General features: G+C 52.8%; 9 protein-coding genes, 1 long non-coding RNA gene and 1 other non-coding gene across 28 annotated transcripts; 6 read left to right on the plus strand and 5 right to left on the minus strand.

Annotated features, from left to right (window-relative positions):
- Positions 1-206: 206 nt before the first annotated feature.
- On the minus strand, positions 207-16,209 carry CUNH2orf92 (chromosome unknown C2orf92 homolog). Of its 2 annotated transcripts, XM_063229912.1 has the most exons (9): positions 15,939-16,208; positions 14,205-14,306; positions 13,165-13,236; positions 9,267-9,374; positions 8,651-8,692; positions 3,495-3,536; positions 3,088-3,177; positions 1,843-1,978; positions 207-613 (listed from the first exon to the last, which is right to left on the minus strand). In XM_063229912.1, the coding sequence occupies exons 1-9, from the start codon at positions 15,940-15,942 to the stop codon at positions 484-486; spliced, it is 726 nt and encodes a 241-aa protein (XP_063085982.1). In that variant the 5' UTR covers positions 15,943-16,208; the 3' UTR covers positions 207-483. The 2 variants fall into 2 exon arrangements, with proteins under 2 accessions (XP_063085982.1, XP_063085983.1); XM_063229913.1 differs by lacking the exon at positions 8,651-8,692 and having other exon boundaries at positions 15,939-16,209.
- Positions 16,210-21,990: 5,781 nt separating this feature from the next.
- On the plus strand, positions 21,991-22,129 carry LOC111757352 (small nucleolar RNA SNORA2/SNORA34 family). The gene has a single exon (XR_002791722.1). It is a non-coding gene; the product is annotated as a small nucleolar RNA SNORA2/SNORA34 family (small nucleolar RNA).
- A 29,992-nt stretch (positions 22,130-52,121) lies between these two features.
- Actr1b (actin related protein 1B) lies at positions 52,122-59,628 on the plus strand. Of its 2 annotated transcripts, XM_003471690.5 has the most exons (11): positions 52,122-52,282; positions 53,683-53,747; positions 54,919-54,994; positions 55,998-56,123; positions 56,335-56,459; positions 56,641-56,857; positions 56,948-57,040; positions 57,120-57,294; positions 58,401-58,462; positions 58,656-58,696; positions 58,830-59,628. In XM_003471690.5, the coding sequence occupies exons 1-11, from the start codon at positions 52,235-52,237 to the stop codon at positions 58,930-58,932; spliced, it is 1,131 nt and encodes a 376-aa protein (XP_003471738.1). In that variant the 5' UTR covers positions 52,122-52,234; the 3' UTR covers positions 58,933-59,628. The 2 variants fall into 2 exon arrangements, with proteins under 2 accessions (XP_003471738.1, XP_023421583.1); XM_023565815.2 differs by lacking the exon at positions 53,683-53,747 and having other exon boundaries at positions 52,129-52,282.
- A 3,862-nt stretch (positions 59,629-63,490) lies between these two features.
- On the minus strand, positions 63,491-65,344 carry LOC100735751 (cytochrome c oxidase subunit 5B, mitochondrial). The gene is made up of 4 exons (XM_003471692.5): positions 65,139-65,344; positions 64,508-64,581; positions 64,261-64,360; positions 63,491-63,683 (listed from the first exon to the last, which is right to left on the minus strand). Exons 1-4 carry the CDS (start codon positions 65,239-65,241, stop codon positions 63,571-63,573), a joined length of 390 nt encoding a protein of 129 aa, XP_003471740.1. The 5' UTR covers positions 65,242-65,344; the 3' UTR covers positions 63,491-63,570.
- A 16,134-nt stretch (positions 65,345-81,478) lies between these two features.
- Positions 81,479-153,944, plus strand: Fam178b (family with sequence similarity 178 member B). Of its 8 annotated transcripts, XR_010040789.1 has the most exons (17): positions 81,479-81,656; positions 83,333-83,612; positions 84,471-84,532; positions 86,407-86,517; positions 94,099-94,251; positions 102,156-102,264; positions 103,883-103,967; positions 118,236-118,419; positions 121,980-122,061; positions 122,223-122,399; positions 122,494-122,591; positions 133,420-133,507; positions 139,642-139,767; positions 141,307-141,385; positions 151,852-151,929; positions 152,154-152,306; positions 153,604-153,627. XR_010040789.1 is itself a non-coding variant. In XM_063229917.1 (16 exons), exons 2-15 carry the CDS (start codon positions 83,394-83,396, stop codon positions 151,917-151,919), a joined length of 1,641 nt encoding a protein of 546 aa, XP_063085987.1. In that variant the 5' UTR covers positions 81,479-81,656; positions 83,333-83,393; the 3' UTR covers positions 151,920-151,929; positions 153,604-153,944. The 8 variants fall into 8 exon arrangements, 7 of the variants coding, with proteins under 7 accessions (XP_063085987.1, XP_063085985.1, XP_063085988.1 ...); XM_063229917.1 differs by lacking the exon at positions 152,154-152,306 and having other exon boundaries at positions 153,604-153,944; XM_063229915.1 differs by lacking the exon at positions 141,307-141,385 and having other exon boundaries at positions 153,604-153,944.
- Positions 153,945-158,113: 4,169 nt separating this feature from the next.
- Sema4c (semaphorin 4C) lies at positions 158,114-177,006 on the plus strand. Of its 5 annotated transcripts, none has more exons than XM_063229923.1 (19): positions 159,031-159,161; positions 161,033-161,178; positions 162,535-162,683; positions 162,786-162,848; positions 162,962-163,060; positions 163,148-163,244; positions 163,327-163,443; positions 163,547-163,698; positions 163,787-163,962; positions 164,560-164,704; positions 164,794-165,016; positions 165,122-165,234; positions 166,032-166,189; positions 166,268-166,338; positions 166,454-168,867; positions 168,993-169,205; positions 169,402-169,480; positions 172,117-172,220; positions 176,636-177,006. In XM_063229923.1, the coding sequence occupies exons 2-15, from the start codon at positions 161,070-161,072 to the stop codon at positions 167,275-167,277; spliced, it is 2,496 nt and encodes an 831-aa protein (XP_063085993.1). In that variant the 5' UTR covers positions 159,031-159,161; positions 161,033-161,069; the 3' UTR covers positions 167,278-168,867; positions 168,993-169,205; positions 169,402-169,480; positions 172,117-172,220; positions 176,636-177,006. The 5 variants fall into 5 exon arrangements, with proteins under 5 accessions (XP_063085995.1, XP_063085993.1, XP_063085994.1 ...); XM_063229924.1 differs by having other exon boundaries at positions 168,993-169,189; XM_063229925.1 differs by lacking the exons at positions 159,031-159,161; positions 168,993-169,205 and adding an exon at positions 158,114-158,718.
- Ankrd39 (ankyrin repeat domain 39) lies at positions 169,529-177,006 on the plus strand. The gene is made up of 4 exons (XM_003471704.5): positions 169,529-169,710; positions 172,117-172,220; positions 174,172-174,375; positions 176,636-177,006. Exons 1-4 carry the CDS (start codon positions 169,611-169,613, stop codon positions 176,777-176,779), a joined length of 552 nt encoding a protein of 183 aa, XP_003471752.1. The 5' UTR covers positions 169,529-169,610; the 3' UTR covers positions 176,780-177,006.
- Positions 177,007-178,110: 1,104 nt separating this feature from the next.
- Positions 178,111-183,222, plus strand: Ankrd23 (ankyrin repeat domain 23). 2 transcript variants are annotated; one of them, XM_003471709.3, is made up of 9 exons: positions 178,111-178,210; positions 179,458-179,604; positions 179,750-179,878; positions 180,493-180,618; positions 180,830-180,928; positions 181,008-181,106; positions 181,195-181,293; positions 181,378-181,476; positions 181,555-183,222. In XM_003471709.3, the coding sequence occupies exons 1-9, from the start codon at positions 178,184-178,186 to the stop codon at positions 181,648-181,650; spliced, it is 921 nt and encodes a 306-aa protein (XP_003471757.2). In that variant the 5' UTR covers positions 178,111-178,183; the 3' UTR covers positions 181,651-183,222. The 2 variants fall into 2 exon arrangements, with proteins under 2 accessions (XP_003471757.2, XP_063085999.1); XM_063229929.1 differs by lacking the exon at positions 180,830-180,928.
- Cnnm3 (cyclin and CBS domain divalent metal cation transport mediator 3) lies at positions 183,173-198,444 on the minus strand. Of its 3 annotated transcripts, XM_063229927.1 has the most exons (9): positions 197,230-198,443; positions 191,388-191,531; positions 190,762-190,911; positions 190,420-190,589; positions 190,231-190,327; positions 189,980-190,113; positions 189,653-189,791; positions 187,754-187,852; positions 183,173-187,292 (listed from the first exon to the last, which is right to left on the minus strand). In XM_063229927.1, exons 1-8 carry the CDS (start codon positions 198,401-198,403, stop codon positions 187,803-187,805), a joined length of 2,058 nt encoding a protein of 685 aa, XP_063085997.1. In that variant the 5' UTR covers positions 198,404-198,443; the 3' UTR covers positions 183,173-187,292; positions 187,754-187,802. The 3 variants fall into 3 exon arrangements, with proteins under 3 accessions (XP_063085997.1, XP_023421584.2, XP_063085996.1); XM_023565816.2 differs by lacking the exon at positions 187,754-187,852 and having other exon boundaries at positions 197,230-198,442; XM_063229926.1 differs by lacking the exons at positions 183,173-187,292; positions 187,754-187,852 and having other exon boundaries at positions 188,530-189,791; positions 197,230-198,444.
- A 1,707-nt stretch (positions 198,445-200,151) lies between these two features.
- Positions 200,152-236,820, minus strand: Cnnm4 (cyclin and CBS domain divalent metal cation transport mediator 4). Of its 2 annotated transcripts, XM_013154489.3 has the most exons (8): positions 235,346-236,820; positions 208,903-209,046; positions 208,608-208,742; positions 207,071-207,240; positions 206,890-206,986; positions 205,855-205,917; positions 202,632-202,816; positions 200,152-202,345 (listed from the first exon to the last, which is right to left on the minus strand). In XM_013154489.3, the coding sequence occupies exons 1-8, from the start codon at positions 236,739-236,741 to the stop codon at positions 202,148-202,150; spliced, it is 2,388 nt and encodes a 795-aa protein (XP_013009943.2). In that variant the 5' UTR covers positions 236,742-236,820; the 3' UTR covers positions 200,152-202,147. The 2 variants fall into 2 exon arrangements, with proteins under 2 accessions (XP_013009943.2, XP_003471763.2); XM_003471715.5 differs by lacking the exon at positions 205,855-205,917 and having other exon boundaries at positions 235,346-236,818.
- Positions 236,821-237,215: 395 nt separating this feature from the next.
- LOC111757281 (uncharacterized) lies at positions 237,216-240,283 on the minus strand. Its single transcript, XR_002791652.2, has 3 exons — positions 240,106-240,283; positions 238,488-238,559; positions 237,216-237,668 (listed from the first exon to the last, which is right to left on the minus strand). It is a non-coding gene; the product is annotated as an uncharacterized LOC111757281 (long non-coding RNA).
- Between the last annotated feature and the right edge of the window lie 18,945 nt (positions 240,284-259,228).

A 259,228-nucleotide genomic window follows, 5' to 3' on the forward strand; every position in this document is an offset into this window, starting at 1 on the left:
CGTTATAACCGGCCTGGAAATCTCAGGCAGGACACACACTGCCCTGGTGACACTGCCGCACAGCATTTGAAAAGCATCACAGATGCTGTCAGCGCTGCATCTTGGGACCAGTGGGGCCCAGCCTGAGCCTGGCTCCCTCTCAGGTCCCTCCTTTGTATTCTGATTGGTCAGGATGCGTATCAGGTATGCAATGAGCATCTCCCATCCAGGACTAAATCAATCAATCAGTGCTTTACTAAATGAGTAAGACCATCATCCCCGGTCGGGTTTGTCTTAGGGAACTGCCCCTAAGTCTCTTGCACGCTCATCAGTGCCATGTCACCACAGACATGGATGGTAAAGCGCTTTCTTGGTCCATTCAAGATGGGGAGAGAAGATGAAAACCTCTCCCAGCCAGAGACCCGTCAGCCTCTCCAAGGTGTCGGGGAGGATTTCCTCTTGTTGCTGCCTCAGAGCCTGGGTTGGGTAGCTCCTTGCGCTGTCTTACACACTGGAGCGGCACTTCAACTGTTTGTGGTTTTCTACAAGTTTTCTGAGACTTTCCTGAGGCTTTTGCCACCAACTCTTTTCATCCAATATAAAAATGTTGTAAGTCATGTTCGCTGGAGGTTGCCTGGAACAAAACCACCAAAAATCACACTGTGCACTCAGGAGATTTGGAATTCCCGCTGTCTGTGGGGATTTGGGCTGGCATTCCAGGGGTCCAGTCTGCTGCCCACCAGGAAGGCCCATGGTGTACAAAACCCCTCCCGGCTCTGGGCAGCACAGGCCACTGGGAAACCCCCCACTCCCTACGTAGTCATGATGAGCATGGGCTCAACCTGGGATGGAGCTGCCCTCCCACCACTACATCTGCAAGCTCGGGGGCCTGGAGGGAGAATCAGGTTTAGCAGACAAGCCCTGACCTGACCTGTGCAGTGGACAGGGCTCATTTTCAGGAGCTTTTAAACCCTTCATCTCTGACCTCTACCACATTCAAGGCTTCAAGCTGGAGGGGAGGTGATGGTAGCCAGGCTGGCTCTTCCTAGGCCTCTGGCATTTAAGGACAGCCATGCCACTCTTGTAGGAAAGTTTAAATATTGTAGCCTCAGTGTCAATGAAGGGTGGTATTGGGGGACAGACAGTTTGTCACTCATCACACACCTCCACCCCTGTCTCTGGGGACAAGCTGAGTGCCTAATGTGGTGCTGGGCAAACCTCAGGGGCCTAGCCGGGCGTGGTGGTGCATGCCTGCAATTCCAGCACTGGGGAGGCTGAGGCAGGAGGATCATTGGGAGTTCAAGACCAGTCTGGGCTACAAAGTGAGCTCAAGACTAGCTTGAACTGCACAGAGAGACTTTCTCAAAAACAAAACAAAAACCTCGGGGGCCTGTAGGGAGCTACTTTGCATGTGCTTCGCCTTTCCTTTTGGCATCCATGTTCCTCTTTCCCATCTTCCAGCCAGAGGTTCTATTCTCTGCCCTTTCAGTAGCCCTCTGCATGGGGTAGCTTTGGCCTGGAGAGACAGGCACAGGCCATGCTGGGGCACCAAAACCTAGCTGTGCATCAGAATGAGGTGGTGCACACCAGTAATCCCAGCACTCAGGAGGCCAAGGCAGGACAATCACTGCAAGTTCCAGATCAGCCTGGACTACACATGAGTTGAAAGCCAGCCTGAATTGCATAGCGAGGCCTCATCTCATGAAAAGCAGAAAGAGGTAGCGCCTCAAACCTGGTCTCCCTGGGCCCTGTGTCCCCTTGGGGAGTACTGGGCATAGGGACCCCTGCCTTCCTCCAGGGGCCTGTCAGAAGTCATAGGGGTGGCACCAGTTCAAACACCAGGAGTTCTTAGAAGGGACTCACGGTGGCTGCCTCCTCCTCATGGACGAAGTCAGCACGAACACCAGCAGCGCCATGAGCCCGAAGATTGCAGCCAGGATGCCGGCCACGATGATGATGTTCCTCTGCAGGAAGTGCAGGAGCTGCCCACACGGCAGGTCTGGGGGGAAGACACAGGTGGAGGGGACAGGGAGAGGTGAGATTGCACTGGCAGTCCTGGGTTCCAGCCCCAGCACAGGTGAAAAAAATAGCAAACGTTCAGCTGGAAGCATCACATGATGTCAGAAATGGTGCTGAGCCCCGAGAGCCCTCTAAGGGGTGCACCGGAAAATCAGGGTGGTTCTAGGGGCCACGGACATGGGCTTAGGCATAGAGGCGGCCCTAGCTAGGTCTCAGGGGAGGAGCTCCCAGTGGGCATCCGGACCCCTGGGGCTCCTGAAAGTCCACTTGTAATTCAGTGAAAAAGATAGGACTTGGGAAAGGGGGGTGGGGCACAACATCGAGTGCGAGGTGGGTTACGGGAAGAGATGCCATGCAGAGCTGCGGTGCAGGAGGACAGTGCTTACGGGGGCCTTCCTGGGCCATGGGAGAAACTGAATGTCCCCAAATCTTCAGCTCTGGGACGTGCAGAGGCAGCAGAGAGGCGGCTCGGGGAGCTCTGTGTCAGGCGATGCAAAGGGGCACATTTCTGGCAGAGAGTGGCTATGCGGAGGGGCTGCACTGGGCATGGTGCCCAGCAGACCTCAGCTCAGGTAATCGAACAAGGAAGATGCCAGGCGCATCAGGGGCCAATTGGTAATTGATTCCAGTCCCTTACTGCCTGCCAGAAAGCTTCTATATGTGGCAGTGACAGGCCTCAGAAGGTGAGGCCCACGCTTTTTGCTTGTTTGTTTTGGATTTTGGGCGGGGAGGGGTTGTTTTGCGACAAGGTGTCACTGTATAGTTCAGGCTGGCCTTAAACTCACTCTGTAGCTCAGGCTGGCCTCATGTGATCCTCCTGCCCCAGCCTCCCCAGTGCTAGGATCATAGGTGTGTGCCCCCGAGCCCAGCAATGCTTATGTGCTGAATGACCCTGGCCATGTAGAAACAACAGGACAGTAGCACCTCTGTGGGGGTCGTATGCCTGGAGTTTGAACTGCAGCCCACACACCCTTGCAGCTGAATTAAAAGTGTGTTGATGTCCATTCAAAGTAGCATGAAAGGCCAAGGGCACACTCAAGCCCCCTGCACCTGAGTACCCTTCTTCCCTCGTGCCATCTGGGTGATTACCTGCACTGGCAGTTTGTCGAAATGTCCCTGCAGATATATTCTTTTTGATTAGGGAAGATTTTCTATGCCTCTTCTCCTTTAAAATGTGGCCTACAAAAAAGACAAACGATGACACAGTGTTAGATGTGGAACGGGCTGTTCCCCAAAGGCTAGTTGGTAAAGTCATGGTCTCCAGGGTGGTGCTGTTGGGAGGATCTGGGACCTTTAAGGGGCGGGGCCTGGTGGGAGAGCTTTGGGTCATTGGGGGTGTGGCTCAAAGAGGATCATGGGACCCCAGCCTCTCCCTCTGCTGCCCAGCTGTGGGGCACTGTTTTGCACACTACTGATAGAGTTTGGCCCTAGAGTAAATTACTGTACCGTTATGGCGGTGATCTAACATGGCAGAAGGCCACAGCAGGAACACTTACCACTTTCTGCTTCTTCCTTAGCCTTAATTGCAATTTGACTTCCTGTTTGTGCACAAAAAAATCCCAGTCAGCTCCTAGTGCGCCATCAATGCCTGCCCTAAGCACCACCCCCACTCGAAGGTTACTTATGTCCCGCACCCCATATTCCAGTTGAAGGAGACAGCACAGCCGCCATGGGCTTTGTGCTCCTTCCCAAGTCCTAACCTCAATGAACCTGTTCTTTTTGTACTTTTGCTGCTCTATTGTGCCAGAAAACTCTTTCATAATGGTGCCTTAAGACTCAGATGGCAGAGTGCATTAGCTCCTAAAACTCCCGCCCAGTTGGAGCGCCCCTGCCTATGAACCACTTTTTATTCCTCCGGGACTGTCTACTTGCTGCCACTAATCCGCATGCATCAGCAACCTTCCTCACTCATCATAGGTGGGCTGCCACTCAGGGTTTCTGTTTCTGTTCCTAAAATTTGCAAGCTTGCTGCAGAAAATCCATTCTGCCTTCCGGAACAGGGTTACCAGTTTTAACGCTCCTTAGGCTGCACAGCCTGAGGCAAGACTCTTATTTTTGTTCCCTGGGACCCGCCCCATACTCTTCGGGTGTTGGGACTTTCCATGTCACACTTTCAAAACTAGTGACGACCTCTTGTGATAGGTGTGACCCAGGACAGCTTCCACGTTCCTTGGAGGGAGCTACAGCTCTTAAGCCCCGAGGCGAAGTTGTTCTCTCGGCTCACTTATAATTCAGTCATGGGGACCACTTTCTGTCCCCGGAAAAGCACACCTCTGGGGTGCCTGGCTCATAACCTTGGTGCTCTTGGCCTTTAGAAGGCCATGAAAACCGAAAAGCTGATCTTTCCTTTATGCTTTTGTCACAATGGCGGCAAGCTGGCAGAAACCCTTCATCCTTAGGCCTTTTTCACTTTGAGGCCGTGTCCTTCTCTCTCTGTCATCTGTGATGGCCCAAATACTCCTGGCTCGCTCTGCTCCCCCAGGATCTCTCCCCATCCCCTCCCCTTAGATGATGCGGCTCCTGTCTTTACGGCTCTTCCCCTGTATCTCCAAGACCAAACCCCGCAGCCATCTCAGCCAGAGGTTTCTGTGCCCCCTGAACCGTCTTCCCCGCCTTCCTCACCCACAGCAGCCTCTAGTCCTTCCCTTAGTTTCTCTTCCAGTTTTCAATTTCTTAGTCCCCTCCACCTGAGCCGTCTATTCCATCAAATGGTTCTTTGCGCCCTACCCTGCCGTGCCATTTTCCTCACCAGCCCACCATACTCGGTCTCACATGTTCCAGCATTCCAACAAACCACATGATTCTCAGCAGCCATCTTGCTGCAGCTCAAGTGGAGGAGGGCCATGCGACAGTGTGCCACCATCTTGGATGGGTGGCAGGGTCAATGGTCGCCCTCTTGTGGTCCCTCATCATAGGACCAGCAGCAGCCATCTACAGGCTGGTTCCAAGAGATTAGTTCATATTTATGTTCCTTTTTCTCTCTCTGACCTAGCTCAGATTAGCCATAAACAAAATCCCTTGGGGAGAGGAGACATTGGACAGGACTTCAATTAATAAATAAGAAAGTGGCCACCTGGCAACTTTAATCAGCTCTCATTCATTAATCAGAGGCCCCAATAATCATAGCCTTATGGGAGACACCTCAACTAAAGTTCATATGACTAAGACAATTCATTGTTGCTGATCTGACGGTATATTCATGCTTTCAAATATATAATTGGGATTGTTTATGATGACAAATGTTTTGTTCAGATCCAGACATCTGCCTTTTTCTTGTGCTCCACCCAAGAGATTCAAATCAAATCAACATGAGGTCATCAGTCAAATAATTTTTAAACAAAAATTTATATAATATATATGTTATACTTAGAGATGCTTAAATAGTAAGCAACCCAATGTCACAAATTGCTTCAGTGTTCAAATGTTAAAACACCCACGGTTAATAGAAAATAATAGTTCCATTTAATGTTCTATGTTAAGCTTACTGCCTCGACTACACTGTACTGTTATCAATCTTTGGGATGTTCAACAACTAAAATTAAGAGATAATTATAAATTCCTTTTGGATTCCTTTTGCTAGGATCCACCAGATCTTTTGCAGAAAAAGGTTATATGATGCATATTGGGGCCATAATTAACTATACTCAACTGGCATTAAATGATACCACAGCTTTTCTCTCTCCTAAATAAAAAGATAAAATTAATAAATCAGGCCATCCTCTAAAAATCAGATGGCATTAGACATCCTAACAGCACAGGAGGTACTTATACAATTGTAAAACCTAAATGTGTGTATGACAAATGAATGACATGTCACTTTCTAAAATTTCCTGGACCTTATCCTTATCCTCCTTATGGGAAGCCATTACTACACTTATATCCATAAATACCCTATTGATTCTATTATTTGACTCCTGCATACTTAATTGATTCTTTGCCTTTGTCTCCTTTTAGCCTTAAAGCTGTACACCTACCCAAGGTAAAAATGCCTGGTATCTATTGAGAGCCATTACTTAAAAGCTCTGCCCAGGATCCCTGACTGCCACTGGACAACTTCAACCCCCTTCAGCCTAAAAAAGCCAGATCAGTCTCTGCCCATTATCTTTCATGGCAGTTTGGGTTACTTCTTCAGAGAAAAAATGGTATAGGCAGCCAAGTCAAATAAAATATTATAGGCAGTCAGATAGGGCTAGGGCTCAAAGTAGCCAGCACAGAGGATCAGATGCCTTGTGACTATGGAGGAGACAGATACCTCCCACTGTGAGCCAGATCCCAAGACAAAAGGCTAAACTTGATTCTCAAACCCCACTGGGAGGCCTTCTTAATATGGCTTTTTGTGTTTTAAAATTAAAAGGAAAATAATCTGATCTCTTAGCAGTGGCACTTGGGGTTCCCAAGACAGGAAAGTGGAAAACAAGGCAGAGCTGCCTGAGCCCCTCCTGGACCATGCTTCAAGTGCAACAAAGAAGGACATTGGGCAAGAGAGTGCCCCAACCCTGGCGTTCCTCTGGGGCCTTGCCCCTACTGCAATCTCAAAAGCCATTAAAAGAGTGACTGTTCTAGCAGCCAGGGAGCAGGTAAGCTATTCTTTAACTCCTTGCCCTCATAGGAGATCTCATCACCACCAGATTCATCGCTGACAGATCTGCTTGGACTTGCTGCTGAAGATTGATGGGGCTCAGGGCCCACAGCCCCCCATGAAAGTGTCCTCAGAGCCCCAAGTTCCACTGGAGGTCTCAAGTAAGACATTCTCTGTGCTTGTGGACGTAGAGGCCATGTATAGTGTTCTTCCTGAGTTTTCAGGCCACTATATTAAGTCCTTAGTCTCTATAGTGGGTGGGATGGCCAGCCTATGCAGCCTTTGCAGACAGGGCCTGTTCCGTGCAGGCTCCAGACTCTCTTCATTACCCACAGCTTCCTACAATTTCAACATGCCCCACACCCCTTTTAGGTAGGGATCTTCTTCAAAAGCACAACTCTCCTTCACCTTCTCCCTCCCCATAGCTCTCTGTCCTCCAGACACCCTCACAGTGCACTGCAAAGCCATCCCCTCTCCCCACCCTTTTTCTCTAGTCGATTCCATAGTCTGGGATACTTCCAATCCCACTCGCGCTACCCATGCCATGCCTATTTCAGTTCATCTTAGGGATCCTTCAATTTTTCCTTATAGGGACTTAAACCTATAATTAAGCGCCTTTTAGACAATGGTTTTCGTAAACCTACCCATTCACCCTATAATATTCCCATTCTCCCGGTACTCAAGCCTGATGGGTCTTATCGTCTAGTGCAGGACCACAGGGTAATCAATAGTGCTGTTATCCCATTCCACTCAGTGGTGCCAACCCTTACACCCTGCTTTCTCATATCCCTCCCTCCACCACTCACTTTGCAATCACAGACCTTTAAAATGCCTTTTTTATTCCTTTGTGCTTATGCAGACTGACCCAGAACACTCTGAGGTCTCAACAACTTACACTGTTATCTCCACAGTAGAACCTCTCCTCAGGGACACATAGCAGCAGGAGTTGAGCTGGTCAGGACTGCAGATTTTACACATATGCCCTGCCACAAAACTCTCAAATATGTTCTCACCTTTCTTGTACTTTTCCAGGATGGATAAAAGCCTTTCCCAAGCCAGGAAGACCACTAATATATTAAGGTCCTGTTACAAGAAATCATCCCAAGGTCTACAACTAAAATGGAGTGGCCCCTACCCCGTCTTCCTCAGAACTTCGACAGTGGTCAAGGTCACTGTACTGCCAACCTGGTTCCACGTCACCCCAGCTAAGCCCTGGGTTAGGGTTAGGTGCCCTCCTAACCCTAACTCCCCTGACCCTAAATATCCTGAGAGGTCATCTCATCTCACCAAGGTCCCACAGCCACAATCTTCAGGCTAGGTCATATTTTGTTATCCTGTTTGGTTCCTGATCTCTTACATTCTATTAGTTAAATTTTTTACTATAACCATCTTAGTTCTCTCTGCCCTCAACTGTTTAGTTAAACATGAGATCCCTGTGGGCCTACGCTCTCATCTCCCCTATAGTGACACAGCCACAGCCCTTCCCTCCTACTATATAACTACTCTACTCTGTAACTTCCCAAATATGATTCAATCATCAGGCCTTATATTTCTCATTCCTCTTATTCTTTCCAGCTCAACTCCTGGACCAGAGACAAGCCCTACCTACCTACACTTTTAACTTTTACCCTTTCAGATTAGGGAATAATCACCTCTCATAACTTCATTCCTCTTAACCTCACACTTATTTTTCAGATTCTACCTCACCATGGCCCTGATGGAACAATGTATTTAAATCAGACATCTTTCCTTCTACTTCTCTGACATAGGCCTGCCTCCTCATAGTGTCTTGTCTCTTTCTTTTTCCAGTCTAGGATGTGAGCATTCACCAATGACTAATTCCTTGTCCTCCCTGGAACACTGGTACCAGCTCTGCATCGGCATCAACCATCATCCCATCAACCTTCCTGACCCCAATACAGCACCCCCTTTCAGCAGGAAGTAGTAAGAGAGAGACTTCGCCCTTTTCTAACAATAAAAAGACGAGAATGAAAGAGTTTGGCCCTAGAGTAAATTACTGTATGGTTATGGCGGTGTTCTAACGTGGCAGAAAGCCAAAGCAGGACCACCTACCACTTCCTGCTTCTTCCTCAGCCTTAATTGCAACTCCCCTTCCTGTTGGTGCAGAAAGAAAACCCCAATCAGCTCCTTGTACATCACCAATGCCCACCCTAAGTGCCACCCATGGTCAGAGGTTACATACGTCCCATACCCTCATATTCTGGTCAAAGGAGACAGCCCAGCTGTCATGGGTTGTGTGCTCCATCCCATGTCCTCATCTCAATAAATCTATTCTTTTTGGACTTTCGCTTCTCTATTGCACCAGAAAACTCTTTAACTACCATGCTAATGAACTACTTTGTCATGGAACCAAGACAACAGAGTCAGCTGATCATATGCTGGAACCTCCAAAACTATGAGCCGTAGTACACCTTTCCTTTGGTGAGCTGACTGACTCGGGCCTTTTGTCACCACAAAGGAAAGCTCTCTCAAACCCACATATACACATGCTCATCTACAGCAGACCAACAGCCTGGAGTTCATTCTGTTTTATGTTGAGGGAGCTCTATCTACAGTTGAAATGGAGGATTTTCAAGAAAAGTCTAAACAGACTGCAGATATCAGTGTTTTGGTTTTGGGTTTTGTTTTGTTTTGTTATCCTAATCTAACACCTTCCCGGGGAACTTACCCATGGTTGAGACCACTCTCCCTACAGCATCAGGGGCGTCAAAAGCACGGGAAAGGCTCATCGGAAACACAGTGCTGGGCTCGTCATTGTGTTTCGGACTCTGTAGGTCTGGGGTGGGAAGAACGTGCTTGTCTTACAAACCCTGAGAGACACCACAGCTGCTAGTCCAGAGCCTCACTTACAGGACCCTAGGGAGGACTTCCAGCCAGCCCCAGAGCCTCTCAGATAAACAGAGATAATGAGACCCACCTTACAGATGGCATGATGTTTGTGAAAATGATTTCTAAGCCCCAGTGTATCATCCAAAATGTTTCTCAAGTTGCAAGGACCAAAGAAGGAAATGAACCCCGCTGAATTATTTATCAGTAGAGGAGCTACAGGATGGCTCAGTAAAAAGACCAAACTGAACGCAAGAAACATTCACACCCCGGCTCTGCCCTTGGCCGCATTTGACTCCTCTGCACCTGGGGCCAGCAGAGCCATCCTGGATACAGGAATGGTCCAGAGGAGGGGCTGAGAGCTGTCGTGAGAAATTCCAGGGACCAAACTAGAGCAGTGGGTAGGAACCCAGGGATCTGTTTGGACTATTTTTTATTTTTCTATTTTTTTGTGCCAGGAATTGAACTCATGACTTTATGCTTGTCAGGCAGGTGCTGTGCTGCTGAGCTGTATCCCTGGCACCCTGTTTAGAAGTTGGAAAGTAGAGCTATCAAAAAGAACAAGAACAGGCCGGGTGTGGTGGCCCACACCTGTAATTTCAGCTAGGGAGGCTGAGGCTGAAGAATCGCTGCGGGTTTGAGATCAGCCCAGACTACATAGCAAAACCCTCAAAAATTGGAGGAGGAGCTAGGAGTGATGAGACATTCATGTAGTCTCAGCATTCAGGAGGCTGAGGCAGGAGGATCTGAGGCAGCAGGACCCCCGGAGTTCAAGGCCATCCTGGGCTACACAGTGAATGCAAGTTCAGCCTGCTCTACACAGCAAGATCTTGTCTCAAAAAATACATAGAACCCAAAAAGGATAAAATAGGACAAAGAAAATTTCATGCCCCAGATGGGTTTGAGCCAAGCTAAAGTCTACCAGCTCCCAGAGGGAGAATTCTGTGAATTTGGAGGGGCATTTTGGGGTGGTTTGATGAATTTTCTCTACATAAAAGAAAATCTTGGGCTAAAAGCGTAGCTCAGTGCTACAGTGCTCTCCTAGCCTGTGCAGGTCCCTGGATTCCACCATCAGCACCGCAAAAAGAAAAAAAAAATTGCCCAGTGTTGGGGACCACAAATTGTGCATTGATAGAGCAGGTTCTAGGCTCTTCTAGGCCTGCCCGCCTTGTGGGCAGTTTTGGACTGCAGAAATCACCTTCCTGTCAATCAATGAGATTAGCATCCAGGCGTTCAGATTGCTCTTGGCTTGTTGCTTATATGATGTTAAAGTGACCCAGTCTACCACAGTCTCTGTGCTGTTTCAGGAAAAGCACCTGAATTCACCCTGCACTGGCTAAGAAGATGCTACCTAGCTGGAAATCCGAGGCCTTTTGTTCCCAAAGAGCAATCAGTGGTCCCAGATCCCTGCTATGCACCTGTCTACTTTTTCTCTCACTCTTTCTTTCCTTTCCTGCCATACTCCATAACCCAGGCAGGAGACTGGAACTCGCTTCAGGGTTCCCCAATAACTGGGAAGGGTCGCTAATAACCCGGGAGACCTGTGGCTCACAGCTGGCTCAGTTTGTTTTGGGATCACAACAAAGTGGCACATCGTGGGGGTGGGGCATGAGACAAAGCAGCTCCTGGTCTCACAGCTGGGCAGCAGCAGGAGAGGCTGGAGTCCCATGATCCTCTCTGAGCCACACCCCCAATAACCCAAAGCTCCCCGCCAGGCCCCGCCCCTTTAAAAGTCCCAGATCCTCCCAACAGCACACCCTGGAGACCATGACTTTACCATGCTAGCCTTTGGAGAACAGCCCGTTTCCACATCTAACACTGTGTCATCCTTTGTCTTTTTTGTAGACAGCATTAAAATGGAGGAGAAGAGCGATAGACAATCTTCCCTAATCAGGTCCCGCTCCTTAAGGATTCTAGAATGTAGCCAGGCATGGTGATCCACTCCTATAAACCCAACACTTGGGAGGCAGAGGCAGGAGGATCATCGCAAATTTGAGACTGGCCTGGGCTACAAAGTAAGGTCACAGCCAGCCTGAACTGCATAGCGAGACTGTCTCAAAAAGACAAAAAAAGGTTGTAGACTGTGTCTCCGTTCTCCCAAAGCTCCATGCAGACACAACCTAGCCACTTTCTAAGTGCCTTCCACTGTAGCACATTTCTATCCCTCAGTTCTCAGTTGACTGGACTGACTCTTCTCAGTTGTGAGAAGCAGCTTCGAGAACGCAAGGCCCCATTGCACTCTCCAGCTCCCTAAGCGGGGCCTAAGCTTAGGGGAGATCAGCAGCCAGGGTTCAGGGAAGCTAAGCAGGAAAGGTGTGCAGCGCGGGAAGACAGGCCTGACTCCTTGGGTAGCTGGCTCAAGGCCTCCTGGCCAGCTCAGGTGCCAAGAGACACCCGCTGCCTTTCCCCGCTGACTGGCATGAAATGTACAGGAAACTAATCCGGCATATTAGCAATGAGCCGGAGAATATCCATCGCTGTGACAGTTGACTGATTGTATCAACTTGAGTAAGAGAAGTGTCACTGCACCGGCTCTGCAATTCCTCACCCTGTGGCTGTGGCTGTGGCTTGGATGGTCGGAGGAAAGCAGGAGAGAGGGACCTGCTTCTATTTCTTCGGAGCTCGGCTTCTGGTGTAGATGCCTCAGGGCACTCAGACCCCTCGGCCTCCTGATGTGGACTCCTCGGGACACTGCAGCAAGCTCCAGTCCTTGGGCTCCAACCTTTGGTTTTCGCCGTGCAGACCCTCTGTATCTAACTTTGTGGGCAGCCACTGCGAGCCAGTCTTGTAAATTCTTACACATTTGCACACTTTGTATTATGTTTCTCTAGTAAACACGACTGATACACTCACATCCCTAAAGATCATCTGAGGTGCAGAATGTGTCAAAATATGCAGATTCCTGGCCTTCGCCAGGACTTTTTTTTTTTTGAGACAGGATTTTGCTGTGCAGTTCAGGCTGGACTTGAATTCGTTTTGTAGTCCAAGTTGGTCTCAAACTCATAGTGATCCTCCTGCCTCAGCCTCCTAAGTGCTGGGATTACAGTGTGTGCCACTGTGCTCAGCTTTTTTAGAAACTCTTGATGGGTCCTGGAACAGGAATTTAATCAATCCATTCACACCCTCCAGCCTAGGAAAGACTACACATCTGCCAGCCTGGAAAAGGAAACCCTTGGCCTCTATTTCCCTCCTTTTTTATTTTGCAAAGGAAGAACTGTTTGGTGGAGCTGTAGCCTTCTTTGTTAGTTTGGGTTCGCTCTGTCTGCCGGCTGGGAAGGACATGCAGGGCCTCCTCAGTGCTAGGCAGGCCTCTACCGCCAAACCGCAGGCCCCACCTGTCATCCTGTTTGTGGAGCCAGCCGGCCTCTCCATCTACAGGTCAGCAGGGGGCGCCACTTGTGGAAGGACACTTTTCCTTCGCTTCACCCCACCCCCGGGGGTAGGCGCCCGCTGGTGCCCTGGAAGAGCTGCTGCCAGCTCTCACTGCTCCTTCCTGGCGTCCATCTGCCCGCGGTGGCAGCCTGCCTGGCTGTGCCGAGCTGCGCATCCCCCAGCAGCAGATCCCACTGGGCCCCGGAAGCCCCACCCCGACCTGGGCCAGCCGCGGAGTCTCCTCTACCGTGGAACCTGAGCTCCCTCTGCTGGAGCCTTGGCTCGGCCTCCCATTTCACCGTGAGCTCAGGAGAAAGGACTGACTGTGAGGGACGGTCCCCAGTGTCCACCGTGTCACCTGCATGTACCATCATCCAGGAGTCGGTCCATCCTGTCAAGAAGGTAGTCTGATTCTTCAGAATTCCAGGACACAGTGGTTTCTTAGGTGAAATACATATACAAGAGAGAAAAAAGATTATCTTCGGTGCACACTTGCTCGCATCTTCTTACATTTTTGCTTTCAATGTTTAAATTGAAACACTAATATAATGTGTGTGTGTGTGTGTGTGTGTGTGTGTGTGTGTGTGTGCGCGCGCGCGCGCGCGTGCGCGGTTGGTTCGCTGGTTTTGGTTTTTTGAGGCAGGGTCTCACTATGTAGTCCAAGCCAGCCCTGAGCTCACTGTGGGCCCAGGATGGCCTCAAACTCAATTATCCCACTGCCTCCGCCTCCCGGGTGCTAGGATGACCACGCCCAGCTAAGAACCGTGTGTTTGGAAGGTGAGGTAGAGATGTCACCCGACTGCCTGTTGCGAGAGGCCCAGGCAATGCTTGGAGAAACGACCCTCAGGACCTGGACATCTGCATGCCAAACACCAGCAGGGGGCGCATGTCTCTGCCTCCCAAGGCGTTTTATCTCTGCTGGCAGATTTCTGATACATAATCGCATCCTTATTACCTGTAATCGAAGACCTGTCTTAATTCCCAAAGTGCTACCTTTTTCCAATAAAATGAAGCCACTTTGGGGAAAAGAATGTTCTTCTTTTCTGTCATTGTCCTGCGTGTGCCTAGGACATGTCATTTGGGGTGTTATCTCACCCTCCCTTGACTGGGGTTTTCACTAGCACTTGGGCTCCCTGAAGCCTCCTCATGTACGTGGGAGTCCAAAGTGTGTTGGCTGGAAAGGTCTACGCTTCTCAGGGTTCACATCACAAGGGACAGTGAACCCCATGTGCAAACCAGGTTTCCGCTCTCTGAATGCCACCCAGAGTGCAGAGCCTGCCTGACACTGCACAGTAGCGATCCCCCCAAACACAGGCACATCGTGCTGCAGACCTCGGGTGCTCCACTTAGGGGCAGTCCCCGGACCCGGGCAAACTCGAGCAGCAGGGCAGTGACTACATATACTTGCTTTCATGCAGATCTTCCTTTGTCACTGTCCCCACTGTTGTACTTGCTTTCTCAGAAGCTATGACATCCATCTCTTCAGGGGACATCTGCTGTAGGATGTCATCTGCGGGAGGCAGACAAAGGCGTGTTAACACCACAATGGGACGGAAGCGTCCTGCACCTTGAGTGCCAGACACGGTCTCTGCACACAGTGAGCCATGACAGCACCTCGGGCTCTGGACGCTGTGAACACCTTGGCTTAGGAGGGGCACTACAGTGACCCGAGGTCTGGCTGGATCATTGTGACTACAGTTAATATTGTCCGTGCACATGGCTACAACTGTCCCCAAATGTTATTTTCATGCCATAACCTTCCTTTCCATTCCTGTTGTCATTCTGACCCACATATAAGACTCTCCCCACTATGACCCCCCAAAATGGGGTGAAGGCTGACAGGGTAGAAATAAAGCAAAACATTTTAAAAGGTCACAAAGATCTTTCGTTTTATAATGCTGCTACTGATGGTTCAGGGTTGCAGGTTTTGAGGCGTGTTGAGGTCTCCTCCTGCCCTTTCACAGCTTGCAGGTCTCTTTCACTTCTAAGCTTTGCCTGCTGAGCCTCAGAGCACAGCCACCACACATCCCTCTGCCATGGGCTCCGTGGGAGGCCCTGGCTCAGGGTGTAGGTACGTGGCTGGGGACATTCTTGCCAGGCACCAGGGGGAGCCATGGGGCTCCCAGGGCACAGGACTGGGACCACATGGATGTGCTGACCTAAGGCTCCCTTTTTTCTATTTCTTTCTATGGTTTGCAATTTTGTTTAAGGTGGGGATTCTAAGTATTAAGTATTAAGCTCATGAAATATAATCCTCCCACTGTTTAGGAATTTCTTATTTTTGCTTACTACGGGATAGAACTGCCCATATGTGATTTCTTCAAACTGCTGTCACAAAGCATATATTCCTTACTGTATGTGAGTACTGTTTCTGTTTTGTTATCTTTGAAATCAACCAATAGTCTGATAAAGGTTTTTCTTAAAATCTATTTCCCAAAACATGTGTGGGTGTGTCTCTCATTATAGTTAATCGAAAGCGTCTTCAGTCTACGGTGCTCTAAACAATGGCCAGGTTAAATGCCAACCCCGACACTAGCAAACTTCACCAGGAGTGCAGGCTGCTAGCTGCACAGCGACCTGCCATGGGGCTTGAGGATGGAGCCCAGCAGCCCTGTGTGAAATGCTGGAGTTCGCTAGCTCCTCATCCAGGGCACCCTGGGACTCCAAGACTCCAATGTTTCAAAATAGCTGCTGGCCAGGCGGGTCTAACTAGCTCAACTGCTGTGCTAGTAAAGTGACAGATTTTGGAGCTTCCTACCCTATCTTCCACCTGGACCTTAGATTTTTTTCAAATGGTAAATGAGAATCTTGGGTGGATCAGTGAGGCACAGCTGACAGTCACTAGAAGGCTTTGAAAACTACCAATGCCACAGATAGATGCTGCTGACTGGGAAGGTGTGTCTCTTTCAATGGGAGACTCTCACACTCCTGGGTGGAGACCCTGCAGTCGCCACCTGATTCCCTGTTTGAGAACCAGGGTCCTTTGCAAGTGTCTGTCTTTTATAGTTTGCTTACTTTATCGGGATTCCAACACTGATTCTAGCCACGGGCAACAGGAAGAGGTTACCTGGGAGACAACCCCGGACAAGCTCACGACTCTGTACATCCAGCCTAAAGGTTTCACGCAGAGAGCAATACTTACTCATTATTTTCTTCAACTGTTCATCTTGCTTACTTGAACCTGAAGCAAGTTCAGAATCGCTCAAGCCATTTCGATGGAAATAACCTGTGGGAAAAATAAACCCTCGCTGCGATTAAGTCTTCCACCAACTTTCCATTCCTTCTCTTGAGGTTGCCCCCTGCAGTGAGGTATTTGGAGAGGAGCATGGGGCAGGTGACCTGCCTCCTTGAAGCCTCTGCAGTTATCTGAGGTCCTGGCACAAAACCAGTGACAGAGCTCATTGTCACCTGCTTTCCCGACAGGCAACACAAGTGGCTTTGACTCTACATGAACATCAGTGGAGGGACTGCGTGGTATGTGAGGAATAACATCAAGTGTGAGCATCCAGGTTGACAAACACGTGGTTCTCGCTTAACAAGACATCGGTGAAGCATCAGGGACAGATACACTTTACCCTCCAAGCACTCTGCTAAAAATGTGTCGAGGATATTGTGTTAGCCAAGGGGATACCATGAAACATGGCACAGGACAAGCCATCAAGGTTATGGAGAAAAATACATTTTTTTTTCCTGTACCAGGGATTGAACTCACACCCTTGCACTTACCAAGCAAGCACTTGAACCACTGAGCTAAATCCCCAGCTGAAAAATGCATTTTTGTCTCACCCGAGTGGCCTATGAAATGCATTCTCAGGGTCTATGGTTATAAGATTGCTTTACTGATAACCTTATATAGTCATGTCTTGGGCCACATTCTGCTAATTATCCAGTTTTAGTTTTTTATTTTTATTTATTTATTTTTTGACACAGAGTCTTGCTATGCAGTTCAGGCTATGCTTGAGCTCACTATGTAGTCCAGGCTGGCCTTGAACTTGCAGCAATCCCCTGCCTCAGCCTCCCAAGTGCTGAGATTACCAGCACGTGACACCATGCCCAGCTAATTTTCTTCAGAATGCAAACAGTTTCTCTGTTATTTACACAATTTGGGAATAATGTGCATGGTTTTTGTTTTTTGTGTCTTGTTTTTTGTTTTTCACACTCATGGTCACCTGCTGCTCAGCTGCAGCATCCGAGGTTAGTGCTAACTGAGAAATCAGCTCTGTTGTTGGGGCAGATATTTGACAAAGGCTGAGGCAGGAATGAGGCTGCTGAGGGTGAGGTGGGAGTCTCCGCTCTCCCAGGCCAGTGGCAGGGTCACTCGTGGGCAGCGAATGATAGAGCACCAATGAAAAAATGTGATTACTCATAGCTCCTGTTGCAAGGGACAGTGAACCCCATGTGCAAACCAGGTTCCTGCTGTCTGAGTGCCACCCAGAGTGCAGAACCTGCCTGACATTGCACAGCAGGGATCATCCCCAAATACAGGCACATCCGTGCTGCAGGCCTCAGATGCCCCGGTTAGGGGAGGGTTTCCCACAGTGCTCTCCCAAGCTCACATCTCCGCTCCAGTGGCAGCTGCTTCACAGAATGCTTAACAACAGCCCCCTCCACCTACCACAGTCCTGGGGTCCTGGAAACCCGAGCAGCAGGGCAGTAACCACAAATACTTGCTTTCATCCAGCTCTTCCCTTGACACTGGCCCCACTGCTATATTTTCTTTCTTAAGAGCTGTGGCATTCTTCTCTTCAGGGGACAACTGCTGTAGAATGTTATCTGTGGGAGGCAGACAAAGACGCCTTAACACCGCAATGGGACAGATGAGTCCTGTGCTGGGAGTGCCTGACACGGTCCCTACCAAAGTGAGCCATGACACCACCTTGGCCTAGGGACACTGCTCTGAACACCTTGGCTCAGGAATGGGGACTGCAGCGACCCGAGGCCTGGCTGGATCATCGTGACTGCACCAGATAACCTTGCCCATCAAAGGCAGATGCCCAGAAACATCACTGCTTTCTCTTAGGAGCTTCCTGCCTGCCCTGGAAAGCTTTTCAAAGGAGAGTTATGATTCTGTGGCCAGAAGGCTGCACCCAAATGCTGATTTTGCTGCTTACTGAAGCAGGACTCGGGCAACTCACTTCATCTCCTCCATCTTTGGGGAGGCTGTTCTTTAATAGGGGTTTTGGGGGGAAAATGAATGGAACAGTATCTGAAAGCATCTCTCTTATAAGCCTAAGCCCAGATCAGCTGGAAGCACCGCTGCTTTTCTCAAAAGTTGCAACAGATCAGTGAGTCCCAGGCTGCAGCAGGCCAAAAGGTCTTTTTTTTTTTTTTTTTTAAAGGTGATGCAGCTGAGCACAGTGGCCCACACCAATAATCCCAGCACTGGGGAGGCTGAGGCAGGAAGATCACTACAACTTTGAGGCTACACAGTGAGTTGGAGGCCAGTGGTGGCTCTTTCAAAACCCCTCCAATGAGTTTTGGCTGACAGCCCTTGTGTTAGTCCAAATCAACCCCGGCCTCAGAGGCTCTTGGGGAGAAAAGTATGGAGGGAGATCTGATCTCAGTGAGGTCCCCAGGGGTGGCCAGCTACCTTTTGAGGAACAGGGTTCAAAGCATTTAACTTCCCATTTGGCCTAATTTCTTGGAAACATGAGACTTGGAGGAACTGATCCTAGGCAAAGTGTTCTCTTCAAAGCAGCAGGAACAGGTGTCTGGGAACCACAATGCTATGACTCTTCAGGTACAGCTTAAAGTCAAGATCCCCAACATTTTTGTCACCAGGGACCACTATCCAAGAAGACAGTTTTTCAGTGGACCACGGTGAGGTGGAGAGTATTGGGGTCGACTAGATTCTGATAAGAAATGTGTACCCCCAGGTCCTTGCAATGCAGTTCACAGTAGGATTCACCAGGGTCTGTGACCCCAGGACTGGGGACCCCTGGCCTAACTGTTTCAGAGGAGAAGGTTACTTACCAAATATTTTAGCCACATCTTTTTCCATACTCTTTGAACTTGAGGCAAATGTACGATTTGAACCTGTGGAGAAACAAATGCAGCTAGGACTAAATCTTTCATCACGGGCTTGGGCCAGGGGTGGACGCTGCTCTGCCTGCAGGAGACCCCCGTTTCATCCCCAGCACCAGAAACACAGAGAAGCTTCATCTCCCCACAAATACTCAGCTCATTAAATTAAGGACTTCACCTCTTCTCCTGCAGGAAGGGCTTTACATCCCCTCCCTGGGCATCTGCACCATCACCTTCATCAGTGGCTTGTGCTTTGAGGCCATGGCTTAGAGAAGAAAGGTGACTTACCCATGAGCACCATGACACCATAGCAGGTGACCTGACACCCAAATGACAGACATGAGACTCACAGACGGCTGGTCCATACAGGGTAGACAGGCTGGACAAAGGGTCCCATCCCTCCCGGAGCAGGACATGTACCAGTGCAGTGACCTTGGGGTTCAGCTGCAAGCCAGAACTCTTCAGTGGCAGGTGTCGCCTGGGACTGAGCCTCGAGAAGGAGGCTGTGACTGCCCAGAGCAGACACAGTCGTGCATCGGAGCTGAAGCAGCAGCCCCACATTGTCAGCTCCCACCTCAGCTGTGTTTGCAGATTGCTCTCTGCAGGTCTTGCCCTCTGCTTATCTGAGAGGTGACCTTAGGCCTCCTGCCCAGCCAGCTCAGGGTAGTCCAGGCAGTCACATATTTCCTGCCACTCTCACTGTCTGTCACTCATCCCCGAGCCATGCCCTTCATGGATAACTAATAAAACCCAGGAGGGGCTCTGGGCCGAGGCCTTTGTCCCAGTGAACCACGTCCTAGCTGTGTATGTGTCTGAATGTCTTTGCACTGGAAGTGATAGATTGGAATTAACTCCTTAGAATTCCAATAACTTCCTCTTGAGATTAAAAAATAAACATTCTTGGACCACAAGGAGGACAGGAAAGGTCTCTCTATAAAGTCTGTTGGCTTTTTGTGGGTTTTTGTTTTATTTAGACGCGGGATCGCACTCCACAGTCCAGGCTGGCATGCTACTCTCAAAGACATTTTTTCTTTTTCTGTAGGAGACAATCCAGTGTCTCCCTTTGAATCCAAAACAATTACTGTGACTTTGATTATTTGGAGACTGGTTTCCTTATGCTGATATGTAAAAAGGTGGCAAGGGTATTTCTTTTTCTTCAATTAAACTCTGAGCATGCCAAACAAGGCCAGCCCAGGCGCTAACATGCAGCCATCACAGATGTGAGAGACAACTCTGGTGACTCCCTTTGGATCCAAAACAATTGCTGTGACTTTGATTACTTGGGGACTCATTTCCTTATACTGATATGTGAACGGCTGGCTAGTGTATTTCCTTCTCTCTTCAATTGGCTCTAAGCATTGCAAATAAGGCTAGCCGAGGGGTTAGTGTGCAAAGTCTAGCCATCAGACAGCCCCGTTTCCTCTCCACATTGCAAGATTGAGCTGGCCAAATGCAGAGCATACTCTGGGGATGTCAACTAGAAAGGAGCCTCAAGATACGAGGCTATAACTCCCCAGGTCACAAGAGTTTGCATATCAAAAACCGAAGCAACAGCCTCCAAAACAATTCCCCTGCTACCTTAATCAGGTTGTGTAAATTGATCCTTTTGCATGCCTTTATCTCTGCAAATTACAGAGATGCCTTCCTTGCACCTGGCCAGCCAGCTCAAGTTACTCAGCAATCCCCGACATCCTATCACTCATCCCTGAGCGACCCCTCCCTTTTCTTCACAAGATACTAAATGCTAGGAGAGGACTTAGGATCATGGCCTTTGTCCACATGTCCTCACGGGAAATGGGCTTGGGTCCCCTTAACTTGGAATATGTCTTGGTGTTTTTACTCTCGTGGTGGGTTGCGTTGGTGATGGTTGATTAGAAGTGACCAGCTGGTATTCCAATAACGTCTCAATGGGATTACAAATATAACTTTTTGGATTGAGAGGAAAGCTAAAAAGAGGATTACAATACTTGGATGACTGAACTCGATTTTTGGGTTTACAATATTTTTCTTTTCTTTTTTTTTTTAAGTGCCTGATGTTGAACTTCTGAACACATGCTTCCCAGGCAGGCACTTGTGCTGCTGAGCTATATCACCAGCCCTCAAACACTTTTTATAATAAAAATTGTAATGTACATGTGTACTGTCCTCCCATGAAGCTCTGGATTTTACCAAAGTTTCTGAGCTAGGGAAACTTTTGTGTTACTCTCTTCCACTGAGCACTACCTCCCCAGTGGATGACTCAGGAGGTAGAAGGGAAGCACATGAGGTCACCTGAGTTGGCCACACCAGCTCTGTGGCTGGGGACTCCAGCTGCTGCCTGACCCAGGTCCCCACAGGACCCCGTTCCTCGGGCTGGGCTGAGAATACCTTTGTTTTGGGAGTGAGGATAGTGCTCTGCACTGAGCCAATAGTACTGCAAAAAGACCAAGAGGGTCACAATTTCGCTCATCTTCACCATGGCCTGTGTGCTGGTCAGCGGCAGCCGTGAACCCCAGAAATGTGTGGAACCGTGGTCTGTGAGGTCACACTCAGGAGGTGGGGGAGGGGCACCGTGTCTGTGGACCAGGGCAGAGAGGGACGTTGGTGGCCCTGAAGCTGCCCCTCTACTCGCTCTCCATGGCTCTCTGATGCCCTCCTGCATGACAGCAGGACATTAACAGACTTAAGACTCAGGTGACCAAAACTCAACAAAGCACTGTCAGTGAGATGGAAGTAGCTAGAGTACGCCAGGAAAACCCTAACGTTAATCAAGATATCAAGCTAATAAAATGGCATTTATGTTCCTATAGCTCATATCTGAACTCCAAAGGCCCAAGGGTTGAAGATTTGGTTCCCAGTCTGGGGTGCTATTGGGAGGTGATGGAACCTTTAAGGGGTGGGGCCTCATAAAAGGAAGTGACATCATGGGGGGCGTGACTCAACAGGTTTTTTTTTTTTCTTTTTGAAGCAAGGTCTCACTATGCAGTTCAGGCTGACCTCAAGCACACTTTGTAGCCCAGGCTATTCTCCAACTTACAAGAGCCCGCCTGTCTCTCTGTTTCCCTTCCTGGCCATCATGAGCTGAGCAGCTTCCTCTTCCACATCTTGCCACCATGATAAACTGTGATCATGAATTAAAACCACTGAAACTGTCAGCCAAAATGAACCTTTCCTCTTATTTTTATTTTGTTCCAGCCCTGAATCAAGGCCTTCAGCTTCCTAATGCTGCTGTTTTCAAGCAGGAGCCTAAAGAGATGTCTTTCTATGGTCTGATGGGCATTTCAGAACTTGGGCAGTGAAATGATCAATTCACTATAGAAAGAAACAGCTTGAAGCAATCCCCCCCCCATGAGTGGCTGTGAAGTGTGGCAGGCAGTGGCGCCCAGGACAGGAGCCACCAACAATTACTGGGACCCACACCATGCTGGGACTTGGAGTGCCGGGAAACCAAGCAACCCCTCCCCCATCTGTTTTGTTTTGTTGAACTTCAATATGCATGAAAGTATGCACAGCTATTCTGAGAGAATGACAGACTCTAAGACAGCCATTAGTGACTTCCGTATTGGCTGGTTTTGGAGACCTAAATCGCCTTCCTTATTCTGTTCTGATCTGTTTTATACTATGTTGTTTTGTATGAATTCTCTGTATGTGAAGACATGGACAACTATTTGGAAGAAAACAAGAGACAATATGATAGACAGTAAAGATCTCAGGTTGTCTAGGTTTGAAATTTATATCTCTTACATTGCTTTCTTATATAGTATTTTGTTCGATTATGTTGTATTTAATGTTATCCCCTTTAAAATAAAAATAAAAAAACTAAATTTAAAAAAGTTTTCTTTTCCTTCACTTTTTTTTTGAGACAGGGCATCAATATGAAACCCAGGCAGGCCTGGAACTCACAGCAATCTTTTTGCATCAGTCCCCTGAGTGCTGGGATTCCAGGCATGCACTACTCACTTCCTTTTATTAAACTGGTTGCCTCGGGTTTTTTCTCACAGCAACTGAAAGCTGACTGACACAGTGGTACCACCTATAACACCACACACAGCATAAACACATTGGTAGATTCATGTGACTCATAGAGCACAGTTTCCCCTATTCTATTTCACAAGGATTAAAACATTTTCTGCAGAATTGACAGCCAACAGACTGGCCTGACTGAAGAAAAGACCAACACCCAGAGAAGAGTTTTGATCTGTGAAAGGATTTTGCCCCATTTGGGACACTGTTGCTGGTGAAAAGCCTTGGAGGTGGAACCAGGGGGCTCTATCTTCCCCACCCCTAGGAATTTACCTGTGGCATGAAATGAATACCAATAGGCTACCTGTGCATCACTAATGCCCCTTAGGCACCACCCCAAACCTAAACTACATGTATGCCCCCACTCCAAGTGTCCAACAGAGAAAATACCAGCCCCCGGAGACCCCAGAGGGTCAGGGGCTTTATCCCTGTATTCTTAAAATAAAGGTCATTTATATTTCATACTTCTTATCTTTTCAGCCACGCCAGAATTCTATCATATGGTTCCCTGACCGGGAATCCAATTCTATCAGATGGTGTTGTGACTCGGATCGGCACGTGAGTGACTTCTGGAATCCCCATTCCAAGTCCCCTGCTGATTCACGAACTGGACTGCATCCTGGATTAATTCCTCACTTCTCAACACTCGGGAGCTGCTAACTTATCACTGCTGGTTTGCAAACAACACTGGTCTAATTCATTTACCACAGGTGAGTAACCTCCAGAGATTATTTGGCGCTGGGCCGGGCCCCACGCAGGTTTTCTCCACCTTCCCTGGACTCGGGTGACTCTCTTACATCCTTAGACAGCCCAAGGCAGAGCCTTCTCCATGGGCTGGGTCCCACACTGGAAAGCTCTCACATCCTGTAGAGCTTTTAAGCTCTCACGGGCAGAGTCATTACTGAGATTCATAGGAAATCCACTGGTGTTGTTGGTGACAGCCAATTATCACAAGCTTTGGAACTAAATTACAGATTACCGTTTGTCTATGAGGTAAAGGTGACAATTTAACCTGGTTAGGCACCATGGTCAGTTGCCTCACCTGACTGTGACCCTGTGAGCCAGACCCCACACCAGATTTTATCTTGGGGACCACTTCCTGTTCCCCCAAAAAACCATACCTATTTATAGCTTCTCACATTGATGACAAGTTTACAAAAACTATCTTTAGGCCTTTGTTTTGAGAATGTGTCCTTCTTCCCCTTCTTTCTTCCTTGCTTCCCCTCCCCCTGCCACACACCACATTCCCTGCCAAGATGGGGGAAGTGCATCCAGTGTTGGGAGGTACACATGGGCTGCTCTGGGTTCTCACGCCACAACACAGCTCCGGGTGGGGTCCCGGCTTCACGCGGTGCTTGAAGGTCCTGGCTCCTTGCTGGTCCTGGCTCCCCATCGCACACCCCCCCTCAGCTCTATGCCATGCCCCAATTCCGGGCTCTGCCCCACACGCTGCACCCCGACGCTCGCTCCACCCGTCACTCTTATGTGCCACCCCCACCCTGGGCCCCCGACCTTGCACACTCCGCCCACCCTCCATGTTCCGTCCGGTCCTAGACGCTGTCCCAGCCCTTACCCCCAAGCACAAGCGCTGCTCTCAGCACAAACACAGATGACCAGCAGCTCAGCAGCTCAGAGGTGCTATTTCTTGGTCCACACCAGCCTTTTTTACATTCTCAAACCATTTAATCAAAGTTTATTTGTGTTAAATAAACCAGGATAAAAAAGACAATAGACAAGACTTTGGCTGATAAACGGAGAAGTGGCCACCTGGTAATTTTACCAGCCTGGTTTATCAATTAAAGCCTTCAATAATCTCTGTAGCCTTATATGAGATACCTCAACTAAAGTTCATATGACTAAGACAATTCATTGTTGCTGATTTGATGGTGTATTCATGCTTTCAAATATAAAATTCAAATATAAAATTTTTCTTGTGTTCCAGCCATGACAAATGTTTTCTTTCAGATCCAGATATACACTTAGAAATGTTTCACAAATTTCTTCGGCGTTCAAGTGTTAAAATGCTCATGGTTAATAGCCATTTAATGTTTTATGCTAAGCTTACTGTCTATATTGTACTGTACTGTTATCAATCTCCTAGATGTTTAACAACTAAAATTAAGAGGTAATTATAAATTCCTTTTGCTCTAAACCACTAGATCCTTTCCAGAAAAAATGATGCAAAACAACAAGACCAACACTGCAGCAGAAGCCAGACTTGAGCCTTTCCCAGCCTGTCTGCCTAGCCTGGCTCTGCCCTCCACCGAGCCATAATAACTATATTCAACTGCTAATGTTAAATGACACCGTAGCTGATCTTTCTCCTAAATAGAAAGAAAAAAATTAATAAAACAGGCCATCCTCCAAAAATCAGATGGCATTAGACATTTTAACAACAAAGCCTTTCCCACAACCAGGAAAACTGCTGATATATTTACTAAAGTCCTGTTACAGCAAATCATCACAAGGACTACAACCAAGTTGAAGTGGTCCAAACCTGATCTTCTTGGCAACCTCAACAGCAGTCAAAGTTGCTAAACTGCCATCCTGGTTTCACATCACTCAGGCTAAGTGGTGCCCCTCGAGCCCTAAATCTAACCATCCTTTTGCCTACTCATCTTTACCTCACCAAGGCCTCACAGCCACAACTCTCAGGCTGTCATGTTTTGTTATCCAACTTGGTTCCTAATTTCTTATCCTTTTTACAGCAAGACTCTCAACAGTCTTTCCTAAAGACTCCCACATCATGCATATCAGAGATAAGCCTCACCTACCTACCCTCTTAACTTTTACCCTTTCAGATGGGGGAGTATTCACCTCTCATAACTTCACTCCTCCTAACTCCACACTTATTTTTCAGAATTCTACCTCACTGTGGCAATGATTCTACCTCAACATTCCTGATAAAATGACATATCTAAATCAAAGGCACCTTTCCTTCTACCTCACCTGGGTCCTTAAATATGATAGTGGCCTGCCTCCTCATAACACCTTGTCTTTGTTTTTCCAGTCTAACATACAGGCATTCACCAGTGATAAAGTTGTCCTGGCTAAAACACCTGGCACTAGCTTCTACATGGGCATCAACCTTCATCCCGTGGACTCTCCTAAACCCCAGTACAGCGCCCCCTTCCAGCAGGAAACAGTAAAAGAAAGAAAATCTTTGCCCTTTTTCCTAATAATCAAAAGACGGGACTGAAAGCATTTTGCCACATTTGGGACACTGTAGCTGGTGAAAAGCCTTGGAGGTGGAACCAGGGAGCTCTATCTTCCCTGCCCCTAGGAATTTACCTGTGGCAGAAAATGAATACTAATGGGCTACTGTGCATCACTAATGCCCCTCAGGCACCACCCCAAACCTAAGCTACATGTATGCCCCCACTCCACATGTCCGACAGAGAGAATGCCAGCCCCCAGAGACAATGTCAGACCCCAGAGGGTCAGGGGCTGTCTCCCCACATTCTTAAAATAAAGATCATTTATATTTCATACTTCTTATCTTTTCAGCACGCCAAAATTCTATCATATGGTTCCCTGACCGGGAATCCAATTCTATCAATCTGGGGCTGAAGTCACACACTTCCACAGAGACTGGAAGCCTCAGAGATAACATTTATGAATATTTCTTGGATCATCAATATTTTCTTCTTCTTCTTTTGTATTTTTGGGTCATTTGTTCAAAATTTTATATGGGTCATAGATCTAAAAGCATGCATCCATCCACCTGGGTTGCCAGCTGGTCAAGACAATACTATAGGTGGTTGTGTGAATTTAACATATACTATGATTCCTGTATCATGATTTGAGAGTCTCTTCTCATTCAAAAATACTATGTTAAATGCTGTGACTGGGTTTTCATAAGTCATCAAAAAATTTGTTAAGATAAACAAAAGTCCTTTAGCCTATTGGCCAGGACGCCCTTTTGGTGAATAAAGCAGCAGCTGCCTGGAACAAATCATTGTCCAGTCTTTGCTCATTAATGTGAGTACCCAATAGCCTTATGAGAGCCATCCTAATAAATGTTGTTAAAAAGGTGTGACCAGTCGGTTGTGGTGGCACACACCTGTAATCCCAGCACTCAGGAGGCTGAGGCAGGAGCATCATTGTGAGTTCAAGATCAGCGTGGGCCACAAAGAGCTCCAGGCCAGCCTGAACTTCACAGGGAGATCCTGTTTCTAAAAGACAAAAATAAACAAATAAAAATGTTATAGTGGTATATTAACATTGGTCATCATCCAAAGGTTACATTTTCTAGAAGTAACACAATAAAGTATCTTCATAAAAGATGCTCTTGGTACAAAATCAAATTAAGAAATGAAAGTTTTCAGCTGGGCGTGGTGGCTCATACCTGTAATCCCAGTACTCGGGAGGCTGAGGCAGGAGGATCGTTTCGAGTTCAAGACCAGGCTGGGTTACAAAGTGAGCACAAAACCAGCCTGAACTGCATAGCAAAATCCTCTCTCAAAAAGACAAAGACAAAAAAAAAAAAAGAAAGAAAGAAAGAAATCAAGGTTTTCATAAGGCTGTGATAATCGACAGTTGTTGAGGCACTGTGAGTGCCCAACACAGTCCCTGCACACAGTGAGCCATGACACCAACTCGGCCTAGGGGCACTGCTCTGAATGCCTTCACTTAGGAAGGGGGACTGCAGCGACCTGAGGCCTGGCTGGATCATCGTGACTGCACCAGATAACCTTGCCCATCAAAGGCAGATGCCCAGAAACATCACTGCTTCCTCTTAGGAGCTTCCTGCCTGCCCTGGAAAGCTTTTCAAAGCAGAGTTATGATTCTGTGGCCAGAAGGCTGCACCCAAATGCTGATTTTGCTGCTTACTAATGCAGGACTCGGGCAACTCACTTCATCTCCTCCATCTTTGTTTCCCTCAGGAAAAGAATGCAGAGGCTGTTCTTCAACTCCACCTTTTGATGGAAACTGGATCTGTGTCTGAAAGCATTTAACCAAGTGCCACCAGGAAGCCAAAGGCATCTCCTCACCATCTCTTATAAGCCTAAGCCCAGATCAGTTGGAAGCACCACTGCTTTTCTCAAAAGTTGGAACAGATCAGTGAGTCCCAGGCTGGAGCAGGCCAAAAGGTCTTTCGTTTTCAAAAGATGATGCAGCTGGGCACAGTGGCCCACACCAATAATTCCAGCACTGGAGAGGCTGAGGCAGGAAGATTACTACAACTCTGAAGCTACAAAGTGAGTTGGAGGCCAGTGGTGGCTCATTTAACAACCCCTCAAATGGGTTTGGGCCGAGAGCCCTGGGATGGGTCCAAATCAACCCCGGCCTCAGAGGCTCTTGGGGAGAAAAGTATGGAGGGAGCTCTGATCTCAGTGAGGTCCCCAGGGGTGGCCAGGCCTCTGCTATCCGGCTACCTTTTCAGGAACAGGGTTCAAAGCAGTTAACTTCCTGTTTGGCCTGATTTCTTGGAACCATGAAACTTCGAGGAACTGATCCTAGGCAAAGTGTTCTCTTCAAAGCAGCAGGAACAGGTGTCTGGGAACCATAAGGCTGGGACTCTTCAGATACAGCTTAAAGTCAAGGTCTCCAAAATTTGCCACCAGGGACCACTATCCAAGAAGACAGTTTTTCAGTAGACCACGGTGGGATAGGTTGTACTGAGGTAAGCATTAAATTCTTAAAGGAAACATGCACCCCCAATCCTTGCAATGCAATTCACAGTAGAGTTCACCAGGGTCTGTGACCCCAGGACTGGGGACCCCTGGCCTAACTGTTTCAGAGGAGAAGGTTACTTACCAAATATTTTAGCTGCACCTTTTTCTATACTCTTTGAACTGGAGGCAAATGTACGATTTGAACCTGTGGGGGAAATAAATGTTTCATCATGCACTGGAGACATGGGCCAGGGGTGGACACTGCTCCACCTACAGGAGACCCCAGGTTCATCCCCAGCACCAGAAACACAGAGAAGCTTCATTCTCCCCACAGATCCTCAGCTTCTTAAATCAAGGACTTCCACCTCTTCTCCTGCAGGGAGGGCTTTACATGCCCTCCCTGGGCATCTGCACTGTCAGCTTCACCAGTGCCTTTGCTTTGAGGCCATGGCTTTTAGAGAAGAAGGATGACTTACGCATGAGCACTGTGACACCATAGCAGGTGACCTGACACCCAAATGACAGACATGAGACTCACAGATGCGTGGTGCACACAGGGTAGACAGACAGGAAAAGGGGTCATATCCCTCCCTGAGCAGAACATGTAGCAGTGCGGTGACCTTGGGGTTCAGCTGCAAGCTAGAACTCTTCAGTGGCAGGTATCGCCTTGGACCGAGCCTCAAGAAGCAGGCTGTGACTACCCAGAGCAGACACAGTTGTGCATCGGAGCTGAAGCAGCAGCCCCACATTGTCAGCTCCCACCTCAGCTGTGTTTGCAGATTGCTCTCTGCAGTTCCTGCTCTCTGCTTATCTCACAGGTGACCTTAGGCCTCCTGCCCAGCCAGCTCAGGGCAGTCCAGGCAGTCACGTATTTCCTGCCACTCTCGCTGTCTGTCACTCATCCCCGAGCCACTCCCCTCATGGAGAATTAATAACACCTAGGAGGGGCTCTGGGCCGAGGCCTTTGTTCCAGTGAACCACCATCCTGGCTATATATGTGTCTTAATGTCTTTCCTCTCTCTGAGGATTGCATTGGAAGTGGAATTAACTCATTAGAATTCTTGAGATTAAAATATAAACCTTCTTGGACTGCAACAAGGACAAGAAAGGGTTCTCAGGGCTGGGGATTTAGCTCAGCGGCATAAGCGCCTGCCTTGAAAGCAGGCAGTTGTGAGTTCCATCCCTGGTACGGATAAAAAGGAAAAAGACAAAAAAAAAAAAAAAAAAAGGGTTCTCTATGAAGCCTGTTGGCTTTTTGTGGGTTTTTGTTTTGTTTAGACAGGATCTCACTCCTCAGTCCAGGGTGGCATGCTACTCTCATTTTTTTTTTCTTTTCTTTTGTTTTTTTGGTACCTGGGATTGAACTTCTTACTGTATGCTTCCCAGGCAGGTCCTTTTGCTGCTGAGTTATATCACCAGCCCTCAAACACTTTTTATAATAAAAATTGTAATGTACATGTGTGCTGTCCTCCCATGAAGCTCTGGATTTTACCAAAGCTTCTGAGCTAGGGAAACTTTTGCGTTGCTCTCCTCGCCCAAGTAGCACCTCCCCAGTGGACAACTCAGGAGGTAGAAGGGAAGCACATGAGGTCACCTGAGTTGGCCACACCAGCTCTGTGGCTGGGGACTCCAGCTGCTGCCTGACCCAGGTCCCCACAGGACCCCGTTCCTCGGGCTGGGCTGAGAATACCTTTGTTTTGGGAGTGAGGATAGTGCTCTGCACTGAGCCAATAGTACTGCAAAAAGACCAAGAGGGTCACAATTTCGCTCATCTTCACCATGGCCTGTGTGCTGGTCAGTGGCAGCCGTGAACCCCAGAAATGTGTGGAACCGTGGTCTGTGAGGTCACACTCAGGAGGTGGGGGAGGGGCACCGTGTCTGTGGACCAGGGCAGAGAGGGATGTTGGTGGCCCTGAAGCTGCCCCTCTACCCGCTCTCCATGGCTCCCTGATGCCCTCCTGCATGACAGCAGGACATTAACAGACTTAAGACTCAGATGACCAAAACTCAACAAAGCACTGTCAGTGAGATGGAAGTAGTTAGAGTACGCCAGGAAAACCCTAAGGTTAATCAAGATATCAAGCTGATAAAATGGCATTTATGTTCCTATAGTTCATATCTGAACTCCAAAGGCCTAAGGGTTGAAGATTTGGTTCCCAGCCTGGGGTGCTATTGGGAGGTGTCGATGTCGCTCCTGGCCGGCAGGAAGGACACACGACAAAGTCTGGCAGTGGACAACCTTTTCTTTTATTTTCCTTCTCCGTACAGCCTGCCCTGGGATCGCTCCCAGCCGAAGCCTCCTTTGGTCCGCTCCCCGCGGCTCCTTCTGGGCTTCTACTTCCGGGCTTCTTCTTCCCCCCCAGGGGTGGCACCAGTATATATACGGATACAGTGTCCAATCATGTTAAAGTAAGCAAGGCAAGCTGATTGGCTAACATCATCAGTTGCCAGGCAGACTATATTGTTGAGCGGGTTGCTTACGCGGTAAGCAGGAAACTAACGTGCTCGATGGGAGGGGTAATCTACCTCAGGCTTTACTCTTTACTACAGGCCTCACGTCCGCCAAGTGAGGCGACCGGGCTCGGGGCTGCGGCTCCCAACATCTCCCCCTTTTTTATTTTTTTTATAAATGTGCGCATCGTAGCCCTTCCTGGACTGGGTGCAGAGGCTTATGCCCTATGCGTAGGCCCACCGTAGGTCCTTGGCTTAGACCCTGGTCGGCCGCCCCATGGTCTGCCAAGGCCCTGAGGCCCTCGTCCTTTTTCTAGGGCCAGGCACAAACTGGACGGAACCTGGATGCACACAAGCTTGCACTCATTTCCTCTCCGTAAAGAAATCCCCTCGGAGAGAAATTTAGACCTGGGCAGCATCTAACAGTCCAGCGGCTTACGTGCAGGATGGGGTAGGGCCTGGCTTAGGTTGAGTCGCACCGGGGGAGTACGCTCTTACCCGTCATTGACTCTCCTACCCAGCTATGTCATAATTTTTTAGAGGAGGAGTGTGGGAAGCTCACCACCCCTAGACTCGGTCGTAGGCTAGGCGAGCGAGCCATGCATATGCCTGAGGATCTTCTTGTCCATTTCGGGCTACCGCTATTTCTATTCATCTTGTTGGTTGGTCTGTGATGGATCTCCGGTAGGGCAGGTCTGATCTTCAGTCGAGGGCTTTGTCGCCCGTGTCAGTCTCTCCGGTACCCACAGTGGTTCTCGTCCCGATTCCTGTGGGAAAACACAAACCGCGCCTCGGTTCCAGCTGACCACTGGATCCGGGCCCATCCATTGTCCTGTCAGGACATCTTTCCACTTCACCCACCCTTTATGGTTGGGGGAAGGGTTGCAGTGCTCCACGGCTGGGGAGCAATTATCATTATTTAAATTTAAAAAATTGTGTGTGAATAGTGCCATGGATAATCGTGCCTTTGGGGCCAGGCCTTGGCCTACTCCCCCTTTTTGTTTTTGTAAAATTTCTTTGAGGCTTCTATGAGCCCTCTCAATGATTCCTTGACCTTGGGGATTGTATGGGATACCATGTTTTAATTGAACCTCCATCATTTTGCAGAACTCATTGAAGGCTTTGCCTATATAGGCTGGTCCATTATCAGTTTTTAATATTTTTGGTTTGCCCCATGCGGCCCAAGCCGCCAGGCAATGATTGATCACATTAGACACTTTTTTACCTGTTTCTGCTGTTGCGAATATGACGTGAGAACAGGTGTCTGTGGAAACATGAACATATTTAAGAGTCCCAAACTCCTGTATATGTGTGATGTCCATCTGCCAAACATCACCAGGGATCAAACCTCGAGGGTTTACTCCCATCGGTATGGCAGGTTTGTATGTGGCACAGGAGTCACATAGTCGCACGATATCTCGTGCATCTGCTCTGGAAACATGGAAATGGTTTGCTAGTGTCCTGGCATTGACATGAAACTTATCATGGAAGGCACGGGCTCGCTCGATTGGTGTTAGTAAGGTAAAAATCCATAACGGGCGAGTGGCAGTATCAGCAGCCGCATTCCCCTGTGCCATGGGCCCCGGCAGGGATGTATGTGCTCTTATGTGGGTGGTGAAGACCTTATGGTGTCTGTTCTGAAGCAATGTCTGGATAGACAGGAACAGCCCAGCCACTGTGGAAGTGGATCTAATTAAACCGGCAGTCTCAAGCACTTGCATAGCATTGACCACATACCTAGAATCGGAGACAATATTAATGGCTTCTGAGAACCGTTCAAGAATCATTTTAACGATCTGCAGTTCCACCACCTGAGGCTGATCAGGTTCAAATTGTATGGTAACCGGGGGCTTGCCTAGGATCACATAGGCGCCTATCCCCGTCTTGGAGCCATCTGTGTATATTGTAGTTGCTGGGACTAATGGCTCAGAGGCAGTAACCTTTGGAAAAATTATAGGGTGCTGAGTGACAAATGACAAGATAGGGTCTTTAGGGTATTGATTGTTTATATCCCCATGGAAAACACATCTCAGAATGGCCCATGTATCTATGCAGGCAGCCAGGGTCTTGATCTGGCTGGCGGTATAGGGTACTCGGATGGCTTGTGGTCCTGAGCCAAAATGTTGGACAGCTCTATCATGCGCCTCAAGGGCCAATGAAGCGACTGCCTCCGGGTAATGCTCTATGACTTTTGCAGGTGAGACCTTAGGGTGTATCCACAGTAATGGTCCTTTCTGCCAAATCACCGCTGTGGGCTGTAGACTAGTCTGTAGCAAACAGACATCAAAGGGTCGCCCTGGTTCAATTCTGTGTAAGGTAGCCCCACCTAAGGCTTTTTCCACTCTCTGTAAGGCAGCTCTTGCCTCAGGAGTGAGCCTCCTGTGGGAGGCTATATCTGGGTCTCCCTTTAGAAGGTCGAACAGGGGTTTGAGATCTGAATTTGGTATATGTAAATATGGCCTAATCCAATTAATGTCTCCGAATAGCTTTTGCATGTCATTTAGGGTCCTAACGCCATCCGTCCTAATGGTGACCTTCTGTGGAGAGACTAGCATAGGGGAGATTTTCGCGCCTAAGTAGGTCACCATTTCTCCTCCCTGAATCTTGTCGGGGGCAACATGCAGATTAGCTTGTCTCAGGGCCTCGACCAACTGGCCGAGCATATTATTTAGCATGTCTGGGTCCCTGCCGCTGAGCAAAAGGTCGTCCATGTAATGCACACATCTTATCTTGGGAAAGGATTTCCGTAGGGGGGCCAGTAGGGAATCAAGGTAAATCTGACACATAGTGGGACTGTTGGCCATACCTTGGGGCAGCGTTATCCACTCGTATCTGAGATCAGGGCTTTCTTGGTTAATGGTGGGTAAAGTAAAGGCGAACCTATGAGTGTCCTCTGGATGCAGGGGGATTGAGAAGAAACAGTCTCTAAGATCTATAACATAAACTGGCCAGGACTGAGGGATGGCTGAGAGAGCTGGCAGCCCCCTCTGGACCGCCCCCAGGGACTGCATCTGCGCGTTGACCGCCCTTAGATCATGGAGCAGCCTCCATTTGCCAGACTTTTTCTTAATTATAAAAATGGGGGTGTTCCATGGGGAGGTCGACGGCTTAATGTGTCCTAATCTAAGTTGTGCACTGACTATTTCTGACAAGGCTAATAGCTTCTCCTTAGGCAGGGGCCACTGAGGTACCCAAACCGGATCATTTGACCTCCAGGTGATTTTGATCGAAGTGGGTAGGAGAGCTTCTTTAGCGGCCCCTAAGAAAAACCCAGCCCTTGCCTACCTTTTTTGTTTTCTACTGGTATTGGGGATGTCCGACCCTGTAGGGCATTGCCCAAGCCTTTGCCGGGGGTATATCCCTGGTTCCTGAGTATATCCTTAGCCTGGGGGGAGCAGTTTGACGTAAGCGTGACATCCATCTGAGTGAGGATGTCCCTTCCCCATAGAGACACTGGCAACTGCAACACAAATGGTTGGAAATGGCCCTGATGACCCTCCTCATCGCACCAGAACAGGGTTGAAGCACTAACCTGAGGAGCTGACACCATCCCCAGGCCCTGCAGCGTGTTATCTGCAGTGTTGGTGGGCCAGTTGGAGGGCCAATCCTTTCTAGAGATAATGGAACGGTCAGCTCCTGTGTCTAGGAGCCCTGTTATATTTTTGCCATTGACCTTAAGTGAGAGCATGGGCCTTTTATCAAGTATTATATGGAGTCCCTCGAAGACTTCCCCTGAGGAACCGAAACCTTGACTTTCTCTAATTTTCTGCTTTGAGGGGAATCTCTTGTGGAGACTGGGGAGCAGCAAGAGCTGCGCTATCTTGTCTCCTTTATTGATTACCATAGTACCCACAAGAGATTGAACCATAATTTTAATGTGTCCTGTGTAGTCTGAGTCTATGACCCCCGGGACTACTATGAGACCCCGAAGGGCCGTGGAGGATCTCCCGATCACCAGACCCACGGAATTTTCGGGTAACGGTCCCTTAAAGGTGGTTTCAACCACTCGAACACCCATATCAGGCACTAATATAAGTCTGGAGGCGACACTGAGGTCCACACCTGCTGACCCAGGGGTGGCCCTTGTTGAAGGCTGCCATCCTGAGCTGTCCTGTCTCTGGGGCGGGGGCCCGCCTGTGAAGGGGGCCCCCTCTGGCCGTTTTTTGGCCCTCTAGCATCTCGTCCACAAATACGGTTGCCCTGAGCATCAAAGACCGACCTACACTCCTCAGCTTTGTGTGATCCCCTCTTGCATCGCCCACAAACATATGGTTCTTCATTCCTAGGGCGAGGCCTAGCATCTGTATTGTTTGGGCAATGACGTTTAATGTGTCCTGGCTCCCCGCAGGCAAAACACCCTTTAGCCTTACATTCCCCTTCTAACCCGCGAGGTCCCCTCTGCTGTACAGCCGCGGCCAGGAGAGCAGCCACTCCCAAGTTGGAGAGCGGCCCCCCTATCTCTCTACATATCCTAATCCAGGCGTTGAGGTCCTTGTTCTTATGAGGAGCTATCGCTGCCTTGCACTCCTTTGTACATTGCTCAAAAATCAGCTGCCTTACCAGCGGTCGAGCCACTCCCGGATCAGAAAATATCTTATCGGCAGCATCTTGCATTCGGGCCACAAAGTCAACAAATGGCTCTGTGGTACCCTGAATTATTTTTGAAAGACACAAGGAGGCTGTTCCGGCACCACTTACCTGCTTCCAGGCGCGGAGCCCTATGGCGTTGATTTGTTCATAGACAGCGCCGGGGAACTGAGTCTGATCATCAGCGTGCCGACCTTCTCCCATAAGCATTTCCTTGTTCCACCCCCGGTTTCCCCAACTGGCGTTTCTCTCAGCCTGCTCTGCAGAGAACTCTGCGTACCAGGCTCGCCAATCCAGGTAACTACCCGAGGGCAGACACGCCTTTGCCAGCTGAATCCAGTCCGCGGGGGTGAGGGGCCCAGAAGACAGGTTCTCCAGCATGGCAATGGTGTAAGGCGCAGTCGGCCCAAAGGTTGTAACTGCATTTTTAAGTTCTCTAATCTGCTTTATCTCAAAAGGCTCCCATGCATTACGTCTCTGGCCCATAGCTACTTGTACAGGAAATATCCCGTAGGGGCCACTATCTATCCCAGGTGGTGGATGTACCTCATGAGACAAACGTCCCCCCTGCCAAAGCCGCCTGTAAAAATACCGACCCGCCGGCGGCGGAGCATAAGACGGCGGCCATGATTGGGCGGAAAATGGGGGCCCGTGCATCACTTCCTGTTCTGGCGAAGGGGAAGGGAGCTCCCGGGCGGCCGCCTCGCGGCGAGGGATCGCCTCCGGGAACAGCCCCCAAGGTGGGGCGGAAGGCTTCGCCTCCCTCTCGCGCCGGGGAGCGCTCAGGAGCTCTCTACTCCTCCGCAGACCAAGTTGAGCGGAGCGCAATTCACGGCGCAACGCTGGGAAAGAACCCTGCGACTCCTTATCGAGCGACTTAGGCTCCTGACAGCTGGTCTCTTTGGCCTCCTTGCCATTCAACTTTCCCTCGTCCTCGGAGTCAGACGACTCCGAGGCTAGAGCCCCGTCCTTCTCCTTAGCATCTTTGTTCCCCTTGACGGGCCCCTCTCGGGAGCTCCCCGACTGGGCCTGCTCAAATACCCTGCGTACTTTTGTAAGCTCTTGAGAGCTTTCTCCACAACCACCCTCGCTCTTAGTGTTGCTACCTAGCATGTTTCCCATCTTTTAATATGTTACTCACCGCGTGAGGCCCAAGGAATCTGCCACTTACGCGTGAGCCTGAGGGGAGTCTAAAAGCCCTGTAGGTGCGTGCCACCCAGAGCCCAGGCTTATCCCCAACTCACCTGTCTCGCAGCTCTGTACTGGAGCGTTGTCCGCTGTCACGTCTCGGGGGTGATCAGTCCCCGTGCGGGCCACCAAATGTCGATGTCGCTCCTGGCCGGCAGGAAGGACACACGACAAAGTCTGGCAGTGGACAACCTTTTCTTTTATTTTCCTTCTCCGTACAGCCTTCCCTGGGATCGCTCCCAGCCGAAGCCTCCTTTGGTCCGCTCCCCGCGGCTCCTTCTGGGCTTCTACTTCCGGGCTTCTTCTTCCCCCCCAGGGGTGGCACCAGTATATATACGGATACAGTGTCCAATCATGTTAAAGTAAGCAAGGCAAGCTGATTGGCTAACATCATCAGTTGCCAGGCAGACTATATTGTTGAGCGGGTTGCTTACGCGGTAAGCAGGAAACTAACGTGCTCGATGGGAGGGGTAATCTACCTCAGGCTTTACTCTTTACTACAGGCCTCACGTCTGCCAAGTGAGGCGACCGGGCTCGGGGCTGCGGCTCCCAACAGGGAGGTGATGGAACCTTTAAGGGGCAGGCCTCATGAAAGGAAGTGAGGTCACTGGGGCGTCCCCTCAAAGGTTTGGCATTTTTTTGTCTTTTTGAAACAGAGTCTCAACTATGCAGGTCAGGCTGACCTTGAGCTCACTTTATAACCCAGGCTATTCTGGAGCTCACAAGGACTGTCCTGCCTCTCTTTTTGCCTTGCTGGCCATTATAACCTGAGCAGCCTCCTCTTCCACAGGTTGCCAGCATGATGAACTGTGATCACAAATTAAAACCACTGAAACTGTGACCAAAAATAAACCTTTCCTCTTATTAAGTTTTGTTTTGTTTTGTTTCACTTTGTTTTTTGAGACAAGGTGTCATTATATAGTCCAGACTCGCCTGGAACACACAGCAATCCTTTTCAGCAGCCTCCTGAGAGCTGGGATTCCAGGCACGTGCTACCATGCTCACTTCCTTTTATTAAATTGGTTGCCTCGGGTATTTCTCACAGCAACTGAAAGCTCACTGACACAGTGGTACCAACTATAACACCACACACAGCATAAACCCATTGGTAGATTCATGTGACTCATAGAGCACGGTTTCCCCTATACTATTTCACAAGGATTAAACTATTTTCAGCAGAATTGACGGCCAACAGACTGGCCTGACTACAGAAAATACCAATACCAGAGAAGAGTCTTGATCTGGGACTGAAGTCACACACTTCCACAGAGACTGGAAGCCTCAGAGATAACAACGTTTATGAATATTTCTTGGATCATCAATAGTTTCTTCTTCTTCTTTTGTATTTTTGGGTCATTTGTTCAAAATTTCATATGGGTCATAGATCTAAAAGCATGCTTCCACCTGAGTTGCCAGCTGGTCAAGACAATGCTATAACTGGTTGTGTTAATTTAACATATACTATGATTCTGTATCATGATTTGAGAGTCTCTTCTTGTTCAAAAATACCATGTTAAATGCTGTGACTGGGTTTTCATAAGTCATCAAAAAATTTATTAAGATAATTAAACAAAAGTCCTTTAGCCTATTGGCCAGGATGCCCTTTTGGTGAATAAAGAAGCAGCTGCCTGGAACAAATCATTGTCCAGTCTTTGCTCATTAATGGAAGTACCCAATAGCCTTATGAGAGCCATCCTAATAAATGTTAAAAAGGTGTGACCAGTCGGGTGTGTGGCACACACCTGTAATCCCAGCACTCAGGAGGCTGAGGCAGGAGCATCATCATGAGTTCAAGATCAGCGTGGGCCATAAAGTGAGCTCCAGGCCAGCCTGAACTTCACAGGGAGATCCTGTCTCTAAAAGACAAAAATAAATAAACAAGTAAAATGTTACAGTGGTATGTTTACATTGCTCATCATCCAAAGGTTACATTTTCTAGAAGATAATAAAGTATCTTCATAAAATACAATTTTCATACGAAACCAAATTAAGAAATCAAGGTTTTCACATGGCTCTGATAATTAAGTTTTGTTGTTCTTGTGTTAAATTAAATGTATTCACACCTCCAGATTTACCTGTCTTCCAATATGTAGAACAGGGATTGTTTATGTTGATAAGACTTTCCTTTCAGATTCAGAACTCTGCCTTTAACAAAAGCTTATGTGGTGTGTATCCCACTAAAGGTCAACAAGTTGAGGAAGAGCTTTTTATGTATAGGGATGGCTGACTAAAAGGGGTAGGTCAACATGGAAATTTAGGTTGTTACAAAATCTCGTAATTGTCATGCTACAGTATTAGGTATGACTTTGAATTCTACTTTGGTATGTTAAACATGAAACTGTTAACATCATAGGAGGATTTAAATACTAGCACATTGATGGTTGATAAAAAACAACAGTTCTCTTTTATGTTGTAAGGTGCCTGACATTCAGATAATGTAGTAATGTTAAGCTTACTGCCTTGTTACACTGTGACATCATCAATCTTTTCTCCAGGATGTTCAACAACTGAGGTTCGGAGACTAAAAACTAGAAAGATAGAAGGGCTAGGAGGACGGCCAGTATTTTGGTCCCCGCCCTCTGAGGTTAATGAGGACCTAGGATATAAGAGAACCTCTGCACTGACATTCCATAACTCTGTGAGTCCCTGGTCTTCTGGGCAAGGAGATCATGGGACCACAAAAAGTGTGATCTACAATATACAGTGTGACTTAGGAGAGTCTCCAGAGGAAGGAAAGCCCCTCAAGCTTGCACAGAAAGCAACTTGGTCAAGCGATGGCTGTGACTCATCCGAACGGCTGACAGTGTCAGGAACTGAGCGGTTCTCTCCAGAGTCCCAAGGCAGATCCTGAGGAGCCTGAGCCAACCTTGACAGACAGCAAGAATTAATTATCATTAGTACAGATCTCAGTTTACCAGCCAGTTATGTAAAATAACAACGTCATACTTGATAGGATTATTCCCAAAAGATGAAAAGTACAAAACAAAAAGAGGCCTTTATTCTGAGAACACAGAGAGAGAAGACCGGCACCCCCCACAGCTGGAGTCCGGTGATCTCTCTAGCGGACACATGGCGTGGGGGGTATGTAAGTGGCCTTGGTTTGGGGTGGAACCTAAGGGGGCATCAGGGATGCATGGGTAGCCCATTGGTCCTAGGTTTGGCGCCATAGTCAGATTCCCAGGGATGGGGAAGATGGCGTCACAGGTAAATTCCTAGGGGCAGGGGAGATAGGGGCTTCCTGGTTCCAGTTGAGGTTTTCCTGGCTACAGTGTCCTCTCTGGGCCAAAAGCCTTTCATATCCCATCTTATGATTATTATTATGAAAAGGGGCAAAGATTTCTCTCTTTAACTACTTCCTGCTGGCAAAGGGCGCTGTACTGGAGCCTAGGGGAGTCGACGGGATGAAGGTTGATGCCCAGGTAGACACTGGTGCCAGGTGTTTTGTCAGGAAAACTTCACTGGTGAATGCACGTATGTTAGGCTGGAAAAACAAAGAGACAAGATGTTATGAGGAGACATGGCACTGTCATATTTAAGGACCCAGGTGAGGCAGAAGGAAAGGTGCCTTTGATTTAGACATGTCATTATATCAGGATGACGTTGAGGTAGGAACATTTCCACAGTAAGGCAGAATTCTGAAAATTAAATGTGGGGTTAGGAGGAGAGGTGATTACTCCCCCATCTGAAAGCATAAAAGTTAAGAGGGTAGGTGTATAAAACTTTTTTCTGGTCCAGGAGTTGAACTGGAAAAAATAGGGGTAGCAGGGGAGGCGGTGGCTGTACCAGTATAGGGAAGATAAGGGCTTAGGCTTTCAGGATGTCACGTTTAACCAGACAGCTGAGGGACTGTTATCATACAAAACATTATGAAGATTATCTTACGCATGATGTGGGGGTCTTTAGGAAAGACTGTCAAGAGTCCTGCTGTAAAAATGATCATTAATAGAACATAAGAATTTAGGAACCAAAGTGGATAACAAAACATGACTTAGCCTGTTAACTGTGGCTGTGAGGCCTTTGTGAGACGGAGACGGGTGGGTGACAGAAGATGAGATGACCACTCAGAATGATCAGATTTAGGGCTGGGAGGGCACCTCTTAGCCTGAGTGATGTGAAACCAGGATAGGAGTCCAGCAACTTTGATTGCTGTTGAGGTTACCAAGAATATCAGGTATGGGTCAGTGCAACCCGGTTGTAGTCCTTGGAATGATTTGCTGCAACAGAACTTTAGCAAGTATATCAGCAGTTTCCCTGGTTGTGAGAAAGGCTTTTATGTATCCTGAAAAAGTATAAACAAAGTAAGAAGACAAAAATGTATCTGTCAGTCTTGACCAGGGTTACCTGAGAAATTGGTGAATAAGAAAGGAAGGAGGTGGTCTTCTATCACTGAGGAGAGGTTTACTAGCGATAACAGGTGCAAGCTGTTGAGGCCTCAGTGTGTCTAAGTTAGCCTGTATATTTAGGACTGGGACCTGTATGAAATAGGCTCTGTTTGTAAATGGCATAGGTTGACCATCAATACCCCGTCATAGAGATTGAGGACTTAATATAGCAGCCTGAAAACTCAGGAAGAACTCTGTATATGTGGCCTCTATGTCCACAAATACAGAGAACTGTCTTACCTGAGACTTTAGCGCGACTTGGACTCTGAGACGGACACCTTAAAGGGGGCTGTTGTTGCCCTGAACCCCCTCAGTCTTCAGCAGCAATTTTTGTCAGTGATAAATCTGGCAGTGTCGACATTTCCTGTGAGGGCTAGAAGTTAGGATGGCTTACCCACACTCTGGTGGCTAGGCCAGCCCTGGAGTAAGGTCTCAAAGAATGCCAGGATGGGGCATTTTCTTGCCCAATGCCTTCTGCTGCATTTGAGTATGGTCCATGGGGCGCCAGGCAGCTCCACCTTGTGTAGGTTTACCTGCCTTAGAACTCCAAGTGTCAAAAGTGTTAAAAATATGAAAAACCATATTAAGATCTCTCTAAGGTTTGAAGGTCAAGTTTTGCCTTTTTGTTTGGGATTTGGACTACAGTAGAATTAAGTAAGTATGTAGGAGTTTAATATTGGCATTTGAGATCAGAGAGTAGGCTTTATCTGGATGGCACACCACTTTTTTTTTTTTTTTTTTTTTTGTCTTTTTCCTTTCTTTCAGTACCGGGGATCGAACTCACAACTGCCTGCTTGCAAGGCAGGCACTTATGCCGCTGAGCTAAATCCCCAGCCCCCCACTTTTTTTTAATAGGGTGCCATGTGGAATTAACAAAAAAGGCTTTAGTCTGCCCAAAAAGGCTTCAGTCTGCCCTCTCTCTTCTGGAGTATAATCTCATCTTAATGGAAACATTTAGCACTAAAGGTTTACCAATCTTATGAATACTTTTACCAAAACTGATCTAATATTTTCAAATTCTGAACACATTTATTTGTTTTTAAACCTAAACAGGAGATTGGCAACAACAGAGTATAATGCAGGCAATAAGCTCAACATATAACAGTGGTGGTGGTCTACAGCAAAAGGAATTGATAAATATCTTTTAATTTTAGTCATTAAAACAGGAGATTAGTGAAGGCCTTGATTGATAAACAAGGCTGGTAAAATTACCAGGAGGCCACTAACCTTGATTAAATGGTTTGAGAATTGTAACAAAAAATAGCATCTCTTGAGTGGAGCCGAATTGTAAAAAAAAGCATGTCTGAGTGGAGCTGCCAAGCTGTTTTGCATCGCGCCGGCAGAGCATGCCCAGCATGGGGGTGGGGCGAGCATCAGGATGTAGCGTGCAGGGGTGGGCTGGGACCGCCCCCGAAACACATAAGGCGGCGGCAACAATGGCGCACGGGGGAGGGAGGGGCTGGGATGGCACATGTGGGAGGAGCTGGGAGGCGGCCCGACACAGTGTACGAAGCTGGAACTGCTCGTGGGGCGCGAGGATTAGAAAGCCGATTTAGGAACACAGCTGGGTTTTGATTAGCCTCCTGGACCTGTTGTAAAAGTTTGCTGTAGTTAGTGTGCTTGTGAGCAATCTTATTAAGGCCCACAATCAGACACTCAATCATCTTATGTAATTTTTTTGAACTTTGTCCATTCTGATAGTTCCAGTCAGGATCTTGGTCTGGCACAGCTACAGGCTCAGGGTCGTTTTCAGTGGTGTTTGCCCTATGCCTGCGATCAGCTTCTTCTCAAGCTGCCTGCCACAGCTGATTTAGCTCTTGTGAGCTAAGGGTGGTATTTAAAATCATATAAACATCCTTAAAATGTAAATCATAATAATTAGTAATAAATTTAAATTGCCTGATATAATTCTGTGGGTCAACAGAGAAGCTACCTAATTTATGGGCAATTTGGGATAGATCAGAAAGGGAAAAAGGTACATGGATGTTAACAAGTCCCTCGCGGCCAGCTTGCTCCCGATGTGGCAGCAAAGCCTGAGGAGAAGAATGAGGAGTATAGGGCCATTGAGCAGCCATCCATCCGGTAGACACAGGTGAGGAATTATCTGAAGAGCAGCTACAGAGCAGCTGCTGCTCACCCTGGGATGAGGAAACACAGGCAGATGGCATCTCACTGTGTGCCTTGCAGCAAGAGGATTGCTATCAGCAACCGTCATGTGGACCGCAACAGGGTGGCTGTTGCTGTTCACAAGAGGAGCCACAAGGGGGCACCCATTGACAGCGAGACCCGTCCAAACATGGGGGTGCCCACTGGCCATGTGACCCATCTGAACATGGTGGTGCCCTGTCACGTGGCAGAGGGTTGCAACATGGTGACTGTTCCCGGTGCAAGCTGGGACAATCACTGCTTGCTGGAAGGACATAGCAACTGAGACCTAGTATGGTGGGTGAGCGGTGAGAATGCTGTAGGAGATAGAGAATTCTCAGGAGAATAAGAAGTCGGAGACTGCGAGGAAGCGCTAACAGAGGGATTAGAGCCGCTGGGAGAGTTATGGGTCCTGGGAGACGGAGGGGAAGATGATCCCACAGTGGGAGATAACTGTGACACAGAGGAATTAGAGCTGCTGGGAGAATTAGGGGTCCTGGGAGACAGAGGGGAAGACCATCGCACAGTGGGAGATAACGGCGAGGAACCATTTTGGGGGTAGGGAGGCGGCGGCTGGGAAAACACTGGAGGAATGTTGTCAAGCGAATCCTGAGGGCAGGATGGGAAAGTTTGTGGTGCGGTAGAGTTAGCTAAAAGTATCTCAGCAGGAGCATAAGACTTAATGAGAGACGGGCGTGTTCTCAGAATAAGAAAGGCCTGAATATAAGGGAGTTCTAATAACTTGTCACCGGCCTGACAGAAATCATGTAAATTCCTGAGAATGCAGGGGTCAAATGTTCCTTCCTTGGGCCAATAATTGCCGCTAAGTGGGTAGGTTAGCCAGACCTCCCAGCAGTAAAAAGTTAATTGTTTAGTTTTTATGGTACTTTTAATTTTTAGAGTATGTAAATTGGAAATTAGGAATTGTAAAGGCATCTTTTGGGAGTTAGAAAATAGGTTTCCCATGACTGATTCAGGCAAGAAATAAGCCGTGGTCCAGAGAACAAGCCATCACTTGTTTGTGGCACTGCACAGTGGCTAAGGTTCCAAAAACTCGTATATTCCAGTCGTCACTGAGAGATTTACGAGTGGAGCCCACGTGGGGTCAGTAACAGTTTTGCCCGTGAAAGCACGAGGCTTTAAGGGAAGTGAGGGTCTTTCAGTGTGGGCGGTCCAAAAATCTCTGCTTTGGGCTATCCAAACCCAAAGAGATTTTATAGAGTGTGGACACAGGTTTGCCCAGAAAGAACCCTGCCCTGGGGCTGTCCTAAGGACGTGAAAATGTCACAGACCCACACGAACGGGGAGAACAGTCGACTGGGGCTGCCCAGTGCCAAAAGTTCCCCGGAGAGTGCTCACCTGAAATCAATCTGGCCGATGGTGAGTGCAGGCGGCTGGCGACAAGGACGTCTTGGGAGAGGAAAAAGCACAGAATTAATCCAGGATGTTATCTGGCTTGTGAATCGCTGGGGACTCAACTGGGTGTGTCCCAGGAGTCAATCGCCTGCCGATCAAGTCACAGCACCAAATAATAGGATTATTTCCAAAAGTTGAAAAATATTTCCAAAAGATGAGAAGTATAAAACAAAAAGAGGTCTTTATTCTGAGAACACGGAGAGAGATGACCAGCATCCCCCACCGCTGGCGTCCGGCGATCTCTCCAGCGGACACGTGGCGTGGGGGTATGTAAGTAGCCTCGGTTTGGGGTGGAACCTAAGGAGGGCATTAGGGATGCACGGGTAGCCCATTGGTCCTAGGTTTGACACCATAGATAAATTCCCAGGGGTGGGGAAGACGGCGTCACAGGTAAATTCCTAGGGCCAGGGGAGATAGGGGCTTCCTGGTTCCAGTTGAGGTTTTCCTGGCTACAGTGTCCTGTCTGGGCCAAAAGCCTTTCAATACTCACTTAAATATAGGAAGGAATTCCAATCATTAACCTCTTCTGGCAATGTCCAAAGTATCCCAGTAATTGACAACTGTTATGGGTAGTTAAGAATAAATTATAATAATACCTGTAAGAAATTCTAACCATTGCTACTACAAAAACAAAAGGGGAGATATATTGGGGACCACAAATTCACAATGGTTAATTTTGCACACTTTCCTAAGGGATTAATGGGGCTTGGGATTATGGAATCACCCTTTTGAGACTTCCTATGAAGTCTTTTGGGCTGGGCCATCCTCTCCCACCTACTAAGACTAACTGAAACTACCAAGATTAAAAAGAACATTTCAGAACAAGATCCTTCTTAGCATAAGATTACCTGCACCCCCTCAAGTCATCCCAGGATTGTCCACTGGCTGCAGTGTCTTGGATCTCTGAAGCTTTTCCACCGGCCCTGCCTGTGACTGTATACATCCACTGCATTTTACACACCCAGCAAATAGAGGCTAGTTTGAACTGTCTGGGTCTTTGCCCATCCTGAGGCACTGACTTCCCAGCCCCCCATCACGCATTACCAATAAATAAGTAATTTTTTGGCTGGATGTGCTGGTCTGTGCCTACACTGACAGCTACTCAAAGAAGCAGGAAGATCAAAGTTCAAGGCCAGCCTGGAGCACTTAGCCAGCCCCTATCCCAAAATAAAATATAAGTTAAAAGACCTCCAGGTATAGTCTTGTGGTAGAACACTTGCCTAATATGTTCTAAGCACTGAGTTCAATCCCTGGTATTAGGGCTGGGGGTTTAGCACAGTGGCGTAAGTCTGGCACCTGCCTGGCAAGCACAAGGCTGTGTGTTCAATGGCTAGTAATGAAAAAAATAAATCTCGGGTGTTGCAAAAATAAATTAGTAAAAACTAAAAACATTACTTAATCTTTAATTGTATATGCAACTTTGATAAAGCAACTTGAAACAAAAAAATCTATTTGCTGTCCACCCTTTTGATTTGACTGACTCTGTTCTGTTATGTCACATTTGGTTTTACTCCCTTCCAAAAAAGTAATAAGAACCGTGGGAGCAATAAAACCCAAAACGTGTAATAGTCATTGTACAAAATAGAGGAAAAGAAAGTGCTCTAAACTATATAACTGCATGTATATTTAAGTGTATAAGATAGAAAATGATATCACTGAGTTTTATTGGATCATTGAACAGAACTGTTTGCAGTATCATTGTTGGAATGTCCACATTACAAGCTTTAATTTTGTGACTTGAACAATTATTTCTAAGATGACAATATGTAATCCATTAACTAGTGATTTCCTACTGTTTATTTTTTTTCTGTAAATCTGTATAACTTCTACCCTTTCTCTGCTTTTTTTTCTCCTTAAATAAAATTTAAAAATAAAAATAAAAAAATCTATTTTCAAAGAAGATATCTTTATGTGTTCATATCTTCAACTATATTTTTCCTGCTTTGTTTGTTTGTTTGGAGACAGGATCTTGCTAAGCAGTTCAGGCCTCCCTTGAGTGCTGAGATTACAGACATGCACCTCCACACCTGGCCTTTCCTGCAGTCTAATCCTGTTAAATTATGTTGCCAAGCCGACCCTCAGCCCCCCTGTCTGCACTCCTCGCAGGGAGAGACCTTCTGTGGGCAAAAAGGGACAATAATTTGTACAGTAGAATTGTGGGTGACTGCCTTCCCTTTTCCCCCACCCCTCCTGTCACCGAAGAGATCTCAGGCTGTCGTTGAACCTCTGAGCACGTGGCTACTAGTGTGATTTACCTTACCTTTACCTTACGTCAGACTTTCTCAGCTCGATTTCTCTTATTTCCAGGAAGATGTGTTAGACACCCATAGAGAAAGGAAAACACCTAGTTTTTGTTTGTCTGTAGGGAATGATGTTGCTTGGTTGGTTGGTTTTTGAGACCAGGTCTGACTGTGTTGTCCAACCTGACTTTGAACCCATGGGTTGCAAGAATCATCCTGCCTCAGCCTCCCACATAACTGGGACTACAGGTGGATTCCACCAAAACTGGGGCAAAATAATCTATGTTGATGCTGTCACCAAGGTCTAAAGCAGAAGCCAAAATGTGTTCTGTACAGAGCCTGTATAGATAGAAAGTATTTTAGACTTTGCAGGGCATATATCCCTCTGCAACATATTCTTCTGCACCCAGAACTGATCTTATAAGGCTTTAAAAATGGAAAGCCTGAACTGTAATCCTAGCACTTGGGAGGTTGAGATGAAGAGATCACAAATTGCAGGCCAGCCTGGGCTGCCTACTGAGACGCTGTCTCAAAAAAAGAAAAAGAAAAAAAAAAACCATAATGCCCTTGGAGAGAAATCAAAGCTGATTCTTTTAGAAAAATCAATAAATATTGATTGTGCTTACTTATCTCTATTCAGACTGATTTGAGAAGATGGAGATGCAGGACACAAATATTATGAACAAGAGAGTAGACGTCATGGGCAGGAAGAGCAGAATACTTTAGGGGCATCTTTTTGCCAAGAAATCCAACAAGTTTGATAAAACGGGAAGAATCCATAACCAACACAAACTAACAAAGCTCACTCAAGAAGAGGCCTGGACCAGCTCTGTATCTAGTAAAGAAACAGATAATCCTCCCACCGAAAAAAAACTCGAAGCCCGGATGGCTTCCTTCGTAAACTCTATCAATATTTAAGGAAGAAATACCACAATTTGACACAAACCCTTCTGGAAAACGGAAGCAGCAGGGAGTACTCTTCCTTTTGCCTAGGAGATAGCATGATCTTGTTCTCAGATCAGATATATTCCAGGAAAAGAAAAGTATGTATCAAATATCTTTCCTGAATGTACACATGAAAACTCTTCTGCTAATTGAATCCCATTCGATTGTTCTGGGGTTTTTGTTTGTTGTAGTCCTGGGGATTGAGCCTGGAGCCTTTGTGCTGAGTTATATCCCCAGCCTTTTATTTTTTGAGACAAGGTCTTGCTAAGTCCCTAAACTGCATTGCTATGGACTGAACCCGGGACCTTGTGCTTGCTTGGCAATCATTCTACTGCTGAGCCACATCCTCAGCCCTCAAAGGACCTATATTATCCAAAATAACTTGGGGGGAAAAAGGAACAAAGGTGGACTTTAGCTATTTGATTTTGAAATTTATAGAACTACAATAAACAAAACCACGTGTTGTTATCATTTAGATCAATGAAATAGAACAGAGTCCAGAGATAAATTCAGACATAGAAGATTAATTAGTTATTGACACAGGCACCAAGGCAATTCCATGGATATGGTATATCTTTTCAACAAAGACTACTGAGATAATTTGATATAGCATATGCAAAAGCTGAACCTCATTGCTTACCTTTTTTATTATTATCTTGAAGGTAGTAAAATACAACAGAACAAGACAGAACAAAGCCAATTTAGACAGTGTAGTGAAATTGGTACAGAACTTCACAGCAGGTTACCGGGATAACAGCAATAGGCATCACAGTATATCTCATTATCATCACAATAGTTGTTCTTTCAATCACGCATAGCAAAATAAAATGAAATACAGAACATGACAGAACTTAACAAAACAGAATATTGAATAGAACAGTACCATTAATCAGAATAAAGCAAAACAGTAATAAAAATATTTGTCTTCAAAAAGATGGTAGAAGGAAATCCCCCTTATTTGCTATATTTCGGATGGTCAACCCCCCAAGAGATGCTCAGACCTCTGGTTCCCATTTGCTAACAGGGTGCAGGGGAAGTGGGATGTTTGACTCTCAGCCCGTGCACCGGCAGGCTCACTATTGCTTAGCAGGGAGGCAGGCTGACTGCTTGGTTTCCCAGCGTGGCACAGATGTCAGGAGACACTGCTGGTTCTCCCCCTGGGGCAGCTGCAGCCCTCGTTGCTTACTTTACACCACGTACGAAAATTAACTCAGAATTAAGCATAGACCTAAGTATAAGTATAAAACTATAATTCTCAAGATTATAAGAGAAATTTTTATTGACCGGAGATTTGAAATTCCTTGAAGTAAGAAACATATATTTATCCAAAACTGTTACAAAGATGAAAAGGACAAGCAATATTTAAGGAAATATAATACAATATTTAATACTTTATACTAATGGGAAATAATTTTTTCATAATATATTCAATAAAATATATATATTTAGAGTATACGTAAAATAAAAAACCTTTTATTCTATGTTGTCTGAGCTGACCTTGAACTTGTTACACAGACCAGGCTGGCCTCTAACAAGAAACCCTCCTGTCTCAGTCTCCAAAGTGTTATAAGTCTCCCCAAGTCTCCAAAGATTGTAAGTGTGCACTATAACACCTGGCCGTTCTGGCCTGTGGGTAAGTCCACAGAGACCCTAGAAGGGGATTGGGGAAGAAAAGGAAACAAGAGACTCAAGGAACAGAGACAAGATGAAGTCCGATCAAGTCTCCTTTATTCAAGGAATGAGAATCAGATAAATAGGGTATTGAGGAGGAAGGAGTTGGGTTCTGAGACATCAGCAGGTAACTTAGCAACAGTGGCAAGACTGAGGGTCATAGGTTAATTCAAATTTTCAAATTTCCCACGGGTGGCCTCATAAGGCGGGCTGATTAGCATAATTCTTGAATAGGCCAGGCCAAACAAGCTAGGCAAGGTGCTGCTTAACTACCAAACAACTCCTAGAGGGAGTTAAGGTGGTGTGGCCTGCAACCAGGTGGCAACCAATTACAGGGCTTCCCACACCTGGCCATTAAACAACCAATTTAAAAGCAGGATTGAGATTTTAAAAGATGTTTCATTGAAGAATACATATGGATGTAAATTAGTACATGAAAAGTTGCTAAACACTGTAAGCCAGAAGGAAAACAAATAGTAAAATATAATGGCTAAAAGTTAAAAAGATATAACAATACCAAATGTTGGTGATATGGAGAAACTAGAACTCTGATACACTGCTGGTGAGAATGTAAAAAATAGTAGGACACTTTAGAAAACAATTTAGCTTTATCTTTATCTTAAAGTATTAAACACATGCTTACTATGTGAGTCAGGCCTTTGAGCCCTACGTATTTAAAACCTAAGGAAAATGAAAGCACATATCCACCCCAAGACTCATACATGGGCACAGTAGCTTCAACTGCCACAGGCAGAAACTGCAAATACCACAAATATCCACAACAGATGAATGCATTGTTATGGTATGCCCATGTAATTAAATATTACTAAGCAATGAAGAAGAATGGACATGTTACAACAGTCTTGCTTGTCAAGTTGACTGGATTGATAGCTACTAGGACATTATATCTAGCTGGGGCTGGGTTGGTATTGCCGAGATGATTGGCCTTCGGCCATCACACTGAGAGGGGCCCACTCTGAATGGAGGACACCTCCAGAAGGGTGGGAGCCCAAATAGAATAAAAATGGAAGAAGGAAGAAGTCAGCCAGGGCTTACAAGCTCAGTTCTGCTTGAGCAGGTCTGACTTTTGCCTCTGCCATTGTCATGGACCTCAGATTCCAACTCCCTCAGTCCCTCAATGAAGACATATCAGCAACCCTCCAAAGAGACTCTTCTCCAAGCCTTCAGTCACCGCCTGGGGCTGCACTCCTTGGTTCCAGCTTCTTGGACTGAGCAGCATCTGGGTCCTCTGGCTCTCCGTGGTATAGACAGCCACTGCAGGACCATCCAACCTCTGATTCTGTAAACCATTCACAGCAATCTCCGCTTATAACTTCACACAAGTATTTTTATGAATTGTATTCCTCTAGAGACCCTTAACTCATACACATGTTGTCCAATAATGTGAAGCAACTCTCATAACCATAACAGATGACAGAAACCAAACAACAAAAGAAGTACACACTGTAGAAGTCCTTCAACACACAAGTCTAGAATGTGACTCCTGGTCCACTTTCGTAAAGTGTGTGCAAGTAAAGCTTGCTGAAATTGAGAGTAGCAATGGACCTCCAGGACTATAAGAAGGGGTGTCCTGGAGGACAGCACAGGGAGATCCTTAGGTCATTGGGGGTGTGTTCTTAAGGGGGTTGAGGGATCCCTAGGTCTTCCTCTTTCTCTGTGCTTCCTAGCTTATCGTGTGCTGTCCTTGTTAGAGTCCAAACTTATGAGGTTATCTGATCTCAGACTGGAACCTCCAAAATCATGAACCAAAATAAACCTTTTCTCTTTCTAAATTAATTGCCTTGAGTATTTCAGTATAGTCATGGAAAGCTAACTGATACATGTGCATACCCAAGTTTAAATTGCATACAATTCAATTACAAAAGTTTACATGGTAAAAACTTCATCTTCTTTCTTCACTCACATGTACCTATGGTTCCTTCCTCAAATTAATGAGATCTAAAGATGTCTCAAATACTTTTCTGAGACAGGCATTCTTTTTTTTTTTTTTTTTTTTTGTCTTTTTCCTTTTTATCAGTACCAGGTATCGAACTCATGACTGCTTGCTTCCAAAGCAGGTGCTTATGCCGCTGAGCTAAATCCCAGCAGAGACAGGTATTCTTGTAACATTCTACTCTTTGGCTCTTTGACTTACCAGTATGCCCCCATGTGTTTCTCCTATCCAATCACGCAGAACTCCTCATTACTTTTAATAGCTGCACACTGATCCATATCTCGAATGTATAGATGCCAGATACCAATTAATACATACTTATGGTTTCACTCGCATAAAGTTCAAAAATGGGCAAAACTAAGAAATTCTTGCGGGGAAATGTCCAAGGCCCGCCTCCTCCAGCACCAGAAGCTCAAAAGAAGCAGGGGCGGAGATGCTGGGGCGTAGCAAAGACGTATTTCACCTGATACGTAAGCCCTACCCTCTTCCGCAGGCGTTCCCTTTAAGAACCGAGTTATGACCTCATGCCCAGACCAGGCGCAGCCTACCTTGGCAACGCCCCACCACTCTTCGGGCGGCTTCTATTGGCTGGCCGATCCAGCCGCCTTCCCCCGCAGCCTGTCCCAGCGCCCACCGTCAATCAGGCTACTGCGAGCGGTGATTGGTCGCTCGCGCCCCCAAGCCCCCGCCGGGCTGGCGTAGGCTGCGCGCTCGGGGGAGGGGCGCGGCGCCGCGTCCAGTGCCGGCTGACGGGTCTGCGCGCCGCCCGTCCCTCCTGCAGCCCGCCTGCTGGGCAGGGCCGGCGCGGCCCGGCCATGGAGTCCTACGACATCATCGCCAACCAGCCTGTGGTCATCGACAATGTGAGGCCCGGCAACACGGGGGGAGGGGGGGGTCCCCGCACGGCTAGTTCCAGCTCGCCGCGCGCTCGGCACTGGACCTTGGTTCCCAGGCCAGAGCTTGAAGGCCAATAGGTCCCTCCGAGATCTCAGAGCCCTCTGCCACGGACCTTCTCGGTTGAGATCTCAAACCCTGGGCAAGTGCCCCCACCCCATCTCCTTTGCTTACCTCGGCCCTGGCTCTAGTCCCCGGTGGAGTGGATGCTGCTGTCCTGATGTTTTGGAGCGGTTGGCCTGGTGATCCCCAGAGGGATGCAAAAAATATGCAAGCTTTTCTCCACCAGCCACTTTTGCACCACCGCTTACTTGGCTTCTTGGCTCCTTTGACCTTCTCTCCTTAAGCGCTCCCGTATGCAACAGAAATCCCACAAAAGCCAGGATAGTGAAGAGTTCAGGACCGGGCTTCCAGGACCAAGAAGCAGTTCGGAGTAACTGTTTGGAAGCCTCAGGAAAGGTGTCTGGCTTCCCATGGCTTTGTCCTTCAGCGCCAGGGCTCAGCTTGCTTACAGCTGTCGGATTTTTGGTCTCTGAGCCCTGGCTTGGGGAGAAGTTAAAGGCTGCTGGCCGGCTGGCTGGCCATGTGCCCTGGCTGATGCCCGTTTGGTGTGCAGGCCTGGGAGTCTTTGATAATGACTCAGTCTGTTCTCTTTGGGATCTGTCTGCCTCCCACGTGAGTCCAGTGGTCTCCCTGAATGGCCATCTTTTTTTTTTTTTTTTTTTGAGGACCCATGCAGGCTGCCTGAGTCATAGCAGGGATGCTCAGCAAGGAGGCTAGAGCGGGATGGGGAAGTGCTGTGAGACCAGCTCCCCAGCAGGCTGCGGCAAGGCTTCCCTTCAAATACATCACATGGGCTGATCAAAAACTACAAGTTCTTGTAGACTCTAAAGAAGCCATGAGGGGAGATGCCAGTCTTACCTGGCAGGTGCTTCACGAGGTCCCTTTCTGCCAGGGAAGCCAGAGTTCGGCGTGCACTCGAAAACAACTCCACAGAGGGGTTGCTTCTGGCTGTCCCTTGGGAGTTGCTTGAGTCCTGGATTCCTGCCAGGACCTGGCCCTAGAGTTTGCAGGGGAGGATGTGCTTCATGGGCTCTGTCTCTACACTGTTAGCCTTATGATCTGCATACTTGGTCATGGGAAAGGCCCATGCCTCTCGGGGTGTTTAGCAGCATCTCTGGCTCCTATGCACCGGATGCCACTTGCACCCCTGTTCAGACATTGCCAGGACAGTGGACACAAAGTCGCCTGTGGCTTTGAACCACTGTTGGACTTGTAAACAGGGATGTGCCCTGGGCCAGGTCTGCTGCCAAGCTCTGTTTTCATCCAGAGGTGATTGTCAGAAGCTAAACATTGCTTTCCTTTGCAGGGCTCAGGGGTGATCAAGGCTGGCTTTGCAGGAGATCAGATTCCCAAATACTGTTTCCCAAACTAGTAAGTGTCCCTGAGTGGCTCGGGCAGATGCCCTGTTTCCTTTCATTCCGCGAGACTGGCAGCCCTGGGTCACAGCTCTGTGTCCCCTTTCTGTAAGGGAAACCCCAGATTTGTGAGGTCAACACTGTGGAGATAATTTGGCAAGAACAAAAGAAGTGGTCTGGGTTTCCCCTTCTTTCTTGGAGGCCCAAGGCTTTGTCTCTCTCTGAGGGGGAGGCAGCCAGCTTTGCCCTGGGGACAGGATACAGAGCAGTGCAGAGTAGCAGTGAGAATAAAGGGGAGCTCTCACCAAGCTCTCCAGAGAGCAGACAGGATAGTAGGTAGGTACACGGCAGGCTCTAATGCTTGGAAATGTTTTTGTTCCTTGTTGGATGCCAGGGATCGAACCCAGGCCTAGAGAATACTAAGTGCATACTCTGCCCCTGAGCCACCTTGGAAGTGTTTTCATCAGGCTTGATCAGATTCTGGAAAATACCATGTTTCACTCTTGGGAGGCCTATCTCTGTGTGATGCTGGCCACAGCAGGAATTTGAGGGCTGCCATATTTCGAGAGCCTGGTATATTCCTTGGGCCCCTCTAGCTCATGGGCAAAGTTACTCTCATCAGTGCTTCTTCTCAAATCGTGGACAGTTTTGATGGGTTCCCTGAAGGCCAGGGCAGCGCAGGACCTAAGTGGCACAGGTCAGCTGACTCCTCAGAGAACCCAGCCAGCATGGGATGCCCAGTCTTCCTTCTGGAACTACAGTTCCTACAGTTTGGAAGGGTAGCTCATCAGGTCAGTCTCCAAGGACTGGCTCTGTACCAGGTGTCTTGACAGTGGGAAGGGGCAGCGTTCACTTGAGGGACTTGTCTTCCCTTGGTCTCTAGCCAGTGACAACAGGCCTGTCCCCATGAACAGAGTATATGGGCTGAGTTATTATAGCTATGGAAGGCTAACCTTGTGTCAGGCCTGGTGTCCTGGGGTTCAGACACTCGGCCCACTCTGGGAAGGGACGCGTCCTTTTTGACCTTGTCTTGCTCCTGCAACCGTTGGCCACCCCTGGTTCCAACCCTGGCCTGTGGACCGCATCTTGCTGTTTTGGGGACTGTCTCTCTGAGGGTGGACCTCAGATTTCCTGATCGGACGCCCAGTCATGCCCCTGCCCACCTCCCCGGTTTTGTGTCCCCACAGTGTCGGGCGACCTAAGCACATGCGGGTAATGGCCGGAGCCCTGGAGGGGGACCTCTTCATTGGACCCAAGGCAGAGGTAACAGACACAGGGCCACTAACTGATTCAAAGGGTCAGACCTGGGTCTCTGCTGCCACCCTCCTGGAATCTTCTCTCGCAGCCCGGGGGTCTGCTGAGAGGTGGGGCAGCGCTCCGGTTCTGGGAGCTGGGTCAGACTCTGTGTGCCCCACCTCCCCAAAGCTGTTCAGAAACTGCAGAGGAGAAACTGAATAAAAGGGGCTTTAAGAATTAGACCACCCACACTCGATGGCTGCTGTGATGAGGGCCACCTCTTTACATACCAGCCAGGGTGACCCATCTAGGGACAGTGTAGCCAGCTCAGTCAGGAAGAGCCATTGTAGGGGTGGGGAGGCGCGAGCCAGCTGGTCAAATGCCGCATGGACACCTGGGGGACATGGGACCCAGTTGTAAGCCTAGGAAGGGGTAGCATGAGCTGGAGGGGCAAGTGTGGGACCCTGAGAATGAGGTCAGTGTCCTGGGGTTCCTCAGAGAACCCAGCCAGCATGGGATGCCCAGTCTTCCTTCTGGAACTACAGTTCCTACAGTTTGGAAGGGTAGCTCATCAGGTCAGTCTCCAAGGACTGGCTCTGTACCACAGGCAGGAGGTTAAGAGGGCAAGAAGAGGCACCCATAGTGGGCAGCACATCCATGTGAGAGACTGGTGGGACTGGTCAAAGCTGCACCCTGGGGAGCAGACGGTGCCCCCAGGAGGGGCTGTGCTGACAGGCACAGTGGCTGACAGGCCCTGGGGGAGCTGGTGGCACTGGAGGGAGGCGCAGGGAAACCCCAGAGAGGCTGCAGGAGAAGGGCCCACGGCTTGGGGCACGCTGCCACTTGTTCTGGGCTCCTGCCAGTTGATGCTGGCTGGGCTCTGAGGGCCCAGAGCACAGTGGGACAGATGAGCCATTCTTAGTTCAGCCCGGGGACACCCCATGGGCTCTGTTCAGGGCAGAGCATCAGGGTGGCTTCCCAGAAGGCTGCTGCAGGGCCTGTGCCATACTGGGCCTCCCCCTGCTTGCAGGAGCACCGGGGGCTGCTGGCCATCCATTACCCGATGGAGCACGGCGTGGTGCAGGACTGGAACGACATGGAGCGTATCTGGCAGTACGTGTACTCCAAGGACCAGCTGCAGACCTTCTCTGAGGAGGTGTGGCCGCAGCCCTGCCAGTACCTAGCTCCTCCCTGGTCCCTTTCCCTGCCCACCACATCCCTCTGTCCATGCCCCCCCCCACAGCCAGGGGTGGCCAGGGCGCACCCACCTCTGGAAGGGGACCGGATGGCTGGAAGAGGGCCTGGGCTTGGCGGAGAGCCTTCTGGGCCGGCGTGTGCTCATGCCACGCCTGTCCTGTGTCCCCCAGCACCCAGTTCTCCTGACAGAGGCCCCACTGAACCCCAGCAAGAACCGAGAGAAGGCCGCGGAGGTGTTCTTCGAGACGTTTAATGTGCCGGCCCTGTTCATCTCCATGCAAGCTGTGCTCAGCCTGTGAGTGGCCGAGCCCTGTCCCTGCAGTGTCTGTCCCCGCTGCAGTGACCAGGAAATCCCGAGCCCCACCCCATGTGTCACTTTTCAGCCCATATCATCCCTACATCCCAGGGCTCCTTCCGGGGTGAGGTGGTCCCCATGCCTCAGTGGCCGAGGTGAGGGGATGCTGACCTGGTGACAGGTACGCAACGGGACGCACGACAGGAGTTGTTTTAGACTCGGGGGACGGGGTCACGCATGCCGTCCCCATCTATGAGGGCTTCGCCATGCCACACTCCATCATGCGGGTGGACATTGCCGGCCGGGATGTATCCCGCTACCTCCGGCTGCTGCTGCGCAAGGAAGGGGCCGATTTCCACACATCGGCAGAGTTCGAGATCGTCCGGACCATCAAGGAGGTGATGGGGGCTCCCAGTGTGCAAGCACCTCAGGGGATGGTTAGGGGGACCAGGCACAGCCACCTGAGGGGTCTCCTCTCCCACCCACAGCGAGCCTGCTACCTGTCCATCAACCCGCAGAAGGACGAGGCGCTGGAGACAGAGAAGGTGCAGTACACCCTGCCCGATGGCAGCACGCTCGACGTAAGTGGCCGCCCAGCACGTGGCTGAGCACTGGGCCCATCCCCGGAGAGCCTGTCTGCCTCAGTCTTGTGCTCTGCAGGTGGGGCCCGCACGTTTCCGGGCCCCTGAGCTGCTGTTCCAGCCGGACTTGGTAGGAGACGAGAGCGAGGGGCTCCACGAAGTGCTGGCCTTTGCCATCCACAAGTCCGACATGGACCTTCGCCGCACACTCTTCGCCAACATCGTGCTCTCAGGCGGCTCCACGCTGTTCAAAGGTAGACAACAGGTGGGGTCAGGGGCTAGGGTGGGTTTTTGTGGTACTGGGGAGTGAACCCAGGGCCTTTGCACTGAGCTATATCTTCAGCCCTTTTTTTGTTTTGAGAAAAGATCTGGCTAAGTTGTCAAGGCAGGACTCAACCTTGAGATCCTCCTGCCTCAGCCTCCCAAAGTTTGAGATTACAGGCATGTATCACCATGCCCAGCTCATGTCTGCCTCCTTTTTTTTTTTTTTTTTTTATTTAAAGAAAAGGAAACAACAACAACAAAAAAAAAATACATGGAGATAAAAAAAGGGTAGAAATAATACAAAATTACAGAAAAACAAACGGTAAGAAATCGCTGGTTGATAAGTTACATATTGTCATCTTAGAAATAGCTGTTCACGTTACAAAATCAAAGCATTTAAAATGACATTCAAAAAGTGACACTGCAAACAGTTCTATTCAGTGATCGAACAAAAACTCAGTAATATGGTTATCAGTCCTACACAACTTGTTTTACATCTCAAAGAGGGTAAGATTAAACATATCAAAACAGAACGAAACACTTAAAAAAACAATTTAAATACAGATTTCAAAGCAAGTCCACTGGAGATCCCCACTGTCTGTCTCCAGTTTCCTACAAATAGTTGTCCCCATCTTCACCCACATTATATACATATTGCATATTATAGAACTAATCAAATCATTAAATCTGCCTCCTTTTTAATAGGACCTGGTGAACTTGTTTTTAGAGGCTAAGTTGAACTCACTGTGTAGCCCACACTGGCCTCAAACTTGTAGTAATCCTCTCTCCTCAGTTTCCTGAATGCTAGGATTCCAGGCCTACACCCCCATGCCTGGCAGTGGAGCCTGAGATCTAAAGTTAAATTGTGTTCACTTGTGGCCAGATTGGGAAGGTAGAAGCAAGACAGCAGCGACGGTGACAAGGAGCAAGTATCAGGCGGGGTGGGGCTGTGTGACAGGAAGCTCCATCTCCCTCTCTTCCTGGGGTGCAGAGTGGCACCTCCCTTAATCCTGGAGAGAATGGGTACTTCCAGAGCTGGACCTGGGGAGCTGGTGAGAAGGCTGGACGCCAGACCCCCTCCCATTCTTGTCCGCAGGCTTTGGGGACCGATTACTAAGTGAAGTGAAGAAGCTGGCCCCAAAGGACGTCAAGATCAAGGTGAGTCATGGAGCCCCTAGGGTGCCAGGCACTGGCAGCCATGCTGGGAGAGGAGCCCAGCCCTGCCCTCCCATGTCCACCCACCCTGCCTGCCCTGCTGGCCGCACATCCTCCCTCCCGGCTTGGCCTGGCTCTGGGCAGAGGGTGGCTGCTGTGTGGGAACAGGGCAGTGACATGGCACTTGTCCCTGTAGATCTCTGCCCCTCAGGAACGGCTGTACTCCACGTGGATCGGGTGAGGCGGCTCAGGAGGGCTCTGGGAGGCCGGATTGCCCTGGACACTGCCCCGGGCAGGGTGGAGGGTGGAGACTCCCTGGGGAGGGTGTGGGCAGTCACAGACTCACAAGAACGCCCCTTCCTCCTCCCAGTGGTTCCATCTTGGCCTCACTGGACACGTTTAAGAAGATGTGGGTGTCCAAAAAGGAGTACGAAGAGGACGGCTCCCGTGCTATCCATCGAAAGACCTTCTGATGCCCAGGAGGCTGCAGCACGTCGCGAGAACAGGCAGAGCGGGCACACCTGGACCCTTTCTGGTCGGGGCCCCCTGCATGCCGAGCCCCCGGGCAGGCGGTGCCATGGTGCTCCCCTGCAGCCCCACCCCACGCGCGCGCATACACACGCACACTGTAATTTTTAGCTGCATGGACAGTCTCCTGCCAGAGCCAAGGCATCATGGAACCTGTGTAGAGCTGCTCAGGGTACCTCCCTTGAGGTCCCCATTAGGTCAGGGATTCCTCGCTGTGACTTTTGGGGCTGCTTCCCTGAGCCCCAGGATTAGGGGTCTGGGGGGCAGGCTGGAAAGGGGTGGCCAGCAGTGCGGGCAGGGGGTGCATCTTTGCCACTGCCTCTACCCAGGCCCATGGCTGTCCATGCCTATGCACATGTTCCCAGCAAGGAATGTGGCCTGGGGTCAGCCACGGCACGTGGCCAGCCACATCACCCTTTCCCTGTCCTGCACCCTGGCTGGGAAGGCTGTAGTCTATGTCAGTGGAGACAAGTAGGGAAGGAGGAGTTGGGCAGGGGCCCGCCAGGCTTCCTCCCACCCTGAGGAGGACGGGGTCTTCCCATGGCCAGGCCCCACCTCGCTCTCCAGATGCGACCATAACGTAACACAGTTGCCTGAGAAAACTTCCTTTTATAAATCATGAGAGTAATAATTACAGACAAGGCCCAGCGTGTGGCTGTTTTCTCGTGGCTCTGGGTGCAGTCGTTTGCATTCCCGTCCCCTGGGACTTCCAGAGACTGGCGCTCTGAGCCTGCAGTTCCAACGTTGACAGGGCAACGAGGCACCGAGACCCAGGAGGCCGGGGCCTAGACAGCCTGCCACCAACAGGGTCCCATGCGCCTCAGCTCAGGCAGGAAGAGGGCAGAGAGTAATGGCTGTGAGCTCAGCAGGGCTCTGCTGGAAGAGGCAGGAAGGGACAGAGGGGCTGTCCGGTGACACTGGAGGAGCTGCTCCCCCACGGCTGGGCACATGAACACCTACAGCACCTCTGCCAGGGGCCAGGGGTGAACAAGATACATCATTGCCCAACAAATGGGCAGCCCAGAGCCACCACAGTGCACACACCTGTAATTCCAGCACTCAGGAGGCTGAGGCAGGAGGACCACAAGTTTGAGACCAACCTCGGGTATAGAATGCAAGGCCAGCCCGGACTATATAGTTCGAGTCCACCCATTTCCAAAACACCAGAAGCAAATGGACAGGTGAGAGGAAGGCACGGGGGCTGTTTCAGTGAAGTGCTGGAGGCCAGGGGCCTGGGCATCAACTGAATGGCAAGGACCTGAGGTGACCAGGGAGGGGAAGTCACCAGGTGACTCCAAGGGCGGGGGTGCTGCAGCAGAGATGGAGTCAGAGGGAAGGGGTAGGGGACAGTGGTCAGCTGTGTCCTCGATGGACAGATGGTGCATCTGTTGGGGGCCTGGGACAGAAGCAGCAGGGAGGCTGAGGCAGGCATGTCCTCGGCGCATTGCGAGCCCTGTCATCAGGTGTCGGCCACCCTGCCCTGGGGACTCTGCAGTCCAGCAGCCCCTCTGCCTCCTGCCCTGCTCTGCTTTCTGCAACACCTCCCGCAGCCTGGCTTCCCACACAGCCCTCCTGGTTGCCCAGGCCTCCTCTTCCTGCTGCTGTGAAAGAAAACAAACCCCGCTGCAGGGCAAGAGGGAGTGAGCCAGGTCAGGAGGGGGCTGGCCCTTGACCTCTGGTTTTCAAGGGTGAAAGTCTTCCAGCTAGGTCTGATTCTCAGGGAAGGGGGTAGTAGCACACAAGAATGAACACAAAATGTAGTGGGCAGAAATAAGGCTTATTTGCATCACCTGTGTCTCCCCACAAGCCTGACTAATCACAGAAGGCATTTTAAACGGTCAGCTCACAGCAGCAAGTCGTTCTCCCGCCCATGCGCTAGGGGGCGCCGTTTCACCCTGGTAGTCCTGCAAAACCTGAGTTTTGCATCCCAGAAGATGAACCTGGAACATTTTGTGTCCAAAAATAAATGCAAGAATGACAGGGAGACAGGTCTCGAGGTGACAGGAGCCAGCTCAGAGAGTTTTCGCTGCCCATATTGGAACAAATTAACAAATAGTCATGGATGAGAACCCACCGACTAAAATAAAAAGGGATGGATCCATCCTGATGTACACTTGAAGTTTGATAAGGAACATGGTGCTGGTGACATCGCTGATTAAAAGCACCTTCCCACTAGTGGAAAGTGACCAAGTGATTAGTCAGTGACCAAGGTGATCGTCGGTGCTGGGGTAAGTCAGCCCCAGATACCCCCCAGAAGGTTGCCCAACACCTCCTTCCAGCCTGAAACCAGTGGTGAGGAACAGGGACCCAGCTTGTTGGTGTCTCCCTCCAAAGGGTCCAATGGGAACTGTCCTGGGTCGGGTAGGTACAGGCAGCACAAGGTTCCTTTCCTGTGAAACTGATTTTGGGATGTGTAGCAAAGCCTGAATAAGGGCAGAGGATTAGGGACTGAACTATACAAACTGCTCAGGGTGTAGAGGTGCACACCTGTAATCCCAGCACTCGGAGAGGCTGGAGCAGGAGGTTCATAAATTCCAGCTCAGCCAGAATTGAAAGCTATCAATGCTGTGAGATTGTCTCGAATTTAAAAAGGAACCTCAAGGGGGGGTGCCCAGGTCCCACCTGAGGACTGTTTCAGTGTCTGAGCCTGAGGACCCCAGGAGTGGGCCAGGCTCCCAGGTGACTAAGATGCAGCTCACATTAAAAAACACCAATCCAGGAGGCGGGAGTGGAAGTTCCTGGTCTTAGTTTCTCACTGCTGCTATAAAAAGTTATCACGAATAGAGCAGCTTACAGCCTCCTAACTTTATTAACTGACAAGGCTGCCTGGAAGTCCAGCCTGGGCCTACAGGGCTGAAATCAAAGTGTTAGCAAGGCTTTTTCATTCTCAAGACAGGGGACAATCATTTTGCCTTTCCCAGCTTCTCAAAGCCCGTGACACTACATCTCTCCCCATTCCTGTGCTCATCAGTGCCACCTGAATAACCCAAGATCCTCTCCCCATTTGTTTTTTATTTAAGACATGGTCTTGCTATACAGTCCAGGCTGGCCTTGAACTTACAGTGGAGCCCAGGCTGGCCCTGAACTCATGACACTCCTAGCTCAGCCTCCTGAGTGCTGGAATTAGGCATGTACCACCACACCCAGCTATTACATACCTCCCAAGAGTGAAAACTTAACTTGTACAAAGTGTCATTAGCTGGACACCATGGCAACTGTATGTAACCAGGAGTTCCAGGCCCGCCTGGGCTATATAATGAGTTCAAGTCCAGTCTCAACTGCGTAGCAAGACCTTATCTCAAGAAACCAAAAACAGGCTGGGGGTTTAGCTCAGCAGCACAAGCACCTGCCTGGCAAGGGCAAGGTTGTGAGTTCAATGCCTGGTACGGAAAAAAAAAAAAATAATAAACACACAAAGTATCACAAATGCTCCAAATTTTGTCTTTTACATTCCCCCACCCCAAGGTGGGGTCTTACTATGTTACACAGAGGCCTCCAACTCTCCTTCAACCTTTCTGCCTCGGCCTCCCAGGTAGCTGGGATTATAAGCTCCCACCACATCCAGCTCAATTTTCCTTTCTGTTTTTTTAAGAGGGGAAGGCAGACTTTACTCAGATAAACCAGAGCAAGGCATAGAAAGCACTGCAAGGCAGTCTTGCCTTCACCCAGGTCTTAGAACCAAATTCCTACCACTGTTCTGAAATCAAGACCCAAACAAGGTATACACAGGCTGTGTCTGGTTTTACTCTATCGGTTTCCCCTAGTTTTTTGTTTCCCTCTCTACCCGCTGCAGTTTACTAGTAAAGACCTGGTCTTTGGTTTCTGACACATCCCCACACTGGCGTGCTGCAGCTGTTCCCAGAACTCTTGGTTCAAATATGATCCCTCAAGATTTCAGCTTCCAAAGCTCTTCTCATAAAACCCCTCTGCACCAGAGCCAGTGTGGAAGCACATGGCTATAGTCTCAGCACTCAGGAAGCTGAGGCAAGAGTAGCTACTAGTTTGAGGCCAGCCTGGGCTACATAGCAACACCCTGTTGCAATAAAAACAAACACCCTCCTCCTATGACTGTGAGGACAGGAACTACCATCTGCCAGGGTCTTCACATGTATCACCTCTAACGCCTCACAAGATATTTACCTTTTTGTGTTTGCTACCTCTTTTGGGAGTAGATGTAATTAGACAGAACACACCCACAGTGACACCACCAGATGATGGTATCAGTGGCCTAAGTCCGGTGTCCCAGGAGTCCATTAATGTGTTTTCTTGTCCCTGGTGTCACAATCATCATGCCATGGGCCATCAAGCTATTTGGATCCTGAGGGAGGCAGTGCCAGGGCTGAAGCCAGGCCTCCCATGCCGAGCACACACCCAGTCTATGTGTCACCAAGGTAAGCACTGTGCACTACTTGGACACTGAGGGATCACGAGCTCACGTGAACAGACAGCTACTGCCAGCCCAATTCCCCACGCCTACCAGAAAACATGAAGAGAAGACCAGCCTCGAAGGGAAGGAGCCAGGGACAGGCTCGTCTTTATTGCAAAGAGACTTTACAGCGCATTCCGAGGGAGGCCGTGTGGGCTCAGTGGGACAGCGGGTGGGGCACCAGTTTGTAATGGGTTCCGCAGCTCGGGCACCGCTGAGCCTCGCCTTTGTGCAGCCAGAACCAGATGACAGTGCTGTTGTCCTCCTCACCTAAAAGGACAAGAAGGTGGCTGAATGGCATCCAGCAAGAAAGAAGACTTTCAATATTAACCACTCTCTGTGCAACATTTGTGAAACAGAAATCTGACTACCACTGACATCTTAAGAGGCCAAGGTCTTCTATCTTTCAGCTGGAATGGAGCCTTGCCTTTACCTAGAAGTAAACTGAGCTTACATGAAGGTTCTGTAAGTCCTAACAATTCCTGTGAGTCCCGAAGCAATGTCCATAATGGCATTTATCCTTAGTGCCCAAAACAGTGCCTGGCATAGAAATCCTACAGTCAGTATTATCTGGATGAATGCCCTTCGTGATACATTTCCAATGAGCCATGCTGTTCCATGCCTCTTTCTACAGTCTCGCAACATGAGGCCTAAGACAGCCAGAACCCTTAGACAATTTATTTATACATCTGTACTTTTTTAAAATCTCTTTTTAAACAGTCACACACATACATGACTGGAAATATCTTGTTCAGTTCAGTAGGATTTATTAAACAAATGCACAAGAAAATACAGATGAAGCAAAAAGAAGAAAATTTTAAAAAGAAAATAGAGGTGAAGTACTCACAGATGCAGCCCACTATACGCTTGTTGGAGATGGACGGGACTAAATTAGGGTCCTCCTTGGTGCCTGAGGCTGCCTTTGGGGCTAGGATATTGTACGGGTCCTGAAATATAAGCAGCACTGAGCCAAGATGCCAAGCTACCCCAGTCCCTGCAGAGGCACAGGGCTCTGTCTCCACCAGCTGATCGAGTTAACCTGATCCCATCCAAGCCCGGGCTCCGCATGACCACAGCAAGGGCTTTCTCCTCACCAGTCCTTTCTGAGCCGCCAGCATGACCTCCCTCTCCAGGCCAGTTGCCTGCTCTTCATCAGTTGGGATCCCACCTAAAGGAGGACGGGTGAAAAGTCTAGTAACGCATCAAGATTTTTTTAAAATGCACACTGAAAAAACCAAGCTGGAAAAGGGCACACGCAGACTTCTGGTTTAGGTTCAGTAGGAGCTTCCCATCTCACGGTCCCCTAAGAACCTGCGTCATGATCCCCCAAAGTGGCAACTCTCATAGAAGCATCTCTTCTCCACCCACCCAGGCCACTGTCTTGACTCTTCGTAAACGCAGGTCGATTGTGGCTTGAAGTGACCAAGGGATTTAAGGAGCGCGGAACCCCGCGTCTCACATCCCGTTGCAGCTTCCTGGCCCCCCAAGGTCACCGCACAGCCGCCTCTAAGGACACCTTCGCACCGGTGTCGGTTTGGTGGGCGGTGGCAGCAAAGCCCGAAACTACAAGGAGACGCAGCAGAGCCTGGGGTGCTCGGGGCCCTAAGGTAGTCACGGGGCCCTAAGGAGGCGCACGGTCGCCCCGCTTTGCTGTCCCGCACCAACCACCCTGGGGTGGGAAAGGCAACAAAACGCCGGACTTCGGCACGCCCAACAGGTAAGTACCTCCTGAAGCCATGGAGCGGACAGCAGCCGCCCCACTAGGGCCACGGGCCCTTAGGGCCTGCGCAGCCAGCGCTCCAGCTCCGCGAAGTAACCTTGAAGCCATCACAGCGGCGACAGACACCAGCGCCACTTCCGGAACAGGCTGTAGAGAGGGCGGGACTTCCGGGGAGGGACTGCTCCCTTCCGCCCGCCTTCGCTTCCTCTCTTCCCTGGGCCCGCCCACACACGTGACTTTCTGGTGGGCGGTGCTGCGCATGCCCAGCTCTCCTTCTTTCTTCGCCGCTGGGTGTCAGCGGCTTGAGGCTCCTAAGCCTTTTAACCCGGTTTTGGGGAACGTGGGTGCTCATTTTATGTCCCTGGGGCTCCGTATCCCAGCTTCATTAGCGTTCCTGTTTGTCTGCCATGGTAGCCATGTTCAATAAACGTGGAAGTTGCTAATGGAAGTCAAGGGCGCACCGTGAAGGTGCTTGCTGAAAGAATTTTGCTGGGAAGCTGCAGCGGTGGGAGGCTGGGAGGCGGAACCAAGGGGCTCTATCCTGAGGTCACCTTCCCCGCCCCTAAGTAATTTACCTGTGCCACGAAATGAATTCCGATGGACTACCTGTGCATCAGTAATGCCCCTTAGGCACCACCCCAAACCTAAGCTACATGTATACCCCCACACCACGTGTCGGGCGGAGAGAATGCCAGACCCTAAGGTCATGGAGTCTCTCTGCACATTCTTAAAATAAAGGCCACTTTTTTTTTTCATATTTCTTACCTTTTTAGCCGCGCCGAAAATTGTATCACTGGCTGGACCGCAAATGATGGATTTGGGATTGGGCTCCTGAAGACCACCACGCTCGTCCTTGGGCTTGTTCATTGTGAAGCCGGCTGCCTGGCACTGCCGGAGCCATTGCGTACTTGAGGCTTCGGCCTACCAGAGCAGCACTTGAACAGGGTGCTTGCAGACCCGCTTTCGGGAGGCTGAGGCAGGAGAATCATTGCAATTCCCAACCAGCCTGAACTGGGTAACGGGACCTTTTTTAAAAAAGAAACAACTTGAACTGGACCTGCCCGCTATCCTAGCAGCAGTGTCCTGTTACAGTTGTACTGCACAGTCGCTGTCCCAGCCTGAGCGGGCACACGTGGGCCCCCTCCCAGGACCGGAGCTCTTAGTGATATTGGGGGCTGGGGTGGTGCACTCCGACAGACTGTTGTCCAAGCATCGTTTAGGAGGAAGAGCAGGAAGGGGAGTTAAAACATTTGGCCAGCAGTCCGAAGGTACAATCTGGGCAGGGCTGGCACTGGAGAACTCTCGCTCAACTCCAAGCACGTTGTTCTCACTGTCAGTACATCCCAGAGACAGACTCAGCCAAGCAGCGTCTGTGTTTCCTATCGGCTGGCGAGTCCCTTCCGCATCATGCTGTAATTGTTAAATCCTCATTCTCCTGCGGAGGACTGGCAGTGATATAGGAGGATCGAGTGGTGTGAAGTGAATCTACTAGCTGGATACAGTCCACGAGGTTGGCCGGGGATTTAGCTCAGCAACACAAGCACTTGCCTGGCAAGTGCAGGGGCACATCTGGTCTCCAGAGCCCCATCTTCCTCCAAATGACGCTGTCTATCTGGAGGCCAACAAGGTCTTGTTCCTCGTTGCAGGTGCCTTTTGCTAAGCATTTCTTCCACGGTTCTGGAAATGCGCTTTCCCCAGGGGCTCAGTGCCTGCAAAATCCCCTAGTGAAAAACTGACAGAAAAAGCACCTGCACTGCTTTGCGTTCCAGGATGCCCTGCCTCACAGACAGGCAGAGGGGAATTGGTCAAAGTCGGGGTCTCACCCAGCCCAGTTTGATTAGGGACAATGTTGGGCACCTCCTGTCATCTTTGCCTTAATGATGCTCTTGTTCTAAAGTGCAGGGCTGGGGATTTAGCTCAGCAGCATAAGCACCTGCCTGCTTGCCAAGCATAAGGTTGTAAGTTTGATCCCAGTACTAAAAATAAAAAATAAGGTGCTAGTTTTCACTTTGTAGCATTTCTTCCTTACTGCCACCCAGCCCCTCCAAATTATATCAGAAAAAGTGCTCCCCATGAATCTACAGCTAATTCATGCCTCTGGTAGGCGTTTGATGGGGAAGACACTATTGATCTGGAGAAACAGCTTGCTAAACCTCTCTCTCTCTCTCTCTCTCTCTCTCTCTCTCTCTCTCTGACAATCATTGTCTGATTAAGGTATCTCTGTGTAGTCCAGGCTGGTCATGAACCCACAGCAATTCTCTTGCCTCAGCCTCCCAAGTAATGGGATTGAAGGCATCACCACCACACCAGCTCAAGACACACAAGCTTTGGAAAAAGGACTGGATCAAGACAGGAGTTATTCCTTAGGTGACCAGCTTCTTGGAGCTACACAGGAGCATCTTCAAGGTTCTGACTAAACCTGCAGCAAAGAATGCAATTTAATTTACCCTTGTTTTGGACCTGAGTTTTCCTACCCTAACCAGAAAACCTCTCCACGTGAACATCTCTGGCCCGGCAGCAGAGCAGTGAGACCCCAACTTTGACCAATTCCCCTCTGCCTGTCTGTGAGGCAGGGCATCCTGGAATGCAAAGCAGTGCAGGTGCTTTTTCTGTCAGTTTTTCACTAGGGGATTTTGCAGGCACTGAGCCCCTGGGGAAAGCGCTGCCTCTCTGGGATTGCTCAGGGTGGTGTGTGTTTGAGGGCTAGGGCCACCCAACTCCAGCCCCGCCCCACCCAGCTCAGTTTGATTAGGGACAATGTTGGGCACCTCCTGTCATCTTTGCCTTAATGATGCTCTTGTTCTAAAGTGCAGGGCTGGGGATTTAGCTCAGCAGCATAAGCACCTGCCTGCTTGCCAAGCATGAGGTTGTAAGTTTGATCCCCAGTACTAAAAATAAAAAATAAGGTGCTAGTTTTCACTTTATAGACTGGTTTTCAGTTGTCAGAATCAACGTACAGTGCAGGAAGTCAGATGACACATATGTAAGGGAAAAATGTGGTTTTTTGCTTTTCTAGGCTGGGATTTCTCAGCTGTAGGACAGCTGACTCCTTGGGCCTAGAAATTCTTTGCAGGGTGAGGCAGTGAGGCTACCCTGCCTGCATTTAGCCTATCTCAGGGCTTCCCTGGCACTGTCCTGTGAGCCTGAAAATACAGCCCATACTTGTGAGCCCCGCATGTGGAGGCTGGGGCAGGAGGATCACCATGAGACCCAGCATGGGCTACATAGCAAGACCCTCTCCTCCTCCTCGAAGCAAGCAAAAAATTAAAATAAAATTTTATAGGTGGGGCTTTAGCTCACTGCTTTAAGTACCTGTTTGGCAAGAACAAGGTCATGAGTTTGATCCCCAGTACCCCCCCAAAATTTTTTATATAATCTATTATCATTTTTTTTACTTAGCAAAATATTTTTGAACATCCCTGCAGATTGAATCATGAATCTAACATCATGTACAGTGGACCCATGACTTACAAACTCAGTTCATTCACGAGGGCTGGCAGTAACTCAAGTTCGTTGTCAGTCAAGACTTTTTCCCATAAGAAATATTGGAAATACCCATCATGCATTCTGAACCTCCTGAAACACCCCTTACCTCAACTTTACATAATAAAAAAGGGTTGCATGAGGTGTTTAATTTACCAGAAAGTCCAATAATTTTCCTAGTGTATTCACCAAAAAGTTACAGCATGTGCCTAGCTTACCAAAAGCACCAATTTCGCACTGTCCTCGCCGTTCAAGTTGACACCTTTGGCTTGCAGGAGGTGGGATGCATGGAAGGTGGTTACTGATTGGAAGCAGAGCCCCTTCCACAAGAGCCTCAGGACCGGGCTCTCTGCCGTCCTTTCTCTCCTCGAGAGTCTAGCCCACCAGGCCCTGCTGCTGGCTCACTGGGGCACAGCCTTTTCAGAACTAAAAACAGCCCTGAAGCCCTGTTTCTGTCTGCTCTTTAGCACTGTTCTATAGTGTGACATTGCCATTAAACAAGTGAACGCAGCAATGGGCTGTTTCTCTGCTAGCTGGGTCTTCTCTACAATGTCTGCAGCTCTGTCCATTTCTCAGAATTTCCTTTATTTTGGAAGAAGAACTTTTCTGCACTGATTGTTGATTCTCCCCCTCTTTCTCCTCCTCCTCTTCCTCCTTCTCCGAAAGCCATGACTACCTGCAAATCTGCGGACTCTGCTGCAGTGACAGTGTCACCCACCACAGCATCAGCTTAACCCATGCAGGAAAAGATGCTATAATGCTCCTTCCAGGGCTCATTAGGGTTAAATACAGACCTGAGCTCCCTGGAGGCCTTCAGGAGCCAGCTGTGGCCACTGGCCCCTAGGCTGCTGGAGGAGTACTAGGTGGGAGGAACTCGGCTGAGAGACCTGGGAATTCTTCAGCCAAGGCTTCTTCCAGATCTTGTCGGGGAGCAGAAGCATTGTCCAAGATGAGGAGCCCCGAGTGGTAAATCTCTGTCCTCTAGATACCTCTTCACAGTAAGACTGAAAACCTCTCTTAACCACTCAAGAAAAAGTGCTGTTGCTACCCAGGCCTTTGCATTACAGCTCCACATAACCCCCAGCCTGTTCATCATGAGCTTGTTTTCTGAATGCTCTAGGGGGTCTCAGAGTGATAAACCAAGTGTGGCTTTATCATGAGGTCACACTGGCACCTAGCAATACCTTAGTCTGTACTTCGTGATTTTCACCCAGGCCGAGCCTGGAGCTTCTGTCACCGCCAGCCCTGCCCACAGTAAATTTCACTGAGCAAACAGAGGCCACAGGGACTCACTCAGCCTCTGTCCCCTCTTCCTTCTCTCCAGCTCTGCCCTCCAGTCTTCAAGTCAGTGGCCCCTGCAGGCCTATCCTGCTACTGGCCCTGTGCCTGCCAGATCAGCTCCATCCTGGGGCCCCATCATGGCCCATTTTCTGATGCTATCACAAATCCACATGATTTGTTAAAAGGTTTAAGCCAGGTGTGATTGGCACATACCTGTGCTCCCAGACTCAGGAGGCTGAGGCAGGAGGATCACTAAAAGTTCAAGGCCAGCCTGGGCTACATAGTGAGACCCTGTTAGCTCACAGGTGCAGACATGGGAGACCATGGAACTGGGTTCTTTTTGGCTTCGGTGAGGACCCTGTGATGGATGGGATTATCATAGTCATCTAAGTTAGATCAAAATTAACAGACAGGCAGATGGGGTTGGGTCCTTGAGGGTTCAGAAGATGAGAAAGCTTAAAACTGTGCTGGAGGCGCATCTGAGGAAGGCCAGGCTCAAGATGGAGATGCAACGGCCAGGCCCCCAGGCCTCCCTAAGAGATAAACAACAACGTGAGATTATAGTCAGTCCAATCAAGTCTGGACAGGTGTCAGACACTCAGGCGGGCAACCAGAACATCTCAGTTCATCCCTTTCCCAAAAATGCTTTGTCCTTTCTGTGTTAGAAGTTACAGACAAGCTGACATTCATGATGCCCACTGTGTGCCCTCTCTACCTGCCTCTAGTCCCTTTTGGATCAGCATTAGCCGAGCGACTGTGCTGTGATCCTATGGGTCAACAGGAGTGTGATCCTCACTGTTCCCACCTTGTGAGTTTGATCTGTGAAGTGAAGCACCCTTGGAGAAGGAGCCCCTGAAGCAACCCCTTCAAGGCCCCCTCCTGTCTCTCAGGAGCTTTCTCCTAATAAACTTTTCCCATTCTGAACCTCCCTCAAATTCATTCTCCAGTATTCAGGAGACACAGACTAGGACATCTGATGCCAAAAGGTTGGGAGTTATTTTTCCCTGCCACAGCTTGGAGACTCCAATGAGATCGTTGCAAGGAGGTAAGCATTTGCTTTTGTTTCATGGGACCTCTGAAGTGTTTTGATGGTATTCTGCAGTGTGACTCATTTATGTGATCAAGAATTGTCATCCTTCATTTATCAGTTGCTTATGTTTTTTTGTCAAAATGGTCAGAGATCTTTTATGTTGAGAGCATGGGAAGATATCATGTTTGGTTTATTTGATGGGACATTTTTATTTATTTATTTATTTTTTATTTAAAGAAAAGGAAACAAAAAAATACATGGAGATAAAAAAAGGGTAGAAATAATTTTAAAAAGGGTAGAAATAATACAAAGACATTTTTATTTTTGCAAGCATTTATGAGATGGCTTGGTCTTTGGTTTTTTTTTTTTTTAATGAGAATAAAATCAAGGAAACAAAAAGCAGAATAAAGCCAACCAGACAGAACAATGAAAGCAATACAGGACTTCAAAGCAAAATAATAGGAAATCAACAATGGCTACTGTAATGTCTCTTATTTTCTTCAAAATAACTGTCCATAGCACCAGACATAATAAAATCAAACAAAAATGAACAGAATAAAACCAATCAAAATGAAAAAATGAAAGCATACTTTAAAGAGAATAAAACCAAACAAATAAAACAGAATAAAGCCAATCAAAACAGAAGAGTGAAAGTGATACAGGACAATAGAAAACCAACAGTGGCTACCATAATGCCTCTTGTTGTCTTCAAAAGTGTCTCCCATACCATCAAACATAACAAAATCAAACAAAAAGAACAGAATAAAACCAAGCAAAACAGCACATTTGAATAACTAAACAAACAGAACAATATTGGATCTCAAAAACAAAACAGAAGGAAGCCCCCCCCCCATATTTGCTACACTGCACACTGTTACCCTCTCAATGGACGCCCAGACCACCAGCCTCACACCTGCAAAGTCAGCCAAACAGCAGAAGCACAAAGCTGTTTTGGTGCCTCAGATGCTGTCAGTTCAGCCTGTCCTCCCACGCAGTCAGTTGCTTATGGGGGTGTGGGTGTGGGTCTTCTCGTCTCCCATTCTGAACACCGGTCAGCTCACAGGAAAGGCGAATTGGCTTCTTCTTCTTGTTATTCCTCCCAGACTCAGCATGGATTCTGCCAACTTGCAGGAAGGGCAAATTTGGCTTGTCTGCCTTCCAGGACAGACATGGCCTGCACTGCATCCCAGGAAAGGTGAATTGGCTTCCTGGATCGGTTCATTACATGCAGCTCTTCAGGAACTGGTTTGCTGCACGGGCTGTGTCTGAGGCTGCAGTTACTCTGTCGGGGATGGTTGTTACCAGAATCAGCAAATGGTCCTCCACTTGTGTTTGCAACCCTGAGGGTCCTTCCACCTTCTCATTAGAAGCTCCTGAAACCCCTAGAAAGAGTTCTCATCTATAAGTGTTTCTTTGCAGACTGCATAACCCCTCCTTGGGTTAAAGGGAACTGGAGGTCTTGCTCCACCAAGAAGACACATGAAAGGGTTTTGGCCAACCCCGTATCTGAACAGGGTTTTCTCTTGTGACCCGCAAGACCAACAGGAGAAACTCCCATCCTGAGACGCAGCGGAGAGAACTGATGTTGGTGACAGCGGGGAGAGCTGTCTCCAAAAGCACTCATTTACAAGCCCTAAACAGTAGAACTAAAGGGGCATCTCCAGGCTGCCCTTCGAGTTCTCTCTCTCTCCCTCTCTTTTTGTCTCTCTCTAAAAGTTAAAAAGCAATCGTTCAGGTCCCTTGATTATTGGTTTAATTTTTGTTTGGCAGTGTTTTCCTTCTTAAAAGGGCTAGGATAGTAGGATTCAATTATACCTGTCTGCTTTTAGATACTTACTCTGGAGCTGGAAATGTGAGTTTAAAACACAGAAATGGCAAATCAGAGGGCGTAGGCCCATGCATCAGTGAGGGCTGTTATTCCAGCTCAGTCTATGTTCTGACCACACTCCATTTAACAGCTGCTTGCTCTGGAGTAGACACACTGAGGACGTTGCAGGAAATTTCCCAAGCCAAGAAGAAAACTCCTTGCACCGAGGAGATAAGAAGGCAGCATTTTTTTTTTTTTTGTCTTTTTCTTTTTTATCGGTACCAGGGATTGAACTCACAACTGCCTGCTTGCAAGGCAGGTGCTTATGCCGCTGAGCTAAATCCCCAGCCCCAAGAAGGCAGCATTTAACCTTCATACCAGGCATTGTTTTAATTTGCATTTCCCTAATGGCCGGGTATTAGAGACCCTACCCAGTGCCCTGCATTGGAGACCCTGCAGTGGGTTCCAACCCCGGCCTGGGTTATGGCGCATGGCAGGAAAGGGAAGAAAGAGCAAGAGAAAACATAGAGGGGTGCATAGCAGGGATCTGGGGCCACTGATTGCTCCTTGGGAACAAAAGGCCCCAGATTTCCAGTTAGGTAGCATCTTCTTAGCCGGTTCAGGGTGGGGGTTGGATGCTTTCCTGGAACAGCACAGAGGCTGTGGTAGAATGGACAAGTTTAACATCATATAAGAAACGAGCCAAGATCCGTCCCCATGCCTGGCTGCCGATCCCATTGACTGACAGGAAGGTGATTTCCACATCCAAAACCAGCCCAGAAGGCGGGCAGGGTAAGCAGAACCTAGGACAGAGCCTATGTCAATTTACAGCCCATGGTCCCCACAGCCAGGAACATTGAACATGTTGTCACTATTACTTAGCCGTTTACATTTTTCCTCTGACAAGTGCCTGTTCACTTCATTTGCCCATTTTTTAATTGGGTCTTTTATTTCAGGTGATGTGATTTTTTGGTTCTTTATATACTGTAGATATTAGTCCTCTATCTAAGCTGGTTTTAAAAAATTCCCATTTTATATATTTTTACTCTAATTCATCCCTTCTCTGTCAGAAGGTTTTAATTTGATATAATTTCATTTGTTGTTTCCTTGCTGTTATTTCTTGTGCAATTGTGGTTCTATTTAGGAAATTCTTTCCTACACCTATGACTTAAGTATTTTACTCAAACGAACACTACTGAAATCCAAAAGATAAGCCTGGGGATTTAGCTCAGCAGTGTAAATGCCTGCTTGGCAACTGCGAGATCGTGAGGTCAATCCCCAGTACCAAAAAAAAAAAAAAAAAAAAAAAAAAAATCCAAAAGATAGTAACTATTATGAAAAATGGTATTCCAATAAATTGGAAAATTTTGAAGAAATGGACAAATTCCTAGATTTATACACACTACCGAAGTTAATCCAAGAAGAGATGAAAATACTGAACAACTCAATAACACGAAATGAAAATAAAAGGCATAAAGAATCTGCCAACTAAAAAAAGCCCAGTATCTGATAAATTCATTGCTGAATTCTATAAAAATTTTTAAGGATGTTAACTGCCCTCCTCAAACTCTTTAAAGAAATTAAAAGGGGCAGAGTCCTTCCAACTTCATTTATGGAAGTCAACATCCTTCTGATTCTAAAACCAGATAAGGACCCAACTAAAAAAGAAAACTACAAACCAGTCTCCTAAGTGGACATAGATGCAAAAATCTGCAACAAGACATTAGCTAATAGAATGCAGCTCATCATGAGAAAGACCATACATCATGACCAAGTGGGTTTCATCCCAGGAATGCAAGGATGGTTCAACACACACAAATCATTAAAGGTAACACATCACATATACAGAGGCAAGGTCAAAACCACATGATCATATCAACTGATGCAGAAAGAGCTTTTGACAAAACCCAATACCCTGACAAGAACCCTGAAAAAATGGGGGAGCTATATACCAGCCTGTATCTGATTTTATTGAAGCTCCTCAAAGGGAAACATTTCATACTGGAGATGGGTGGAGAATTTGATCCACTGTGTCCATGTGTCTGTCACTGTCTGACCTCAGACAAATTAAATGAAATTAGGGGAAGTTTTCAGATTATCCTGCTGAGTACACTGGGGTCTTCAGGGAGCTTGTTCAGACCTGTGACCTGGACTGAAAAGATATAACATTGCTCTTAATCAAACACTGACTTCTAGTGAGAAACAAACAGCATTACAGGCTGCAATTACATTTGGAGACAAACCTGATACCAGAAGACAGACAAAGGGAACAGTCAGTTCCTAAAGAAGCACAGGCAATGCCTGTATCAGCTCCCTGCTGGCTTGCCAGAAAGAAACAATGACTCTTGCCTTCATAAATTGTTTACAAGGCTGAGGATTTAGCTCAGTGGCACAGCACCTGCCTGGCAAGTACAAGATCCTGAGTTCAATTCTCAGTACTAAATAGATAAATCACTTACAAGACTGGAAAGAGGCCAAGACAGGAACACAGAGACCAGGAGAGAACGGCCACCTTGGTTATATCCTCAAAAGACTAAACTCTGAGACTCCAAGAAGCTACAGCTGTGGGAAGCCATCCCGCTTAGGAGGAACTGTGACAAGAACCTGGATGACAAGAGCCGCACCCTGCATGCAGAGGTGACCACTGGACGTCAGACTGTTCCCTAGATGAAGGTCTTGGAGAGCAGACCCATCTCACTGGCTGGTCCAGGAAGACTGAAGGGCCCCAGGCACCTGCCACCTTCTCCCTCTGAACCAGACTGTCACCTCTGTGGTGGAGCCCTGGATGGCCCACTCTAGAGGGAAAAAAGGAGGGCAGGTTGGTACAGATCTGAGACCGGTGAACGAGGCACCCACTCACCCCATGACACCCAACCCACATACTCTCCCCTCCCAGGTCCCTGAGGACGCCAGCTGGTTCGCAGTGTTAGGATTAGAAGTCGCCTTCCTTTGCATCAAGATTCCAGGTTTCTTTCTGTCTTTGCAAATCCTCAGGGCCAGGGTTCTCAACTGACTTGGACCAAGCTGCCTCAACAGCTCAGAGACATCCCTGTATGTCTGCACAAGTGCTCTCCTGTGACGTGGCCTGTTTTGAATTTTCCCAAGTCACGATCCTGTGATATTTAGATAACCCTCATAAGAGCATCCCCACCCAAGATCCATGCCCTGCTGAGCTTTCTAGCAGATAGCGGTTACAGGGTCTCTAGTCTAAAGCACAACTTTGTAGCCTGGAGGTAAAATATTTGGGCCTCAGTATATCTAACCAAAAAAAAACCCCAAAGATTGGGGAAAGAAAAATTAAACTGACACTTTCCTTCCTGCAGCTCAAAACTAAAACAGCTGAGGAGAGTCCTAGGAATGACAGGCTTTCTGCCTTTGGGTGGCAGGATGTGGTGGGATCACGTGACCTCTTTACCAGTTCTTAAAGAAAGCTCAGCTGGGCATGCACAACTGTAATTCCAGCACTCAGGAGGCTGAGGCAGGAGAATCACAATGAGTTTGAAGCCAGCTGAGCTACATAGTAAATTCAATACCAGCCTCAAGCATAGCAAGACTCGTTCTCAAAAACAAGCAAGCAAACAAATAGAGAGAGAAAGCAAGCCCAGAAGGTGGATACCTATGCTTAACCAGGGCACCTGAACCCCAAATTGCATTCCAGAAGCTCAACCAAGGCTTCCAGCACTGTGCCTCCCAGCAGGGCGTGGCTTCAGTCTACCCGGTAAGGAAAGGTAGGCATGGCCTTGGGAGCGCTTCCACAGGACCAGGGACCTGCCCAACAGCTCACAGCGCGCCCAGGCTGACCTTAGGTGACAGTCTCGTGGGTATGCCCCTCAACATGCAGTGGGACTTCTTTCCTCCACAGGGAGCTAATGGCTATCACACTAACAGCTTCTTAAATGACACGCTCCGCTTTGATGGGCCAGCCAGTCCCATAAAAACCGCTGTTTCTTGAACCCTGCCTCCTTTCTACCAGAAAAGGAGGAAACTGAGGCCAAAAGACCTGGCTGTGAACAGCGACCCTGCACAGGCACTCGGCCAGGGGCTTTGTTAGACACACCCTACATCACACGCCAAAGCTCCTCACTGGCCCTGGCACTGGTGCCCGCTGGCAGAGCTCTTGGCCTTGCTAGACACCTTAGTAAAGGATGGAGTCAGCCTCTGCTGATTCGGTCTGCTTGGCTTGCACTGCTCGCCTGCCCTTGCAACTTCATGGCTAGAGAGGAACCGGCTAAAGTCCATCGGTCTCCCACAGAGCATCATGAGGAGAGAGATAACTTTCCTCATCCATCTATCTGCCCTCCAAGGTGGCGATAACTTCTGTAGAGGGCACCAAAAAGGAGCTGACGAGGTGTCCCAAGGTAACCAGCTGGCTGGCACAGCTGCAAAAGAAGCCACTCAAGGCCACCACAACCCCTGCCCCTGCCCCAGGCCTCCCTGATTTAGGAAGGGACCCTTGATCACAATCCACCCAAATAGTCTCAGCCAGAAATGGAACGGGCAAGCAGGGCATGATGGCCCATGCCTGTCATCCCTGCACTCGGGAGGCTGAGGCAGGAGGATCATTTGGAGTTTAAGATCAGCCTGGGCTACAAAGTGAGCCCAAGGCCAGCCTGAATTTCAAAGTGAGACCCTGTCTCAAAAAGACAAAAAAAAAAAAAAAGGACCGGGCTCTCTCCCATGGGTGCCACTTCTTTCCAACAGGGCTGAGTTGAAGATGGTAAAGTGTCCTTTTATGTCCCTTTGTGGTGCTAATTGATGGAGAGTCATTAAACCTTGACATCTGACCTCCCCAGTGGGGAGACAAGACCCAGCCAATGACCTTAAAGTCACTCATAGGAAAGGGACTCAGGCCAACCATACCACAGAGAGTTAAGACATGCAAAGTCTGCCCCCCAAAACAATCCTCCTGACCACATCACAGCCCCCAGGCACGCAGGAACATGGTAAACAGCCTGGAGAAGATCGGCAGCCTGATTCTACCCATATGCCAAAAAGGAAGGGAGTCCAGTGCCCACTGGTCTGCATAGGTATTTTCACTAATTGTATTGAGCCCTTCCGTTCTAGAACAGAAAAAAATGTGAGAGGTAGTGAAAGTTTTGATCTCAGAAATCATCCTCAGATTTGGATTTCATTTGACAAACACTAATGTACTGGGCCTTTTTTTTTTTTTTTTTTTTTTCTTTTTTTGAGACAGGATCTCACTATGCAGTTCAGGCTGCCCTTGAGCTCACAGCCTCAGCCTCCTGCCTCAGCCTCCCAAGTGCTGGCATTACAGGTGTGCACCACAGTTCCCAGTGCTGAGCCTTCTTTTAAAGTGACAGTCATGACAGTCACATGGAGTGTCCATCCCATGGGTACCTGGCATTGTCTATCAACTTGCAGCATGTGGAGACCACAGTCAACAGGAAAGGTCAAAACAATGAATGAGACCCTAAAGAGACACTTTCACAAAATGGCCTGGGAAAGGGCTGGAGGTTTAGCTCAGCGGCATAAGCGGCTGCCCTGCAAGCAGGTCGTCGTGAGTTCAATCCCCGGTACCAATAAAAAGGAAAAAGACAAAAAAAAAAAAGTCACAAAAAAAAAAAAAAAAATGGCCTGGGAAACCCCACCTACAGTGGCCCAATTTATGACCTTGGAACAGGTGATTCTCCACAGGCACTCACGCAGCCAGGAGCCTTTGTTAGATCCACCCTTACAGAGCCCTTATCAGGGGAAGAAACACACCCCAGACTCCAGGCCTCGCTGTGTGGACGCTCTCGTCTCACTAGTGATTTTCTCCTCGCTGGAGGAACAGATGCCTTGCGGAAAGGTGTCATCTCACAGGCTAAGTTCCAGCACACTCTTAAACAGCTCCCGGACGCTCAGTGTAAAGAGAAGGGAAATCTCGTGTTCCACCCAGAGATTTAATGCTGGCGAAGTCGCGCACCCCATCATCAGTGTCGGGACCAGCAGGGAAGGGACCGCAGCCCCCTCAGCTGTCCAGGTCTCAAGCCTCAACTCCTGTACACACCACGCTCTATCTGATTTTTTTCTGAAAATACCAATGACACCTCTCTACAGGTTCTAGTAAAATCCCTATCTGATAGAGTATCGGGGTGCCAGGGATTTAGCTCAGAGGTACAGTGCCTGTTTGGCAAGTGCAAGGTTATGAGTTCAATTTCTGATACCAAAAAAATTAAAAATATTTTTAAAAGCTGGGCATGGTGGCCCATGCCTGTAATCCGAGAACTCAGGAGGCTGAGGCAAGAGAATCGCCATGAGTTCAAGGCCAACCTGTTGGACATAAGCAAGTTCAAGGCCAGTCTGAATCACAAAGTGAGACCCTATCTCAAAAAAAAAAAAAAAAGAGGTAAGGACCTATCATGAGAGACCACAATCCTACTTAGCAGGCCAGCTACCTTCAGACACATAGTGATTATACATAGCTAACTCCAACTCCAGGATGCCTTAGGAGAAGTCCCACTTGGGAGCTAAGAAATTCCTCCTGCTCCCATCGGCCCACCTCTACTAAATACTTGGGGCCTTCATGCCCAAGCAATGTGTCTACAGCGTGACTTTACAGGTTGAGGACTGGTTAGCAACAGGCCAATCTAATCACCCTAGGATTAATCACCCCTCCCCCGTTGCATTGTTGCATTTACTGGTCCTGAGGAATCAGACTGCAGCCCTGGCTGCCCCCTGGGGGGACAGAGAGATGCACGCTGGGATTTGTAAGGCCACGGCAGGAGTGTCCCAATTACTGATCAACCCGAAAACTTGGCCCGTCTGCAACATGGATGGTGAAGGAGTATTTCACCGGTGCCATCATTTGGTGGCTGTCTTTTCTCCCTCCTTGAGATCAGAAGATGTCACACTGAGGCCCTGGTTAACTACACTCAATGGGCCTTAAGTGACCCTTCACGTGGGATCTCTCTTTTAACTAAAACAGTCAGATTAATGAGGCACAAGGGAGCACGCATACTGTTATGAAGGCTGAGCCTTGTGTGTAAGTTCCAGATCCTTCTGCTAACATCTCAGTGGCTGTTCAGGCCTGCGGATTTGGCTCAGTGGCTCAACCTTGAGCTTGCCTTGTAAACTCAAGGTCATGAGTTTGATCTCCGGTACCAAAACAAAAGGCTGTTCAAGGGTGTTAGGTGACAGGTTAACACCACAGCAGGCACCTAAACTCCCCGGACCTTCTCCTCACCGTCTTTGGTGGAAACCATCACTGCCTCTTCCTAGTCAGGGCTCCCTGGAGTGACAGGTTTACTATGACACACATAGGATTTGCAAGGCGGGCTTACAGTGGGCTTGGCACTGCCTCTGGGTGCTTATTACTGGACCCACCTGAACAGGTAAAATAGCACGGTCGGGGATGCTATGAGTATTCCTTTAGACAACCAGAAGTCAGAGGAACAAAGCAGCCCAGACCCCCCCCCCCACACACACACACAGAAAACGCATCGGAAGCAGGAAATGACAATTAGCAAGTGGGAACTCTGCCAACACACCAGCACTGGGGGCCGCCTTCCTGCTCATCCTCAGTGGGCCCCAGAAGTGGGGTCCCTTGAGGACAGACACACCCAGAGACACTACCAAAGATGCTGTGGCACTGTTCAGCCCTGTTCAGTTCTGCTGTCCTCTTGCCTGCAGCACCAGGCAGAAGGGTACTGCGTGGCCATGCACAATGCCAACTCAGACATCATTGTTCAGAGCCACGGGGCTGGCTCCAGGCTAAGGTAGAACAATGCACACCTGTCATCCCAGAACCCAGGAAGCTGAGGCAGGCGGATGGCCCCGCTCCCAGGGTAGGATGGTGTCCACCTACAATCCTAGCTCTTCAGAAAGACCAGCCTGGGCAACTTGGCAAGACCCCGCATCAAAATAATTTGAGCTGGACTTGGTAACACGCACCTATCATCCCAGCCCTCTGAGAGGCTGAGGCAGGAAGGCTGAAACCAGACCCCCTCTCAAAATAAAAAATAAAAGTGGCAGGGGATGTAGCTCAGGACGAAGGCCCAGGATTTAATCCCTGGTGGGGATGCCCAGCTCGACACCAGGTACAAGGCTGGGGTCCAACCTATGTGTGCTGAGCAGGAATCTGAGGCCCTAAAGCAGGTGCACACTCTTGTGGGTTTACATACTGTTCCCCAGGATGGCTCTGCTGTCTGTACAATGTGTGGCGAGAGTTCCTAGTGGGTGGTGTTATGAGCAGAGAGCTACACACACACACACACACACACACACACACACACACACACACAACTGTATGGGCTCAACTTTGTGGGTTTTCTGGATTATTTGTTTTGGTACTGAGAATCAACTCAGGACCTCGAGCTTGCCGGACAGGCGTGGTGCCACTGAGCTACATCCCCAGATCCCTGTTTGTTTTGGAGACAGGGTCTCACACAGTTCAGCCTTGAACTCACTGTGTAGCCCAGGCTGCCCTCAAACACATGGCCATCCTCCTGCCTCAGCCTCCCATGCGGTGGGATGACAGATGTATGCCAATATGCCCCGATAGCGGGGTTTGGTTTTGTTTTGAGTTTGATTTTTTTTCACTTACCAAGCGCAGCTGGGTCTCAAACTTGGAAAGGTGCCATCGTCAAACCACCCAGTGGCCACCGCGGGCCCCTTGCTCACATGGTCTTTCCCCACGCCTTGCATGCCTAAGCCGCGGTCAGCCGCGGTCCCACGTGAGGGACCCGGCGATCCCCGAGCTCCGGGCAGCCTCTAGGGGTCGCCGATGAGCACAGCGTGGGGCGCGCGAGGGCGCCAGCCCCGCACGCGGGCAGGAACGGCAGGCGGCCGCGGGCGGGGCTCGCGCTTTGGCGTCACGCAGGCCGCTCGCTCTCCCTCGTGTGTGTCCTGCCGGTTCCCCTCTGCCTGAAGGCCACCAGGTGCGGGCCTTGACTGGCCCTCGGCCCCGGGATCCGGGTACAGGTGAGAAATCAAGGCGCAGGACCCACTGGCCGTGGTGCTAGGTGTACCACGATGGCCCCAGGACTGGTGTGCAGTTCGGAGCCGGTGTTCATGGACTCTTTGGTTTTGTTTTCTTTTGTTTATTTATTTATTTATTTATTTATTTATTTTGGTCTTTTTCCTTTTTAGCGGTACCAGGGATCGAACTCATGACTGCCTGCTTGCAAGGCAGGCGTTTATGCCGCTGAACTAAATCCCCAGCCCCCCCCCCTTTTTTTTTTTAAATATATGTACCGGGGATCGAACTCATGACCTCTCGCTTGCCAGGCAAGCGCTTATGCTGCTGAGCTACGTCCCTGGCCCATTTTATTTTTTTTATCCAGAATCGAACTCACAACCCTGCACTTACCAGGCAAGCCCTTGCTCCGCTGAGCTAAGTCCCCAGCCCTCCTTTTGTTTTTTGAGGCAAGGTCTCGCTGTGTGGTTCAGGCAGGCCTTGGACTCCCTCCGTAGCCCAGGCCAGCCTTAAAATCACAGCGATCCGCCTGCCTCAGCATGCTGAGTGGGGATGATCTGCATGCACTGCCACACCGGGCTCACTCATGGACACCACTGTCCCGAGGGTGGGTAGGTTTCCCCTGAGCCTGGCCGGGGGAGACCACCCTCCTGGTATACCAAAGCCCTACTGAGAGGTGCGTGGTGTTAAGCAAAGGCACAAGCAGACAAGTGAAGAGGTGAGGGTGAGCTGTGTGCCCTGCTCCCCACTGACTTCGAGGAGCGCTCTGCCCCTTCCTGTGTCCCAGTCATGGTACTTGGCATGGGGCACGTGGGGTGTGTCCGACTATGGAGAATTATCATTTTTCCTGTTTCTAGGATGCTGCCTTCTTCCCAGACGGGTCTAACTATACAGTCCAGGCTTGCCTTGAACTCACTTTGGAGCCCAGGCTGGCTCAAAGCCCATGGCGATCCTCCTGCCTCAGCCTCCTGAGTGCTGGGATGGCAGGGGTGTGCACCCCGTGCCTGGCCTTCCTTCTCATTTCCTACCTGTTTTTATCTTTGGATTCAAAGTGAGTTTTGGAAATATCGCACAGTTGGATTGTGTCTTTGTTTTAATCCATTTTGCAAAGCCCCTTTCCCCTTGGTTGGAGAATTTGTGTCATTTACATTTGAATGACCTTTGACAAGGAGGATTCCCTGCGACTTTGCTGTTTTCTTTTGTTCTTCCTTCACTTTCTTTTTTCTTTTGCATTTGTTTTTTTTTTTAACATACTGTTTTGATAGCTCTTTATTTCCTTTTCTAAATATTTTTATTTTCATAGTGGTTACCCTGAAGATTATAACACATATCAAATTCATGTGTGTCATTATCGATTTAGCTGCAGTGGTGTACAAAAGCCTCCCTGACAGCTCTGGCCCACCCCTTAGATTTTTGTCGTCGCAAATTACATCTTTACACATTGCACATTCACTAATATAGTTGTTTAATTATTAGCTTGTGTGTCTATATTTTGTAGGGGTTTTGCTTTGTTTTGTTTTTAAAATAAGGTCTCCCTAAGTTGCCCAGACTGACCTGGAACTTGTAACCCTTCTGCTTCAGCCTCCTGAGTATCTGGGGGTCCCAAGTAGTGTTGTCCTCCCCTCGTGTCGCCTGGTGTCTGGACAGGCGGGGGCACCATGGCACTGTGTCCTGTCCGCAGGGGTCCTGGCAGCTACCAGCACCCAGAACCATCGCTTCAGGGAGATCTGACACCCATCACAATGGAGACAGCCGGGGACCCATTCCCCAGCGACTGGAGCCCACCACCCATCGAGTTCCTAAACCCCAGGCCTCTGCAGGACACCCAGGGCCAAAGGTGGGGTGACCAGGTAATCTCAGCGGAGGGGTCAGAGCCGCAGCCCGCAGATGGGGACCCAAAAGCAGACCTGGCTAGCCAGAGCCAGGGGGCAGCCGCCCTGGAGCCCGGCACCAACAGCTTGGTGAGCACCACCCCCACCCCCACCCCCCTGGCCTCTGCCCCTTCCCTCCGACCATCCTGGGGGCCACAGCTCCTAACACTTACTACTATGTGGCCAGGGGTGGCACCCAATTCAGTGCCTCCTCTGCCCAGATCCCTCGAGTCCTCCACCGCAAAGATTAGGATCTCGGTGACTGAGTCTTGGCTGGGTTGGGCACAGAGACTCAGGTGTCAGTGACCCTGGTGACCCAGTGACCAGGGTCCTCCATGGAAACATGAGGGATGAACTTCACGTGGGGATTGGGCTCTTGGGGAGAGGTAGAGTATTTGGACATCCAGGCCCCCAGAAAATGTATTCTGAGAATATGGCGTCAGAGCAGGGTGTGGTGGCACACACCTGTGACCCAGTACTGAAGCCGCACAGGAGGGCCTCTGTGAGTTCAAACACAGCCTGGGCTACAAAGAGAGGCCAGCCTAGTGAGACTCTGTCTCAAAAAAATATCAGTAATAATAAATAAGTTAGATCGAATGTGAAGCATCAAAGCAGTACCCACCTGAGTCCCCTGTGGAGAGGAGCTAGGTGGCCAGGGTAGGGATGCAGGAGAGAACACCCTCCTCTTTTTTGTTTTTTTTTTTTTTTTCATCATGTGAATGTATTAGCTCTCCAGAAAAGTAAACACAATAAGTCAAGGGCACGTTTGTTTATTTTGAGACAGGGTTTTACTCCAGGTTACACTTATGGGAATCCTCCTGCCTCAGCCTCTCAAGTGCTGGGATTACAGGCTTGCTCCACCATGCTCAGCGACAAGGGTTTATTTAGCCCAAGCTTTTCCTTCTGCTCCTCTGACTTTCTTCTCTCTTCCCTTATCCACGTCTGCAGGGCAGCCCCTGGGGCTCTGAGAAATACATCAACTCCTTAGCTTCCTTACTGCAGGAGAAGAGGTGAGTGGGGGTCCAGCTTGGTGTTCATTTCTTTGGGATTTTCAAGGAGCTTTAGGACAGAGTGACTTCCGGTCCCCACAGAGCAGCCTTGTGCACCCGGACACAGCAGCTCGGATTGATCCAAGTCCTGGGAGGAGGGAGGCATCTCGGCGGGGTAAGGGCCTCCCGGGTTCCCACTGGGCCCCTCTCCAGCTGGGCTCAGCACTGCTGCTGGTGCAGAGTCAGGACAGTTCTGCAGAGGGGCACACGAGGCGCTGGCCACCCTGGGACCACATTGACTGCCTGGCACCCCTGCCCCAGAGGCACGAATCCAGGGGCGCTGATCAGAATTGCAAGGGTCCCTGTCTGTGCCTGGCCCTCCACCAGCGCGCCCCCTCTCCCTGCACCATCTCCTTTCCTCCCCTTCTCTTTTCTTTTTCCCTCAGTAGTTGGGGATTGAACCTGGGCTTGTCTGTCTATCTGTCTGTTTGTTTTTGAGGCACAATCTTGCTAAGTTGCTCAGGCTGGCCTTACTCGTACAAACCTCCTGCCTCCGCTGGGATGGCAGGTGTGTGCCTGTCACAGGGCTTCCTCAGGCTTCTACTGACCTGGAGAGTTCATGGTTTGCTAACTTCCTTCACCTGAGTGTTTTGCACCCCCACTAGATGGCGCTGTGCTGCGCGGGTAGGAGGTGCTGGGAAAGGTTCTGAGCCTGGCGACAGATGCTCCTGTCTCCTAACCAGCTGATTTGCTCCTGCGAGAGCGCCAACCTCTCTGTGCTGGGCAAGTGCTCTGGCTCTGAGCTGTCCAGCAGCCTAGGTCTCTTCTGAGGAAGCCCAAGGGTTCTTTTTTACCCTAATCACCTCTGGCTCCGCGTGTGGCCACATGGGGACACACTCTTGGGTCAAAGGTCAGGAAAGCCCCCAGCTGCCCTTGAACCTGGCAGGACAAGAAGGGCTTTGGAGGATGGGGATGGCAGAGAGGCCAGGCCATGCTGCTGGGCTGGCCGGGATAGGAGTGCTCAACTTGGTAGTATGGTAACAGGACGCAGACAGGGGAGCAGTGAACTTAAGAGTGCAGGGTGAGTGGAGGGGCTCTGAGCACCCAGAGATGGGTTTCTGAGGAATGGGGGGCATGGGGAAGGAGGGCCAGGGCTCCCAATGGCCAGCTTTGTGTCCGGATGTCAGGGACACTGTGCCATGGGGAAGAGGCATGCAGACGTGGACAGGTGGCATCCAAAGGGCCCACTGAGCCAGAAGCTGGCAAATCAGCAGCTCCAGAGGCTCCAGGAGCCAGGCAGGGCCTCGGCTGCTGGCCGGGGGCATGGCCAGGGCCAGAGCCAGGGGACTGGGCTGGGGAGGTTCCAGGGCTCTCGGCAACCTACAGAAGCAGGACAGAGACTTGGGGCCAACTTGGGGGTCTCCAGGGCACATAGAGCAGGGAGGAGGCTCTGACTGCGGCAGAGGTGCTGAGATGCCTGGGCACAGCATCCCCTGGCTGTGCAGCTGGGCCCGGGAAGCAGAAGGCCAGGCCCAGGCCTTCCTGCCAACTGGCTGTGTGTAATCCCACTCCGTGGGCCTGCTGAGGCAGCTTACTAAGACCCTGTCTCAAAATAAGAAACATAGAAAGCACGGGGTGTGGCTCGATGGTAGATAGATGCTAGACCCTGGGAACCAGACGCACGTGGAGCTGTGCGTTGACGTCTGTCTGCAGGAGCGCTCTCCATACTAGGCACCCTGGCCCTCCGCTCACAGCACACAGGGGCCCCAGGCTACCCGGCCTGCAGCTTCCCAGGCCATGCTGTGGCTGTGGCCGTGGGTTTTGGAGACCTGGTGATGGGGCTGGGTGGCCTGAGGTGGCGCTGAGCCCTGGCTCTGGCTCTTGTGGCCCCGCAGGCAGCAGCCCCCAGAGCAGGACCTGGGGAGTTTGTTACTACAGAAGTCGCGTGATGTCTACTGCTTGGAAGACAGTGAGGACGATGATGTACAGCTCACGCCCCAGCACAGGTGAGGGCAGGATCCCAGCCTGAAGTCGTGTGTCTGCAAAGCTCCAGAACTGCCCCTCAGCCCAGTGTGGTGGTACACACCCCAGAAACCCAGCATTCAGGAGGAGGCCGAGGTAGGGCCATCCCTGAGAGTTTGAAGCCCAGCCTGGGCTACACTGGGTTCAAGGTCAGCCTAAACGACATAGCGAGACCTTGCCTCAAAAAAACCAAAAGAGGGGAGATGAGAGGGCGGGGAGCAGCAGATGAGGGGGCTGCTCCTCCACCAGCCATGTTCATTGACAGATTCAGGAAACAGCTGATCGCCTGCTGGCAGTCAGGGCCTAAACTGGCCTTTGAGGCTGCAGTAATCATAAAACAGCCTGATTGTCTGCCCAGGCTCACAGAAGCAGGCCTCTTGGGGAAAGGAGCTGCACAAAACCACAGTCTAAACTGAAAACTGCCTTCTAGGGGCCATGGCCACGCACTAGGTTTCAGCTGCCCCATCTGGGGCGGAGAAGGCGGCCTTGTGAGCGCCATCATCTGGTAGGGGCTCTGCTGGCCCTGATTTAATGGGCTGTAGGCAGGAGGGAGGCCTGGGTTCATCCGTCACAGAGATGCCAGGGCCACAGTTGAATCCATCTCTGTTTCTCAAGACAGGGTCTTGCTTTGTACTGTGGGTGGAGCTTGAACTCAAAGCGAGCCTCCTTGCCTCAGCCTCCCGAGTGCTGGGATTACAGGTGGGCACCACCACACGCAGCAGGAATCCATTTTTAGGGTTCGGTTTCCATCTGCCTAGATTTTTTGAGAGCTGTTGTAACAGCACCGGGGCCCAGGGGCCCAGGGCAAGGCCGTTTCCCCAGTTGCAGATGGGTGTCCTCTTGTGTCATGTGTGGCAGGAGGAGGGTGACAGAGCTGAGTGTGACACAGACCTTTCACAATAACCCCTGCTCACCTCTAAAGTCTCCACCTCCTGAAGCCACCACCTCAGGCACAAGGGCTCCAACGTGGGAATTCGGGGCTGCAGCCTGCGATCCCATCCACTCCCTGTGCCTTCACGAATCTCTTCCAGCTGGTGGTTTCTCTTGTACCTCTGGGTGACCAGCTCCAACTCGGAGTCCCCAGGCCTTCTCCTCGGTATCGATCTCCTTGCTGGAGCAGCTCTCAGAACTCGAGGAGACACTTTTCATGTGACAGAGCTGTTACAAAGGGTGCAGACGCAGGGACCTCGGGGCAGGGGGATCAGGCTTCCATACCTCCTCCAGGCAGGCCCACCATCTTGTAGCTCTGAGCCCTGGCTCCTGGGTTTTTCTGGAGCTTTCCCTGCACAGATGGGATTGTCATAGCCTGGTTTCTGTTTCCTGGGCCCTCTGGCATTGGAGGGTCTTGGGACCTATCACTGGCCACCAGGCATTCCTAAGGCATTACTTAGGCCAGTGAGAGGCATCATGGGAAAATTAGTCTCTTGCCTTTGGGGTTGCCTTGGGAGAGAGAAATCCTGGTTTCTATGACTTACATTAAGAAGGCAGTTGCAAGGTAAAAGTCAAAAATAGCCAAGTGTGGTGGTGCATGGCTATAATCCCCACACTCCAGAGGCTGAGGCAGGAGGATTGCTGTGATTTTTAGGCCAGCCTGGGCTACATAGCAAGTTCAGGGTTAGCCTGGATGACATATTGAGATCCTGTCTCAAAGCAAAAAAGGAAAAATTCCTTTGAGGAGTCAGGGGTTGCCAGGAGAATAATTACATAGAGGGCACAGAATTCATATTGTTATTTTATGATGGTCACCCGGAGTTAAATACAAGAAAGTGCATGAAATACGTCCACAACACTAAGACCTAGAAAATCTAGCTGAGGGCCTGGACCTCACAGCAATGTTTGCATGAGTCCAGCTGAAGACCTAGAGCCCATGACAGTGCCTCCCATGAGTCCAGCTGGAGGCCTAGAGCCCATGACAAGGACTCATGCAGGTCTGTTCCATGGATCTGCACTGGGAAGGACCCAGGGTCAGTGATGGAAGCCAGAAAGTCTGTGCCAGTGGATGAAGGAGTTGTGAGGGTTCTGCAGTGGAGCCAAGATGTGACTCAAAATAAGGACCAGGCCTCCCCTGAAAAGTTCCCCAGCCATCCTCAGCCACAGTGAGGTCCCAAGCTGCTCCGACACAGCCAAGCTCATATCAGGAAGCCAGCACAAGAAGCTTCTCCTGGAGACTGAACAGCACACATCTTCCCCTCTGGTGCAGGAAGCACTGCTCAGCGTAAGGACCAGAGCTCCCCCAAAGTAAACCACAGCCACTCTCAGCGACAAGGTCCCGAGCTCCTCTGATGATAATAGCTGAGTTCATATCAGGGGAGCCAGCATGCCAAGTTCTGCCAGGAGAACCAAAGGCTCCAAACAGCAACACTTAGGAGAACCCACAATGCCCCACTCTTCCGCTCCACCTCCTTTCATGCTGGCAGCCGTCCCTCAGGTGGGCCATCTACACTCAGCACCATGATGATTTAATTCAGCTGGTGTTAAGTTGACCACCAGATTTTAATCCATAGCAGAACCTGGATCGGGCAGGCGGGGCGTGCCGCACGGCAGAAGCTGCCATGTGCAAGCAACATTTAAAGCTTTGAGACAGAATGAGCAGCCGGGTGCACAGTGTGGAGGGAGCTGCGCAGGGGTCTAATTTCCCCTCGGACAGGTAGCAGGAACAGGAAAGGGCAGACGGGAAAGCCAGGTGGTGGCCGTGGAGGACAGTGGGCCCAGGCGGTGCTAGTTGGTTTCCTTTGGCCCACCTCCCTTTCACAGAGGAAGCGGCAGTTTGTGGGGGCCAGGGTGCTGCAGGAGTGAGGCAAGCCAATGAGGCAGGGGAAGCCCCAGCTACCAGGGGCTGGGGCTGGGGCTGGGCTGGGCTGCAGAGAAGGCCACAGCCCCATAACCTGACTGATTAGCCATTCAGGCCTGGCTTTCCCAGACAGCCTGAGTGGTTGACTTGGGGATTATTTGAGACAGAGTCTCACTGTGCAGTGCTAACTGGCCTGGAACTCACTATGTAGCTGAGGCTGGCCTTGAACTCACAGTGATCCTCCTGCCTCAGCCTCCCACATGCTGAGATCACAGGTATGCGCCACCCACTTGCACCTCCTGAGTGTGTGCCTGAGTGATTGAACCTACCTGTTTCTAGGATCCCCAAATGATTTGCTCCATTTCAGTTGTCCAGAAATGGTTGCAAGCCACACCCTGGGCTGTCTCCCTTCTCTGCTAATTTCCTGCAGCCCAGCTCAGGTATCAGCCCACATATTCTGCAGCCTCTGCATAGATATCAAAGGTTTTGGCTTTGAGCTGACCGGTCTCTGTCACCATGGTGGATCCTGGGGTTGTAGGGTGAAACTACCACCCAGCAGGCAGGGACCAGTGCAAGTGGAAGGGGTTCCTGGGGTGCGCCTGGCACGAGAGGCCCCGCCTGTTGCCTGATGTCTGCCTGTGATGGACACAGGCCCAGTTCCTCCTGCAGAAACTGCAGGTTAGGCCTGAGACAGCCGGGCGCAAAGCAGGGGGACCCCTCAGAGGCCTCCCCAAGGACAGGGCCCAGGGTGCTTATGGGATAAGGGACTCACGTGCCTGGCTCCATGGCCTTTCACCGGAAGTGACAGGTTAGTGTGTCCTTCGGCCTGAGCTGTGGCTCTGAAGGTCACCCAGTGGACACCTGCGGGGACCCAGGTGGAGCGTCAGGGCTTCTGCTGGCTGAGGGACAGTGGCAGCCTCTAGGTTCCTGAAAAACAATACCTCAGGCCACAGTCAGAGGTGTAACCTGCGGGGCTGGGGATTTAGCTCAGTGGCATAAGCACCTGCCTTGCAAGCAGGCGGTCATGAGTTCGATCCCCTGTACCGATAAAAATGAAAAAGACAAAAAAAAATTAAAAAAAAAAAAAAAGGAGGTGTAACCTGCGCAAAACCACCGGAGCACACAGCTGAGCTCTATGGCCTCTGAAACGGTGCTAAGACATAAGTATGGCAGGGTAAGTGGCTTGGCGCCACTTGGTCCTGTGTGGACAGGCTGGGACGCGTTGGGGCTGGAAGTGAGGTGGGCACACACAGAGTTTAGGGTGGGTGCTTCGAAGTCACCGTGGGACCCGGGGAGGGCAGTGCCGGTCCTGTCTGAGATCAGGATGGTGGCGGGGTATGGAGACTGAGTGTCACCAGCATTCCAGGGACCCTCGGCTCCCTCCCAAGAGTGCCTGGTGACCTCACACACACCTTGTCACCCAGCAGAGACCCCTGACCCTGGCTTCTGGTTTCCACATTCTCTAGCTGGAGAGGCTCCCGAGGCACGCCCTGTGCGGGGATTCCCACCACCCCTTGCTGGATCGGGGCTCTGGCAGTCCTGGCTGGGAGGTTTTGCAGTCTCCAAGAGAGGGTGTCTGGGGCTGTGGGGTCCCCTTGAAAGCAGCGCCCACCTTCTGAGCACATGATGTTCCCCAGCGGGGCTCTGAGAAGGCCTCTTTGACAGCAGCCACTTTGAGGTGGTTGTTTTGATGTGGGGTGCTTTCGAAGGCAATGTTCGACCTTACAGTTCTCTGCACGGAGCCCGGGGAGGGAGGTGGCAGGGCCGGGGGCCGGGTTGAGGTCTAGGAGGTGTCAGGCTACGGGTGGGGCGGACGCTGTCTGCCAGGCCGGGCCTCCTAAAATTGCCCCAGCAGGGTAACTCAGACAGGACCCCGATTATCCCCAGCAGCGCGCCTGTCATGCCCTGAGAATTGGCTTGTGTCTTGAAGGGGTGACATCCTCAGTTCCCTTTCTTAAAGTTAAAAGGCCTTGAGTGTGCACTGGGGCTGGGGGTGCGGGAGGGGGAAGTGGATATTTAAGCCACAGTGCCGTCCTTTATTCCCAGCTCCAGCCTGCACAGGAAGTCCCCAATTAGATGGTAGCATCGTTGTCTGAGCACCTAATAATGGTCATGCTTTATGGAGAACTCCACAAAAGTCCCTTTGAGTGATGTTTTTGGGGACAGGGTCAGGACTCCTTCATAGAGGAGGTTCATTCAAATTTAGTGATCCGCACACTGATTTTAGCTGTAAAGCAGCCTAAGAAGCCTCTAACAGAGACTTGCAAAACTCTCCAAGACAGAGACGGGAACAAAATGGAGAGTTACTTTGTCATTTGTGGTGGCGGTTTCTAAGACTGTTGCCAAAGTTCCTCGGGAGAGGACTGTCCTTGCTTGTTTGCTTTTCCCTGCTGGAGACTGAACCCAGGGCCTTCGCACTGCACTACATCCCCAGGCCTTTTTTTTACTCTTTATTTTGAGACAGAGTCTTGCTAATCACTGACTCACCCAAGCTTGGACTTGAACTTGTGATCCTCCTGCCTCAGCCTCCCAGAGTGTGGCGATTACAAGCACGTACCACCATGCCCGCCCAGCATCTTCCTCGTTTTCCATCAGCATCACGCCCTTTATCCTCAGAACAGCCCTGTGACGAGGCTGGGGCCTTCCCTTGGGTCCCTTGTGGAGAAGGCAAGACAGGTTCTCCTGGCTGGTGGGCCACCTCCAGGGCCAGCGGGTCCCACGCTGGATGCTGATGGGCCCCCAAGCTGTTCCTCCCGGGCTTTGCTCTCTTACATGGCAGTCCTGGCTGGGAGCAGGAGGAGGAGGCAGGGTCCATAGCTTATTTTATGTTGTTATTATTGTCAATGTGTGTTCTTGGTTTTTCTTTTTTGTCTTTTTTGAGACAGGGTCTTACTATGCAGTTCAGGCTGGCCTTGAGCTCACTTTGTAGCTCAAACTGGTCTCGAATTTATAACACTCCTCCTGCCTCAGCCTCCAGAGTGCTGGGATTACAGGCATATGCCACCATGCCCAGCTTGATTTTCCTTTTTTTTTTTTTTTTTTTTTTTTTTTTTTGGTACCCGGGATCAAACTCACAACCACACACTTGCAAGGCAGGCGCTTATGCCGCTGAGCTAAATCCCCAGCCCTCGCTTTTTGTTTTTTGGTTGTTTGGTTGGTTGTTTTGTTTTGTTTTGTTTTGTTTTTTGAGGCATGGTCTCACTATGTTGCCAAGCCAGCCTCGAACTCATGATCCTCCTGCCTCAGCTGCCCACAGGTTGGGATTTCAGACATGTGCCCCCACAATGGGCTTGTTGGATGGTGCTGTGTCCCCTACCAGGATGCAGTTACATGAAGGGCACTTCTATGAAATGCCTCATCCTGAATCCACATCCTAGGACTGACCCTCGCTCCTAGCTGGGTCCGTCGTGTGTGTTGAAAAGTGTTTATGTGAGTCCATGTGTGGAGCTGGCTCTCCTTTCTGGAGGCTCCGTGTTCCATTTTCCTGGCTCCCCACAGCTGACTACTGTGGGGAGACCGAAGCTTAGCGGTTCATAGGTTTTGAATTGCACACGCCCCCATGTAGCGCCCTGCCCCTCTCCCTCAGACACACCCCCCCTCTGTCCAGCACGTCCCCTCTGTATATACCGTCCCCCCTTCACCCCTCTAGATTATCAGACTATCTATCTGTCGCAGGGTCACAGGGCTTGTGTTCAAATAGCCCTGGTGTCCTTGGTACCCCCACCCCAGCCTCCCGGCACAGAGCAGCAGCAACAGCAGTGATCCGGATCTGGGGGGGTGGGGGTGTTCTCACCTCGGTAAGGAAGGAAAGAAACGGGCATGTGCCTGCCAAAGCCGTGGAAGAGCCAATCTGCCACTTGTGAGGAAGCAAAGGAAATGGTGCATGTTGCAGCCAGGGAGTGAAAGGGACTGAGCGCTGGAAAGGGCGTGATTTGGAAGGCACCCCTCTCTGGATGAACACACACACACACACACACACACACACACACACACACACACACACGGCTGTGGACATACCCCACTCTGCCAGCTGCTAGGTTTCAGTACAGTGCCCAGGTGTCCTTGCTAGATTTAGCTCATTCTAAGGATTCTTTTTTGGGGGAAAGGGGGTGAGACAAGGTCTCCCCCAGTAGCCCAGGCTGGCCTCAAACTCGAGAGGATCTTCCTGCCTCGGCCTCCTGAGTGCTGGAATCATAGGCGTGGTCATCACAGCCAGCTCAGGATTCATCCTAACCACCTTCCTGTCCCTGTCCCCATTTCAGTGCACCGTGACGTGACGGGGCGGGGAAGAGCAGCTTTCAGTCCTGTTCCTTCCCTGTCCATGTCGCCCGCTCAGATCTGCTAAGCCAGCCTTCCGGACTGGGCGGACGGCATCTGTGTCTTGGAGGCTCCCTCTGAGTCCTGGGGCTCTGGGACAGCTCATGTCTTTGCTGCCCCTCAGCTGGACTCCTCGGCAGGTTCCTACTGCACCCCGCCCTTCTCACCCCACCCGTCCTAGTGCTGGGACGGACAGTCCTGGGCTCGGAGACACTGCGGGGATTTGTCCACACTTCTCCTTGGTGGTGGCCAGCCTCAGCTCCTCCTTTAATGCCTGGCATTGGAACCATGCATTGACCCGAGCAGGTGCCCAGGGAGGAATTGGGGTGCACAGGCAAACAGGCCAGTGTGGGCGCTCTCCATCAGCAGGTGGTGCTGTCCCCGCTCTTCAGGTCTGCAGAGAGCGCTGCAGGCAGGATGCCAGGCCTCTGACCCCATCCCCCCCTTGCCTTGCCAGGCAGCTGGTGGAAAAGTTCGCCGTGGCCCTGCAGGACATCCCGCAGGTGCACCCGGGTGAGGCCGTGTTCCTGCCCCAGCGCCACCCGCCACCCTGCTTCTTGGACGCCTCCGGGCTGAGGCCACACAGCGCCCTGGAAGAGCTGTTCCTCAAGTGAGTGCGGAAGGCCAGGGGGCCTGGCAATGTGGGACAAGAGCTGCCCATGGGAGGACATCTGAGCTGCATTTGAGCCCTTAGGCTGTGCTGCCTGGCAGGGATGGAGGGGACATGGTCATGTGTGTTTGTTTATAAAATCTGTTAATGTAGCCAGGCAGAGTGTGAAAAATTCTGTGTCCTGGCTGGTACTAGGTGAGCATTCCCATCATTTCCCCCCACCGTGCCCTGGGTCCGGGAAACAAGCAGGTCAAACTCCTCACTCACAGCCCAGGGTCTTAAATCCATGGGCCACTTTCTAGGCCAGCAGGACCTGGCTGGTCCCTCTCCTCTGCAGCAGGACAGCAGAGCCAGATTCTCTTTTCACTGCATGGTTTCTGCTACCCGCAGTCATCTGTGTTCTGCCACTCTCAGATAGAAAGTTCCAGAACAACAATTCCTGTGTTTTACATCGTTCACCATTCAGAGTCCCGGGGTGAAACTGTAGGCCACCCCGCTCCTCCCATACCTCTGTGGGAATCAGCCCCACAGCTTCTAGGTCCACCTGGTCTACACTACCTGCCCGTTAGTTACTTAGGAACCGGCTTGGTTTTCACATAGCCTGGCCCGTATCACAGAGTGCCCTCAATCCAGCTTTACCTAACAAAATGCAAGATACGCCATTCTTGACTTTCCTGTCTACCCACGACGTTGTAAAGAAGCAAACAAAAATTATGCTAATTTGGCTGTTGTCCCCCCACATCTGCAAAAATTTTAGCTACAGAAGCCAGGACTAATGGTGCATGCCTGTAATCCCAGCCCTTGGGAGGCTGAGGCAGGAGGATTGCCACAGGTTTGAGGCCAGTTTGAGATGCGCAGTGAGCCCAAGGCCAGGGTAAACTACATAGCAAGAGCCTGTCTCAAAAAGTAGGTGTAACTACAGGGCTTGACCAGAATGTAGTTAAACTGGAAAGCATCGACTTCCAGGTCCCAGCACTGCCTGCCCTCCCAGGCCTGCACTGTGGTCTTAGGATGCCTCTCCCACAGATAATGAGGGCCACTCCATCAGCATGGTGTTGTCTTCTTCCACCTGTGTGATACTGGCACCACAGAGCTTCCCCAGCCACCAACACCCTCAGTCACAATAGGACAGCTGCCTGCTCCTCTCCTTTCTGGGAGTAGATTTACCATGATAATCACACAGTTGCTGACTGGATTGCTTTTAAGAGGATTTGAAAACAATTTACCACTATATGCAGCGCTTGTCCAAGGAGAAGAGAGAGAAAGGGGAAGAGCAGAGCCACTGACGTCTGCTGTGTTGCAGGCCAAGGGGATGGGAACAGGGCCACCCTCACCTACCCAGTGAGGGGCACAGCGGGCGGGCAGCCCTATGGTCTCACGGCTGTAATGAGGCTTGAACCGAGGAGTCATCATCTTCCGCAGTTCTCCAGGGCTTTGCTGTGTATCCATCCATTTGCTCCTGACTGCACGGAAACACCTGGTGCTGGGTCCTTGCAAAGAAAAGAGGTTTCTTATGGCGAGTGAGGCCAGAACTCCCAACAGCAGAACACTCACTGCAGCCCGGGCTCCTTCCCTGACCGTGAGCTGGATGGCACCGCAGCAGTGGGAGGGGAGAGGGGTCACCAGGACCATTCTGGACCTTTGTCAACATGGGCACTAGAGAAGATGCATTTAATGTTTGGACACCATTGCTAAGAATGGTTGAGGTCATGATACTGCAGTTCTGAAGAAAAGAGCAGAGCTAGGTCTCGGAGAAACACATGTCCCGGTCTTCATAGGAGAGCTGCGGGTGCTGACATCTGTGGCGGGACAGGAGACGGCGCCCAGTGGTGGGGCAGGGAGCGTGAGAGCTGGGGAAGGAGGGTCGCGAGTGCATGGAGACAGGCGAGTCCACAGAAGAGATCTGCTGAAGCACATGCAAGACGAGACGCTTGCCCACCGAGTGCAGAGAAAAGAAAGCAACCAAGATAGGAGAAGAAGACAACAGACAGTGGGGAGGCCTGTGCGGGAGAGCTGCCCTAGGCGGACAGGACACCTGAAACAGGGCAGAGCAGACACAGCTGGAGCGAAACTAAGGAACTAATGGGAAAGCTTTCCTGAAGTAAAATGTAATCAGAAGAAAGCAGTACCTAGGCATCACCTAGGTAGTTTTTAAAATTTAAAAGAAAAAGTTTTGCAAGTATCCAGATAAAGAAAGCAGTTTCTCTATAAAGGAGCAAAATTTAGGCTGACCCCAGATGTTTCTCGCAATTGTAAATACCAGAAGGCAATGGAACCAGCCAGGCCTGGGGGTCGGGGTGGGGGGACACACCTGTTATCCCAGCACTCAGGAGGCTGAGGCAGGAAGATTGCTGTGGGTGTGAGTGCAAGATTGGCCTGCACAAGTAGCTAGACCCTGTCTCAAAAAAAACCATACAATGGAACAATGTACTATCTTGGAGTCTGCAGGGAAATAATTTTGAGCCAGAATTGTGTACCCTTACAAGTTCTTATTTCTTTACAAAGGCTCTGGAAGATACTCTCTGATATGCAGGGTTGGGGACAGTCCGTCAATCAAGAACCATCTCTGAAAATGTCCTGCCTGATTTACTGCAGCCCACAGAGGATGTAAATTAAAAATAACTGAAGAGTGAGGAGGCTATTGGGTGAAAGATGTGACGGCAGGCCTGAAAACTGGCCAGGAAGCAGGAAGACTCGGATTAGCACATGTGAGGTGATAAACCTGAATGCCAAGACAGGTCTGTAAGTCAGACTCAGGACTTTATCAGCTTATGTAGCTTTAAATAAGTAGCCTTCAACTCAGAGCGCAGGCCCAAGAGTCCGTGGATTGAGTAAATAAATACTATTTCATCTTTGCCATGTATGACTATATATTGATCTGTATCCACATGTATGAGAAATAAAAGTGCATTGTCACTGTGGGCAGACCAGGACAGTACAAACAAAGAAAACAAGAAGGTCACCTGGCCAGATGGGAAGCAGAGGGATTTAGGGGAGAAGCCAGTAACGACCTTCTGTGAGGCTCCACCTCTTACCCCTCTTACCACCCCTTTGGGGGGGTTGACCCCAGGGCCTTTGCACTGCACCCCATCCCTCCCACTCCTTTTTTTTGACAAGGTCTCACTAGTTGATCAGTTGTCCAGATGGAGCTTGACTTATGAATCCTCCTGCCTCAACCTCCCAGAGTACCAGGATTATAAACCTGTACCCCTAGGCTCGGATAAATGTTTCTTGGAGGTTGTTCTGGTTGGGATCTGAACAAGATCCAGATGTTGAGATTAGACAGCCTGTGCTGTATGGTAAAATAGTTCTGCACTCACGACTCTGAGGCTGTCATGGACTTAACCAGCTTCCCTCTTTGGAAACCACATGCTGTCCTCATGTGTGTCTGTCCGGAGGTCGCCACGGTATTCCCATCTACGGGGTGAAGTGGACGGCATGAGTGTGTGAACCTGGTCCTCGTGCAAAGGGGCTCAATAAAAATAAGGTGAAAAGGAGAAAAAAGAACTAAGCCAGGCATGATGACTGAGGTGGGGCGGGGGTAGCTGCAAATCCAAGCCGGCGGGCCACATGGCGAGTCCAGGGCAGCCCGAACTGCATGGCAAGACCCTGCCTCAAACAACAACCTGAGAAAGAACAAGAAAGGTCATGGAGCTGGAGAAAGCGACCAAGGACGGCAGGGGCCTGGGGCCAGGAGAGAGGGAGAGCCAGGTTCTCCTGTGCAGCTCCTGCCAGCACGGGTCTGTCCCCAGCTGGCTGTCGGGCAGGAAGTGCTTGACAGATGAGGCGGCCTGCGGCTCCGGTGACCCAGGATCGGATCGGAGCAGCGCTGCCAAGCGGGGCCAGGTGGCCGCCCGGCGTGTCTCAGTGTCAGTGCACTCATGCACACCAGGGGTCAGTTCTGTGCTGGTCTGCAGAGGCTGCCACAGGGACGCGCTGAGGGACAGCGCAGACGGGGCTTCCAGAGGTCACCGTCTCGCCGGGGCCACCTGTCGTTTCCTGTTTCTGAAAAGACTTCATGGGTAGACACAGAGAGGACCTAGCAGGAGTATGAGGCAGCCGGATGGGACCCCACCAGGCCGAGCCAGAAACACGGTCACGGCAGAGACAAGAGGTGACCACCTCGTGAGCTGACAGGAGTTTTTATCCCTGCTCCTATTCCTGTGCATCTTCTAGACTTTGCACAGTGAATGAACGTGTTCATTTTATCACGGGGAGGGGGCGGGGCGCGAGCGGATGTGGTTTTTGTATTTTGCTCGTTTTGAGACAGGGTCTCACTGTATAGCCCAGACTGGCCTTGAATTCAAAGTGGTCCTCCTGCCTCAGCCTCTCGAGGGCTGGGATTTGAGGTGTGTACCACTATGCCTGCCACCAATGCTACTTTCTAAAAATCACCCCTTGAAGTCGGCTCATGTCTCTGTCCCCTTCTGTGAAGGGAAAGTAGCTTGCTTTCTTCCTTGGGAATGCAGCGATGAAGTTGGGACACCGCAGAGCAGGCCGTTTGTCTGGGGCAGGGGTAGGCAGGGGCTCATGCAAGGACCCCGCCTTCCGGACCATGCAGCGGAACCCAGGCCGGCCGTGTGGGCTTGGGTCAGCTCCCTGTGCCCAGAGTCCCCAGCTCTGACAAGTGTGTTGTAGCCAATTCCAGGAGCTGCCGAGCCTGCCTGCTCCTTGACAGCAGCTCAGAGGGAAACCCGATCGCCTTTGCACAGAAGCCTTGTAGGCCAGCCAGGCCCAGGGGCCAGCCAGGGGCCTCCCTGAGGCCCGGAGGGGGATGGGGACGGCGCAGGGTCCGGCAGGCTCTGACACTACTGATGCGGCCCCGTGTGCTCAGGAAGCCTGCTCATTCCGTGGAAACCTGGACGGGGGAAGCAGGGGTTAGGTAAACCTGAGCTTCACCAGCTGTGGTGTCACTTGTGCCCCGGGGTCCCAGAGGCCCCCACATCCTCAGTGTTTGTGTTGCTTTGTTTTCTGAGACAGTCTTGCTATATAGTGCAGGGTGGCCTTCAACTCTCCTTTGTAGCCCAGGCTGGCCTAGACTAACGTGATCCTCCTGCCTCAGCCTCCTGAGTGCTGGGATTACAGGCATGTACCACCACACCCAGCTTCCAGCTCTTATTTTGCCATGAGCACCCCCTTTCCTGGAGGAAGGTGGCAAAGTCAAAACCACATGAACCCAGGCTTGGGGGCAAACATTTGTAATCTCAGCACTTGGGAGGCTGAGGCAGAGCATCATGGCAAGTTCAAGGCCAACCTGGGCCACATGTACCCTGTCTCTACTCCCCCACACCCCAAGAAAAGAAAGAGAAAAGAGGTAAGTGAAGCTCCCAGGGGCTCATTGTGTTTCGCCATGGTATTTTATTTTCGCTTTCACTGGGGAAATTGGCTCAGCTGGCACCTTGTGAATAATGCCCTCCATGCCAACCCCTCTGGGCCGCTTGGGATGGGCTGGGTATCTGAGGACTTTGCCCCAGAGCTATGACCAGGATGGGATAGGGAGTGGGTCTTCCCTTGGGCACCTGCAGGAGCAGGCTGGGAATTTCAGGACAGTCGGTGGGAGCTGTGTTGCTCTGCCATCCTGCAGCTCGAAGGCTCAAGGAAGGGACAGACACCTGCCCATCATTACTGGCATAGCTGAGGATTAGCGGCTGTACCCGGAGCCCCCCTACCCAGGATACTTGAGCTGACAGCCAGAGAATTCGTGTCTCCAGCCCGCATGGCACCTGCCGCCTGCGTCTCTGCCAGGACCCTCTGACGTTCTCTGGAAAACCTGTGCCCTTGCCATTGGCAGAGGTGCCCGTTGGAGCCCAGCACGGGGCTCTTGGGGTGGAGACGCGATGCTGGGTTTTGCTAAACCTGGCAGCAGCTGATTCTGTCACCCAAGATGTTTGTCTGAGACACAGTCTTGCTCTGTGGCCCAGGCTGGCCTCAGTCTCTCAGCAGTCGTGCCCCAGCTTCCTAAGGCTTGAGCTAACAGGCGCGCTCCACCAGGCCCACTCGCGTTCTGCTCTTTGCCTCTCGTACAGCGTAGGACCCAGAGTTCCTTGAAAGCCACTCGCTCCAGGGCAGAGCAGTCTCCTGGTTCTCTGCCGCTCGTCGCACTCATGAAACCGAACTCAGCGGTGAGCTCGCAGCCCATCTGTCGCTCTCCTGGCAGGAGCTGCGCCGCGAGCTGGCAGAGCAGAAGGAGGGAGTGGCCGCTTCCCTGGCACAGCGGCTGGTCCTGTGTGCTGGAGTCCGCGGGGCCCCTGAAGTCCCCAAGAGTCCCTGGGGTGCATGTGACCAGGCACATGGGGCGTGGGGTGTGCACATGTGTCTGTGTGCACACAGGAGCGTCTGTCTGTCTCCCAGCCGCACACACAGAGCCTCTTTCTCCTCTGAACTTCATGGACTCAGAAAAAAACTCCATCCACACTAACAGTTGCCTGGTAGTGCTGAAGAGGCCACGGTGTGGCCTGGAGGAGACGCGTGGTTTCGGGCTCTGTGTTCCTGCTGGTGGGATCTCAGTAGTCTCGGAAGGAGGGGTGGCTGGGGATGTTGCTGTCCAGTGTGGCGACATCAAACACTATCTGGGGGTTCTGCTGATCTGATAACTAAAAAGAACAAGCATGAGATCACTGTGCCATTTCCTGGAATCTGTGTTCATCATCTGACCAGGAGTTTGAGGAGATGATGAAGTCCAGCCAATCTTTTCTTCCTCCCTCCCTCCCCCCCGCCTCCCTTCCTTCCTTTTTTTTTTTTTTTTTTTCTTTCTTTCTTTGTGGAAACAGGGTCCCACTATGTAGCCCAGGCTGACCTTGAACTCACTATGTAGCCCAGGTTGGTCTCAAGCTTCTGGAAGTCCTCCTGCTTCAGCCTCCTGAGTGCTAGAATTACTGGCATGTGCCATCATGCGTCCATCAATCACCTTTTTTTGTATTTTTGAGACAGGGTCTCACTATACAGTTCGTGCTGGCCTTGAGCTCACTGTGTAGCCCAGGCTGGTCTCGAACTCTCAGCAGTCCCCCTGCCTCAGCCTCCTGAGTGCTGGGATTATAGGCGTGAGACACCCCACCTCGCTCCCTGTCAGTCACTTTAAGTTGACTTCCAAAGTACCAGTCCCGGAGCCCTGACAGCCACCCAGAATAAGTCTCCCCCTCTTTGTGTCCTGGGGGCCAAGATGACCAGCCAGCCGTGGGTGCTGAGAGAGGAAGAGACCACACAGGCATCCCCGTGCCTGTGCGGGTTGTGGTTGCAGCCCTAGCAGCCCGAGGGCCCCTCACCCTTCTCGGGGACAGGTGCTGCCCAGGAGCTGCACTTGGGATTCCTTCCCTGCCCGGCCCCAGAACATGTTCTCCCGTGCACTCCGGTGTCCTCTTTGTGTCGGAAAAACACAAGCAGGGCAGAAGCGCTCCGTGTAACTAGACCTGGGAAGCTGGCCTGGCTCACAGGTAACCCTGCCCGCCCCCGAGCCCAGGCGAGTACTGGCTCCCCCTCTGTCATCTCTCAGGCCTCCCTGTCCCCATGGGGAGGTTCCTCGGTTTCCCCTCGGTCCCTTGGAAAGGTGGCAGTGGGCCAGCCAGTTATGCATTTAAAACACTGTGAAGTCGGGAGGCAGAGGCAGGAGGATCACGTGGTGAGTTCAAGGCCAACCTGAATTACTAAGTGAGACCGTTTCAGAACAAACCAAAACATAAAATAATAATTATAAATAAAACACTGTGAGTTGAGTTCTCAGGCATCCCTGGAGCAAAGCCAGCGGTTCTGGTGACAACTTAGGTGGTTTTTCCTTCTGACAGCGCCCCTCACTGAGGGCTCCAAAGGCACCTTCACCCACAGCAGCATCCTGACCCTGTGGGGTCTCCTGTGGGATCTCTGTGGAGACCGGCCCTGGAGCCCCCTCATTGCACCCCTCTGTCCCGCAGCGCCCCACCATCTCAGCAGCTGTCCTTCCTGCGCTGCAGCTTCCTGAGCAACCTCTACCTGCACTCTACCCACGCTTGCCCAGTGCCAGTGCTGCAGTGGCTACTCAAGGTAAGGACCCCTGTGGCCACTAGGTGGCGCGAGTGGTGCGGCCCGAGGGCAAAAGGCTGGGGCTCCAGCCTCCTGATGTCCCTGTGGGTGCTGCCGGCCTAGTGGCATCCAGGACCCCAGGATCAGGGAGGTGCTGGACCCTGCTGTGGCTTCTAGGAATCCACCCCATAGCTGACACCCGCTGCCCAGAGCTGAACATGGGGTGTGAGGATGGGGCCTGGCCTGGCCCCACCCAGGCCGGCCCTGCTAGGAAGGGGCAGGTCCCAATCTCGGTGCCCAGGCCCAGCCATAAATCAGGCCACTCTGGGTCATTGCCAGGACCTGGGCCCAGGCGGCTGGTGCTGCACAGCGCCCTCCCGGCCCGGGGAGGGGGAGGGGCAGGCAGGAGCTCCTGGGGCTGGGGCTCGGCTAGTGCCCCCACCCAGGCCTGGGCAGGGAGAGGGGGCGCAGGGCACGGCAGGAACAGTGAGGCCTTTATTCCCTGCCCCGGCCTCGCAGCCTCGCTCCGTTCCTTGCACAGCCAACGACAGAGTGCACGGGTGTCAGGCACACAAAGAGCCCCTCAGAGATGTCGCCCACAGAGGGGCCTTGTGTGACCCTGACGTGGTGGCGGCGGAGAGCATCCTCCCCTAGGGGGCTGGATGTCTGAGGGGTCCAGAGACCCTAGCCCCTCTGCTGGACAGTTCTGTCCCACACGGGTTAGGAAGTGAGTCCTGCAAACTGTTGTGCCCCAGTGGCCCCCAAAGCCCTGCTCGGGTCCTAGACACTTTCAACGAGGGGCCACGGGAGCCCCAGATGAGGGCAGACGCAGTGTGCTCAGCACTGCAGTGCTGAAGACTCTGGCCGGCCACAGGTGCTGAGGTTGAGACAGGAGGGTCACCTCAAGGCCATCATGAAATAGTGAAACCTGCCTCAAACAACAATGAAAAGATGACCCCGGCAGCCTTGCAGTTGGGGTGTGCCTTGGACCTAGGTGATCCTTTGGGGGCTCCTCAGTGAGGCCTAGGTAGTCATGGGGGTGCAGGCTACATGTAGAGCCAGCTCAGCCCCCAAGAGGGGAGTCCAGGAAGGGTCTCCCCTTGCTTGGGGCTCACTGCAGCAGCAGCACCCAGCTGCATGTGTCCCCAGCGCCCCAGTATCAGGAGGAGGGTGCGATGTAACAGGCCACACACAGGAGCCCACAGCTGAGGTCAAGCCAGGCCCTGTGTCCCCAGGCAGGGCTGCACTTCCAGGCAGTACTGTCTCTTTGCCTGTCCACATGATGTGCCCTTGCAGGCGGCATATCACCCGGCCTTCGCACCTGGCTTTACCACTCACAGTACCAGCTGTGTGACGGACAGGAGCTGCCTGAGCTCTCTGAGCACAGATAGTTTCCTCATCTGAAAGTGGTGAGAAACAATCTCCTTCCACCGCGTGGGTTCAATAAGATTGTTTTATCTGGTTTGTTTTCCATGAGGTCAGGTGTCACTATATAGTTCAGGCTGCCCTCCAAAACTCACAGCGATCCTCCTGCCTCGGCCTCTCAAGTGCTGGGATGACAGGTGTGCACTACCAATTGGGGCCAAATGGGATTTTCTGATACTGATCCATGGGGCTGACTTTGTTTTTTTCCTCCCAGCTGCTAGCGTGGCCTCCAGACACGTCTACAAGAGCCTTTGGCCTCCTGTGGGATCTCAGTGTGGATGACCTCTTCCGTCAGTCTGGTCAGTGCTAGGGTACAGGGCGGAGTCCCCAGGCTCTTAGCCCGGCATGTGGGGAAGTTGTCAGGCACTGTGTGTCCCTTGCAGTGGAGACATGGACCCACTCACCTTTGGCCCTGACTCCAGCACTGGTGACAAGCAGAGCCCACAGCCCCCCCGGGCGCTTCTGTTCCTCCTGTGGTCCCAGTGGCCTTGTCTGGGCTGGATCGAAATCCAGTCTGTGCCCGGAGCCTGCTTCGAGGGGCCCCTGAGCACAGAGCCCGAGGAAACCATCAGCAGGCCCCTTGGTGGCTGTGTCCACCCTGGGCTGTCAGCATTCAGTGCCTGGACCTAGACACTTTGGCTCCAAAAAATATCACATAACCAGCTGAAGGTGACCCATAGCAGATGACAGAGGGACTCGTAGTGCCCAGCCCAGCCACCCTGCTGCCCACATAGCACAGTCACGTGGTGCTGGGATCAAGATGCTCCCCATGGTGTGCGGGGCGGGGGGGACCCCCCTTAGCATTTCCCAGTGGTGCGTCTTGGTCGTAGGAGTTGGCTGAGCCGGGGGCCATCTGTCCTGGTCATACATTCCAGTCACCCCCTCCCCGCCCGCCTGGGACCCCTGGCTGAGCCCCAAGCAGCACTGTCCAGGCATTCTGTCCCTTTGCATAACCCCTGCCCCTGTGGCCAGGCAGCCCTGCTCAGCCGCTGCGGCAAGCCTGCCCTTTCAGGGACACAGGGGTCCCTTGTCCCGCTGCCCTCTGCAGGGGCAGAGGGGACAGCTCATCCTCTGCCTCTCTCCACATGCTCTGTGTCTCTGCCTCTCGCCACGTGCTCTGTGCCTCCTTCAGGGGCCCCTGGAAAGCTGCCCTGGACCTCTTGGTCAGCTCCGCACCAGCCACCCAGCCCTGAGCCTGTCCTGCAGACACCCCTGGGCTTCTGTCCCGGCCCCACAGGGTAGCCGGAAAGGGGACCCCAGGCCTGAGTTTCACATCCCTACTGATTCTGAACAAGGCAGAGCCTGGGGCCACAAAAGAATGGGATCCAGGGACCTGAACGCATGCCTGCAGGCAGGTATTCCCTTCAGGGTCCTTTATGTTGTTTTGAGACAGTCTCACTGTGTAGTTCAGGATGGCCTTGAATTTGCATCCTCCTGCCTCAGCCTTCTGAGTACTCGGATCACAGGCATGCATCACCACGCCCCATCGCATTACTCAGGATTGCTGTAACAAAACAGGGTTTGGACTCGAGACGGAAGAGCACTCCACACTGGAAGCTAAACTGTCGCGTGCTGCCATGTGCATGAAAATATGGGGCCCCTGAAATAAACCATTCCCAAAGGACAGGTGTTCTCAGAGCCTTCTGCCAGGAGCTCCCCAGAGTCCTCAGATTCTCAGAGGCAGAAAATAGATGGCAGCTGCCAGGGGAGGGGGCGGGCGACTCGTGCTGCTGCCCAGTGGGCGCAGCATTCACGGTGGGGACAGCAAGCGTGTCTGTGCCTGGGGCTGGCTCAGGGCTCCCACTCAGCGCCTCCAGTGCTAAGGTGGCTCCACCTCTGCGCTACATCCTGGCCTGGAGGCGTCGCCCTCAGATCCAGGCCAGATGTGAAAGGAAGTCGTGCTACTGGGACATCGGGCGGGCGTCCCCACAGCCCTGAGCTCCCAGCGTCCTGTGGGGCAGCAGCGCAGGGGGCAGAACCTTGGCCCCACACATGCACACGCACATTCACACACACATACGCATGCACACATGTACACGCACATTCATGCACACATGCATACATGGCACACGGCTTCATGAACTTGGAACAGGGAACATTCTGGAAGGTCACTAGGCCGCTGGCCGTGGGGGGCAGGAGTGGAGAGGGCAAGGAATCAGCAGCCCAGGGGTCGCCAGGCTGCCTTGGCCAAAAATGTCACTAAGGACTGAGGCCACAGCCATTCTGTCGGGAGGCCTGCTGGACCAGGCTGGTGCAGGACAGCTTGGATCTGACATCCGCCCTTCTGCAGAGAAGCTGTTTTTTGGGCCGTGTTTCTTTGGTGTGGTCTGATCTAGTCTGGGCTGATTTGGTTTGAGATCTTACTCTCTGGGTCAGACTGACCTTGAACTCACCATGTGGCCTGGCTTGGCTAGTGATCCTCCTGCCTCAGCCACCCCAGTCCTGGGATTACTGGGGTGCACCACACACCCGGCTTGGGCTGTTTCCACTGCACCTCCCAAATCACTGGTGAAGGATGGGTTGTTGTCTCTCATGACGCAAAACCTGGGGTGCTTGGTGCTGTGACAGGTTCAGCAGATCTGCATCATCGGACCCTGGCTTCTGTGTCTGCCCTTCGCAGTACTTCCCTCAGGGCTGCAAAATGGCTGCTGTAGCTCAGAGCATCACCATCTTCCTCTGAGACAACAGCATTCGAGGCAGAAAAGTAAAGTGTAGAGATTATGGCTTCACATCCTTTTCTTCTCCTTCTCCTTCTCCTCTTTATCTTTCTTTAATTTTATGGTGCACAATTGTCTGGCTTGGGCTCATACTTGCTCTCCTCCTGCCTCAGCCTCCCAGAGTCCTGGGGTTACAGTCAAGCACCCCACGCCCAGCCTCTCTGTGGATCAGGGCAGTCTTCCCACCAAATCCGGGACTGGGTCACAGGCTTGAGGGCGCCCGCTGTGTTCTCTGGCTGCCGTGCCCTCTGCACAGCCCTCCGTATCTGCAGAATCTCCAGCCTCTGAGTCCCTCCCCCACCCTACCCCCCCCCAGAGCCCGAGAAACTCGTTTTTCCAGCTTTGCCTCTAGCTTTGAATTGTCCTTTTTCAGATGAGAAGGCCAAGACACCAGAACACAGCTTTCACAGCACCGATGCTGTGGTCAGGCTGGTAGTGATGGAGAACACAGTGAGATCTGGATGGATGGAGCGAAAATACTGTAGCATTTACTTGTTCGTTAGATTTTAAGAGAGGGTGGATCCTCCCGTTCCAGCCTCCCAAAAGCTGGGATTGCATGGTGCACCAGCGGTAGGCCGCTGAGTGCAGAACCCACAGGGGGTGAGGCTGGTGTCCTCCCTCCTGGGTGTCCTCCGGTACTTCCAGAAGAAAGGCTGCTGCAGCCCCGCTGGCCTGGCAGGCAGGGCGAGAGAACACTCACAGCCCACAGGCAGGAGGCCTGCAGCCCCTGGGGTGCCACAAAGGTCAGTGGGACCCACCTGCCCCCGGTGGACCCCAAAACTAGGTTCTCCACCTGGGAAGGCAGGAGTGCAGTTCTGAGGCATAGTCCCTCTCTGAACTCCCAAGTGGCACGGTCTGTAATCCCAGCACTCAGGAGGCAGAGGCAGGAGGATCACCGTGAGTTTGAGGCCATCCTGGTGAGACCCTGTCTTGAAAAACACGCATCTCAGGTTAAAAAAGAAAGTACCAACAGCAAATAAATATGCGAAAAAATGTTCAGCATCAGTGGTCATTTGAGAGATGCAAATTAAAACAACACTGAGATTCCATCTCATCCCCGAAAGAGAATGTCTACCGTCAAGAAATCAACCAATAACAAACGCTGGAGGGATCATGGGAAAAAGGAGCCCTTCTCCACTGCTGGCGGGAGTGCAGACTGATGCAGCCACTGTGGAAATCAGAAAACCAGAACGAGAGGTCCCGCTGGACCCAGCTGTTCCCCTCCTGAATATATTCCCAAAAGAATTAACAGCAGCATACCACAGTGGTGTCTGTAAACCTACGTTTCTAGCAGCCAGATTCTGGAAACGGCCCAGATGCCCCTTAACTGGTGCATGGATAAAGAAGATGTGGGTTTTTTTTAATACAGTGTGATTGTTGTGTGCGTATGAAGTGAACAGACCAAGTTCACACGTCACACATATCACTCCACCATGCTGGAGGCTGAACTCGGGGCCTCGTGCTGAGCTACAGTCTCACCCTTTTTATTTTTTAGTTTGAGACAGAATTGACCAAGCAGGGCTCAAGCTTGGGATCCTCCTGCCTCAGCCTCCCAGCATGTGTAGTATATGATTCCGTGGTCTCAGGACATGCACAGAGCTATCGGACCATTACTGTCATCAGACTCCAGAGCAAATCCTTGCCACCCTGCAGGTGGCCATCCTGCCCGAGCTTCCTCACACCCTACGCCACCTCAAGTGGACTCCCCATCTTCCTGAGGATCCTGGGCAGACCGACCCTGGGGTTGAACCCTGCAGCGGGCTACTTCACCTCGGTTGCTTTTCTTAGTGAACTGTTCTCGGACTCAGGCATGCTATAGTCGACATCTCTATTCTGGGTTTTTGTTCGATGAATGAATGAGTCTTCTTTTCCTGGAACTGAATTCATCCATGGTTCTCAGAGCTAAACTTGCAACATGATAGAAGCGCTTCCTCAGTGCCCAGGGGGAGGGGCAGGGGTCAGAGACAGAGGTGACACTCGAGGAGCTGCGGGAAGAGGCCAGAAGGGGCCACACACTTCCTGTCCTCTCTGAGTCACAGACTGTGTCCATGAGCAGCCCAAGGGGTCGGGGGATGCTGCCAGGACAGGACACCAGAAGAAACGCCATGTCCTAGCCACAAGGAATCAGTGTACCCTGCACAGAGCGGGAACCTCCTGGGATTCCCCAGGACTCCCTAGAGATGGGGATTGGGGGGGTGGGGAAAGCACCTCAGGGAGCTCACCAGGGGTGGGGCTTTAAAAATTTCTCTGTGACTATCTTTTATTAAAAACATGTCCTGCACACTTGTGATCCCAGCACTCTGGAGGCTGAGGCAGGAGGATCATTGTGAGTTCGAGACCAGTCTGGGTTACAAAGTGAGCTCAAGGCCAGCCTGAACTGCATAGAGAGACCCTGTCTCAAAAAGACAGAAAAAAGAAAAGGTCAAAAACAAAACAAAACAAACATTTCCTAAAAAACTGTCTTTTGCTTTATGTCTGGGTGTCGTGTGTTAAGTCAGCTGGCTTTTGGTACACAGAAAGGGACAGGGTAGCCAGGGGGTCTCCTTGGGGCACCCTGCCTCTGGCCCCAGAGATCTAAAGGGAGCTCAGCACTCCTGCATGCATGGGTAAAGCTGACCATCCCATCTCAGCACCCTTGGCCCAAACAGCTTGGAGGGTTCCAAATTTTTGATGATAAACTACAACTCGCAGAATGCCCGGATGGTCAGCAAAAGAACAGGCTGTCAGTCCTCAGGGCTTCAGAGCTCCTCCCCCATGGGCTGTCACTGTCCCCCAATCCAGGTGTCGGGAGGAGGGTGGGGTAGGGCACAGGCCCTCAGGACGCTGCCTTCCTCCCCATGCCCCCCAGCCTGGAGCCCACCCTGTTCATGCTGTACCCTAAAGCCACCCAGGGCAAGGGCCACTGAAGCCCTGGGAAGCAGCTCACGACACAACTACCTCATGCCTGACCCGGGTCACTGTGTGGGGTCCTGGAGGTGAGGGCCAGGCCTGCAGTGGGGATGCGAGTGGAGGAGGAAGGGGTCCCCAATGTGTAGGCCAGTGGCTTCCGGACAGCACAGGCTCTGCTGGCGCCTACACCCCTGGCCTCTGTGTTCTCCTGCTGCCTTCCGAGGGTCTCCAGCCTTGGGATGCGTCTGGGGTGTTCCCCAGTGGGTCCCCCGCTCCCCTCCCCAGACACCCCTCTCACTCCCCTCTTCGTCACCCTCTGGCTTCAGGCGCAGGCTCTGGCTCTTCTGAGCCCTCTCTTTGGGGGCCGGGATAGTGGGGTCGAAATAGTGGGGTCATCCTTGGTCTCCATCCACAGCCCTCACCTTCTTCAGGTTAGACATGTCACACTTCCCTCTGACTCCTCAGAGGACCCAGAAATCCTGTCCCAGGGACCCTGAAAACAAAAGACTTGGTGTCTGCTGGCTGTAGATGTCACGGCAGCCTTGGGCATCTCATCAATCCAGGCCGGCCAGTTTGGGGTGGATCAGGACACAGGGTCCCCCAGGCTCCTTGCTTCGAATCATAAGCCCAGATTTGCACGCGTGGTGGTAGCGGCTTGAGCTCTCACTGGTTCGTTCTTTAGAGCTGCATACTATCTCATCAGTTGGACATACCACATTGTAAATCTCATGGTACATCAGCTGAGGGACAGTTGGGTTGCTTCTGTCGCTTGTCTATTTTGAACCAAATTGCGAGCATTTATGTGCTGTCTGGCTGGGTCACATATGAGTTTTAGGAAACTTCAGATTCTTCTCCGTCCACATTGTCACTTATTCATGTCCAGTTTTGGGTCGCAGCTGTATGGAGGGGAGTGAGGCAGGGTCTCCCTGCAGCGGGGCAGGCGGAGCCATTTCAGGCGTGTTTGCGGGCCGTGTGCTTATCTTGTCCGGGAACATCTCTCCAGCTGCTTTACCAGTCTCCCCAGTAGCTGGGTTGTTTTTGCTCTCATTCCATTCCCTGTGTGTCCCAGACCCTCGCCTTCCCACAGGGGTGATTCACAGATACCCTCCCTGAGCACTGTGTTCTCTGGACTCCTGAGAATACCCTTTGATGCACAGAGGCTTCTGATGCAGGCCAGAGCTTCTGGGGGTGGTTTTCTTCCTTTTGTAGCCTGTGCTTTTGATGTCAGACTTAAAAACACCGTTGCCCAATCCCAGCTCGTAAAACCGTTCATCATAGCCGACTGTGACACCCCCCCCCCCCCGATCCCTGCACTTGAGAAGCCGAGGCAGGAGGATCACTGTGAGTTCCAGGTCAGCCTGGCCTACACAGTGAGTTCAAGGTCAGGCTGAACTACATAGCGAGACCCTGTCTCCAAGGAACAAACAAATGAACAAAAACAGGACAGAGTGGCCAGGGTAGGCACGGCCAGGGAGTGGGAGAGAGGCGTTGCCAGGCACGCAGAGGTCTCTGCTGCCAGCGCCGGACAGAGCTGCTCGTGTGTACCCCACCATTCTGTATGTCCCCCCCTCAGCTGTGGAGGAGGAGGGGGCAGGTCACAAAGCAGAACGGCCAGACCAGTACATTCTTCAGATGCTTTGAAAGGACGCAAGAAATGGAACTTCTTAAGAACAATTCTGCTTCATTATCCTGAGCCAGGGCTTCCTCCCCCAGGCACCACGCTTTTCCCAGTGTGGTGGTCACCAGGGCCCTGAGCTCCCTTGGCCGGACCTCTGTTAGGCCGGTCACTTTGCTTTCTGATCCTGCATAGCCCAGGCTGGCCTCCACCTTAGGGCGATCCTCCTGCCTCAGCCTCCCAACACTAGGATCAGAGGCAGGCTTCACCTCGCCCAGCTGTTTGAGAAGGGTCCGACTCTACTTTCCTCCTCCTGGTTTGGTGTTAGGGAAATGCAGCTTCGCAGACCTGTTGAGAGGTGGTCTTTTTTCCTCTTGGATTTCTGTTGGTCTCTGGAGAACGGTATTGCTTCTTCCCCGAACTGTTGGTAAAATTAGTCAGTGAAGCCATCTGGAATTGGAGTTTCCTTTGTAGGAAATGTTCACATTGTAACTCTGTTCGTGGTAGGAGATGCAAGGCTGTGTCTGCACCTTCCTTTCTTCTTGGGTGGCTGCTCTGCTTTCAATCCGGAATATTCCCAAAGGCCCGAGGGTCGCAGGTTTCGTCACCTCAGAAAATGGGGGTCCCTGCAAGGAGTGAGGCATTGTGGGACATCTGAAGCCCTGCCCTCGCAGGGGATTGTGGGAGGGCTGGGGTGGCTCAGTGGACCAGCAGCTGCCTGGCTCGTGGGAGGCCCTGGGCTCTGTCCCTCACACTAGGAAAGAGAGAGAAAGCGCAGGAGGAACGGGCCTGATTTTGGAAGCCCAGTCTGTTTTCCTATCCCTTTTTAGCTCGGCCATAATAAGAACAGCTTTGATTCACCCCACACTCCCCCACCAGCAGTGCGGCCTCACCATGAGCCACAGACTGAAGCCTTGAGCCAGGATAAACCTTTCTTCTCGTTAACTTCATTATCTCAGCTGTTTTGTTACAGCCATGGAGCGCTGGCTGATGCAGTGGGCTTCGTGTCCATTTCCCCAGGGTTGTCCAATGCATGGGCTTAGATTTCCTGTCATGGCCCCTTATTATCTTTCTAACATCTGTGGGGTAAGCAGCAGTGACCCCTTTTTCTTGTTCTGGTCTTGGTAATTTGTGCTTCTTTCTGAGCAGGCAGATGAAAAGTTTACCAACATTATTGATCTCCTCTGGGGACCAGCTGTCGGTCCCATTCATTCGTCCTACTGTTTTAGACCTTATGATTCCTGTTCTTGTATCTTCCCTTTACCTCTGCTTGCTTTGTATTCAATTTACCAAACTATCCCCTCCACCATCAAGTCCTGCTCATTCCTTAAAATGAAAATTTAGATGGTAAGTGGTTCATCGCTGTTTTCCAGCTCTCTGTAAATGTAAGTTATATATTATACCTGCAGCACATTGGGCTATCAGTGCCTTTGGTGAGGTTTACAGATGTACCTTTGCTGACATTATCAGTTAATTTTTTTTTTTTTTTTTTTTTTTTGAGACAGGGTCTCACTATGCAGTCCAGGCTGGTCTTGAACTCATTATGTGGCCCAGGCTGACCTGGGACTCGTGCGATCCTCCTGTCTCTGCCACACCCAGAGTAACATTTTTAAAAGAAGGATCTGCCCTGTCAGGACGCTGAGGGAGCTGGGGGGTAACTCAGCAGCGAAGCACTCGCCTGACGATGTGTGAGGCCCAGGCTTCAATCTTGAGCAGCCCCCCAAAAATTCGCTTTAAAATTCGTTTAGCAGCCTGTAACATTGGCTGTTATTTTCCTTAAGCGACTGCTGTTATCTCAGTGGGCAAAGGGTGGGCGTGAGGTCCTGAGCAGAGCCAGGCAGCGGGGCGGGAGGGTGTGTGACCACAGCCACGTGGGGGCAGAGGCCACAGCTGTTATCACAACAGAAATCGCGGCTCCGTGAGTGGGAAACCTTGAGAGCAACAAAGGCGGGCTTGGCACCAACCGCCGAGCGCCATCTGCACCCCTTCTCGCTGGCTGGCCTCCTGGCCGCGCTCAGATGCCTAGCTTGCGTCTCCTCCCTGCGTGTGTGTGATTTGCTTTGCGTTGTTGTCTTTTGTGGTGCTGGGGATAGAGCTCAGGGTTGCTCTACGATGGGGCCTTTCTTACTGTTTTATTTTGAAATCGAGTCTTCCTAAGTTGCCCAGGCTGAGCTTGACCTTGTGATGTTCCTGTCTCAGCCTCCAAGAGTGCTGGCATGACAGGTGTCAGCACCGTGCCCAGCCCCAGCGCTGCGCTTAGCCCTGCCCTGGGCCGGTGAGAACACCGCGCAGATCCGGGAAGCAGGATTTGCTCAGCGTGGCCCCACGGAAGTCTCCAGGGAGAATTCCGTGACAGAGCTGAATGTGGTGGCCCAGCACTCGGGAGACCGAGGCAGGAGGATTGCCGAGAATTCCAGAGCAGCCTGGGCTATGTAGGGAGACCCTGTTTCAGAACACACACACACACACACACACACACACACACACACACACACCACAGTTCTGTGATAACACCATTTCACCTTCACAGTTGATCCTTGGTTTTTTGTTTTTTTGGTACCGTGATGGAACTCACAGCCTGGTGCCTGCCAGGGAGGTGCCGTGCCACTGAGCAAGGTCCCCAGACCTGACCATTGTTTTTAAAACATGTGATTGCCAGTGATGATGATAAAAGTAATTCAGATGACAGCAGGCGCGTTCAGGGTGCAACGGCTGGAGACAGTAAAAGTAATTTAATAGAAAATGAAAGCTGACATCTCAAGGCTACTCATTTGCACCATGAATCAAACCCAAGGCTTGGTCTGCTCTCAGTTGCCATAACAACCCAACAAGTGAGTTCTGTTCTTGACCCATTTTCCAGATGATCAGGCTTTACCCTGCCTGTGTGTGTGATGCTCTCCAGGTCACCAGATCACTTTCCTCTTTCGCTCTGTGAGCCAGCCTTGCTCACTTTCCCCGCACCACCCCAGGGCCTTTGCATGTGCCATGTGCTCAGGGATCGTCCCTTCTTCTCTCCCTGAAGCACCAGCCTGGCTTCCCCCTCCCCTCCATTTCTCCCCAGGCCTCACAGTGGTGCTGGCTGTACCTCCTTGGGGAGCCCTGCCCTGACCCACATCCTGACCCCTGCTCTCCACTCCCAGCCCTGTCTTCTAGTCCCAGGATCTTGGGTCACACCCAAGATGTGTGGATACTTTAATATCGGCTGGGGGCTTTGGAACGCAGGGACTCTGTGTGCTTTGGTTTTAGTTCCAGTCTTTGCTTAGCCAGCATGTGGCTGCCCTGGTTGGGAGTTAGGGTTAGGGGTTTGCTGAGGACACGTGGAGCCCAGACAGTCTGTGACACCTCCCACAACTCCTCCCCAAGTGGGCAGCTGATGTGCAAGAGGCTGAGGCAGGAGGGTCACTCTGAGCTCAAGGTCAGCCTGAGCTACATAGTGAGTTCAAGACCAGCCTGAACCACAGAATGAGACCCTGTCTCAACAAAACAAAATCAGAGAGACAGGCAGACAGACAGACAGAGGCAGAGAGACTGAGACAATCTTATTTTCTCTGTATGCGAGCACTTCTTAACGTGTGACTTTTAGACCTGGATCGGGAGAGCACTGCTGGCTCCCTGAGCGCTCAGCCTCCAGCCATGGCAGTTTTCAGCTGTGGCTGAGCTTTAAAAAGTCCTAGGTCAGGCACAGTGCCGAGGGATGTCGTGCAGTGCTGTGGTCCTGGAGTCAGTGCCGTTCCATGAAAAACAAAGAATAAGAGGGCCCAGTGGCAGCGCAGTGGGAGGGCAGGTGCCCGGCAGGTGCCCGAGGTCCAAGGCTTGCATGCCAGCTGGAAGTCACCTGAGGTGCGCTCTGAGGACCCGTGCCTCACACGAGGCAGGCAGGCGCTTGGCCACCCGGCCATACCCCAGTCCTTTCCTCACCCTGAGACAGGGCCTTACCGAGTCACCCAGACTGGCCGCCAACTTGCAGTCCTCCTGCCTCAGCCTCCTGAGTACCCTGGATCCTGGGTGCACGGCCCCAGCAGGGCACAGAACTTCCCAGGGGCTCTGAGCAAGTGTGGGCGGAGACCCCTGAGCCACACCCAGGCTGATTACGCAAGGCGCCACAGAGGTTCTGAGCTGGGTCCCTCATCCGGAGAGCACCACAACACTGTCCCTTGTAAGCGCTGTCACCCTCTATACACACGTGTGTGACACAGGGTCTGGCTACCATATGTAGCCCAGTCTGGCTTTGAACTTGCTGTAATCCTCCTGCCTCCCAGAGTGCTTGATTACAGGTGTGCACCACCATGCTTGGCTTCAGATTCTTATTTTTTAAACATGATTTGACACTAATTCCTGGTCACCTTAAGGGGAACCCTGCATCCTTAAAAACAGCCCGGTGATGCATCCTTGAGGTGGCGAAGTGAGACAGTGATTGTCTAGAGTTGAGATGTGATAGCTGGGCCTCTAGCAGCCATCTCGGGCCATGAGGCAACCTTGGACACAGGAGGCAGAGACTGTAAACAACAGAGCAAAAAGATGGGTGCCAGGATCCGGGAGTGCAGGGTCTCTGCGCCAGCTGCGTCCGGGCCACACGCCAGGCTTCTGTTTCATCAGAGACATGAAATTCTACCTTCTGTTTTGTTTCTCTGCTGTTGTTTGCAGTCAAACCCAACCCTCCGCGAGGCTCTGCGGCCGGCACAGTGAACTCTGTCCTGCGTGCAGTGCTGGGGCCCCAGAGCTTGGTGGTGTTAGGTGACTCAGGACAGGGTGTGAGTTACAGAAGGTGGAGAAAGGAGAGGTGGCCTGGGGACAACACAGCATCATCTACCCGGAGTGAGCATGGTCCTGCAAGTAAACAGGAGTCGGGAGGGCCCTGCAGGGGGTGCCGTGGGGGAGGGAAGGGAAACAAGGCCCCAGCGCAATGGAGCATGCCTGGAGTCCAGCACTCAGGAGGGGAGGCTGAGGCAGAAAATGGCTGTGAGTTCGAGGCCAGCCTGGGCTACGGAGTGAGCTGAAGGCCAGCCTGAGCTGCATAGCAAGGCCTTGACTCAAAAAGACAAAAAAAAAACAAGCAGAACACAGATGAGAGCACCATGCAGAGCATATGCAAAGCCATGGGTTCAACCCCCAAGAAAGAAACCAAAGTATGGACTCACTGCAGGGCCCACTGGGTCCCTCGGTGATGGCAGACACTCCCCGGCCCCACCCAACTGCTCTCACCAGCTCTGTCCCTTGTGCTCAATGCCAGCTCTCCAGAGCCTTGCTCAGTTCATGTTTGCTGAGTGAATAAACGTTTTATGTGACTAAAGCTGTGGAAACTATTTTCCTTGAGCTGATGCCAGGCTGAGGGAGCTGAGGTCACTGGCACTGAACGGGAACCATGAGGCTCCAGGCCTTCATAAGGACTCCCGGGGCTTCCCTCCTCCCAGAGCGCCGTGGGGTCTGCACTGCTGGCGGAAAGACAGGAGCCGGGCAGGTGGCACGTGTGGCCAGGATGAGGGAGGGGTACCGGAAGCTGAGGCTGAGGCAAGCGGGTTGCCTGGAGTGCCAAGCCAGCCTGGGCTACATAGCGAACAGCGACTGTACCCTGAGGCCCTGCCCCGCACAGGGTGACACCTGCCAGGCAGGACAGACTCAGGGCGGTGGGGGGTCCAGGGCCCAGGTGGGGCCGGGCCCTGGACTGCACGGTTCCCCCTTTCTGTGGCTTTTATGTTAGGCCTGTTGCTCCCCACCCCCAACCTGAGCTCCACTGCAGGGGACCCCAGGGCCTCCCCGCCTCAGCTCTGCCCGGGGCTGCCGGCACTGGTCCCCCCTTCATCCACAATGACTGCCTCTTGTGCCTGGAGAAACCGAGTCAGGGCCTGGGCGTGCGTGCGGCTTTTCCCCTGTGTCAGCGCCGCGGCGGTCCCTGTCCCTAACTGGGACAGACGCGGCCGAGGAAAAGCTGAGCACATGGCCTACTTTGGGCGGGTTAATTACGGGTTCGGAGTGGTGTTTTCCTGTCATTGTAACTGGCTGGGCTTGGGGACAGTGCATCCCGGGACACCCTGGACCCTCCGCTACTGCCTCTCCACCTGTGGTCAGAGGCATCGTGGGTGGGAGGGGTGATGGGCAGTGCCAGGCTCCAGTGGCACAGCTGCCCGTCACCTGTGTGGGCGAGAGGGACCTGAGACTGTGGCAGGTCGCCAGTGGGTCTTCCAGGCCTTGTCTCTTCCCTCCCATGGGGGCCTCACTGCCTGCCCTGTGCGCACACACACACACACACACACACAAAGACACTCACACAGGAGTGTGTACACACAGGCTCAGAAGACACCCCTCTCCAGGAGACCCAGTTCTCTTGGCCGGTCTGCCAGGCAGGCAGGGCAGCATGATGGCTCCTTCCCCGTCCCGTTGCCCGAGAAGGAAAGACAACACTGAGAAAGTTTTGCCCTCCTGGATCTGATTACTTGTTGGGTGAGCCCCGCCCATATACATTTCCCAAGGGGCACCGCTGCCAGGCACCCACAGCCGCCCCCTGGGACTCCAGGGAACTGTTTCTCAGGGGGCCTTAGGGGAGTCCCTGCCTCCCGGGTCTGGGCTCTTCCATGCCACCCTGTGTTTGTCCGGTGTATCCCTTGCCACTGCCTGTGACAGGTGCCTTGGCCCCTCTCCTCTGTGTGGGCTTTGCACCTCTGACCTGGTGGCTTTTGAGAACACTTGCTTGCATTTTTTTTTCTTTCTGGTTTTTTGAGACAGGCTCTCACTCTGTAGCCCAGGCAGGCATGGGACTTGTGGCGACCTCCCTGCTTCTGCCTCCTGAATGCTGGGATTACAGGCCATGCTGCACCGCAGCAGGCTCTCACTTGCATTTATTGGTCTGCCTGAGTGCTCTCCCGAGGAAGAGGAGGTGGCCAGCATCCAGGGGCAGAATGCGCACCCTGACAGAGAGAGAAGTGTGGCAGAGCTGGCCCTCACCTGTCACCTCGCACCCAGGCTCCTGATGGCCCCACGTCAGCAGGCAGCCTGGCTGCAGCATGAGACCCTCTCTCAAAAAAAAAAAAAAAAAAAAAAAATCCATAAGCAAAATCCAGGCAGAGAGCAGGGGAACGGATTGACATGGCGTCAGGGTGGGACAGGGACTCCAGCCCCACCAGCCCCGGCCCTGCACAGTGCTGGGAGCTGAGTCGCAGGGCAGAGGACAGAGCAGGGCAGAGCCGAGCCTTCAATGCCCTCCACTCCTGGCTGGGAAAATCTCACCAAGCCTGGAGCAGAGATGCTGTGAGCTCGAAGCCCTTCCTCGAGGGGAAACCCAGGCCCCCTGCACATTACCAGGGTCCTGAGGCTCCAGCCAGTCCTGCTTCCTCCCTTCTCCCGTTCTGTAGGTGACACCCACAGCATTGAAGGTCTCGGACCCCAGGACAGCGCCACTGAGCCCCTGCGGCCTGCCTCCCCGCTGTCCCCTGCCAGCCTAGCAGAGGACGATGTTCGGCCCTGGTGCCCATCACCGCAGGAGGTGACAGAGCTCTTGCACAGCCTGGGAGCCCAGAGCCCCGCCACATACAGCAGGTGGGTACCAGGCCTTCCTCGCAGCACCCCTTCCCTCCTGCACCCCCTTCCCTCCTATTTCAGCTGTGTGCAGGCTCCAGCCCAGGTTATTATTGATTTTTTTGAGACAGGCTCTCATTATATACTTAAGGCTGGTCTTGAACTCATTTTGAAGCCTAGACTGGCTCTGAATTCATAGTGGTCCCCCTGCCTCAGCCTCCAAGGCACTCAACGATTCCCATCAGGGAAAGGCTCACAGCAGATCCCAGGAGGCACTTCGGTCCCCTTGGAAGTGGAAGTGGCCATGGGGACTTCACGGCCCAGGTTGCACCCCACTCTGCACAAAGCCATTTCCTCTTTCCCGGGTTCCCCAAGATTTGACTGCTTCCTGACCTTCCTGCTGTAGAGGTAGGTGCTGTTGGAACCATGAACCCAGCGGCTGAGCTGGGGATCTCCTCGAGTTTGAGGCTAGCCTGGGCTACACAGTGAGTTCAGGGTCAGTCTAAACTCATGGTGAGATCCTGTCTCAAGAACCAAAAAGAACCGTGGCCCAGAAACGCGTTGTTTCCCGTCCTCGGGTGCACGGGGCCCAGCACATGGACTCCCCTCCAGGGGCACAGTGAAGCCCCTGTGGGAGGAGGGCAGAGCCGGGAGGTCCTGGGAGGCTCAGAGCTGCCAGTCCATGGGGCCGCCTTCCCAGGTGTGGCTTCCCCACTGCGTCACACACTCCTCACTCCCCAGGCCCCAGTCCTCAGCCTCCCCAGGACTGACAGTGGGAGTCGTGGTACCTGGGCTTAGGGGCTCCTGCCTGGAGACCCCCCCCCCCCCGCCCTGGGCACCCTCACCCCGATCCCCGCAGCAGCCTGTCTGTGCTGCCAGTTCTGTATCAGGCCTTTCTCTTACCTGTTGGCGTTGAGGACACCCCTAGCAGCACAGGTGCCTCGTGGGTCCCTCAGGGACACCCACAGGTTCTCAGTGCCCATGGCTCGGGGTCTGTGCAGAGCTCTACACCCTGCTCACCTCTTGGTTACTGCGAGAAAAGCACCTTCCATGCTTTGTGCCTAGTCTCGGGTTTCCCATCGCCTTCTCGCCTCTAAAATGGGCTTCAAGATTTCCTCTCCAAGGGCTGGGGATTTAGCTCAGTGGCATAAGCGCCTGCCTTGCAAGCAGGCAGTTGTGAGTTCGATCCCCGGTACTGATAAAAAGGAAAAAGACCCCAAAAAAAAGATTTCCTCTCCAGCTGGGCTTGGTGGTGCATGCCTGTGACCCCAGCACCCAGGGGAGGCTGGGGCAGGTGGGCCTGGGCTAGTGCATTCAGTGCCACCCTGAACTGCATGGCAAGGCCTTATCTCAAAAAAAGAAAAAGAATTCCCTCTGAAGACAGCCCTGCAGCTGGACTGTGTGGACCTTCTGACGCTACCTTGTTGAAGAGACAGTGTCCCTGTTGGGGAGGGAATATCAAGGGTCAAAGAAGAGAGACCAGCATGTGGACATGAGCAGAAAGGGTTGTGCCCGGAGGGGACCTGCTCCCAGGCCATCTCCCCTGGGCTGCCTCGGGGGAGTGCCCAGGCTGCTTCCTGGCCCCTGGCCCTGCTCGGAGCAGCCGGGCACAGGCCCAGCAGTTAGACCACCTGGGCCTCAGCAAGGGCGCCCTCTGCAAGGCCCAATGGATCTGAGGGACCGACCCCTGGCACATGGGAAGGACGAACTCCCCAGCATGGGGGCCATAGCACCTGGCCTTCCTGCAGTGTCATCTGCTCAAGGTAAACCAGCTCAGCGTGGTCTCCTCTGGACGACACTACAGCGTGGCCCTGGCATAGGGGGCAGAGGGACAGCCCCCGACTGCCACCAGACAGCTCTCCAAAGGTGTGTCCCTGTGAATGTCACAGTGCTGCATGGACACTGTGTCACTGTTAGTAACCCACACGTGGAAGCAGAGGGAGAGGCCAGCCACAAGCTCCTGGGATGAGCTGTCACTTCTCGAGGATCGAGCAGTGTCGCTGAGACCCAGATCCAGCTTCTGGAGGCCGGTTGTCACAAGTTGTGAGCCCTGATTCCGGGGCTGGGGATGCCGGACACGGAGGCTGCTTTGCCCATGGGATAGGACTGTGGGGCCTTAAGCAGCTCTGAGCCCCTGGGCAGGAGAGGCGTGGGTCTACCAGGCCACACGTGCCATGCTCCATGACCCTGCACTGGTGCCCTAGCAGAGTCCCAGGGACAGGTGTTCTGGGATAGTGGTCACGGGTGGCAGCACTTGACTCAGAAAGCAGGACATACAGGGCACCTGGCATGTGGCTGTCCCCAAGGTGGGGACTGAGGAGAACGCTGGCTAGGGAGGCCTGGAACCTCCCAGGGAGGCACAGACCTGTGGTGCTGGGGCAGTGCCAGCCCCACCCATGCTAAAACCTGAAACCCAGAGGGCTCCAGCCTCAGCCTTCGCTCCGCCAGCCTTGATTCGTTGGCAGCACCAACTTTCCAGGTAGCTGGGAGATGGATGTGTCCTCTTCTCCTCTGAGAAGTGACACCAGCACCAAACTCAGTGAACACAGACTTTTCCCCCAGAGTTGTGGAGCGATGCTCTTAGCTGGGTGTGGTGATCCAAGCCTATGGTCCCCGCACTCACAAGGCTGAGGCAGGAGGATTGCCACCAATTGAGGTCAGCCTGAGCTACCTAGCAAAACCATGGCTCGAAACAAAGACAAAAATCTAACAAACAAAAAAGAGTGGGACTCTTCACTCCCGTAATGGCGCCCACCCTAGTCACAAAGTCACTTATTTCAAATCAGCTGTGCACAGTGGACCAGCAGAGGAGGATTTAGTAAGGGCTTGCATGGCTCCGTGTCCTACCTGACTCCCTGTGCCAGAAAGTCAGTGTCATGTAACCCCTGGAGCTCTGCTGACTTGCTTGCTAGGAGTGTCCCCCCAACACCACAGCGGGACCTCACCAGGCTCATCCCTACACAGATTGTCAGGCCTAGCGCACCCCAGGAAGGGTTCACCCTCTCTGCACCCCGGCCCGGGGATGGGGAGCCCTGGGTGTCAGAGGAGGAGGCAGTGAGGGAGCCCGGGAGGCCCTTGCAGCTGGGAGCTGGGGTTCCCAGGCAGGGCCCAGGCCCCACGCTCACCTTGGCACTCGGCCCCCCTCCTCCCTCCTTTCTGCTTCCTGTTTTCCATCTCTGTCTCTGCCCCTGCCTCACTGCCTTTGGGAAGGCCAGCTGCCCCGGAACCCTGCAGGGGCCTCTGTGGTGAGGAACTGGCAGCTGCCACTTGGTGACCCCACAAGTGGGCCAGAGGGGACTTCAGCCGCCCAGCCACTTCCACCTGGACCTGGCCGCATACCCTGAGCCACCTCTAGACTCCCAGAACCTGCAGGAGGTGATACATGCCATCTTTATGCCTTGGCATTTGGGGCAACCTGACACATGTGTGTGCGTGCACATACACACACCGGCACACACAGCAACGGCCGGCCTGGAAGGCTGGCTGTCCGGAGTCCTGCCTGCCGCTCTGCCCCGTGCCCCTCAGGCCTGGCTCCTGGGACCCCTTGCCATTGTGTCCCAGCTGTTTCTGTCTCACTGCAGGACCCCCGACTGGCAAGGTAGGGAGCAGCAGGAAGCGACCCAGGAGGTGGCCTTGGACTCGAGCCTGAGCAACATCTACAAGGTGAGTTGCCCTCTGGCCGCTGCAACCCGCAGCCAGATGCCGGCTGGTCCCCAGTTGGACCTAGCTTGCTGTTCATTCCCGCCCGGCCTGGTCCCCGTCTTCTTCGCTGTCCCTGTCCCCCCACCCCGGCCGCCACCCTACCCTGTTGCTCTTCCTCACAGTTCCTGACGCTGTGTGTCTACCTCCGGCCAGGCGTCTACACGGACGCCAGCCTCCTGGGCCTCATGGAACTCCTGTGTCGCACTGGCCTGGACACGGGGCTCCGCCTGCTGCCCCAGACCAACCTCCAGCAGCTTCTGCTGCAGCTGCTGGAGTGCATCCGAGAGTGGCCGGGCAAGGTGTGCCACCCCTGTTCCTCCCCCGGGGGGCTGGGTGGCAGGTCGGGAGGCGGCGATCTTGGGCAGCCCATGGTCACTGTCCCCATGCCCACAGCTGCCGCGCCTCTGCCGCGCCCTGAGCTGGGTGTCCGACCACCACCACAACCTGCAGGCGGTGGTGCAACTCTTCCCGGATGTGACCCCGAGGGGCAGGTGGGTGCCACCCCTCCCCGCCTCCCACCCCTGCCTCAGGCAGAGCCAAAATTACAAAGCACAGATGACTTCTTCCCAACAGACCGAGAAAAGCCCAATTCTCCTAAAGTGGTGTCATTAGCCAGGCAGCTGCCTGGAGGAGCTTCCTGCAGTGCCTCCCCATCCCCACCCTCACCCCCGCCCCCGCCACAGCTGTCTGCAGAATTACCTCGATGTTTCTTCCCTGTCTGTGGCTGTCCCTCCACACCAGCAAGTGCCTCCTTGAGGTCCCTGCCCTGTCACCCCCACATCCAGGCTGATACCCAGCCAGCTGTGGGTGCTTGGGAAATTCTTTTTGAAAGATTGATGATGAACGAGGTAAACAAACAGTTTATCCCAGAAAGAGATAAATCACTGGGCCGAATCAGGCGTGGCAGTGCACGCCTGTGGTCTCTGTAGTCTTAGCTGTTTGGGGAGGCTGAGGCAGGAGGGTGCCAAGTTTGAGGCCAGCCTAGCAGCTTAGCCCTTGTCTCAGAAATTTAAAACAGGCCCAGAGTATCGCTGAACGGGAGACAGCTTGCCTAGCTGTATGAAGACCTGGTTTCAATCCTTAGTACTGAAAAAATAAAGGAGGAGGCAGCGGCCTCTCCACGGTCCTGAAGGGAATTTCCACACTGCACAGGAGGCAGGCTGTGGGGAGCCCTGCCCAAGGCACCCGCCCAGCTCAGACCCTCAGACTGCTTCTCATCTGAAGAGGCTTAGCCCTGCCCAGGCCAGAAACAATCCTAGAGGTCACTCCATCACCACCTTATCACCTTCCTTATCCCTAAATCTTGTGCTTAGCCAGACTTGGAGGCACATACCTGTAATCCCAGCCCGCCAGGAGGCTGAGGGAGGAGGATTGAACGGTCACGGGCAGTCTGGACTAGCTAGTGACTTAGCAAGACCCTGTCTCAAAACAGGATTTAAAAGGGGGCTCAGGATGAAGCTCAGTGTATAAATCCTGGGTTGAATCCCCAGAGCTGAAGAAGAAAACCCCCCAGCCACCCCCTCCTCACCCCTTTGCTGCCCTTTCTTCCTCTCCTCTGCTGGCCCTCCTCCCACCCAGAGGCTGTGCACTCTGCAGACGCCTGTGGGTGCTGCAGTTGTGATAGGGGGAAAGGAACCCCAGTCTAGTGGCTGTTCAGTATGAGTTCTTGTTCTCTAAAATCTATGAATGAATTTGTTATTGTTGTTGTTTTGAGACAGGGTCTCACTATGCACTTCAGGCTGGTTTTGAGCTCATTTTGTAGCCCAGGTCTTGAATTTGCAACAGTCCTCCTGACTCAGCCTCCTGAGTGCTAGGATTATAGGCGCGAGCTGGCTTCATTGCTGGAAGAATGAATTTTAGAACAATGGAGGATAAGCGTAGAATATACTTATTGAAAGAAAGTTTCCCTCTGAGAGAGACAGAAAGGGTCCCGAGTGGATTGCCAAAGACCCTACCTTTTCCAGGAATTTTATAAAGCAAAACTACAAGGTCAAGTGAGTCCACAGTGGGGACAAACAGGAATTCCTGAGGTGAGCATGAGGTGGGGCAGCACTATAGCCAACCAATAAGATCATGAGTATAATTGCTCAGGTGAGATTGATTGGCTTGGGATCCAATAGGGAAGTGAGTCTCGTAGCAAGGGGGTGGTTTGAATACAATACAAGGCCTTTAGCTGTAGGGGTTGGATTAGTGGCTCCCTGGAGCTTCCTCAGGGTGATAAGACTGTCAAGGTCCTACCTATTTAGAATACCAGACCCTGCGTTTACGCCCAGGGTGTGGCTGCATTTGTTTTGCCTTTTGTCTTGAGATCTGGCCTGAATTGGAGGTGTCTGTCTTCCCCATGGTTGTAAGGTATCTGAGCTTCTGCACTGGCTCTTTGTCTGACTGCCTATAATATTTCTAACTAACTTAGCTGCCTATAGCAGTTCTGCCTTGCTGCACTGCCTTCCACCTGCCTAGCCAGGGCCACAGCCTGAGGCTGTCACCAAGGCCCCTGTGGTCCAGCTCCCTGTGGTCCACCACCCTGTGGTGTCACCTAAGGTTGTTTTCCTCAAATCTGCATCTTATGCATCTGGAATGGGTCCTTTCTTTTCATAGCTGCATAGTATTCCATAACAGGCATGAAACCAGTCCTTAGCCCTGTGCATTGCCTCTAGGGACTGCCTGCCTGTGCCAGCTTTGGGCACCTCTGCAAATACTTCTTTATGAGGAACTCCTTGAGGGGAAATTGCCATCCTGAAGCTGACATCTTTAAATTTGGGCATAAAAACAGTAAAGCTAGACTAGTTTCAGTAGGCAGTTACACAGATGGCAATGTGTGGACATTCTCGTTCACACCACATCTTCCAGTCAAGCCGCAGTCAGCCCTGAAGGAGACCTGTCATCCCATGACTCCAGTTCTTCCTTCCTGATAGCCAGGACAGTGGTTCTCTTTCTGCTTCTCAACCTTTGTGGTACTTTGACTATAAATCACGGTAGGGCTTCTTGCCTGTCCTCCTGTCAGGTGTGATTTACCTTTTTAATGACATGACTGCATTACTCAGTACGCATGTTGCAAGCTCTGTATTGTCCTATGTTTTCTCCTGCGGTTCTGAGTTGTCTTTTATTTATTCATGTAGTTGTAAATTGTCATTTTTAAATCTTCATGTGTCCTATCATCTAGCGAGTGAGCTGCATGTTTGCTTACTGGTTTTGGCTTTTTTCCTTTGTTGTTTTGTTTTTTAATCAGGATCTCCCCACGGAGCTCAGGCTGGCCTCAACCTCAGGCAGACCTCCTGCCTCAGCCTCCAGAGTGCTCAGATCTAGATGTGCAGGAGAGAGACACGGATGATGCAGACTGGGACTCTTGTGTGATTAAATCTTGGTGTCTGGAGCAGCAGGCTTTCCCCACCCCTAAGGCTGCAAAGAATCTGGTCCTATTTTCTCCCAGGACGTGGTAACCTTGTTCCTAGCGGCTCCCCACCAAATTTCTTTTTCTTAGGCCGGAGGCAAGGACTGAACCCCAAAGAGCACGTGTACCTGAGCCCGTCTTTCAGATAAATCATCTTCCTTTTCCAGTAGCTCTGAAGCAGCCCCTGTCCTGCACCAAACCTGTTCTGCTGCTTGGTCCTCTGCCAGTGTGGGGACCACAGTGCAGGAGACGTGTCGGCCCAGGGGCCAGCAGAAGTGGCCTTTAGTGCTAGAAACGTGTCCTCCGTCTGCCTTTGGGACAGACGCCTCTGCTGGCTGCTGCCTCAGACCAGGAGCTTAGGATTTGTTGTTTATTTATTTGACATGGGGTCTCCTTGTGTAGCCCAGGCTGGCCCTGAACTTACAGCGACCCTCCTGCCTCAGCCTTCCTCATCCACATGTCCAACTGGACGTGCTCGGGAGGAGGCTTCCTCATGGGATGAGTGTTATTTATGTAGACTTTTTACCTTATTGAATTTCCTGAATGGATAAAGCCTTCAAGGGGTGCTGAATTCAAAAGGTGCAGAGAGGTAGACAGTGAAACGCACCCCTCCTGGCCCCAAGCTGCCTGCTGGCACCGCCTCTGAATGCTGTGAGCGGGTGTGCACGTCCGGGCCCCATCTAGCAGCTCTTCCCCCACCAGCCAACGACTTCTTCTCTTCCCCGGCCTGCCACCCAGCGTGGTCTCGGCTTGGCACTGCTTCTCTACGGCCCCCAAGCTGGTGTTGTCGCAGGAGCTGGCCAGCGCCTGCTCTGCCCTGCTGGTGGCTGCCCCACTGGGCTCCGTGCCCAGACTGCCCCCAGGAGGGAGGGCGGCTGTCGTGTGAGGGGCTGTCACAACCTCGACTGCTCAACTTGATGGGAACAAAGAAGGCGCTTCCACCCACCCCAGGGCCTGGCAGAGGGTGGAGGCATCCTGGGGTTCTCCACACATCTGAGAGCCTCCCCTCCAGTTAACAAACCAGGTATGGGAGCACCTGTCTGTAAGCACTCGGGAGGCTGAGGCAGGAGGATTGCCACCGGTTCAAGGCCAGCCTGGGCTACTTAAACGAGACTGTCCCAAAACAAACAAATGAAAGGAAAGGAAATACTGGAGCAGACCACCCACCTCAGGGCTGGTAGGAAGAGGTGATTCCTTGTTGGTAAGGTATCCCTTGGGGTGGCCCTGTCTCAAAGGGTAGTGTGCCATGCTGGCTTCCAGCTTCCATCCCGGGTTCCCAGTGTCTCCTGGTGACCCTGAGGAGCGGCCATGGCACATTCTTCCGACTTCCCATCTTCTGTCCACTCTCTCTCTCTCTCTCCAGCCCTTCCTTCTCGGTTGTCATGTTGACAGTCCTTCACCTGCCACCCTGAGCCTTGGGTGGGTCCCTGTCCCCCATCTCCGGTGGCTGGGTGCAGACACAGCCTCCTCCATTTCCCACTGTCCTGGCTCCTTCTGGCCTTCCCATGGTGTCATCGCCGTGCTATCCATGTGTGGCCTTCTCTCACATGGCTCCTTTGCCTAAAAATCTTCAGGCTTGGGGCTGGGGATTTAGCTCGGCGGCATAAGCGCCTGCCTTGCAAGCAGGCAGTCCTGAGTTCGATGCCTGGTACCGATAAAAATGAAAAAGACAAAAAAAAAAAAAATCTTCAGGCTTTTCTCCTGGGGATGAACTTCATGCAGCCAAGGCTTTCATGAGTCTGTGGTCAGCCCCATGGCCAGCGCTGGCCCCTGGTACCCCAGCTCCAGCCACATCCTAAACTCCACAACCACCTTGAGCCCCCCTGAGCACCCGCCTGCATGTCTGTGGCTGCTTCCTAGATGGCTTGTGTCTGTCCTCTTCCTCCTCCTCCTCGGTGCCTGGTTCACTTGAGGCAAAGCTCCTCCCGACAATGAGCCCACTTTGCCGGCGAGTTTTGCAGACCCTTGGGCCATGGACCTGATTCCTGGACTTGGTTCCCTGGGCTCGGCGAGGGTGCCAGTGCAGGGGGTGTTCCCAGGGCAGGTTTCAAAAACCATGATGAGGCCTGGGGTAGGAGTGCACACCTATAATCCCAGCACTCTGGAGGGCTGAGGCAGGAAGACCTCAAGTTCAAATCCAGCCTGGGCAATTTAGCAACCTAGTGAGACCCTGTCTCAAAAGTTTCAAAATAAAGGGTAAAAAGTGCTGGGGGTACATAACTCAGTGCAGAGGCCTTTGGGTTCAACCCACAGTTTAAAAAAAAAAAAGTAAAGTACAGAGAACGTGATGATTTGTCAGGATTGTTGTCTTTAATTTTTTCTTTTTATTCTGAGATGGTCTCACTTTGTAGTTCAGACTGCCTTGAACTAACTTTGTAGTCTGGGCTGGCCTCGAACTCCAGTCCATCATCCTGCCTCAGCCTCCTGAGTGCCGGGACCACAAGCATGTACCATCTCGACCCACCTGGCCTCCTGCATTTTCCAACAGGTTGATGAGAACCAGCCTGGGGAGGAAGGCAGAGCATATGTGCCGGGGTTCCCAGGGACACTGGGTGAAGCTGTGGGACCCCGTGTAGGACGGGCTGTGAGAGGGTGGAACTCAGCGGACCCAGCAGAGTCTCCCTGCAGGGCAGCCCCTGGTGCCCTCAGGCCCCACCTCTGCTGGTGGGTCGGCCAGGGCAGAACCAGCCCTCAGGGAGAGGCAGGACATTAGTGGGACAGGGATCCGAGTCACCGATGACAGAAATGCAGCTGACAGCGACGCAGAGATCCCGGAAGGTCAGTCCTGACACTTGGCCCTGCTCACAGTGTGGAGTCAGAGCTGGGGTCCAGCTGGGGCTTGACAGCCGGACGTGAGGGAAAAGACAGGAAAGACTTGCCATCTGTGAGCTGCTTGGCACCTCAGAGCAGCCGAGGGAATGGGCACAACCTCTAAGCCCAGCGGAACACGGGGACAGTGGGGCAGTGGCACCCAGCCAGGGGAGGCTTCAGAGCACAGAGTAGGATACTCAGGAAGGCAGACACCGGCAAGGGGTGCCCACAGCTTCCAGTTTTCACTCCTAACCCTTCCTCGCTGCAGTGAGCCCCTGGTGGGGCACAGCAAAGGGAACCCGAGGGCACCTGCGCAGGCGCAGTCAGCAGAGGGGACCCCGAGGTGTTTCCGCTCCAGGTGCAATGGCTTCGCCACTGCATGGGGAGGATGGAGGTTGGGTGGCGATTGTCACCGCGTCACTGCTTGTGAGAACAGGCATGGAGGGTGCTGTACCATCACACGTGGGTGCTCAGGGCACTGGCTAAGGTGATCACTAGTCTCTGCCCTGCCACCCAGCCGTGGCACAGGATATCACGTGCTCCCGCGAGACCGCGGAAACCACTTCCCCTATCTCTTCCATCACACAGACCCACGTGGCCTGGTCTGGGACCTTTCTCTAAACGGGCGGGTGTCTGAGTACATGGTCTGCATTGATGTGAGTCGTGCTAGTGGACCTTTAGCAACACAGTGTGGTGGCCTCAGGCTTGCAGACTTGGGGACAGTGGGGTACAGGACACCAAGGGTCCTCAGCACCCCCCCCCCGCACCCCCAGTTGCTCCTGCCTATATGGCACACGCTCACGTGCCAGATGGAAGATGCCAGGTGAGGGGCCGAGGAGCAGGGACTCTGACAGGCGTGCATTGGGAGACGCGGCACAGACAGCCCAGGATGCAAGCCGGGCTTCCAGCCAGGTGCAGGGGTCACCAATACTTCCATGGTGAAAAGGGCTGCAGCTACAGCTTCCTGAGCTGCCCGAGGATGTGGAAAAGGCAGTGCATGGCTTTGGCCAGGTGCCTGGCAGCCTTCTAAGGCAGTGCAGCCTCAGCAGGGCCTGGCTCCCCATGGAGGGAGTGAGGACCGGGGTGTGATTTCGCCAGCAAGTCCTGGGGGCCAATCCTGGCCAGTGGCTGTGCCTTCCAGCGTCTCTCTGCAGGGTGCCACCCCAAGTCCTTTGCAGGGGCCTCAGAGATGGTCACAGGCTGGAAACAGCACCCACATCCTCTGCACTGTGGGCGTGGGAAAGCAGCTCCCAGCCTCCCGAAGGCCTACGGCTCCTCCGTACACGGGGATCCAGTGTCCTGGTCTTGTGGAGGCCCCAGAGGCTCAGGGCGAGGCCAGGCTGGCCAGGGTGGCCAGCTGGAGCCTTTGCCTTATATGACAGTGGCTGGGATAGCTCAGCTCAGGCTGTGCTCCTCTTTTGCCCGCCCGGCTTGAGCTCTTGTGCTCAGGGAGGCCTGGCCAGGTGGGGCTGGGCCATTTCTAGGGAAGGGAGAGCTGTGGCCGGCCCTGCCTGTGCCCGCCCTGCACACGCAGGCAGGCACAGGGTGGCAGGGGTGGGGGGTTGCTGCTTTTTCTCCCCACAGAGTACAGTGTGCACCATCTGGGAAACGGGGAGCAGTGGGTCCTAGCCTGGCTCCGCATCCAGGCGTCCCAGCGGGCACTGAGAGTGCAGGGAACAGGGGCCAGGCCAGGGGCGCTGGGCAGGCCCAGCAGAGGGGCCGTGCTCTCTGATGTGGGCTCCCTGAGTCCACTCACGCCCCCGCTGCTGTTTTGGTGCTTTTCTTCCTTCCTGGATCTCAGCCCAGCCTGGCCCGCCTCTTCCCTTCTGGATCCAGTGCCAGGGGCCTGCTGTGTGGCTGCTCCAACCCCCCCCCCCCACCGTGGCCTCGCTGCACTGGGCGGGGGATTAATGAAGGCCAGATGCCGCTCAGCTCAGCTCACTCTGTGCTGCTGTGGCCACAGCAGAGGCAGCAGCCTCGAAGGACAGGCCGTTTACCTCCCACTGTGTTCCCCATCCAGCTGCTGTGGGCTCCTGGGAACAGCTGGAAAGCAGGTCCCGGCTGACGGCAAGCAGAGCAAGCTGCCTTGGTGTATAATTTGGGGAACAGCAAGGGGCTGCCCCCGCTAACTGTGAAGTAGGGGCATGGTGAGGAAGAGGAGGTGAGGCTTCTATGTGCCCCAGGATTCTGCGCAGGGCAGGCCCCACTGGGCACAGAAAGGGGTCAAGGCTAAAGGAGGCAGAATCCTCACTCTACTTTACCAAGTGTTTCCGGTCAAGAAGGGAGGGAAGCCAAGTGTCATGGCGCTCACCAGTAGTCCCAGCACTGGGGAGGCTGAGGCAGGAGGGTCCCCATGAGTTTGAGACCAGCGTGGGCTACGTAGCAAGACCCTGTCTCAAAAAACAAAACAAAACAAGAAGTAAAAGAAAGGAGGGAAGCCAGGTGTGGTGGTGCACACCAGTCATGCCAGCACTCAAGAGGCTGAGGCAGCATGATCACTGTGAGTTCGAGGCCAGCCTGGGCTGCATAGTGAGACCTTGTCTCAAAAAACAAAAACAAAAAAAAAAAAAAAAAAAAAAAAAAAAAAGAAAAGAAAAGCGGGGGAGGAGGGGAATGGTTGGTTCTCCCACGGTTGCCAGATGCAGTGCAAATACCACATGGGGCAAACATGCTAAAAAAATTACCCTTTGTGTATCTGAAATTCAGATGTTACCGGCCTCTGCTTCGGTTTGCGAGGTCTGGCAGGCCCATCTTCCCTCCCGGCCGAGTTGCTTTTTTATGTGATGGTTTTATTGCTCTCCAGTGTACAAACAGAACAAAGCCCAAGCCGCTGGACATGCATGACTCAGTGGGTTTTCACAGGTCAGGCACCCACAGAGCCAGCACCCAGATCAAGAAATGAGAGGCGGCCGGAGCCGGCTCCAGGGTTGTTCCTCAGCACCCCACCCTCCACCTGCTTTTTCTGCTTTATTTTGTTTTTTGAGACAGAGACAAGGTCTCTCTTTGTAGCTCAGGCTGGTCTCCAACTGTTTGTTGCAACTGTCCTGTCTCAGCCTCCCTAGTGCTGGGATACAGGCATGCACCACCATGCCCGGCCCTCTCTGGTTTTTGTGCCTGGTACCTAGGAGCAGAGCTGCTGGTCCTGGGTAGGCACAGGTCCATCATCAGGTGCTCCTGCCCAGTGCTCTTCCCAAGTGGACGTGCCCAGCTGCACATGAGCACAGCAGCCCGCATCCTCCCAGGCCTTTCCCCGCCCAATGCTTTATCTCTTCTTCCATCAGCAGCCTCCTGTGCAGCCCCTCCTTGTTGCAGGAAATCAGCACAAGCCCCAAGGGGCAGACCCTGTATGGGGGCCTCTGATCCCAACTGCCCAGCCTCCAGGGGGCTTTGAAGGGGCACCCCCATTCCAGGAACCTTCGCCAGGAGCAGCAGTGGCCCAGGGAAGTTGCTGGGCAGCCTTCAGCGCTGGCCACCTTGGAGTGATAGGTCTGGGGCTGGGGCTATGACTAAGCGTGGTGGTCCTTCCTGAAGTCCTTTCCAAGGGAGGCCTCCTGCACCCTGCAGGTGACAGCTCCTGTCCACTCTCCTGTTCCTGGTGGTGGTGTGGGCACCGTCCAAGTGGGCGCCTCTGGGCTTCTCCAGCCATCTTGTGACCAGAGTAACTCCTGTCAAAGAACCTGGTCCCAGCGCATTCAGATTCTCCTCATGTTTCCACTGTGGGCTGCCCTGGCGGTGACTTCCAGGAGCCAGAGCCTACAAAGCAGGAGGCCTACAAGGCAGGAAGGGCCCAGCAGGAACCCTGGGTCCCATCCCCACAACTAGAAACCAAAGCCCCGTGGCCGACAGCCCCTGCCAATGGGGGCCAAGCAGTGCGCAGGGACATGAGAAGTAGTGCCCTCACGGTGGAGGTGGCAGGCAGGGGAACAAGACAATGTGACTGAGGGCATTCCGGGGAACCCGCGGGCCCTTCCTCCACTCCCATCCTCTCTCCTCTTGTGTTTAAGGAGTCGAAAGAACCAGAATCACTAACATTAGTGTTGAAAACCTGGCCAGGAGCTGGGTTTGCTGGTGGACATCTATAATCCCAGCTTTCGGGAGGCTGAGGCAGGAGAATCACTCAGTTGGAGGCTGTACTACATACTGGGATCCTGTCTCAAAACAAAAGGAAGCCTGGTCTTCGCTGCTAGAGAGAAGCTCACCATGGCATGGGCACCTTAGAGGAGGAGCCCCAACTCACTTGTCCTCTCTCTGCCTGGTGCCCTATTCGTTTCTCCCAGGGCATACCCCTGGGGGGCAGGATGGCCACAGGAGCAGCAGCACACCTGGGCCAAAAGTCCACCGCAGCACTAAGGCTACCTCTCAGGGAATCCAGGGTCAGGCCTCCCATCGAGAAATTCCCTGGACCCTGGGTGAAAAACAGCGAAGTTTGAATTGTGGAGAGCAGGACGTTCCCAGAAGGAAATGTTTCTCTCTTCTGAGTCACTTTCTTTCCTGCAGTGTCGAGAATGAAACCAGTCACACGCACACACTCTCGAAGGCTACACAAGCCTTGTACCACTGAGCCACCCTCTGCCCTGCTCATCTTCCCAGATCTGCACCCAGATACCAACACAGAGGAAAAGGAATATTATGAACCACTGCTGGGTTGGTTCTGTTTTTTTGAGACAGGGTCTCACCATGTAGTGCAGGCTGGATTTGAACTCACTGTATAATCCAGGCTGTCCTTGAGTGGGTCGATCCTTCTGCCTCAGCCTCCCAGGTGCTGGGATTACAGGTATGTGCCACAACAGGGACTCTTCACGCTGAGTTATGTCCCCAGCCCTTTTTCAGAGTCGTTTTTGTTTTTAAATTTCAGATAGGGCCTTGCAAAACTGCCCAGGTTGAACTCAGATTCACAGTCCTCCTGCCTCAGCCTCCGAGTGTGGGGACTGCAGGCACGCACCACCACCAGGCCGGCTTTGACCACTTTTGAGTAGTCCTGTGCCTGTTCATCTCCACAGATCCACATGGATATGGAGAGGGGTCTCCTCTCTCTGTGGGTGTCCCATGCCCACCCCCAAGTTTACCCAGCCCCCAACTTGCCGCCCCCTCAGGTCCCTCTGCTCCTTCTCTCCCAGGCAGCTTCGAAGCCAGCTCAGCCTCGTGGTCATTGCCCGGATGTTGGGCCTGGAAGAGGCACTCCCTCTCTGGAAAGAGAAGCGCCAGGTGAGTTGGCCTCAGCCAGGCAGGAGGCCTGTGAGTGGCCACCCCATCCCCCAGACCTCCACCCCCAGGCTTGGCCAGGGTTTGGGTGCCTCAGCCCAGAATGGTAAGCTAGACTTGAATTTTCCCTCTAATTCTTTCCTCCCACAATTCCCGGGGCTGGGACACCACGTAGAGGTTCTGTGCCTGCCTAGTACACACGCCCACGTTCTGCCCTCGGCACCATCAGGAAGTGGGGGCGTGCACCCACGGGCCTGGCTTCCTGGGAGGCTGAAGCAGGAGGAGCCCTGGAGGCCAGCAGTTTAAGGTCGCTTAGGCAACGCAGGAAGAGCAGTGTCTTAAAAACTCCTCTTTGTCTGTCTACTGTGTGTGGGACCCAGTGGTGAGCTGGAGCCTGGCTCGTTTGCGTATAAATTCTGATAAAGCAAGCACCTGTGATCCCAGCACTTGGGAGGCTGAGGCAGGAAGGTGGCCAGCTTACACTGCAGAGCGAGTTCAAGGCTGGCCTGAACTACATAGTGAAATCTAAAACAGTACCTTAGGGTAAAATACCCGTCACTATCACCGTTTCAACTCGTTTCACTGCCTGGGTCACCAGATGCATCCGTACTTGGGAGGTATTTCCTGCACTGACCTTGCCGCCATCCACTGGCTGGACCTTTTCATCTTCCCCATCCTGAGTAACATTAACTTCACCCCTTCACACCCCCAGCCTCCGCTTAGGACCGTTTTAATAGGTGGAAGAACAATAAAATTGGGAACAAACACTGTTAGGGACAGGGCGTTAAGACAGCCTTGCTACGTAGCCCAGGCTGGCCTGGAACTTGCAGCAATCCTCCTGCCTCAGCCTCCCGAATATAGGGCTCACAGGTGTGTACCACCACACCTAGTTTAGAAACAAATAATTATTAAATAACAACGCCTCCCTGCTGGTATCCCCGGAGGCAGCAGGGGGTCAGTTCTGTCTTCCTCCATTCCTCTGCCTGCTCAGGGGCTCTGATGCAGGTCACAGCCCACTGTGTGGGAGCCTTGGAACAAATGGCCAGGTGGGCAGTCGTGCTTCCTCTGGCGGCCACCCACCCTGGCCAGCAGCCCCTGAGCGCCCTGCACCGACTGCCGCCTGACTGCACTCTAGGACTTGGGTTCTCTCTTCTGGGTGGCTTCCTGCCCACTCATGCCTCAGAGCAGAGGCAGCTTGAGAATAGAGGACTGGGTGGAGAGGAGGCTCAGTTTTGGGGTGCATGGGGAGAGGACAGGGGAGGAGTGGCCGGGCCGAGGTCGCTGCCCAGAAGGAGTTGGGGAGACTGAGGGTGCCCCTCAGGCGCCCATTGATTCAGGGCAGAAACAACTGAGGCAGAGCAGGCTCCGCTGAGGCAGATGGGGCCCAGGCCTCGAGTGCACCTGGCGGGAAGGGGATGGCTTGGCTAGAGGGGCTTCCTGGCCCCAAAGAGAGCTAGGGAGGCAGAAGTGAGGCAGGAGCTGAAAGGTGCCCCGGGCAGTGTGGGGGGCGGGCCAGGCCTCCCCCTGCCCATCCACCCACCTGCCTGCCACAGCGCCATCCGCCCCTTGGACCTGGCTGAGCTGCATGTGCCAGGCTCTGTCTTGGGCCTGGACACTGCTGAACTCTGGGGAGGTGGCACCAGATGACCTCTCCGGAGGTGAGCAGGCGCCGTGTCTCACTCTGCCCCAGCTCTCAGAGATGCGAGGAGCTGGGTCTGGAGGGTACGCCATGCCCCAGAGCTGCCAGGTGGGCAGGGCTGGCAGGGACCTGTCCTGGCCCCACTGCCTCCTCTGCTGCAAGCCCCGGCTACCCCCAGTGCCTGCCCACTCAGTCGGTGGCCTGTCTCCGGCTGCAGGGCACTGGCCTTTCCGGTCCGGCCTGTCAGGTGATTTCCCCGGCAGTGGGCTTCAGAGGCCCCTGCACTCCATCTCCAGCTCCCTGCCATGCCCCCCACCGCCATGCTCTGTGTCCTCCCTTGCAGCAGCTCGGGCTCTGGGGACTGGAACCTTCACTGATGCTTTATTCTTTATCGTTTTGGTTTTTTAGACAGGATATCGCTGTGTAGTCCAGGCTGGTCTTGAACTCATTGTATACCCCAGGGTAGCCTAGAAGTCACAGTGCTCCTCCTGCCTCAGCCTCCCGAGTGCTGGGATGACAGGTGTGCACCACCACACCCAGCTCTTGGTCATTTTTTTTAGATGGGGAAATCAAGGCAGCGAACCCTCCCAGGGCCACACCTGCAGCTCCCAGCTGGGCCTGCCTCGAAGGCCTCCGCCACAGGGATTCCTGCTGGGTCTTGGGGAGATCCAGGACCCCGCCTTCCTTCCTGGATTGCTGCATTGCATAGCCCCCGGCTCTGGGTCTGAGAGGGGCAGAGGGAGGGGCTGCAGGGTGGGGAAGGATCTGCAGAAGCCGCCCTGCCGCCTGGGGCTAGAGAGGGAAGGGCTGAGGACTCTGAGGGGTGGGGGTCCTGCTGCAGGGGTCCGGGCTGCACCCAAGGTGCTTGCCTTTCCTGCAGAGTTCTGGGATCCAACTAGAAGTTCCTGCTATTCCGCTGGGTGCCAGCGATGTTCCTGGAACTGCTGCTTTTTAGCCTCGAGCCCCAGCAGGCTCCAGACACTGCTCAGGGCGTGGGAGACAGAGCTGCATAGGCGTATGTGCGGGGGAGGGGGGGCAGATGCAGGCAGACACATGGAGAAAGCAGAAAGATGACAACAAGTGCACTGGAGGGAAAAAATCAGCTGAAGGGAGAGCAGGCATGGGCAGGGCACCATCGAATAAATAAAGGGGAGCAGCGGCTGGGGATTTAGCTCAGCGGCATAAGCACCTGCCTTGCAAGTGCGGGGTAGTGAGTTCGATCTTCAGTACTGATAAAAACTAAAAAATAAATAAGGGAGAACAGGCCAAGAGGCCTGTGAGCACACACCTAAAGGAAGAGGGGCGTTTTGATAGGGAAGAGCAATTCAGTCAGTGAGTACTGCAAGAGCAAAGGCCCTGGGGCAGGCAGACCTTCTTAGGTTGAAGGGGAACAAAGAGGAGGGTGTGGCAGAAGAAACTTTGGGAGAAGCCTTGGGTAGAAAAGGAACAGAGTCTGTTCTGTGGAATTTTCCAAAATTGCCCTGGGTGGAGCCCAGACTATAGAGATGTGGAGGAAGGCTTCACCTCCTGGCGGTTGTCATGGAGCCTTTCAGCCTGCCTTGGTGGCTCCCAGGCCAGCCAGCAGAGACAGGATGCTCAGGGTGGCAGAGGAAGTACTGAGGAGCCAAGCAGGGCCGGGACAGAGCCAGGTAGAGCGGGGCGGAAGGGAAGTCAGGGAGTCTGTCTCTCACCCCAAGCTGCTTGCAACACAGGGAGGCTCTATCCTCAGACCTTGTCCTCCAGTGTGACAAAGGGGGCCACAACCGACCTAAATAAGGGGAGTAAGAAGGGACATCTGCTAGAGCAGGTGAGCCTGGGCCTGCCCCGCTATTGGTTCATGCATTCACCTAGCAAATACTTACAGAGCCTATGCCACGTGCCAGGCAGAGTGCTGGGCCCTGCCAGCTTCCACCTTAGGCAGGCAGGAGAGCAGGTAAGAAAGACACAGTTGCCAGGCATGGTGGTGCATTCCTGGACTCCCCGAGCACAGGAGGCTGAGACAGGAAGATCACCCTGAGTTCCAGGCCAGACTGGACCACACAGCAAGACTCTTATCACAAACAAACAAAACAAAAACCCACGGGAGTAGGGCAGCTCTGCAGACCTACAGTCAGGGCCTGGGCTTAGGGCTGCAGCCCGGGTCACTGGGGTCACCTGGGTTCTCACAGACACTTAAAAACAGCCACCTCCTGTGCAGTCAGGAGCCAGATTGTGAGCACAAGAGGAGGCCTCATCATGGTTGCTTGCCTCGATGGAATCCATATCCCTGCCCGGCCAGGCCAGCAGAGGCCTGATCATTAGCTTGTCACCCCAGGAGTCTGCCCCACCAAGCTGGTGTTACAGAGGTGACCCCTCAGCCACCCAGAGTGGGACTGGGAAGGTGCAGCTCTGGTCCTGGACCCCAGGACCCATGGGTCTCACACAGGCCCGGATTCTGCAGAGCAGTTTGTCTGGAGGAGGCAATGAGCTGCAAAGCGACAGGGAATTAGCAGTCGGATCACAGGCAGCTGGCAGAGCTGTATGCAGGGATCCAGAGGGAAGCCACAGGCGTGAGCCAGCAGGCCACTGTCCTGGGCTCTCCACGCCCACCTGGCCAGGCTCCAGCCTAGGGCACAGGGAGGGTCCGCTAGGGTAGGGCTGAGGCGGGACGTAGGCCAAGCCCTGGTGCTTGCACAGCTGTGCACAGAGCAGGCCGAGCTGTTTCGGAAACCATCCCCAGACAGAGCCTGCGCAAGACCCTCAGCCCTGAGGCGGCATCTCCTGGTGCAGAAACCTGCTCCTCCTGCCTGCAGAGCCCTCTCCCCTTCCAAAGCGGTCACACATACACACACACCAGGCAGGGAACCCCTTTTCCCCACCTCTGGAAGCCAAGGCCAGCCTGACTCGGAGCCCCCAACCCAGCTGCTCCTGTGGGCTGCCCAGGCCACTGCAGGCCGAGGTGGTGAACAGGTGGCACGTGTGAGTCACCTCAGGAAGCCAGGTGTGGGGCAGGGCCAGGCCCAGCAGGGATGGGGCCGGGGGCTCTGGGCCTTCGCCAGTGACCACACTGCACCTGTTAGGTCCAAGCAGCTGGTGCCCTGTGAGCCACCCTGGCTCTGGCCCTGCCACCGCACCATCCCCACTCAGCCACACCTGCTGCCCGACTGTGGCCTCGAGGGAGGAGGGTCTGCCGCAGCCCCCCAGGGTGCAGTGGCGTAGGGTTCCCTCCCAGTGCGCTCCCAGCCTGGAGAAAGGGTGGGAAGTTTCTTCAGACTCTAACTGGGGCTGGGCGTGGTGCTGCGTGCCTGTGATGCCAGCACTCTGGAAGGCTGAGGCAGGAAGATTGCAAGTTTGGGCCCAGCTGAAGGAACTTTTCAGCTTAACAAGACCCTGCCTCAATAAAGACACGTAAATACACACATAAAATAACAAAAATAGGGCTGAGGACGTAGCTCAGAGGTAAGAGGGCTTTTTACACACAAAGGGGAGGTGGAGTGCAGGTAGGTTAAATGCTGCAACTTCCAGATTTGCATGGGAGCCTCGTTGGGATCCTGTCTGAACAGAGGGGCTGGGCCAGGACATTTGATCAGAGCCAACCCCAGATGTGGAACAAGAAAATAGGGGCAGGCGGGGGACCCTCCTTTTCTCTTGTGCAGTAGACAGGCAGAAATGATCCAGTGTGAGCCAGGTGTGGTACACGCCTGTAACCCCAGCACACGGGAGGCTGAGGCAGGAGGGCTGACCTGAGTCCAAGGCCAGCCTGGGCTACAGAGTAGTTCGAGACCAGCCTGTGCTCCCTAGTGAGACCCTGACTCAAAAAACAACAAAATATTCTGAGGCAGGGAAGGGTATGGCAGGGACAGAAGGAAGGGCCGGATGAGCAGGCCCACCAGTGCTGACTGTGGGTGTTCCCAGGTGATGGACCACAGGGGCTGGGACACCATCTCTCCCCAGCCCTGTGTGTCGCATGTGCCACCGTGACAAGGTCAGGGAACAGAGAAGGACACGGCTTGCACACGGCAAGCACGATGGCGGAGGAGGAGTGGCTCAGACGGGAAGGGACTGCCCCGCAATAGGGCCTTGCCCTGCCTGTTGTCCTGCAGGCAGTGGGTTGAATGCTTAGGGCTTAAAAAGCTCTTTCTTTTTTCCTCCTTTCTTCCTTCTTTTTACAGTTTCTCAAGATAGGGTCTTGCTGTGTAGTGCAGGGTGGAATCGAATTCTCAGGAGTCCTCCTGCCTCAGCCTCCCCAGTGCTGATATTACAGGCAGGTGTCACCATGACTGGCTGAAGGTCCTGTTAGGGAAGACTTACCCTCCACCACGGGTGTATGTGTGTGTATTTGACAAAGACCCTGGGAGACCCTCCTCTCTCAGGAAGGTGTGCAGCCTGTCCTCCAGCACCATATACTCAGAGTTTGAGGTTGCGCAGCTCCCGCAGGACAGGTGGTTTGGTGTCCCCAGACACCTGCACACTCGGCCTGCTGCCACCTCGTGAGTGACAGCCTCCCTTCTCTCCCCAGCTGTCCTTGCTCAGCCGGCTCCTGGGTCTCATGAAACCGTCAGCCCTCAGGCAGCTCCCGGACTTCCAGCCCTCGCCAGCCTGCCAGGAGCAGCAGCCCAAGGCCAGCGTGGAGCTAGACCACAAGGTGAGTGGGCGCCAGCACCTGTGGGCCCCACTACCACCATCACCACCGCCTCAGCCTCGTGTAGTGGGGAAGGGAAGACTGTGTGCCGGGCGGCTCCGGGGCCTGGGCCTGTAGCTGCGGGTCCTCCAGAACCAGCCGGGCTGGGACAGAGGCCAGCGGGCGGCCGTGCAGGGAGGACATGCTCATCATCTCCCCAAGCCTGTAATTAGCGCCTTGCCCTCAGAGTACGCAGCCGCAGGTGAGGCCATATGGGCAGGTGTGCAGGCGGAGGGGCTCATGCTTGTGTCCTCGGCATCATGGTTAGCGGAGAAGCACCCAGCTGGCCTCACAGGACAGTCTGGGGGTGAAATGCTGCGCTTGGGGAGGGCGGGAGCGTGTTTAAAGGAGGTACAGGGGCCAGGTGTGGTGGCACACGCCTGTAATTCCAGTGCTCAGACGCTGAGGCAGGAGGATCGCTATGAGTTCAGGGCCAGCCTGGCCTACCCAGTGAGTTCAAGCGGAGCCTGAACTGCATAGTGAAATCTTGCCTCAAAAACCTGAGAAGAGGGGGCTGGGGATTTAGCTCAGCAGCATAAGTGCCTGCCTTGCAAGCAGTCGTGAGTTCGATCCCCGGTACCAGTAAAAATGAAAAAGACAAAAAAAAAAAAAAAAAAAAACCCTTGAGAAGAATGAACAAATACAGGGGCTGCCTAGTTGCCACAAGTGTCTTTTTCTTCCTTTTTGTGGGGCACCTCTGGGCCCAACCTCCCTGTTTCTTCCAGTGACTACTACAAGGCTCACTACGCCCCCATTCTCCCTAATTGACTTTCCAGACCTTGTCCTGCTATCCGCAAGCCAAGCTCTAGCAGAAGTCAGGGCAGCAAGGTAGCCCAGGGCCAAGAACAGGGAGGTCTGTGGGATGAAAGCAGGGCAGGGCAGGGCAGTGGGCACCGAGGGCCCAGCTCCCTGGGGCGCAGGGGATGAGGGATCTCCAGGGGTTTCCCTGTGCCAGGAGGCTTGAATGGAAGGAGATAGGCATCTTCCCAAATTCCAAATACCAGCTCGCAGGTTGGATCCCCCATCTAGAAGTCCAGCCTTTGGGCACCGCTCCGCAAATCAGATAAAGGGACTAATTACTTAATGAACACAAAAGCACCATTAAGACGCCACAATCGCCCCCAGGTGCCTGCACCCCTTCCCGAGCACCAGGCCAGGCCGGCTATCTTTCCGCAGCCAGGCTAATATTAGTGCCTTTACGAGCCGGGCCTCCTGAGAGTGCCAGCAGCTACGTGCCGCTTCCCCTGTGCCAAGCAGTTTCCCCGGGAAGCAGAGGCTGCGGAGGCTGCTGGTGGGGGCCTGGATGGGGGCCTGGGGCTGGGCACAAGCTGGCTGAGGAACCTGTGAGATGCACCCCCCGGGGTAGCTGCCGTGTTGCAGGTGACCCGTTGGCCTTGAAGTACCGAGGGGCCAGCGTGGCTTTGTAGGGCAGCACGAAACCAAAGCTGTGCTCCCAGGGGTTGGAGAAGCCAGGGCCGAGACCAAGGCTTCCGCTTCCTTCAGGCAGGTGGAGCAGAGGCTACAGGGCGAGCTCTGTGCCCCTGGCTGCTGCAGCTGCTGGGCTGGGCCGGACTGGGAGCAGGTAAGTGGGCCCGGCTCCCTGCTCCCAACTCCGCCTCCTCATTAGGCCTGAGCCTGTTTCATCTTCAAAGCTGCTCGGCTGCTCCACCAAAGGAGGGGTGGCGTCCCAGGCCTGTTTTATGGGGAGCAGTGGTCTGGCCGGGCCCAGCTTTTCATCCTCGGAGCTCAAAGTCTTCAGGTTTTGTTGTTGTTCTGTTTGTTTTGTTTTGTTTCTGCTTCTTGAGTACCTTGGGGAAACTGAGACCAGAGCCGGTTCAGCCTGAGGTGACCTAAGGTGAAGAAAACGGCTGCGTGCCTGCCCATCCCCCCTGCCCAGCTCCCTCCTGTCTGGGAGATTTCCTGCCCCAAACTGCAGGTCACAGTTCTCCTCCAGCCTTGCAAATAAACACTCCTGCCCTGCCCATCTCCTCCGGGCTCCTCTGGGCTCAGGCTCCCACTGCTTTCTCTCTGCCTGAGGAGGCACCGGCCTAGCGTCCTCCCTGCTGCTAGGAAGAGGCCCAAGGCTCACTTGGGGTGGCTTTGCCTGTGCCCCTTGTCTGGCTGTCTCACTGGGCCACCGACACAAACTGTGTCCCTCAGCTGTGCATTCTGTTCTGCAGGTGGATGGGTGGATGGATGGATGGATGGGTGCGTGGGTGGGTGTATAGATCATCCTCTCTCATTCTTCTCTGCTTTCTTCAACTCATTCTGGCCATTTGTCCTCCTGCCTCTATTCCGGAAACCATCCTTAGGGCCAGGGATTTAGCTCAGTGGCATAAGCACCTGCCTGGCAAGTGCAAAGTCATGAGTTCGATCCCCAGTACCAAAAAAAAGAAAAGAAACCATCCTCCCTCTGTAGTCTTCTGGTCTAAAGTCCTTGTATCATCAAGGCCACAGGAATGTCCAGTGCAGGCTCCTGCTGGAGCCCTGGACTTCAGAAGCATTACCTGTGTGACACAGGAGCCAATCGCAGGGCCTTGTTGGTAATTATAAGTTAGGAGGAGCCTGCATGGAAAAGCTAACCAAGTCCTTGAACAAAAGAGCCAACTGCGCTGGCTCAGGCTCCATGTGGGGGTGGGGAACAGAGGCAGGGCTGCAGGGGGCTGAGGCAGGCAGGGGCAGGCAGGGTGCTCCCCAGGCTGCTATCCCTGGCTGGGTCAGAGTCACCTAGCAGAGCTCATGTGGAAGATCAGAGCTTCCAGGGAAGCCTGCTTCCTAGGAAGATCAGAGCACTTGTAGTGTGGTAAAGTGCTGAGCCAGCTGGGCACATGCACTGGCACGCCCCGGAGTCCCAGCCAAGGAGAGAGGCCGAGGCTGGAATTGGAAACCAGCTCAGAAAGAGGGAAGGAACAGAGGAGGGGAGGGAGGGAGGGACAGCAGGCAGAACCCCTCAGTGGCTGATGGCGGCCTAGGGCTTGGCTGGCCAGAGAAGATAAACATCTGGATGGGAGGAGGCTTGGTGCCTGCCACAGCCTAGTAAGAGCCAGGTGGCCCCGGACATCTGCAGAGAGGGACCCAGAGCTCTGAGCCCGGGGCCCCCAGTGCTTCCCTTGGGTCCAGGCACCTTCTGCAAGAGCCCTTCCTGGCCTGTGTTTGTAATACTTTCCCCTTGGCCTCTGCACACCCTAGTTACAATATTTGACTCCAGAAACTTAATGTTTTTGGCAGTACTGGGCGTTGAACCTGGAGCCTTGAACCTGGAGCCTTACACTGTGCCCCAGCCTTTTAATTAATTTACTTATTTGTTTCCAGATAGGGTCTCTCCATGTAGACCAGGCTGACCTTGAACTCATTAGCCTAGGCCAGCCTCAAAATTGCAGGTTCCAGGCACGCAGGCTCCTGCCGCAGCCTCTTGAGTAACTGGGATTATAGACATGTACCCCTGCGCCTGGCTAACGATTCATTTCACCTCTGTGTTCCCCGGGCGCCAGCTCAGACCCCTCCTCCCAAGATGAGCGTTTCCTGGGGTCCCTCACTTCCTTTCCCCGGCAGTGTAAACTGCGTGCTGCCATGTTTGGTCTAGCTGTGCTTTGTCCCATCTTGGGGTCCCGGCCACTCACTTTCATTCAGATGATGGATGTTTCTGTCTTAGGAAGTCTGCAGTCTCGTGTCTGTGTCTCTTCGCCACACTTAACTGTTGGCTTTTGCTTTGTCTGGGTGCCTGATGTGTGTGTGTGTACATGCGCGTGTGTATTCTGTGCTTGTGCCTATGTATACACACACAAGAGTTTGTATATCTGTACTTTCATTTGTATTTTTTTGGCGCTGGGGAGCAAAGACAGGGCCAGGAGCATGCTGAGCGCAGAGTGCACCCCCAGCCCATGTGCTGTATTGACGGGAATTTTTGTTCTCCTTTTTACCCCTGTGAGGTCCCCCTGGATGTCACGTGGGCTTCACAGAGGGTTGCCCATCTGTGACCACCTGGCCAAGCCGGGGCTGCACGCAGATAGCTCTGAGCCTTCCTCCAGGTGCACCTCTGGTAAGGTCCTGGCTCTGTGCCCGAGGCCTGAGGACACCTGTTTATGGGGAGGCGTGTTTGTGAAGAGGTGGTTTTACGCGGCGCGCGCTCCCAAGCGTGGGCGATGCTGGCCGAGGCTGTACAGATTTGGTGCGCTGGCCTGTGGAGGGCGTGGCCGTGCGTGTGCGTGCGTGCATGCGTGCGTGCGTGTGTGTGTGTGTGCTGCACGTCTCCCATAAACCTTGCGTGCCCTATGTGTGAAGAGAGTTGGCGAACGAGTTTTGCTGCTTTTGCTGAAGCTGCTGGGATTGCAGGCTGCAGCTGTCGGTCCATTGCCTGCGGGGTGACCCAGCCAAGAGCCGCCCTCACTGGAGACTGCAGTGGGGAACGGCCGCCGCCCCAGCTTTGCACTCCTGACCCAGCAAAGGGACATGCGCCTCCCCCGGTGTGGCCGAGTCACAGGCCCCTCACGCTGTCACCCCAAGTCCAGAACAGCCCAGAGTTCCCTCATCCCCTGGACATGTGTGTCCTTTCCCTCCTGGGAACAGCCCCGCCCCACTGGGCTGGGGACTTGGGTTAGGAGCCCTGGGAGGAGACTGCCCAGTTTGGGGAACAGAAAATAGACATTCGGGACTCCTGAGTTCCTGCCCTGCTGGCCTGCGGTCTCTGGTGTCTTACTTCCTCCAAGATCAGGAGCGTGGATGTCTCTGACACAAACCTCAAAAGCCATCGTCTGGCTCTGCCTGGGCCCCAGAACCAGACTTCTCTGCAGCAGGGCCTGGGATGATGGGGACCCCCGAGGGCAGGCAGGTGCCCTCTGGTAGCTTTCACTCAAGTACCAGCTCTGCCTCTCGCCAGCCAGGCCCAGCCCTCTAGGAGCCCCTTGGGGTTTCTCTGCCTGGGCAACTCACTCAGCTTCTTTTTAGTTTACTTTTGTGTGTGTGTGGTGCTGGGAATGGAACCCAGGGCCTTATGCATGCAAAGCAAGAGCTCTACCACTGGGCCACATCCCCAGCCTAGCTTCTTTTTATTGAGGGAGAGTAGAGATAGGATCTTGCTATGTCGTCCAGGCTGGCCTCAGACTCACAGGAATCCTCCTGCCTCAGCCTCCTGAGTGCTGGGATAGGGATCGAAGTCCCAGTGCTACCTGCCTCGTGCTGCCTCTGGAGAAGCACAGTTGTCCTGCAGCATGAAGGGCAGGAAGCAGCAAAATCGTGGGGAAACCAGGGGAGGAGGGAGGGAGGAAGTGTCAGCCGTGGAGGAAGCCAGTGCTTTCTGAAACCCTGGGGGTCAGCTGCTCCCTCGTGCAGCCCCATGCCTGTCAGTGCTGGTGTCCGGTGCCAGTGTAAACATCTTCCCAGCGTCCTCTGCTCTCTGGGTCCCTGAAGGAGCTGGGTCTTCTGGACTTGACTCCCTGACTTGGGGTCTTTGGTCCCACTGGGGCCCCCAGGTTTCCCTCTTCCCCACTGCCTGAGGACGCCAGAAAGGGGGCACCCGGTGGTAGGGAGAGGACTGTCCTCCTGGCAGCACCAGCGAGTGGGACTAGGGGTCCTGTCTTCCTGCTTTGGTTCCTGCCCCTCTGTCCCACCACGGCCTCCTGGTCCCCACCCTGCATTTGGCACCAGGTTCTGCTCAGCTTCCAGCATTGTGGTCAGGATACAGTTTAAAACTATCCCAGGGCCAGAGATGTGACCCAGGGGTAGAGTTCTTGCCCTGCATGCACAAGGCCCTGGGTTCAATTCCCCAGTACCACTAAATAAATAAATGAAATAAAATAAAAACAGAATCCTAAACTGGGTATAGCAGTACACACCTGTCATCCCAGCACTCTGGGAAGCTAAGGCAGGAAGATCATAAATCTGAGCCCAGTTCAGGTAATTCAGCAATTTTGTGAAACCTGTCTCAAAAATAAAAAGGGATGTAGCCCTGAGGATGGAACCCTCAGTATGGCCAAAAAGAAAAAGAGACAGATAATCCCACCAGAAGGGAACCCGGGGTCTTTTCCTGGCTCTGGGAAGCAAGCACCATAGGTGAATCCTGAGGAAGTCGGGGGTGGACCCCCCAGCTCCCACAGCTGGGAACAGACCTCCCAGCCCTCTGCCCAGCTGGGGCCCAGAGAGCGGCTCCGCACAGAGCCTGTTCCAGCCGCCTAGTGGAAGTCCTGTCCCAGATGCTGCCAGCTTGTCCGCCACCCCCCAGGCAGCCTCATCCCTGCTCCATATTTAGGCCCCACCCAACCTACACCCACGCAGCCACTTTCCCTTACAGGACTGCAGTCACTGCCGGCAGGCCCTGCCTGTGACGTCCACCCACTCTGGTCTCCCAGCCCTGTCTTCAGGGACCCCCCAGGCCTGATTTCCTAGTCACTGGTCACATGTCCTTGTCATTTCCCTTCTTGCTAGGACGCACGCCTGATGACCTGTCCCCGGCAGTCACTTCCACAATCAGCTGTCCTTTGGGAACAGGACTTTGGATGTGGCCCTGTCGCTGCTCCGGTGCCTGCCAAGGCCAAGGTCACAGAGTGTGACCTCGGAATGAATGGGGGCCGCCTGGGCAAGGGAAGTAGGTGGCGCCCTTCGCTCCTGGGACAGGAAAGGAAAGGCAGCCCAGCTGTAGATGCGCAGGTGCCCAGGACAGCGAGTGTCCTCTGAAGTCGAGTTCCCAGGCCTCGCCAGCCAGACGAGTCTGGCTCTGTCCCTGGCTGCGGCTCCTGGCCCGGGGCCTGCTAGTAGCCTGACCTGGGCGTTATGCTAATGATCAGTGTCCCTGCTTGCCTGGCCTAGACCTGCCCTGGGGCGCAGTCTTGGCTCCGTCCGGCCTACGGGGCCTGGCTGTGGTGTACAGAGGCTTGCTCTATAGAGGAGACATCTGTAGCTTGTCTCCTTTAGAGACCATGTATGCTTGTGTGTGCACATGTACACACCCACTCATGGGCACGCCCGCACATGTGCTCATGGGAACCTGTTCAGCTGCAGGATGGCAGCGCAGACATCTCCTCCTGGCCAGACCTCACTGTCTGCACACAGAGCCCTACATGTCAGGGATCTCTCCAAGCCTCAGCTGCCTCTGCTGCCAAAAAGTGAGGGTTCCCGGGCTTTCTCTGTGGGCTGGGCTGGGTCAGAATGCCCTGAATCGGTCCTGTAGGGTTAAACTTTACCAGAGAGAAAAGTAACGCTAGGCACAGTGGTATATACCTGTAATCCCAGCTGCTAGGGAGGCTGAGGCAGGATGACCTCAAGCTGGAAAGCTAGAGGCCAGCCTGGGTAATTTAGCAAGATCCTGTCTCAAAGTTAATTTTTTGTTTTGTTTTTTGAGTCAAGAGTCCAGGCTGTCCTCAGACTCTCCACGATACCCCAGCTCCTCCTCTAAGTGCTGGGGTGACAAATGTGTACCACCATGCCTGCCTGTGGGTCTCCCTCATTTTTTCCCCTACCCTAGCACTGCCCCAGAGTCTGGCTGGACCCACTCCCAGTGTGGGGTCCTCTTGTCCCTGGTAGTAATACCTTTGCTTGGTTGCATGTCATTTCAGCACTTGGGAGGCTGAGGCGGAAGGATTGCTGTGAATTTGAGGCCAGCCTGGGCTACATAGACCCTGCCTCAAACAACAGCAAACTGCCCTGTCACCTGCCTGGCAGTCTCTGGAGAGAGAGGAGGGCTGGTTTCATAGACTGCGTCCTTGAGGGGACCGGGGGTGGGAGGAATCGCCCTGTCCTGGCCTGAGCCAGCAGCTTCCTGGGCGCCTCCCGCGCTGTGCTCCTGCCATGTCAGTGGCCGCCCGCCCCCTTGGCACTGGCTGGAGGGGATTTCCTGGAGGGTGCAGTTCCCGGGAACTGCAGCCCCACATGCCCCATTTTCCCTTTTTCCTTGTGACAGAACTCTACCCGGGAGCTGACTCCCTTAACCTGGTTTCCTGGGGTCAGGACTCACAGGCGGGTGCCAGGCCCACCATCACCCAGCCTCGACATCCTCCCCCAGCACTGCCAGGCTCTGGCACCGAGAAGGGGATGCTCAGAGCTGCTGAGAACCCACCATCGCCCCTGGGGAGGGACAGGCTCTGCTGGTGGCATTGAAGGGACAGCATGGCCTCATCCCACCAGGTCCAGGCGTGTCCACATTGAGAGGTTCCTGGTCCCGTTTTCTGTCTTAGCCTGAGTCCCCACCATGTGGGAGGAGCTAGGGGGCGGAAGGGCCACCTCCTTTCCCTCTGTTTGCTGCAGTACAGGCAGCAAACAGAGTGGGCAGGGAGCAGCATCGCTCACACTGGCCGTGCCCTGGCTGCGCCCTGCCCTTCCTTCCTGAGGGAAGATGGCCAAGTGCAGTGACCCACATCTGTGATCCCAGCACTTAGGAGACTGAGGCAGGAGGATTGCTGAGTGTCCCGGGCCAGCCTGGGCTACATAGTGAATTCAAGGCCAACCTGAACTACATAGTGAGATCCTGTCTCAAAATTAAAAAAAAAAAAGAATAAGAAGGAAAGAAAGGGGAGATGAAGGCTGGTGTCTGGGGCGCAGGCCAGGACAGGAGTAGGCTTGCTGAGTTTGGAAATTGACAAAGCAGGAAGCTGGCTTGCAACTGGCTGTTTACTCAGCGCCCCGTGCCACAGCCCCTCACCAGCCCTCCACGCCTGCCTTGTTCCCTGGCCTGCCTCCTGTCCCCCACAATGACATTTGATATGCTTTTAATTTTTTTAATAGGATCTTGTTTTGTAGCCCAGCTAGCCTCAAGCTTGCAGTCTTCCTGCCTCAGCCTCGTGAGCGCTGGCATTGCAGGCGGGTGCTGCCATGCCCAGCTTCCCTGGAGCATTTCATGGGGACTCAGGTTCTGCCTTTCCTGTGACACAGAGGCCACGCTTCCTTTGCTGACCTTTGTGCAGGGAGCCCCGGATCCCTCCACCTGAGCTGGGAGAAAGGGGCATCTGGTGTCCGCTCGGAAGCTGTTTTTGTTTCTTGATCACACTGCTGGGAGTAGAACCCCAGGGCCCAGCCAGTGCCAGGCAAGTGCTCTGCCTCTGAGCTGCATTCCTAACCTGAAATAGGACTTTGTTTTGTGTTTCAGACAGAGTTTTGAGATGCAGTTCAGGCTGGCCTGCAAGTGACTCTAGCCCAGGCTGGCCTCCAAATCATGGCAAGCCTCCTGCCTCAGCCTCCCCAGTGCAGAGATCACAGGGTATAGGTCACTATGCTGGTTTGTTTTTCCAGAAGCACTGCTGGGGATTCCGGCTTTGGCCATGACTTCTGGCCACCAGTGGAACCTTCCCCTTGGGTCGGGTCATGCTCTGACCTCCAGGGGCCCTCCCCAGGCCCACTGCCAGGAGGCACCCAGATGGGATAGAGGGATGTGCACCAACCCCAGGATCTGGCCAGTCTACTTCTTTTCTTTGGAAGAAGTTGCTTCCTAAAATGTGGTTCACAGGGCTTTTCTTTTGGACCTGCCAGACACGCATGGGCGTGTATACACACACACACACACACACACACACACACACAGAACAGTTTTCTGGGATTTTCCCTACTGCTTCAGTTATGGGAATCAGTATAAGAATGAAGTTGTGAAACCCGAGCCAGACATTGGCTTTTTTCCCTCTCCGTAAATCCCCACTGTGGGGTAAATGCCCTGGGCACCCTGGGCTCTGCAGATCCCTGGCCCTCCGGGAGGATCAGCCCTGCAAAGAAGGTTGAGACCTCTGCCTTTCAGCCCTGGGCAGAGCCCGGGGTGCTGGGGCCACTGGGTGAGGGGCGGAGTGAAGGGTCTGAGAAGTGCTATGCCCTGTCACCAGTACCCTGCTGTCCCTGCCTGCCCTGTATGTCCCTTCCGCAGCCCCTGCCAGGCTGGACTCCATGGCTGCATGACCTTTGGGGTTTTCTCTGTGCCTCAGCAGCAACCTATTCCATGCCAAGAGGGCCTTGGCTTCCACCAAGGTCATTGGGTTCGCACCCCAGCCCTTGCCCCCACCCCGCTCCGCCCAGCCAGGTTCACTCAGGAGCACAGCAGCATCTTGTTACATGTTACACGGAACCTGCAGCTCTGCTGTACTCTGATGCCATGAGAAACCCTCACGTAGTGTAAAGAGGGGGAAACACACTGGCCTCACAGCTGCCATCCAGGCACCTGACGCGTCCCAACTCTTTTTTTGTTTGCTTGCTTGTTTATTTGAGGCAGGGTCATTATGTCCCCAGGCTGGTCTTGAACCTGTTGCGATCCTCCTGCCTCAGCCTCCCAGTGCTGGAGTATGGGCTGCCCCATTGCTCAGGACCTGTGTAGTATGGTCGGTTATGCACCTCTGCCCTGACAGAGCCATCTTTGCTCCAAACCCCACTGCTCTTCAAAGACTGCTCTGGCTAAGTCGCTTCCTCCCCAAAGCTTTGAACTGAACCTCTAGTTGTGCACAACCTCCATCTTGCCAAACAAAACAAAACAACAACAACAACAACAAAAAAAAACCTAGCAGTCCTGTCTCCCTTTGGTAGGAGGGGAGCTGATTCTAGGTCAGTGGCCAGGCCTTTGCCTTCCTGAAGCTGCTTGCCCACTCCAGGGACATAGTTTGCATCTCGGTCAAGGGTCAGCACAGACCCCAGGCCTGCTGCACAGAGGGGCAGAGAGAGCTGGGCAGGGCAGCGTGTACCTGGGACCCAGCACTCTGGCCGGCTGAGACAGGCAGATCTCAAATCTGAGCCCAGCCCAGACAATTTAGTGAAACCCTGTTTCAAAAGGCATCAGGGAAGTAAGTGGCAGAGCAAAAAAGAAAAGTTAAAACAATCACGGTGCCAGGTTGGGTACCCTCAGAAGTGCTGTCATTCTGTCCTGGAGAGGCTCCTGGGGTGCCACCAGTCCCTCCAAGAGGCCCGGGTGATGGGCGCAGATGCACAGGGCCAGGCCCCGTAGCTCAGTCCCGCCTTGTAGGGTCCTGCGTTCCCCCCAAACCCCTCCCATCCCGCTCTCCGGGCCGTTTATCTGCTGCGGGCACAGGGCTGCAGCCACCCTACTTATCTGAGGTATAAGGAGCCCAAAGGGAGCCCATAGGCAGCAAGAGCCCTGGGTGGAGGCGCATGCCTGCTGCCTGGGTTCAGATGCCAGGGGCAAGCTGTGTCTGGGACACTCCCTGCATGTCATTTCTCTGCACAGGACCCTAACGTCCAGTCAGCGAAGGGGACCCAGCAGAGCCTGAGGGTGCCCTGGGCTCAGTCCCTTCTCTGACCAGACAGAGTCAGCCTTTGCCCTGTTGTCACCTTGCAAGGGTTCTTAAGCAAGAATGAGAGGGAAGGGGCTGAGGATTTAGCTCAGTGGCATAAGCACCTGCCTTGCAAGCAGGCAGTCCTGAGATTGATCCCTGGTACTGATTAAAAAAAAAGAAGAAGAAGAATGAGAGGGGAAACCCGGTCTGGTGGTGTCATCCCAGCACTTAGGAGGCTGAGGCAGGAGGATCACTGCAAGTTCAAGCCAGCCTAAAGAGAACAAGATCCTGTCTCAAAAAGAGTATAAATAAAAAATATTTTAAAAGTTCAATCCCAGCTTGGGCAACTTAGCAATTTAACAAGACCCTGTTTCAGAATTTAAAAATTTTAAAGAAAGAGAGACTGGGGCTATAGCTCAGTGCAAAGGTCCTGGGTTTGATCCCCAGTACTGAGGGAAACAAGGACAGTGGAGTCGGTGAACAGGTGTACAAATGCCCTCATCAGCCTGTGCAGAGAGTCACCGAGGAGGTGCCTTGGACGGGGTGCTGGAATCTACTCTTCCTCTCTGTCTCTCTTTGCTTCTGGGATGCCATGAGTCAGACAGGTGTCCTCTGTCACATGCCCCTGCAACCAGCCAGGATGTACCAGGAGCAAAGCCCTGAGGCCGGCTCACCATGGACTGAGGCTCTGAAGCCATGAGACCCAACACCCACTTCTTTCCTGGAGCATCTGCCACAGTGACACAAACCAGGGGTTCAGCTGTTGGGGTGGGGCCGCACCCCACAAAATCCAGAGCAAGGAGCCCACAGGACCAAGCAGGGGCTGTGTCAGAGATGCCAGTTTTTGTGCTCTGCCTAGGTCTGCTACCTGTGTCACAGCCTCCTGACCCTGGCCGGCGTGGTGGTCAGCAGTCAGGATGTCACTGAGGAGCACTGGGTGAGTGTCCCAAGGGGCCAGGAGGGCTCACTGCCTGCCGTGGTGTCCCTTGGCTGTTCCCCAGGTCCTAACCCGTGTGCCCAGCAGTTGTCTCTACTCCTGAGCTGTCGGTCAGTCAGTCACCACACACAGGTGCACACACACTGGTTCTCCCCGCTGCCCACCCCGGGATGCGCCTGCTCAGCGCCTGTGCCTCTGACCCCCGCCTCCGCCCTGCCTGGCAGGATGAGCTGCAGCTGCTGTGCGGGCAGCTGGACCGCCACATCAGCACCCACGTCCGGGAGAGCCCCCAGGCCATGCACCGCACCCGGCTCAAGGACCTGGCCACACAGACCTATGTCCGCTGGCAGGAGCTCCTGTCCCGCTGCCAGCCCAAGGTGCCCCTGAATCCCCAGGGGGGCAGTGAGGGGAGTGGTTGGGCAGGGCTGGCCAGGGTCAGCAGCATGTCCACTCTCACCTCCACCCCCACTGCGGGACAGCTGCTGTGCCCCTGGCCAGAAGAGGGGGCGGGGCCTGGAGAGGGCCTGGGGATTCTTAACAAGAACCCAGTGCCAGGGTGGAGCGGGGAGGGCACAGGGACCCTCAGGATTCAGGCTGGCCTCCTGCTTGCCTCAGAGGGACGCTTTAGGCTTCTCTGCTCCCCTCTGATTGCTAGAGCAACATTCTCTATCACCCCACATTTTCTCAGACCCGCTTGACAAAGCTAAAAAAAATTAAAAAAAAATTTTTTTTTTGAAACCAGGTCTGTTCTATAGTTTCAGGCTGGCCTTGAACTCACTATGTAGTCCAGGCTGCCCTCGAGCTTCTGGCAATCCTCCTGCCTCAGCCTGCCAAGTGCTAGAACTGCAGGCCAACAACATCACTCCCCGAATTAATGGATTTGAGTTTTGTTTTGTTTTGAAGACAGTCTCACTATGTGGTTCAGGCTAGCCTTTAACTCATCAGGGCTCAGACTATGTCCTCCTGTCTCAGCCTCCCTGAGTGCTGGGTTACAGCTGTGTACAACTGTGCTCAGCTAAAATTTCTAAAGGAGGCCCGTTTCTGTATGAACCCACATAACTGTCACAAGGCAGGTGATGTCTGGAGCCCACATGCAGAAAAGCAAACTAACCAAGTTAAATAGCGTGACCTGTCACACGGACAGCTCCAGTGAATGTCACAATCGACCCAGAGCCAGCCAAACCTGGGCCAAGCAGTCTGGCTCCTGGCCTCCAAATCTCCATCAGCAGCACCCAAGGGTTTTCCTGAGGTCCCCTGGGCTTGAGCCATCCCCTCCAGCCCCGGGGCTCCTAGGTGCCCCTCTTCTGTGTCCCCTTCTCTCTGTGCCCATAACCTCTGACTTGGGCTGACACCACGCTGGCTGGCCGCAGGCTGTGGCTTGGGGCTTGGATTTCGCAAGTCCCTGAGAAGCTGGAGCACAGCTGGGTTTCCTGGGGACTGGATCACCCCAGTTCCTGCTGGGAAACCTGCACTTGTGGGGAGAGAGCACAGGCACAGGAAGCACCCTCTGGGCAGGGACAGGGACTCCACAGAGTCCTCCTGGCATCAGGGGCCCAGAACCTTAATAACCTTGTGCCCCAGCACTCCACATGGAGCAGGCTTGGTGGCCAGGGCCCTCCGGACGGTAGGCAGCCCCCGCCACACCATCACAGCCCATCTGTGTCCTTACCACAGGCTGCGTACTTCAGCCCCTGGAAGGACGTCTGAGGGGCGACGGCAGCCCCAGCTCCTGCCTTGAGCCAGAAGCAACCAGGCTCAGGAAGCTGCAGCAGGCAGCAAGAGAGGACAGGTGACGACCCCTAGATGTGTCCAGCCGGAGGAGGAAGCAGGACCTCAATGGGCCCCTGCCCCACCCCCACCCGTCTGGGCACTCTGGGCCCTGCTGCTCTGCTCCCCCAAGGCCTCTGTCTCCATGGCTCTGGCCCCTGGGGCCTCAAGGTCCTCCCCACCCCTTTTCGCTCTCCCCATCACCCATGTGAGGCTCCTTTGTGCAAATTAAAGTCTTACTTCATTCAGCCTCTGTGTCCTAGAAGGGTTCCTGGGGTCCCTATCCCCCGAGGTCCTGCCCAGCCCAGTGCCCTGTCCCTCCAGCCTGCAGTCCTCACCTGAATGGTCACTGTCCTGCACCTGGGGACCCTGCAGACTCTGGCAGGAGCCCTCAACCCCTCAGCCCAAGCACTGTGGAATCCTGGGAACTGGGATGAGGCCATTTTCCAGGACCTTCCCACCTGGCTGAGGAGGCTACACAGTGAGCTGGTGGCCCCAGGCTGTGATCACATTGTTTGAGTTTGTCTGAAATCAGCACTGCAGATTAGCAGCAGGGTGGGTCCAAAAGACAGTTCTGGACCCGGGTAGTGGGTTCCTTAGCCCACCCTCAGGTCAGGTCTGTGGGTCCTGAGTCCTGATGGGGCACCAGGTGTCTCCCATCTGAACCCCTTGAGACCTGGAAGTCCGGGGTATGCGCCCATCCTCTGACCCTGAGGCCATGCTGGTCTCTGTTCCTTCCTGACTCCTGGTTGGAATAGGGCTTTTCAGGGAGTGCAGAAGGAAGTTGGAAAGGATTGCCCCTCCAAAGTGGGCCTACTCTGTTCTGCGATGGATGTATGCAGCTTTCGCTATTTATTTTTGTATTTTTGTTTGTTTCTTCGTTTTTTGAAACAAGATCTGAAGATCCTCCTGCCTCAGCCTGCCAAGTGCTGGGAGGACAGGTACGTGTGCCACCATGCCCAGCTTCCTTTTGTTGCCTTTCATATAAAAGGATCTTCAGGTGCACAGCCCTGAGCACACCCCAAGTGCAGCTGCCTCCCTTGCTGGGTCCATAGGATGCCAAGAGCTGGGGGGCATCTATTATTCAGAGGGTATGGGCACAGGGCAGGGCCCAGTGCTGGGCACCACACTGGACATCTTTTCTGCCTTATTTGCCAAATGAGAGGTGGAACAAACCCGTTCCAGAGCTGGCGTGACTTGGGTGCCAGCGGCACCACTGTGTGTTCTGGTTTCTCTCGCTGGCTGCATCACGTGCCCCCTTGGCCAAGTTCACTGCAGGTCCTCCTGGATCTGGGGACCCTGCTCTCTGTACCCTGCCCTGGTTCAGACACTAACACCGCACTTCCCAACAGTTAATCTCCACTTACTCAATTTCTTCTGGGAACCTGGAAATCACCTTTGAAATTTCCCTGCTTTGTTCTTACTGCCCAGGGCACAGAGAAGCAAGGAGCCCCAAGAGGCTGAATCAGGGGGTTTCCAGGTATCTAGAGGCCTGGCCTTAGCTGCCTATGAAAAGGGCATGGAGCTGTCCATCCATGCAGACACCCGGAGCCCTTTTCCCCAGCCCAGCTACTCGCTCCCCCAAAATGTGCTCATTCCAAGAGAGAAACACTGAGGAGAACACAGGTGTGGGTGACAGTTGGGAACCTCTGGAGACCTGGCCATAACCTGAGCAGAGGCGTGCACCATGGAGTCACCCCAGGGCGCACCCTGTCCCCTGGGCTGTGTAACAGGCCCCCTGTGGGACCAGCTAGGAACTGGACCAGACCTAAAAGCCAGGAGGGACCAGCTTGGGGCCCGAGGTGATCCTGGGCCCTTGAGCTCCTGGCGATAGGCAGGGACATCCTGATGGAAGCCACTGGAGCAGCAGCCTCCGGGTCTGTGCTGACGGATGTTTTCCTGCTTCTGTTTGTGGCTGGTGGCCGGGAGGGGTGGGAAGGGAAAGGCTTCCCAGGTGGACAGCTTCGATAACCCTCCTTGAACAGGAAGTAGAGAGGAAGTGCTTTTCCTGTGTCCCCACTGCCTGGGTCCCCAGCTCGCAGAAGGCTCCCCAAAGGAGCTGGGGATTTAGCTCAGCAGCATAAGCGCCTGCCTTGCAAGCAGGCAGTCATGAGTTCGATCCCCAGTATGGTGCGTGACCCAGGCTTTTCCATGTCCCCAGCAGTGAGCAGACAGCAGCTCTGGGAATGGGCCAGGGGGCTGTCACCGGAGACTGGTGTGCATAGTGGGGTTCCCCTCCTTCCTGCCAGAGAGCCGCGGGTGACGGTGACGGTGAGGCAAAGGAGGTGTTTTGCATGTCTTTGCATTTTTCTGCTTGACCAGCAGCATTTGAGAAAATGGGGTGAATGGGGTATCAGGCTAGCCCCAGGGAAACCAGACAGGTCCAGGAGCCTCCGCCCCCATCAGTAATTTTTCTTTGTTTTTTGAGACAATGTCTCACTATGTAGTTCAGGTGAGCTCAATACAGAGCCCAAACCAACCTCACACTCAGGATTCTCCTGCCTCAGCTTCCCAGGTGCTGGAATCACAGGTGTGCACCACGCAACCTGGCAGTCTTTTTTTTTTTTCATGTTTTTCTTAATGGAAGACCCAGAAACCCTTATTTCTCTACCAGTTGTCCTTTTATTTAAAAAGGATGAATCATGAACAGCCATGCAAGGAAACCCTATCCCTTGCCCACCCACCCACCCACCCACGGCCAGGGCCATGTAGGGAAGGCACAGTGCACATCAGGAAGTGCAGGAGGGAGAGGGAGTGGGAGGGACTCCCCTGAGGCTGCTGCTTTCTGCCCACGCCCTTGGCTTGGGGGACCCTGGCGCCTGCCACTGAGGTACAGAAAAAGTCTGACCCTGCCAGTGAAACCAAATCACCTTTGAAACTTTCCACTGGGGCCACCTTGGAGGGTGGACTGGCAAGGAGCTCAGGTCTCCTGGTTCCCTCACCCTGAGGCTGGGGGCGGCTTGAGGGTGGGAGACACAGGAAGTGGATCCTTGCCAGGATGTATGGCTACTTATAGAAAAGACAGATTGGGAGTCTATTATTTTTACCTTTTTAAAAAATGTTTTGGAGCCAGGTGTGATGGTATGTGCCTATGATCCAGCACCTGGGAGGCTGAGGCAGGAGGATTGCCATGAGTTCAAGGCCATCCTGGGCTACATGGTGAGATCCTGTCTCAAAAAACAAAACAAAAACTAAAAAATATTCCAGAAATAGTATAAATTCACTATGTTGCTCAGGGTAGGCTCAAAGTTACAGGCTCAAGCAATAAAGTGACTTTCCTGCTTCAGCTTCCAGTAACTGAAACTGGACTGCAATTCACCTCATCACCCTGCTTCATTATTATTATTATTATTATTTAGTTTTTTGAGTCATGGTCTTACTGTGTGGTTCACTGCAGGTTGTTTTTGAACTCATGTGGCCCGGGCTAGCCTCAAAATCACAGCAATGCTCCTGCCTCAGCTTCCTAAATGCTGGGATTGTAGGTGTGCACCACCACACCCAGCCCAAACCTAGTTTAAAATTCCTGACCTTGCTGACTATGTGAATTTGAGCCAGTTGTTTCATCTTCTTGATAAAATAAATGAAAGAAATCGGGTGTGGTGGTGCATGTCTGTACTCCCAGCACTTGGCAGGCTGAGGCAGGAAGACTGTTGCAAGTTCGAAACCAGTCTTGGCTACAAAATGAGCTCCAGGCCAGCCTGCACTGCATAGTGAGACTCTGTCTCAAAAGGACGAAAAAATAAATAAATAAATGAGAAATAATACCAATATTTTGAAGGATAGAATGAGAGAATGTGAAAGCAAAATCTAATTTATAGGAGTCAGGAGCGTTGGCATTTGGCCACAATCAAAATAGTGGGAAGGCTGAGGCAGGAGGATCACTGTATGTTTGAGGTCAGCCTGAGCTATATAATGAGACCTTATCTCAAAAAAAAAAAAAAAAAATTAGGAAGGATGTGGGGGCAGCTGCTCTGCCATACACCCCCCTACTTTAGTGAATGTGGACCAGTCCTGATGAGGGTAGGGTCCTCCCTTCTCCCTTCTGTCAGAGGCCCAGGGAAGCTGCTCTGCCTACCACACCCAGGGTCATCTGCTTTCCCTTATCTCAGCATCTCCAAGGCCACAGCCTTTTTCCTGGTGGAAAGGAGCTGGGCACTGTGGCTGGGCCTGCGAGGGAGAAGGGCCCTTTATGAGCACCAGCAAAGACCCGATTGTTACTAAAGCCCAACTGGGCTGCTTTTCTCAATTATCTCCACTGCTTTTTTGGTCTCCACTTTTTGGATGCCAAGTTTTAACCCAGAACAAAAGCTGCTGTCGCGCTGATTTATACTCCAGATCTGCTGACAGGGCCTGAAGTTCGCTCTCCAGGACTGGCCGGGCTTAAAGTCCCGGAGGGAGCTTCAGGGCCTCTGGTCCCTGCCTTCCCCTCTGCCTCCAGCTAGAGGTGGCATCTGGCTTCAGGTGCCTGTGGGTTATTTCCTTCAGGTCCCTCCGTCCACCTGCCTGGCTCCGAGGTCCAGCTGGCCGGAAGCAGGGCTGGCCAGGCAGCACCGCCCAGGCCAGGGCTCCAAGTTAACTCTAGGAGAAGCCGTGGGCGTGGGCGGAGGCTGGCGGCTTTGGAAGGTGGTGGTGGTGGTAGTGGTGGCGCAGCGATGGCAGCGTGGCTCTTTCAGCCCCTTTCATCTGAACAGCAGGCTCGTGCCACTTGTTAACCAGCCTGCCGGTGGCACCCGAGGAGTCATTTCCTGGGGACACGCTCTGCCTGGAGCCAGAGAAACAAGGAATCGACTGTCAGGACACGTGGGGTCTCCCTGGCCTGCAGGCTCATTCCAGCCTAGGTTCTCTGGGACCAAGAAAGGAGACAGAATTGGGGGCCAAGAGATCACATCAGCTCCCCAGGAAAAGCCTTGATTTTCTATCCTGCGCCTCCATCGCCGTTCCTGTAAGTGGGGCGGAGGAGCCGCTGAGCCCTATTACGAAGCCCGGCCACCGCGGGTCTTGGGCACACTTCGGAGCGACCAGGTGGGTGCGATTCCCGAGTGGCACTGCCCAGAGCCCCTCCCCCGCCCCACCTCCTCCCGGGCGCCGTGGCGCAGCCCGCGAGTCCAGAGCGCGGGGTGGCCGGGCCGGGGAGGGGCGCGCGCCCGAGCCCCCAGGCGCACAGCGGGCGGCGGACGGGCGGGTCGCAGCCCCCTCCGGGGCGGGCCTTAGCTTCCCGACCCTGGCTGCCGCCGACAACGCCCCCCCCGCCTGACGTCAAGGGAGAGGGGGCGGAGAGCGGCTACGGCCGAGAAAGAGCCGGCGCGGAGCACGAGCCGGGGCGCGCAGCAGAGCGGGACCGAGGGGCGGCGGCGGGGGCCGCGGAGGCGGGCGGCGCGCGGGGCCGGGGCGGAGCAGGGCCGGGGCGGAGCGCGGCTGGAACCGAGCGCGAGGACGGCGCCCGGGATCCGAGCGGCGCGCAGGAGGTGAGTGAGGCCGGGCACGAGCGAGGCTGGAGCCCCGGGGCCCCGCTGCTTTGTCCCCGCGCTCGGGCAAGGGCTGCCGCGCGCACGGTGACAGTGTCTGGGGCGCTGGGGGCGACGGCTGGCCGGGAGCGCGGTCCGCCCAAGACCCTGCCGCGGGCGCTCAGGAGAGGGGCGAGCCGCCCCTGCAGCCCCGGGGCACGGGGTACGGGCGGGTCTGGGGGCGCTGGGTCCCCGGTGCTGTCCGTCCGGCGCGCGGCCGGGATCCTTGCCAGGCACCGGAGCTGCCCCCTGCTCCTCCACCCTCGACGGAAAGTTTGGGGCGGGCTTGGACCGAGGCCGATGTTGTGGGATCGGATTTCCCTCCCGCGCCCCCTCCCGCCCTCCCGTTCCCCCGGCGGAGGGGGGCCATGCTGGCTCTGGAAGCCAGCTCCTGCGGCCCGAGCCCGGTCACCGTCTGCAGCCGGCCGCTCGGAGTGGGCGAGGGTGCGAAGAGCACCCCTTTTGGACCCCGCACCTCGCCACCTCGCCGCGCGAACTCCCGGCTCTGGGGATGCAGGGGGACAGGACTCGCGGCACTGTCGAGCCCCTCAGGGCTCGCTGCGGGTTCCAGCCGGAGCCGGGGTGACGGCCTCCAGGCAGAGATGTGTTGGGGGGACTATCGGGGGCGAGTGTCCCAGCCCCCCGTCTGCCGGTGCTGGAGTTCCGGGCCGGCAGAGGGCGTCCGCAGGCCGGACTCGCCAAGCTCCCGGCGCCGCCGCTTTGTTTGCATTCAAATCCCGGGGCTGGGGGAGGGGAGAACCGGGGGGACCTGGGATGGGGTCTTGGCGGGGACCCTTTGTTTTGAAGTGAGTAGGTTCCCCATTTCTGTCTGCCATGCCCGAGATGGGGGAGGCTGGGCCAGTGGAATTCAATCTCGAAGGTCTGCCCAGGCCAGGGTCCCTGGGGTGCAGTCTCCTAGTTGGAGAGATTCTCTAGATCCGAGGAAGTGCAGGGGGCGCCGGCCGGGTGCGCGCGGCCCGCGAGGACACCCGTGGGCTCCCCACCCCTTCTCTACCCTCCCTGTGCCCCGCCTGCCAGCGCCGCGGGGTGGGGGACGACCCCGAGTGAGACCTCAGCCTTCGCGTTGCCCTACCGCCCCCCCAGTCGCAGGGCCAGTGTCTCCTAGGAGGCTGTGAGGGAACAGGATGAAGCCCTGGTCATTTCCACGCCCATCCCACCCACTTCCTGCCTCCCTCTTGGGCAACAAAGGGGCCTCGGGAAACTGGGCCCTCGGGCTCCCGGCCCCGCTCCCGCCCCAGTCCTGCTGATGTGGAACGGGGTTTGGGGCTCTGCTGGGCCATTGTCTGCACTGGGAGAAAGGGACCAGCGGGGGCTAGGACCTGCTGCACGGCGCCCGGGTAGGGGGCTTGGCCAGCCTCGCACCCCTCCTCCCACTCGGACCCCAGGTTCTGGAGGTGGCAGAATTAAATCTTGGGGCTGGGGCACTCCCAGTGGATTCAGGTCCTGCTTCTGGGGGTTATTTTTTAAAACTACTCCACCTCTAAGGCCTGTGTGTGGGAGAGGGGTGTTCCTCCTTTTTATTTTTCCAAACAACTTCCTGCAGAGAGGGTGTCCCGGCGGCCTTGAGGCCTGAGAGGACTTATTGCTGTTGCTTTCTGTGCACTGCTCACCCTGGCTCAGCTCCTCTCCGGATCCCGGGGGCTCAGGGTCTTGGAGGGCTGAGGCCAGGTGTGGGGGGCTGGGTCTGTGCTGGAGAGAGGGGCAGGTCCAGTGGGGGTCCCCCGGAGAAAGCCCTGATCCAGTGTTCTCTGTGCTATCTCGGCGTGGCCCCCTTCCGGGTTGTTTGCTGACCGCTTCTTTTCCCTCGCCAGGGCTGCTGGCCTGGAGCCGAGAGCTGGGGCGAGGGCCATGGCCCCGTACTGGGCCGTCTGGCTGCTGGCAGCAGGGCTGTGCGGCCTGGGCACTGGGGCTGAGGTGTGGTGGAACCTTGTGCCCCGGAAGACAGTATCTTCTGGGGGTGAGTGCTTGAAGTGGGGGGGGGGGGACAGAGGGAAGGCGGCTGTGGGGAATGCAGATTGGTTGCAGAGGAATTCCCCCAAGCGTCCCTGGCCTGCTTGTGAACTGTGTGGAACTTTCTCAAAAAATGCATTTGCCCCCCGGGGACCCAGGACTGGTAATTCAGGCCAGGACCTGGGTCTGCTGCTCCCTGTGATGGTTAGCATGGCTTGAGGGGACTTTTCATCCCCCGTCCAGACCTGGCCTTCCCGGATTGAGGGAGCCAGGCTGCATGTCCTGCTTGTGTTGGTGCTTGGAAACCTAGAGAGAAACCTAAGCCAGAAAGAGTAACCAAAGCCTCTTCCCTGCCAGCCTTTCTAGCCTGTCCAGTCACCCACCCCCATATGCCCCCCTGCTACCCCCGTGCGCCTTGGCCCTGGAGAGGTGGGCGTGCTCCAGTGCTGGAGCTCAAGGAGCTTACACTGGGGGAGGAGGGCAGAGCGACCCTGCCTCCTGTCTGTGCACACACCTGTGTGAAGAGGTGATGTCAGGTGTTTGTGTCATCCCTGCGCTCTGGGGACCCAGGGTGAGCTCACCTCCCACAGGCTGTGCACAGACGCTAATGAAGCCCTGCCACCCTCTTCCAAGGTTGGGCCCTTCCTGGCCTCCAAAGATCGAGGCTGGCCGGGGGCAGCCTGAGGACCGGCTGGCAACTACGAGGAAGGGAGGGAGGGAGGGAGGGAGGGAGGGAGGGAGGCTGACGTGGGATCCAGGGACAGTGTGAGTCCTGGGTCTTGTGTGTGTGTCAGTGAGGCTCCAAGCCCCAGGCTTCACCTCCTTCCCAGCTCCTTCCCCTTGCCTTCTTACCACCTGTGCCAACTATGCCAGCTGTGGGTGCATCACTAGCAGCCTGGATTAGCATCCTGTCGCACTGAAGGTTTCCCGAGCTAAGAGAACTCCCCGGGCTTCTTCCTCCCCTGAAGGAAATCACAGGGTGGGGATGGGGAAGTACCCAGCTCCGGCCGGAGGTGCCGCTGACCCTGAGAGTGAGCCCATCAGTCTGATGGCTTCCTCTGGCCGGAAGCTGTGGCCGAGATATCCTTCCTTCTTCCTCACCAGCCCAGATTGGCCTCCTCCCTGGCAGAGCAAGGCCATGGAGGCCTGGGTGGAGCTCCTGGGGCCTGAGCCTGTGTGGAAATGCCCATTGTTGCCAGGCAGGGGGCTTGGCTGGGATCATGGCCTCTCAAGTGGAGAACCAGCATGATGGGGCTCCAGAGACTCGTGGACAAAGGAAGGCTGGTTGCAGGGGTATCTGGAACCCCGGGTAGGCCTGCCTGTCTGCACCCTGCTCACTCCTGGCCCGTCCTTGTGCCTCCAGAGCTGGCAGCCGTGGTGCGGCGATTCTCCCAGACGGGCATCCAGGACTTCCTGACCTTGACCCTGACCGAGCAGTCCGGGCTGCTGTATGTGGGGGCGCGTGAGGTCCTGTTCGCCTTCAGTGTGGAGGCTCTGGAGCTACAAGGAGTGGTGAGAGGCGGGGCTGTGGGTGCCACCACGTGTGCAAGTGGTCTTGTAGGCCTGCACCTCTGCTGCAGCCATGACATGGCTGACGGGCCCCTCTGTCCTCAGATCTCCTGGGAGGCACCAGCGGAGAAGAAGACTGAGTGTATCCAGAAAGGGAAAAGCAATCAGGTGGGTGCTGCTGCCGCCTGTGGCTGGCCCATTACATTCATTACATTCCTAGTCCTGGTGGCCCTCGTCTCGGGCCCTCGAGCCTCTTTGAGCAGATGTCTCTCTCCCTGCAGACCGAGTGCTTTAACTTCATCCGCTTCCTGCAGCCCTACAACGCCTCGCACCTGTACGTGTGTGGGACCTATGCCTTCCAGCCCAAATGCGCCTACATTGTGAGTGCCGCCCCCTCCCCAGGTGCTCCAGTCTGCCCCCTGCCCCCCACAGGGCCTCCCCTCCTCATGGTCTCTCTCTGTCACCAGGACATGCTCACATTCACTCTGGAGCGGGGAGACTTTGAGGACGGCAAGGGGAAGTGTCCCTATGACCCGGCTAAGGGCCACACAGGTCTCCTTGTGGGTAAGTGGCTGTCCTGGTTTAGGCTGGGTAAGTAGGTAAGCGCACCCCACTTCATCCCTGGCTGAACCTCCATCCCTCACAGACGGAGAGCTGTATTCAGCAACGCTCAACAACTTCCTGGGCACGGAGCCTGTGATCCTGCGGAACATGGGTCCCCACCACACCATGAAGACTGAGTACCTGGCCTTTTGGCTCAACGGTGAGCATGGAGCTGGGGGTGCTGGGGCGGGATGGTGCAGGGTGTTGGGTGCTACCCTGTGATCCCTGACAGCTCGCCACTGACCCTCTTCACCTGGCCACAGAGCCACACTTTGTAGGCTCTGCCTATGTCCCTGAGAGCGTGGGCAGCTTCACCGGGGATGATGACAAGATCTACTTCTTCTTCAGTGAGCGGGCCGTGGAGTACGACTGCTACGCCGAACAGGTGGTAGCACGCGTCGCCCGCGTCTGTAAGGTAGGAGTCCCACAGCGTAGGTCCTGGGAGCCTTGCCTGTCAGCCTGGCAGGGGCTCACCTGCCCTTGTCCCCTTTGCCATCTGCCAGGGAGACATGGGGGGCGCGCGGACGCTGCAGAGGAAGTGGACCACGTTCCTGAAGGCACGGCTGGTGTGCTCAGCGCCCAACTGGCAGCTGTACTTCAACCAGCTGCGGGCAGTGCACACTTTGCGAGGCGCGTCCTGGCACAACACCACCTTTTTTGGGGTCTTCCGAGCTCGCTGGTACGTTAGCCGGGAATACCTCCTTGGAAGTCAGTGGGAGAGTGGGTGTTCAGGTCAAGGGCGTGTGTATGAGGGGGTGAATGGGGCTGCACAGGCCTTTGGGCGGCATCCAGGTGGCCAGTGTCAGGACATCAAGAACATCGGATACCTACTGCCATGTTCAACTTTGGTGCTTTTGAGATTGGGCTCATTAGTAGATCAGGCTGGCCTAGAACTCACTGTGTAGGGGCTGGAGATTAAGCTCAGTGGCACAAGCGCCTGGCTTGCAAGCAGGCAGTCCTGAGTTCAATCCCCCGTATCGATAAAAAGGAAAAAGACAAAAAAAAAAAAAAAAAAAAAAGAACTCACTGTATAGTCCAACCTGGCTTCAAACTGTGGCAGTCCTCCTGTCTCAGCCTTCCAAGTGCTGGGATTGCACATGTGAGCTGCCAGCCCCATCTTGTCTGTCCGAGGGCCCTAGCCCAGGTGGCACCTCAGACTCGCCAGTACCTTCTTATGCCTGTGACTACCTTGCACTGGGTCCCGCCCCAGGCTCTTGCCCCAGAACTGGAGTAAGGTGGGCTCAGGTGTGACCGCTGATGTCCCTTTCTGTGACAGGGGTGACGTGGACCTGTCAGCAGTTTGTGAGTACCAGCTGGAGGAGATCCAGCGAGTGTTCGAAGGTCCCTACAAGGAGTACCGAGAGCAAGCCCAGAAGTGGGCCCGCTACACGGACCCGGTGCCCACCCCTCGGCCCGGCTCGGTGAGTCCCTGGGGGCGTGCTGTGTGTCTGTTGTTAGTGCTGTCCCCATCCTTCCTGGCTCACAGCCTCCTGTTCTGGCCCTGTGTTAGTGCATCAACAACTGGCACCGGCGGCATGGCTACAGCAGCTCCCTGGAGCTGCCTGACAACACCCTCAACTTCATCAAGAAGCACCCACTGATGGAGGAGCAGGTGGCCCCCCGCTGGGGCCGGCCCCTGCTGGTAAAGAAGGCGGCCAACTTCACACACCTGGTGGCCGACCGAATCATGGGGCTTGATGGAGCTACCTACACAGTACTGTTCATCGGGACAGGTAGGCATGGCCGTGTCCAGGGCAGGCAGCTGGGGCTGCCCAGAGCCGTGCACCCTGTTGCTCAGCCCTGCACCCTGTTGCTCAGCCCTGCCCTGCCCTCCCCAGGGGACGGCTGGCTGCTCAAGGCCGTGAGCCTCGGCGCCTGGGTGCACCTGATCGAGGAGCTGCAGGTGTTTGACCGGGAGCCTGTGGAGAGCCTGGTGCTGTCTGAGAGCAAGGTGAGGATGTTGGGCCGTGCACTGCTGTCCCCAGTGCCTGTGCCCTTTGCCTGGCCTCCCTGCTCAGCCAGGGCAACACACCCCATTGAGCTCCAGGAAGTGACAGCTTGAGCTAACAGGATCCACTGTGCCTGTATATGGAGCCAGGTCCCCTGGGACCATGTTCCCAGAATGGGGCCTGGCAGCCACTCACGTGTTCCTTCCTCAGCCTCTTCCTCCAGCCTCTTCCGATCACACCCCTGCTGGCCGGACCTCCCAGGCTGCAGGACGCTTGCGGTGTCCCCTCATGTCAGTTCCTCCCAGTCCCCAGGGGCCCCCCTGGGCCCAGTCTTCCACTTCCTTGACGGTTTCCCTGATGCGTCGGCACTTTGCAAAACTTTCTGGTGGATCTCCAGCACTCGGTGTGCTTTGATTGGCTTGCCTTTCGTTGCCAGCTATTGTGACTCCAAATTATTCTCCCAGAATGAGGATAATGGCAGAAAGAAAGTGTGGGCTTGAATAAACACACACAGATTGGCAGCCTCCATTCTTACTCTACACCTCCGCTGTTGTTAGGGGTGCTGTTTGCGTGACGGTGTGGGGACACATCTGTTGCCCCTGTTTAATAAGGTCATAGTCATAAGGTGCTTAGGATGGGGCCGGCTTGTAGTAAGTCCTAGGTGAATTGGCAGGCTTTGGCCTCACCTCTGCCTTCTCTCCCGGGCCACTTCTTGGGGCTGCACTCCCTATGGGAATCCGAGCTGTCCCCAGCTGTGTGCCTTGCACCACTGACCCTGCTGTCCCTGATTGTTTCGTAGAAGCTGCTTTTTGCTGGCTCCCGCTCTCAGCTCATCCAGCTGCCCCTGGCGGCCTGTGGCAAGTACCGCTCCTGTGCAGACTGCGTCCTCGCCAGGGACCCCTACTGTGCCTGGAATGTCAACACCAGCCGCTGCGTGGCCACCAGTGGCCACTCTGGGTGAGTTGAACCCTGAGTATAGTGGCGTGGGCATGGGAGGGCAAATGGAGGGTGCTGACATCCTCGGTTCCCCTCCAGAGCCCTGCTGGTCCAGCACGTGACCATGTTAGACACGTCCAGCATCTGTAACCTGCATGGCAGTAAGAAAGGTGAGTGGTCCTTTTTGTGCCCCTGCCCATATAAGCCTGGGCCACTGCTAGAGACCCAGTGTCCCCTGGCCCTGGGTTCCCCTATTTATCTCTGCTCTTATCTCCACCCCTACAGTCAGGCTCACGCCCAAAAACATCACTGTGGTAGCGGGCACAGACCTGGTGCTGCCCTGCCGCCTCTCCTCCAACCTGGCCCGTGCCCACTGGACCTTCAAGGATCGAGATCTGCCAGCCGAACAGCCTGGCTCTTTCCTGTACGACACCCGGCTGCAGGCCCTGGTGGTGATGGCCGCCCAGCCCCGCCACTCGGGCACTTACCACTGCTTCTCGGAGGAGCAGGGTGCACGGCTGGCTGCGGAAGGCTACCTCGTGGCTGTCGTGGCAGGCCCATCGGTGACCTTGGAGGCCCGGGCACCTTTGGAAAACCTGGGGCTAGTCTGGCTGGCTGTGGTGGCCCTGGGAGCCGTGTGCTTGGTGTTGCTGCTGTTGGTTCTGTCCCTGCGCCGACGGCTGCGGGAAGAGCTGGAGAAAGGTGCCAAGGCAGCTGAGAGGACCCTCGTGTACCCCCTGGAGCTGCCCAAGGAACCCACCAGTCCTCCCTTCCGGCCTGGCCCAGAAACAGATGAGAAACTTTGGGATCCTGTTGGCTACTACTACTCAGATGGCTCACTCAAGATTGTGCCTGGACACGCAAGGTGCCAGCCTGGGGGCGGGCCCCCCTCCCCACCTCCTGGCATCCCGGGCCAGCCCTTGCCTTCTCCAACTCGGCTCCACCTGGGGGGTGGGCGGAACTCGAATGCCAACGGTTATGTGCGCTTACAGTTAGGAGGAGAAGACCGGGGCGGGCACCCCCTGCCCGAGCTCGCCGATGAACTGAGACGCAAGCTGCAGCAGCGCCAGCCGCTGCCCGACTCCAACCCAGAGGAGTCCTCGGTATGAGGGGACCCACCGCACCGGCGGGGCGTGCGGGAGGTGCGGCTCCTACTTTTTGCACAGGCACCAGCTACCTCAGGGACATGGCTCAGGCACCTGCTCTGCCTGGGACTGGCACTGCCCAGCATCCGCCTAGCCATGAAGACCTGCTCAGCATGGGCACTGCCACTTGGAGTGGCTCACCAGGGCACCAACCTTCCTCCTCTGTGAATCTTGGACATGTGGGACCCCAGCAGCCAAAACTTTGCAAGGCAGAAGTTCGAAATGTGGGTGTGTCCGTGTACGTGTGTGTGTGTGTGTGTGTGTGTGTGTGTGTGTGTGTGTGTGTGTATGTGTATGCAAACAGGAGTGTGTGACACAGCTTTCCTGTTTCTGTGGTCTTCCCTTGGCCTATGGTCCTCCTGGGGAGTCTTTGGAGCTATGAAGGGGAAGGGGTCGGATCACTTTGTCTCTCTTACCCCCATCTGTCCCAAATTCGGGGCACCTGTGTACATATGGGGGTGGGGTGGGCAGGGTGCTGTACCCTTCTGGGGGGGTGGGGAGAAGCTCAGGGCCCTGGGGGTGGGCCTAGCCCTGTTCTAGGGCTGTGAATGTTTTCAGGGTGGGGGGAGGGAGGTGGCGCCTCCTGTGTTGTTTAGGGGAAGGGTGGGCGGGGCCTCCCTCTGGGCCCTAGTCAGTGGTATTTTATATTGGTCCTCTTCCTGGACAGGGCCGGGAAAGGTGGTGTGGGGGAGCAGGGAGGGCATGCTGTGGGTGGCATCCCCTCTCCCAACCCTGGAAGAGGGCTCCTAACAGTGTAACTTATTGTGTCCCCGCGTATTTATTTGTTGTAAATGTTTGAGTATTTTTATATTGACAAATAAAACAAAATGAAACTTACTGGGATGAGAACAAGACATTCTGGGCTAAACCTTATCTCTCAGGCTATGGAGAGGGTAGGTCCCTTGGGTTGTGAGGGAGGGAGGCTGGTCTCCCCCACCATATTCCTGGCCATGGTCCCAGGGCAGCCTCTCCTCGTCTGCTGGTGCCCCCGGGGCGCGGGGCACGGCCCAGACTCCAGTGTTTTCCCACAGTCGTGCCTCTAGGGCTGGGAACCAACCAGACCAGGGCCACAGCCCCTGGGACCCAGCCTGGCTCTGGGCCAGAGGGGAACGCAGGGGGAGGATGGGTTGTTCCCCCAGAGCTTTGGGTAGGGCAAATGGGGGTGAAGGGATTTCCTAGAAGCCATGGAAGCCCCAGAGACTGGAGCTGGCACTGCATGGACTGTGGACCCCTTGTCAGCTCACCAAGGAAAAAGGTTCAGCCTGCTTGGCTGGAGAGTGGTGGAGCCTTGACATCCTGACCATGTAGGGAAGGAGCCACCCAGAGTTTCCCAGCCCCGCTGGCCAGAGAGATGTGTTGTACCCAGATGTTCTCGAGACAACAACAGGCCCCAGCCGGGAAGCCTCGCTTGAGTGCCAAGGACGGTGGCAAACCCCCACCTAGGCACCCAGGTCCAGCTCCCGTGAGCAGTGGGGCAGGCTGTCTCTGAGACTTGCCTGGCTGTCCTTGGCAACCGTCCACAGCCATCAGCTGTCCACAGTCATCAGCTATTCGGTAAAGCAGATGGGGGGTTTGGTGAGGATGGGAGGCTCTGGTTCTGCCCTTGGGGTGTTCCTGGGGACCGTGGTTGGCCACCTGCTATTTACTGATTTTATTGTATTTCTTCACTGTGGTCCTAGGGATTGAACTAGGCCCTTTTGCACAGAGCTACATCCACAGCCCTTTTTTGAGCTGGTCTAAGTTGCCCAGTCAGTGCTGGAGCTTACCATCCTCTTGCCTCAACCTCCCAGAACGCTGGGATTACCAGCGGGCGCCACCAGGCCCGCTTCCTGATTGGATTCCGAAGGAATGAGGAGAGCGGACAAGGCTGCCCATGGTCAGCCAGACCAGGGGTACTGCAGGGGTGGGGTGCAGTGGGGTGGGGTCGGACCGGGCGTGGTAACTGGAAGAGCTCTAAGGGCTGGTTTCTGGCCAGAAGGACAGGCAGACCGCACCCAGCAGCCCGGGCCCCCCTAAACTGCTAAACGCAGTGCCCCGCCCTCGCGGTATCTTGGTCCCAGCCCCGCTAATTTCTCGGTCCTCACTTAGCCTATCGCGCCCTCGTGTGGCGGCGTTGAAACGTGATCCGGTGACAAAGCCCCGCCCCGTCGCGCGATTGGCTCTCCAGGTAAGGTCTAGACGCTGGATTCGTTAACTCGGGCGAGGGGCGGGACTGAAGGCCAGCTGCGCACGCCGAGTGGTCGGATTGCGACGGCGGGGCGGGCACTACCATCTCCCTCCCAGTGGCCTAGGGCAGGATGGCGGCGCCGCACTCTTGCGGGGACGGGCCTTGCTGTTCTTGCCCGAGTGCGGTGCCCGGCGTGCAGCAGACGCTAGAAGAGATGGACTTCGAGAGGGGTGAGACTGCACAGTGTGCGGGCAAGGACACCGAGTTGTTTCCGTAAGCCGTCCAAGTGATGAGGCTGGGTCCAAATCCTCACCTAGTGACGACCGCACCTGGGAGACCCAAGTCTGCTCGGGTGGGTGTGGGGCCGGGAGTTGGCTCTGCAGCCGGTGGCCCCGGAGGAAGGGGCACCAGGCTCGGGTCTGCTGCTGGGCAATGTATCCGCCTGAGAAGTGGCCACAAACTGGGCAGCTGACCCGTGACAGGGTGTCTTAACTACAGAGCTCAGAGGTATCCCTTTCTTCCGGGCTTATACAGAGCCCGATCCTGCTGACTACCTGGCCCAGTGTGTCTGGTCTCTGTCAGCATCTCTGCTACCTAGCTGTCACTAGCCCCGCAGAGGCAGCTGTGCGATCATACTGACAAAATTGTCGTTCTCCGGTGCATGCTGCCGCCGCCAGTGCATACACACTTCACCATTACAGCAGAGCACCTGCCCACTTTCACCACCTCTGCTGTGCCACCCTCCCGGCTAAGGAAGTAGGACTCTTGCTTTTGGGCTTGCCCTCCCATCCAGCAGCCAGAGGAGCCTTTGGAAGAAACTAAATCTGATCATTGCAATTCCTGTGACTTTTACTTTATTTGTTTGAGGCAATGTCTCACTGAGTAATCTGGCCTCAAAGTCATGATCCTTCACCGCGGCCTCCTGAGCATGCTGGCTCACCAGACTTTCCACTGCTATTTTGTTTGTTTTTGTGGTACTGGGATTGAACCCAGGGCCTTCACACTGAGCCACGTCCTCAGCCCTCTTTCCGTTTTTTTATTTTGAGATGAGATCTAACTGGTCACTAAATCTCCCAGGTTGGGCTCAGAAAGTCCCAGAATGCTGAGATTACAGGTGTAGTCTCCACGCCTGTTGTGGATTTTAGAAAAAATCCAAACTCCATCCCATGGCCTTCAAGGCTCCTGGGGTCTTATGCCTGCTCAGTTTCTCTACTTTCATTTCGGTTCTTTTCCTTGATTGCTGGTGGTCACCACTACACATCAGCCACACTGCTGTCATTTTGGGATGCATTTTGGAGGGAGCAGAGCTTGCTGGGTATTGAACCTGGGACCTCACACATGTGAGCCAAGAACTCTACTGCTGAGCTACATCCCAGGCTTTAATTTTTAGACAGGGTGTGACAAAGTTCCCCAGGCTGACCTTGAATTTGTGCTTTGGCTCCCTGAGTGGCTGGGATTACAGGCATGGGCCCCTGTTTCTGTTTCTCCTCTGCTTATTTTTCAGAGAAATTTGTAGCACCTCACTTACCTTATAAATACGTTGAATATACATGTAGAAAAATGTAATATGTGCGTATATATAATTACATATAAAGTAGTTCATATACATAGGCAAGTTATATGTAAACATATACACGTTTCTTGTTTTTCTTATTTTATTTATTTATTTAGTCTTTTTGAGACAGGGTCTCACTATGCAGTTCAGGCTGAACTTGACTCACTTTATAGCCCAGGCAGGCCTCAAACCTGCAACAATCCTGCCTCAGCTTCCTGAGCACTAGGATGACAGGCCTATGTCAGCACATCTGGCTGTTTTTCTTCTTTAAATGAAATGTAGGCTCTATTAAGCCAAATTGTGGGTTTCATTTTGTTCTTGACTGATCTCGAATGCCTACAACACTGCCAGGTACATAGGAAGTACAGGTTAACTATTCCTTAGCTCAAATGCTTGGGGACAGAAATATTTTGGATTTGGGACTTTTTTTCACATTTTGGAGGTATTTACATGTACCAGGATCTCTTGGGAATGGGGCCCAATTCTGGACCCAGTTCCTGTCTTGTCTGCGCTGTTTATGTGTACATAGACTGAAGGTGTTCGGGCACCTATGTCCTCACCACATGAGGCGAGGTGCAGCTTTTCCCCTGTACCCTGTCAGAGTGTTCAGATCTCGGGTTCAGGGCTGTGCCCAACCCCGTCACTGTGTCACTGTGATGGCTCTTCCCCCAGCCTCCCAGCTTCCTTCCTCTGACTCCCTACTACCCGAGGGGCCAACAGCTGTCCCTCCTGACCCGGCTCTTCGCTGGCACCGAAGCCCCCAAGGTGTTGTGAGCAGTGCTGGGTACCTCTGGGCTGTGTGGCTTCAGTGCCCTTCCCACTGTGGCTGTGACTTTCATGTATTTATTTGGTTAATTTTTGGAGACAGTGTCTCCTGTATACCCCAGGGTCCCCTTGAACTTACCGCACCCTTCCTGCCTCAGCCTCAGAGAGCTGGGATTATAAGCACCAGGCTTGGCTCTGTCAGTAGTTGTTGAGTGACCAAATCTCCTCCCATTTATAGACTCAGAAACGTGGGTGTGGAGGCGCTGAATGGCCCTGGCCACGTGGCACCACTCAGTCTTTGCTTGGCTCTCTGCAGGCATCTGGTCAGCAGCCCTGGACGGAGACCTGGGCCGCGTGAAGTCTCTCATCCAGAAGCCCACGGACCCCAGCCAGCCCGACTCTGCCGGCTACACAGCCCTGGTAAGGGTGGGCAAGGGTCGCTCTAACCCATGCTAGCAGCTCTGGTGGGGTGGGCCGTGCACACTTGTGTCTTCTGTGGCATGGCTGGCTTAGGGTTCCTTAGTAGCCCAAGAGTCCAGATCCTGTCCCAGAGCTGTCGGGGACGGTGGAACTTCAGGAGGGGCTGATGGAGAAAGTTAGGGCGGTAGGCATGTGCCCAGGAGGTGACCCTGGCACTCTGGTCCTTAGCTTCCATGAAGTGAGTGACGTGTAGACAGACCACAGGCCCAGAAGCACCAGGGAAACCAGCAGTGTAAGGCCACAGCCCAGGGGGACCTCCCTTTATTTTCGGCTTTGGGTTACAAACTCCGGGCCTGGCATTCTACCAAGAGCTACGCCCCCAGCCCAACAGTGTACTTTCTCTTCTTTTTCTTTTCTTTTCTTTCTGTCTTGGCAGTATCAGGGACTGAACCTAGGAGTTTTTCATGAGCTACATCTCCCAGCCCAATATCTGTGTTGTACTTTGACACAGGACCTTGCCAAGGTGCCCAGGCTGGGTTTCAATTTGCAGCCCTCCCTCAGCCTTCCAGACTGCTAGGATTACAAGTGTGTACCACCATGCCTGTTATTTTCCCCTAAAAGAGAGTTGTCACGTGATCTAGGCTGGCCTTGAACCTGCTCAGTAGCCCAGGCTGGCATCAAACTCATAGTCTTCCTGCCTCATCCTCTGGTTTCTTGTTAAATTTCCACATATTAAGGGAAACCTGTGACACTGTCTGGGTGTGGCTTGTTCTACTTGGTGCGGCGACCTCTAGACCCATGCAGTTTCCTGCAAATGAATTTTCTTTTTTATGGCTGTATGATACTCCACTGTGCGCACACGTACGTGTGTGTGTGTGTGTGTGTGTGTGTGTGTGTGTGTGTGTTGTGTGTGTCCTTTATCCATAGGTGGGCAGCACACCTTAGCTGCTATGAATTGTGCTTGAGATAATCGTGGGTCTGCAGGTGTCCCTGTAGTGTTCTGACTTGAACTGCTCAGGGATCTGCAAAGGAGGTGCATAGGCAATGATAGCTCTATTTGTAGGTTTCACAGACCCTCAACGCTGATATCCATGGCAGTTATTTTATATTCCACATCTGTGCCAGCGTTATTGTTTTTAGGATTCTTTTGCATGTGTGGTCCGGGGAATTGAGCTCAGGACCATGAGCTTGCCACTCGGGCCCTGTACCACTGAGCCACATCCCTGGCCCTGTTTTCTGGCTTTTTTTTTTTTTGGCTTTTTTATCGGTACCAGGGATCGAACTCCGGAATGCCTGCTTGCAAGGCAGGCGCTTATGCCGCTGAGCTAAATCCCCAGCCCCTCTGGCTTCTTGATGATAGCCATTCTGAGTTGGGGGAGGTGGAATCTCAGCCTAGTTCTTTATTTATTTTGAGACAGGCTCTTGCTGTGTAGCTCATACTGACCTCAGATTCACAGCAGTCCTCCCGCCTCAGCATCAGTGTTGCTTTGATTTGCCTCTTCTTAGTGGCTAATGCAGTGATTCCTTTTTATGTGCTGGTTGGCCATCCATACCGCTGCGCAGAGTGCTCTGTTGGGTTCTCTTGCCCACGGTGCCGGGCTGTTTCTCCTGTAGCCAGAGTGCTGTATCCCGAAGGCTGTCCTCTCACTCTGCTCCCCCCTCACTGCGTGGACACCGTGGAGTCTGTGTCCCATGCGTAACTGTCACTTATTCCCCGTGCTGCTGGAGGGCAGCCCCGCACCTGTGACCTGCCTTCCCTTTCTTCCAACAAGCTCCCCTTTCTATGAAGCCAGCAGCACCTGCACCTGCGGGGCTTCGCACTGCGGCCGAGCTTCCTGCTTATAGCCTGGGAGGCTGGGCTCAGCAGGGAGCTGTCGGCTCAGCAGGTTCCCCGATGCCCTTGCCGTGGGCCCAGGCTGTGCCGCCTGACCGGGCTATCTGCTCCCTGCAGCACTATGCCAGCCGCAATGGGCACTACGCAGTGTGCCAGTTTCTGCTGGAGAGCGGGGCCCAGTGTGACGCCCGGACCCGAGGGGGCGCCACAGCCCTGCACCGTGCCAGCTACTGCGGCCACACGGAGATTGCACGGCTGCTGCTCTCACACGGCTCGGACCCCCGGCTGGTGGACGATGATGGCATGACCAGTCTGCACAAGGTCGGTCCCTCTCCCCTGTCGAAATCTTCTATTCTGTTCTGGTGTTTTGAGACAGGGTCTCTCTGTAGCCCAGGCTGGCCTCAAACTCATAGCGATCCTCCTCCCTCAGATGCCACCACACCCAGCCCCAAAACTTTCTTGTTGCAAATTATAACATGCTGGGGCTTGGGAGGGTACACACCTGTAATCCTGGCTTGAGAGGCTGAGGCAGCCTGGACTATAGGAGAGACCCTGACTCAAAAAACTAAAACAAGCAAACAAACATACAGTGCCAGGCTGGAGGCTGAGACAGGAGGATCCTTGTACATTCAACAGCTACCTGACTACATAGTGAGTTCAAGACCAGCCTGAACTACATAAGAAGCCCCTGTCTCATCAAACAAGAAGAGTTATAACAGCTTCATTGTAGAGAACACGGGGAATCAGAAAGGTGCAGGGAAAAATGAAGATGGCTGCTCCCCTGTGCCACGTGGGGATGAGCGTGTGGCCTTCCAGCCTGGTCCCCGTGTGCACCAGGGAGAACGCGCAGCGTCCTCAGCTCTCTTCCTGAGGGACTGTGCATGTAACTACTTCTCAAAGCTGCGCCCTCCTCCCTGCCAGAGCCAGGGCCACCCGATCCTTCAGAACCCGCTGTGAGAGACACCCGCACTCAGCATAGCCCGCCTTCAGTTTGTGTGTGTGTGTGTGTGTGTGTGTGTGTGGCTTGGGGATGGGACCCAGGGCCTTTACACTGACCTACATCCCCAGCCCTTGTCCCTTTTTATTTTTGAGACAGGTCTCACTAAGTTGTCCAAGCTGGACTAAACCTTGGGATCCTTCTGCCTCAGCCTCCCAGAGACTGGGATCACAGGTGTGCCAGGCTGGGCAGTGGTTCATACTCACATGTGTGTGCAAATACATCTCTCTGTCTCTCTCCCACTTTGATTTTCCTTCAGAGTAGTGGTTTTAAAAGAGTCGACCCATCCTCCCTCAGGCCCATAGCCATCTGCAGGACCTGGGGCCACCTCCCACCCACCTCTCCAGCCCTGCCCTTGTGCCCTGTATCCCCATCTTTTCATTTTCTTGTTTTTGTTTTGTTGGAACCAGCTCTCACCATGTAGTTCAGCTGGCGTCAGTGTTACAGTGATTCTCCTGCCTCAGCCTCCTGAGTGCTGGGATTACCACATCTGGCTGGATGTCGGGTTTTGTCACAGCCTTGGCTGTTGGGGAGGCAGACAGCCTGAGTATTTGTGGTCCTGACAGCTGTTGCTCTGAGTTTTTGCTGCCATAGTTGGCCGGACGAGCATTTGTGGGAGGACACTGCTGGTGGCACTGCAGATACGTGCACCCCTTTCTCCTGCTCAGACAATGCAGATATGCAAGGCAGGGTTGCAATTGTCCCTTTTTTAAAAATAGAATGTTTGTAAGCATTGGTGGCTTAATTACTGTATTTTGAGAGGATTGAGACAGGGTCTCGCTCTGTAGTTCAGGCTGGGCACACTCTCGGTGACCCTCCTGCCTCAGCCTCCTGAGTGCTAAGGTTATATGCATGCCCCACTGGTGCTTCACTTTTTGTAGAAACATAACTCAAGATGAATTTGTCTCCCAGCTGACCACAGAACCCCTGCCTGAAGAAGGCTGCAAGGCCAGGTCTTGAGTCCCAGCTCTTTAAGCTCTGCACAAAAAGATTGGGGTTCAGGCCTGGGGCGTAGTGGCTGTCACCTCTCAGATGTCCCAGTGTCCATCGTCTGTTGCAGGCAGGAGGAGGAGGAGGCGGCATGGGGCACAGAGTTATCCCAAGTGCACAGATCTGGCGTAGGTGCTTGGGCTGCCCTGGAACCTGTGCAGTTTCCTTGGTGCAGTCCAGGTCTCCCCAGTGTCAGCACAGGGGGACTGTGAAATTTGATTCTCAGCAGAACACACTGAAGTTCTGTTTTGGCAGAGGGAGGCTGGAAATCGGTGTTTGGGAAGGATTGTCATAGAGGGGAAAAGCGAGCTGGGGCCAGAGATGCCCAGCTGTGCCCCGCACTGCCGTGTTCCTGGAGGCCCCTGTGAGCTGGCTGGAGACAGGCAGGGCCGCAGGGCAGAGGCCACAAGGAGGAGAGGTCGGCTCACTGTCGGCTGTGCGTCATGGTCCAGGATTCAGTGGGATCAGTTGCCTGTCCCTGTAGCCCTGTCCTGCTTAGGAGAGGAAGCTACGGCCACAGAGCGGGGACCGGGACCGGCCGGGATCCCGGACCCCCTGCTAACAGAGCTTCTTTCTCTTTCTCTCTCTACACAGGCTGCTGAGAGGGGACACGGGGACATCTGCTCTCTGCTGCTGCAGCACAGCCCGGCCCTGAAGACCGTCCGGGACCGAAAGGCACGGCTCGCCTGCGACCTGCTGCCGGGCAACAGTGCCCTGCGGGACCTGCTGGCCAGCTGAGGGGACAGTGCCACACAGGGAGCACAGACACCGGGCCACCGGCTGCCCCACCCGTTCAGCATCCACTCAGGGTGGACAGCACACCCAGGATACCCAGAGCCACTTCCAGCCTGGTGGTGGCCAGGCAGGGCTGGCAGCTTTGAGGCAGGGACAGACAATCACATTCTAGGTTATTCCCACGGCAACCTCTGCCCACGCAGGGAGAATAAAGTTATCTCCTCTCCTGATCCATTCTACGCGCAGCGATGAACATTGGGGTTGAACATGGAACTGTGAAAGCAGACAATGGAGGAGCGGAGGATGGGGCGGAGGAACAGGGTGCTTCAGCCTCTGTGCCCAGGTCCTCGTCTCGAGGGCGGAAGTGGTCACTGCAGGGTGGCTCTGGGGACCGGGCGAGGGTGCCACGGGGAAGGCCAATACTAAGGGAGACAGCCTGGGCCCCGTGCTCTTGGATGTCTCTGCCTGGCCGCCCTGGCCCTGGCTAATTTTCTTCCAAGTAAAGCTGGGTTCCAGGCTCTGCTGGCTGAAGGGCGTGTGCGGCCTCTGAAGGAGAATGAGGGAATTCGATTACATGGCCGAAGACAGATTGCCTTACAGGGTCACTGGGGTTGTTTTGCTGTTTATTTTTGAGACAAGGTCTCACTGCATAGTTCAGGCTGGCCTTAAACTCACTATGTAGCCCAGGCTGGTCTCAAACCTAAATTGATCCTCCTGCCTCAGCCTCTATGTGCTGGGGTTACAGGCGTGTACCACCACGCCCAGCTCGTGGCTGTTCCCTAGCAGGACCTCTTGCAGCTCAGTCCCTGCCTGTGAAAGGCACGCTGTGTGCCTGGGACCCCCGTAGGCACGGGACATAGACAGCATCTACAGAGCCTGCAGGCCTGGGAGCAGCCAGGCCCAGCTCCTGAGTGTGGGCAGTGTGGGCAGTGGCTGTGGCACAGGGGATAGTGGGATGTGGGTACCAGCTGAGGTCATAGGTCAGCCTCTTCTCGTGTCCCTTCTGAGGTCCTCTGGGGATTCTGGCTCGGTGTCCTTGTCCTCTAGAAACTGAGCGGGGTCTTCTCGGTGGTACAGGCAGCCAGGCCTGCACTGTGGAGGCGGGGGCTGGACCCCTCCAGGGCTCTGAGCCCAGGAGAGCAGGAAGTACCCCCACAGGGCAGCTCTAGGGGCCCACAGTGGGTGGGGGTGGCAGGCAGGGCAGCCACAGGCTCAGCTCCAAGTGGCTCACTCCCTGCCCTCAGCAGGCCACATTCCTGGCTGGGTATTTTGGTTGGTGTGACAGGTCCCCGGAGCCATCCGGCCTTGGCAGGAGCCAGCCCTTCCCACCTCCCCCAGGAATTGGCCTCCCTATAAAAGGGCCTTCGGTCGGCTCCTCTCACGGAGGCGGGGAGAGCAGGGGGGACTATGGACTTCATTAGTATCCGGCAGTTGGTGAGGACGGGTTCTGGGCTGGTGGTGGCCTGAAGCTGGGGCTGGAGAGGTGGCAAGGGGTGGGGAGCACAAGAGGTTCGAATGGGAAGTGGCAGAGTGCAACCTGACTCAGGGCTCCTTGGGTTTGGGGAGCAGCATTGGACAGCTTGTAGTGGGGGTGGGGGGCACACGCAGCTGGGCCATGCCACAGCACAGGCACGTCCTGCTTCGTCCTGGACTGAGAGGACACGGGTGGGCACTGCTTCTGAAGCCGTGGTATGGCAGGGCAGCTCTGTATCCGGCACCATGACCTCGGTGGAGGCATCCAAAGGGTCTGGCTGCTTTGGTGGCCAGAGGAAGGGTGCCCTTGGTCACCCTGGGCAGTGATAAACAGCAATGGCTGTGATGCTCGGGGGTCTGCGGGACATAAGGCTGAACATGTGGGGTCCAGCAGTGACTCCAATTTGCTGCAGCCCTGACAGGAGGCAGATTCCAAAAGCGGAGTGTCGAGGGGCTGCTGCGTTAGAGGGAATTCAGTCCCTTCATTGTGGTTTGACCCCATGATTCCAATCCTTGTCTTCCTCCAAATGCATCTTCCCAGCACCTGCGTGGGTAGCTGGAGGACAGGCTGTTGATTGTACAAGTGTCGAGAGCTCCTGTAGTCTTCACAGTGGCTTGGAAAGTGCTAGCATAAACTCATTTCACAGATGCGGAAACACAAGAGAGGGACCCTGGGACCCAGAATTGTCCCCACAGGCAACTCCTCTGTCCTGAGCTTGGAGTCAGGTGGCAGTGTGGCGTGATCTGTCAGGAATTCAGGGAAGCAGCCCAAGGCTGAGGTGTCATCTGCCCCCAGGCTCCCAGGCACAGGCCCAGCAGTATAAATAGCTGAGATCACCTGGCCTCAGCCCTGGGATCCTGCTGACAAGTGGGTGGTGGCCATTGGTCATTCTGGGCGCTGGGCCTTGGTCATTGCCAGAGTGGGTGAGGACGAGCACAGGTATCGGGCGCTCGATGGAGCTGGGGACCCTTTGTGATCTGGGTCAGCTCCCAGCAGCCATCAGGACCCTATTTGACTCTCTCATTTAGCACAGGGGACTGAACCCAGGGAGCATTAAGCTACATCCCAGCCTTTTTAATTTTAAGACAGAATCTTGCTAAATTGCCCAGGCTGGCTTGAACTTGCAATCCTCCTGCCTCAGCCTCGAGACTGTTTCCTAAGGGTTCCTCCATTTTTCCTCATTCCATGTCCACATCCTGCCCCACAGGTGAGTGAAGAGAGAGATGAAGGGAAAGTGTTGGGGTTTGGACACGCAGCTCGAAATCCCAGGGGTCAGCCTCGTGACTGGAGGCTGGGCCCCCTCGAGGCCGTGGCCCGGGAGAAGCTGAAACAGGAAGAAGAGAGGATGAAGAGAGTGAGTGACACTGGCAGTGTTGGGCAGCGGGTCCCCTTGGGTCTCCTGAGCCCAGGTGTCCCCCGGTGCAGGCCAGGATCAGACTGGCCGAGGGCCTGTCACTGGGACCCCCTGCCCTGAGGCTGAGGCCCACTTTCTGCCCTAGCTGGAAAAATTCAACAGCTCCAGAATAAATCTGGAGAAAGTGGAAGACTTAGAAAACTTGGTTCAAAGACGAAGAGAAAAGCGACTAAGACGCAGACCCCCCCACAGGGAACCCGAGCCCGAGGCTGAGGTGAGACATCAAGGGTGTGGGGACGCCCAGGGCTCCGCTGCAGGGGCAGTCTGCTGTCCCTGGGAGCTCAGGGAAGAGGCAACACAGGAGCCCCACTGCATGACCAGCACACAGGGCCCCTCGATGTCTGCTGGGACAGCCTGGGCCAAGGCCCAAGCTGTCTCACGGCTCTCGGGGCTGCAGAGCCAGGCAGCGGTAGGCTGGTCCCTTTACCCAGAGGAGACTGAGGGGACAAGTGTGGATGCCCCCACCCTATCTCTTATGAAGACATGGGTCCTCTAGGTGTAGAGTTCCCTTTGGCACTGTCATATTGGAAAGGGGCCCACCCCACTCCAGTGTCACCTCAACCAATTCCAACTGCAAGGACCAACTTTCCAAATAAGGTCATCTCCCAAGGAGCAGGGGAAGGACTTTAGCATGTGAACAAATCTGCACACACACACTGCCTATTGAGTGTCCTGGAGAAAGACTGGACATCAGAACGACATCTGCCTGGGCCCACCATGTGCTGCTCCTGTCCCTGCCTGGCATCCCTGGGCTGGGCTGGGGATGCTGTTATCATGGGCACCTGACAGCCTGGGATGCTACACGGTCTTGTCCTTCCGTTCACCCAGCCACAGCCCCAGGCCCAGCTGGGACCTGTGGACCTGGACACATTCCTCAAGGCAGCGGCTGAGAACCAGGAGTCCCTGGTGGACAAGTACCTGGCAGACGGAGGGGACTCCAGTGCCCATGACAAGGTAGAATGGCCAGGTGACATGCATACTACTTTGTGCATCCTAGGCTTGGCCCGGGATGTAGCAAGCTTTTGTGGGCACAGATGTGGTGGGGTGACATGGGCCAAGAGGGGAGCCCCTGGCCTGGTGATGGGATGGGTGCCATTCAGGGCCCTGCTGTGGGCAGGGACGGTGACTGCACTCCCTCCGCCTGACCTCTCTCCATCTGGCTCAGCTGCACCGCACGGCCTTGCACTGGGCCTGCCTGAAGGGTCACGGCCAGCTGGTGAGCAAGCTGCTGGCAGCTGGAGCCGCGGTGGATGCACGTGACCTGGTGAGCACCCAGGTCATGCCCAGCCACGCCCTATACAGCATCCATCCGCATGCTGAGAGTTCCAATCCTTGTGTTGCAGCTGGACAGGACCCCCCTGTTCTGGGCTTGCCGGGGAGGCCACCTGGACATTCTCAAGCAGCTGCTCAACCAGGGAGCCCAGGTCAACGCCCGGGACAAGGTAAGGGAACAGCCACTCATGTAGGTGACCATCAGGCAGGAGGGTCAGTTGCCAGCCCAGACCCCATCCTGACCCCATGTCCTCCTAGATCTGGAGCACCCCCCTCCACGTGGCAGTGCGCATGGGCCACTCTGACTGCCTGGAGCACCTCGTGGAGTGTGGCGCCTGCATCGACGCACAGGACAAGGTGGGTACTGGGTCTCTGGGGGCTGCCTGAGCCTCCTGCCCAAGGCCCATTGTGCGGACAGGAAGTGACCTCACTTCTCCACAGGAAGGGGACACAGCTCTCCACGAAGCTGTACGCCATGGCCACTATAGAGCCATGAAGCTGCTACTGCTATATGGCGCCAAGCTGGGCGTGCAGAATGTGGTATGTATGGCTGGCGAGGCCTGGGGTGATGCAGGCTCTGTGGCACCCAAGAGGACTGACCTGGCCTCCTTGTTCCAGGCCTCCCTGACCCCAGTGCAACTGGCCTGCGATTGGCAGCGGGGCATCCGGGAAGCGCTGCAGGCCCATGTCAGGCACCCCCGCACCCGATGCTGACAACGTGGACCCGTGGGATCACTCAGGCGTCACTAGAGCCCCCAGGGCTTGTGGCACTGCACCCTGTGGACCCTGGCCTCAGTCCTGTTCCTCTTGGGCCCAAGGCAGCCCCATGAGAGCCGGCAGGTGAAGGGAAGGTGCCTGCTATGTAAGGCACTGTACCCCTGCTTGGCTGGGGCTGGCATGGGCTGATACAGGGACCACAGGCAGCAGGTGGCAAAGTGGGTCCAGAGAGAGCCAGACATGGAGCAGGAGAAGGGCTGGGGCGGAAGTGAGCCAGCTGGGGCAGAGAACCAGACCTCCTCAACGTCCCATCAGCCTCAGCATGGGAGACTGGTTTGTGGAAGGGAGGGCCTGGTCTCTTGCAGTGATGCAGAAGTGGCCAGCAGCTGTGTGCCAGATACCTGAGAAGCCAGCGGCAGGCCAGGCTGGTACCAACACTGGTGTGGCCACTGTGGCCCCAGGTGGGTCTCCCTCCAGACCTGCTGGCAGCAACCCTGATGGGTCTGGAGTGGCACTGGTCCTAGGTACTTATATGGGGGTCTGGGGTCTGCAAGGTCCTCAGCAGGCCTGAGGCCCATGAGACAGATGCCAGAAACTTCCAGGTTGCCTCAGAGGCCTAGGACTGATGAGCTAAGGCCAGCATCTGCCTGGGGAAGGTGCCCAACATGCTTCAGTCACTGTCACTGGCAGGCAGCTTTACACCTAGGGTCCGAGCCAGGTGCTGGGGGTTGCTTGCGGCCCACTCAGCTCTTGAGGTGGCGGCCCGCAACCCTTGCGTCACTGGGCCTCTGCTGCCCCCTGGGGCCTGCTACAGTGTCACTGGCTGGTGGCTGGAGTCAGGTGCTGGGGTTGCTTGTGGCCCACTCAGCTCCTGGGGCCGCGGCCCACAACCCTGGTGTCTCTAGGCTTCTGCTGCCCCCTGGTGCTGGAGCCCCGCAGCTGCCCCTCCTCTGCTCCTCGGCTCCACCTTCCTCTCTTCCTCCCTCCCTCCCATAGAGGAGCTCAGAGACCAGCTGGCCGGCCACAGGGCAGGAAAGACACTTGGACACTGTCTGCCCTGGCCTGAGGGCCCTGTTCCACACTCCCTCACAAACGGCTCCTTCCTTCCTGTCTGCTCCTCCCGGGTATAGATCTGTACCCCGTCAAGGCTGGCTCTTCAAATGCAAGAAAGTAGACCTCAGCGAGCTCTGCCCTGAGATACACAAGCTGGGGGAGGGCAACACAACGCAGGCCCAGCCTCCCTCACGTGGTCCTGGGTTACGCATGGCACCCAGGTGGCATCTGTCCAGCAGCAGCTATTCCTAGCGTGACCATGGTGGCCTTCTCAGGTACTACACTATGTGGAAAAGCCAATGGGCACCCACTCAGAGCCACATGCCTGTCCACGGGCAGCTCCTGCCCTGTGGTGACAGTGTCAGTGTGTGCTGTGATGCAGGTGCCATAGGCGAGACAGGAGCTTTAGACGACAGACGATAAGTTCTCACTTATAGAGGCCACTCAAATGACCGACAGAAGCACCTTTTTATACGGATCAGTATATTTTTGTTCATTAAACTGGCTGATTACCCATTACAGCCTAATTATCTCTTGGGGGCTGGGACTGGACACAGCCTGACAGGACTAGCCCCTGACAGCCTCAGCTGCAGAGCTCAAGACTACTAACAGTGGCAGCCTGCCGGAAAGGCCACGCGGCATGGCCAGCTCAGTGCAGGCTCTGGGCACCCTTGCTCACAGATGGGCAGGTTCAGAGGGCAGCTGTCTACAGGCACAGCCACTCATTAGAATCACCAGGGTGGTTTGTAAAGTCCCGATGTCCACAGCACTGGGTCAGCATACAACATGCTCGTCTGTGTACACTAGGAAATCCCAAGGAGCCCACCCCAAACCTCTCCAGACCAACAAGGTCCAGCAAAATCTCAGGACACAACGCCAACATGCAATGTATTTCTCCCTGCCAGCAATGAACACGGAAGTTGAAAACACGCTAGCAGGCACACCTCTTTAGCAAAGTGAAGTACTCAGGCTTAGATTATCTTTAAAAGATGCTCAGGGCTGGAGCTATAGCTCAAGGGCACAAAGCACCTCACTGGCAAACACAAGGTCCTGAGTTCGATTCCCAGTACTGAAAAAAAAATGCTGAAATCTACAAACCAAAATGAAATCCAAATTTATATAAATTGAAACAGACCGTGTTCATGGGTTGAAAGACAAGTTAGAGATGATGCCACAACTACTGAGCTCTCAGTAAGATTTTTAGTAGATGCAGATGTTATTCTAAAATTTGTAAAAAAAAATTATAGGGAGAACAATTCTGAAAAGTGGGATAAGAAAATCTGTCTTCTGGTTTGCAGACATCTACACAGCCATAGTAAATAAAGATGTGACATGAGAGGCACACAGAAAAACCATACAAAAATGCCCAATTTTTTCATTCGTTTGAGTTTGAATTTCAGCCTCACACATGCCGGGCTAAGGCTGTACAGCTGAGCTACCTGACCAGCCCCTTTTCCATCCTTAGTCGGGGTTTAAGTGGTCCAGGCTGGCCTCGGGTTTGTGACCTTCCCACTCAGCTTCCCAAGCAGCAGGTGTCTGCCACCCAACATGGGGCAAAGGTGCAAAGCCACCTGGCTGCTGGGGGCTATTTTAACAAACAGTGCTGGATCAGCTGGGCTTTAAGAGCCAAAACATGCACACTGACTGAATTCTTCCAGTTAACAGCCCAGATTAACTCACCAGGCACAAACTTAAATGTGAAACATGAAACTTTTAGCTGGGCCACAGCATTACAGACTTTAATCTCGGCTACTTAGGAGGCCTAAGCAAGATCGCAAGTTCAAAGGTCCCTTGGGCAATTTCTTGAGATCTTTTTTTTTTTTTTAAATTCAGATCCTTCTTGAAAAGCAAACAAAAAAAAGGCTCTTCAGTAGTCCCTGAGTTCAATCCTATCCCCCAAATATAAAAAGGTAACCTTCAGGAAAAATGTAGGTAACATCTAAAACCTAGGACTTAGGTAGACTTTTTTAGATTTGATGCTAAAAGCACAATGCATAAAAGAAAAATCCGCAACTTCCTCAAAATTAAAAAGGCCCCACGGAGAGGCTTCATGTCACCATGATGAAGTCCCCACACTAAGCGACTTACAGGAGTAAAGATTTATTGGGCCCATGGTTTCACAGGTTTGGATCCATGTCCACTGCAGCCCTGCTGCTCTGGGCCATACTATCCTGGCAGAGATCCAGGGTGCCCTCCAGGACAAACCCTGGCTTGACCTCCCTCTGTCAGCCCCTGTCAACAGTACAGGACAGGGACAAGCTTTACCAGAGCCTTTAGGGGCATTTCAGATGCAAACCCCTAACACTGTTGACCAGATAAAATGCCTCTAAGCCAAAAGTACAACCCAAGACTTTAGAATCTAGCAGGAATTCTCAAGTTAGTTTAAAAAAAAAAAAAAAACAAACCTAGCCCACTGAGTTGGTGCATGGCTGTTTAACCCCAGCACTTGGGAGGCTGAGGCGGGATGATCATGAGCTCAAGTCAGCCAGGACTATACACCGAGACCCTGCCTCAAAAAAAAAGGAAGAAGGTCAAATAATTAGCAAACAGATAAAGCGCATGGGCAGTCACCACACACAGGCAGGATTCCCATGAAACTGTCCCACAGTAAAAGTGGACAGCAGTGACCCCGAGTGGCCGTGGGTGGAGCCGGATCATCCTGTGGTGCAGGGGAGGGTGGCGACGATGGCACAGCCGTGCCACAGTCCAGCATTTTTTTTACGGAAACAGGTCACAACCACACGAGCCAGCAACCAAGCCCCTTTCCACACGCCTGCGTGGGTGTTCACAGCAGCTTTACTTGGAACAGCCCCACCCGGAAACCACCACCAGGGTCCTTGGGTAGGGGGAGGCTGCCTCTTCCATGGGAAACCGTTTGGCAACGGGAAGGGATGAGCCACTGTCACACTGGACAACCAGATGAGCCCCAGAAAACAAAATGAAAGGTGACCTCGAAGTGTTACACTGTGATTCCATATATACTACTTTCTCAGGATGACAAAGTAATGGAGATGAGGAACAGACTAGTGGTTGCAGGGCTCAGAGCAGGGGGCGGCCACAGGGCAGCACAGCCCACACAGCCACTGCATAAGATGTGACACTGAGGCAGACTGGCTGAAGGGCCTGGAGGGCCTCCGGCTCTGTGACCTCCTATGAATCTCTCATTACTTGGAACTAAAGAGTTAGGGGAAAAAACAGCCTGAAGTGCAACTAGGTACTTTAGATTGGCTCCAGCAAGCAAAAGGCCCCTACTGGGAAAAGCCGGGAAGGCCCAAATAAAGTGTAGTTAGGAGAATTGCTGAACCTTACATTTTTAGTTCTGATACATGTATCAAGATTATGTAAAATGTTACCACCCAGGGAAGCTGGGTGAAGGGTATAGAACTCTTCTGAGAATCTACAACTACTTAAAAAATGAAGCCCCAGTACCGAGAATCACCAAGTTCCAGGAGTGGCTCCGGTGGCCCCATGTCTGTTTTCCAGGCGGTTCTAAGGTCCAGAACCACTGTTCCGAATAGAGATGAAGGGACAGGTTCTCGGAACTGCTCCTGAGAACAGTTTCTGAGCAAGAGCCCTGCCATTCGTTTGGCTTTGGTCCCCTGTGGAAGGACCCGAATCCATCAAGCAAGGCTCCAGAAACCCTCGTCCCGCCCTCCCCAATCTGTGACTCCCGTCTCTGTGATGCCTGATTTCCAACGGCTGAACTTTGAGGGAAAAGACAGATAAATTAGAGAGACAAGACAGATGCGTCCCTATCCCCGTCTCTATGACAGCTGGGGAGGACAGGGAAGGCCACAGAACCGGAAAGAGAGGGAAGAAAGACCTCGGCTTTTGTTTTTTAAAGGACAGCTATGCAGATGCTCCAATCACAGCCCAGCTGCCCCTGCTCCGCGGAGGCCCACAGAAGGGGGGCAGGAGAGGCACCACAGGTGACTCTGCCTTGGGGACAGACTGACAGACACAGCTAGGAAGATCCTGCCTTCCCCAGGAGACCTCTCGGCAGGGATACTGACAGCATTGCGCGTGGACAGAGACCGAGACCGGGCCAGGCAATGGAGCTTCTGGCTTTGGCACAGACACTGCAGGGAGCCCAGACAGGACACCCTGGATAGGCTGCGGCCTGGAGCCCAGGCACTCTCTGTGGGTGGAACGGTGCTGCCAGCAGAGGGCTTGGCCGACTGGAGCGAGGCGGCACAGGTCCAGGCCGTGGAAGGCAGTGACAATGCGCACACATGGAGCCTGGCTCGGAGAGGTATAAATACCCTGCAGTCACAGCGGTGGAGCAGGGGCCGGGCCCCAGGACTGGAGATGATGCTGTTCCCGTCATTCCTTCCAGAACAGCCTGGAGGGCCAGGCGACCCCTCTCCTATAGGCTCCTGGTACTGCGGGGGCCCAGGCCCCATGTCCACGTAGGCCATCTAAAACATGGCCTAGAGGGGTGGGGCCAGGGCAGCACAAAGCTACTGCTCGGCTCCCTCTGGCTCTCCATGCCCTTGTCTGTTCTGGGAGCCTGACAAGCAGTTAAAGCCCTGGCTTCCGCCCGGGGCTGTCCTCCACCGGCACAACAGACCTGCTGGGGTTGGACCCTGCCAGAGAGAGGAGAGGACAATGAATGGTCAGGCCAAGGAAGTGGGAGGGGCTGTCACCAACCCAGAGTGGAAGCTGCAGATCAGGATGGCAGACAAGGCAGCCCGCCCCGGGATGCAGAGGCAGACGTCCAAGCAGAGCCAGAGGGACGGGTTAGAAACACGGTCAGCCTGAGTCACCCTCACAAGAGGAAGCCACTCTGAGCACGGACGCCCCCGCAAGAAAGACGGTACCCCAGGGGGCCCTGGGTGAGGGGAACCTGCCCTGGACAATCATCCATCCCATGCTGCTCCGAGGCTGAGCAGGTGCCCCCAACCCCTCCTGCCCACCAGAAAGCTGGGCGCTGGCACCTGTTTCCCCACCCCCAGAGAAACACCCCTCCTCCCCCAGCCGGCTCTTCAGGGCCCCATGGCAGCCAGCGAGGAAACAAGCAAAGACAGCAAGAGAGGGAGATATTTACCTTGGTGTTTTCTTAAAACAAAAAATGCGCACCAGTCCACAGTCAATTATCAACTGCAGTTTCCAAATGTGCCAAAGAGGGAAAGGTCTACGGGGAAGGCTGAAGAGAGCAGAGAGAGAGAGAGAGAGAGAGAGAGAGAGAGAGAGAGAGAGAGAGAGAAGGAGAGGGAGAGAGAGAAGACGAGGAGCTGTTGGGTGGCACCACAGAGGGCAGGCAGTGCCATGCAGTGGAGGGAAGTCACAAAGGACAACGTCCCGGGACCAGGGACTGTCTCCTGGGCAACAGCCTTGCCACTGTGTAACCCAGAAGACTGGTTCAGAGCTTGCAGAGAGGCCAGGGATCCGATGTTTTAGGGTCTGCAGGTCACTGGACGCTGTCACAGCTGCTATTCCACTGTCCTTCAGAGCTACCCGCAAAGCAGTCCAGGCGCAAATGAAAGCTTATTCACAGGTGCAGGTGGCTGGCGAGCGTTGGCCCTTGCACCTCAGTTTCCTACTCCTGCTGCAAGCAGCTGAAAATTTCCACTCCTTCACTGAAGCCCTTCTCTGCTAGAGACCTAGTGACTGGGTCACTGTGTGTGTGGTGACAGTGAGCTGTCAGGGTGTCAGGGACAGACACAGGCAGATACCAGATAGGTCAGGCAAAGAGGGATGGCTACAGACCTCCTCTCCAGGGCGACTGTCAGGGCTCCTGGTAGAGCTGCCAACACTATGTCAGCAGAGCAGCGGTCAACAGAGGACAAGAGGAAATACCCCAGGCTCTGCGGGAAATGACTCTTTTTGGCCAGTGGGAGGTTGAAGCTGAGAGGATGTAAGAAACCTGGAGGGGTGGGAGTGTGACTCCGCCACAGGCACCTGCTGGGCACCGTCTCAGCATTGTCTCGAAGCCCTGCAGTGCAGCTCAGGACCAGGACCCGGGACCACTGACTCGAATGGCTCACCTTCCACTAGACCTTGGCCTGTGAGGCCCAGGTCCCGTGGGGTGGTGTGAACTCCTACATGGATGCTCCATACAGTAACACCCCGGGGGCAAATGGCTTTCACAACTGTAAGAGGTGTCCCTGTATCCGGGAGCACGTGTTCCTTTCGAAAGGGGGCATCCCCACCCCACCCTGCGCTGAGACAGCAGTTACCCTGGCCACATTTGCCATCTCCTCTGTACCTCCCAAAGCTGGTGGCTGGAGGGGCTGCCCTGTTGCTGAGCACATGCATGGCACCTTACAATTCAGAAAGGACCTGTCTGTACTTTCACGCCTGGGCTAAGCACCAGAGCCAGTGCCCAGGAAAGCAATCACACTGGGCCCTCTGGACAATTGGGAAAACCAAACAGGGAAGGCTCTGGACATGGCACCCACAGAGGAAGTGCCAGGAAGAGCTTGCCTCCCTCAGGGCAGGTGGGGCAGGCCCCGTAGCCTCTCTTGGGGCCCTGGTATCACTGGCCCCACCCCAGGACTCACCAGCTGAAAACCACAGCAGACAGCTCTGACCCCAGGACCCCATTGTCACACTGCAGCATGCTCCCCAGCCCACTGGGGAAAGCTGTCCTCCTGACATGGGAGCCTTCAACAGGACAGGCCTGCTTCTGAGCGAGACCCACGGGTGACCCAAACCTTCTTTTCTCTAGGTACCAAACCCTAATGATCCGTGGCCAGGGCAGAGTCTGAATCCCTCACCATCTGCTGTCTAATGAAGCCAACCCACTCTAGGGCACTTAGAGAATATGCTGGCTTTACAGGCTCTGCTTTAAAGGCCACTGGTTTAGACTGGTGCCACCAGCAAGATGGGAACCGGAAGAGGAAGAAAAGAGAGGAAGGTGCAGGGCAAGGGCACAACATGCTGTGTGCAGGCGACAGGAGGAGCTGAGCGCACCGTCCTCTGGGTCCCGCAGCACGGGGCTCACCTGCTGCCGCAACCGTCTTCTCTCCAAGCAGCCTGGTGTGGCTACCCGGAACCACCTGGAAGCTGGCATTCTCTGGGGATGGAGGCAGGCTCTGGGCTCGGGTAGCCAGGAGTGCATTGAGGTACTGCAGCCGTGTGACCTGGGGGACAGCATTGAGTCACCCAGCAGACAGGACGATAACTGGCCAGCCCTGGGAGGGCCGTATCCTTGGGCATATCTCGAGGGGTGGAGCAGGGCAGGCCTTGCTCTTGCAACCCAAGACGTCGCCCGGGGTTTACATTCTGTCCACATAGCCTGGCGGAACCCAGGAGGCAGCCCGACAGTTACCTTCACAAGCTGCAGGTCCGAGAGGGCCCTCACGGTGTAGTCCGGGCAGTATGTGGAGGAGCACGCACCATCTGCGGGCTCGGCTGACAGGTCATGGCAGGTGGGCTGGCGCGAGGACACTGGAGACTGGGCAGCTAGCGAGAGGGAAAACTGGTGACCAGGCAGGCCAGCGGGATACTGGCCTGGCGCTGAGAGGAGGATGGGGACGTGCTGGGGGACACCGGGCAGCAGGTGCTGCGGGGCAGGCTTACCTGAGGACGGTGCCGTCAGGGCGGACACGCCATAGTAGGTGAAGGCCCCATTCTCGAACTTCAGACCCTCCTTCCCGATCTCCACCTCAACCCTGCCCTTGGAGGAGGCGGGGAGGGCGGAACAAGCACAAGTCACCTTTCTGTCGGACAGGACCGCGGGGAGCCCCCAGCCCAGGCTCGGCCTGGCACCTGCAGGATGAGGATGAAGTAGTCTACTGGCCGGCTGCGCTGGTACAGGAAGTGGTGCGCGGCCAAGCGGTGGCTCTCGTCGAACTTCACCTCCTGGTTGACACTTGGGTGCTTCAGCAGGTGCAGTAGGACCTTCTCTGAGATGCGTGCCGGGCTGAACACGTCCACCTCTGCCCCGCGGCAGGAAGAGGGACAGCGTCCTCCAGGGCTCACATGCCCTCGGTCCCCACCCTGGCTGCTGTCACCCTCATGGGCTCTCCCCTCTGGCCCTAGCGCCTCCACGCCTGAGAGCCAGCCGGGATGCTCAGGGCCACCGAGGCCAGGAACTTCCCCTCACCTCACCTCGAGATAGGAAGCGCTGGGTGGCCAGGAGCAGCTGGGGAGAAATCTTCACTTTGTCCTCCTCGTCGGACACCCTGAATAGGGAGAACTCCTCCCTGCGCCTGGGAGGGATGGCCAGGGAGGCCACCTTCTTCCTCACTGTGATGTCTCCTAAATGAAGCAGGTACAGGCGTCAGTGCCCAAACACAGTAAACGAGGGCCCTGCACCCACAAGGTTCCAGGGGGTGTGGTCAGGGCCCCAGGGCCACGTGCTGGGTCCAGCTCCCTCCACAGTGCCTGACTACCAGGGCTGCCCCATGACAATCCTGGGGCCTAGGGTAGCACCGAGAGCAGAAAGCCAGGCTCAAGGACTCCAGAACCCTCCACCCTCCACTGAGTCACCCTCGACAGGATGTGTTCGTGTTTGTGGGCTGGGAAGAGAAGCCGGAGCCAGGACCTACAAGGCAAATGCTCAAGGCAAGAGTGGGTCCTCAAAGGCCACCTGCGTAATGCACAGAAGAGCCTAGGCCAGAGAAGGAACCAGGAAAGAAGGAAAGGGAACAGCCCAGGAAGGGCAGAGCCCTGAGACGGAGCACAAGATGGCCTTACGGAACCCCAGGCTCGGCGGCCGGGCCATCTATACTCACGGTAGTCTTCAGACTCGTCCAGGATCTCAGACTTGATGACTTCCTCGATGACGTCTTCCAGGGTGACCAGGCCTAACACCTCATAGAAGGGGTCGCCCTCACCCTCGTTGTTCACCTTCTGCACGATGGCCAGGTGTGACTTTCCTGTGGACAGGGGATCCTCATTTATCACTTTCAGGGCACCCTGCTTTTCTGGCTGTCTCGTGTAAGCCAGGCACACAGACAGAAGTTAACACCCATGCCAGGAACTAAGTCCCACTCTTTCCCTGGAGCCTGGTGGTCAGCACGCTGGGTGGGGTCCTCACAGCGACTGGTACGTGGCCCGGGTCTGTCTGACTCTGAGCTGTGGACAGATTCCAGGAACACAGGTTTTGGGGACAGCCCCAGCCTGACTCTCCGTGCGGGGCTTCCCCAGTCCCCAGGCTGCCCTTTTGGGGCTCACCCAGGGGAAGGGGAAGTGGGAAATGGGTGTGAAGGATCCAACTGTGAGGAGGGGGAGCCACAGACCACGCTGTCCCCTTGCTCCAGGGTCTCTCTCATGTCATCTTCCTATCTGGTCTTAATAGGGACAGGCGAGCTAGAGCAGAGCCTGGGGCTCAGGGTGCTGGGTGAACTCTAGGAGTTCTCCCTGCTGACGGAAGTGCTTCTCTGAGCAAGACAGACAGACAGACAGCCTGTTTGTAGTTTACAATCTCTAAGTAGTGTGTTAAAAACATCAAAAGAAACAGTAAACCAAAGTTTAGCAACTTATTCTGGGTAACCCGGTACAGTCCCAATCTCCTTTTGACAAGTATCATAAAAAAACAGTAAAAAAGCATCTTGCTCTCTTTCTAGCAAGGCTCTAAAATCTGGGGTGTGCTTGCTACTTAACATGTACCCCGATTCACACATGTACCCCATCAAGTGCCCTGCCACCCTGGGACAGAGAAGCTGCTGGACCGGGCACCAAGACACGTTTTCCTATCACCAGTGACAAAGTGAGGGTGGAAGCTGGGCCCCTGACCTGCACATGAATGGCATCGGCTCCAAGAATCTTTGGGGAAAGTAAGAAAATTAAGTTCTTGTTTTTGTACAAATCATTAATTCACAACCTCTGGGTTTAGTGAAAGCAGCGTTCTTCAGGGCACTCAAATAGCCCTGGACAAATATAATAAAGGTAAAAACAAGCACTTCCGGTCACCTCCCCACTGCAGAAGTAAAAGGCCAAGGGTCCTGAAGAGTTCTGCTCAGACCTGCCAAGTGGGGTCACTGGCTGAGATGCCCCTAGAGCCTCCCAACCCTTGGAGACTGTGCTGCAAATGGCACACAGGTGCCATCGCCACAAGGGCTCCACGGCAGAACCCAAACCTGTAGAGCCCACCCAGGGTGTGACACAAGGCTCTGGTCAGCAGCCTGTGATTCCTGAAACCAAAGTCCGGCTTCTGCACAGCAGCCTCTGTCCAGAGGCCTCCCCTTGCCTCGGTCCCTTCCCAGGAAGCTGTCCCTCTGGCTGGTCACCTACCACAAGGGAAAGGGACTAACTTCTCCCTTGGTCTGGAACTGTGGTGAGACAGGCTTACATGTGCCCTGGGACTTGCCGCTCTGGGATGGCCCAGTGAGGACGGGAAGGGGCAGGGCTCCTGGAAGATCCCCCTGTGCAGTGGCCAGGTGACCATCTCTGCACACGGTGTCTGAGGGTGTCCAGAGGGAACAGAGACTGTGGCCAGAGACTAAAGTCTCCCTCACTCCCTCCTTGCAACAGGACCCACCTGCTCACAGCAGCTCCACAGACCATGGGCAGGTGTGACAAGCACAACCTGGCGACATAATCAGAAAGCCTGGAAAAGCTCCAGGCTTTGCATTTCAGCCCTAAGGCTCGATAGCACTCCACTTACGGATGGTGGAGGACTCCTTCATGGTGCCCAGCCTTACAGCATCCTTTTCTGATTTTGGGGCAAGTACTGGGGATTGCACCCAGTGCCACCATAGGAGCTACACCCCTAGCCCTTGTTTTTGAGACAAGTTGTAAGCTATACAGTCTGGGCTCACAGTTGCCATCCTCCTGCCTCGGCCTCTGGAGTGTGCTAGGATTACAGACATGCAGCACCATGTCGGCGTTTATGTTACCTTTAAAAATGTAGGGTTTGGTTTTTTCTGCCCTGTCTGGTTTTGCTTTTGTTTTCTGAGATAGGGTCTTGTTGTGTAGCCCCGGCTGACCTCAAATTCATGGTGACCCTTCTGCCTCAGCCTCCCCAGTGCTAGGAAAACAGGGAGGTACCGCTGTGGCTGACTCCCTTGTTATTTTTGCTTTTGTTCTTCTGCAGCGCTGGCTTCCAGATGGAAGCCAGGGCCCCCCACATACATTGTCATCCACTGTGTGTGCACAGCTGATGTCTGAGCAGCTCTGCGTCTCCTCGGCAGCAGTCACCTGGCTTCTGATAGGATGATGAGTCAGAGCTCAGCTGGTCAGGAGAGGACTCTGCAGAGCCCACACCCGATCCTTCCCTTGCTTGGAATCTCATTGGGGGTTGGAGGAGGCACCTGGGTCCGAGGCTTTGTAGAAAACACAAGTCACTCATTAGCTCTGAAGTGCTCTCCCTTCTGACCTGTGCGAGAAATAACTGCTGTGCCATCTGAGTCTGCGCTGCAGGGCGCACAGAGGAGCAGCGCCCCAGACGACACCTGCACTCCAGCGCCAGGAAGTTCGAGGGTACCAGAGTCTCAGATGCTTGGCAAAGAGATGGTGAGGGAATGGATTTGAAGAGTCCTGTGCCAAGAAGACTGCAATGAGCCACTTGCGCATAAGGCTCGTACTGTATTAAAAGGTCAGGACAACAAACAGCACTCACACAAGCCAGGCACAGTAAAGTACATCTGTACTAACCCTAATCCCAACTCCTGGGAAGCTGAGGCAGGAAGGTCGCCACCAGTTTGAGGTCAACCTGGGCTATATAGTGAGTTCAAGGTCAGCATGAACTACATAGCAAAGTAGTGAGGCCTGGTCTCAAAAAAAGCGGGGAGGCGGGGATTTAGCTCAGTGGCACAAGCGCCTGCCTGGCAAGTGCAAGGTCCTGAGTTTGATCCCTGGTACCAAAATAAATAAATAAATACATAAATAAATAAACAAACTAGACTAAACCAAAAGGAACAGGACTCACACCAAGAAAAATGAAGCGATCTGCCAGTGTCAGCAGAGAGACAGACATGACAGCTCCCAGATCTTCCTGGAGAAGCATAGGCACTCTGCCCCCAGGGCGACCCACATGCACCACAGGGATGAGGAAAGCCAAGGGCCACTGGTGGGACCCCCACTGGCCATCCGTGTACAGAAATGAGTTCACTGCCAGGCAGCTTCTGGGCACTGGATCCCCAAATGCCCTTCAACGCCAGGCTGCCTGCATTTGCTTGCTCTCAGCCACTCAGAGGCCATCACTCAAGAGCAGGAGCTCCCTGCACTGCAGCTTCCCTGTCCACCACACCTTCTTTCCTGTCAACAACAGGTCAACTTAGCCCTGCTCCGGGGCCTGTCCTGCAACCTAAAGGGAGGCACCACCCCAGCTGCATCCCCCTGCCAAGCCTGCTGGATACCTGTCCTTCTTAGTTCCCCTCCATCTCCATGTCCTGCTGTCCTGTCCAGCCACCAAGCTGCATCTGCCCCGTACAGTCATGGGCATCCTGGTGGCTGCCTCCTCTACAGATGCCCCCGACTCCCCTTGGGAAGTGGTCTCTTCCCTTAGCTTTCAGGACATCCTACTTCTTCCTGCAGCTTCTCCAGGCTCCCAGCTGTGCACCTCATACACTTGTGCTGGGGTGTCGGGCAAGGCCGGGGCTTCAGACTTCGATCCCCTCCTGGGACCCCAGAGGTTTGCATTTCACACTGGCTGCCTGCTGGGAGTCTGCCTCCTAAGACGGCTCATCGTGGCTCTCAGCAAAGGCAGAAACCTGGGCCTCATCCTCAGCCCTCCCTTCTCCTACTACCGTCCCTCAGCCAACCAGCAATTGTCCCTATTCTACCTCCTGGTGCCTGCCCCCATCACACGTCCTCCCCAGGCCACTGTGTGCCTCAGCCAGGTCTCAGCTGGGCCCCTCACCACACTGCCCATACCAGCCACTGTCAGCCCGGATGGTGCCACACTGCCCACTGTCTGGTGATTGAGTCTCAGTCCCACTTACATCCTCAAGTCCCACAGTCTGTCCCCTACCACCTGCCCATCCTGCCACTGTGAATGTCTTAATGCTGCCCATCTGGGATCCTCAACAGCCCTGGGCCCAAGCTCAACTGCACCTTCAAAGTGAAGACCTGCTACACAGAGTTGGGAAACACAAGCCGCTTTGCCAGCCTCATCCTACACATCCTGACCAAGCAGCTCAGGTCCAGCCAGGGGCAGCCCTCTACCACTACTGCCTTGAATCTCCTGCAGGGACCACGCACAGCAAAGAACTCAAGCGCCCAGCTGAGACTCCACATCACAGTGAACACTTTCCTCACGAACCCAAAGACAGGTGGGCTCACAGCACCCAAGGGACCACGATGGTTTCCACATTACTCCCGAGGAGGAGAAAGGCCGGCGTCCACTCTGGAAGACATGGAACTCGCACTTAAAGCATCTACCATGCTGCAGGGGCGAAGACTGCTCTGCTAGCCAGGATCGGGGCCCCTGGGTTCTTCCTACACCTCTTGCCCCAGATCCTTTTACCGGCTCTTGGGTCATCTCCACACCAGCAGCCAAGGACTTAAGGGGCTGTGCAGCTGCCCAGGGTCTAGGAGCTCAAGAGGGTCAGAGGGAATCCACCCAGGTGACTCCAGGGCCACAGTGCCACTACAAGGGCTACCATGCTTGGGGGCTGGGGCAGCCCTGAAGACACACTTAGCACCAGCAAGGCTCTGTGCCTGCTTGCTCTCCAGAGGGCCTGCAGGGCCGCATCCTGCAGAAGTGGCCAGGCACACCTGAGATGCCTCCCACACAATGGTCCTACCTGACCTGAGCCACCCCAGGCCACATGCAGTTAAGAGATGAGGCTTGGCCCAAAGTTGTGTACAAAGACAAGAGAAGCATGGACAAGATCAGAAAGCCTCCTTCCTGCCCCATCCAGGGGCTCACTGGAACCTCCATGCAGACCTGGAGCCAGTCCACTTCCCAGTTCTCCGTTCCCCATCCCTAGCTGCTATGGTCAATCCACACAGCACCCTGCTGGAGCTCAGGGCTGTGGGTCCAGGAGCCTGCAGCTGGGTGTCACGCCCCCAGGAAGGACAACTCTGAGGACCTGAGCTTTCAGGTTTGTCAGCACACACAAGGCAGAAAGGCTCAGACAGAGGAGGGCAAAATGACCAAGCGATCACGCAGAATTAAGGGTGAATCAGGAGACTTTCTGAGGTGATTAAAAAGAGAAAGAAAGGAAGGCAAAGATTAAGCCAGGATCGGTAAACTTGTTTTTGGCAAAACCAAAGTGAAAGTCCGCTGTCTATGAGTCACCCCTCATCTGCAGTCAGGAAAGGCAACAACCAATCAGGGACTGAAACTCGGACTCATTTGCTAACAAATGGGCACAAGTAGTGGTGGCTGCCTATACCGAGACTACTTTTTGCCCTTCAAGTTTCTATCGCTGAAGAAGTGGCCTGAGAGAAGAGAGGCTGGAGGGACGGGCCAAGTGGAGGTCACTCCCTTGAGTGAGGGGCTATGCCTAAGGAGAGGGTAAGGTATTTCTTCCGATGGCATTGCCTCCAGCAGCCTAGGAAGAAGTCTACATACACGTCAAAACCTCGTTCCCAAGTGCAAGGCTCACCACCTAGTTCCTCGAGGCTTCCACTTCCCTCACCCCTTTCGGGGGACAGCACCAGACAGACATCCAACCGCTCGGTTACCTCGCTTGAACTCCTCCAGAACGGCGTCCAGCTTGGTGTCGTTGAAGACAAAGTGGAGTGGGTGATTGTAAAAACGGGTGATGGTGCTGAGAGGCGTGCGGTCCTCCGGGTCCACGAAGGCCAAGTCTTTGAGGTACAGCATGTCCACGATGTTGGAGCGCTCCTCCTCGTACACTGGGATGCGCGTGTAGCCGCTCTGCATGATGCTGGCCAGGACGCCGAAGTCCAGCACGACGCTGGCATCCAGCATGAAGCAGTCCTCCAGCGGCGTGAGCACGTCCTCCACGGTGCGGTAGCGCAGCACACCCTTGCTCAGGTCTCCGTAGGGATCGCCGCCGCCGCGCGCCAGCTCCAGCACGCGCTCGCGCAGCCGCCCAGGCCGCGCCGCCAGTTCCAGCAGCTGCCCCACGGGCAGCGCCACGGGCAGCGTGAGCAGCACGGCCAGGCGGCTGAGGCTGAGAGCGCGCGGCGCCAGCGCTAGTGCCCAGCGCCCGCTCACGGCGGCCGGCAGCACCTCGCCCACCAGGAACACAAGCCCCGCGCAGCCCAGTACGGCAGGCACGGCGCGCTGCCCCGCCGCGCGGTACACCAGTACCGCGAGCGCCGCCTGCGCCAGACTGGCCAGGAGCAACAGCGCGCCCAGGGCGCAGCCGGCCCAGCGCCGCGCGGGCTCCAAGCGCCGCGCCGCCGCTCGCTCCGCCTCCGAGCCGCTCTCGCGCAGCACCTGCACCTCGGCCGGCGCCAGCGCCAGGGCGCTCAGCTGCAGGCCCCGCGTCAGCGCCGGGAGCGCCAGCAGCCCGGCCGCCCCCAGGCCCAGCGCCCAGGGCGGCGCCGCCTCCTCCTCCGCCTCCGCCGCCGCCGCCGCCGCCGCCACCGCCGCGCCTCCCGGCTCCAAGCACAGCAGCGCGCGCCACTCGCCCGCGGGCGCCACAGCCCGTCCGCCCTTGGGACACCCTGCGCCCTCGGGGGCCACCCAACTCCAGGAGCTGTTGGCGAAGCCTGAGCCGAGGAGGCGTAGGCATAAAGTGGCGTCCGGCGCGGCCCAGCCCGCGCCCTCTGTCCCTTCCTCCTCCAGGCACAAGCCCAGCACTCGCGGGCCCTGTACCGCCTCCCCCGCGGCGTTCCCCAGGCAGAGCGCGGCGATCACCCAACCTAACCGACCCGCGGTCGCCATCGCCCGCTGCCCCCGCTCAGCCTCCCGCGCAACCTATCCCGCTCGCCCGCGCCGCCGCCTCCCCGGCCAATCGTTGCCGATATTCGCGTGCCGTAGGCCAATAAGCAGTGAGAGGGGGCGGGTCCGGGGTCGTACTAGGCTGCGCCGGGGAGTAAACAAGCGGCTCGGTGCGGGGTGGGGGCGTGGGGCAGGGGAGGCTCAGTGTCCCGCGCCGGGAAAATGATCCACTGGGGTGTAGAGGTGTGAGAGGGCTGCTAGCTTCGTGGAAAAGGGCCGCAGGAGCCGGAGAGGTTTTGGCCCCCAGACCTGCAGAGCCAAGAGGGCCGAGTGAGATCTCCGGAGTGCCTGGGCGTCCCAAAGCTTAAGTTTAGGTATGGGGATGTCGAGGACTCAGCTCCTGTGTTCGCCGAACTGGGGTCCGGACGGGGACACCCCAGCACACGCGCAAAGCACGCAGAGCTCACTGAATGCTCGCTTTGCTCCGTGTCACAAACACCTTCCGGGAAAGCAGTACAGCTCAGGCTCCGTGAGGCTGCTGGGTTCCAACGCGACCTGGTCATCACACAAGGCAGCCGTGGATGTGCTCACTCCAGTGCTTGGGAGGAAGAGTCCTCAGGACCAAGCAGAGCTATTCAGAAAGGTATTCCCCGAGGTTACTTTAGAAAACTGTGGGTGTGATCTGCGATTGGAAGGAAATAGGTCAACTGCTAAGAAGGCTTTTCTAACAGTGTGGGGATCACATGGTTTCTGTATTTTTCCTCTACATTTTTAATGTTATTTGTTTCTTGAAACAGTATCTTAATACGTATTCCAAACTGGACTTGAACTCACAATGTACCATAGGCTAGTCTCAAACTCGCAGTGATCCTTCTGCCTCAGCCTTCCAAGTACTGGGATTACAGGTGTGCACTATCACACTTGCCTTAAATATTTTTGAGCTATTGAGCGTTATCTCACTGGTTAACTCCTGCTTATCCCTAAGTGCCCCTTCCTGCAAGTGATTTTCCTTAGCCATCTTTTGTTTTTCTCTTTTTGAGACAGGGTCTCACTATGCAGTTCAGGCTGGCCTTGAACTAGCAGCAATCCTCCTGCCTCAGCCTCTTGAGTGCTGGGATTATAGGCTTGTGCCACCAGGTCCAGTTTCCTTAGCTATTTTGACTTGGTTGGGTCAAGGTTATGGGAACTACGTGTTCCCCAGCATCCAATGCTTGTCCAGGTACTAACTGCATTGACTGCCTATGATGTACCGGGGACCGTGTTGGAAAGGACGTAAAGTCCTTGCTTAGGCTCTAGTTTTGAGACAACAGGAAGTACACGGGTCTGTATTTTAATATCTAGCAGTAAGTGCTGGCGAAGAGGCCAGGTGAGCAAGTACACCGGTGCTGGAGCACAGGATGCCCAGTAACATGATCCGACTGTTGCAGCTGATCTGTTCATCCCTCCATCCCAGAGGGAAGGGGATGACTTGTTCTCTCCAGTCCCCACTGGCCCAAGTTTCCAGGACTCTGGCCGGTGGCAGGAGAACTTTGCCTTCTTGTGGCCACTACTGCCCAACTCCTGCGACAACAATCTTGATTATACATGTTTTGTAGATTGTGGTTCTGCTTGCATTTCACTAGATGCTCTCACAAGGCTTTATTACCCCTTGTCCTGTCACCATGCAACAGCCAGCCACAGTCACATCTGTCCCTGCCGTAGACTGTGAATATGGGCAGCACTCAGACATGCAGAATGGATCCTCACAGAAATTTATACATATTTCATTTTTTATTACCAATCAAAAATAAATTCCATGTATTGTTTAGCAAATATTATCATTGTTTTGTGACAAAAGACACAAGAGTCATAACAAGAAAACTCCCCGAGAGTCAAACTCATAACAATGCCAAAATAAATCACAAAAATATACAAATTAAAATCTTATGCAAAATAAATAGGAGTCATTTGTGACGGTGGCTGTGACTTGCCTACCCATTTGGATGCCATGTATGAAGGTCCCCCTGAGCCAGGAAGACTTGAGCAGCGTGCCAGGTCCAGGGTACGGCTCAGCCCAGGAACCTAAGGTTGTCAAAGGAAGTGAAAAGCTGTACTGAGAGGAGGAAGTCATCGGACCAGTAATATTTGGAAATAATCATGACCCTCTGGAAGAAGTGATTCTGAGTGGGAGAGTGTGGGGGCGTCTGTTGGTAGCTGATGCGTGTGCAGAGGTAGCTGTGGGGGCAGGTATGCCTGCTTTGCCTCACACACCCACCAGGTGGGGATGGCATGGTTTCCAACAGGTGCTCAGGGCTCTCAGGACCCAGCCCCACCAGCTCCTTAGGATTCCAGGGAGCTGCTCTTGTAGAAAGTGAGGGCTTCCTGCAGGACCTCAGGGTACTGTTGCTTCCCAATGCGTGAGAACCCATAGGGACCATCGCCTTTTCTCCAGGCTTTCGCCTGGGGAAGACCTCGGTGTTGCCAGGGGGCAGGCATGCTGGGCTCCGTCCCAGGAGCTGGGGTTCTCTGGGCATCTGGAGAGCAGAGCTCTTGGGGTGACAGGACTCCCGTGGCCAAGGAAAGGAGTGAAGAAATGCCACTCGGGCGGAAGCCAGCAGGGTCTCCCTCGCCTGGCCCACTCCCCAGCACCCCACAGCAGAAGCCTGGTGCTCTGCAGCAGGACTCACTGGGCCCAGAAAAAAGTGCCTGGATAGATCTCACACTGGCAGGATGGGGTACACTTTCCACGGGGCTTCACCCTGGGGCTCGGGCATACCAGCTGCACCCCTTCAGCTGGAACCCTCCTTTCCTGGGCTCCATGAAGAAGAGGAGGAGCTCAGTGTGCCCCTGGCAGTCACTGAGGAAAGGGCGTAGGAGGCTTCTAATATGTCCTCAGGTCCCCAGCCCTCAAGGAGGACTGAGGCTTGGGGATGAGGACTAGGGAATTTGAATGGAGCCTCAACTCCTTGTGGGTGTGGGTGAAGGGGGCAGTAGTAGCTGCCAACGACGCAGAGGCCTATGACTAAATGCACCCCAGAAACCGCAAGGCGAATGCCAGAAAGGTCACCTCCAATCCCGATTCCCTCCCCACAATGGGAGATGCCTTTGGTACAGTGAGGGCAGAGAGAGAGAGAAGGTAACCAGAGACCCTGCCTGGCACTGGCAGTCCAGAGGGGGGCTCCCCAGGGGGTCAATGCCTGAGTTCTGGGAGCTTCCTGGGTCTAAGAGGGTTCCCAGTCCCTGATCACAGCTACCCAGGCTTCAGTGATGCCATCTGGTCCCTGGCTTCCTCCCAAGAGCCAGCCTTCCCCTCCGGTGCTGGGCCCTGCTGCAGGAGAGGGGTGAGCTCCCCAGGCAGGAACACAGGCTGCAGTGGGGCACAGCTGAGAACAAATTATGGCTATTGCTTCCTGGGGGGAGGGATGCCCCTCTTCTGAAGTTTCTTTTGGGAAAAAAAATTATTTTACATAAAGTTCCTTAACCCTGTCTTCCCTTGCCAAAATGGTATTTAAAAAGAGGAGCAATTCGCATAGTTTAGAAATAGTCTCTGAGAAGCAGCCTCCACTCTCAGAGCTGTCCCATGGCCACAGCGGCTCAGGGCAGGGCAGCCACCACCTCCAAGCTGTCAGGAGGTTCCTGCAGGGCCGTACACTGTCCATCTAGTAACAGGCCACCGAGCTGCACCCCTTCTAGCCTGATAGGCTCCCTCTTGGTGTGGGCCCACTGGGAGGCCCCCGCGGGGCTGGCGGGGGACCCCGGGCCCTCCTGTCAGATGGCATTGTCCAGGGAGGCTCTGTGTAGCAAAGAGTTGTGTTCTTTGAGAAGAGTGGTGGTCTCATCTGCCACGGGCAGCTCGGACTTCTCGGAGGCGCTCTCCACGCAGGTGGTACAGCCGTCCAGGGGAAACTGAGGGCTGTTCTCCATACGGGAAGCCAACAGCCCATTCTGGTACTGCTGCCGAGTGACCTGTGGGGGGGGGGGCGCAACGATGAAGATGTCAGGGGCCCTCACACCCAGCCTAGGGTGCAGCGTGACAGGTGGGGGCCCCCAGAAACCTTAGAAAGAGCAAGGTAAACAAGGCACACCTGTAATCCCAGTACTCGGGAGGCTGAGGCAGGAGGATGGCTGCAAGTTCAAGGCCAGCCTGGGCTCCACAGTGAGTTCAAAGCCAGCCTGAACTACACAGTGAGACTTTGTCTCAAAAAAACCCAGTAAGGTGCACGCTGGCCTGAGGGAGGCCAGGGCAGCTCACCTTGATGTACTGCAGGTCGGTGAGTGCCCGGACGCTGAAGTCGGAGACATACTGGCTCAGGACGCAGGTGCTCAGCTGGTTGCTGCTGCCCGTCAGCGCATTGGTGGGGGACTTGTCCATGGTGTGGTCTGTGTAGCTGAGGGATGCTGAGCGACTCAGCGTGGAGGGATGGGCTGGGGAGTGGTCTGTGGGGATGGCAGAGTCCTTCAGGCTGGAAGCCCACACCGGCACCCACACCAACCTCCTGCCTGACCTCAGCCCTGCACGCAGCACCCCTCCAGGAGCAGGACACAGTTCTCAGGGACACAAGAGAAGTACGCGGAAGTTCTACCTGCACCGGGTCTCACCTCCTCGGAGCCGATGATTAGTGCATTCACATGTCATATGACAAGGATTAAAACGGCCACCAAAACCAACCAAGCAACCAGAAAGATAAACCTAAGACTCAGAAAGCTGCAGGCTATGAAACCACTTATTCAATGCCAGTGGGTCATCAGTCACCATGATTGCCCTCACACAACAGACAAGCCACTCTTCTGGTCTCAAGGGACACACACTGAACGCTTAAAAAAAAAGGCCCAGTATATTGAAAGGAAGGGTGTACAGCCACACTGTTGCCTGTGAACGCCCCACACACCTGTCATGTCCTACGGTATCCCTGCAGCTGTGCCTGAATGTAGCACAGGGAACGTGACCCCACCCACTAGATCTGCACGAGTCCCCATCCTAGCACCCAGTGGTCCCCATGTTGTGCAGGATGGGGCCGGTACAGCCTCCCCGGCCTCCAGAAGACCCTGACATGGTGGTGAACTGAACTCAGAGGAGGATGGAGGAAAGCAGCCGGGGACTGAACAGGGTCCGCTATGAGTGTTTCTGTTTTGTTGTACCAGGGATTGAACTCATGATGTCGCGCTTTCCAGGCACTGTTCGGCTGAGTTTTGAGAGCTTAGAACCATGAATTGTGAGGCCACGTGGGCTTGCCTAAGCCAACAGGAAGTGCATGGAGCTGATTTGCTTTAGTGGACTGTAACGGTACTAACCAACTACTAAGTTAGCTAATCTAACAAGCAACCGTGCGGACGTGGCAAATGCAATGCACCCAGCCCCTCGGTGACCTCTGGAGCTTTTTACCACAGAACACTGAACTGAATGGCTTTATCTTGTGCCAGATTCTGCTTTTTCTTTTGTTTATAAAATTTGGGAAGCAGTCTGGCTGTCCTGTGACTAAGCCATGACTGCCCCCAACAAGAAGTCATGACTGATTATTAGAAGGGTTTATGAAAGTAGCAGACTTAGTGATTTCTCTCATTAGGCTCTAGAAAGAAAAATTTTAAAAAATGAAGCCATAAACATTAGTGTAGGGATATCACGTAGCATTTCACACTGGTTACCTGAAGCATGGGATGCAGTTAACACTGACACCCTAGGAAGTGAGTTTACTTATTGACTTGTTCTGTCTCTGCAGTGCGAGGGGCTGAACCCAGGCTGTACACAGGCAGAAGCTGCAGGGCTGCTGGCTCACACTCCCAACCCCAGGGAACTGGAATTTACAACCAACACAATCAGGGAGCTGACATACCGAACTGAGCCCTAGAAAGAGACACAGCAGAATCCTGCCTCTGAGTAATGAAATTAGGGTGCTTTTCAATTTTCTCCAGACTTTACTATTTCCCCAGTTTTCCAAATAACCTGTTGCTTTTACAATTAAAACAAAGCAATAAATACTTTTCTTTTTTCTTTCTTTACTCTGAGACAGGGTTTCACTATACAGTTCAGGTTGGCCTTGAAGTCACTGTGAAGCCCAGGCTGGCAATGAACTCTCAGTGATCCTCCTGCCTCAGCCTCCCAAGTTCTGAGATTACAAGTATGCACCAACATGCCTGGCAAGGGTATAATCTTAAACACAGAAAAATGTTTTTATAAAAATTTTTTTTTAAAGTCACAGAATCATCTGTAATAAAGACTCTTCCAATAAATACTCATGAAACACAGAATTAGCAAGGGAACTGTGTGCTCTAACAGGCACGTTTATGTTCCTGTGTTAGGTGGGAACGTCAACATATCAACCCTGGTGGCTACGCTTACAGCAAGAGGCAGAGAGTCTACAGTCATTCTGGAAGGGTTTGAAAAGGACAGTGGGTGAATTCTTCTAATTTACCTTTTAGTTATTATTTTTTAAAAAGGCAAAGTAGTACAGCATGCTTGCAATGTCAAGCAGAGTGGCACAGGCCTGTAACCCCTGCACTCCAGGAGGCTGAGGCAGGAGGAGGATGGAAGATAGGAGCCCACTCTGGGCAACTTACTGAAACTGTGTTTCAAAAGCAAAAAGGAGCTGAGGGTTAGGGAGCTCTGGCCCTGGGTTCAATCTCCTGTACCAGGGCAGGAAAAGAGACAATCTCAGCTATGCAAAGATGAACTGGGAGATTGCAGAGGCCACAGGTTTCAGAGCTGTCAGGGCCCGCGGAGCTCAAAGACACCCGGACCAAGGCCATGAGCACAGCAGCGTAGGCCGGGGTGTGGCGGGGAGCGTGCAGGAGCCTGCCCACCTCGCCCTGGCTGTGTCTATCTGGCCCGGGCTTCCTGAGACAGGTGATGGAAATGGGACCCAGCCCAGGCCACAGACAGTGTACACCGTGTGCCTGGAAGACCACACTGTGCTGGTCACAGACGAAACACAGGAACCCTGAGAGTTGAGCTCCCAATGACTCCTGGGACATCAGCTCTGTCACTCACTGTTCCCCTCGGGCTATGGGGTGGGTCTGCATCTGACTCCAGGAGAGGAGGCTGAGACAGGAGGAGTCAGGTGGTCTCTAGGGTTGAGCCTCCACCTGCCCTCCCTACCTCACAGGGACAGACAGACAGAAGGAAGCGGTTAGAAAGCTGATGCCATGACATCCGCACCAGGGCTTGCAGATGGCGGGGCCAGAGGTTCAAATGAGCACCTTCCATCTCCTGCACCCCCCTTCTGTCCTCTAAGTGTCTGTCTGCCTGCCTGGGGGCAGGATGCACATGTCTACACCTTCTCCAGGACTGAAGGACCTCCAGGTAAGCCCTTCTAGAACATGGCAGCATACCCCAAAACTGGGCCTTGGGCCCTAGGCCAAGCAGACCCACTGATCATGCCAGCCCCCAAGCATGCCCAGGGTTTCAGGAGGTTAATGTGGCTGCAGTGCATGGCTCGGACGACAGGTGGCAGTGTCAACTTCCCCAGCATGCCTGTTACCTGCGAGCCAGGACAGCAGGGAGTTCCGCTTGCCAGGCGGACACCAGCCCTTTGTGGAAGGCACTGGAGCAGAAGAGGAGGAGGTCAGGGGCCTGGGTGGGGTCAGAGGCGGGACTTGGCCACAGGATAAGGACAAGACCATGCTCCCACAGGGTTCGAGAAGAGCAGTCACCTTTCCTCCCAGCCATCCCTGCCAAGGGCCTCTGAGGGCCTGGGGTGCAGGGCTCAAGCAGACCCTGCAGCAGCACCGGAGGACACGGCCCCCCCAAAGCCCTTCCAAAGCAGCCTCCCTGACTGGACGGTGCAGTGCTCTCAGGAGAGGCAGCCAAGTCCTCCCTGGCAAGAGGCATCTGGGCAGCGTCCACGGAGCTCTCTCAGAGCCATGTCTGACCCCATATCCCTCCAGGCTCATGGGCTGGGGGGAACACAGCATGAAAACTTACTTCTGGTCAAGGGACAGTGACAAACCAGGCACAGGACCTGTGGCTAACACCTCTCACCACCTCCCCCAAGCGCAGGCAAGCTACAAAGGAGGCTCTGTCCTCTCCTTCAGGCTGCAGGACCAGAGTGCACTGGTGTCACCTGAGCCACCCGGGCTGCAGAGGCAGAGGGCGCTGTGCTCCCTCCCCTGGGCCATCCACAGGCCTTAGGGAAGCCCAGGACCCTTCAGGTTGGCCCCCAAGGCAAATGGCTGAACCCGTGAATCAAAGTCACCTGTGACACACCCAGGCAGGCAGGCCTTGGCCGGCTCTTGGCTCCTGTCTCGGCCTCTGCCACCTCATCCTAATCTCACCGTGTGTCACTGCTGGCTTCCCACTTCCCATCCCAGCTAGGAGCCAGTGACCCCCAGGGAGCCCCCACACACACTCAGGACCCCTCTGCTACTTGCACTTTACCCAGAGCCCTTTCTGGCCACTGGACCAGGTCACTGTGCTCCTGCAGGCCGCCTTCTCTAGGCCTCCCACGTGGACTCTCGGCTGCCTCCCCCAGCCCCGCAATACCCGTTCCCTTCCCAGGAGTGGGCAGAGGACTCACCGGAGGAGCTGGAGCTCAGGGCCATAGTCCCATAGTAGGAGAAGGCGCCCGTCTCGAATTTCATATTCTCCTTCCCGGCCTCCACCTCCACCTTTCCCTGTGAGAACGTGGGGCAGCGTCATGGGCAGGTGACAGCGAGGGGGCCAGGGGCCAGGTGGGACACGGGTCGTCCACTACACACCTGCAGGATGAGGATGAAGTAGTCGGCCGGCCTGTTCCGCGCATACAGGTAGTGGTGGGCACAGTACTTATTGTCCTCGTTGAACTTCAGCTCCTGAATGACGTCTGGGTACTTGAGCAGCCGCAGCAGGATCTTCTCTGACATCAGGGAGGGGCTGAACTGGGGCACCTCTGTTGGGGGAGGTTAGAGGGGACTTCACATGGGGCCCAGATGGCACCCCCAGGTGGCATGAGTTGTCCCCAAAGGGGCGCCTCCCTGCCAGGGTGGCTCTGACCACCAAAATGAAGTTGGTGCCTGCCCAGGCTCGGAGCACAGAGCTCTACTGGCCCAGTGCTCGCCTGGCCTCAGGTCCTCATCTGTGCATGGGGTGGCAACTTCGCAGGGCGCACGTGTGGTCAGTGGCAGGATGTGTTCTCAGTGTGTGCAAAGTGCTTAGCAGATGGCCCTGTAATTACTACCACAGAACCCACAGTGACGCTGATGTCGCAAACCAGGCCTGTAATCTCAACACTCAGGAGGTTGAGACAGGAGGACTACCACAAGTTCAGGGCTAGCCTGGGCTACGTAGTGAGTTTAGGAGCAGCCTGAACTATATAGCAAGACCCTGTCTGAAAAAACAAAACAACAACAAAAACCCATTAATGCCCCCAGCAGATTGGCAACCGGAAGTGCCACACCTGCAGCAGGTGAAGGTTGGGATGGAAGCTGGCCTGAGGAAGCAGAGGGAGTCAGCAGGTGCAGTTCTTTTCTTTCCTTTCTTTTCTTTTTGGCTTTTTGAGACAAGGTCTCACTATGTGGGGTTCAGGCTAGTCTTGAATTCGCTGTGGAGTCTAGGCTGGCCTCAAACTCAAAGTGATTCTCCTGCCTCAGCCTCCCGAGTTCTGGGATTGTAGCTGTGCACACCATGCTGGGCTCAGCATCTGTTTTCCTATGTTGCCACTCGGTTTCTCACTGGGGGAGCTTGGAATTGGGGTGAGAAGAGAGAAATGGCTTTGATCAAGAGATCCATTCCTGGGAGAGACAGGACACACACAGAGGGGAGGGAGGTAGTGGGACGACGTCATGGGTTCCCTGAGCTCTGCAGGCTGCTGAGAGGGCAGGTGCACGCCATGCCTTGTGAGCCCCTTCTCCTTGTCCATGCTGGAGGGTGGGTGTGGGATGCAAGGAACCCTCTGGTGCTCCCAGTGCCCACCCATCTCTCTTTCATTTTCTTCCTGTTCTCCTCCTGCCCCTCCTTCTGAGACACGGTCCTGTTCTGTAGTTCAGGATGACCCCAACTTGCAGCAATCCTCCTGTCTCAGCCTCCTGACTGTTGGGATTACAGGCACATGCCATCACGCCTAGCTTCCAAACAATTATTTTCAAAACCTGCTTGTCTGCCCCGGAAGTTCACACCAGCAAACAGCCAGCCAGGGGAGCCCCGAGAGAGGCGTTTGGACTCCCTCCCAGCAGAGGTTGCGGGGAAAGCACCCCAAGGTCCAGCCTTCTCCTCCTGGACATCTCTGGCCAGCAGAAGAGGCCCTCCTGTGCCTCTTACCCGTGGACAGGAAGCGGTGAGCAGCCAGGAGGAGCTGGGGGGAGATCTTGACTTTGAGTTCACTGTCAGTGTCCTTGAAGGCAGAGAAGTCGCGCTTGTTTTTCTCAGACACCCGTTTCCGGCTTCGGTTGTCAGCTGCAAGAGCAAGGACTGGACCTGAGGACTCGGTTCCCTGAGCAGAGGGACATTCTAGAATCTGCTTCCCACAGCTCCCAGCTCCCGCCTCCATGTCCCCAAGCTCAGGGATCCTGCGCCAGCCCGGCAGGGATATGGCCGCAGAGAGGGCGGAACTCACTGTACATGTCCGACTCGTCCAGGATCTCGGACTTGATGATCTCCTCGATGACATCCTCCAGGGTGACCAGGCCCAGCACTTCGTAGAAGGGGTCACCCTCACCCTCGTTGTTCACCTTCTGCACGATGGCCAGGTGCGACTTCCCTGCGGGCATGACACAGTTAGACAGGGCCAGGCCAGGGACCCCTCGAAGCAGTGGTGACTCATTTAGGGCCTTGAGGCATCCAGCTGGGTCGGTGGAGGCATTTTCCCCTTTTTCCCACCTTTTCTGATGCTTCTGCTGCAAACAGACATTGCTCTTATGCCAAAGGAGACCCAAAGTCCTTTCAAATGTATTTCCCTAAGGGCCACGTGTTTAAAGAGGTTGCCAACGCCAGGTCCTGCCTGGCGCTGGTCCCCAGGGCTCTTGGGGAGGGGACAGACCCATACTGCAAAGAGACTGTGGCCCTGGGTCTGCAGCACATGCAGGGTGGTCAGGAGACACATTGCGTGCTTACATTTTTTTTACTGTCTTATGGTGAGAGATGCAGCGCCAGGCTTCCCCAGGACCCTCCCCTCCCAGTGAACACAACTCATCCATCGCTCCGCCCCTTCCGGAAGTCCCTCCCCAGGGGTCTTTAGTTGCACTGTACGGGCTGCCTCGATGTCCTAAACGGACCCAAAATGTTTCCCTGCCACGGTCATCTGGACTTTGGGAAGAGCGGGAGGTGCCCGACCTGATAAAGTGGGATGATCACGAGTTGCTATTCCCCAGACAGCACCGGGCAGCAGCCTGTACTGTAGTTTTAAAATCTCACCCTGTGTAGACCCTCACAGCAGCCTGCAGAGCTGCTTCAGAAAGCGGCAAGAGCTGGGGTCTGGGGGATCTGAGGCTCCGAGGGGGCCGGGCAGCAGGGCCTTTTTACTGTAATACATTTCATTCTATTTTGTTTTTTCAAACCCATTTTATTCAAAGATATTCAAAGATAAAAAGAAAAGAAAAAGAGGAAAAGGAGGAGGAGGAAGAAAAAAACTACAACAAAATTTCAAAACACATCCATTAGGGGGCAACAATGGTACACACATTGTGCATGTAATACATTGTAAAATTTAAACACATACTTTTTGTTTGTTTTTTGGCCAGCTTTTGTAGGTACCAGCCAAGCAGAGGGCCCAGAGCCACGCACCCAGGACTCAGACCCATACCGCCCATTCGGGAGGGGGTGGGGTGGGGCTCTTGGTTCCATAGGCCCCTAGCAAATGAGCCCTCTGCAGCTAGGCTGCAGGCAAAGCTTGTCACTAACCACAAGGGGCCCCTCACACCGCAGCAGGAGAGGCCTGGGTCCGGGCTGGCACCCAGCCCTCCCAGAGGCTGCTTTGGGTCTTGCTTTCAAACGCCTCCAGCCCCCAAAGGAACCAAGCAGGCAGCAGCTAGACCGCGTGCCCTAAATATGAGGATATGAGAAAGAGCCCTGGGGTCGGTGACAGTCACATCGAATGCCCTGCATGGCTTCCTCATCCCAAGTGAAGGTTCAGGGATCATGCTGAGACCAGAAACACTCAGGAGTGGGGTCACCAGTCCTCCCAGCTGCAGAGCCCCAGGGCCACCGACTTCAGGGCCCCAGGGAGGACAGAGTGGGCTGTCTGCGAAAGTCAGGAGAAAAGCAAAAATGTCCCCTAAACAGCCATATGCAGGGGACAAGGTCTGTGACAGTCTTCACACACCTGTGGCAGCCACTGTGATAGACACAGGTAGCTCTGCACCTGCCGGTGGCTGCTGCCCAGGTGTGTCCTTGGAGAGCGGGCCTGGGTGGCCAGGGACCTGTCACCAGATGGGACAAGGAATGAAAGGCAGGTCCTGCACCTTCCAGGCGGGCACACCCTAAAAACTCTTAGTATAGGGTTGTCTAGAGTGTATAGGGTGTCCCAAGATCAGGCTCCTAATTGTGGAAATGGAAATTCTTGTGCGTGTGCGTGTGTAATAGGAATTGAACCCAAGGCCTTTGTGCTGAGCTACAACTCCAGCCCCTCACCTTTTAAACTATGTTTTACTTTGAGCCAAGGTCACTCAGATGCACAGGAGGCTGAGTTCAGACTCACAATGGATCCTCCTGCCTCAGTCTCTTAGAGTGTAATGGTTACAGGTGTGAGCCACCATTCCAAGAGGAAATTCTACTTCCAGGAATTTAACCTAGAGAGATACAACCCTTGCAAAAGTGCAGACACAAAGGCTGGGGGTGGCAGTCCATCTGTAACATCAGCACTTGGAAGGCTGAGGCAAGAGGACTGCTTCAAGTTCAAAGTCTCCTCAAAATGCACAGAAAGACCCTGCCTCAAAACAAACAAAAACACAAAAGGCACAGCCACCTTTTTTTTTGGCAGTGTTTTGCGTTGTGTCTGGGCCAGGCAACCCTCCTCACAACCCAAGCCAGAAGCTTCCTGAATCAACAGGACGAGAGGCCTGGCGGGGGAATGCAGGAGAGCTGGGTGGACCAAGGTGGGAGGAGGCCAGGATGTGCACAGAGCAGCAAGTGGTGGGAACCAAGGTGCAGGCTGGATCCAGCAGGAGACGCTGTGAGCAGGGGCCGAGTGGCTGAGGGTGCAGACCCCTGGCTCCCCGCTCTGTGTGGCTCCCTGCTCTATCTGGGAGGCATGTTTCGATTTCATTCTTACAAATACACCCTGTTCCCGCTTCCTGTATCGAGCAGCGGCCGGGCTCTTCCCAGCCCTTCCCAGGGTGAAACTGCAGAGCCCTGTGTGTCCAGATGGTGACTGAGAAGTTAATGTTAGAAGGCACCGCCAGGTACCAGAGCAGCAGACGCTGGGCTGTTTTCTTGTACCGTGTATGTCTGTGTGTGTGTGTGTGTGTGTGTGTGTGTGTGTGTGTGTGTTACTGGGGACTGAACTCAGGGCTTCCCACTGAACTACATCTCCAGCCCTCTTTTTTATTCTGACACAGGATCACTAAGTTGTCCAGGCTGGGCTTGAATCTGTCATCTTCTTGCCTCAGCCTCTCCTGAAAGGCTGGGATGGTGAGCACATGATAACACATATAGCTAATTTTGCTGCTTTCTAGAGTTTTGGTTTTTATTTTCTTTTTTAAAGTAAAAGCCAGGAATGGTGGTGCACGCCTATAATCCCAGCACTCAGGAGGCTGAGGCAGGAGGATCACCAAGAGTTCGAGACCCTCTCAAAAATAAAAAAAGTAAAATAACTTACATATGTAGGTATGTATGTATGTAGAACTCACTAATATTGTAATCCCAAATACTGAGTAGTTATCCAAGTATAGAAATTCCCTTTTCCAGTCTTCCTTACAATCCAAAAAGTTTGTAATTCCATTGAAACATTATTGGAATCTCAGCAAGTTAATTCCTTTCTGTCACCTCCAATGCAACCCTTGGTGCGAGTAAAAATACCAAGACATGTTCCAAGTTACGGGGAACCAAGAGTCCTACATCCAATCCCTGTGAGGATGCACAGACAAAGGTCCTGATCCTAGGCCTCTCCCAGCATTCTCCCAGGATAATAATCCTGTGAAGAAGGGGGTGGCTCAGGGATGAGTGACAGCGAGGATGGCGGGAATTACGAAACTTGAGCTGGCTGGCCAGGTGGGGAGAAAAGCATCTCTGCAAAATGCAGAGGGGTAAGGATATGCAGAAGATCAATTTGCATAATTCAACTAAGGCAGGAAAAGAATTGTCTGAGGAGGCTGTTGCTTTGGTTTCTGATATATAAGCTTTTGTGCCCTGGGGAGTTACAGCTTCTTTACCTTGAGCTCCTACCCAGCTGACATTCCTGGAGCTGATGACTCTACCACCCCGCTGTGCTCATATCCTTTACACGCCATGTGAGGAGACAGGAGACTGTCTGTGGGCTTTAGAGATTACATACCAGTACCTCCTTAGCCTTATTTGCAATCTTAGAGCTAACTGAAGAGAGAAGGAAATACCATAGCCAGCTCTGTACATATCAGTGTAAGGAACTCAGTCTCCATATAATCAAAGTTACAGCAATTGTTCTGTATTCAAGGAGTCACTCCAGTTGTCTCCCACAACTAAGCATCAAACTCACTGTGATCCTCCTGCCTCAGCCTCCTAACTGCTGGGGTTACAGGTGTGCATTACCAAACACTATTTTTTTTTAAATGGAGTATGCTGGGTATTCTTACAACTTTGTTCAGATGACTGAGGAACTTGAAAACGCTGTTGTTACCACTGATGCACAACACAGCGCTGTCATGCATGTTTGCCTGTCTCTCTATGTATGTATGTATGCATATGCACATGAAACCTTAGGTGTGCAGTCAATGGAAAAAAGCATCCTAATTTACATATTGAGCTGAACTGTACAGAAATTACACGCCATGCTGGCCTAGAAATATCACACTTATTTTTGTCCCATTTGTGCAGAGGGAAAGCACTGGTCCAAAATACCAATAGTCTTATCCCCGGGGTCTGATTACAGAAACTAATTAAGTTTTGTTCAAATAACAAAAAAATATTTTTTAAAAAAACCCAAAACCTGAGCCGCTGGGTGTGGCTCGGCGGCAAAGCGCTTTTTTAGATGTGGTACGCCCTGGGCGCCATCTCGGCCCTGGAAAAATGAGGAAAAACTGAGGTGCCAAAGAGAAACTGACAGGAGAGACGGGGAGACCGCGAGCTCCGCCCCAGCCCCAGGCCGGGCTGTTCGCGGGCGTCACCGCCGCGCGTGGGCGCCCTCTAGTGGCAGCCGCCTGCGTGACCAGAGGGAGCGTGCAGCCCAAGCGCACCTTCCGCCTCCGCCGTGCGCGCCGTGAGCTGGGGCGCCCGCGCTGCTGGTGGCTCAGCACCAAGGCCCCACAAAGGCCCAGCCTCGGGCCAGTCGCTCACTTGTGCTGGGCCGTCGTGGGCTCCAGAGCTGCCTGCCTTGCTGCCCACAGGGGCAGCACCTTACTGTCCCTTGCACCTCCGAGGCAGAGGATCTGGCTCCAGGACCTGCAGACCCGCACCCCGACCCCCTGGGAAACTCTTCCCCGCGGCCCCTTCTCCGACTCCTCACACTGGGAGTTCAGGGACAAGACGGGAACCGAGGAGGAGAAGAGAAAGTGATGCAGGCTGGACAGACAAATGGCCGGGATTTCTACACTTCGCAAGTCACGGCTGCTCATTTACCGCTCAGAGCAAATAGGTCGGGGGCTGGGACAGGACATTCATCAGGCTCTCAAGGGAAAGGCCCTGGGTTAGCGCCCTAGCAGTGCGTGTGCGTGTACACATGCTCGTGCACAGTGCTCGCGCGCGCACACACAAACTGGAATATATGGGCTGATACAGGACTCGAATTGGAACTTTTCTTTTTTTGGATTGGGGATTGAACCCACGATCTTCACACTGAGCTACGACCTGCCCTGTTTTAATTTTTTTTACTTTGCAACGAGGTCTCACTAAACTGCTGCCCAGACTGGGCTGGAATTGGCCAGCTCCTGCCTCAGCCTCCCAGACGACTGGCACACTGGGCGTGCGCCGCTGCCCCCAGCTACACTTGTCATAGGCACTCCAGTATAAAACTGTACTTTATTAGCTGCTCTACTTTACTATCCCTTCCACTGGGTTTTTGGGGAGAGTTAGGATGAGAAATGAGGCATGAAAATTTAAGAAAATCCACCTCCGGCTGGAAGACCTTCCTTCCGTTCCCTCCTCCCCTTTCTTCCCTTCCTTTTTAGTATTGGGGCCTGAAGCAGGGCTTTTGCACTGAGCTACAACCCTCAGTCCTTTTTAATTTTTTTTTTCAAGACAGCGTCTCATTAAGTCATTGAATTACCCACGTTGGTCTTAAACTTGCAATCCTCATGCTCCAGCATCCCAGGCTGCTGGGATTAGAGGTGTCCATCACCATGCCTGGCCCCACATTTTTCAAAGTAGTCCTTAGTCACAGAAAAACAACCAAGGAAATAAAGTAAATATTACTATTTGGTTGAGCCATATGAAATTGCATCCACTCCCCTATCGCTGATCAAAGCCAGCAGTTTCCTGTGCTGTCTGAGGATGGATTTTGTTTTCTCTTATGTTTTTCTATACAGAAATTCCAGACTTTCCTTTATCGATTATGTTGATTTTAGAGCCACACAGACAGACACACTCATTGAAGTCAACCCTTGAAACACTCCAGGGCCCCTGGAACTCCACTGCCCACCACCTCCAGTGGGCTGGCAGCATCCCGCTATGTCACTTTGCTGACCTGGGTGGGAGCAGTCTCCCAGGTAGAGCCCCCATGGAACAGGTGACAAGTCCGGGGGCCTGGAGGGCACAGAACAGCTCTGCCCGGTCACCCTCTCGGCTCATGCCCTCAACTCCCCACACACACCCCAGGTGTCTGCAAGATCTTTCTGCCCCTGCTGACCTGGCACACCAGCACCCAGACAGCTGGCCTGGTCTCCACACCCCCAGCAGGAACAGAAGGAGGTCCCCAGCCTGGGCCGTGGGCTGCTTGTTCTGGCCATATGCCCAGGCCTCCTCCCGCACGTAATTTTTTTTACAGTGGCCCCAGGACTATAGGGAAACACACTGCCCTCTGTGGAGTGTGAAAGTCCACGGGGCCCCGAGTTGGGTCCCCAGCCCAGGGAGCTGTGCCAGGGAGGCCAGACGCCCATGTCCCGAGTCCCCTCCCCACTCCTCCCCAGCCCAGCCACAGCCAGGATTATGGGGCTATTAATAGAGCCAAGCCAGTGAGGCTGCAGGAGTGGACGCCCGGCCAGATGCACAGGCCGCAGACCAGCCAGATCCTGTGCAGGGATCCTGGGCACCACTCCCTCCATCCAAAGGGCCAGCTGTCACAGGGCCAGCAGGCTGTGGAAAGCCAGAAGCCCAGCAGGCAGGAGGACTGTGCCACACTGGACCCAGGGCACCCAGGGATTCTGGGGCTGCAAAAAGCAGGATCAGAACTGGATGTGCTAGCACTCACCTGGGATCCCCGTACTCAGCAGGCTGAGGCAGAGAGATCACCGGGAGTTCGAGGTGCATAGTGAGATCATGCCTCAAAAATTAACAAAGAGCCCGGGGATGTAGTTCAGGGCACAAGGGCCTGCCTGGCAAGCACAAGGTCATGAGTTCGATCCTCAGTAACAAAAAAAATTAGCAGGGAAAGAAAAAGGCAAACCTGAGCACATAGTGGACAGAGGGCCCAGACCACTGCCACCTCCCTGTCATATGACTCCTAGCCCCAAGGGCACAGCAGGCACCAGGCCGAAGCAGGGGACAGTGATGCTGCAGGGCTGTCCCTTCCCAGACTGTCACTGCCCTACCCTCAAGCTGCCCAGGGACTGAGGAGCACAGGCACAGCACCTTGGCTAGGAGGATGGGGGGCCAGGGTGGGGGCCGTTCCATCAGGAGTCAAGTCTGACTGCAGAGGGGCTGTTTGGTTTAGTTTAGTTTTGGTTGCTTTTGCTTTTATTGCTTTGTGGTTTTTTTTCGGTACCAGGGATCAAACTTATGACCTCGCATTTGCCAACTAGGTACTTATACGGCTGAGCTAAACCCCCAGCCCTGTTTTGGGTTTTTTGAGACAGGTGTAGTTCAGCCTGGCCTTGAACTATGTAGCCCAGACTGGCCTTGAACTTGCGGTGATCCTCCTGCCTCAGCCTCCTGAGTTGCTGGCTACAGTCAGTCCACTATAGTGTCTCACTTTACGAACTGAGCTATTAAAGACCCCACTTTTCCCAAATGGTTGGGATTATGGGTGCACAGCACCACATCTGCTCCCTTAATTGCACAGAAAGTAAAATATAGTATAAGACCATAGTGACTGAAATAAACAGTACGATCCCAGAGAAAACAACAAGAGTTTAGAAGTCAATTCCAGCAAATTAGGAATATTATAAATAACAAAACCTAACATACTGAATCGAGGTAGAAAAATAAGAGTATTCAATTAAAAACACTGGGCTGCCACTGGATTTTTGCCGCCCTCCTTGCTGGGGGTGGAACCCAGGGCCGGTGCACCTGGGCAGAAAGCCCTGCACTTTGCCACCTCCCAGCCCTTTTAAAACATTTTTATAGGTGGGTGCGGTGGCACATGCCTGGACTCCCAGCACTTGAGAGGCCGAGGCAGGAGGATCAAGTTCAAGGCCAGCCTGGGCTGCACAGTGCAATGCTGTATCAAAAAAAAAAAAAAAAAAAAGCGCTTTTATTCCTGAGAGACAGTCTGCTACTTCTCCCTTGAACCTGCGATCATCCTCCACAGGCTACACCATTATGCCTGGCCTGGTGCATTGTTTTATACAAAGGTGTAGAAGCCCCCCAGAAACTGTCAGCTTCATTTTAAACACGCATTAAAACACATTCACTAAATGCATTTCTACGCGCCCCCACCCCCGCCCCCCACTGACCGAGTTAGCCAACAGCGGCCTGCTCGGCTGTGCCCACTGGCGGAGGAACTCACAGCACCGCCAGCCACCAGAACTTCTAAACTCCGAGAAACGTGGCACCCAGGGCCCAAAAGCACATGTGCAAAATCCTGTGCTCAGCGGCTCGCCGCTGACCCGAAGGGTGTGTACTGGAGGGCAGGGAGTGACCCTTACCACCCAGAAGTGCAGTCACTTAAGAGGCTGACTCAGACCTCCAGAGGTGGAAAGGGACAGTGATTTGCAGCGTGTGTGAAGCGAAAGTTGCAAAACAGTACGGAAAGTGTGATCACGCTTCTCTTTCCACTTTTGTTTAATGCATTTCATACTCGACTTTATTTTTCATTATTTATTTATTCGAGACAGGATCTTGCTATGTAGTTCAGGCTGGCCTTGAACTGCTGGTGACCCTCCTGCCTCAGCCTCCTGGGTGCTGAGATTCCAGGTGTGCACCAGTGCACCTGGCATTATGTAGTTTCATAATCAGAAATTTGGTAAGAATACTACTTTTAGTGGGCAGAGTGGAAAGCAACACAGTTCATTACTGACCTCCTAGAAGGAAAGACACTGAAAGATATGTATTTTGCATAAGGGTGAATTTCTTTTATATTTTATTTCACATTTATTTATTTAAGACAGGGTCTCACTCTGTAGTTAGTCCAGACTGGCCTTGAACTTACTATGTAGGCCAGGCTGGCTTCTCCTGCCTCAGCCTCTCTTGAGTCATGGGGTAAGAGACGCACGTACCACCATGCCTGGCTGCTATGGGTGACTTCCATTTAAACCATTTCTCCTTTTCTAAACATTCCTGGCATAAATACGTCTCTTTCGGCGAGGCACAACGGCACACACCTGTAGTTCTAGCTACCTGTGAGGCTGAGACAGGAGGACACCTGGAGCCCAGGAGTTTGAGACCGGCCTGGACAACATAATGAGACTGCACATCAACCCAAAAGGGTGTCTGTCCACTTCACTTTCCTCCGTGCCCCCGGAGACACCGGCCAGGATAGCCAGACCCTTTTCCCCACACAGAGGCACACGAGGGCCCCTGCAGTCAATGGAGCAATAAATCCCGTGTGTCCTGCAGCACCCTGAGACTGCAGTACACTTGTAAAAGCAGAGTCACTGGGCCGAAGGTCCCTGCAATGGTGAAAGTGACAGAAACTCTGAGACCTTCATAGCAGCAGTCCGGCTTAGCGGTTTCTGTTTGTCATCCAGTGCCTCCCTCACCTGAGGCTTAGTATACAGTGAAGCTCAGTAAAAGTATCCAGATTCCACACATACAGCCCGTGAAAATACCGCGCACAGGGGTACATATTTCAGAGGTAAGAGTGAAGAGCCTCGTGGTGGCGGGCAAGCCTGCTGTAATCCCAGCACCTGGGAGGCTGGAGTAGGAGGATGGCTGTGAGTTCCAGGCCAGCCTGGGCTTCACAGTGAGACCCTGATCTCAAAAACCTAAATAAATAAGCGGAAAGAAATGACAAAGGGGAAGACAAAAAAGCAGAAAAGAAAAAAGTGAGAGGAGGCTGCCACAGAGGCAAGAGATGTGGCCGCCGTGTTCACCTGGGGAGAATTCAGGGGGCAAGGCTGCCGGAGACCTACCTGCAGGCTCACCCCCAGCAGGACACAGGGCGCGGGGAGGACCACAGCCCACTTGGCACCATCCCAGCTCTCCCTACAGGGGGCGCTCGCCCACATTCTGTCCGCGGGCGCTTTTCAACCTGAGAGAAGCTTCACTTCTGTTTTGCAAGCAGTGTGCGCATTCCCAGTGGTCCCTAGCAGGCCAGGAGCACTGCCACCCCAGCCGGGTTGGAGGCGACGGCCAAAACAATTCAAAATTGTTGCTGAGAACACCGAAACAGGCTTACCGCCACTGTCACTAAGGGCAAATCCCACTGGACCTGTACAGTACTCTGTGTCTTAAGAGAATAGAGACTTTGTGATCGTATAAAGTAGCAAGAAATTCAAATATAGCCATTTCATCTTCTTTAAAAAACTGCTTTAGAGCTGGGTGTGGTGGTGCAGACCTGTAATTTCAGCACTCTGGAGGCTGAGGCAGGAGGATTGCCATGAGTTTGAGGTCAGCCTGGGCTACAAAATGAGTTCAAAGCCAGCCTGAACTGCATAGTAAAACCCTGTCTTGAAAAGACAAAAAAGGAGAAAAGAAAACACTGCTTTATAATGCGTAGTAGTGAAGGAGGACATGCATGGTGTATTTGAATGAATGGGGTACACATGAAAAGAATTTTTTTTCCTAATAGGGTGTGAGAGCAAAAGTTTGGAGAACTTCCTTCACAGTAAACATGTAGGGCCAGGATACAGCTCAGCGGCACAGCGCCTGCCTGGCAAGCACAAGGTCCTGAGTTCAATTCCTGGTCCCCATCCCCCCACCGCCCAAAAAAGAATAACCATGCAGTTCCAGCTACTGGGGAGCCCATTTCACAGTCAACCTGGGCTGCACAAAGGGACATGATCATTTAAAAGGGCCCCCCCAAAAGAAGGCCACACCATGAGGTGCCCCTTCAGTCTACACCTTCAACAGGGGCCCATCATGGTTCCCATCTCCCTGGTCACCAATCTGTGCAGGCGAGAGGTGGCATCCCCAGGGAAGTCCCAATAGCTGCCCGCCACAGATCAAGGTCACAGTGGTATGAGACCTCTGCTCCTGCTACCTTGAAAGCCCAGGGTCTGGGAAGCTGACAACAGGATTAAGGGACAGGTCAGTGCCTCCCCAGGGGCTGGGGTGGACCCTAGGACAGGATGCCCCTGACTACTGTGATTAGCAGTCACCTCCTAGCTCAGGAAACACCAGGCACAGGAGGGGGCAGAAGTGATAAGCTAATGACACCCTCACCTCTCTAGCAAGTAAAGAACCCCTCCCCACCAGGCTGGTTCGAGCTCAACCCCTGCTCATTGGGAAGCAAAGCCCAGATCTCATCGGACAAGCTGTGTGATGACACCTGGGAATATTTCATAATTCCATGCACAGCCCAAAAGAACACTTCTTGGCAAAGCAGAACAACAACATAACCACAACTTTGGAAACTAGAGATTTCTTTACGGTCCGCTACCTGGCATGCTAAATTCCTCAATTTTTTTCAAATTTTACTTTTACTTGTCACTACTTCTTACGTGATTTCTTTTTCAACACTGACAATAAAAGTAGAAGGAAGAATCAAAATCATGGGTAATCCTGCCTCACTGGGGTTACAGCTCAGTCGGAGGAGGGTGCAATTTAGCCTGCCTGAGGCCTGGGTCCAATAGCTCACACCAAAAAAAAAAAAAAAAAAAAAAGTGGGGGAGTGATGACAATTATTTTTTCTGCCATAAAAAAAACCTAACAACGCCTTATAATAGCAGCTGGGGAGAAGACTCCTCAGTCCCTGGGCTTGGGCTCCTCTGAGCATCCTGCAGGCAGCAAGAACACAACACTCCTGACCTTTCAAACAAAAACCCTCCTCTAACAAACTTAGGAAAGAGGTTTTTTTTGTTACTTTTTTTTTTTTGTCTTTTTCCTTTTTATCGGTACCAGGGATCGAACTTACGACTGCCTGCTTGCAAGGCAGGCGCTTATGCCGCTGAGCTTTGCAGAACAAATGCACGCAAGGCCACTTTGAACAGACTGGGAGTGAGACGATGTGAGTCTTGTAGCAAATGCACAAACACTGAAGATCCAGGTTTGACTGCAGTACTGATGCATGGAGAATCTGTCTGCATGCTTTATGTTAGTGCCCTCCTAAAATTTATGTAAAAGAGAAAAAGGAAACACAGGCTGCACGCAGATGCCAGAGGACAAGCTGTGAGGAGGCCACTTCTGCAAGAGCCTTCCACGCAGAGAGGGTTTAAGTGGAAGCCAGGCCTCTGGAGCTTTTTAGGCAACACATTTCTTTCTTTTTTTTTTTTTCCGGTACCGGGGATTGAACTCACGACCTCACAGTTGCCAGGCAGGCGCTTATGCCACTGAACTAAATCCCTGGCCCACATTTCTTTTTTTTTTTTTTGGGGGGGGGGGGGTCTTTTTCCTTTTTATCGGTACGGGGGACCGAACTCACAACTGCCTGTTTGCAAGGCAGGTGCTTATGGCACTGAGCTAAATCCCCAACCCCCACATTTCTTTTTTAATTTTTTTTTTTTTTTGGTACCAGGGATTGAACTCATGACCACCCGCTTGCCAGGCTTGAGCTAAATCCACCCTTCCCCTGCCCAAGGCAACTCACTTCTAAAGTTTAGGATTTATGGGACAAACCATATACTAAAATTGAAACCCTTTTTGTTTTGAGACATGTCATTCAGGCTGGCTCTGAAGTCATTGTGTAGCTCAGGCTGGCCTCGAACTCCTATGCCTTTTGCCTCAGCCTCCCCAGGGCTGGGATTACAGGGATGAGTCTCCATGCCTGGCTAAAATTTAACTGTTAACACACACACCTACCTATGACTCAGTGAAGATGTTACTCATACTTTTACGTTTAAATTAACATATAAAAGTAAAACAAAAAAATCTGAAAATTATTTTCAAATAATTTTAAATAGTAACCCTAGGAACAAATAAAACAATTGCAACTTTTAATTTTTTTTTGTACTAGGAGTCAAACTCAGGACTTTGCACTTGCTAGGCAGGCGGTTTGCCTCTGAGCTGTACCCCAGGCACAAATGCAACCCTTTTTTTTTTGAGGCAGTATCGCTGGGTAATTCAGACAGACCTTGAACTCACTCTATAGCCAAGGCTGGCCTCCTGCCTCAGCCTCCCCAGTGCTGGGGTCACACACATGCGCCGCCACACCCAGCAATGACTGCAATTTCAAACACCAAAGCTTGAATATACAACTTCACGGTTATCTCAAAACATGAACAAAAACTCTGGGCAAGAGCTTCTCTCGGATTCTTCAGGACTGCTACCGCATTTTTGGCTCCGGGCACTTCTTCACATTCCACTTTAATGATCTTCAAAAGAGCATCTCACTAGCACTTTTAGGAACATGGAACATTACAACTAATGATTTACCTCTGCCTGCCGGATAAATCTCTTCACACTGTCTGTGTCTTGCTTGGCCTTTGGTTTAAAGTTTTCAGTGCTTGTCAGAAAAGAAACACGTGCCTTCCCTTCCGCACTATCTAAAAAAGTCTGCATTTCCTCACAGAATCGATCGCTTCCTAGTTGGAGACCTGAGGCTGGAAGCCACTGCGGTCAGTGACCACGAGCTTACATTGTTCCTCCAACTTGGCCACCCCGTGATCCTCCTGCCTCAGCCTCCCACGTGCTGGGATTGCAGGTGTACGCCACCATGCCATCTACTCTTTAACCTCCATAGGGGTAGAGCTCAGAGCTGCAAGGGGCGGAAAGGTAAGTTTCTCCAGTGGACTGGTGTATTTACCTGTAAATCAACCGAATGATCCTAAATCCAAGGTCTCTTTTTTATTTTTTTATTTTTTGAGACAGGGTCTCACTGTGTAGTTCAATTGGCCTTGAACCTGCCTTTTTAGTGTCTTAAAGTAAATATGCACAGGTAAAATTATATTTCTACCATGAATTAGATCATCATGTAGACAGCTTGTACCCTGCTTTTTCTTTCTTTCTTTTGGTACCAGAAATTGAACTCAGGACCTTGCACTTGCCAGACAGACACTGTGCCTTTGAGCTATATCCCTGGCCCTGCTTCTTAGATATTTCGCATTCTTTGTATGTTTTCAGATATTAAAAAGCTTTTTGGATTTTATTTGTCTTTTGTTTTCTGAGACAGGGACTACTACATGGCCCCTCCTGCCTCAGCCGCCAAGTGCTGGGATTCCAGGCACGCATCACCCAGCTACAAAAAGTTTTTTGTTCTTTTCCTTTCATAGCACTGGGGATTGAACCCACAGCCTGGTGCATGTTGGGAAAGCACCCCACCCTCAGCTACATCACCACCCTCAAAGGACTGCAACATACTGAAGAACCTCCCCTCTCATTAGGCACCACCTTGGCACACACAGTCCCCTTTCAGCTGTTAACCTGTGTCCTCCTCCTTGTGCCATATGGAAATTCCTGTGCACCTGTGTGGGACCACATCTTCATAACACTGAGACAGGGATCAGAGAGGAAAGGTTCTTTTAAGCCTCTAGGTGGGCATGGCGGTGGATGCCTGGAATCCCAGCACACAGGAGGCTGAGGCAGGAGTATTCCCATGAATTCAAGGCCAGCCTGAACTATATAAGAGACCTTGTCTCACAACAACAAACTGAAATTACCTATTTGAGACCTAACACGTGCTGGAAGACACAGGTGGAGGACACACAGTTCTACATGTGCAATCAGGGACCAAGAAGCACAGGTGAGAAGGCAAGGCCAGAGGGGCATGCAGTGAGCAGTGTGAGGTGCTTGAGCTGGCCCTGGGGTGACCTGGACTCCGGCCCAGCCTCTCTCCTTTGAAGCAGGGCACGGGGCGGCCAGGCGAGTCCAAGGAGCAGCCCAGGTATCGTTACCCCCAGTGTCCTCTGCCCTGCCCTTCCCCTCTGGCTCTGTGTCAGGAGTCCCTCGGCCTTGTCTCCTGGGCCTATCTGTGCCACCAGCTAATAACCTACAGCCAAGCCACCGCACACCTCACCAACAAGCCACACCATGCCACATCGGCCGTGACAACGCCCTAGTAAATTCTGCTAAGGACTTGGCAGGAATACAAATACACAGTTCTGCTGAACTAACCTAATACTTCTTTTCGGAGACAGGGTCTCCATATATAGCCCAAGCTGGTCTTGAATTCACTATGCAGCCCTGGCTGGCCTCAAACACACAGTGACCCTCCTGCCTCAGCTTCCCAAGTGCTGGGATTACAAGTGTGCACCAACACACCCAGCCTAACTCACTCATTTACACCTGCACCAGGCCCAGCCAAATGAGTGAAAGCCAGCATTTTTTGTCCCAGAATCACTTTCCACTTCCAGAGGTCCACATGCTATTTAAATCCTCCTACACCTTGGTATCAAAGCCTGCAGAGGAGGAAAGACTCCTGCAGCAGCAGAGATGACGTTAGAGCGTGCACAGCCATTAGACAGGTAGCCGGAAGGGGTGGAAGAGGGCAAATGTTATTAGATATGTTCAAACTCGCTCAGCTAAACTGCGATATTAAATACAAGAGTGAAAAGACTTAATTATTATACAATTATTTTTCCTGCCATTAAAAAAAAACTGATGACATCTTATAATAACAGGAAAAACAATTACAGGCCCATCTCCTCATGAAGGTGGTGCTGAAATTCTTCATAAAGATATTAGCAAATTAAATCTAGTGAGATGCTAACGGGATAACAAGGCATAAATGAGAGTTTTATTCCAGTTACGCAACAAATATAATCAGTGTATTTCAGAATAAAGGAGATTAATCATTTCATCATCGCCACAGATACCAAAAAGAAAAAAATATGGTAAAATTCAACATCTATTCATTATGCCAACCCTTTGCAAACTAGAGACAGAAGGGGATTTCCTTGACTGATACAGGAAATCTACAAACAGACCAAAAAACAAGCAGAATCACACACACTGATCAAGCTGGCTGACTTGCTTCTTTCTGTCTCCATCCCTGTCCCCCTCCCCCTGGACTGGGGATCGAACCCTGCACCTTGGCACTGAGCCTCATGCCCAGCCCTTTCTTTTTATCTTTTATTTTCAGACAGGTTTTCGCTAAGTCTCTAGTTTGCCTGGGCTGGGCTCATGTTGCAGTTCTCAAGCCTCGGCTCCCAGGGTGCCAGGGTCTCGGGTGTGGGACACTGTTACAGCTTCTCTGTGCTTCATTTTTATTTCTGTGGCAGGAAGCAAACCCAGGCCTCCAACACGTCAGGTAAGCCTTCCATCACTGCACTGCAGGATTGGTTTTGAAACCTTCCCCCAGACCCAAGGGGTGCTGACTATCACAGCTCGACATGATTCCAGACAGCCCCACTGGTAAAGAAGGCAAGAACAAAACATACAATGCAGAAGGTTTAAAGCAGGTATGGGGGACCATACCTGTAACCCCAGCACTTCAGGAGGCTGAGGCAGGGGGGTTTCACGTTCAGACTCAGCCTAAGCAACTTAAGGAGTTAGTTAGACCCTGTCTCAAAATAAAACTAAAAGGGGTCAGGCATAGTGGTACATGACTACAATCCTAGCCACCAGGAGGCCGAGGCAGGAGGACTAAAATTTCAATCCCAATCCATACAATTTAGTGAGATCTTGTCTTAAAACAAAAAAATAAAATATAAGTTGGGCAAGGTAGCACATACCTATAATCACAGCACTCAAGAGGCTGAGGCAAGAGGGTTATCATAAATTCAAGGCCAACCTGGACTATGTAGCAAGCCCCTGTCTTTAAAAAATCGAAAGCAAAATATAATTTTAAAAGCACAGAGAATATACCTTAGCCCTAAGCCCCTGGATTCAACCCCAGTACCAAATAAATAAATAAATAGATTAATTTTAAAAGTTTGAAAACTAATACATAAAATAACCAAGCACCTAAAAATAAGTATAAGGAAAATGGATACAACCTCTCCACAAAAATTATTGTAAATTATTAAATTAATTAAAATATTATAAATTATTGAAAGAAATTATGAAGATGGCTGGGGATATAGCACCTGCCTGCCAGGCATGAGGTCATGAATTCAATTCTGGATACAAAAAAGAAGGAAAGAAAGAAAGAAATTATGAAGATATAAACAAACAAAGGGGCCAAGGTGGGGGTGGGTGGGATGCGCACGTCTGTGGCCTAACACTTAGGAGGCTGAGGCAGGGGGATTGCTGTGAGCAGGAGGCCAGGCTGGGCTACATAGTGCGTTCAAGGCCAGCCTGACCTGCATAGCAAGATCCTGTCTCAAAAAAATCAAAATTCAAAACAAAAGCAAAAAAAAAAAAAAAAAAGAAACATCAATTTTTCAAGTACAACTCCAAAAAATTCCTAGGTAAAAAGGTAAAAATGACCGAGGCTGCCTTGAGGCAGAACGAGGGGCTTCACATTAACAGATACCAACTTATTTTCAAGCTGCAATGTTGGTGTGGTCTGTTAGCAAGGAAACATCAACAAACCAGGGGAACAGAGTCCGGGCACGGGGAGGACACTGTCGCATTCAGTGAGAAATGGGCTCTTCTGGAAGTGGCACCCGGCTAGGCCGAGAGCCACACTTTTGTTCCAGGGAGGTTTTACATTTATTAATGTGCTGAGAGCATGTGGAACACTTAAATGTAGGAAGGGAGTCCATTCTGCAAGGTGACAGGGAACACAGTGACCCATTTTTTTTTTTTTTTTTACAGAAACTTAACCTCCAACTTACATTAAAAAAAAATACATTCCTAAAGAATTACAGTTCTACAAAAAAAAGAATTACAGTTCTAAATAAGAAAGGCAGCCAGGCGTGGTAGCACACGCCAGTAGTCCCAGCACTCAGGACGCTGAGGCAGGAGAATGGCTGTGAATTTGAGGCCAGCCTGAGCTACATAGTGAGTTCAAAGCCAGCCTGAACTACAAAACAGCCTGTCTCAAAAAAGAAAGGAAAAGAAAATTTAAAAATGAAGGCTACTTAAAATCCAGTTACTAAAAAACAAAAGAGAGGCAAAAGGTTACCCAGAATAAAACAGATCTACATTATCTGATGAGTTCGCACCTGAATCTGAAGAATCTCCAGACATCTTCAAGGAGAAGGCAGATGGCCCCATAGAAAATACACAGCACATGTGAGCAGGCATGTCACAAAGGGACACAAGCATCCCTCCTCGGGGACACAGCCTGTGAAATGTGCTCAGGGCTGGAGCATGGTTCCGACGGGATCCACTACCAGGCAGCTCCCGCCTAAAGAAGCAGTGTTGTCCTAGGGCTGGGCTTTCTGGGTAATGGAGGCCCTGACAGTCTTCCCCTTGATCCTCCTCTGGTCTCTTCCCTCTCTACTGCACTCTCCAGGAAGGAGCCTGGGCTGGCGAACCCTAAAACAGACAAGGCTGGGGCTGGCTGAGACCTGCGGTCTGTCCGGCCCTGCTGCAGGTGTCACACTCCGCTCTTGCAACCGCCAGGGGACCAGCAGGCAATGCTTTCCAATCTGCAGGAGAAACGGATGCCGGGGACCTTCCCCTGTCTCCTCCCTGCATGTCTTGCACAAGCCCAGTCTGTGGGCCTCACAGAAGACCCCCACAGCAGAGGCCATCTGCTACGGCAGCCACTGCCATCACAGAATCAAGTGCCACGAGCAGAAGTCAGTGCCCACAGGGGGCACCTTGGGAAAAACAGTCACAGCAACTGTTAATATAGCCACCATTTACTGCTTGACTACATGGTGCTGGACACAGCTAAAGGTCCTGTGTGCCTGACTTTAGTCCTGGTCACAGCCCTCCATGTAGACACGGTCACCAGGCGGAAGGCTGAGTCACCAAAAAGAAACAGTTCTGAGCCCAGGACTCAGTGACTAATATGAGCATTCCACTGAACAAGCACTGGCTTGTTTTTAAACCAACTTATTCCAAGTGTGGTGGTGCACACCTGCAATCCCACCTCTCCAAAGGCTGAGGCAGGAGGATCGCCTCCAGTTAAGAGGCCAGCCTGGGCCACACAGTTTAAGGTCAGCCTAAGCTACACAGCAAGACCCTGGCTGGAAAAAAAAAATCAATCAATGAATCAAGCAATCTGACTTCCAACTCTTAGGAAGGCCTGAGGAGGGACATACTGAAGCTCAAAGCAGGGTTCCAGGATGTGGTGTGCACGTGTGTGTGCAAGCTTGTGTGCTGTTTGTGTGTGTACGTGTGAGCAGGAGTTCAAAACTGTGCAGATGGGGAGGTGGGAGCAGGCAAACACACGAATCCATCCAGGGTGGCGAGGGCAGCCAGGGGGTGCGGCAGCGCCAGGCTGGTGGACAGGCTCCTCCTTGGGGAGGCTCCGGGCAGCCCGCTGGCCAGAGCCCAGGCATTCCACAGAGCCCGGGGAACCAGTCTTTCGAGAGCCCTGCCCAGGTCACAGGAAATCAGCCCTACAGCACTGTAGTTGTCCTAACCTCTGGGGATCCACCAATGCCACCAGGTTTAACTCCATCATAACAGGGCAGCCATATACACCTGGCCTCAGGGCTCAGCTCCCTGCAAACTTCTCCTGCAAAGGCTGCTCCCGAGAGCACCAGGGCACCAGGGCTGGCATAGGATGTCACTGCTTATCAGGGCAGTGATCTGCAAAACCGATCTCCACTGGCCCAGCAAGCAGGCCATAGAACCATCCTGGACAATGACACCACTGTGACAGGCCTCAGGGTGGCTCCAGGTTGAGAGGGTGGCCAGGAAGTGAAAGTGGTGTTGATCCTGCTATTTGTGGCAAGATCTGTAAAACTAAAACAATGAGAGTGAATTCCTAAAGAAGGTATCACTATCTGCCTCTCTTGGTTACAAGCGCAGTTTTGTTTAAGATTTCTGTATGTTTTCTAAAGTTCTGACAATAAGCTGCCTTTTTTTTAACACCTAAGAAGAAAACCGTAAGACACTAATTTAAGAGAATATCGCTTAATGAGCAAAACAGTAATTTAAGAAAGAAGCCCAGATGACAGGCTACGAAATGAGCCAGAGGCTCTCATCTTGCTTCAAAGCCCGACCAACAGGCTGTCCTGGCATGGCCTCCTGAGAGCACCGGGGTGACCCTGGTGCTGGACACATGTGACAGGCCGGCCTAGAAGCCCAGTCTCTGAGGCTCAGAGGACAGAAGGGGTGGGATGAAGAGCAGCGGCCACCATCCCCTTCACCCAGGGACAAGTGGACTCCAGGAAATCCTGTAACCCCCAGGTCCTCAGGGCAAGCTCTGCCGAGAGACTCAAACATGCCCAAGGCCAGGACAGCAAAGGGGTTTGGGGACTGGGACAGGGCCAGAGGCCCAGCTCACCCTTCCTCCTGTACACTTTCCCCACAAGCACTGGGGCACCAGGACTCAGTGAGTGTCGAGTGACAAGCATGCCCACCAGCTAGGCCTGTGGGACATGGAAGCTGCAGGATGGGACATGGATGTCAGGTTCAGTGGGTCACCTGCCACTGGAAGATGCCTGAGGTATTTGCTGTGCCAGGCTTGTATGTGTGACAGCACCAGGGAGGAGGGACCAGCAGAGAGAAGGCACAGGCATCTGCGTCTCAAGGCCCCTCTGGAGAGACCAGGATGTTGGTGTATACCTTGTAATCCCCACGCCCAGGAGGCCAGGACAAGAGGGCTGCTGGGAGCTCAAAGACAGTTTGGGCTACACAGCAAGACCCTGTATCAAACAAAACAAAACCAACAAAGGAACCCAAAACAGCCCTCCAGAAAGGGGTGAGAAGCAGTCCCAACAGACAGCAGCACTGTCACCCACAGCTGGCACAGAGACCCACAGGCTCATTTCCCATTTGACAGCTCTGGACTAAGAGCGCCCAGACCAGCAGGTGGACAAGGCCTTGCCCAGGCTCCCAGGAGGTCCAGCTGAACTGTCCCCTCACTGCAGTGTTTCCTAAGACTTTGGGGACAAGACAAGCCTCCTTTCAAGGTCCCCTCCTGATATCCAAGCTCCAGCAGGCCAGCCCTGGGAGTTTTGGAGTCTGGGTGAAACCTCTGTCCAGTGCGCCCCATGCTGACCACAGGAGCCAAGGAAACATGGGAGCCACTTTCCTGATTAAAAAGCCAACACTCTGGAAAGTCAAGCCCAGTGGGCCGAGCAGTTCTCCAGAGGGCTTAGATGAAGGTGGCATCTCCCCACTGCTGGATGCATCGTCACCAAGAGGTTGGCAAGATGGCTCTGCATCCCAGTTCCTCGATGGGCACCAACTCGAAGACAGCATAGTGCCAGCAGGGCACACACGGACCCAGCATCGAGCGAACAGCAGTCTAAACAGCCTCTTGCTGGCTGCTCTGCTAGGACCTCTGCCCTGGTGATGTCATCCTGCAGTGAGCAGCCACTGTCACTCTCAAAAGCACCTGCCTTGGCAGCTTCTGGACACCCGCCAGCTGCTGCACTGTCCTCATCTGGGCACCTTGGACTTCACTGTCCCCGCCTGGCAGGCTTTTCCAAGCTGGCACCCTCAGGCGGTGTCCTGGCCACCTCTTCATGTCCTGAGTACTCTCAGCTGGTGCTGACACCTTGGCTGGCTTCCCTCCTGCACCCACGGGAGTGTGGACCTCTGCATTCCCGCCCAGGGCCCGTCCCTGTCATGGTCCAGGACAGGCAGCCTCACAGGACCCACTGGCCTCTAGGGTGCCCCGCAGCACAATGCCCAAGAGGCTTGAGGGCAGAATTGAAGCTGAGGAGCCCTAGTGTCCACAGCACTGCATCTGGAAGACCCTGAGAGAGGGTGAGGATGCCCTGACCAAACTGCCTCCGTTCCCTACAGCAATGCAGTGACAACATGGACCCAAATCCCAGGCTGGACACCTCTTGGGTACGCAGCTACTTCCTGGCCCTAACTTTCATGTGATGTCCTGCCTCGGCCCACTGTGGCTCCTGCAGGGTCCAGCAGTCTGAATGGAGCCCTTTTATCCCCAATACAGCAGTGTCTGACACACAGGCGGCCAGAAGCAGAGACATTTGTTGAACAAAGGAATAAGAAGACAGGTGGGTGGGGACAGAAGTGCCTGCCTGGGGCAGCGACTGAAGTCACAGGAACCAGAAATGAATGGGAAAATCATGCAGCATCGTGATCTCCTTGACTTTATACAGTGAAGTCTGCAGGAAAATCTGATGTGATGCAGATGGAAATGCAGAGGGTTTTCTGTTTGTTTTCTAAGACAGGGTCTTAGAAAAGCAACTAAATTATTGAGACTGGAACTGAATTTGAAATCCTCCTGCATCATTTTCCTGGAGTGCTGGGTTTATAAGCATGTGCCACCATGCCCAGTTTGACAGTGGTTTTGTTTTGTTTTTGAAACTAGGTTTTGAACCCAGCTCTTGGCACTGAGCTACATACCCAGCCTCTCTTAAAAATTATTATTACTTCTCAGATTTTGAACAGGGTTTCAGGTGGCTAAATTCACCAGGCTGGGCTTGAACTTTAGATCCTCTTGACTCAGCCTCAAGGACTGGGATTACAGGCATGTGCCACCATACCCCACTGGGAGGGGTTTGGAATAAAAATATTTCTGGCCTTCTGTTCCCTCCAGATGACATCCCACAAGCTTGCTGAGAACAGCAACAGGGCCAAGGTCACCTCCTAGGTCAATGACCAAGCCGGGTGGAATTTAAACCCAGCTCTGGTGGGGTGGGGTGTGACCTGAAGCCCCACACAGCAGAGAAGCCAGCTACAAGGTGGGTGGGAAAAGATAAATTGGCCAGGGCGGGTAGGAACGCCCTGAAGGAGAGGTCCGGAGAAACTGGATAGTGGGTTCCATACAGGGCTTGGGACTCAACCTCTAGGACCACCACATTCACGCGGGGAGCGCATGTGACCCTGTTTCAGGGTCTCAAAGGCATCAGAAGTAGAGGCGAAGGTGAAGTGGACCGGGAGAGCAGGGCACACTCGACCCAGACCCAACCTCTCCACGCCCTGCGTGCAAACAGTCCCAGGTGTGGTGCTAGAGGCAGGGCAAGGGTCAGACCACAGGAGCTTCTGCTCAACTGGCACGTTTCTTGTTCCTGAGGTTCTGTGGCACCAGCCTAGGTGTCCGCCTGCACATGGCACAGGGCTTGATAAGCACCTACGGCTCACTGCGTGGAGTCAGTGGGCAGCTGCAGCCAGGGGTGGCTCGGTTCCTGCCTTGTCCTGGGGGAAGCTTGCCCCTTAGTGAGGGAGGTCACCTTGTAGGCAGGGAAACTGAGGCATGGGGACAAGGACCTGAGCACGGCACTCTGGATCCTTAACACACATACATGATAGGAGTGCTGTCACTCCTGGGACAGGAACAGTTTGCTCCCTAGCAGAAAAGTCACTCTTTCACTTATTCACCAGTGACATTTTACTGAGGCCTCACTATGTGCCCAGAGCAGATGGTGGGACTACAGAGGCATCCGGAAACAGAAGGAAGCTCTGGACCGGATCCCCTGGTGGGAGGGAAGAGACAATGACACAGCCAGTCAGCAAATCCCACAGATGCTAGAGCGTGCGACGAGCTTCCAGGAGAGCAGAAATGGGCACAGGGAGGGGAAGATGGGGACAGTCAAGTGGAATGGAGGATGCAGGACTGTTTTTTGGGTGTTTTATTACTGTCTTTCTGAGTCAGGGTCTCACTATGCAGCTCAGGCTGGCCTTGAGCTCGCTCTGTAGCTCAGGTTGGTCTCAAACTTGCAATGCTTCTCCTGCCTCAGCCTCCCAAGTACTGGGATTACAGGCCTAGATCCTTTTTTATTCTTTGAGACAGGGTCTCACTAGGATGCTAACTTGCCCAGGCTGGGCTTGAAATTTCCATCCTTGGTCTTCCGGGCCTGAACCTGTAAGCCCAGCAGTTTTAAACAGAGAGACAAGAAGGCCTCACTAAGGTGACCACTAAAGCAAGCACAAAGAAGAAAGAGTAAGCACCCTGACTTTTGGGCCAGAGAACAGCTGGGGACCCAGAGTGGGCGTGTCCTGGTGAGCTCAAGGAAGCACAGCCACCACACTGGCTGCAGAGTCACCACCCACTGCCAGCCACTCACCTGTTCTGCACACATTTCCGGAAGACCCATTTCTGCCAGGCACTGAGTCCTGGGAGCACAAGGCAGCCCTGCTACTCTCGGGAGCTCATCATGCTGGCTGGGGAAGGAAGACAAAAGGGCCCTAAAAGAGAACGGCAGCCCTGCAGCCTGAGTGCTCTGACAGAGCCAGGCTCAGAGCCCTCAGCTAACCCAGAGGTGGGAGCCTGATTTGGGTGCTTGCTACGGATCACACTGGCTATACTAAACTTGCTCAACTGTTTTTTCTTAACAAAAAAGAAAGACTTCTAAACCGCAAACTTGTAAAGATCAGGAGGCAGGAGGATCGCCGTGAGTTTGAGCAGCCTGGGCTACACAATGAGTTCAAGGCCAGCCTGAACTACACGGCAAGACCTTGACTCAAATCAACAGCAACAACAACAAAACTTGTAAGAAAATCTTTTTAAGTTGCAGATATATTGGAGGTGCTTGCCTCAGGCTGGGCAGCCTCAGAATAAAAGTTGCTGCCAGATGGAAAGACCTGGGAAAGACCACCCTGGGAGGGACCTGTGTGGCAACTGACAACTTCCAAAACCCCTGGGAAGCAGGAAAGGATGGCCCAAGGCCAACCATGCCTGCCTTTCCTGGGGTGTACAAGCGCCCTTGCAGGGTTCAGCTCAGCCCAAGAGCAATACCAGCATCCCCCAGACTCCAGACTCCAAGGTGAGTCAGGAGATTTGGGCTCAGAGCTCTGGCCTCAGCACTGTTGAGTTCTCTCCCAGCTCAATAAAAAAGCACTTCTTTACCAAAAAGTCCAAGGATGGCCCTACGGAGCCCCAGGACGCTCCCACCCATACTGGGAGGGGCCAGTCCACACTGGGTGGATCCAGATCCCATTGGGCTGGCGGATGTGACACTCAACACGTCCCTGAGACCACAGAGGTGAGCAGGGAGGAAGCTGCTCTGAGAGTCCTCAGCAGGTTCCCAAACAGAAAACTGGGAGAAGAGTCCCGGGATGAGGGTGAGGTGGGCCGGGGAGGAGTGAGCTCCTGGGTCTGCACCCCCAAGCTCTTCCCGCAGCACCACCAGGCATGGCCAGCCAGTCTCCACAGTGAGGTCTTTGCCAGGCTGTCTCCTGCTCGCGCTCATTGTCCTTGGGTCACCCTCAGCTCTGCTACTGAGATCTAGCCTGGCAAACTTACCAAGGAATGGCATAACCTCCCACAGTTGCCTCAACATGGACCTCAGCATCTTCAAACCAAACCAACTCCTCCCTCCCCGAGCCACTCCAAGGCTGTCCTTCACTCTGGTCCAGAACCCAGCCTGGGCTTGCTCCAAGCTAGAATCCAAAGTGTGGTGGTGGTGGTCTCACACACCTAACCCTGTACTCTGGGAGGCTGAGGCAGGAAGAGGGCAAGTGTGAGCCCAGCCTGGGGAATTCACTGATTTAAAGAGACTCTGACTCAAAATAAAACGTAGCTCAGTGTGAAGAAAGAAAAGCGGCTTCTGTCTGAGCAGCTCTTCCACGGAAAGAAGATTGGGACTGAGCTGAAGAAGCCAGGACCTCACTCCCACTCCTTTCTAAAGCGCTCCCACACCCCACCATGACTGTCTGCCTCCTCACCTCCTGCAGCCTAGGAGGGGTTTCCTCCATAATTGGCTTGTTTACTGCATTCTGGGTGGCAGAGGTGGAAGGAAAGTTTGGTTGGAAGGGAAGGGAAAGGCAGGGTGCGCGCCCAGGGCTTGGAGGCTGCGGGTGGAGCAAAGCCTCCAAGGGCCTCTAACCACCCGAGAAGCAGCCAGGAACACACGTGAGAAGAAAGCATGTGGCAGTGTGAGGCCAGTACAGCTCCCGCAGACTACAGGGGCAGGCTTATATGTCTGGCGCCTGGGAAAGACAGAACAATCACCGAACTTAATCTGCTCGCTTCTGCTGAATAGCGGAATGCATTACTTGGCATTGTTCGGAGACCTCCCTGTTTTGCTTCTGTGGGCTCAGAGCTCCTATGACACACTCCCCAGCTCGAAAACCTTCCAGGGCTCCATGCTCAGAATAAACTTACTGTCCACCAGGACTCAGACACTCCTGCCTCTCTCCCCCGACTGCTGATCAGCGAGGCCAATGTACCATCCATGTCACCTGTCCACACATGAGCATATCTGTGGCTTCTCCCCACTCAGGCTGACCATCTTTCAAATGCTCCTCAAATGCCCCCTCCTGTGAAGGCTTCCACCGCTGCTCAGCCCTTTCCCACTGGCCTCTTTTTGGGTGCTGGCTTTGCTCTGTCTTGCTCCCTGAGGTCTTGCTCTGTCTCCAAAAGTGAGCAAGTGTGTCTTTTCCCACTTTGATGCATCTGGAGCACAAAGTGCAGGACCTCAGAGTCAGTGGACACTTAAGAACTGTGCCTGGTACCAATCACTTCGAAGTCGAAGGCAGTGATGGGCAAAAGGTCAGTGTGACACACACCCTTAAAACCTGCAGAGGGGAAGCACACAGGACAAGGAGAGGGGCTGCAGAGACATGTGATCAGCGAGCTGTGTGGTCCTTACCCTTCTTGAACTCCTCCAGCATGGCATCCAGCTTGGTGTCGTGGAAGACGAAGTGCACCGGGTGGTTGTAGAAGCGGGTGATGGTCTTGAGGGGAGTACAGTCATCTGGGTCCACAAAGGCCAAGTCTTTGATGTACAGAATATCCACGATGTTGGAGCGCTCGCCCTCGAACACAGGGATGCGTGTGTAGCCACTCTCCATGATCTCCGACATGGTGTTGAAGTCCAGGATGGCGTCATTACGGATCATGAAGCAGTCATGGAGCTGAGTCATGATATCCTCCACCGTTTTGGTCCTTAGCTCCAGGGCCCCCTGGATCATATTCAGCTCCTCTTTCACCAGGTCATTGTAGGGCTCTGTCACCTTCAACATCTCCATCAGCTTCTCCCGATTGTAAACGGTGCGGATCTCCTGGCCGAGGACGAAATCCAGGAGCTTGCTGATGGGGAAACTGAGGGGGAAGGTGAGCAGCATGAAGAATTTGGTGAGGACGATGGTGTTGGCACCTACGGCCAGCCCGTGTCGGGAGCACAGCGCCTGAGGTAAGATCTCCCCAAAAATGACAATGCCTATGGTAGAGAAGGCTACCGCCACAAGGCCGGACCCAATGAGGTTGTCCAAGAGGATGGTGAGGGAGGTGTTGACTAGCACATTCCCCAGCAGCAGGGAGCAAAGCAGGTAGTTGCCCTTGAGGCGGATGGGCAAGATCCTGCGGGCATACTTCCGCTCTTTCTCAGTGCCGCAGTTCTGCACGATGCGCAGCTCTATGGGGTCCAGGGCCATGAGCCCCAGGTTGAGGCCCGAGAATATACCCGAGAGCACCAGCAGCACCATGACCAGAAGGATGTGCAGCCAGAGGGGCAGCATCCTCCCGTGCTCCTCCATCATGACAAGCAGTGAGTCCTTGTCGGTCCACCTGACCCAGGGCCCATCGACCCGCGCCCGGGTGCACAACGCGTATAGCTTCCTGCTCTCGCTCCTCCGCAGGAACTTGGTTTGCACCACGAGCATCCCGGACGTGTTCCCGCGGCTCACGTTGACCAGCTGGTGGACCACCAGGTCCTTGGTGAGCTCTGGGCAGGTGGTGGAGTTGTGGGCGGCCGCCTCGGCGTCGTCCACCTCGGTGAAAGAGATCAGGTTGCTGGAGATGTCGCTCAGGCTCTGGCCATACAGCCTCAGGTTCACCGTGCTGCCCTCGGACACGAAGATGATGCCATCCGTGTTCATCCCACACGACTTGTTGCAGCTCGCCAGCCTCATGCCCAGGATCGCGCCTCGCTGGGGGCTGCCCTGGCCCCGGGCCCCCCGCAACCACAGGAGCGCCAGCGCCGCCAGGAGGAGGCGCCCTCGGGCCGGCCCGCTGCCCCAGCTCCCGCCCCCGCCGGCCGGCGCCATGTTGCTCGGCTCTGCCGCCCGCGCGCGCAGCCCGGCTCCGCGCCGCAGCTCCTGCCTCTCCGCCGCCGCCGCGCCAACTGCCCGGGCCGCGGGCCTGACGTCAAATCAGCGCCCCGCCCGCCCCTCCCGCCGGCCCACGCCCCTCATTTGCATGGGAAGCCCCGCCCCGGCGCACGGCTCTGGCGCCCGCCCTTAAGGGGGCCTGGGTGTTTAAGGTGGCACTGTGCGGGAGGCGCGGGTGGGCATGCGTGCTGGTGCCGGGTCCTCTGCCTGCTGGTGCGTCCCGTCTGGGTCCTCTCCTGTCGTTGTTGCTGTCCCCGCTCCTCTGCCCAGTTTCCTGTTCCCCAGTTTCGCTTGCTCATTGGGTTGCTTCCCGATCTCGGTCTCTTCGGTCCCCAGCTCTCTGCCGCTCAGCTAAGGAGGATGAAAATCATTTCCTGATTTAGAAAAAGGGAACCTGAGGTTGAGGCTGGCATTGCAACTCCTGGGGATTTTGCTGACCTTGTCACCAGCCAGAAATCGGCCCCCATTTCCAGCCCTTGCTCAAAGCTCCCGTGGGTCAGGGACTGCCTGGGGCGGGTGGCAGAGCCTGCGAACTAAGGCTATATCCCCGCCAGCCTGGCCTAGGCTTACCTTCTGTGCTTTCTCTGTGAGCACCAGTGTTTTGTTTTTGCTTTTGGGAATACTGGAGTTTGAACCCAGGAAGCACTCTTTACTTTTTTTCTTTGTTTTTATTGATACATGTTTGCAGGACATAAAGATTAGATTGGGCAATTGGTACATGGCCATAACGCATCTTCATTCTTTCTCACATCCTCTTCTTCCCTCCTTCTGTCTGTTAGTCTTCTTCCCACTTGCAAAAGATCTATTCCTGACTTCCTATTAGCTGGCTTTTATTTTCTTCTTTGTTTATACTTCATGTTTCTCCTATAAGAGAAACCATGCAATATTTAAGCTTGCGTGTCTGTTTTATTTCACTTAACATTATGGTCTCAAGCCCACATACATACACGATGGAGTACAACTCTGCGATAAAGAAGGAACAACGTGAGTCATGTGTAGGAAAATTATCTCAAAAGAAGACCCAAATTTGCCTCAAATGTGTAATCCTTAACTTCAAAGATGGAGCAGAAAAAAAATGTGTAATCCTGCTTCAGCCTCCCCAGTAGCTGGGATTACAAGGCTACAGGTATTTACCCCCACACCCAGTTTAGGCACAAGAGTTTATTGAACCTTTGTGGCACTAGTTTCAGGCTCTGACAATACAGTAGCAAACAATCCAAAGCCCTCGCCCACTGGAATTAATAGTGTAGATAGCAGAAAACAGGCAATAAGCAAGTAAACACATATGTAATATTTCTCAAATCCTGCCAGCAGCCCTAAGTAGTCTGCATTATTTTCAGTTTACAGATGCAGAAATTGAGCCCAAATGTCAATACTTATCTTCCACTTAGCAACCTCTAGCCCCAGTCTCTTATCTGTAAATGGTAGGAAGCTTGATAATATAGCACTACTTGGCTAAAAGCGTTGGCCTAGATACTGAACATGATGGGACAGCTCAGTGGATGCTCTCTGGCTATGTGGTAAGAATAATTGCTGGAGCTGCTGCTGCTGCTTGCCATTCTGGAACCAAGCCCCTAACCCCAAATTGGGATGACTGGCAGCTGCAGCAGCTATGTGCAGAATGAACAGAGAGGTGTGGCTGATGGCCTAACCCTGAAATGACTGCTTTCTGCAGAGCCCTACCTGGTTGTCGGTTGGCGTGAATGGAGAGCCAAGCATTCCAGGTATGTAGGGAAGAGGCCACAGCAGCCCGCCCTGTGAGAAGCAGACAGACAAACATCCTTAGGTAATTGCAGAGATGCATGAAAAAGCAGCAGCCCAGGGACCAGGCTGACCACCAGGTCCCTGAGCAAGTCTTGTCCCAGCCCTAGAGACACACACAAAGCACTTTTCTCCCTCCTTGCACCAGCACTTCGGTTTGTTTTTATTTTGATGTGCTTTTTGCCAATAAAAGCAGCAATCGATACCAGCCATAAAAAGCTTGGACGGAGCAGCCCAATCAATGATACAGTGTTGTGGAGGAAGGAGCCAGGGTGGCAGAGGCCTGATGTAAGCGAACTCTGTCAGCATAGCCCAGGTTTAGCCGATGGCAGACCTGAGAAACTCCTTCCAAGCAGAGGCCTTCACCATCCAGTGTCCTTCAAGCCAGATGTTTTTTCTTTATTGTTTGTTTTTTTGAGACAGGGTCTCATATATAGTTCCTCAACTTACTGTATAGCCCAGGTTGGCCTCGAATTTATGGTGATCCTCCTGCCTCGGCATCCCCAGCACTGAGACTACAGACATGCACCACCATGCCCTGCTGCGGCCAGGTGGTAAAGAACAGGAGCCTTATGCCAGGCACGGTGGCACAGGCCAGTAATTCCAGCACTGAGGCAGCACTGAGGCTGAAGCAGGAGGATTGCTGAGTATTTGAGTCCAACTGAGGCTTCAGAGTGAGTTCTGGGGCAGCCTGAACTACATGATCGAGATCCCGGCGCAAAAACAAGCAAAACAATAAAAACCAGGAGCTTCAGGATAGGTGCCAGCTAAGACAGGACAAAAACAGACTCTCTGACCCACTGTCCCCTCTGAGTTATCTCCTCCAATCTGGAAGAGCCACCAGCACTGCCTCAAAGCAGCCGCAGCCCCACTGAAGAGGGGGCCTGAGCCCCTGTCCTGCCTCTCTGTGCTCAGAAACTTCCCGTTCTACTATCAACCAATTGTCTGTTTTTATTTTGCCGTTTCCAAGGTATTTCCACTCAGCTATGTCAGTCTGTATGCACTGCACTGAGCCAATAAAGAGAAAGAAACAAGCTTTGGAGCAATTTGGCTGACAGATGGGAGCCAATAAGGGATGGGAGGCGTGGAAGCAATGGTGAAGTTCTACTAACATAAGGTCCCCCAGATCAGTCCGGCTCATGACAGCCATTCACGAATGGGAGAAGAGCAGCAGACTCAAGGAAGCAAAGAGACAGGTTCCTCCCTATCCTCCAGGCATCTGGGACGGAGGTGGGGACACAGGGCTTGCTTGCTTTGTAAAAAAAACAAATACATTGTAAAGCAAGAAGTGTCAGAGGAGGGGACCAGAGCCCAGGCTGGACTTGAGGTTCGGTGGCTGCTGCAGTGCGTTCACACTTCAGGGAGAGCATCCAGACTTCTATACCTGCCCTGTTGAAATTCCTCTCCCATGGGGAAGTCAGGGATCCTGGGTGCATCTTGGCTCCAGGAAGCAGACTGTGAGGGGACAGAAAACAGACAGGAGCCTCTCTCCACTGGGGCGCAGAGGAAGTCTGCCTTAGGGTGACAGCTCCCTACTTACCCAAGCTGTGTCACATTGCACGTGAGGTGTTGTGGGAAGGTCTTTCCAAGACCCCGTGCATGTGTCCATGGGATCTGTGGGCCAGCAGCTCTTCGTCAGCGCTGTGACAGCCTGGTTCTGAGCAGGGAAACAGCAGTCCTGAGGGTTATTGGCCTCTGTGCTTGTACCTGACATCATGCTAATGCCGGGGACTGAAAGAGGAATGGGATTCTGAATTAGCAAGGCAGGATCTCACCCTTTGACGGTGGGTTCTCCTCTGAGCTCCCAGGCAGGATTGCTGTGAACAGATAAGCTTGAGCCCCAGGCTTCCCTGGCCCTACTTTGGAAGCCTCTTGAGGTATGCAAGGACCCTGGGCTGGCAGCTGGCTGGGGGCAAGGGATACAGTGAGCGTGCGGTGAGCGTGGGATGAGCGAGGGAGCTGCCTTGGCTCAGATCCCAGTTCAGGTCAACTCAACAGGCAGGGACAGAAGGGTGTCTCGGAGTCTACCTGAAACCCCGGGCTGGTGGTGCCAGAAGAGGGGGTGAAAACATCATTTGGTAGGGCTGGAGCCATGAGAGGGTGCACTGCGCAGGAAGTCCAATGACAAAGTGTCCTTCACCCTGGAGGTCAGGGCCCAGCCCCTGGGACACAGCGGGGGCTCACCTGGACACTGACAGCCCCTGAGACCCTAGACTCTGAAATCTCCCTGAGTGTCACCAGCAGGTGCCTGAGCCATGGCAAGAGCTCAATAAACATGCTCTGTTGCCATGACGATGTTGGAAACGGGTGGCCAGGATTTTCAGGGCTGTCACCCGGACTCATTAGCTCTAGACTCATTAGCTTCTCTGCATCAGCTGCTTCCTGTTCTTCTCTTTCACACTTCCCTGCAGGGAAGATGTAAGCGAGACACATCTGGAGCCTCGGACCTCCAGGGAAGAGAAGAAAGCGGGTTGGGGTACACGGGAGCAAGGAGAGGTTTTCACTGCATGAAGGGGCTCAGGGGCTCGGGGTGAAATGGCGGGGCAGCTTCTCATGGACATCAGGTCACAGCCCATGACCTGCCTTGCCAGGGAAGCCCCTGCCTGCCCCAGGGCACACAGATTTGGGGAGTTGGGAAGACCCTAGATCTCCCCTTGCTCTCCTTTTGCTATTTTTGTATTGTATTGTTTGAGACAAGGTCTCTGTATGCAGTTTAGACCAGCCTTGAACTCACTATGTAGCCAATGCTGGCCTTGAATTCTCAGTGATCTTCCTGCCTCAGCCTCCCAAGTGCTGGGATTACAGGTGTGTGTCACCAAGCCTGGCCTGCTCTGCTTTTCTTGTTTTTTGTTTTTTTTCTGAGACAGCATCTTGCTATGCATAGTTTAGACTGGCCTTAAACTTGCTGTATATCCCAGGCTGGCCCTGACCCCCCAGCAAACCACTTGCCTCAGCCTTTCAAATTCTGGGATTACAGGCTTGCGCCACGACACCCAGCTCACCCTGCTCTTCTTTATGCTCCCCCAGCCCCTGCACACAGCAGCCCTAGTGTCTCCAAGAGTGGCTCCACGGCAAGATTTCCTTCTTCCTTGAGAAACACAAGACCCTTCCCCTCCCCAGTTTATTTCCTGTGCTGCTGGGGTTTGAATCCAGGTTTCAAGCAATGTTAAACACATACTCTATTACTGGGCTACATCCCCAGTCAACAGTTCTTTATATATTCTAAAAACGAGTCCCTAGTGAGATCTGTGATTTACGTATGTTTTCTCCCATTCTATGGATTGTCTGTGTGCACGCATGTGTGTGTGTGCGCGCACACGTTCGTGTGTGTGTGTGTGTGTGTGTGTGTGTGTGTGTGTGTGCATGTGTGTTTGTGTGTGTGTGTGTATCTCAGTGCCCAGGCCCAGGTTTGAGCTGCATTCCCAGGCCTAAGTCCTCCTTTATTTTGAGAGATTATACTAAAGAAAACCAAAGAAGAGTGAGATAACAGAGTATTTACAAAAGCTTAAGAGTGCAGTGTCTGAGTCTGAAGCCAGCAAACTGTTCGCACGCTACTCTCACTAGCAGGGTTATTCCCACTGTCCCTGCTGAGCCTCCTACCCTTGAATCTTACTCCCCTCGCCATTCCTCACGCTGATGAGGCCAGCCTGGCCTGTAAAGAATAAAGGAAAAACATCCCAAGTCCTACGACCCCTCCATGGGTCATCTTCCATTGAGCTTACAGGAAACAGGGGCCTCTGGGACACCTGATCACCTGGGACAACATCAAGGCCAGGGGCAACAGCAAGGGGACCAGGCTGCAGCTCAGAGGTCAAGCCCTTACCTAGTGTGGGTAGAGTTGTGGGTTCGATCTCCTGCAGCAGGGGGAACAAAACTGTGTCAAAAGCATTGATTACCGCAAAAGTTGATGGCCATTCTGGTGCCCACTTGGCTATGGCTACAGTTAGACTCACGGCAGCCCACGTAAGCAAAATGGGATTTGGACCAAAGCCTGATCTCCTCAGACTCACCGGCTTGTTCCCGCTGAAGCTCTTTCTTCCCCGTCTTTCTGTCTCCTGAGTTACTGGAAGGCACCCGAACCCAGCCTTCCACAGTGACATGCTGGCAGCGGAGAAAGGCATTAGCTGAGCTGCCCAGTGCTCTTTCCCTTTTAACTAATAAATGGGGGCAAAGTGCTTCACCCTCTACAGCCTTGGTTTGTCCATTTTTAGGATGAGGATGGAGAGATCCTGCTGGCTACATGGAAAGGACCAGAAGAGCCCGTGGCTGGGATCACTGCTCCAACACATTAGTTTTTTTCCTTCTTCCAGGTCACTACTTTCATGGTATATTTAATTCATTCATTCATGTATTCTTGTACTTTTAATGAGCTTCTAAAATTGCAGAAGTTAGCCAGGCATGTCAGTGGTGCATGTCTATAATCACAGCACTCTGGGAGGCTGAGGCAGGAGGATTGCAGGTCTGAGCCCATCTGGGCAATTTAACAAGACCCTGCCTCAAAATTTAAAAGAAGGTCTGGGGAATGTAGCTTAGTGTGAAGGCCTTGAGTTCAATCCCAAGCTCACACACATACACAAAAAAGAATAATAAAAAATAAATAAAATTGCAATATATATATATTTATATTTTATATATAGTCTTTGCAACAAATTCAATTAGCACAGAGTATATAAAATAGAAAACACAAGTTCCTGCACTCCGATGCCCAGGGACTGTTTTCTTGGTAAGTGTTTCTGCACCATCTGCCCCCCTACTCATCAGATCTGCCCTAGGTTTGAGGCCATTTTCACTGGACTGAGAATCCCTCAAAGGCAAAAGCCTCTCACAGTCATCAAGCATGTCCAGAGTGGTCACTGGTCATTTGGAGAGTGAGTTGGGCTGCCCTTAAGCGGGTTAGCAGGGCTGGGGATTTAGCTCAGTGGGGCAATTCCTGCCTGGCAAGTGTGAGGTCCCAAGTTTGATTCCTGATACCCCAAAACAAAAAGGAGAGGTTAGAATAACACCACCAAGGGCCAGGAGTTGGAAGAGAAGAAGAAGCACTTAGCCAGTGACTGCAGATATAAAATTACAGGTCTGCTTCCTGAGACTATATTTAGACACTGGTATTATTTATGTCTTACTCTGTTGCTTAAAAGAAGCAAAAATAATCTGGTTGTGACCCAATCAAATTTATTTATTTGTTTATTTTTCATGCTTATTTGTTTGTTGAGACATGAACTCAATATATAGTTCAAGCTGGTTTTGAATTTAATAGGGAGCCCTGGCTGGCTTTGAATTTACAGTGATCCTACTGCCTCGGCCTCCCAAGTATTGAGTTATAGGTGTGTACCACCATGCCTGGCTGTCTGTTTTTTTGAGACAGGGACTCACTATGTGTTCTAGGATGCCTTTGAGTTCACTGTGTATCCGAAGCTGGTCACAAATCCAAAGCAGACACCTCAAAAAAAAAAGCAGAAAAAATTCGTGGGGAGCTTTAGCAGCTCGATCCCCTGCTGGGCCCCAGTACCCTTGTCTCTAGAGGGGACTTTGTCGGATCCAGGGTTAAATTCTTGGCTATGTGGTTGTTGGAGCGGGGGATGGCTCAGGTATGTCCCCTGGAATTCATGTATTGGAAAGATTGATCCCAAAGTCATCTGCTGATTGTATTTGAAAGCAGGGACTTTTGGGACGTAATTAGGGAAGCTAAAGTCATCAAGATGCTGGCATAGGTGGCTGTATAGGAAGGGGCATGGGAGACCTGAGTTGGCACACTTGTTTTGTCTCACCAAAGTAGGAACGGTGGCAGTGGCACATGCCTGCAACCCAAGCACCCTGGGAGGCTGAGGCAGGAGGATCTCAATTTCAAGCCCAGCCTGGGTAATTTAGTAACTTAGTGAAATCTTATCTCAAAATCAAAAATTGAAAGGTCGAGAATATAGCTCAGTGCAGAGGCTCTGGGTTCAATCCCCAGCATGGAAAAACAAAACAAAACAAAACAAAAAAACATGGACAAAGATGTCAGTCCACACCACAGAGCAAGGCGGCTAGCTCCTATACATTAAGACAAGGTCAGACCGAGTGGGCGTCTGTGACTTTGATCTGTCCAGCTTCCTGGCCCCTTTCTTCCAGGCTTGGCACCTCCTCTACGTCTGGGACCTGCCCTCCTCCACTTTCCCCATAAGATCTGACCAGGCATGTACAAAGTACCCATTCCCCATAGCGAGGGACCTAGGAGGAGCAGGAGACACCGCATGCCCAGCCAGGACCCTGAACAGAGCTTTCCCATAGGAAGGGGCGTCCAGAAACAGATGTTATATGAGTTTCAGGCTGTCTACAGCTGCACACAGAGAATGCCTGTTCAGCTTCGCCTCACCCTGTACGGGGTGAGCGAGGGGGTACTGCGATGCTTGGATGTCCTTTGGGTTTGTCCCTAAGTGGTTCTGTGTAGGCAGCTTGGTCCTCTGTATGGGAATCTTAACAGGTGCTGGGACCTTTAAGAGGCGTGGCCTCATAGGAGGTCCTAACTGGCTCCTCCGTGTCAGTCTTGAACCTGTAACAGCAATAGGCCAAAGGCACACAACCGGCCAGAGCACTGGTGCAAGAGGAGAGTTGCACAAGTCTGAGGTCAGCCTGGGCCATGCAGTGAGTGCAAGGCCAGCCTGAACTACAGAGTGAGACCCTGTCTCAAAAAGCCAACCAACCGGGGCTGCTGGGGATTTAGCTCAGCGGCATAAGCGCCTGCCTTGCAAGCAGGCAGTTGCGAGTTCGATCCCTGGTACCGATAAAAACGAAAAAGACAAAAAAAAAAAAAAAGCCAACCAACCTAATCCCAGCACTTGGGAGGCTGAGGCAGGAGGAATCTTGCAAGTTTGAGACTAGCCTAAGCTACAAAGTAGTTCAAGACCAGCCTGAACTGCATAGTGAGACACCCCCCACCCCGCAAAAAAAAAAAAAAGAAACAAACTTGCACAGGACCAAACGGAAATGGATTTCTGTGCTGCTCTCCAAGGACTTTCTCAAAAAAAAAAAAAAAAAAAAAAAAAGGAAAAGTCCACACTTACTGCAGACTCCACTGTAGGGACCCATAATACAGCGTGGTTTTGTTTGTTTTCCATTCAAGGTGTTTAAGCAGTTTCTGTCAAATTTCCTCTCTCTTTCCTGAGATCTTGGCAGGATCCCTTAGCGTTGGCACGACTTTTAGTATAAAAGCCCAGGCTGGGCCATTAAAAACACCCATCTCATTCTTTATTCACTAGACCTCTACACCCCCATCCCCTTTCTTCACACTTGGGGATTTTGTTTGATTTTGTGTGGTGCTGGGCTTCAAATCTGGGGGCTCAAACGTACCAGAAAAGCACTTTACATGGAGGTGCATCTCCAGCCCTTCTTATTTAATTTTTTCTATTAGTACATGTGTGTGGGAGTTGCTTTGTGTATGTGACATATTTTCCTTTTTTCATTCCCTCTCCCTCTTCTCCCTCCTTTCTCCATCTCTTGATTTACTTTCCCTTTCGAGAAAGATCTGTCTCCTTATTTCCTATGAGCCAACCAACCCTTACTTTCATTTGTTGATTTATTTAAAACAGGGTCTTGCTCTGTAATTCAGACTGGCCATGAACTTGTGGTAATATTCCTGCCTCAGCCTCCCAAGTGCTAGGGTTATACACATGTGCCACCATGTCCGGTCCTTATTTTATTCTGAGAATAGGTCTCGCTAATTTGCTCAGGTCAGCCTGCACCTTTGGGATCCTCTTGGGCCTCAGCACCCCCAGTACTGGGATGGCAGGTGTGTGCCATGGTGGGCAGGCATGTTTGATATTGAGCTACAGGGCCGTGGGCCGGCTGGGTGAGAATTCTCCCTTCCTTTCCAGGGTATAACTTCTCCAGTTTGGGGCTCAATGTAGGCCAGAGGGGAAGACAGGTAATTTATTTTTACCTAGTCTCCCGCAGTGCCTCTTACACTTTTGAGTTGTTGCTGCTTCATTGAGAACCACCTGAGTCCAGGTTTGGCTCCTCCCCTTTCTCTGTCTCTGTCTATCTCTGTCTCTCTCTCTTCGTCTGTGTCTCTCTCTCTCTCTCTGAAACAGGGAAGGAAAGCCAAGGCCACATGCATACTAGGCAAGTATTCTACCACCGAGCTGTACCTCCAGCACCATATTCTGGCTTCCACAGTGCTAGAAGCTTCGTCTCAGTCCCCCTCGGGCCTCCCTGAGGCAGCTGCTCCCTTCGGAGCTGCCCTTTGTCTGCAGAAAGCCTTCTTCGATGAATCCTTGCGCTGGCTGCAGTGGATACCACCCCACTGCCCACCTCCGGGCCTCCCCACTTCTCCTCCCTCTGTCCTGAGAGTTGTGGGGGCAGAGGGCAAGGCTACTGCCTGCGCAGGACCCTGATGGTGGCATGAAGTTCCACACTCTTTTGGCAGAAGTCCCCAAGTTTCCTGCCTCACCCTTTTCCCTGGACTTTGAGAGACACGTATGTGAGTTAGCTATCGCTGCGGCATGAATTTATGCTGAGATGCAGTGATTCAGACATTCATTTCGCCATCGATTCAGTGGGTTAGGGCAGTGCCCAGGAAGTACATTAGTGAGGGGTTCTGGTTCTGTGTCACAAGTGACAGTGAGGCTGCAGGCATCTGATGCTCAATTGGGGAAGGAAGATCCATTTCCACCTCATCTCAGGGGCTGTCGGGGGAGACCCCAGCTTTTACCATGAAGCCTAGTGTGTCGGACTGGCTTTCCCTGGAATCAGTGACCTATGACAGAGAGAGAAAATCAAGATGAAAGCCACTTGCCTTTTGTGACCTAGCTTTTTTTTTTTTTTTTTTTTTTTTTTTTGTCTTTTTTTCGTTTTTATCGGTACCAGGGATCAAACTCACGACTGCCTGCTTGCAAGGCAGGCACTTATGCCACTGAGCTAAATCCCCAGCCCCATGACCTAGCTTCTTGAAGTGACATAACACTACTTTCCTGCTCTCTAACTCGCACAGACCAAACCTGAAATCCCGTGTGGAGGAGCCCCGTGGGCATGAATGTCAGAGGCAAAGGCCTCCTGGCTGCTGCAGGTAAGGGGACTTCCTCTTCCCGAACAACGACTGATGAAGAAATTTTCCCTCACTTTGATTCCCAACAGCTTCGATTCAAAACTAGAAATTTGAACCAGCAGGGCAGAACCTACCTTTCATCCCAGCACTCTGGCAGGCTGAGGCAGGAGGATTGCAAGATGGAGGCCAGCCTGAACAACTTAGTGAATTAGTGAAAATTTGTCTCAAAATTTAAAAAGACAATTTTTTTTTAAAGGCCTAGGGGCCTAGGTGTGGTATGTATGCCTGTAATCTCAGCATTTAGGAGGGTGAGGCAAGAGCATTACCATGAGTTTAAGGCCAGCCTGGGCTATATAGTGAGACTCTGTCTCAAAAAACAAAGGTGCTGGGGATGTGATAGCCCTGGGTTCCATCCCTAGTACTGCACACACATGCACACACACACAGACTAGACATTTGGTCTTACAAGGGTGACTAAATGGCCAGTAGACACAGAAATCTGCAATCACCAAAATGAAACTCATGATCTTTTTCTCCAAAACATATGTCTCCCATAATTTTCTTTTTGTCGCATATGGCAACTGTATCTTTCCAGAGGCTTTAACCAAAGTCTTGGGGTCACCTGTCTCCCCTCTCTTGCTAGTGGACCTTTGTCAGTCCCATCAGCAGACCCTGCTGGCTGTACATAGAAAGCACGGTCATTCCTAGTATCCACGGGAGACTGGATCCAGGACCACTCAGATGCCAAAGTCCTCCAGTGTTCGCGTCTCTGATTTAAATCCTTGGCAAATAAGAAAAAGACTAAGAGATGGAGGGACAGGGAATATAAAAACAAATAAGATGTGTTATATGTATGTCCCCACAGTGAATGTATTCCTGATATACCACAAACATGTACAAAAAAGGTATAGTATTTACACATAACCTGTGCACTTTCGCCTATATAATCCATATGCTGTTTTGTTTTTTCTTTCCTTTTTTTCAGTGCTAGGAATAGAACTCCGGGTTTCATACATGCTAGGCAAGTGCATTACCACTGAGCTGTATTCCCAACCTCCATCCTGCATACTTCAAGTCACATTAATTATGATATCTAAAAAATTGTCAATTCTATGTAGTTTTATGCTGTATTGTTTAGGGAGAGTGCCCAGATAAAAGAATGGGTGTAGGGCTGGGGGTATAATTCAGTGATACAAGCGGTACAAGTGTGAGGTCATAAAAAATAAAAGGATGTGCTCAATGGAGATACAATTTTAAAAACTATTTTTGAGCTGAGCATGGTGGTACATACCTGTAATCTTAGCTCTGTGAGAGGCAGAAGTAGGTAGATTAGAAATTCAAATCCAGGAGAACAGGTGTGACGATGCACGTCTAGGATCTTAACATTCAGAGATTGAGGCAGAAGAATCCCAAGTTCAAGTCCAGCTCCGGAAACTTAATGATTTCGCAAGATTTCTCAAAATAAGAAACGAACAAGGGCTGAGAGTGTAGTTCAGGGTGAAAGCCCTGGGTTCAATCTCCAGTAGCCCAAAATAGCAACAATAAATACACATGAATCCCTTAACTAACACATACCTAGCTCCCTCCACTTCCGGGGCCACCATCCAGACCCCAGGCACCATCTTTTCTCACTTCCTTTATGCACCTTGACTTCTACCTGGTCTACCGGCTTCTATCCCACTCCCTGCAGTCTATTTTCAAGTCAGCAGACAGAGGGAGCCTTTAAGTAAATTAGAACTCACAACTCCTCCCATCAAAGCCTTCCAGGGACTTCTCCATTTCTTCTAGAGTAGGAGCTGAGGTCCTGACCTTTGACCTATTGACCATTGACCTACAAACAGAAGTTTGATCTTCAACGAAAGAGGGGCAAAAGATTCTTAGTGGGGCACGGATGTGATGGAAACAAACTTTGGAAGGTTCATGCGGCAGATTATTGGGGGATTGAAGGGGAGAATTTCCAGGAAAAAGTTACCTCTGTAATCCAAATGTAAAGGTAATGCAGGAGCCCGGATGTGGCGAAGCTGGCTGGGGAAATGAACAGAGCCTGGCAAGATCCCAGGACAGCGCCAAATAATTCCCAGGACCCAAATGTGGAACTTCTCGCGGGTTTCCGCAAGTCATGGATGCCATAAAAGAGAGAAGGTGGTGCAAGGAGCTCCTGGCTATCGTGACTTCTTCACACCATAGCCGATGCTGTTTCCTAGACACAACGAGTAACCGTTTTTGGTTTGTCTCATCCAATTCTTTGTTCAAGGCAAAAGGACCTGAGATACTTTCAGATTTTTTTTTTTTTTTTTTGTACCACAGATCGAACTCATGACCTTGCACTTGCCAGGAAGGCACTTACACCACTGAGCTAAATCCCCAGCTCATTGAAATACTATCGATTTGCAAGTCATTCCTAGAGGAACTACCCAATAACAAAAGAATCAATAACACCTAAGAACAAAATAGCTCCCACTTGTGCTATGTGAGTGCTATGTGCTAGATTCTGTGAGGTGGATATTAGCATCATTCTCTTGCTACAGATTAAAAACTGGGTTCCAAACAAATTAAAAACTTGCTCAATACGCAAGACCTATTGAGATCTTTTAATCTTTTTTTAACCGTCCCCCCGCCCCCTTTTGTGGTCTTTTTGAGATAGAGTCTCACTACGCAGTGCAGGCTGGCTTTGAGCTCATTTTGTAGCCCAGGCTGGTCTCAAATTCATAACGAGGCTCCTACCTCAGCCTCCCAAGTGCTGGGATGACAGGCATGAGCCATGACTCCCAGCTACAGAACCGAATATTAAATTCAAACCTGTCTATTTCCAGCACATTCTAACTTGTCTTTTTTTTTGGTTCCAGGGATCAAACTCACAACCTTGGACTTGCCAGGTGGGCACTTGTGTCACTGAGCTAAATCCCCAGCCTGTCATTTGTTTTTATTTTATGGAAAAAAGATAAATTTTCATAGCAAAATAACAGGAGAATAACAATAATTAATACATTATATGCTGTTATCTAACTTGTCATTTTCACTAAGAAAGTTGGAGCCAGAAAAAATCTTCATGGCAGAAGATACAATCTTTATTTAAAAAACAGGCACAAGGCCCCATACAATGGACAAAACTCTAATCTCTACACTCTGGGAAACTAAGATGAGAGGATTGCAAATTTGAGCCCAACTTGGGCAATTTAGCAATTTAGAGAGATCTTATTCCGAACCAGATATGGTTATAGGCGCATGCCTATGATCCCAGCACTTGGGAGGCTGAGGCAGGAGGATCACTGAGCTCAAGGCTAGCCTGAACTGATAGTGAAACCCTGTCTCAGAAAATAAAAACAAACAATAAACCCCGCAGAGCCCGGTAAGCAAGGAGGAGATCTTGAGTTCAATTCCTGGTATGAAAAGAACCCCCAAAACTAAAGATACTATCTCAAAAATAAATAAATTGCCGGGTGTGGTGGCTCATGCCTGTAATCCCAGCACTCTGGAGGCTGAGGTAGGAGGATCATTGCGAGTTTGAGACCAGCCTGGGTGAGCTCAAGGCCAGCCTGAATTGCATAGCGAGACCCTGTCTCAAAAAGACAAAAATAAATAAGTAAATAAATAAATAAGTACTGGAGATGTATGTAGCTCAGTGCAAAGACCCTGGGTTCAATTCCTAGTTCTGTGACCAAACAAAAAATAGCCAAAGTCTGGGGGTGGAATTCAGAGGTAGAGTAGTGTTTAAACAGAGGTCTTAGTTACTTTTCTGATTGTGACAAAATATCTGACATCTCAAGTTAAACGGGAAAGGTTTATTTAGCTCACAGTTTGTGGAGGTTTAAGTATATCATCAGCTGGCTCCAAGGCAGCGTGGCATGGCAGAGGGGCATCAGTGAAGAGAAGCAGTTCATGGCAGCAGAAGACAGCAAAAGCAACATGGCAGGACCACAGTGCTTTTGCTTCTTTTATTTTATCCAGGCAGGTGGCACTTATTCAGGCTGGGTAGCAGTCACACCCTTAATCCTAGTGCCCCTTGAAAGGGTTTTGGCCCAGGCCAGACACTGTAGCAGGTAAAGCCAATTGAGCTCCTATCCCCCCCACCCTTAGGAATCTACCTCTGGTGCCAAACAAAGACCAATGGGCTACCTGTGCATCCCTAATGCCCCTTAGGTTCCACCCCAAGCCTAGGCTACTTAGTGCCTCACTCCACGTGTTCCACAGAAAGATCGCTGACCCCAGTGTGGCGATGCCGTGCCCCAGGGGGTCGGGGGTGTATGTCTCTCCCCGAATTCTCAAAATAAAGGTCATTTATATTTCATACTTATCTTTTCAGCCCCCGCCAGTCCCCCCCAGTTCTATCATCCCTGACCCTCACATTGCACCATGAATGAATTCCCTAGATCCAGCCACCACTCTAGATGCCACCACCTCTGAAGAAAACCTGCCTATGAGCCAATGAGGCTCTTGGGGGACATCCACACATGAGCCATAACAACATGCATAAGGCTCTGGCTTCTGTCCCTAGGACAAATGACAGCAAAAACAACTGGTCCTTCATGCACATGAGTTTGGGGGGAAAAAAAAAACTGGTCCTGTCATATGTGTCTAGTTCTTTAAAAACTATTGAGTATGATTTAAAGAAACACAACCATGTTTTCGTTTGTTCTTGTTGTTCTTTTGTTTTGTTTTTCTGAAACAGAGTCTTGCTATGACTTCAGGCTGGCTTTAAACTCACCATATAGCCGTGGCTGGCCTCAAACTCAGCAATCCTCCTGCTTCAGCTCCTGAGTACTGGAATTAGAGGCATGTGCCACTGTGCCTAGCTGTCAGTTTTTATTTTATTTTTTCTGATATCAGTTAAGTTTTTTTTAAGTATTCCATTTTTTGGTTTTGGTTTGGTTTGGTTTAGTTTTTTTTTTTTTTTTTTTGAGACAGGGTCTTGTTATACAGTTCAGCTAGCTGTGTAGACCAGGCTGGTCTTGAACTTTCAATGTTCCTCCTGCCTTAGCCTCCCCAGTGCTGGGATTATAGGCATGAGCCACCACACCTGGCTAGTATTTCGTTTTTAATCCATCCATCTATTTTTAAAAAAATTTTCTAATCTCACTTTGACTTCCTGGCTTCCACGCTGAGCCAACAGCCTGCAGACATCTTTTGGAAATGGCCATCATCATTATCAGGCAGGTAAGCGGGTTCCCACTACCACTGTGTGCTTCCATTTGTCCTGAAAAGCCTGTGTTTCTCTGGCCAGGTGTCACATCAGGCAAATCACAGCGTTTCTCTCCCTTGGTTTCCCCATTTCCAGGTCCTTTTAGCCTCCACAGGCAGATGGCAAATGACAGTGCACCCCATCAAAACCTTTCCTAAGCTGTTCCACCTGACAGCCATAGCTCTGGTATTTCTACATGATAGAATTGCACAACACTCGCCTCTATGCTGCACCCAAATCCTTCAGCAATGTCCTCAAATCAGCCAGTGATGTCTTCTTTTTTTTTTTTTTTTTTTTTTTTTTTGCGGTACTGGGGATCGAACTCATGACCTCACACTTGCCAGGCAGGTACTTATGCCACTGAGCTAAATGCCCAGCCCACCATCTTCATTTATAAACCTACTTCTAGTCAGGCGTGGTGTGTACACCTGTAACCCCAGCACCCGGGAGGCTGAGGCAGGAAAGCTAGCTTGGGCTACATAGTGAGTTTAAGATCAGCCTGAGCTACAGAGCAAGACTCGGTCCCCAAAACAACCAAAAGTAAAAAAAAAAAAAAAAAAAAATGAAAACAAAAACAAACACACACCCACAAGCCTACTTTTACCATGTGTATTTACTTACTTTGAAAGCCACGGAAGTGCCTTTGCCAGAACACCTTTCCAAACCCAGATTGAAAGCCCAGCAGAGCCCTATAAACAGCAGCAAGGTGAGCACGTGCAGAACTCCCTGCAGCCGTCTTCCAGCCATCCCATATGCTGGGTTTCATCATCTGTGTTCAGATGGAGAATTTGAGACTCAGAAATATTACTCCATTTGCACCCACGGTCACCTCGCAGGAATTAGTGAGACTTAACAGTAAATACAAGGGCTCCAAAATAGAGTCGGGAAGGGAGTCTGCTGAATCCCGCCCCTCCGGGGACCTTATAAGCACATCAGCCAGGTGTCCCGTGGCTGGCTGTGTCCTCCCTCCCCAGAGCAAGGTCAGGCAAGGAATCAGCTCAAGGGCACATGGGTCCTTTCTGGGCACCATCTGATTACTGCACAGATTGGACCCTAAAAAGCATGCAGCCGCCTCCAGGGTGGAGATTCTGCCTTTACACAATGGCCGGAGCTCCTTGGTAATCCCCTAAAAAACCCCTGGTGGACAGGGAACACTTGTGGGTGTCTTACTCAGAACCCCCTCCCAGCCAGCAGGAGCTCCACTTCCTTGCTTTTGTGTCTTTTACTTTCTTGCCTTTATTGTTTCAAAATTAGCCTACACCCTACCTCCTCCATCCATTGTCCAATCTTCGTCACAGGGCAGGACCCTGACCTTCCAGTAGCAGTCACTGAGCAGAGCTGGTTCTCACGCCAACTTGAATATGCCAGGGTCCTCTCCCAGTTCTGTGCTGTAATGCTTGGTGAATCACATGCGCTAACCTTGCAACAAGCAGGTCCCTAGAGGCAGCCCCTGGTTGTTGGGAGTTCTCCTTACGGATGGAGTCACCACAGTTCTGAGACCTGGACTTCAGGATACAGATCTTTATCAGTTGGTGCACTAGTGGATAAATAGATTGCAGAGAACAAGGCATTCTGATTCAACTGACATGTAATTGACAAACCCCAATATTAATGTCTTTCTTTCTTCCTTTTTTCCTTTTTGAGTCAGGGTCTCATTGAGTAGTGTAGGCTGGCCTTGAACTCAGTGTATAGCCCAGGCTAGTCTCAAACTTGGGATGATTCTCCTGCCTCAGCCTCCTGAGCACTGGGAATATAGGCATATACCACCATGTCTGACTCCAAGTACTAATTTCTTAATTTGTACTGAGAAATTAAACTTCTGAGAGGACTACGATGTTAGCTGTCATATGAATATATTGGAAGAATAGATTAGATTTGAAGAAAGTTGTAAGAACCTTAGAAAGAAGATACTTCAGAAATATAGAACTGGGCCAGTGGTTTAGCTCAGCAGCACAAGCCTGCCTGCCTGGCAAGTGTGAGGTCCTGAGTTCGATCCTTGGTATTTAAAAAACAAAAGCATTCTTGCACAAATACAGAGCTGAGGTACAGCTACTATATGTCATCTCTTGACTGTTCTTTTTCTTTCTCCCTAGTTATGACATTTTATTGAATGGTGTCACAATTTTACCAGATTACAATTCATTACAGTTTTCATTCCCTCTAGGAAATTTAGCAAACACCATAAATGCATACATCTCATATCCAGGGGGAGATTTTATCAAGCTCTTTACTAAGGTAAGTCTCATACATAAAGCTAGAAAGAGATTTCTGTTGTATTCCTACCCAGCTTTAACAGTTATCAATATCCTACTGGTTTAGGAATTAAGCAAAAAACTTGCCCTACCCTTCCCAACACACACACAAATGCCACTGCCCCCAGCATTTTCTTTTCTTTTGTACTGGGAATCGAACTCATGACCTCACACTTGCCAGGCAGGCGCTGTGCTGCTGAGCTGTATCCCTGCCCCGCCCGCATATTTTAAACTGAATTTCTAAATCTTACCTCTAAATCTCACAGCCAAGTGTAGGCACCATCCTCTGTCTGCGATGTGCTCACACTCCACGGAGTGAGTACAAATGTTCTCATTTTAAAGCTTGTATCTCACGAGGTGTAAAGGAGACACTGGATGTGAGTAGTTTGTAGTCCAGTTCTCCTGGCAGACAAATTCAAGGCCAAATCCGTGTTCCGCCCTAGACCCGTGGACGTGGGTGCTGGGCACAAGCACTTCTAGGTGAGGCCCAGCGTCTGTGCGCTTCAGAGGTACACAGGGTATTGGCTCTGAAGGCTGCGTTGAGAGGTCACTACTGGAAGCAGCTGTCCTGGTGGCATCAGAGTTGCTCTTCTCCATGCTGGAGTGATAGCTGGCTGTGACCCAGCCAGCAGTGAGTAGAGGGCTGAAGACAGCTGACCCCAAGGCCTGCTGAGGCCCCCGACGAGGGAGGATGGTCACACCTGTCTGGGTCCAGGGGTCCAATGGGTGGTGGATCTGAAGGGAGTGGCAAAGCTCAGACAGGAAGGGTGGGAGGGAGAGAAAGGAGGGGCCTGGGGGGGTATCAGGCATCAGGCCCCTGAGCACACCCGTTTGGCTTTGACTTTGGCAGATGGAAGAATCACCCAGATGCGCAGCTGGAAAAGTATTTGAGTGCCCCCTGCCCTGGAGTTGTGTGCCGTGGATCATGGGCTCTGACTCCATGGAGAAAACAGGAATATCAGACAGCTGAAAGGGCGGTAGATTAAGGTCTAACCCAGCCTTCAGAAGATGCCTGAGACCCAAGCCTGTAATCCCAGTTACTTGGAGGCCGATGCAGGCTGATTGTTGAGTTCAAGACCAGTTTGAACTACATTACTAGATCCTGTCTCAAACAAAACAAACAACAAAAGATGGCTGTGTTTGAACAGTGTGTTATTAGAAGATGTCTGACAAGGCTTATTTACCTGAAACTGGGACCTGTAAAAAGCAGCTACAAACTGGGCATGGTGGCTCACATTTGTAATCCCAGAACTCGGGGAGGCTCAGGCAGGAGGATTGTTGGGAGTCTGACACCAGCCTGGGTTACAAAGTGAGCTCAAGGCCAGCCTGAACTGCATAGCGAGACCCTGTCTCAAAGAGACAAAATAAATAAATAAATAGCAAGTAAATAAATAGAAATAAAAAACAGCTCCAGTAGAAACCCACCATTCATTCTTTTTCTTCCCAATTGTTACAGTCTGAGAAGTAGCTTGTTGCCGAGAAGCTCTAGCTATTTCCCCCAAGTATGATGGTTGATAAATTGTATCAACTAGAGAAGGTAAAAAGTTTAAGTGATTTGCAGGGGGCCAAGGGTCCTTACTTTGTAAACATTCTCAGTCTGTATATGAGGAGGGAACAGAGGTGGTGTGAGCGCTACACCCACTCTGGGGCAGGGTTGGGGTGGGGGGATGAGGGTGGGAGTTGGGAGGATGGTAGCTTACTTACAATTCAAAGGAGGAAAAGAAGCTTGTTCTCCCCCACTTTTTGCTCTTGTTGCTTTGCTGTCTTCTGCAGTCTTAAACTGTCAGCCCTGCGCTATGCCACCCTGCTTTGGAGCCAGCTGATTACAGACTAAAACCTCTACAAACTGTGAGCTAAATAAACCTCTCCTTCCTTCATTTTGTGCTTTGGGCATTTTGTCCCAGCAATGAGAGAAAAGTAACTGAAACACAGGATCAGACTACTTCTACTCTTCCTCAGTCATTGGGGTGAAGACCCCCCCCCATTCTTTCTCATGGCAACTCCCTTGTTTGCTTGTTTGCTTGCCTCTCTCAAACCCCGGGCTCTGCTCCTCTTCTCTGACATGTACCACATTAATTAATGAGCCTTCTCCCTACTGCAATGGTTGAAACAAAATCATCGAGGCATTTACTTTCCATATTCTTCTTTTCTATTCAACTTCTCTCCATCATAAGGAATTTATGCCAATAATCTCTCAGAAATGCAAGGGACAGACCACACAACAATGTGATAAACTGAGGCCTCTTTTAGCATACAGTATACTTAAAATGAGGGCTGGGAGCTAGGAATTGGCATATCCTTGTATTCCCAACTACTCTGGAGGCTGAGTCAGGAGGACTGCAAATTCAAGGTCAGCCTGGGTGAGTCAGTGAGAATCAGTATCAAAAAAATAATTGGGCTGGGGGTTTAGCTCAATGGCACAAGCACCTGCCTGGCAAGCACAAGGTCATGAGCACAATCTCCAATACCTCCCCAAAATTAATTAATTTATATAAATAAATTTAATTGGTGTATGAATGAATTGATTTAACATTTAATTGATATAATAAATAAACTATTTTAATCAATAATCAAATAATTAAAATAAAAGGGCTGGGGATATAGCTCAGTCATAGAGCACCTCTGGATTCTATCCTCATCACCTCAAAGAAGGGAAAGGGGGAGGCTGGAGATACAGCTCACTGTCTAGTGTGCAGGAAGCCCTACCTTTGATTCTCAGCAATGCAAACAAATAAAAGTTAAAATGGCAACGTTTTTATCACAACAATAAAAATCCACTGACAGAGAAATACCATGGAAATGATTCTTGGAAACATTTAGAATCCCTGCTACATACTTGTGATGACTAGGAGTTGGGTCCGATATAGGAAATGAGGAAGGCCTGCTTCCTGTGGTCCAGGAGCTCCCAGCGTCCATGGAGAGACAAATGCACACAGTCTGTTAGTTGAGCCACACAATTCTAGTGACACATATTATAATAGATAAGTGTACGGCCTGACTTGAGTCAGGTTGTGAAGGGCCCTGAATGCTTTACTAAGGAGATTGGCCTTTTATCCTATGATAATTCAGGCCCATGAATGGCTTTAAAGCCAGAGTACACATGCATGAGTAGATTTACTGTAATTCCTAATGTCCTATCACCATACATCTGCTTTGGTTAGACTGAGTAAAAGATTAGTGGATTTGACGGCATTAAAAAATTATCTGTAAAACACATTCATATCATGCTTCTTTTATTAAATATACTTATGCTCGGCAACAAAGAAGTGACATGCTTGTATGCATGTGTGTGTGTGCATGTTTGGAGTGTGTTGTGGTGTACTGGAGACTGAACCCAGGGCCTGTGCATGCTAGGAAAGCACTTTGTTACTGAGATACAGCCCCAGTCCAATAGAGTTGACTTTGGTGAAGTCCATGCAGAAGGCATAGACATAGATCTGACAAGAGTTGTGTGTGAAGTTGAGATTGGCACATACTTGTCCTGAGAGAGTTGTGGAAAGCCTCCAGGAGGAAGTAGGTTGCTGGAAAAAAGAGGAATGGAGGAAGCCAGTCAGGGAACCGGAAATGGACAGTGGAGTGGAGGGTAGGGCCAGATGACAGAGAGCTTTTGCATACAGAGTCCAGGGAGTTGAATCTCTTCCTTGAAGATGATGGTAAGCTGTCAAAGGCCCTGGTAATAACAATGATGAAGATGGAATGTGTTTATCACATACCATGGGCTCGGCTAAGGATTTGTCAATATTATCTCATTTAACACTGACACACACCATGGTTAGATGGTTTAGATCACATCAGTGACCTTGTGAGAAGAGTGACCTAGAGCAGTCTGGAGGCATAGTTGTGGTGACTCTGGGGAAATAGGAAAGGAGAGATGAGAAGGCACTGATTGACTTGATACTGAATTATTTGTGCACTTTCAGTGCTTTCACATTTGTGGTTTGCTTTATGGCCTCAAATTTCTGTGCCTACATTTTGTGCTTAAAGAGAATGCTTTCTGCTGTTGTTGTGTGGGGTCTCTATAAATGTCATCAGGTCAAGTTGGTTAGCAGTGCAGCTCAAGTCTTTAATCTGCTCATCTTCCAGCTTCTTTAGCTGTGGATTTGTCTATTTCTCTTTTCAATTCTATATCACTGGACTGATAAATTCTCTTAACAGTCAGGAAGGTACTAGAACATAGACCATAGAACATTTTTTTGCGATCGCAGGAAAGGTT

This window comes from Cavia porcellus, unplaced genomic scaffold (genome assembly GCF_034190915.1).
Source record: "Cavia porcellus strain 051 isolate PalLab524CR breed Dunkin Hartley unplaced genomic scaffold, mCavPor4.1 scaffold_18, whole genome shotgun sequence".
Classification (NCBI taxonomy): domain Eukaryota; kingdom Metazoa; phylum Chordata; class Mammalia; order Rodentia; family Caviidae; genus Cavia; species Cavia porcellus.

Coding starts and splice junctions, on each gene's coding strand:
- CUNH2orf92 (XM_063229912.1), bottom strand. Junction 13,237..14,204: donor AAAGGAAGATCTGCATGAAA/GCAAGTATATGT, acceptor ATTTCACCTAAG/AAACCACTGTGTCCTGGAAT. Junction 614..1,842: donor ATGAGGAGGAGGCAGCCACC/GTGAGTCCCTTC, acceptor GTTTTGTTCCAG/GCAACCTCCAGCGAACATGA.
- Actr1b (XM_003471690.5), top strand. CDS start 52,235: ATGGAGTCCTACGACATCATCGCCAACCAGCCTGTGGTCATCGACAAT. Junction 57,041..57,119: donor CCGATGGCAGCACGCTCGAC/GTAAGTGGCCGC, acceptor TGTGCTCTGCAG/GTGGGGCCCGCACGTTTCCG. Junction 58,697..58,829: donor CTGTACTCCACGTGGATCGG/GTGAGGCGGCTC, acceptor TCCTCCTCCCAG/TGGTTCCATCTTGGCCTCAC.
- LOC100735751 (XM_003471692.5), bottom strand. CDS start 65,241: ATGGCTTCAAGGTTACTTCGCGGAGCTGGAGCGCTGGCTGCGCAGGCC. Junction 64,582..65,138: donor CCGCTCCATGGCTTCAGGAG/GTACTTACCTGT, acceptor GTCCTCCTTTAG/GTGGGATCCCAACTGATGAA. Junction 63,684..64,260: donor GCGTATAGTGGGCTGCATCT/GTGAGTACTTCA, acceptor TTGTCCTTTTAG/GTGAGGAGGACAACAGCACT.
- Fam178b (XM_063229915.1), top strand. CDS start 83,394: ATGGAGACAGCCGGGGACCCATTCCCCAGCGACTGGAGCCCACCACCC. Junction 84,533..86,406: donor TCCTTACTGCAGGAGAAGAG/GTGAGTGGGGGT, acceptor GTGGCCCCGCAG/GCAGCAGCCCCCAGAGCAGG. Junction 86,518..94,098: donor CAGCTCACGCCCCAGCACAG/GTGAGGGCAGGA, acceptor TTGCCTTGCCAG/GCAGCTGGTGGAAAAGTTCG.
- Sema4c (XM_063229925.1), top strand. CDS start 161,070: ATGGCCCCGTACTGGGCCGTCTGGCTGCTGGCAGCAGGGCTGTGCGGC. Junction 162,849..162,961: donor AGAAAGGGAAAAGCAATCAG/GTGGGTGCTGCT, acceptor CTCTCCCTGCAG/ACCGAGTGCTTTAACTTCAT. Junction 163,245..163,326: donor CCACACAGGTCTCCTTGTGG/GTAAGTGGCTGT, acceptor CATCCCTCACAG/ACGGAGAGCTGTATTCAGCA.
- Ankrd39 (XM_003471704.5), top strand. CDS start 169,611: ATGGCGGCGCCGCACTCTTGCGGGGACGGGCCTTGCTGTTCTTGCCCG. Junction 169,711..172,116: donor AGAGATGGACTTCGAGAGGG/GTGAGACTGCAC, acceptor GGCTCTCTGCAG/GCATCTGGTCAGCAGCCCTG. Junction 174,376..176,635: donor GCATGACCAGTCTGCACAAG/GTCGGTCCCTCT, acceptor CTCTCTACACAG/GCTGCTGAGAGGGGACACGG.
- Ankrd23 (XM_003471709.3), top strand. CDS start 178,184: ATGGACTTCATTAGTATCCGGCAGTTG. Junction 180,619..180,829: donor ACTCCAGTGCCCATGACAAG/GTAGAATGGCCA, acceptor CATCTGGCTCAG/CTGCACCGCACGGCCTTGCA. Junction 181,294..181,377: donor GCATCGACGCACAGGACAAG/GTGGGTACTGGG, acceptor ACTTCTCCACAG/GAAGGGGACACAGCTCTCCA.
- Cnnm3 (XM_063229926.1), bottom strand. CDS start 198,403: ATGGCGACCGCGGGTCGGTTAGGTTGGGTGATCGCCGCGCTCTGCCTG. Junction 190,912..191,387: donor GGACGAGTCTGAAGACTACC/GTGAGTATAGAT, acceptor TGCTTCATTTAG/GAGACATCACAGTGAGGAAG. Junction 190,590..190,761: donor CCAGCGCTTCCTATCTCGAG/GTGAGGTGAGGG, acceptor GCCGCGGGGCAG/AGGTGGACGTGTTCAGCCCG.
- Cnnm4 (XM_013154489.3), bottom strand. CDS start 236,741: ATGGCGCCGGCCGGCGGGGGCGGGAGCTGGGGCAGCGGGCCGGCCCGA. Junction 207,241..208,607: donor TCACCGCTTCCTGTCCACGG/GTAAGAGGCACA, acceptor CTCCCCCAACAG/AGGTGCCCCAGTTCAGCCCC. Junction 205,918..206,889: donor CCTGAGCTCCAGCTCCTCCG/GTGAGTCCTCTG, acceptor CTTCTGCTCCAG/TGCCTTCCACAAAGGGCTGG.